At 42.5% G+C, this 236,891-nt stretch overlaps 9 protein-coding genes and 1 non-coding gene across 17 annotated transcripts; 8 read left to right on the forward strand and 2 right to left on the reverse strand.

Annotated features, from left to right (window-relative positions):
* Nucleotides 1-2,773: 2,773 nt before the first annotated feature.
* Nucleotides 2,774-9,688, reverse strand: CD3D (CD3 delta subunit of T-cell receptor complex). Of its 2 annotated transcripts, XM_059068623.2 has the most exons (6): nucleotides 9,540-9,688; nucleotides 7,699-7,917; nucleotides 7,114-7,245; nucleotides 6,789-6,832; nucleotides 4,084-6,567; nucleotides 2,787-3,862 (listed from the first exon to the last, which is right to left on the reverse strand). In XM_059068623.2, exons 1-5 carry the CDS (start codon nucleotides 9,592-9,594, stop codon nucleotides 6,502-6,504), a joined length of 516 nt encoding a protein of 171 aa, XP_058924606.1. In that variant the 5' UTR covers nucleotides 9,595-9,688; the 3' UTR covers nucleotides 2,787-3,862; nucleotides 4,084-6,501. The 2 variants fall into 2 exon arrangements, with proteins under 2 accessions (XP_066895603.1, XP_058924606.1); XM_067039502.1 differs by lacking the exon at nucleotides 7,699-7,917 and having other exon boundaries at nucleotides 2,774-3,862; nucleotides 9,540-9,672.
* Nucleotides 9,689-11,138: 1,450 nt separating this feature from the next.
* CD3G (CD3 gamma subunit of T-cell receptor complex) lies at nucleotides 11,139-20,655 on the forward strand. Its single transcript, XM_059068715.2, has 7 exons — nucleotides 11,139-11,278; nucleotides 14,359-14,382; nucleotides 14,867-15,082; nucleotides 15,894-16,025; nucleotides 16,679-16,722; nucleotides 17,468-17,547; nucleotides 19,516-20,655. The coding sequence occupies exons 1-6, from the start codon at nucleotides 11,224-11,226 to the stop codon at nucleotides 17,531-17,533; spliced, it is 537 nt and encodes a 178-aa protein (XP_058924698.1). The 5' UTR covers nucleotides 11,139-11,223; the 3' UTR covers nucleotides 17,534-17,547; nucleotides 19,516-20,655.
* A 2,793-nt stretch (nucleotides 20,656-23,448) lies between these two features.
* UBE4A (ubiquitination factor E4A) lies at nucleotides 23,449-58,374 on the forward strand. The gene is made up of 20 exons (XM_059068351.2): nucleotides 23,449-23,570; nucleotides 28,545-28,706; nucleotides 32,895-33,068; nucleotides 33,654-33,766; nucleotides 34,971-35,123; nucleotides 35,767-35,926; nucleotides 36,171-36,373; nucleotides 36,576-36,767; nucleotides 37,928-38,261; nucleotides 39,327-39,447; nucleotides 41,177-41,481; nucleotides 42,660-42,792; nucleotides 43,819-44,006; nucleotides 45,856-45,956; nucleotides 46,071-46,184; nucleotides 47,942-48,116; nucleotides 51,953-52,133; nucleotides 52,578-52,725; nucleotides 54,050-54,207; nucleotides 55,358-58,374. Exons 2-20 carry the CDS (start codon nucleotides 28,586-28,588, stop codon nucleotides 55,485-55,487), a joined length of 3,204 nt encoding a protein of 1,067 aa, XP_058924334.1. The 5' UTR covers nucleotides 23,449-23,570; nucleotides 28,545-28,585; the 3' UTR covers nucleotides 55,488-58,374.
* Nucleotides 58,375-59,939: 1,565 nt separating this feature from the next.
* Nucleotides 59,940-67,906, forward strand: ATP5MG (ATP synthase membrane subunit g). Its single transcript, XM_059068991.2, has 3 exons — nucleotides 59,940-60,575; nucleotides 66,265-66,425; nucleotides 67,723-67,906. The coding sequence occupies exons 1-3, from the start codon at nucleotides 60,524-60,526 to the stop codon at nucleotides 67,819-67,821; spliced, it is 312 nt and encodes a 103-aa protein (XP_058924974.1). The 5' UTR covers nucleotides 59,940-60,523; the 3' UTR covers nucleotides 67,822-67,906.
* A 22,690-nt stretch (nucleotides 67,907-90,596) lies between these two features.
* On the forward strand, nucleotides 90,597-165,919 carry KMT2A (lysine methyltransferase 2A). Its single transcript, XM_067039024.1, has 37 exons — nucleotides 90,597-91,031; nucleotides 93,117-93,215; nucleotides 116,739-116,808; nucleotides 119,996-122,649; nucleotides 123,973-124,150; nucleotides 125,219-125,453; nucleotides 127,340-127,404; nucleotides 128,061-128,438; nucleotides 128,981-129,054; nucleotides 130,031-130,162; nucleotides 130,738-130,851; nucleotides 134,550-134,696; nucleotides 135,121-135,216; nucleotides 135,428-135,548; nucleotides 136,498-136,611; nucleotides 137,493-137,677; nucleotides 138,915-139,088; nucleotides 139,814-139,924; nucleotides 140,228-140,301; nucleotides 141,263-141,456; nucleotides 141,783-141,889; nucleotides 142,739-142,876; nucleotides 143,903-144,061; nucleotides 144,335-144,452; nucleotides 144,575-144,653; nucleotides 145,937-146,097; nucleotides 146,300-146,485; nucleotides 146,699-150,944; nucleotides 151,622-151,702; nucleotides 152,847-152,911; nucleotides 154,005-154,175; nucleotides 155,097-155,171; nucleotides 160,182-160,356; nucleotides 160,518-160,625; nucleotides 161,506-161,589; nucleotides 162,007-162,136; nucleotides 162,727-165,919. The coding sequence occupies exons 1-37, from the start codon at nucleotides 90,597-90,599 to the stop codon at nucleotides 163,000-163,002; spliced, it is 12,009 nt and encodes a 4,002-aa protein (XP_066895125.1). The 3' UTR covers nucleotides 163,003-165,919.
* Nucleotides 165,920-168,330: 2,411 nt separating this feature from the next.
* On the forward strand, nucleotides 168,331-177,003 carry TTC36 (tetratricopeptide repeat domain 36). Of its 3 annotated transcripts, XM_067039029.1 has the most exons (11): nucleotides 168,331-168,479; nucleotides 169,474-169,662; nucleotides 171,874-172,447; nucleotides 172,957-173,050; nucleotides 173,318-173,629; nucleotides 174,122-174,412; nucleotides 174,617-174,748; nucleotides 175,059-175,092; nucleotides 175,246-175,346; nucleotides 175,489-175,575; nucleotides 175,717-177,003. In XM_067039029.1, the coding sequence occupies exons 1-3, from the start codon at nucleotides 168,362-168,364 to the stop codon at nucleotides 172,134-172,136; spliced, it is 570 nt and encodes a 189-aa protein (XP_066895130.1). In that variant the 5' UTR covers nucleotides 168,331-168,361; the 3' UTR covers nucleotides 172,137-172,447; nucleotides 172,957-173,050; nucleotides 173,318-173,629; nucleotides 174,122-174,412; nucleotides 174,617-174,748; nucleotides 175,059-175,092; nucleotides 175,246-175,346; nucleotides 175,489-175,575; nucleotides 175,717-177,003. The 3 variants fall into 3 exon arrangements, with proteins under 3 accessions (XP_066895130.1, XP_066895131.1, XP_066895133.1); XM_067039030.1 differs by lacking the exon at nucleotides 173,318-173,629; XM_067039032.1 differs by lacking the exons at nucleotides 173,318-173,629; nucleotides 174,617-174,748.
* Nucleotides 172,965-177,003, forward strand: TMEM25 (transmembrane protein 25). 3 transcript variants are annotated; one of them, XM_059070070.2, is made up of 8 exons: nucleotides 172,968-173,050; nucleotides 173,318-173,629; nucleotides 174,122-174,412; nucleotides 174,617-174,748; nucleotides 175,059-175,092; nucleotides 175,246-175,346; nucleotides 175,489-175,575; nucleotides 175,717-177,003. In XM_059070070.2, exons 1-8 carry the CDS (start codon nucleotides 172,981-172,983, stop codon nucleotides 175,788-175,790), a joined length of 1,101 nt encoding a protein of 366 aa, XP_058926053.2. In that variant the 5' UTR covers nucleotides 172,968-172,980; the 3' UTR covers nucleotides 175,791-177,003. The 3 variants fall into 3 exon arrangements, with proteins under 3 accessions (XP_066895128.1, XP_058926053.2, XP_066895127.1); XM_067039026.1 differs by lacking the exon at nucleotides 174,617-174,748; XM_067039027.1 differs by lacking the exons at nucleotides 173,318-173,629; nucleotides 174,617-174,748 and having other exon boundaries at nucleotides 172,965-173,050.
* Nucleotides 177,004-182,778: 5,775 nt separating this feature from the next.
* TRNAR-CCG (transfer RNA arginine (anticodon CCG)) lies at nucleotides 182,779-182,851 on the forward strand. The gene has a single exon. It is a non-coding gene; the product is annotated as a tRNA-Arg (tRNA).
* A 1,668-nt stretch (nucleotides 182,852-184,519) lies between these two features.
* On the reverse strand, nucleotides 184,520-202,360 carry IFT46 (intraflagellar transport 46). 3 transcript variants are annotated; one of them, XM_059070093.2, is made up of 12 exons: nucleotides 202,106-202,360; nucleotides 201,254-201,350; nucleotides 197,105-197,184; nucleotides 194,213-194,352; nucleotides 192,455-192,529; nucleotides 192,206-192,299; nucleotides 191,638-191,766; nucleotides 189,861-189,982; nucleotides 189,431-189,497; nucleotides 185,740-185,800; nucleotides 185,370-185,455; nucleotides 184,520-185,010 (listed from the first exon to the last, which is right to left on the reverse strand). In XM_059070093.2, the coding sequence occupies exons 3-12, from the start codon at nucleotides 197,147-197,149 to the stop codon at nucleotides 184,915-184,917; spliced, it is 915 nt and encodes a 304-aa protein (XP_058926076.1). In that variant the 5' UTR covers nucleotides 197,150-197,184; nucleotides 201,254-201,350; nucleotides 202,106-202,360; the 3' UTR covers nucleotides 184,520-184,914. The 3 variants fall into 3 exon arrangements, with proteins under 3 accessions (XP_058926076.1, XP_066895129.1, XP_058926075.1); XM_067039028.1 differs by lacking the exon at nucleotides 197,105-197,184 and having other exon boundaries at nucleotides 202,106-202,277; XM_059070092.2 differs by lacking the exon at nucleotides 184,520-185,010 and having other exon boundaries at nucleotides 185,111-185,455; nucleotides 202,106-202,289.
* Nucleotides 202,361-206,144: 3,784 nt separating this feature from the next.
* Nucleotides 206,145-232,937, forward strand: ARCN1 (archain 1). The gene is made up of 10 exons (XM_059070076.2): nucleotides 206,145-206,338; nucleotides 217,409-217,672; nucleotides 218,148-218,327; nucleotides 218,459-218,664; nucleotides 219,489-219,653; nucleotides 223,380-223,545; nucleotides 225,289-225,436; nucleotides 225,747-225,855; nucleotides 228,944-229,148; nucleotides 231,008-232,937. The coding sequence occupies exons 1-10, from the start codon at nucleotides 206,336-206,338 to the stop codon at nucleotides 231,095-231,097; spliced, it is 1,536 nt and encodes a 511-aa protein (XP_058926059.1). The 5' UTR covers nucleotides 206,145-206,335; the 3' UTR covers nucleotides 231,098-232,937.
* The last annotated feature ends 3,954 nt before the right edge of the window (nucleotides 232,938-236,891 follow it).

Here is a 236,891-nt window from a genome sequence, read left to right on the forward strand (position 1 = left end):
GGCCCTCAGAGGTTGCCTCATTTCCTAAGACAACGCAGGTCCTCCCTTCCTCTGACTATATTTCTAACTATGACACCAACTGCCAGTACTACCTATTTTCACAGCTGAAACAGGCAATATCTGAAGTTCTCTTTGGAAAGGGCATCAGGGAATAAATCAAAAGAGAGAGAGAGAGAGAGAGCAAAAGGGAGGGAGGGAGGGAGGGAGGGAAGGAGGAAGGAAGGAAAAGAAAGAAAGAAGAGAGAGAGAGAAAGAGAAAGAAAGAAATGATCGTTTGCCTAATGTCTTTTGGAGAAAAACATCAAGGATGGCAGAGAGAGCCTGATGGGTCCCTGATGGAGTGGTCAGCTCAGAAAATGGGTGAGACAGATACAGAGGCCTTAAAAGGTAGATGCAGGCAGCAGACCGAAGAGAGGAGGTGAAGGGGAGGCAGCGGACACACATTTCCTCGCTGCCTCGAAAAGGAAGTGCCTCCGCGGAACTGGGGCTGGGGAGGGGAGGGGAGGGGAGGGGAGGAGGTGCTGCCGGGCTGGCCCCTCTCCCTCCACTGTGAGAGGCAGCAGCCTGCAGCCCGAGGCGGGCTGTGGTTTAGCAGCCAGGATGTGGGCTGCACTCTGAGCGAGGGACATGGGTGCAGCGCAGCAGAGACTGGTGGTGTGGGAGGGTTTCTTTCCACTCTCCCAGGACACACACTCAGCTTGCAGAGAGAAGACGCCAGAGCACTGAGGATCTCTCAGCCCAGCTCAAACCAGTGAGCTCTCCTTGCTCCCTCTCTGCACTCAGAAACCTCTCTGCTGACCCCAGGACTATTTAAGAGTGTGACCACGACTCACAAAAGCCCTCTGTGGTTAGCATCCTCCACATACTGGACACGCTCAGCCTTGGTCTTGTGGCTACAGTTTCTACTTGTTGGCCCCTGCTGAAGCTGCTTCTCTCCCTGTAAGCACTCAGCGCTCAGGCTCACAAGGAATCTCTGTGACGTTGACCATCACTAGCTGCTGATCAGCAGGCTGGCCCAGGGGTGGCAGTTCTGTCCCAGGTATATTTGATGCGCCCAGGCAAGGGAAGTGTGGCTCAGCATAATGAAAGCAATAATAGCTAACACTTAGGAAGCATTTACTCTGCTCTAGAAATTGTGTTTAGCACTTTACAAGCGTTATCTCATTTCATCTACCATGACCAACCGATACAGTAGATGTCCTTATTTTACAGATGAGAATAGGGGGCTCAAAGAGGTGAAGTCATTCACTCAAGGTGCACAGTTAGTCAGGGACAGAGCTGGAATTAGCCGCCAAGGCTGTCCAACTCCAATGCTCTGAACAGCTACCCAGTGCTGACTGTGATCATTAGAAATGCTCTCCATTTTCCTCACTTAAAAACTCTGTATTGGGCTTCCCTGGTGGCGCAGTGGTTGAGAGTCCGCCTGCCGATGCAGGGGACATGGGTTCATGCCCCGGTCCGGGAAGATCTCACATGCCGCAGAGCGGCTGGGCCCGTGAGCCATGACCGCTGAGCCTGCGCGTCCGGAGCCTGTGCTCCGCAACAGGGAGAGGCCACAACAGTAAGAGGCCCGCTTACTGCAAAAAAAAAAAAAGATACAAACAGTTCCTGTCTTCAAGGAGCTTACAATTATATGAGTGGCCAAGTATGCAAAAAGTTAAACAGCGACAGAACCAATGTGAGTAAGCATAGAAGTGCTATAGACGGTGTTGTCAGTGTTCCCAGCAGGAGCTGGGAGAGCTGAGGTGGTTGGCAAAAGCTCCATGGAGGAGGAGAGACTTGATCTGGGCCCTGAAGGGAAGGATGGAGAATTTGAAGACAAAGGAGAAGGCACTCCACTCACTGAAGATGAATTAGATAACCAAAGTAGCCCTTTAGCTATTAAATAAACTGAATTCAGAGTTGAAAACCTTTCCACAAAGAAAACTCCAAACCAAGATGGCTTCCTTGGTGAAATCTATCAAACATTTAAGGCAGAAATAATACCAATTCTATACAAACCCTTTCAGAAAATTGAAGAGAGAACACTTCCAACTCATTCTATGAAGACCAAACTTATCAGGCGCAATGCTTAATATTATGTGTCAGATTGGCTGAGCCACAGTACCCAGATATTTGGTCAAACACATCTCATTGTGAAGGTACTCTTGTGAAGGTACTCTTTAGCTGAGATTAACATTTATATCAGTCAACTTTGAGTAAAGCAGATTACCTTCTATAATGTGGGAGAGCCTCATCCAATCAGTGAAGGCCTTAAGAAAAAGCAGACTGAGGTCCTCTGAGGAAGAGGGTGCTCTCTCCGTCTCTAGACCTTCCTTTGGGCTCAACGTGCAACATCAACTGCAACTCTGTTGCTCTGAAGAACCCTGACTAACATACCCTGATATCAAAACCAGACAAAGACGTTACGAGAGAAAAGAAAGCTGCAGGCCAATATCCCATACGAATAGATGCAAAAATGCCTCACGGGCTCCCCTGGTGGCGCATTGGTTAAGGATCCACTTGCCAATGCAGGGGACACGGGTTCGAGCCCTGGTCCGGGAAGATCCCACATGTCACAGAGCAACTAAGCCCGTGCACCACAACTACTGAGCCCGCATGCCTAGAACCCGTGCTCCTCAACAAGAGAAGCCACCGCAATGAGAAGCCCGCGCACCGCAACGAAGAGTGGCCCCCGCTCACTGCAACTAGAGAAAGCCCACGCGCAGCAACGAAGACCCAACACAGCCAAAAAAAAAAAAAAAAAAAGCTTCACAAAATTTTAGCAAATTTAAAAAAAATACATAATGACCAAGTACAGTTTATTTCAGGAATGCAAGATTGGTTTAACAGATCATGCCATCAATGTAATTTACCATATTAACAGACAAAAAAAGTAAAACCATATAATCATCTCAATGGATACAGAAGAAGCACTTGACAATCCTCAACAACTATTTTTGTTTAAAATTCTCAGCAAACTGGAAAGAAAAGGGAATGACCTCAACCTGTTAGAGGGCATCTAAGAAAAAGGTACAGCCTACATCATATTTAATGATGAAAGACAATGCTTTCCCCCTAAGATCACAAATAACGTGGGACTTCCCTGGCGGTCCAGTGGTTAAGACTTCATGCTCCCGATGCAGGGGGCCTGGGTTCAATCCCTGGTCAGGGAACTAGATCCCACATGCCGCAACTAAAAGCCTGCATGCCGCAACTAAAGATCCCATGTGCTGCAGCTAAGAGCTGGCACAGCCAAATAAATAAATATTTAGAATGTACCCAGAACTTAAAAACAAACAAACAAACAAACAAAACCACAAATAAGGCAAGGCTGTCCTCTCTCCTCTTCCATTCAACATTGTACTGGAGGTTCTAGCAGTGCAATGAGCCATGAAACAGAAGTAAAACAGACTCCAGATTGGAAATTGAAAAGCTGAAAATAAAAATTGTCTTTATTCACAAACAACATGATCAAATATATGGAGTATCCAATGGGATCTACAAAAAAAAAAGCTACTAGAGTTAATAAATGGGTTTAGGAAGTTTTCAGCATAGAAGATCAATATACAAAAAGTAATTGTATTCCTCTACAATTTCAAGGAACTACTGGAAATCAAAAATTTTTAAATAACATAAACAAAGTCATCAAAAATATAGTAAAACACTTAGGGATAAATCTGACAAAAGACGTGTTCATGGACTGGAGGACTCAATATCATTAGGATGTCAGTTGTCTCCAAACTGATCTATAAATTCAATGCAATCCTGATCATAATCTCAGCAGGCATTTTGTAGTAACTGAGAAGGCAATTCATATGGGACTGCAAAGAACCTAGAATAGCCAGACTACTTTCTTTAAAAGTTGTATCCCAGGGCTTCCCTGGTGGCGCAGTGGTTGAGAGTCCGCCTGCCGATGCAGGAGACACGGGTTCGTGCCCTGGTCCGGGAGGATCCCACATGCCGCGGAGCACCTAAGCCCGTGAGCCATGGCCGCTAGGCCTGCGTGTCCGGAGCCTGTGCTCTGCAACGGGAGAGGCCGCGACAGTGAGAGGCCCGCATACCGCAAAAAAAAAAAAAAAAAAAAAAAAGTTGTATCCCAGCCATTCCACTCCTGAGTATTTATCCAATAGAGGTAAGAGTGTATGTCCTTGTATATGCGTGTATGATTTATACAATGGTTTATGTATGAATGTTCATAGCAACTTAATTTGTAATAGCCAAAACCAGGAAACACTCAAAAGACAATCAAGGTGTGAATGGATAAACAACTTGTGGTATATCCATACAATGGAGTACTACTGAACATTAGAAAGGAATGAACTATTCATAGATGCAACAAGATGGATGAATCTCAAAATAATTATGCCGAGTGTAGAAGGAGCCAGACCAGAAAAGGGTACATATTATATTATTTCACTTATTTAAAACTCTAGAAAAACGGAAACTAATCTATAATGACAGAAAGCTGATCAGTGGTTGCCTAGAGGATGAGAGGATAAGGAAGAGATTGCATGCAAAGGGGCACAAGGAAACTGTCCAGGGTATTGGGTAAGTTCATACTTATCAATCTTGGTGATGTTTCACAAGCAGATACATATGCCAAAACTTATCAAATTTTACACGTTAAATATATGCAGTTTATTCCTGTCAGTTTTATTCAGTAAAGCTGTGTTTTAAAAGCACACAAAAAAAGAGAGATGAAGGGACCCAAGTTTCCAGAAGGGCTCAGGTGAAGGTCAGTGTTTCTCATCCTTGGCTTCACATTAGAATCAGCTTAGGCACTTTGAAAAGTCCTGATGTTCCAACCCAGTATAATCAGCATCTCTGGGGGTGTCACCCAGGCATCAGTACTTTGAAAGCTCCCCAGGAGATTCCAATGTGCAGTGAATTTTGAGAACTGCTGAGCTGTAGAGGGGGACATAAGGGTACATGAGGAGCACAGGGTCAAAGGAAGCGTGCAGGGCATGGGAAGGACACAAGTATTGGTGCAATGCAAGCCGTGGAAGAGTTGCCAAAGGTGGAGGGATCCAGTGTGAAAATGGGATCTAGGGCTAGGAGGACAGCAGCAGTAGGCTATAAAGGGTAGGAATGAATCATAACCATGAATGAAGCATGTGTAAATTGGAAGTTCATTCTGTCTCCAACAAAGTTAGGGTCTGTGTGTATCTTGAGGAGATAGTGGGCAGAATCATCCAGATCTCTGGCTATGTGGTTGTTAATAATTTTCTCCTTTGGGAACCCTGGTCTAAGAAATTCCCACTCTTGGCGACTTCCCTGGTGGTCCAGTGGTTAAAACTTTGCCTTCCAATGCAGGGGGTGTGGGTTCGATCCCTGGTCAGGGAGCTAAGACCCCACATGCCTTGCAGCCAAAAAACCAAAACATGAAACAGAAGCAATATTATAACAAATTCAATAAAGACTTTAAAAATGGTCCACATCAAAAAAATCTTAAGAAAAAAAAAACTCCCATCTCTCATTAAACTGTTCTGAAGTTTATGGAATTACTCTTACGCGGAGAAAAAAAAGAGGGGTTCCCACACGTTAGACAGGAATGGGTGTAAAGGACACAAAAGAGTAAGTGGCTTCAATTCTTCCTCTAAACCAGAGATTCTCTGAATTGAGGCTGCTTCAGAATCACCTGGGGACCCAAGAATGTCCCCAAGTGGGACCCAAGTGTGTATTTTTAAAATAAATCCCGAAGTTTCAGAACCACCACTAACCCAATGGCTAAAGATGCCATCTACTGAAAATATCCTAATTCCCCACCCAGTCTCAGACTCCAGCTTTCCAAGTGGGTGGAGAAGGATAGTATGTTTTAATTGATGAAGTGTTTCTGATGCCAGTTTACTATGCAGAAGGCAAGGGTGGGGCAGGGACAGGTTCTGAGGAAAGAAAAGAGAATGGTACCTTCTATACAGGGGAAAAGTGTACTGAAGGGGCCTTGGCTGAGACCTCCTTGTAGGTAGTGGCTACCACTCCACAGGGGTCATAAAGCCAAGGCCAGCCCCTTAGCAGAAATGGGACTTTGTCAAACACACTCTCAGAACCTTGATAAGAAGTGATCCTCAGGGCCTTTGATGTCTCTGCCACCTCCGCTCATGATGTCATGGAAACTTCTAAGTGGCTGTGTCCCTAAACACAGCAGCCCGCCCTCCACTGTGGTGAGGAAGTCAAAGCCATAGAAGGGTTGTAATAGGGGACTGGAGCCAAGAGAGTTTGGTGGGGCCGATCCTGCACCCAGGGAGCCCACCAGGACAGAAACACCAGTGGGTCAAGATATGGTGGGAGACTGCCCATCACACAGTCCATGTGGGGCAGAGGAAGGAAGTGATGAAGGAAGGACACAGATGGGCAGGGAAGGCAAGGGCCCAGTCAAGTCAGGGACACTCCCATGCATTGTCCAGGAGCCTTCAAAAGTCCAGGTGCCTGCTGAGTGAAAGAGGATATAGCTTTCTTGGCTGAGCAAGGAGAGAAGGTCCAGTCGATAACCAATGAGCCTAGAAGCCACCAGCCTCAGGTTCACTTGTTCCGAGCCCAGTTCTCACCAAGACGACCGTACTGAGCCTCATTCCGATCTCGAAGGGGCTAAGAGATGAGAAGGAGAAACAGTGAGGCAGTGTCAGAACTCTCCCAGGGAGAACCCCAGCAGACCTCAGAGATGAGAGCTCATTCCTGGCCTTTCCAGATCCCCCAGTGACGAATTCCCCACTAGGACCTTCACACACATACACATTAAACCTAGTATCAGGCTCTCCATCCCCACTCACTCCTCCCCCCATTCTCATCTTTTTCCCCTCAGGGCTCACCTGATAGAGCTGGTCATTCCCCAACAAAGCTTGAGTGTCAGCAGCTAGAAGAACCAGGGAAAGAGAGTCAACAAGGGCCTAGGAGATGGGACAGTGAGATCCCATGAATGCTGCAGGGGGACTGCAGCTGGTCACACCCTTGGAAGTCTGCATGAGCTATGGGCACCTAAGTTCTGTCAGCAACCAGTTGTAGGAGTCCTTAGGAGATTGCAATAGTGACTCCCAGATGAGACACAACCCACCTCCAGTCCCATTCCTTAGCAAGTACACACTCATACCCACATTCACAGCCACAACACACACATGTTCCGTCCCTTCCACTTACCCCTGGAGAGCCTTCCAGTCTCGTTTCCAGCAAAGCAGTAGACTCCCAAAGCAAGGAGCACAGTGGCAATGATGTCAGTGATGACGACGCCTGCCAGGGTGGCTGAGTCCAGCTCCACACAGTTCTGGCACACTGTAGGGGAAGGGAGGCCAAAGGAGAGGTGGAGGGTCTTCAAGATCAGGGAACCACCTCTGCCTCTTAGGGCAGCCCCAGGATCTCTCATGCCAAGACCTAAACTTGGAAAAAGTCCTGCTGAGAGCCTTGATACATCTACCTCTACCCTTCAACCCAAGAAATCCCTGAGGAGAGCCAAGAAGTTGTTTCAGCTTTGTAGGAACTTAAACAAGGCAGTAGGCCAACCACTCTCCCAACCAAGCCCCTACTGCTTGGGTCACAATGTCCCTATTGTTCTTTTGCCATTAAGCTATTTCCCACTCAGGGCTCCAAAATCTGGCTCATACCATTACAAGAGCAACCCAGTTTGTTGACAGCACAGACTGGTACACCAGAGCTCCCTACACCTAGAAAGTTCTCATATCCAGAGGCCCCATCCATTCCAACCCAAAGGGTCTTGGAAGCACATACTTCGATAGTATACTTGCAGAGTAGATGTTCTGCTGGTTTGTCCATCTGTCTCACTGCACCCATACACTCCTCGTGGGTCCAGGTTGCGTTTTCCCAAGTCCACAGTTTTATTCCCTAAGGCAAATTGTCCTACCGTTCCTTCTAGCCACGTGATACCGGCATTGCATGTCAAAAATACTCTGTCCTCAAGTTCCTCCACCGAGATATTCAAAGGGCTCACTAAGGGAAAAAATACCACGATTGGAGCCAGCTCTTTGGTCTGCACCAGACTCCTTGTCCTGCTGAGGCTCATACTTAAGAAGGACCACTTTCCAAGTCTAGAATAGTTCATGGTTTCTAGTGAGAAGTCACAAGAGAAGTGCTTCAATAGGCTCCCCACAAACTGCAGGGACCAAGAAGGACATGAGGACACAGTCCAAGCAGAGGACAGGCCCTGATGGACATGGAGCAAAAGAGGAAAACATGGAGCTGGGTCGATCCAAGAACCTTCCTGGAACTGTGTTCAGACCACTGATTAGGAGTAGGAGGGGAGCCCAGACTGCTAAAACACCCAAGAGATATGGAAAGGCAGAAGAATGGTCCTCAATTGGAGATATCCACATTTTTTTCTCCAAGAAACCTTCTAATTCTACTTCCCAGCCACCTGCAATACTCCCACATCGACTTCTCATCTTCTGCCCCCTTGCCCCACCCTTGCCCCAACCACTACCAAGGAAATGGTACCACTAAAGCCGTTCCTATGGCCAATGATGGCTGGGGGTAGGAGAGAAGCTAATATGAATTACCATCCCAGTGGTCCAAAAGGGGACCAAGGGCAATTCCCATGTAAAGATTTTTAGTTGTTCCACCCTTGCTTAGGAGGAGAGGGACAGGAAAAAAATTTTTATTGAATCTGTTCTTGGGGCTCCTCACAGGTCAAGTCTTGTGGGGAGTTGAAGGGTTGGAGGTATGAACAGCACCTTTCTAGATTCGCTGAACTGCTGTGACAGAGCATCTCCACAGCCCACTGAGGCACTGGAATCTATATCTCCAATCCCAGGAAAAAATGGAATCTACATTCTTCCTGAGATTCATAGTCAGTTACCAATTTGGATAGAAGAGCATCCTCTAGAAAACCCCCCGAAGAGCCATTTCTCGTCTCTGTAGCGGGTCAGGAGAAAATGCGTGCATCCTCAGGGAGATACATGTACATCAGATGCTCCACATCGCATAGTCATGTATTCCTTGGGGATCCATTTCCAATGGAAATCCTGGATGTCCCAAAGAAGCTGACTACTAGGGTAACCATTCATCCCAGTTTGCCTGGGATTGAGAGAATACCTGGGACATAAGAGTATCAGTTTTAAAACCAGGCAAACGTGGATGAGTGGGTCGTTCTACTACCCCAAATCTGCCCTCCCTCCTGCTCAGCCTCAATTTAACTTTTCTCTTAAAGCATTCCCCTGAGTGCTGGGCCATGGCCCCAGGTGGTGACATCATGATGGCCAAATGACCAAGAGTCCTGGATCCCAAAGGCTCTCTGCCCTAGAAGGAACAGTACTCCCATTACCAGCCCTAGGCTAAGGCACACACATACTGCAACACTTCCTACAGATCTCTGGCCTAAGGTCTTTAGAGAGACATTCAAGGCCAAGATGCACCCCTAGCTGGAGTCAGTCAAAGCCAAGAGCCTGTGCTTCCCAGACCCTGTGCTACATCCCAACATGGCCCTCCTTGACAATGCTGCCTGGTGAATTGAAGCTAGCATTGAGGAGGACTTTCGAGTGGACCACATTTCAGGTGGTAAAGTCCCTCTTAGGTCCCTTCTCCCAGATGCCCCCATCCACCCAGAGAAGCCCTACCTTGGGAGAGAAGGGCAGCCAGTATCAGGCCAGACAGAAAACTTCTATGTTCCATCTTCCATCAGAATTCATCCAGAAGACAGACCCAAGTCACAGAACTATCAGCCAAGGTGAAAGCCGCCTTCCCCCAACTGACTCATGTGTACCGGAAAAAGTAAAGGGTGGCGGAGGCACTAGAAGACGCCTATTTCTCTGCTCTCTGCTGTGGGTGTTGGGAGGCCGTCAGGGTAGAGGTAGGCTGGGGGTGGGGTAGGAAGGAAGCAGGTGCAAATCGCTCTTTCTCAGAGCATGGAGGGTGGGGGAGGGGGAGAAGGGGGAAGCAGAGGATATGGAAAAGGTTGCCTGGACATCTAGGAAGTAAAAGGAGATTCAGGGTGTCCTTTCTTGAGTCACTGATGAAAAAGAAGAAATTCTGAACTCCTGTCAGCAACATCACTGCATTTACTCACCACCTAAAAACTGCCACCTCTCAAAACCCTTGAGACAAGCTGTGAACCCCATCCCACAAGCCAATCAGCTAGGTTCCTCCCTTTCCTGGTCTTTCTTGGGACCCTACCCGAGGTCCTCCTTGGGCCGCCTGGGACACCAGACTAAGTAGCTTCTTACCAGTGGGAGTTTGAGCTTTGGAAGCACCCTAAGGAGAGATTTACATCCTGGCTCCAATACTGCCTACCTGCTGGGTCTGAGCCAGTCACAGAATTCTTCAGAGCCTAATTCCCTCAGTACCATGAGAAGAATTCGAATGGAATGTTTCCATGGTACCTGATACTTCATATGTTCTCAATAAGAGAGAGAGTTATTAATAACCCTATGATTAACTCGCAGCACAACTGAGCCTCCCCAGGAGACAAATGGACTTTTTTCTCTGGGCTATGGAAATCCCAAACTGTCTACACTGTCGCAGTTAGACTGTAATTTATCTGAGGGTAGAGAGCGTACATGTCTTGCTCACTTCTGTATCACCAGCACCTGGCCTGTGCATGGCACATGACGAGAGCTCCGTACATTTTTGTCAATTCACTGGCTGACCGGCTGAGGGGCCTGAGATCCTAGGAACGCAGCTGACACTAATCCTTGGAAATGTATGGTCTGTCTTGGTGGACTTGTCCTACCTGTTCCTTTCCAGGCAGGCACCACTTTGACGATCTCATCTCAAGAGAGCAGTGAAAAAATTCCCTGGACCAAGGTGGCTTTCTGTTCAGAGTTCCAGCCCCAAGCACCTAAGAGTTCCCACCTACATTCACTAGTTCTAACAACAACAGCTAGCAACAGGCAACAACTGGCTGAGATCCAAGTAACAAGTGGTGGCAGAAACGTTTATCTTCCCCTCATAAAAAGAAAGGGGCCCAGGCCACCTCTTGCCCAGCACCAAAGGTGGCTTCCTGTACAAGCTGAGTCTCTGAGATGGGAATCCAGCACTCCCTCACGTTCCCTCCCTTCCACCACCCACACTCCTCTCCTTAACTGAAAAGCCAGAGATATCTGCACCTGCAGCCCTCCTGAGCCCTGCCCCCACCCACTGCCCACACTTGAAGCAGAGGGTGGAGGCTCTGGGTTCTTGCCTGTTCACAGGGGCCCCAGCCTTAAGGATGCTGGGCGGAGCCAGGCGATACGCTAGCACAGGCTGGCTGGCTGGCTGCTAGGGGCTGCTCAGTGCTTCTGCGGGAGAAGAACAGAGGCTGCTATGGAGCAGGGGAAGCGTCTGGCTGGCCTCCTCCTGGCTATCACTCTTCTTCAAGGTAAGGGCCTGCTAGGGGGTCTGACAGTCTGGAGAAGGGCTCAAGAGAAGAAACCATAACTGGGAGGCGAGTATATTGGGATCCACTAACCTCGAGCTGTCACCCTAAAGTTCAGAGAAGGAAGGGCAAAAATGAAGCTTCTCCCTGCTCTCTGCTAAAGAGAAGCTGTGTTCCATGGGAGAGATGGAGTCCTTGTCTCTTAAGAAATCAAAACAGATGACTTTACTGGCTTGAGAGAGAATCCGGATGCCACCATCTTAGGTCTGAATGTAGCCCAAAGGGCACAGGCCAGGAATCTGAAGAGAAAAGGTATGTGTTCCTTAACTCAGAGCTGGGGTTAGGAGTAGACCTACGAAGCATTCACTCACCCTGTTGGTCAGCTGGTCAACAAATATGTGTGAGATCCTATTACGTGTTAGGCTAGAAGGGTATAAAGGTGAATAAAAACCTTCTGCTCCAATTAGCTCATAGTCTAATTGAAGAGATAAGTTTCAACGTTGCCAGATTGAGTGTAAGGTACAATATAGGTTGCCTGAACGAATATTCAGTTGGAAATACAATAGGAAGTGGATGAACTGGGCCGATGCCTGGAATCTGGACTAGAGATTACTCTCTCCATGTTGAAAGTTGTTGAAATCATGCAAGAACCATGAGAGATGTGAGGAAGAGGAGGCTGAGGATAGAACTGTGAGGATACCACCTTTAAGGAATAGTTAGAGAACAAACATGTTGGTAAAGAGATAAGGGAATGATCCAAGAGCTGAAATGATCAGATGAGTGCTATTCCCTAGAAACCAAGGGAGTAGAGAGCTTCCAGAAGGAGAAAATCACCACGAGTATGAAATGCTAAAGAGACGTCCACTGATATAAGAATATATTTAAACGTTTAAGTCTGTATATATACTACCAATGGAAAATAGATAGCTAGTGGGAAGCAGCCGCATAGCACAGGGAGATCAGCTCGGTGCTTTGTGACCACCTAGAGGGGTGGGATAGGGAGGGTGGGAGGGAGACGCAAGAGGGAGGAGATATGGGGAATTTTGAATCAGAGTTAGAATGAGGGGACTCTGTTCCTCCCATGGTGATCAGGTGGGTGGGGAGAAGAGCTAGTTAGAAATCTGCCTAACTCTTTGTCTTGCTTTTCTTTATCTTCATTTACTCATTTATTCACTCATACATTCATTCGAAATATATAAAGCTCCTGCCATGTTCCAGGCACTGTGCTGGGTGAACTATTCATAAACAGTTCACCCCTGTATGAAGTTCTAAGACTGTTGACTCCTTCCAACTGTTTCCATCACACTTTGATCTATGCCCCCATCTCTCCCCATAACAAACTCTACCTCTAGCCAAACTACCTCTTTTGTCCTTTTCCAAGTTTGTATCTTTGTTCAGCTATTCTTTCTACCTGGAAACTCTTTCTCTGTCTGGTGAATTCTCACTCATTCTTCAAGGCAGACCAAATGCCATCTTCTCTGTCAAGCTTTCCCTGTCCCCTCACCCTTGGTCAAAATCAATAGTTTCTACCCCTTTCCATATGCATTTATACAAATACTAAATGATAATTTATAAGTACTGTTACATTTATTACATTTGTGTTTATTTTTTTCCCACTTCATTGTAAACTCTTCAGAAGCGGCAACTAGTTATTTGTATCACCACCCTTTTCTTCCACACTCGTTACTCATGTCAGACCCATAATAGTGGTAAGTGTTTGAATTAAATCCAATTGAACTGAACTCCAGTGTTGGTTGTCTATAGTATGTCTACCATGCAACTCTACTACTCTGAGTTTTGAGACAGATTTGAGGGCTATTTAATAGCTAACTCCTTTGGGACATTCAGGGTTTCCACAAAAAATGGATCACCAAGGCTCAAGATTTTAGAAGTAACTCAGCTCTAAAAGACTTTAGCTAGTGCACACCCAGTCTTTGCCGGGGCTTTAGCTGCTAAAGGAGCAGAGCATTCCACACTGCACAGGCAATACCCTTATGGATACTGCAATACAGTTCTGCAATGCTAACCGTCCAGGGTTAGTGTCAGACCTCAAAGGTTAAGGGCTCAGTCCCCAAAAAGACTGCCCTCACTTTAAAAGCTAGGAACAAGTTCAGGGATCCCCAGACTACCCACACGTCTAACGATCTTCCTGCAAATCTGGAGGGTTCCCAAGAACCGCCTCAGAATTTGCTAGAACAACTCACAGAACTCCGGAAAGCCCTATACTTACTACTACAGTTTTATTATAAAAAATAAAATCAGGACTTCCCTGGTGGCGCAGTGGTTGAGAGTCCGCCTGCTGATGCAAGGGACGCGAGTTCGTGCCCCGGTCCGGGAAGATCCCACATGCCGCGGAGAGGCTGGGCCCGTGAGCCATGGCCGCTGAGCCTGCGCGTCCGGAGCCTGTGCTCCGCAACGGGAGAGGCCGCGACAGTGAGAGGCCCGCGTACCGCAAAAAATAATAATAATAATAATAAAATAAAATAAAATCAGATCTAGCCAAATGAAGAGACACATAGGGTGAGGTCTGAGAGAGTCCTGAACACAGAGCTTCCATGCCCTCTCCTTCAGGAATTAAAATACATCACCCTCCTGGCACATTGATATACTCACCAACTAGGAAGTGTGACTGAGTTTTTATTGGGGTTTCATTACATAGGCATGATTGATTGAATCATTGGTCATGTGACTGAACTCAGTCTCCAGTCCTCCTCCCCATCCTAGAGCTCAAAGGCCCAATTCTCCAATCACATGTTTGGTCTTGACCCGTCCCATCCTGAGTCATCTCATTAGCATAAACTCATGTGTGAGCCAAGGGCCCATGAAGAATCACAAAGGCAATCCTGTCATTCATGAAATTCCACGGGTTGAGAAACTCCCTCCCAGCAACCCAGGAGAAAGACCAGACAAACTCTTTGCTATACAACACCCTAAATTCAGTTTGGTGATTTAGGCTACAATCCAAGGAAATAGGTATAGATACTGTCACTCACATGAATTAGGCTCTCGCTCTCCATGTTGGCCTCAAATGACTGTGGAAATGATGCATCAGGGGTTCTGAATGCTCTCTTCTATCTCTACAGGTACTATGGTGCAGTTGTATGAAGGTAGGGGAAATGGCTTCTTTCTATCATCAACCTCTGAGGAAATTCATGGAAATATGGCTTCCCACAACAGTAGTCCTATAGGAGCAAGTGAAGAGCTAAGAAGGGATGAGATGATGAAGGATAGACAGCAAACCTCTCCAGTGTCAACCAAATCAGTGGCCAGTCCTGACCTCCCTGGCAGCTTTCCTGTAGCTAAACAATTAATTTTCTGGTTCTTGGAGGAGAAACAGGACCCTAGCAGCTAGGCACTACTCAGAGCACAACCTATGAATCAACAGCATTGGCATCACCTGGGAGCATGTTAGAAGTGCAGAATCTCAGTCCCTCCCCAGAACTATTGAATAAAACCTGAAATTCTAACTAGACCCCATGTGATTCATGTGCACATTAAAGCTTAAGAAGCAGTACTGTCATGGTCTTCTCCTGATGCCCTGGGACAGGGAGAATTTCACAGGCAAGATCTTAACAGACATTCCTTTTTCAGTAAGAGTGGATGACAATCAAGAAGATGGTTCAGTACTTCTGACTTGTGACATGAATGAAAAAGTTATCAGGTGGTTTAAAGATGAGGTGGAAATAAGTCCTGTAAACACAAGTAAAACGACTTGGAATCTTGGAAGTAGTACCAAGGACCCTCGAGGGATATATTGGTGTCAAGGATCAAAGAACCGTTCAAAACCACTCCAAGTATATTATAGAAGTACGTATCCCCTTTGGTTTGCTTGTGTGAAATTAAGCAGTACTTGCTGTTCTGGTGAGCTTCTTGTCTTGGGTGAGTGTGGAAATAGATGCTACATAGTGAAGTAAGAGCCAGTTTTCTTAATCTCAACATACTTCTTTTTTTTTTTTAATTTATTTACTTGGCTGCACCGGGTCTTAGCTGCGGCACACGGGATTTTCATTGAGGCATGGGGGATCTTTAGTTGCAGCATGCAGGATCTTTTCAGTTGCAGCATGCAGGATCTAATTCCCTGACCAGGGATCAAACTCTGGCCCCCTGCATTGGGAGTGCGGACACTTAACCACTGGACCACCAGGGAAGTCCCTCAACTTACTTCTTTTTGAATTTAACAAAGCAGTTCCCCCAAATTCTTGAAAAAGCATAGCCTGTGTTGTAAAGCCTGACTCACTTTTGGATAGGCCCCACAGATTGGAGCAGTCAGCAGTTTATATAAAGTGAGTTAGGGCAGGTAAGGGAGACAAGAGAGACTACAAGGTAAGCAACAGAAATGTAGAAGGCAGTTGAGCATGGAGAATGGGATCTGGTCTTCCTTATATTTCAATAGTTGCTGGTAGTAAGACTACATGGGCTTCCCCAGGACTCCTGGGGGGCAGAGGAACATCAAAAAGCATTGAGTTCTCAGCCCAAGGATCTTCCCAGGCAATTCCCTTGCCATACCACCCACAGAGAGAGCCGTCTGCTGCCTTAGACAGAGGTATTATCTCAGGAGAACAAAATCCGGAACAACTTTCGCACCTCGAAGGAAGTTAATCCTTCCCTTTCTCCACAGTGTGTCAGAACTGCATTGAGCTGAATTCAGCCACTGTGTCTGGCTTTATCTTCACTGAAATCATCAGCATTTTCCTCCTTGCTGTTGGGGTCTACTACATTGCTGGACATGAAGGAGTTCGCCAGTCAAGAGGTAAAAGAATGCTCTTAGATGAGAGGTGAGACCACCTGGGACCCTTAGACTCCTTCCTACCAAAATAGAACCAATAGAAAAGACTGGGTTGGCACGTGTCACTGATGAGCACGGCTGGGTGGGGCTCTGGTTCTGTAGGCAGGAGAAAAGGACACTTGGTGTTTTCACAGCATATTTGCCTATCTCAAGATCCAACTCTCTCTGATTTGTCCTCTGTGCTTTTTAAAAAACTCTTTCTTGAAGTAAAACCTACATACAGAAAAGTGCGTGAATCACATACACACAGCTCAAAAAACTTTTCTAACAAAGCAAACACACATTTGAATCCAGCACCCAGTTTACGAAAGAGAATTAACACTTGTGGTCACTTCCAGCCTCCACTTAGTCCCAAAAGCGACCACTATCCTGACTTCTAACAACATTGATTCATTTTGCCTCTTTTTGTTTCTTACGTAAATAGACTCATACAGTAAGTACTCTTATGTGTGGCTTCTTTTACTCAACAATATGCTTGTGACATCTATCCATAGTGTTATATGTAGATGTATTTCACTAATTCTTATTGCTATTCAGTACCCCATTGGGTGAATATATCCCAGTTTATTATTCATTCTATCTTGTGTATGTGTACATTTTGTTTATTTTTTGTGCAGCTTCAGACAAGCAGACACTGTTGTCCAATGACCAGCTGTATCAGGTAAGGGAATGTGACGTGAAAGAGACATTGCTAGTTAGTAGTGGTAAAATTTTGGAATGGGGGGGCAAGTTATTTGGAAGAAACTGCTTAGGACATACCAGACGATGGCATCGTTATCCCTTTGGGTAGAATGGATGAAATAAAGAGAAGGGTTGAGAGAGACTGAGGTCAGGGTCTAGTGAGAACAAGTTGAAGAACACACAGAGAAACTAGATACAGAGCCTCCATTCTTGTCCTCTCCCACCCCCAGGACCATGAAGAAACCACTACAACGCTTTGAACATAAAAAGCACTCAATAAGTATGCATCAATAGAAAACAAACTTATGGTTACCAGGGGGTAAGGGCAGGGAGGGATAAATAGGGAGATTGGGATTGATATATACACACTACTATATATAAAATAGATAACTAATAAGAACCTGCTGTAAAGCACAGAGAATTCTACTCAATGCTCTGTATGATCTATATGGGAAAAGAATCTTTAAAAAAGTTCTTTTTTAAAAAAGAGTGGATATATGTATATGTATAATAGATTCACTTTGCTGTATACCTGAAACTAACACAACATTGTAAATCAACTATACTCCAATAAAAATTTTATTAAAGTATATATGAAGAAAGATGAAAAAAATAGACATTTAGAGTGAAAGCTAAAAAAAATTTTTTAATTAGAAAATAAATATGCATCAAATTAATTCATAGAGGATGATGGAAAATGATTATGACTGTTCTATCCTTTTTAGCCCCTTAAAGAACGGGAAGATGACCAATACAGCCACCTTCAAGGAAACCATTTGAGGAAAAATTGAGCCCAGGACTCAGAGTAGGTGTCTCTCTACGCCAATTCTAAGAAAGTGCCTTTGCACTACCTGCCTTCCCAACTACTGCCAAGTTTATCTCCTTTCCCCAAGCAGCTATAAGGATGGGGGGGGGGGGGAGGATTGATTGATAATTCCTTGTGGGGAGGAGGATGACTCTCCTGTGCATTGTAGGATTTTTTTTTTTTTTTTTTTTTTTTTTTTTTTTTTGCGGTACGCGGGCCTCTCACTGTCGTGGCTTCTCCCGTTGCGGAGCACAGGCTCCGGACGCGCAGGCGCAGCGGCCATGGCTCACGGGCCCAGCCGCTCCGCGGCACGTGGGATCTTCCCGGACCTTGGCACGAACCCGCACCCCCTGAATCGGCAGGCGGACTCCCAACCACTGCGCCACCAGGGGACCCCCCATTGTAGGATTTTTAGCAGCATCCCTCGCCTCTGTCCACCAGATGCCGGTAGTACTCCCCAGCTGTGACAACAAAAATATCTCCAGATATTGCAAGTATCCCCACGGGAGGCAAAGTCGCCCTTAGTTAAGAATCAATGAACCTATATTAACCTTCCAATCACCTAAGCAATCAATCAGAAGTTCTAATTCAATCAACCAGAAACTTCAATCAGGAAAACAGGGCCCAAGCATTATTTGGTTTTCTGAACCAGTTGCAATTTTTCTTTTTTTAATACAAGTGTTTTTCCCTTCTATCCAGTTCTCAGAAACAGAGCAATACATTTTGGAGCAATCCTAGTAGACATTTTCAACCCTAAATCTAGACTCAAGATTCCCAAAGGTGACAAATGTAAAAGAAGGGCCATCAGAGCAAATTCGGGTTTTTCTCAAAAATAAAAAAAGTAAAGTAAAACTTGTGTGGTGTTTCAGGAGCGCCACCTATTGGATGTAATTTTTCTGTAAAAGAAAAACGAAAAGGTCAAATAACCTCCTTTATTTGAATACCATTTTTAAAAGTTTTAATTTTTATTTACTTTATAAGTCATAATTCACATGGTTCTAATATGCAGTGAAAGGTCTCCCTTCTCCTCCCTCTCCAGCCACCCAGTTGCCTTCTACAGAGGCAAACAATAATACTAGTTTCTTATATAGCTTTACAAGATATTTAAAGTATTATATATCGGAGGTATTCTACGCATACATAAGCAAATTCTTTTTTTTAAGGATGATAAATGCATTGTGATTTTTTGTTTGGTTTGGTTTCAGCTGCGTTGGGTCTTCATTGCTGCGCGTGGGCTTTCTCTAGTTGCAGCAAGTGGGGGCTACTCTTCACTGCAATGCTCTGGCTTCTCATTGCGGTAGCTTCTCTTGTTGTGGAACACGGGCTCTAGGCACACGGGCTTCAGTAGTTGCGGCACATGGGCTCAGCAGTTACGGCACATGGGCTTAGTTGCTCCGTGGCATGTGGAATCTTCCTGGACCAGGGATGGAACCCATGTCCCCTGCATTGGCAGGCAGATTCTTAACAACTGCGCCACCAGGGAAGTTCCCAAGCAAATTCTTAAGTACACATTATTCATCCTTCCCCTATTTTTCACACAAATGTTATCATACTATACATCTTGCACTTCTCACCTAATAAAACCTGAAGATTACTTCATACCAATATATAAAGGAGCTTTCTTTTTAATGCAGCCACTTTGTACAGATCCCCTATAATTTATTTAACCAGTCCTCTATTGATGGACATTTAAGTTTGTTCTTTTGCTCTTACAATGACACAATGACTGTATAAATGTCATTTTTTAAAATTGTATTGAGGTGTAATATACATAAAATTCACTCATTTTAAGTGATTTCACCTGTTCTCGGTGATTTTTAGCAAATTTACCCGGTTGTACAACCATCACCATAATCCAGATTTAGAATATTTCCATCAGTCTCTTCAGATCTCTTGTGCTCTTTGCAGTCACTCCTTGTTCTCACCCTCAACGCCAGGCAACCACTAATCTCTTTTCTGTCTCTTTAGATTTGCCTTTTCTGGATAAATGGAGTCATACAATATGCTGCTCTGGACATTCCGGTACAAGTCTTCATGTGGACATATGTTTTCATTTGTCTGGGTTGATATCTAGGAGTGAAGAATTGCTGGGTTGTATGGTAAATTTATGTATAACGTTTTAAGAAACTGCCAGTTTGCCAAACTGGCTGTTCCATTTTAAATTCCCACCAGCGATGGATGAATGAGGTTCCTGTTTCTCCACATCCTCACAAATTTTTATTTTTTTTTTTTTGCGGTACGCGGGCCTCTCACCGTTGTGGCCTCTCCCGTTGCGGAGCACAGGCTCCAGACGAGCAAGCTCAGCGGCCATGGCTCACAGGCCCAGCCGCTCCGCAGCATGTGGGATCTTCCCGGACCGGGGTACGAACCCGCGTCCCCCGCATCCTCAGGCGGACTCTCAACCACTGCGCCACCAGGGAAGCCCCCTCACAAATATTTGTTACTATCTTTTTTAGTATAGCCATTCTAGTAGATGTAAAATAGTATCTTACTGTGGCTTTAATTTGCATTCCCTAACGACTAACGATGTTGAACATCTTTTCATGTGCTTATTAGCTATTCTTATCATATCTTTAGTGAAGCGTGTGTTCAAAACTTTTTTTTAATTGAGTTGTTTTTCTTCTTACTATTGAATTGTGAAAGTTCTTATATATTTTTGAATACAAGTCTTTTATCAGCTACATGATTTGCAAATATATCTACCAGTCTGTGACTTGTCTTTTCATTTTCTTAATGGTGTCTTTTGAAGTGTAAGAGTTTTTAATTTTGCTGAAGTCTGTTTTATCCTTTTTTTTTTTTATGGATTGTGCTTTTGGTATCATGTCTAAGAAATCCTTGCCTAACCCAAGGTCACAAAGATTTCTCATGTGTCTTGTTTTTAGTTTTATTTCTAACAATAAATGTCATTTTGAACATTAAGACTATTTGTAACAAATACAAATAAATGGAATTGCAGGACCCTAATGTATTTGCACCTGTAATTTAATTAAATATTGCCAAATTGCACTTCATAGAGGTTGGACCAATACATAATCCTAACTAGAGTGGCTACTGTTCCATACACAATCTAACAGTGTACTATTAAATTTTTTGAACTTTACCAACCTGATAAGTTAAAATGGCATCTCAGCTTAATTTTAATCTGCATTTTTCTAACCATTTGTTTTTCCTTCTCATGAAATACAGGCTCATATCCTTTTTTTTTTTTTTTTTAAGAAATGCTGTTCTGCCTCTTCTTTCCCTTTATTTATTTTTAATTTTTTTTGGCTCTGCTGGGTCTTTGTTGCGGTGTGTGGGCTCTGCTTTGCGGCACGCAGGCTCTCTAGTTGTGGCGCACAGGTTCCGGAGCACGCGGGCTCTCTAGTTGCAGCGTGCGGGCTTCGTTGCCCCCCTGCATGTGGGATCTTAGTTCCCCGACCAGGGTTCGAACCTGCATCCCCTGCATTGGAAGGCAGATTCTTAACCACTGGAACCACCAGGGACGTCCCTGGGCTCACGTCCTTTGATTTTTTTTTTTATTGTTACTCTTGGTGTTTACAATATAACCCCTTCTCTTAGTGTTATTTATTTATTTATTGGCTGCATTGGGTCTTCGTTGCTGCGCACGGGCTTCTCATTGCAGTGGCTTCTCTCGTTGCAGAGCACAGGCTCTAGGTACGCGGGCTTCAGTAGTTGCAGGGTGCAGGTCCTAGAACGTGCAGGCTTCAGCAGTTGTGGCGAGCGGACTCAGTAGTTGTGGCGCACGGGCTTCAGTAGTTGTGGTGTGAAGCCTCAGTAGTTGTGGCACACAGACTTAGTTGCTCCGTGGCACGTGGGATCTTCCCAGACCAGGGATTGAACCCAGGTCCCCTGCACTGGCAGGCAGATTTTTAACCACTGCGCCACCAGGGAAGCCCCTGATCTTCTTCTTATTGACTTGCAACAACTCTTTACATATTTGGGAAAATAGATCTTTTGTTTGTGGCATTAGTTGCAAATATTTTTCCAGTGTTGTTATTTAGATTTTGACGTTACTTATGGTTGGTTTTCTATACACATTTTACAAATATTTGACTGTAGTTGAATTCACTGTTCTTTTATGGCTTCTGGGTTGTTTCTTATTTAGAAAGGCCTTCTCCCATTCTTAGATTATTCTTTTACAAAACTTCTCCGATTAATCCCTCTAGCACTTTCCTGTTTTCACTTTATATATTTAAATCTTTGATCCATCTTGAATTAATTTTAGTGTAAAGGTCTAATATATTGACTAACGTTTAAATCCATAGCTACCCACTTATTCTGGAAGTATTTATTGAAGAATCCACCTTGTGCACATTAACTTTAAATGCTACATTACCACTCCACTCTCACCAGATTGTAAGCTCCAGGAAAACTTGTATTTTTTTTCCACTACTGTAGCTTCAGGAGCTAGAACAATGCTGGAACGTAATAGGCACTCTAAGATTGCTCATCATTTGGTGTGTGTGTCTGTGTGTGTTACAGTATACTATTCAGTGGCATTAAGTACATTCACAATGTTGTGCAACCATCACCACTCTCGTTTTCAGAATTTTTTTATTATCTTGAAGAAACACTCTACCCATTAAACAATAATTCCCCATTCCTCCCTCACCCCAGCCCCTGGTAACCTCTATTTTACTTTCTGTCTCTATGAATTTGCCTACTCTGGGTACCACATATAAGTGGAATCATACAATATTTGTCCTTTTGTGTCTGGCTTATTTCACTTGGCATAATGTTCTCAAGGTTCATAGCAAGTATCAAAATTTCCTTCCTTTTTAAGGCTTAATAATCATGTGTATGTATATGCCACATTTTGTTTGTCCATTTACCCGTCAATGGACATTCTGGGTTATTTCCACCTTTCACCTATTACAAATGATACTGCTATGAACAGTGGTGTACAAGTATCTGTTTGAGTCCCTGCTTTCAATTCTTTGGAGTATTTACCCAGAAGTGGAATTGCTGCATCATATGATAATTCCGTTTAACTTTTTGAGGAACCACCATACTGTTTTCCCAAAGTGCTCCACTATTTTACATTCCCATCAGCAATGCACAAGGGTTCCTATCTCTCCACATCCTCACCAAGACTTATCTTCTATTTTTTTTCATAATCACCTTCCTAATGGGTATGAGGTGGTATTTCATTGTGGTCTTAATTTGCACTTCCCTAATGATTAGTGACATTGAGCTTCTTTTCATGTGCTTATTGGCCATTTGTATATCTTCTATAGAGAAATGCTTATTCAAGCCCATTGTCCATTCTTTAATCAAGTTGTTTGGGTTTTCTGTTGTTGAGTTATAGGCTTTTTTATATAACTGGATATTAATTTTTTATCAGATATGTGATTTACAAATATTTTCTGTCACTCTATGAATTGCCTTTTCACTTGCATGCTTGAAAAGTATGCTGCTTCCTTTGCCTTTGTGTACCTCAAAGTAACCTTTAGAATGTACTCGTCTTCACTTTACAAATAAGAAAACTGTACTCCAATCAAAGCATATCTTAACACATTTCCAGGTACCTAATAATAGTTCACAAGTTTCAGTTATTGTTAATGCTGTTATTGCTTCATACATAATAATTATCTATGTTATAGAAGCTGTTTCAAAAAGGCCTAAGATCGGTGGGACAATTAGCCTAAGTCCACAGAGACCTTAGCAGTGCCAGAGTTCACCAAGTCATATGTGCTGCTGATACACGGGTTTCCGAGAGCTGCGCATTCCATCGAACACCACAATCCGCTCCCAACTCAACCTGACCCGCCCCCAATCCAACCCCAAATCCACTTCCGGCCACTTCCGCCCCGCCCAAGCCAGTTAGCGCATGCGCAGTGGGGATGTTTGTGCGCCCTCTTCCAGCGCAGGGCGACACACCCAGCTTCCGGCGCCCAGATGAAATTCCACAAGGCCCGGCGCCTTGTCATGACGTTAGCTCCGGTTGCCGTGCTGAGTCGGAAGTGGGAACCGTTCGGCCGCTGAGATTCTGTCGTGTCGTCGCTGCTGGCCCTCAGGCTCTGGTAAGAGAGGATATAGCTGGAGGGGAGGGGATCGTTGAGTCTCCAATAGGATTTTTTTTCTTCTAGTCGAATGCCCGTCCAAACCTCTGCACTCTTACCTCCTCCAAATGCCTTTTTCCTGTGCTTTCCTAAACACTGTCTCTTTCATGAACTTCGACCCTGTCTGCTTTGGGAACCTCTTACAGTGCTCCAGCTTCTGGCATCTCTGCCCCTTTGCCATGTCCCTCCTGGAAAAGGCTGAATCCTGGCCTTGCGTTATCTTTGGTTTTCCTTCTCTAGAATGTGCACCGAGTGGGTGGGTCTCCCTCCGTGCCGCGAATCCCTTATGGAACCTGGAGGGACAGAATATAAAGAGTAGACAACATATGTATATGTATAACTGATTCACTTTGTTGTAAAGCAGAAACTAACACCATTGCAAAACAGTTATACTCCAATAAAGATGTTTTAAAAAAAGTAGACAACAAATAGTCAGGTGCCAAAGAAGAGAAGATTAAGCACGAGTCTCATTAGTCAAACCAGTCGAATCCGTATGGCAAGGTGTTGATATTTCTAAAGGCAAGTGATCAGTTCACCACTCAAAACTCTCCTGGCACTCTTGCTTCTTGTTCCCTCAGCAGTTGGGTTTAGAAGACATTTCTAAAATTGAGTAACCAGAGTTCAGGAGCTTATACTTGATGGGTCTTCTCTTTGGATTCAGTTTTTCACTCCCAGAACTAGGATATGTTTAGTCTCACTGCCTTGGTCTGTTTGGTCTCACTGCCTTGGTCTGTTTGGTCTCACATGGGAGCCGTCCTGAGTTAAAATGGGACCCAGGAAGGAATGCTGTGTGCTTTGCGACTTGATGAGATCCTTCTAGCTTGCTGATGTGATGGAAGGATCTGTTGCCACAACAAAGGCCTGAACGTGTAACAATGAAAACATTTTTTTAATTCCTTTTTTGGTTTGATCTATGTGTTACTCACCAGGAAAGAGACCTTATGGAGTATGATTTAATAAAGCTTGATTTTTGTGTGTGTGTGTGGTACGCGGGCCTCTCACCGCTGTGGCCTCTCCCGCCGCGAAGCACAGGCTCCGGACGCGCAGGCCCAGCGGCCATGGCTCACGGGCCCAGCCAGTCCGCAGCACGCGGGATCCTCCCGGACCGGGGCACGAACCCGCGCCCCCTGCACTGGCAGGCGGACTCCCAACCACTGCGCCACCAGGGAAGCCCTTGATTTTTAAAATAGGTTTATTTATTTCATTTTTGGCTGCATTGGGTCCTCGTTGCTGCACGTGGGCTTCCTCTAGTTGTGGCGAGTGGTGGCTACTCTTTGCTGCAGTGCGCAGGCCTCTCACTGCAGTGGCCTCCCCTGTTGTGGAGCACGGGCTCAGTAGTTGTGGCTCACGGGCTCTAGAGTACAAACTCAGTAGTTGTAGCGCACGGGCTTAGTTGCTCCGCTACATGTGGGATCCTCCCAGACCAGGGCTCGAACCCGTGTCCCGTGCATTGACAGGCGGATTCTCAACCACTGCGCCACCAGGGAAACCCTAAAGCTTGATTTTGACAATCCTAGTTTTGTGAAGTATTCCAAGTATTTCTGTTTAAAAGCAATACCAAATCTGATGTTAAAACATTTATGTGCTCACCTCTTTAAAAGCTGACAGTACCCCTTAAGGGATTAGCAGTACTCTTTATAAACAAAAGATTGAACCAGAGGAGGGTGAGAGGATTTTGTAGGACTGGAGATAAGACAGCTTTTATAAATGTAGAGTCTTGCAGCATATGTATAAGAGGGAAACGTGTTTTTAAAGGGGACATATTTGGGGAATTCCCTGGTGGTCCAGTGGTTAGGACTACAGTGCTTCCACTGCGCAGGGCTCAGGTTCAATCCCTGGTCGGGGAACTAAGATCCTGCAAGCCATGCAGCCAAAAGTAAATAAATAAATAAAGAGGACGTCTTTTAAAAATCAGATACAAAAACATCTAAGGATTGGTGGTTATATTGATTGGTTATTTGCCAAAGGCTGACAACAGGATAGTACTTTATCTTTGTATGGCAGTTGAAAGTAGGAGATTATAAATTCCTGATGACATTGAATACTAAACAAAATACCAAGATTCCATTTTATCAGACCTTTCTTTTGGAGTGGGTACTCTGTTTACATTTGTGTGATCATTGAACAGATCTAAACTGACATCTCCACAAAGGTTCCCGTCCAGTGATCAGTCCTCCTTTTTCCTGTAAAATTTTCCTGGTTGCACAGTGTGAGCTATTTTTCTATGAAAATAGTTTTTGCACCATTACTTCAAATAGATTTGAAGTACATATGAGAAAGTTGAGCTTAGTGAGGTAGGCAAAGCCCTTTTTGTTTTTCAAAAAGACAGATAGCATAGATGACAACAGAGATTTATTTCCAGTCTCTATTCTACATGTTCTGAGATATCAAAGAGCCACGAGTGTCTGGCCCAATAGTTTGATCTTCCACTGCGACCCTTACCTTGAAGTAGGATTATGGGTGCTGCTATTGATTACAAGAAGGTCAGGAGTAATTACATGTAAGATTGGATCATTCAATACATATTTATTTGGGATTTTGTGATTACGGAATATGCCAGGTACAGAAGAAAAAAATAATCAGATACGAACCTGTGATCAAATTGCTTACCTTCTAGTAAGATAGAAGATCTACATTAGTAATACAGTGTAGAAAGTTATAAATCCTGTTAATATAGGTTAAATGTAGTGGGAAGCTAGTTTATATACTGCAACAGTATATTATTGAAAGGAGGAAATAATGCCGTTTGTGATGATAAATCCTCTTTATCTCTCTTGATAGTCTTAAGAGCCTGTGTCCTATGTTCTGATTCTTAGTTTTCAACTCACTTCCTTTCTGCATAGATGGTGCAGGTGATGCATTTCCTTTGTACTAATCTGAACTCTTTTCTGTTGTATTGGCTTCCACAATGTAGGGAAATCTACTGGCTTTTTTTATAACTGAGAAGACTCTTTCCATCTCACATCTCTTTTCGTACATGTTGGCTTAGTTTTAGGCTAGGCCTTCTTTAGATGGTAGAAAGATGGCAACTCCAGTTTCCTGTCTTATTAGCCTAACAATCCAAGCAGGAAAAAAGAGTCCTCTTTTCTGTAGGTTTAGCCAAAGGCCTGTAGCTGGTGTTCATTGATTCTGTTAGGCCTTGCTAGGGTCTTGTGCCCACTCCCGAATCAGTCACTTTGGCCAGAGAATACTGTGTTCTTTTTGGCCAGGCCAGATTCATATGCCCATTTCTAGAGCTAATGGGTAAGGTCATCCCCTTCTGTACACATGGACCGGGAATGGGTTGGATCCCCAAAGGAAAAATATGGGTGTCATGTTGAAAAAAGAGGTTGATATTTTGCAGACAGAAAAATAACGAGAGCTCACTACACTTTTTGCATTCCTCTGGGTACCTCAGAATAGAGGTAGGGTGGTGGTCAGCTAACAGTGACACAATTCTTGGTGCCTCTGCATGAATTAGGGGTAATAATTAAGCTTATGCAATGTTTAAATGGGAGGAAAGACCTCTCAAGGATTGTTAATTCCAGCACTAAATATGCTGTCTTTCTTTTCTGTATTATTAAGCTCAACTAAACTATATATAGTAAAAAGTAAAATACATAGAGCAACATCTAACAGTTCAGTTCCTTGAAGCAGTAAAGCCCAGCACCATGCTGAGACGAGACTAGACTGTCCTCCTGAGTCATTACAGCTCAGTAGCCATTAGCTCTTATGCAGAAAGCACGACAGAGGAACATGAAGCAACTGGTAGAGATGCCTCAGAAGTGTCAAAAAAGTGTTAGTCTCTCTTCCTCCAAAAAATAAGGGTAACTTTTCCGACTTGCATTAGCTTTTGTTAATAGGATTCTGTAAGGAGTCTTAACTCAATTAATTAAAGGTAGACCGAACATTCTTTTTTTTCTCCCACATTTGTGTCCCTGACCCCACTCCTTCTAAGGCCTCTGTCCTTGTAGCAGTTCATCATCCTTGTAAGCAGAATATTCATACCCTTTGTCTCTTCTCACCCTTTTCAGGGTTGTATTTCTATGCTGTGGCCTTAAAATTTCAGAAAGGGGAGAAATCCTTTCAGGGAGCTCTGCTCATCCCGTTGTGCCACTGAGTCCCTTTGGCACTTGGATGAGGAAATGTAATCAGAATAGTGCAAATGCAGGCTCAGTCAGCTCCTTTAAATACCTTTGAGGTATATATCTATTTCATATTATACATTAGGAATTTGTGTTTCTTCAGTATTGTAAAGTCAGATAAATAGGGAAAGTTAAATATAGAATTAAGCAAAGACCATTTAGTTTTTAGAGGAAAAAATATCAGTAGTCATAAGCCTAGAAGTAGAGATAGATTGCTTAATATAGATTTAAAACCCACGATATGCTGCTAATCTGATTCCTGTCCTGGTTTGCAATTCCGCATCTGACATACAGACTTACATTTAGTTTCTGCGTAGCTGAGGAATTCCCAGCTCCAGCTCTTAAGTCACAGAAGCCTGTGCAAGTGCCACCTTATGCTCATGGTGAGTGAGAACTAGTCGACCAGCCTAGGGATTTATGGGAAATCCATAGTTTTTGTCATATTATTTTTAAGTGCCACATTGTTGTTATAATTAGTAGCTGAGTTTCCACTTTGACGTCAGTAATTCTTTGTATTTAATCTATTTTTAAAGGTATAGTAAACAGAAACATGTCAACAAATAAATGCATTCCAGCTGAACATTTTTTAAGCGTTTTGGTTTTAGCCACCCCCAAATCAAGCCAACTTGTCCAGTTGGTAGGTTTGTAACCATTTTGCCAAAAATTGTCTTGAATCTTGGAGCAGGAGTTGGCAAGTCTTACCCAAACCCTTTTAAAATGTAGTCAAGAAATGGGAGAAGAAACAACTATGATAATATTATAACTGTTGTGTTATCTGCCCTTCAGCGTCTAATACCTGTCCTTTCTATAGCCGCTCCCCCTAGGTCTGGATGGAGGATACTTTAAAGTGAAATGACAGACCAGGAGAATAACAACAACATCTCAAGTAACCCCTTTGCTGCTCTTTTTGGCTCCCTGGCTGATGCCAAGCAGTTTGCAGCAGTCCAAAAAGAGCAGCTGAAGCAGCAATCTGGTAAGTGGACGAGCCAGTAGCAGCAGATGAGATGACCTAGAATGGAGTCTTCCCAAATTAAGTATTCTTTGGGTCCTTAATTGCAGCTAGAATTTAAGTTTAGGGCAGAAGTGGGTTTTTTTGTTCGTATTTGTTGTTTGTTTTGTTTGGGGTTCTTCTCCCTGTCCTGTCCCCTGCATAAAAAAGAGACTAGATAACAGGTGGTTGCAGAGTAACAGATGCCAGTCATGATCCCAAAGCTGTCAAGCTCTTTTATTTTAAAAATCACCTAGTGAAAGATACTTAACAAAGATACTAATTTTTTTCAACATAGGAAACTGAGGTTATAGGCGTAGGTGTGGAAAGCAAGTCACATGCAGCTATAGAAAGCAGTTGTGTTGAAGGGAGAATTATAAAAGCTGTTTCACCTGTAGAGAAATAAATGAGATTTGTTCTTAAGCCAAGTGCTTCAGAGTCTATCTCAAGCAGAATGCTTCTTTCACTCCGTAGAATGGCCACTTTCATAACTTACTGCTTTCAGAACAGACATCGAGGAAAATCTGATCCTTAACCTTAATGTGAAAAAAATTAGGATAATATCTTACTAATCAGAAAAATGATTTTCCTCATCTGGGACCAAAATTAAGATCAAGTCTGCCTCCCTCCTATAAGGTAACATATGGACTAGAAGAAGTAGGATGGGGCTTCCCTGGTGGCGCAGTGGCTGAGAGTCCACCTGCCGATGCAGGGGACACGGGTTCGTGCCCCGGTCCGGGAAGATCCCACATGCTGCGGAGCGGCTGGGCCCGTGAGCCATGGCCACTGAGCCTGCGCGTCTGGAGCCTGTGCTCCTCAACGGGAGAGGCCACAACAGTGAGAGGCCCGCGTACTGCAAAAAAAAAAAAAAAAAGTAGGATGCTATTTCTCAAATATATTAGTCTTCTGAGGGTATTCACAATCTTTCAAGCCAGAAATTGCTCCCCTTCTGCTTCCTCCAAAAAGAATAATAGTGTTATTGTTTTTAGGAAAGGAGAAATGTTTATATTTTCCCTTTATTTTGTTTATTTCAGAAGTATTCAGACATGTAGCTAAGTTGTGGCCTTACTCTCTGATTAGGATTGAATAAAAAGGAAGTCAGGAGACTTCCCTGGTGGCACAGTGGTTAAGAATCTGCCTGCCAATGCAGGGGACACGGGTTCAAGCCCTGGTTCGGGAAGATCCCACATGCCACGGAGCAACTAAGCCCATGCGCCGCAACTACTGAGCCTGTGCTCTAGAGTCTGTGAGCCACAACTACTGAGCCTGCGTGCTGCAGCTACTGAAACCTGCACGCCTAGAGCCCATGCTGTGCAACAAGAGAAGCCACCGCAATGAGAAGCGCACGCACCACAACGAAGAGTAGCCCCTCCTCACCACAGGTAGAGAAAGCCCACGCACAGCAACGAAGACCCAACACAGCCAAAAATAAATTCTAAAAATACTTTTGAAAAAGAAAAAGGAGGTCAGGGGAAGACACATGAGTAGTAGACAAAGTAATGGATGAAACAAGGGAGAAATACATGTAATGCTGACTTTTTTAATGTGATAGAAATAGGCAGCTCTGAGTCTCTGTCTCCGAAAACTTTCCCAGATTTCTAAAATATAGCATCAGAATGGGAAACCTTGGATTAAGAGATTGTAGGAGAGAATGGAGAGTGAGGAATTGGAAAAATAAGGAAATGAGAAAATAAAGTTTTTAAGTATGTGGTTGAGGGAAATTTTGCTAATCAGCACCTATTACTCTTGGAATTCAGAAGGGAATAGAGTGACAGAACACTCATCCTTCTGGCTATAAACAGACGTAAGGCTGGCTAGGGTTGGGAGCACTGCAGGCACCAAGCGGTGGGGACAAATCAGGTGCATACCCTTCTGTTACTCTTTGGGCACCTCATCATCTTAGTTTGTTTACAGTGAGTTTGTCAGGCCACCTGATCTAACCTGTTTTCCACCAGCAGTTAGTACTCTACCAAAACCTTTGGCCTCCTTTATTGAGCTTCACTTTTACTAAAGTCACCACAGTGAAGCAACTCTTGCTTCTTTTTTTTTTTTAAGATATTTTATATTTTATTTATTATTATTATTTTTTAATAATTTATTTGGCTGTGTTGGGTCTTAGTTGCAGCATACAGGATCTTCATTGCGGTGTGAGGGCTTCTCTCTAGTTGTGGTACACAGGCTCCAGAGCGCACAGGCTCAGTAGTTGCGTCATACAGGCTCTCTAGTTGTGGGGCACGGGCTCTAGAGTACGGGCTTAGTTGCCCCGCAGCATGTGGGATCTTAGTTCCCCGAACAGGGATCGAACCCATGTCTCCTGCATTCAAAGGAGGATTCTTTTTTTTTTTTTAAATAAATTTATTTATTTTATTTATTTATTTTTGGCTGCGTTGGGTCTTCATTGCTGCACACAGTCTTTCTCTAGTTGTGGCGAGTGGAGGCTACTCTTCATTGCGGTGCGTGGGCTTCTCATCTCAGTGGCTTCTCTTGTTGCGGAGCTCAGGCTCTAGGCGCGTGAGCTTCAGTAGTTGCAGCACGCAGGCTCAGTAGTTGTGGCTCATGGGCTTAGTTGCTCCACGGCAAGTGGGATCTTCCCGGACCAGAGCTCGAACCCGTGTCCCCTGCATTGGCAGGCGGATTCTTAACCACTGTGCCACCAGGGAAGCCCCAAGCCATATTTAATGTAATTAAAGGCATACTGATCTATTGGGTAATTCTTTGCCCGCTAGGATTCTGTAGGGAAGATAGTGTTGCTACTGCTGGCATTTTGGAATACAATTAATTATGAGCACAAAGAATAAAACTTTTGGTTTTTAAAATGTGGTAGATTTTATAGCCAGGGATTTCAGAATTCTGTATTTAAAATGTTTCCTGATACAATTAATAGCAAAAAAAACAAACAGTCTAATTTAAAAATGGGCACAGGATCTGAATAAACATTTTTCCAAAGATGGCCAACAGGTACATTAAAAGGTCCTCAACATCACTAATCGATTGGAAAAAAAAAAAATCACTAATTGGGGAAATGTAAATCAAAACCACCTCACACCTCTTAGAATGGCTATTATCAAAAAGACAAGAAGTAACAAGTGTTGGCAAGGATGTGGAGAAAAGGGAATTCTTGTGCACTGTTGCTGGGATTGTAAATTGGTGCAGGCATTATGGAAAATAGAATGGAGGTTCCTGAAAAATAAATATAGAACTACCATATGATCCAGCAATTCCACTTCTGGGTATTTATCCAAAGAAAACAAAAACACTAATTCAAGAAGATATATGCACCCCCATGTTCATTGCATCAGTATACAATAACCAAGATGTGAAAACATCCTAAATGTCCATCAATGGATGAATAAAGAAAACGATGTAATTATACACACACACGCACGCACGCACACACACACGAATATTATTCAGCCATAAATAAAAAAGAAATCTTGCCATTTGCAACAACAAGTGGACAGTGGTTGGACCTTGAGGGCATTATGCTGAGGGATATAAGTCAGAAAGACGAATACCATATGATCTCACTTATGTGGAATATTTTTTTTTAAAAAAAAAAAAAGCTGGGCTTCCCTGGTGGCGCAGTGGTTGAGAGTCCACCTGCCGATGCAGGGGACGCGGGTTCGTGCCCCGGTCCGGGAAGATCCCACATGCCGCGGAGCGGCTGGGCCCGTGAGCCATGGCCGCTGAGCCTGCGCGTCTGGAGCCTGTGCTCCGCAATGGGAGAGGCCACAACAGTGAGAGGCCCGCGTACTGCAAAAAAAAAAAAAAAAAAAAAAGAATCCATGGGGATGCAATAAACAGCATGGTGACTGTAGTTAACAGTACTGTATTGTATATTTCAAAGTTGTTAAGAAAGTCGATCTTAATAATTCTTATCACAAGAAAAAAATTTGTAGCTACATATGGTGACAGACGTTAACTAGATTTATTGTAGTGATCATTTAACAATATATATAAATATCAAATCACGTTGTGCACCTGAAACTAATATGTCAATGATACCTTAATTTAAAAAAAAAAAGATGTTGCCTGACTTGAGATGTTCACTAATTAGATAGTTAACTTATTGAACACCCAAAATTATCCTCCTCTTGGTTACATTTATCATGTGTATTTGGTTTTCTCTTAAAGAGAGCATTATAACTGTTAATGGCTTACATTTTCTGGCAGATGAACTCCCAGCCAGCCCAGATGACTCAGATAATAGTGTGTCAGAGAGCCTGGATGAATTTGATTACTCTGTGGCTGAGATTAGCCGCTCATTCCGTTCACAGCAGGAAATATGTGAGCAACTCAACATCAATCACATGATCCAAAGGATCTTCCTCATCACTCTGGACAACAGTGAGTTACATATTTGCAGCCAGTGTATTTATTACTCTGCCCTTCCTGCTTAGGCCAGGGACTTGCTCCTAGAAACTTATGGTATCTGATGGTTTGGAACACAGGGTTTATACTTCAAGGAAGCTTTTAATGTGACCTAAAGCAGAATTTTGACACAGATACAACTTTCATTTCTATTTTGATACTGACTGAGCCATGTAGCTACTGCCTTTACTACCCTAAAAGGGAAATGGGAATGGTAGCTAAATCCATTTTCTCCTCAGAGGTGACCTAAACATTTACATGAAAGCCCCAAGAAGGGTCAGATAGTGTTTCCCCTCTGTGCCCTATCTGTAGTTAAACCCCAGAATTCGTGCTGATGTCTGGGATTTACTCTTTAAATGTCATGGTGTTAGGTTTATAACAAAGCACATACTCTTTGAGGGGTAAAAAAGATTTAAATCTTTAGATACTGCTCTGTGTGTCAAGGTCATTCTGATATTACCTGAGTCAAACTTGGGGTTCAAGAGAAATGCCATCGAGATCAGTTGTCTGTATAAGACAGAAGCATTATCCTTAACCTACCAGATTAAAACCATTTCCCAGGTGACCCAAGCCTGAAAAGTGGGAATGGCATCCCCAGCCGTTGTGTGTATTTGGAAGAAATGGCAGTAGACCTGGAAGATCAAGACTGGCTTGATATGAACAACGTAGAGCAGGTACCATTCTTACATTCCTTACATGTGCCTTCAGCAAAAATTAGCCTTGCAGCTGAACTCTGCTCCCCTTTCTCCAACCATGGCTTTGCTTAGCTCCATCTCTTACATTGTTTGTGGTGTTCCTCTTTTGGAATCTTCTCATCTACCATGGTCCCATGTCCAAATATACCCATCCTTTAAGACCGAGTTAAAATGCCATCCTGTTTACAGATTTTGCCATGTAGGAGTTATTTTCTCCTCTGGGCTCCAGCAGTAATCTCCACGCATATCCTATGGGAATTGTCTCTTTCTGTCTCCTGTCTTGGCTTCTTTATGAACCTGTCTTCTCTCTCTGGTAGACACTAATTTATCAAGGCCAAGGTCCATCTCTTTTTTTTATATCTTTTCCAAAATCAAAACAATGCATTTTACCTTACAGGTGCCTAATTAACATTAAAGGAATAAAAGTTTGATAGGGAAGACTTGACAACTTGGAGTTTAACTTCATAATAGGGTTGGCCAAAAAGTTCATTCGGGATTTTCTGTACAATGGTATGGGAAAACCCAAACGAACTTTTTGGCCAACCCAGTACATTTAAACTGTGTTTATATAAGTCTGAGTGAGGTCAGCAATGATGCAGAGTAGTAGATTTCACATATGAGTTTAATCTCCGATTCTCCACACCATTCAGCAGATACTCTTCTAATGCTTACTCTGTGCTAGAGGCTATGCTAGACACTTAAGCTTGCTTTAGGATAACTACATAAACAATTAGATTTGTATATGTAATATTTTCTAAAGTAATGATACACTGAGCCCTTTTTTCCCCATTTGTTCCACGTTCTGTGATTCTTATAATAACCTGTGTCAAAATTATCTTTTATATCTTGATGTTCTAAAATAAACTTTGCAGTGGTCAGGGGAGATAAATTAGGAGTTTGGGATTAAGAGATATACACTACTACATATAAAATAGATAAACAACAGGGACCAACTATAGAGCACAGGGAACTACATTCAATATCTTATAATAACCTATAATGGAAAAGAATCTGAAAAAGAGTAGCTATATATGTGTGTATAACTGAATCACTTTGTTGAACACTTGAAGCTAACACAACATTGTAAATCAACTATAATTCAATAAAAAATACATCAAAAAAATTAAAAATAAAGTAACTTTGCATTGATTTAGTATTTTTGTTTATTTGTTTTTCTTAATAGGCCGTCTTCACTCGCTTATTACTTCAAGATCCAGGCAACCACTTGATTAACATGACCTCTTCTACAACGTTGAATCTCTCTGCTGATCGAGACGCAGGGGAGAGGCACATTTTTTGTTACCTTTATTCCTGTTTCCAAAGAGCCAAGGAAGAGGTAAAAGAATAATCCCTATTGAGTAGTCTATTGTCCTCTTGGGTATGACTTTAACACATAAGCCAGAGAGTTGGATCAATGTCTTTTTTTTTTTTTTTGGCTATGCCATGCAGCATGCGGGATCTTCCCCAAACAAGGATCGAACCCACACCCCCTGCAGTGGAAGCACAGAGTCTTAACCACGGGACCACCAGGGAAGTCCCAAGATCAGTGTCTATTATATCAATTTATATACATCATATTACATCTAGAACTGGATATCAAAGGCACTGTTAGTTTATCTTCTAAAGTTTTAGTCTCTGTGGCTTGGGGTCTACCCCTTTCCCCAATTAACAAGTGCCTCCTATTATTCTCTCTACAAACGTATTAATATATCACACCCTTATTTAAAAAAGGTCTGATAAATTCATTTCCACTAAGGTGTATATAACAGAGTAGACTAAGCTTGATCACTTCCAGCATTAGAATTTCTTACAGTTAGGTGATTCCTTAAACCAAAGAAAGAACTCTCATGGCTTTTCAGGCATCCACAGGAAAGCACTACTGTTTTGGGACACAGTGTCTTTTCCCTTGTATTTGCTGTATCTGTCCTTGTGCCAGGTCACAGAGCTAGCCTCTTCCCTCTCTTCATTGCTGTTTCCAGATTACCAAAGTTCCAGAGAACCTGCTACCCTTTGCTGTGCAGTGCAGGAACCTCACTGTGTCCAATACCCGAACAGTTCTCCTCACCCCAGAGATCTATGTTGACCAGAACATCCATGAGCAACTGGTAGATTTGATGTTGGAAGCCATCCTAGGAGGCCGTGAGTACATAAGCAACATCTATGAGCTTCTACATTTGATTTCCAAGTGTAACATTCCTCTAATTGCATTAGAAAGCCTCAGAGCCACTATGGTTCCAGCGTAAATTAAGGAAGAGAGCTCACACCTTGACCTTTGAGGTTGAATACCAATAGAATTATCAAAAGTATCAGAAGAGTAAAGAGCTGTGTGTAAAGGCATCTAAAAATTCTTATGGCCTCCTCTCTCTCTTTTGTCTTCTATCAGATTTTGAAGGTGTAACTGAGTTTCTGGATGAGGTCATCGAAGCCTTGATACTGGATGAGGAAGTTCGAACATTTCCAGAAGTCATGATTCCAGTGTTTGATATTTTATTGGGCCGAATAAAAGATCTAGAACTCTGCCAGATCCTGTTGTACGCATATCTGGACATTCTTCTGTATTTCAGTAGGCAAAAGGATATGGCAAAGGTAGGTCTGAAAGCTCATATGTATTCAGTTGAGTTGGAAGCTTAATACTCTATGCTTTCCTATCCTGAGGGCAGTGTAATGTTACCTATGGAATAAGAGAAAGATACACTGGTTATTGTATAGTCTTAACTCTTTGAGGCCCTCTCATCCCATCATTTATCTCATCATACAGACAAATAACTAGGCTTGTCTTCTCCTACAGGTTTTTGTAGAATACATTCAGCCCAAGGATCCTAGTAATGGGCAGATGTACCAGAAGACCTTGCTGGGAGTAATCCTGAATATCTCCTGCTTATTAAAGACTCCGGGTGTAGTAGAAAATCATGGCTACTTCCTGAATCCATCTCGTTCCAGTCCCCAGGAGATCAAAGTACAAGAGGCCAACATTCATCAGGTGGAGCTGTTTACCGGTGTATCCCAGCCCCCTGATCTTAGATTAAGTATCATTTCCTCAGAAAGCAGATGCAGATAAGACTGCTTGAGCCTCTTTGGAAAAGCAGATCAATCTGGTTGGCTCTCTACCATAATCATGTACAGAAATGGCCCTCTTTTTAGCAGGCGCTAAGAGCAGAGGACAAACCTTTGTGTGGTTTAAGAGTAAGCTGCTGCTCTTCTTTGCCCTGTGCTGTAGCACAGCTACCTGCTCTCAATCCTCATTTTTCTCACCAAGCTATTTCTTATAACTTTAGCTCCTAAAATCTTCTGACTGAACTCCATCTTAAAAGCCAAATTGTTTTCCTTTTCCTCCTTCTCCTTATGTCCTCCTTTTTGGGCTTCTTAGCATAAATTATGGTGGAAGTCTGGCCAACATATGACAATAGATGGTTGAATTGGGGGCAGTTTAAATCTCCCGTCATCATAACTTTCTAAAGCAGGGGTTGGCAAATTATACCAATGGCCAAATCCAGCCTGCCGCCCGTTTTTGTAAATAGTTTTATTGAACCCAGCCATGCCCATGTGTATATGTATTGTTTATGGCTTGATTTCATGCCACAGTGGTAGAGTTGAATAGTTGCTACAGAGACCATATGGCATGCAAAGCCAAAAATATTTATCATCTGGCCCTCTGCAGAAAAAGTTTACCATCCCCTACTCTAAAGCTATGTAAATGCTACCTGCAGTTTGGCAGCTCATCAGGAAATCTCTTAAAAGTTCCCAGAAAAGGGCTTCCCTGGTGGCGCAGTGGTTGAGAGTCTGCCTGCCGATGCAGGGGACGCAGGTTCGTGCCAGGGTCTGGGAAGATCCCACATGTCGTGGAGCGGCTGGGCCCGTGAGCCATGGCTGCTGAGCCTGCGCGTCCGGAGCCTGTGCTCTGCAACGGGAGAGGCCACAACAGTGAGAGGCTCACGTACCGCAAAAAAAAAAAGTTCCCAGAAAAAAAAAAAAATTTTTTTTTTTTTTAATCAGAAATGGTGGCGTAAGGAACAGGGAGAGTGAGGGAGAAGATTAGGATTCGTGTATTTTTGGAAATTGCCAGTGACTAAAATTTGAGAGTAACAAATATTAGGATTGTGAAACTGGAATGTTCTGTGGTTGTGTTTTCTGGTTAAACAGTTCATGGCTCGGTTCCATGAAAAGATCTACCAGATGTTGAAGAACTTACTCCAGCTCTCTCCAGAAACCAAACACTGTATCTTGTCCTGGCTTGGAAACTGTTTGCATGCAAATGCAGGCCGCACCAAGATTTGGGCCAATCAGATGCCAGAAATCTTCTTCCAAATGTATGCCTCGGATGCCTTCTTTCTAAATCTGGGTGCTGCTCTCCTGAAGTTATGCCAGCCATTTTGCAAACCCAGATCCTCTCGGCTCCTCACCTTTAATCCCACTTACTGTGCCCTGAAGGAATTGAATGATGAAGAACGAAAAATTAAAAATGTACACATGAGAGGTAAGGGGGAGCTGGTCTTCTCAAAACTGTGTGCATAACATCTTAGCCATTCACTTCTATATCATTTTTCACAGAGTTCCCTCTTTCTCAAAGAAGATGAGGCAAAAAGAAAAGCTGTTATGAGTTGTAAAAAGACAAACTTTTTTAAACTGTTATTTTTTAGATGTTGTCCTTTAATGAGACCTTCTCTCTGAATTTGGCGGACTTGGATATTCGCTCATTCATTCATTCTTTATGAAAATGAATGAAGTACATTCCCTGTCCTTTTTGAAGTCACAGTCTCCACAGGAAGGCAGATATGTTAACAGATCATCATAATATGGTCTAGGGCTAATCTACAGGAGCACAGAGGAGGGAGTAAATGATTAATTCTACAGAAGCTGGAGGTCTTCATAGCTGAGTCCTGAAAAATGAGTTGGGTTTATCAAGCAAAGGAACAAAGGAGGCCCTTTATATAGAGGGAAAAACAAGTATGAAGGTACACAGCTGTGTGATATCTTAACTAAGGAACAGTGAGAAGTTCAATGTGGCTGGAGCAAGGGGTAGGTGGGGGAAGGGGTATGGGAATTAGCAGGAAATATTAGCTTAGGGAGGAAGAATATTGGGGAAAACTCAAATAATACAGAGAAGTGAAAAGAAGAAGATAAATCACTCTTAATTCTACCACTCAAAATGAATCACTCAATCTTGATGTATTTCCTCCCAGTTTTATTTCTAATTATAAAAGTAACACATGCTCAAAAGCAAATAATCTTAAATATAGAAAAGCACAGAATAGATACAAATGATCTATTATCTATCTCCTGGAAAAATCTACAGTGCTATCATTCCTTTTAATTGTTGGTGATTTCATGATCAAGCTAAAGAGATGTAACTGCATTTCTATGGACTGAGAAGCCAAATTACATTTTTAGACAAGAGTAGGAATGTGAGAAGATTTGTTTTTAAGAAGATATTACTTAATTCACTAATAGCAGGATGGAAGTTGAACTAGAATAAGGGGACACTGGAGCCAAGATAGATGTCTGTGGCAAGTCATTTACTCTTCCTTTTAATTTCTTTGAGGTTTGGACAAAGAAACCTGTTTGATCCCAGCTGTGCGGGAGCCAAAGTTTCCCCAGAACTACAACCTTGTAACAGAAAACCTTGTCCTGACAGAGTACACCTTGTACTTGGGATTTCACAGGTAACTCCTCTGATGTCATAAGGAAAGAACTGCTTGATTGTGTTGATAACCAGAAGGTTGAAAGTGCGTCTTACAGATAACAATCTCACTTTATTCTGAAGGCTGACATTAGGATCTAGTAGGAAAAGGGCATTATATGCATTTATTTGTGTCTACATGAAGTGGCTTTATCCATATAACTTGAATTTATTTTTAATTTTTGACCTGTTAAACTTTTTAAAATTAAAGATACACTAGTATTTTTCTCTAAACTTGCAAATTTTTAAATCACTATCTTCCTTTTGTCATCTGCTAAAGTGGAATTGTTTTCATTTAACATTTCACATTCTGCTCTTGAATTTTTATTACTTATTACTCTTGATGAAAAAAGAGAAAGCTTTACTCTGTGGTATAGAGACGAAATTGACAAAGTTAAATGTTTAAAACGTATTTCAATAAGATCAGTGGGAACATAAAAATCTATGTATCAAAAATACGGAGGATTCTGGAAATGTGAAGATTTGAGAGCTAAAGTGTATGACTTCCAAAAATGGTCTGGTTCTGGCTAACCGTATGTCATTCTATGATTTTTTTTTCCCTCTGATTTAGCTGACTGTGACAAGTATAAATAAGGGGAGAAAATAGCTACTCACTCACAGTCTATAGGAAGGTATATCGAGGACAGCAATTTTTTAATGCCTTTTCGGGATACTTAAACTGACACAGCATTTTTCAAAACTCAGCAAAATTTTGGAAAAATGAAATTATATCTTTATTAGAGACATTTTCTATCCCTATCATTGACATTTTAAGTGAGACAATAGATAATAATTTAGCATGTGTTTAACCTGTTCAACCACCTAGATTCAGACACAAAAATGAATGTCATCTAGTTTCCCAGTATTGGCTTGCTAACCCTAGACGTTATCCACAAGGCCAAGAATGACTTTGGACTGTACACGTAGACACAACTATCTAAAACATTGAATTATGGGTCTTCCTTTCATTAGAGAACATTTGGCTGACCCTTTTTGAAGAATCATTTAATTTTATATTGAGCATCAGAGGACTGGAAGCTGCTGTTAGGCTGCATCATAGGTGGCTACTGGTTGATATGTGGTCATTAGTAATCTAGACTCCTTTCTCACCAGCTTTAGTTCTCTACTAATCATGGAAAGACTGTCTATATAACCACATCCAGGTACAATCATTGCACTTGTGTGGTGTCAAACTATCCTGCTGGGCTTCTTGTACTTTACCTGATGGTTATATATTGTACATAATAAAAGCCCAATCTACACCCTGCTCAACCGAGCCATTCTATGGATGGTGCATTTCAGCCGAAGACAACTAATCTATGTAATTAGATTCAATTCTTGAATATTTGGTAACATTTTCCCAGTGCTATGCCCCCACCTCTGTCCTGTCAATGACTTTTGTGATTGCCTTCTGTGTCATCACAACTGCAGCTCCCTACATCCTAAAAGGGAATAATAGAATAAATAAGTGAGGATTTGGTTTTCAAAAATGGTCTGTAAGGGAGGATGGGAGGGAGGTGCAAGAGGGAGGGGATATGGGGATATATGTATACGTATAGCTGATTCACTTTGCTATACAGCAGAAATTAACACAACATTGTAAAGCAATTATACTCCAATAAAGATGTTAAAATTTAAAAAAAAAAAAAACTGTACTCAACTGTCCCTATATGAGCCTCCTGACCCAGTCTTTTCTGCTTTCTTGGGGTCAGGTTGCATGATCAGATGGTAAAAATCAACCAAAATCTGCATCGGCTGCAGGTAGCCTGGCGGGATGCTCAGCAAAGTTCTAGCCCTGCTGCTGACAACCTCCGTGAGCAGTTTGAACGACTGATGACCATCTATCTTTCTACTAAGACTGCCATGACTGAGCCGCAAATGCTGCAAAACTGCCTAAATTTGCAGGTGTCCATGGCTGTTCTCCTAGTTCAACTGGCCATAGGCAATGAGGGCTCACAGCTGATAGAGCTAACTTTTCCTTTGCCAGATGGCTACAGTTCTTTGGCTTACGTGCCAGGTAAGCAGGCTGTCCCTTGGGAGCTTCCTATTTATAGCCATCTAAGTTTAACTGGGTCACGTTGGAAATTTAATCCTCAAAATATCCTTCCTTAGTTATCATTCAGCTGTTTTTGGAGAAACAACTCAAACTTGTAGGTAATGCCTGTTGGTTGAAGCCTGGGGGAACTGATAGCTTGTTCCTCAGCATTGTGTCGCCACTGCTGTGCAGATAGAAAATAGTCTTCAAAGGATGATGTGCAGTCAGGGTTTTCAGAGCTGTTAGTTTCTATCATTACTGTTGTTTGTCATTCAACGTATAAATTTATTTGTCTAACCCACCCCCCTGTGCTATTCTTTGGAAAAAAAAATCATCTCCTTTTGGTTAACCCAGAAGTGAGATTGTGTATGTATATGTATTTTGTTGAGGGTTCGGCAGAAACTGTCCATCAAAATCAGGTTACATGTTCTTGATCACTGTACAGGGCATCTATTGCTGAGTCACAAATTACCCCAAAACATAGCAACTTAACACAGCAAACATTATCACACACAGTTTGCAAGGCTCAGTGATCCAGGAGTAGCGTAGCTGCATGGTTTTGACTCTGGTCCTTCGTGAGGTTGCAGCCAGGCTGTCCAGCAGTGCCATGGGAATCTGAAGACTCGACTAGAGCTGGAGGATCTGCTTATAAGCCTAGTTGTATGGTTGTTGGCAAACCTCAGATGCTTGCTGGCTTCTTTTCCAGGCCACACAGGACTCTCCTTAGTACTGCTAATGGTATGGCAGGTGGCTTCCCTCAGAGCAGGGAACCAAAATGGAAGCTGTAGGCTTTTATAACCTAATTATGGAAATGACATGCCATCACTTCTCTGTGCCCCATAGTGTGTCTTCGACCCTGGAATACTGTAGGCGGAGATATACAAGGGCATAAATACTAGAAGGCAAGGACCAGTGGAGGACCCTGGAGAGTGAAGACCATAGTCATCTAATCATTTCTATTCAAGATTCTTGTTCATCTAAAGGGTTATTTTAACGCACAGTTAACCTTGAGTGTGGAAATACATGTCTATCAGTATACTTTCTTAAACTGCATTGGTGTGTTAACATTTTATGTCTCTACTATTCTGTTTACTTGGATAAAAATAAAAATGGAAAGAGTCAGATGTTTGGCTAATTCCAGTGAATATTTTCTTTCTCAGAATTTTTTGCAGATAACTTGGGTGATTTCCTCATTTTTCTCCGCCGCTTTGCCGATGACATCTTGGAGACATCAGCAGATTCCCTGGAACATGTCCTTCATTTTATCACCATTTTCACTGGAAGCATAGAAAGGTGAAGTGCTGAAAGCGTGGCTCTGTCACAGTTTAGAGCTGCAAAACATTCAGAAGACTTCTAAACCAAGAAATAAACAAGCCTGAATCATAAGGGGTTGCCTTCAGAAGTTGTGTTAACATTAATGAATCACCTGACTATCCTTATGGGTAGCCCAAAATCCCACACTTGAGAGGCATAATAAACAAAGGACTTTGCCCACAGAGAATTTGAACCTGCATATAAGGTACCTGATGGGAATTTCGCTGCTCGTCCCTGGTTAAAATAGTTACCTTAATGCCAGAGACCTTGCCCGGTGCTAATGATCTTCTAATGTATGATAACAAAGTTTGCTCTTAAAATTCTGAGTTGGATGAACAGTAAACTTGGGTAAATGCTCTCTGATCTCAAGTCTTACCATTCATAGCTTCTAGTCCTCCTTCCCAAAGGAAGATGCTCATTGACCTGTAGAGTTGCTTCTCTGATTCTTTGGTGGTAGGCCAAAGGAAACGGTATGTACGTAAGTGAGAATTTGCTGCACAAAGAAAAGATCCACAATCCCCTGAGCCATGTCAGTGAGACATAGATAGAAGCCAGTCCTTCACTGAACTGAGCAGACCTAATGAAAAATCGTAAGTCAACAAGTATTAGGTGCACATGGCATGCATTATAAGTAACGTGGAATAATTATATCCTGGCCCTTAGCCTTAGAAAGCTTGGAAAGGCAAGTTTATCCCAGATGAAGCTGTCAGAGAATAGTAAATAGTAAGTCATGCATTGTTATAGAGAAGTAAACAGAATGGCGGAGCATTAAATAGAAACTTAAGTACTTACCCTCGTAATTGATGAGCTGTGATCTTAAAGAGCTGAATGGTACACTCTGCATATCCCCCAGAAATTGACTGACTTAAAACTGCGGAGTTGTGTTTTCTCCTGTAACTCTCTGTACAGATGATGTATGTTTTGACTCCCCGTATGGAGAGAATAGTTACAAATTTGGGAGTTAAATTTTCTGCCTTCTCAGTTTGCTTTCTGCCCAATTCATAGGATGAAGAATCCCCACCTAAGGGCCAAACTCGCTGAGGTGTTGGAAGCAGTGATGCCCCACATGGATCAGACCCCAAATCCCTTGGTATCCAGTGTGTTCCACCGGAAACGTGTGTTCTGCAACTTTCCCTATGCATCCCACCTTGCAGAAGCTCTAATCAAGGTCTTTGTGGACATTGAGTTTACAGGTAAAGCAGTCTAGAACCAAGAAACTGATACATCGCTGATCAGTTTTTAAATGTCAGGAAAATATCATAAGCCATCATTTATTGAATACCTACCATGTGCTACCCTTGATGCTAAGTGCTTTTTTCACATTGTTTCCTTAGTCTATCACCATCTGGAAAGTTTTACTGTATTATCCCCATTTACCTATGAAGACATGGATGCTCCAAAAGATTAAATTATTTGTTTATGTCATACAACTGAGTGGTAGAATCAGGTCTCTCTCACCTTAAAAAAGAAAAATGCATACTGTTAACAACTTTACTATAATTTTTGATAGAATCATACTCAAATAAATTAGGCTGTCCAGTTAAAACCCCGGCTTTATTTTTCTCTGCCTCAAAATTACAGAATGGTGGATAATGAGACAATGTGCTGATTGAGATATTCTTTTGTCTTATCCAGACGGTCTAACTCTTGTACAGTTTAATTGTTAGATTAAGAATAACAGCAGGCAACATTCCCTTTCTCTCATGCCCTTTTGAGCTGTAACCCTGAGATGCTATGTCTGAGTAAACAGTACCCCCTCTCAACTAGTAAACAAGATATGCAAAGCAGTTAGTTAAGACCCCTTTTAAAGGGGACGTCCTACCAGCCAGTGATAAATACAATTAACATTAAAGAGACGTTTAACACTTTACTGACTGTTTTTCCATATTTGAATTTTGACTTTGTTACTTGCTTATCTCTGAGACTTGGTTTCCTCATTTGTAAAAGGGGTTGAAGTGATGGTTGAGGCAGTGTATGTAAATCTTTATAATATATAAGAAGTTGCACAATAAATCATTGCAGTTATCTCATTATACAGCCACTATGACCCTTTGGTTGTAATATTAGAGGGTGTATTATAATTCCTGTTTTATTTTATGAGGAAGTGGGAGTTGAAAAAGAGTAAGAGACTTGCATTAAGTGGAACCAGAAGGAAAACCTAAGTCTCCTGACTCCAAATCCCATGCCTCTTCTTTATTATATGACCCAACCTGTAGAGCTCTGGTGATACCTCTGGCATGTCAAAAGCAGTATAAGCCTCAGATTTTTAGCTCCTGGCCTGATTTTTCAGAGTAATCAAGAACCAGTTGGAGGCTTCCCTGGTGGCGCAGTGGTTGAGAATCTGCCCGCCAGTGCAGCGGACTCGGGTTCGAGCCCTGGTCTGGGAAGATCCCACATGCCGCGGAGTAACTGGGCCCGTGAGCTACAATTACTGAGCTTGCGCATCTGGAGCCTGTGCTCCGCAACAAGAGAGACCGCGATAGTGAGAGGCCCGCGCACCACGATGAAGAGTGGCCCCTGTTTGCCACAACTATAGAAAGCCCTCGCACAGAAACGGAGACCCAACATAGCCATAAATAAATAAATAAATAATTTTTTTTTTTTTTTTTTTTTTAAAAAAGAACCAGTTGGCCACACAGTTGGGATGCTATCCATGAAGACTGTGGGGATTGCTTTTAGTAGCCCATCCTGCACGTGGCCGGCCCTGCCACCATGGCCAGCTCAGAGGCCTCGTTCAAAGTCTGATAAGTAGTCTACGTTTGGATATGGAAGCATTTGTTTCCCTTGGCTTTTATTTTGCAGCTCAGTCCTTGTCCTCTTCTGAGTACTGTATCGTTTATATGTCTCCCTCTTGTTCTGTCGGTAAGGAGATAAGCAAACACTTGATTATGATTCTAGGCCTTCATAAACTCCCACGGCAGGTCTTGCCGGTAGCCTTGACACACTCAGAATTTTTATAAAATGGCTACACATAAACATAAGCTCTTGCCTTTTCTCTAATAGCACCACCTCTGCTGATGTTTTGCTCTTACCTTACTCCAGGAGACCCCCATCAGTTTGAGCAGAAGTTTAATTACCGCCGCCCCATGTATCCCATCCTCAGGTACATGTGGGGAACAGATACCTATCGAGAGAGCATTAAGGTGAGAATGTTTTTGGTGAAACCAAAGTTGAGTTATCTGAGTTTTGCTTCACATAATCCCCAGTGGGTTGTGATTCAGTACTAAAACGTTTATTTCTTGGGCTGGGACTTACAGGATTTGGCTGACTATGCCTCTAAGAATTTAGAAGCCATGAATCCCCCACTTTTCCTCCGCTTTCTTAACCTGCTAATGAACGATGCCATCTTCCTTTTGGATGAAGCCATACAGGTAAAAAAACACAGATTTAACTGCCCTTATGCCATCATACATACTTTTTACCTCTTAGTCATAATAGAGCAATCCTTATGCTAGCAGTCCCCTAGTACCAGTCTTGGACACAAAAATTTGCAAGTAGTAATGTACCACCAACCTTGCCCTTGTAGAGTTTGATAGGTATTGTTCCATTAGAGACCAAGACCAAGGGCCTTATGAGCTAGGATGATATTTTGGCAGAGTGGAAAAGAAAGTGTGAAAGGCCAAACTAAGGTACACTGGCAGAACTAATCAGTCTAGCACTACAAAAAGAAATCAGAGGATCTTCATTCAGTTAGTGGCTTTCAACTTTCTTCCATCCCAAGACATCAGTAACAGTGACTGACCAAGGCAATGATTCTTAGCCCTCTTTCCTAAAAGATTCTGACTTTTATACCACTATTTGGAAAAAAATCTCTGGTTTGGGTTATTTTTTCACATAAAAACTCCAAGTCATTAGTACTCTTCATCTGTCCACTGCCTCCCAAATCTTTAGCTATATCTGAAACAAGAGTTTTACAAAGTATACACCTGGGGGCCTCTCAGTTCCTTCAGCTTAACCCTCCCTTGTGGAGCTGCTTATTGCTCCTATAAAAACTTCCCTTAGGACTTGCCTGTTGGTGCAGTGGTTGAGAGTCCGCCTGCCGATGCAGAGGACATGGGTTCGTGCCCTGGTCCGGGAAGATCCCACATACCGCGGAGCGGCTGGGCCCGTGAGCCATGGCCGCTGAGCCTGTGCGTCTGGAGCCTGTGCTCTGCAGTGGGAGAGGCCACAACAGTGAGAGGCCCTGCATACCGCAAAAAAAAAAAAAAAAAAAAAAAACCTTCCCTTATCTGCGACAGGTGTAAGATAGGACAGTGACCCAAAGGGAGACAAAGCAGGTAAATCATGAGGGTAGCCTGTTGGATAGCCCACACACTCCTCGTATTGATTAGCAATCTCCCACTAACTTGTATTTAATTTGTGAGAAAATGTTCCTGTTTTGTTCATAATCCCATACTTGAAGATTTTAGATCTGTTGCCTTAGAAAACAAGACCTGTAATAGACATTTCTAAGCAAGACCTATGTGACAGAATGACACAGACAGCGTTTTCATGGGACTGTAAGTTTAACATGCTTGCTACAACAGCAAGAATGGTGAGAGGTAGAGGGTTTTAAATATTTATGGTTCTCCTTCCAGACATTTTGCATACTTAATAGAGCTTTGTTTTTTGATAAGCAGTTTTGGGGGGTGGTGGTTTTTTTTCATCTTTAATCTTTTTTTTCCCTGTAGCCTGTTTGCTTTTACCAATATTTCATATAGTATTTATCCTCATTTCTATTTCATAGACTATATAATTTCCAGGGGAATTACCCATAAGTCTACCCAGGCTGAAACAATTTTTCCCACAATTTCTTTTTTATCTATTTTTGTCTATTTTTCGGCTTTTTTTTTTTTTTTTTTAAAGTCTGTGCCTTGCAGCATGCAGGATTCTTAGTTCCCCGACCCGGGATCAAACCCATGTCCCCTGCATTGGGAGCATGGAGTCTTAGCCACTGGACCGCCAGGGAAGTCACCCCACAATTTCTTTTTAAACTTCAGCCCTGTGCTGAGAAATAAAGCCTCATGTCTCTTAGGTAGTCCATGGTTTTCCCAGCTTAGTGGACTATATTTTAAATAGGACCTCTTAAATATCATCTTCACTTCAATACACTTTGTTTTCTGATACCTTCCACCTCTGATTTCTGCAGTATTTGAGCAAGATAAAAATTCAACAAATTGAGAAGGACCAAGGTGAATGGGACAGTCTGACTCCAGAAGCCCGCCGAGAGAAGGAGGCTGGCCTACAGATGTTTGGACAGCTGGCACGTTTCCATAACATCATGTCCAATGAAACAATTGGTACCCTTGCCTTTCTGACATCAGGTAAGTATACAACACACTGCTTTCCCAAAACATGCAGTGGTTAAGATCTGCTTCATTTGAGGGATCAGCCCACTGAGACTCTGGTGACAGTATCCTCCTCCACAGTCTGAGAGGAAGTGAATCACTAGAGAAGCTTCAAAAAGAATGATGTTGTCCATTGTTGACATGGGAATGAGGAAATGGTCATCCTCACACAACTTCCAGAAAGCATAAGTTAGTATCATTTTTCTTAAGGACACAACTTAGCCATATCAATATATCTGGGGGTGTTTGTGTTACCTGAAAAAAATATTCTTGAACTCTGGTTAAATGTGGTAGATCAAACAGAGATATTTATCTCTACTCCCTCTAGAGCTGCATTGTCCAGTTCAGTAGTCACTCGCCACATGTGGCTCTCAAGCATTTAAACTTTGGCTTGTCGGAATTGAGATGTGATGTAAGTAGAAAATACATACTGCAAGACTTTGTATTTAAAAACAAAGTAAAACCTTTCATTGATAATTTTTATATTGATTACATATGAAATGACAACCAAGGATCACCAGACATTTGAGGAAATCCTCTAATGTGAAACACAGATAATAGATGAAAACTCTTTAAAACAGGGGTCCCCAACCCCCAGGCCGTGGACCAGTATCGGTCCACAGCCTGTTAGGAACAGGGCCGCATAGCAGGAGGTGAGAGGCGGGCAAGTGAGCGAAGCTTCATCTGCCCCCCATTGTTCCCCATCACTCTCATTACCACCTGAACCATCACCCCACCCCCACCCCCGGTCCTTGGAAAAATTGTCTTACACGAAACTGCCGGTCCCTAGTGCCAAAAAGGTTGGGGACTGCTGCTTTAAAATATCTTTATAATCTCAGAGGTATGAGAGAAGATACAGCATACATAAAACAGAAACAAAGAGGCAATACAAGGGATTATGCAAAGAACAAGAAGGAGCTCTTGGATATTGAAAATATAACTTCAGAAATTTTGAAAAGTCAGTAGAAGGGTTAGAAGATAAATTCAAGGAACTCTTCCATGAAAGTAGAACAGAAAAAGAGATGGAAATTAGAAGACAAAACAAGAAAATAAAGGATCAATCTAGGAAGTGTCAAAAGAGAAAAATTGAAAGGACGTTATCAAAGAAATAATACCCCCCAAATTCCCCAAAACTAAGAGAGTCTAAATTAAAAGGAGCCACCAAGTACCCAGCGCAGGGAATTTTTAAACCCCCACACTAATGTATATCATTGTGGCATTTCAGAAAATCAGGGTAAAGAGAGTATCCTAAAAGGTTCCAGAGAAAAATCAGGTCGTGTACAATGGTTTAAACATCAAAACATCTTTGAATTTCACAGCACTGACGTTTGAAGCTGGAACACAGTCCTGATGGAAAATATCTTTTCAGCCTAGAATCTTACAGCCAACCAAACAATTTTACCCTGTTTGAGGGTAAAATGTAAGGACATCTTCAGACATGAAGGTATCAGATTTACTTCCGGTGTACCCTTTTTTGAGAAGCTACAAAAGAATAAATATACTCCATCAAAATGAAGGAGGAAAGTGGAATCCTGTAAGAGAGATGCAAAGGAAGTTCCCAGGCTGATGATAGAGGTAGCTTGTATGACCACCACACCATAGGCCTATAAAACACGGAATCCAGATTGGAGTGATGAATGGAAGCGTCCAGAAAGAACATCTCCAAAAACTATTTTTGAGAGTTTTACATTTCTGGTGGAGAGTTTAGAAAGATTTAATGATAGGTACTCTGAAAATAAGTGGGGGAAAAAAAGTATTAAAATGTATATATTGGGACTTTCCTGGAGGCACAGTGGTAAAGAATCTGCCTGCCAATGCAGGGGACACGGGTTCAAGCCCTGGTCAGGGAAGATCCCACATGCTGTGGAGCAGCTAAGCCCATGCGCCACAACTACTAAGCCTGCGCTCTAGAGCCCGCAAGCCACTACTGAGCTCGCGTGCCACAACTACTGAAGCCTGCACACCTAGAGCCCATGTTCCCCAGCAAGAGAAGCCACTGCAATAAGAAGCCTGTGCATCACAACGAAGAGTAGCCCCTGCTCGCTGCAACTAGAGAAAGCCTGTGTGCAGCAACAAGGACCCTTGCAGCCAAAAATAGTAATAAATTTTTTAAAAAATTTTTAATTAAAAAATACATTATTTTAAAAATAAATTAAAAGTATATATTACTTTATATATATAATCATTAGAATACTATGTGGCTCTGCTGTATATGATATTTACATAATCTTAATGACAAAATCTAAATTATTTCACCAAAGATTTGTTTATATATTAGGGGAATTTGTATTTGGGGAAGAGGGACAGCAATGAGAGCTAAACTCTCATCAGTAGTAGAGTCAACAGATAATGACTAAAATTGAAAAATTAAGAGCCAGCAGTACTAAGCAAGCCTTATACTACTTGGCTTGTTACACTTGGTATTTATTTATTTATTCATTCATTCATTCATTCATGCCATGACCTAGCAGTTCCTTACAAATTTGTTGTAGGAAGTAATGTCTACAAGATAGGTACACAGTGAAATTCATCAGTTAGTGAAATGCTTATAATAGGAAAAAATTGAAAACAATAGTAATGTCCAGCAATAAAGATAGAGTAAATAAATAGCTCATGGTGCAGTCACACATTGGAAAACTATGTGGCCATTAAAAAGGGTATGAATCGTCACTATCCTATAGAACTTTATGTGATGGAAATGTTCTATAAATCTGGACTGTCCAATACTATAGATACTAGCCACATGTGGCCATTGAACACTTGAAATGTGGCTAGTGTATCTGAAAAACTGAATTTCTAATTTAATTTTAATTAATTTAAATAGTCACATGTGGCCAGTGGCTACCATGTTGGACAGCACAAGAACCTGTATTTACTGAAATGGTAAGGTATTTACAATATCATTAATGAAAAAAGTAAGTTACAGAATATGTACAGTATGATAACATTTTGTTTTATAAGTGTAATATGTATGTAAATATGGACAGAAAAACTAGAAGCATATATTAACAAAATGTTAACAGTGTTTACATCTGAGTAGTAGTTTTTATGTTTTGTTTGTTTGCTTTTCCTTGTCTAATATTTTCTAATATTACTGCAATGAAAATGTTTTGTTTTTTGCGGTACACAGGCCTCTCACTGTTGTGGCCTCTCCCATTGCGGGGCACAGGCTCTGGACGCGCAGGCTTAGCAGCCATGGCTCATGGGCCTAGACGCTCCGCGGCATGTGGGATCTTCCCGGACCGGGGCACGAACCCGTGTTCCCTGCATCGGCAGGCGGACTCTCAACCACTGTGTCACCAGGGAGGCCCGAAAATGTATTTTAAAAAATAACAGTCCCGGGCTTCCCTGGTGGCGCAGTGGTTAAGAATCCTCCTGCCAATGCAGGGGACACAGGTTCAAGCCCTGGTCCAGGAAGTTCCCACATGCCGCGGAGCAATGAAGCTCGTGCGCCACAACTACTGAGGCTGCGCTCTAGAACCCAAAAGCCACAACTACTGAGTCCTCGTGCCCCAACTACTGAAGCCCACACGCCTAGAGCCCATGCTCTGCAACAAGAGAAGCCACCACAGTGAGAATCCCACACACCGCAACCAAGAGTAGCCCCCACTCACCACAACTGGAGAAAACACACACGCAGCAAGGAAGACCCAATGCAGCCAAAAATAAATAAATACAATAAAGTAATTAATTTTTAATAAATTTTTTAAACAAATAGCAGTCCCCAGAGGTCTCCATGTAAAACTCTAAGACATTGTAAGTTGAAGATTGTTAATGGATTGAGTTTTCACAGACTTTGGCTTTTTTTCCAGAGATCAAATCCCTCTTTGTGCATCCTTTCCTGGCTGAGCGCATCATCTCCATGCTGAACTACTTCCTGCAGCACCTGGTTGGCCCCAAGATGGGGGCCTTAAAAGTCAAGGACTTCAGTGAATTTGACTTCAAACCCCAGCAGCTCGTTTCAGATATCTGCACCATCTACCTAAATCTTGGGTACCTGAGATTTAATTGGGCAGGCCAGAGGCCTTGCTCATGTTTTAACTGGGGGTTTTGACAGTGCAGTGACTAGCTGGTAATTATGTGGAAATAGAAAGGAAATGGTTTGTTTCAGTTGGCTGATGAAGGAATCTTCTATAGTTTTAAATAATGAGATTTTGTACGACCTGTGGGACATTATTTGGAATTTCCAACATTCTGCCTTGATCTGTGCAAAGATAAACTTTACTGATTGTTGCATTGTTTGGAAAAGCAGTATATTTTTAAGGTCATGAGATACTAGATAAGACTTCCTTCCTAAAAATTAGAAGAAATCATTCTATATCAAAAGAACATTCATGGTATATAAGTGATGGGGAACTTTGTTCCTCAACCCATCTGGTATTGCCCTCTTTGACCTATCCTCTGATGCTCAGTTTCTTTCTGATGCTGACCTTCTAGGGATGAGGAGAATTTCTGTGCCACTGTGCCCAAGGATGGACGTTCCTATTCCCCAACTCTCTTTGCACAGACAGTCCGAGTCCTGAAGAAAATAAATAAGCCTGGGAATATGATTGTGGCTTTCAGCAACTTAGCAGAGAGAATCAAGGTAAGGAGGAGAATAATTTGCTTATTAACATGTTCAATAAAAATCATGTCAACTCAGCCATTTTGCTTTTTTACCCAATTTGAGGGGGGAAAAGAGTATTGCATTGAGAAAATATAAATAGCTGATTCTTCCTGATTAGTCAATAGCTAAAACTACCATATTCTTTAATAGTACTACTCTTTTCAATATGAGGGTGAGAACAGAAAAATAATTTAAGAAGCTTCTACTAAAAGAAAAGAATTTACAGATTTTTAATAGGCTGTTTTTATGAAAACTTCTCTGTACAGTGTTACCAATAGATTTGAAAATCTATGATATTAATGCAGAACTTTTTAGAATACAATTCAAGATTAGTAGCTTTTAGTCACTGATTTTTATTGATTTTTCTCTGTTCTCTCTATTTGTACTTGGTAGTTGGCTTATATAGGAATGGCCATACATTTTAAAGATTAAAATACTGTATTGTACTCAGCTAATCCCTTTCGTTGGAGCAGCTTCATTTGCATTTATGAAAAATTATGGCATGGAGTCTAATGGAAAACCTTCCCAATTGATAACAGTCTTCCCTTTGTTGAGTTACTTATGTATTGAATTGCGCTTCATCTTTGCCTAGAGCTTAGGCAGATGGATGGCTGAGGAACTAAAGTTCAATCAGATGTTGAAGCCACTTTTATTTTATTTTATTTTATTATTTTTTTGTGGTACACGGGCCTCTCACTGTTGGGGCCTCTCCCATTGCGGAGCACAGGCTCCAGACGCTCAGGCTCAGCGGCCATGGCTCACAGGCCCAGCCGCTCCGCGGCATGTGGGATCTTCCCGGACCGGGGCACGAACCCATGTCCCCTGCATCAGCAGGTGGACTCTCAACCACTGCGCCATCAGGGAAGCCCCTGAAGCCACTTTTAAATTCCCATACCTGTTTGTACCTAAAACCGGAGACTGCTTTTCATACACAGACTGCATGAGTAACTCTGTAATTATACAAATAATAACCCCCTCCAACCCCCACCCCTTACAGCCAGGCTGTTGTCAGAAAGATGGATGTTGTGCATGATGTGGTTTTTTTCCCTGTTAACATTTAAATCCATTTCTGGTCATGGCTGCTAGCGGCTAAGCCAAACTGAAGATTCAGAGTTGGCACTGAATGTTAAATTTGCTCCTATAGTATCCATATTGACTTGTTTAGAACATAAAGCTGAGAATTGTTACTGTTGCCGTAAAGGGTTACTAACAATAACCCTTGAAGATGAAGGTATAGTCATTGAGCATTTTGAGTTCAGCTGCTTCTGTGATTTCCCCGTAACTACCCGGTATTTGTGCTCAGTCTCTAGCAGACCTCCAACAACAGGAAGAGGAGACCTATGCAGATGCCTGTGATGAGTTTCTGGATCCCATCATGAGCACACTGATGTCTGACCCTGTGGTGCTGCCGTCTTCCAGAGTCACTGTGGATAGATCCACCATTGCCAGACATTTGCTCAGGTAAGCCAGTCCCCAAAAGCAGCCTCAAGAGTACAGGTGTACATTTGTCTGCTGTCATCTTTTACTCCCAGTACAGTACTGTGCACCCAATAGGTACTCCACATTGTTGATTTATTAACGTATTGTGTTGAGGAGGCATTTTGGTAGAAGTATATCACTTGATTGTTAAGGATTTCAACATCCAAAACAAGACACCTGTTGAGAAAATGCTGGAGCTAACCTTACCTCTTCCTTCATCAAGGAAATAATTTCTATCAATTATAAAATATGTCAACCTGGAGTACAAGTTGACTTGAAATTGTTTTAATTTTACTTTAGTTGTAAAAATATAAAAGACAGATTGAAAAAAAAATTCAGATTTTACACTCATCATATGGGTTTACCCACATTCTGCTGCAGCTGTTGGACTCAGCCATAGTGATTACAAGTTTTCCCCAGCCTGCCTACTCTAAGTGCAGCATTAGAAAGAAATGGGTACTGAGAGTCTGCATATTTAAAATGAATTTATATAAGTTGACCCAGATCTAGGGAAATAATGTTTTTTAAATATTGGAAAAAAGGATGTTCTACTTGATGGTATTTGGTATTAAGCACTCACTATATGCATGATGCTGTGCTGGGTAGTATGTCTTTTCCAAAGTGTCAGTGAGAATTTATATTTTTATCATGGCTTCAGAATACAGAGAGAAGGTATATCATCTTACCTATGAGGAAGCCATAATCTGCATTTACTTGAAGAGCAATCAGCTAGCTAAATCCAGTGTTAGCCTACAAAGCTTTATCCCTTAACACCTTATACTCTTTCAAGAGTCTGTCAGTAAAACTACAAACAGCTCTTTATGCTGACATGATTGTTATAGGGTCTCTGTCTTGGGGAAATGGAATCAAATACCATCTGAAGAGCAATGTTGAGATAAAGTTTGTTAATCGGAGAGACAAAGTAGCTAAAAAATCTGCAAAAAAAACACAAAAAACCTCCCAAATCACTCTCTCTCATCCCATTCTTTCTAACCTCAAGTCAGCACTTGATTCAGAATCATAATACACTCTAGCTTCAGTCTCAAGATGAGATGCCTAGGTATTCTCTTTTTGGCTGAAGATGTTAGAACTTACGGAAATAACCCCATTTCTCTTTTTCTCTTTGTCTCAGTGACCAAACAGATCCCTTTAACCGTAGTCCCCTCACCATGGACCAGATCCGGCCAAATACAGAACTAAAAGAAAAAATCCAACGGTGGCTTGCAGAAAGGAAACAACAACAAAAGGAGCACCCTGAATAAATACTGTGACCTAAACAAACCAAAAACCAACCCCAGAGTGTAGATAAACAATTGTTTGTGGTTTCTCTCTTTCTGGTTCTGTTCCTTTCCTTTTTCTTGCTTGCTTTTTTTTTCTTCACCCTTTACTAAATTAGAGAACTGCCCTTTCTTAAATTATGATAATTAAAATTCCTAAGAACTTTACAGTGCTCCTAGCTTGCAGGAAGTTATAGCATCACCACGTTTGGAAATCATCACTAATTTTTACCCTTTGTTATATCTCTTCCTGTTCTTTCTTCTTCTTCCTTTTCTTACCTTAAATTACCTTAACTTCAACTACTAAAACCTCCTGCCACCTTACTATTTCTCTTCAAGTACTGCTCAAACATCTTTGGTGAGCACTGCTTTTAAGTATATGATGTCACATATTTCAGTGACAGCTGATATCAGAAAGTCCTGTGTTATCAAGGCATTTACTAGACTTTATGACCCAGACTTCAGCCCTTTTCCTTGTTACAGCTCTGCAATGTTACAGAATAACATTTTGTATAAAAGCAGATACCTTGATGTTTGAGTAGATTTTTGAATAAGATGAAAGATGACATGAAAAAAGGAATCTTATGCAACTTCAGTTGGTAGCTCTTAGTTTTGTGTTATCTTGTAACTCAAAGATACCTTGGAGGCCAAACACTCCCCCATGGAGTTGTCATAACCACAGAAAATTTAGCCGTATAATATTTTTAGGAGGATTGGTAGAACAAATTTGCAGTTTTGACACTTTATTCAGAAAATTCCGAGGTGAAAAAAGAAGGCTGTTGGGCCCTTTTCATCTACTGGAAATCAAGGACTAGGCTTGATTAGAAAAGTTAGGCAACAAATATTGTGACTATGAAAAATGTCATTTTAAGACACTAATATCAGCAGTATATATATATATATATATATATACACACACACACCCCTACATACACCATGTACATTTTTATATTGGTCTAGTGTAAACAGAGTACCACTTTATATTGTCTCTTCCATGGTAAGATGTATGCAGTGTGTGGCCATGTTTACTAACACTTATTCTAGACAAAATTCTGAGACTGTAAAATGTATATAGTTAACGTTTGTTTGGGCTTATGACCTGACTTCTAAGAGCTGCTTCTAACTCAGCCTTAGGTCATCAATTAACAGAGCAGGAATTTGAGCACAACCTTGTCCACAAACCATTTTAAATACCCACTTAGCCCTATGTAGTTAGTAGATGGATGGGCCCCACTTTTAAAAGTTGAGCTTGAGTTCCCTACTCAGTTGTGCAGCTTAACATGCTGAGTGAGGCACATTCCCCTATGAACTGTCTGTATCACTATCCCTCCAAGCCCGAAAATATAACTAACAAGAAAAGTGGTATGATCTAGAAACAGGGGTCATTGCTTCATTTAGAGGATATTATTGTTAACCACGGCCTCTTTCAAATAAGATGGTTGTTTTACGGTAATCCAACACAAGTTGTTATAAGCAGTCCTTGATGTGTTTTTGATGGTATCAGCTGGAAACCCTCAAGTCAGAGGGCACTCCACACTAGATATAAAGTAGATGTTGCCTGTTGCTGTGCTTATAAATGAAAAAGGCAGTCTAGGACTCTCGCAAATGCCAGAATGTAAGATAGTAATTCAGTATGCTCCCTGGGCCTTTAAGGCATGGGTTGACAGGATTTATTTTCTTAAAATGAGCTTCATTTCATATTTATTATCCTCCTTTACTTCTCTGAGAATGAACTGTATAAAATAAGCTTCAATTTACTTGCATTTATCTTCCAAATCCAATGTAGTAGGATATTTTCATTTTTAAAAGAAGTGGGGAAAAGACCAGAGTTTTATAGGAGAAAATTGGAGGAAAAAACGGGCACAAAACCTCAGAAGGCAGCTGTTCCCAGCAGCTTTCTAGTTAACAACCTCTATGCTGCCTCTTGTATCTGTGTCTATTCTACTTCTGTATTAAGTCTTCAGATTGTAAGCCTTTTCTGGCAAGGTGTTTTGTTTTGTTTTGTTTTTTTTAAATCTCTTTTCCTGAAACTTTTTATGAATGGCTATGGCACCGTTAATGCTGCTGAATATCTATAAACTCATCACAAAGGCAAGTGCGTAGCTTAAGGCCACTATTGGTAAGGAAACCAAGTGTCCTCTGTGCCTTTTTCCTTTCCTTGAAGTAATTTAAGACATCCCAAAAATGAGACTAAAAAATTATGATCGTGGTACAACATGGTGCATATGTGCACTCGAAAGCTTAAAGAGGGCTTGTGTTTTCTGGAACTCAGAAGCAAGCTCTAAATCTATTAGAGCAGACTTTCTGACATACCTAGTTTTATGTGTTGGCTTTGCTAGCGTATGATAAGAAAGTGAAGACTCTTTAATCAGCTCTAGTATTGCTTACTAAGAGGGTAATACTAAACTTGGAAAATTAAGTAGGTTTTATCAAGCAATCTGGGTTTGTTTGTTTTTAATATAGTTTTTAATGGATATGTGAAAAGTGAAAGAAATGTCAAAGGTTTTTTAATGGTGAAGGTGCCAGTTGCTATTTGGTATCACACTCTACAAAAGCTTAATTACTTTATTTGATGCTGGTTACTAAGCAGCCATTGCACAGAGCATAAGTCTACTGGGTGCCTTTACAAGCCAGAGGCTGATGCTGCACTGTTGATGTCATGTGAGGAAATAATGCACATGCTCTAACTGCTTGGAAAAGAAAAAGAACCTAGAAACAAAAAAAATGAAGAATAAAACGACAAAAAGTTTGATTGAAATAAAACTTGATCAATGTAACTATTTTGGAACATTCCAGGGAGGTTACTTGTCATACTTGCCTGGGAGTGTTTGTTCAAAGCTTGTATTTAATAAATGAACATCTGACTTAACAATCTTTGTTATCACTGCCTTTATTACAGTATCAAAAGCTAGTGGCGGGACTTCCCTGGTGGCGCAGTGGTTGACGGTCCGCCTGCCGATGCAGGGGACACGGGTTCGTGCCCCGGTCCGGGAGGATCCCACGTGCCGCGGAGCAGCTAGGTCCGTGAGCCATGGCCGCTGAGCTTGTGCGTCCGGAGCCTGTGCTCCGCAACGGTAGAGGCCACAACAGTGAGAGGCCCGCGTACCGCAAAAAAAAAAAAAAAAAAAAAGCTACTGGCAGTTCCCGAAATCCCTCTGAAAACTTAGAGGGCTCTGAACTTTACTTTTTTTTAAAGGTCTTATCAAATGCGTGGTCTGGCTGACCTAACCTGCCTTACCAGGCTTCTGGACCCTGGAGTTATCTTCAGATGAGTCTCAGGGCATGTTTCTTCCTAAGCAGTTCACTTTTGGCTTCACTTTTCTTCATCTAGCCTAAACCCCAGGTCTTTCATTTTAATCATTCACTGTCAAGTTCCCCTTTCTTGCCCCTTGTTTCTGCACCTCTGCTATGCAAAACCTCAGCCCAGATTAACCCAACCATTTCCCTCTGCTCCAATATCCCAGCTACAGGGTACTGTTGGAGAAAAATGACACAATCTTTAGAGTGGTGTGACCAACAACCCTTCTGTGTGTCCTTAACTTCAACAGCTATTCCAAACTTTAACTTCTTTCCTTAGATTTTTTTCCCACCCTCCCACTTAACCTTCACACTCAGAAGACCTTGCCTTCTACTTCATAGATTTCAGAATTTCCACTTTCAAACTTCCCTTCCATCATCACATCTGTGGAAAAGGCCCCACAGTTTCAAGGCTAATCCCTCCAACCTTATTTCCAGCCTCATCAGGAATCTTGTCAATCCCGCTTCTCGATCTTCAATCTCTCCCTTGAGTTTCATATCTCATATTTGGTTTTCTGGCTGCTATTCCTTTATAGCCATATTTCTTCACTCTGGCTTCTATCCTAATTGAAACTGCTCTAGCTAATGTTTCTATATTGCTACATTAACTTCCTCATCCTTAATTTTACTTCTCTGGAGCATCAGGCAACTGAATCACTCCTTCACTGAAGCGCTGTTACTGATATCACTCCTAATTTTTCATTCCACCTCTAACCATTCCATCAATCAGAGTTTTACTTCTACTCAGGCTTCCCCGGGTCCATTACTTATTTTTCTCATCAAATGCCACATCCCTACGTATATCTTTCCTTCCAGTCATATTAACTATAAAGTTCAACTCCGTAGGACACAGCTGTTCTGTTATACATCAACCCAAGCATCTCCTTCTCTAGGAAGTCTTTCCAGATCAGCACCACGCCTAATCCGATACTAATGCCTCTTCTCTGTTTACATTGCAACCTCATCAGATCCCAACTCTGCCACTCACTAGCTACTGTGGCCATTTACCAATGCCAGTCTTAAATGGGCACACTACCTAACACACGGGCTTTCTTTAACTTCCAAAATGCCTGACAGACTGGAGGCCCTCAGTAAATGTGATTTTGTTCCTTATATCCCCATAGTTCCTTGCGGCTGGTTAGGGAATTAGGGGAATTGGATTCCAATCCTAATACAGGATGCGGGGGAGACCAGGATTACAAAAGATCAACTAAAGGCAATGGGCTAAGTCAGCTGACAGGTTGTATGGCGCCTGCTCCGCCCCTAACTTTCCGTGTTTGACCTAGGACCCTCTCTGCCTTTGTAAGACGATCATGTTGGCCTAACTTGCCCCGTTCTCTCTGAAAAGCTGCAAAAGCACCCTGCGCAAAAAAAAAAAGTGGAGGTCTGCGCCACCGCAGGGCGCATGCGCCATCCCTCCTCGTGCCGGCCTTTCGGACTTCCCTGAGCGGCTGCCCCAAGAAATGCCTGTTTCCCTGCGGAATTCCGTTGTTTTTTACGTGCCCTCTGGTCTCATCTTCTCGTACCCGCTTTCTCATTTGTGACTGAAGAAAATGAATTGGCTCACTGAATTCCGGAAAAATACTACGACACCTAAATATCTTGAACCGGCGCGGAAAGGGGAGGCCTGACCTTGGAAGCGGAACGGGGTCCTGCGGCAGGTCCTTCCGGGAGGGTGACATTCAGCCGGCTAGTCGGCGCGACGGGCTTCCCGTCTTAGAAGCATGGCCCAGTTTGTTCGTAACCTCGCGGAGAAGGCCCCGGCGCTGGTCAGCGGTGAGCGCGGCAAGAGCCCGCCGACGCGGGTACCCGGGCGGGCGGAGAGGCCTGCGAGGGCCCGAGGGGAGGACGCGGGAGGCGGTCGCCCGAGCGGCCGGCGGGAGCAGTGGAGGGCACGGCCTGAACGGGAGCGGCGTTGGGGGGGGGGGGGGGCGCAGGAGGCGGATTGGCGGCTCTTCTCTAGCTTTTCGTGGCTCTTCTTTAGCTTTCCGCTGGCCAGGCCTGCGGCTTGGGTTCTGTCAACAACCTAGAGATTCTGAATTCTGACCGCAGCAGCGAGCGGAGGGAGTGTGCTGGCAGCCGGGGTTGCCCAGCAGCCGCCGCCATGACGCCCTTCGACCTCCACGAGGAGGAATAAAGAGGGGATGACTCCGCTAGTAGAGCGTGGGAGACGGCAGGCAGAGACACATGAAAGCACAGAAGTGCGGCCGCATCAGCCTGTCTGCTTCTCAGTGGAGTATGTGGAAGTCTGCAGAATTTTTAAGGATGGGTGACCTTGGGAACGTTGCCTTTGTATTCTGTCCTGGCCAGATTCTGAGATACTTTGCCTTTAATCTAAGGGAATTTTTAGGGGAAATTACGAACGAATATTCCTCTCCCGATAAGCATGGGAAGGGATATTTGTAAGCAGCAATGTTTATTACCATAGGTTAGCGTTCGTGGGGATTTTCTGTTCGAAAAAGCTGGATGTATGCTTACTGGTAGAACACTGTATTTCAGAACAACCTTGAGTAGTCGGAGCCCAGGGTAGTAGTCTTATGTCAGTAAATATTTCATTTGTCTGCTGGGTAGCAAGCTATTCATTTTATCCCCGTAGTGAGATCAGTTAAGTAGACGGAAGCTTCTTCGCTGGATGTGCTGTATTCTATTAAGTGGTTGAAGCGCAGATCTCTGAACGGCTTTCGCTCAAATTTTCTTCGTTGTCTCCTCCCTTTTCTCCATCAGCAGTCGAGCAGTGAGTTACTGAATGCTGACAGTGTCAGATACTTTAAATACTTGATCCTCTTCTCCTACAGAACCCCACAGTCCACTACTATTATAAGTTTACACACTTTACCAAAGAACTTAAGTTTACAACTTGACTAAGATAAAGCTCTACATTTTTACATAATACAAGGAGAAGGAATAGTGGCTTGATTATTTGGACTTTGTGGATGATTTGAGGCAAATTTTTTTTTAATTTCAGGTGGATTTTTTTTTTTCTCCTACCAGCGCTTTCACATCTTTTCGGTGGTGCATCTTGGGGACTTGCAAACTAATTTTAATGATAATTTACAAAAAGAAAAGTAATATGAAAATAATTATGAAATGTATCAACCATTTTCTCTATTACTATGAATAATTGAAAGATATAGGTTGTTATTCTTCCAGAAGTACTCGGAAAGGAGAACTCATCTGGGGCCAGAATGTTAAAGTGGAGCTGTATTTTGCTTCGTAACTTAGTGTATTAAATGTTAATGTTAAATATCTAAAATATTGCTAACTGTATCTGTTAATTCTCCTGGAGGACAAAGAAGCTTACAGAAATAAGTAATTTTTATTCATCAAACTTCCCCGGAAAGGTCATAGAGTCTGGGTGTTTTGGGTTTTTTTGGTTTTTGGGTTTTTTTCCTATTAACTAAACTTGAGACTTTATTTGGTTCACCAGCTTTTCCAGTTAATCTCTTTCTGTTCCAGGAACCAATCCAGGGTACCACAGTGCAATGAGTTGTCTATCTCTCTAGTCTCCTGTGTGACAGTTTCCCAACCTTTCCTTGCCTTTCATGACCTTGACAGTCTCAAGATGTCTGTGTAGGTATCTGTCTAGGTATCCTTTAAAGATGTTCCCCATTTTGGATTTGTCTGGTGTCTTTGTCATGAGTAGTCTGGAGGTATGGGGCTGTTGTTGTTTTTTTCTTTTTCTTTTTTTTTTTTTCCTTTGGCCGCACCTGCTGCATGTGGGTTTGAACCCACACCCCCTGCTGTGCAAGTGCAGGGTCTTAACCGCTGGACCGCTAGGGAAGTCCCTGGAGCTATGGATTTTGAGAAAGAATACCACAAAAGAGAAGTCCCCTAATCACATATAATGATGTAAGTGATATCCATATAACATCACTGGTGAAGTTAGCTTTCATCACTTGGTTAAGGTAGTTTCACTAGGTTTCTCCTAAAGTTACTGTTTTTTCCTTTCCATACTGTATTCTTTAGAAGCAAGTAACTAAATTGGGGGAGGCAGGGGCAGGATTCTATCTCCTGTAAGAGGGAATATTTACATATATTTAAGTAGAATTCTAATGTGAGAAAGATTTGTCTCTTCTTCCCCATTTTTTTATTTAGTCATTTATTGTATGGACTCACGTACATTTATTTCAAACTTTGTACTTCCAGTAGTACAGTAGTATGTTATTTATTTTGTTGCTCACATTGTTCCAGCTTTGGTCATTGAGAACTGTCACGTTGGCACCTCTGTCCCTTCGACATTCCCCTTTACTTTCTGGTACTACAAGATGCTTCAGACTTTTTTTTTTTCTTCCCCTGCCGTGTCACATGGCTTGCAGGATCTTAGTTCCCTAACCAGAGATTGAACCCAGGCCCCAGCAGCGAAAACGCTTGAGTCCTAACCACTGGACCGCCAGGGAATTCCCCAGATTCATCTTATGTATCCCCTACCCCAGCCTTAGAATTAGCCATTTCTCCAAGGAACCCTAGTTCCTTTTTTTTTCTTTTTTTTTTTTTTGCGGTTCGCGGGCCTCTCACTGTTGCGGTCTCTCCCGTTGCGGAGCACAGGCTCCGGACGCGCAGGCTCAGCAGCCATGGCTCACGGGCCCAGCCGCTCCGTGGCATGTGGGACCTTCCCGGACCAGGGCACGAACCCATGTCACCTGCATCGGCAGGCGGACTCTCAACCACTGTGCCACCAGGGAACCCCCACCCCCAGTTCCTTTTATTGGACAATTGTATTTTGAAACTAAGATCTAGTTACTGGATATGTTCTTTGCCACTAGACTATGCTACTCATCCCTTATTCATGGAACGTAAGTTCCAAGACCTCCATAGATAGTACTGAATTGTATATATGCTGTTTTTTCCTACACATGCATACCTATGATGACGTTTAATCTATAAATTAGGCACAGTAAAAGATTAACAACAATAACTAATAAAACAGAACAATTAAAATACTGCAATAAAAGTTATGTGAGGGGGGCTCTCAGAATATCTTATTGTACTGTACTCACCCTTCTGATGAGTGAGATGTTATAATGCCTACATGATAGGATGAGGTGGGGCAGATCAGGTAGGCATTGTGACACAGCATTAGGATGGAACAGGGACAGCACGAAATTTCATCACACTATTCAGAAAGGCACACAATTTAAAACTTATGGATTGTTTAGTTTTGGAATTTTCCATTTCATATTTTCGGACAGTGGTTGACTACAGGTAACTGAAACTATGGAAAGCAAATTCACAGATATGGGGGGACTGTTGTACTAGAATATCATTGCCTCTAGGCCCTCTCAGTGGACAAGGAGGTGTGTGCGTATAGGTATTCCTCTACTTAGAATAAAATTACGTACCAGTAAACCTATCACAAGTTGAGAATATTGTAAGTCGAAAATGCATTTATTACACCTAACCTACCAAACATCATAATTTAGCCTAGCCTACCTTAATCGTGCTCAGAATACTTACATTAGCCTATGGTTGGGCAGAATCACCTACCACAAAGCCTATTTTAGAAAACAGTGTTGAATATGTCACGTAATTTATTGAGTACTGTACTGAATATGTCACGTAATTTATTGAGTACTGTACTGAAAGTGTAAAACAGAATGGTTGTGTGTTGGTTGTTTACCCTCATATCACATGATAGACTAACTGCAGCTTGCTTGGCATTGCCCCGCATTACAAAAAAGTATGGTGGTACCCACTATCGCTAGCCTGGGAAAAGATCAAAGTTCAAAGTATCATTTTTACTGAATGTATATCACTTTCACACTGTAAAGTTGAAAAATTATAAGTTGAACCATCAAAATTTGGGTACCATCTGTATACTCACCCATGGGTGTGTGTATACGCGCACACACACACACACACACACACACACACATACACATACACATATATGACCATTGAACAGTTTGAACAATGTGGGGATTAGGGACGGTGACCCCCATGCAGTTGAAAATCCAAATATAACTTTACAGTTGGCCCTCCATATCGACAGTTCCACATCCATGTATTCAACCAACCTCAGATCATGAAGTACCGTAGTACATATTTATTGAAAAACATCCACATATAAGTGAACCTTGCAGTTCAAAGGTCAACTATAGTTGTTTCTTATTGATCAATCTGTATATAAAACTAAACATGGATTCATATTGAATGTCTCCAACTCTAATCCAATACCACAAGGGTTGTTCTTTTCTTCCACATCTGTAACTTCCCTCTCTTAACAGTGAGAAACCTGGCTCCCATCATCCACCATTCATTTACTTACATTTTGTTCATCCCTTGTATACATGTAAAGCAGTTTCAAACTTTTTAACCTGAGAAACAAATTTACCAACTAAAGTACAGTGTTTGTGTACATTGTACTGATTTGTTTGTTTATAAAGAATAATATATCTGTATGTTGAAGATAATTTTAAAGACTGTTGACTGTTAAACAAGATTTTGTTCTCTTTGATAGCGCCGTCTTACAGGCGTTGGCATTTCTATTTAGAACTATCTGTTAGAGCTTTGGGTCCGCTTAAAGATTTACCCATGGCCCTAAGCCAGAGGATGATGGAGATAGTAACTTTAAGAGTAGTGAAATACCTAAATACAGGCAGTTAATAATAGGGAAAGTACCAGGAGCTTTGGGTTATCTATCTTTAAACAATAGACACTTTATGGATGTTCGTGTATTTGTTCTATTTTTGTCATGCTGTCTTGTAATTTTTTTAGATAAAATACCTTTTCTTTTGCTGAAATCACTACCATAGTCTCACATCTACCCTGGTTGTTAAACTTTTTTTTTTCTTGAAATAGTAAATACCTTGAGGAATTTCAGCTTAATAACAGAGTTAAGTTTTGGCTGCTCTTAACAATACATGTAGGCTTTATTTTCATTATTTGTGGTATTTTGAAGGAGGAGCAGCTGTGCTTTTGTTAATCCAGCACATATTGATGAGGATACCAAAAATGAGTACTAATTGGTATAATTCCATCTGGATTTGTGGCCAGTATAGTGACAAGTTTTAGTCTTATTCTTAAGGATGCCATTCTACAGAGCTCCTTCCCTCCCCTTCTGCACCTCTTCCCTCCAAATTTTTTGGTCTCTACAAGACAATATGGTTACATTGCTGCTGTTTTCTTGTTTTTGAACACAACTTCTAGTAACTTTATAGTTAACTAGATTTGCCATTCATAAGTGAAGTACTAGTACTCTGGTACTGGCCACTAGTGAAGTCCTGGCATAATTGAATGTGCTTATAGCTTCCTGCCTGATTGAACTGCCCTGTGACACAGGTGTTCTGCATCTTTAAAAGCCTCTGGTTTCCAGGGAGCAGCTTTAACTTTTCACACCGGGTGCACATTTGGTACAAGCATTGAATGAATGTGATGCATGAATAAATATTTGTGTCCAGCCCACACATCTGCTTCTTTCGGTCTCTAGTGAGTTCATCCTGGTTTTTTGTTTTGTTTTGTTTTCCAGCTGCTGTGACTTACTCGAAGCCTCGATTGGCCACATTTTGGCACTATGCCAAGGTTGAGCTGGTTCCTCCAACCCCTGCTGAGATCCCTACAGCTATTCAGAGCTTGAAAAAAATTATCAATAGTGCTCAAACTGGTAGCTTCAAACAGCTTACAGTTAAGGTAACTATGGGCTAAATGAAAACGGATGTGCATAAAAGAAAATGTCTCCCCTTGGGATTTTTCTATTGTTTTGATTAATATATGTATTTTTCAGTGAGGCTGAAACCGACATAATGAGAGATAATCTCTTTTTTGACTGTGGAGAAAGATACTTTGTAATTTTGTCATCTGGGTTGAAATAATTGGGCTATTTTATGTCTTAGTTTCCTATTAATCTTATAACAAAGAAGTGATCATTGTTACTGGGCAGCTTTTTTTTTTCTTTCCTATTTGTTTAGTGTACTAAATAGAATGTCTTGCTTTGCTGATTCTGTACTTTTTTTGTCTGTAGTCCTAAAACTATCCCCGATTTGGCCAAAAGATCTCTTGGTCTATATCACAGTCAAGCAGCTAACACTCATGGAGGGTAAAAATACCAAAACCTAGAAGCATATAATATGATATGAAGGGTAGAGATAAAATCTAAAGACTTAAGAATTCTAAAGAATTGGAACTTGAGGACTTCCCTGGCGGTCCAGTGGTTAAGACTCCTCTGTGCTCCCAGTGCAGGGGGCACAGGTTCTGTCCCTGGTCAGGGAACTAAGATCCCACATGCCACTCAGCACAGCCCAAAAAAAAAAAAAAAAATTGGAACAAATTCACTTCTGGGTGCTAAAAGGAAAAGGCCCAATTTTGTTGTGGAAAGGTATTTTTTTCAACTGGAGTTTCAAGATCCATATTTGTGCTTGTGTGAACTGCTGTTTTCTGGAACTGTGTGTGTGTACTTTTTCTCTTTAGGGCAATAAAACATTGATCTGTGAAACTAATTACTGAATACTTGGAAAGAATTAAACCAAATAATAAATGAATAAAAATTACATCTAAAGGGGAAGATAGAGCCCTTCATCTTTCAACAGATTTTCTTTGGCCAGACAGAAATGTCTGTTCAGAGACTTGCCTTCCTATAGCCATCCTTTCATATGAATGCCCTGTCTAAATGTGGCAGCTATTTCCAGGATGTGGGTTGTTTTAGGGCTCATAAAGTGTCTCATAAACTAATAATGAAAGGGTTAAGTCAGTTCAGATCTTTAAAGAATGCTTTGAAAGAATTTATAAGCTCTGGCCTACTTACCTTACATAATTGAAAGTTCAAGGGTTCTCAGCAGTTAAAGTTAACATCAGTAATTCTTGACTTTGACTAAAACTCCCCTTTAATTTGAATAGCATCCTTATATTCTCTGTCACTTAATCCTGGAAAAGAATAGTTTTAAATATATAAGAAAAAAATGTACATTAAAATTTGTGCTTCTTTTTTCAGGAAGCTCTACTGAATGGTTTGGTGGCCACTGAGGTGTGGATGTGGTTTTATGTTGGCGAGATCATAGGCAAGCGTGGCATCATTGGCTATAATGTTTGAAGACCAATCTTTGCTGTTATTTGGGTGTTCTTGGACCGTGTGTGAGCAGACTGCTATTTGAATAAAATAAGACAATGTGTCAAAATCAGTGTTTTCTCTGTCAAGTATTACATGGAAGGTCACAATTTCTCTTGATATTAAGTTGGGTTGTCTTTTGCTTTGATACGTTAATACAGCTCTAAGTGCATGTCTTTGCTTAGCCTGCAATTGGAAAGGATAGATATGACTATACCAACCTGGTACATGTATATATGAGGATAGCATTTTACTTTGAAGGCTTGAAATAAATGATATTTAAGCTTAATTTTAGAAAAGTTGGGGAAAGGCTTTGAGAAAACAAGAACTTGTTCCAGTAGGAGAAAAATAATACCATGTGCCAAACATGGTATATACTAGTTAAATCACCTAGTATAAAGAATACAATTTGGACTGTTTTTCTTTGCTAAAATCAGAGAAAGACCCCTTTGACAACAGCTGTGTCTGTAAATGTAGGGGTACTTTTTGTCAATTTGAATATAGCTTCCCCAGAAGAGGCCAGCCGGGTGATATTCTGTGTGTCTTTGTAATATCTTTAACATTAGGACAGAGAATGAAAGCAATGACCTGTGTTTTCAATCTAATTTTGATATGTTATTAATCTTTATTTTTTAAGGACCTATCTTTACAAAAATAAAATATCCTGTAGATATTTAACAGGATTATAGTTTAGTATTGTCCATGGGTCAAAATAGTATAATATGTCCTGAAATAAATACAAGTGATTGGTATCAGTCTGTCATCTTGAGCCACTTTATTGAGGATTTGGTAGCGACTTAATCATTCATTGGCTTTTCCTCAGGTTCTTACCATCTATGAATGTCTCGTTGGTACGTTTCTAAATCTGTTGTAGCTCTTTGCAGCCACTGCACAACATGGAATACCAGCTGATGATAAGCAAAAGATGGTTGCATATTGGAAAAGCATCATGGCTCACAATATAGTATTAATCCTTTAATAGTATTGAACCTTTATCCAGTCAATTCCAAATTTACCAGCTGGTTTTGAACACTGCTGCTTTAGCCAATAAAGGGCACAGCTTTTCTTTGATAGGCAAGAACTCACCAAGGAGAGACTGCTACTCTCTGAACTGTGAAGTAATGCCTAACTTACTGCAGGTGGTCAAAACTGAAACTACCTCTTTTCAGAAAGCATTCAGTAACTTAAAATATGCATAGCAACAGACAGAAAAGACACTACTGCAATAATGGTGATTTTCCTGAATTTTTCTATTGCATACGTGAGTGAGCAGTGCAATTGATTTTTTAAAAATTTAAAGGTAGGGCTTCCCTGGTGGCGCAGTGGTTGAGAGTCCGCCTGCCGATGCAGGGGACATGGGTTCATGCCCCAGTCCAGGAAGATGCCACATGCCGCTGAGCAACTGGGACCATGAGCCATGGCCGCTGAGGCTACGCGTCTGGAGCCTGTGCTCCGCTAGGGGAGAGGCCACAACAGTGAGAGGGCTGCATACCGCAAAAAAAAAATTAAATAAAAACTAAAAAATTAAAGGTGTGAAATCAGCTAGCATACTAAGAACCTACAGAGGCCACGTTGATTCATGATATGTAATGTGATTTTATTTTAACTACATGGTCACACCAGAAGGTCCTCAAAATAAATGTTTACTACTCACTCCACTGCTACTTCCTCCTCCTTTGCCACATGGCACACCTCTGGTGTAGGGTGACTAATAGTGTATGTACAGAATTTTCTTTGGTGAAAAATAGCAGTGGACTCTGAAGTGGCCACTTGACTTCTGCAGGCCTGTTACTTTTTGTCCTCCTAAACCCCAGATGTCTTGCCTCCTAGCAGCAGAGAACTGTTCAGACTGTCTTTCACTGAATTTTTGTGTGCCAAGTGTTTGCCACTGGCAACTTAAGTTAAGTTTGAAGTCAGATATTTTTGGTGCACCTCCTAAATCCAGGTATGCTAAATGGTAGAAACATTCATGAACAAGACTGTTACCTGTTTCACAGAGCTTGATCTGGTGAGACAGGTAACTATGCATGCAGTTAGAGTACCATGTGGCTTGTGAACGGAAACCCATTGAAGGACTTAGACAAGGCATAATCCCTGCCTTCACTTTGTATAGTCTAGCAGCAGCGGGCAGTTTCAAATCCATTAACAAAAGCTAGGGTAGAAATATGCATGGGGTGCATGTGGTCTGAAAGTTATTAAACATAAATTGTCAATAAACAGCAAAGCCTTCCTGAGACTTGCATTTCAAGACCACATTGAATGTGATTCTGTCCACATTGCATACTTAATCCTCTGTTCTATACGCCTCAGCATTACTCTCCTTGGATGAGCTTCTTTTTTCTTTTCCACTTACCTTTTACATACCTAAATACATATTCTGCCCTGATTTCTAAGGATAGCTCAATATAATTTACTTTTTTAACATCTCATGTTTGTATAGCACTTTACATTTTCACTATCTCATTTAGCCCTCAACTTCCCTCTGAGGCATGTGGCACAAATGATAGACCCACTTAAGACATTTTTGATCAGAGACATACTACAGCCACGGGTTCGTTTCTGCAAAAAATCCCCTGGTCAGTAATGTGTTAAGAAGTCAGGAACTAAGCAGTAGAAACACTCAGTGATTTGGCTAGGATCCCATGAGTAATCCGTAGAACTGCAAGTTGGGCCCAGGTGGTGATCCCATGTGTAGCCTCTGCCCTGCCTTCACTCCTTGTAGACTCTCTTACGTTGTTTTTCATGGTTCCATTCTGCAGTGCTTTCTGTATATTCTCAGTCCTTTGCCCTACTGTCAAGCTGTTTAAGCTTTCTTGGCAAATCAGATGTCAGCCTACCTAATCTTATATAAAGTGATATCTAGCTTTGTGAGACTTAGTATTTCCTAATTAATATGGTTTTCATTTCTACTGGAATACGAATTGGTACGATCAGGATGACTCTTGAGATAAATACAGTAGCAATTCCACCAGAGATTCCCTTACCAGGAAACTTAACACTAGGCCTGCTTACCAAATGAAAGGCCCCGATACTATTAAAATACTGATAAATACATGCAAGGCCCTTGACAACATGCCTTCAGCCTTGATGTAATCACATTTTGCTACCAACCAGGGTTTCAGCCACACAGCTTCTAACCAGTCCCCGTAAAAACTCAAAGCATTAAATCTAGTTTTCAGATTACATACCCACTGCCCCTGATTGTTGTAGTTTTCTACCAGTCACCAGGCCACTCTTTTTTTTTTTTTTTTTTTTTTTTTTTTGCGGTACGTGGGCCTCTCACTGTTGTGACCTCTCCCGTTGCGGAGCACAGGCTCCGGACGCGCAGGCTCAGCGGCCATGGCTCACGGGCCCAGCCGCCCCGCAGCATGTGGGGTCTTCCCGGACTGGGGCACAAACCCGTGTCCCCTGCATCAGCAGGCGTACTCTTAACCACTTCGCCACCAGGAAAGCCCTCTTCTTTATTTCTTGATAAATTTTTTTCTCCTGGCTTTCTGTCAGTCTACAAAACGAGTTCTGTTAATTCTTGGCCATTTCAACATACACGTGGATCAGTAGTTTTCAAAGTAAGGAAACTTGGTAATGAAAATTCTCAGGTTCTACCTAGGAACAGGGGGTGGGATCTGGCAATCTCTGAATTGGCTCTCCATTTAATTCTGATGCATGCTAAAGTTTGAGAACTATTGACATAAATTGTCCTTCCAACACACTGGGCTCAGTTCCCTTAAAAAGTCCAATGATTATGTCTCACCTTCCCTGGGCGTTCATTCCTGTTGTTAGCAAGGAATTTCAGCCACTTCATAGTTTCAATTTCACGCATCCCTCTCTCTGACCACCTATAATCTTTCCAGCCCATTCCCTGTAATATGCCAGGTATATTAATTTGGAGCCACCATGACCATCAATAAATGGATGCTGCCGTCTCCCTCACCACCTCGATGTCCCCTCTTCTCCCGGCTTATGTATATTCCATGGTCAATTGGGATCACTCTCTTGAATAAACCCCGAACTTTACCTCTCACTCATTTTGTTGTCCTCATTTGCCAAAACCACATCCTCGGCTAAGTCTGCTTAGTCTGTACTTGCACCCATGTAGCTGAATGTAGCTGGAGGAAACAGCCAAGGTGGTTACTCACTCTATATTCATGATCAGAATCTTCAGATGGTACCTAGTACTACCTGGCAGCCACACTGTGTTTCCTTGGGCCACGATTACTTCTGTCAGCAGATGACCTTGCTTACTACTTAACTAAGAAAACTAAAGCAACTGGAGAATTTCCATTGGCTCCCACAGCATCATTCTCAGATACTGTCTGCACCCATAAATATTCTCCACCTTGCCTATACTAGATAGTTCATGTGCCTTTTTTTTCCCCTCTTTCTTTCTTTTTGTTTGTTTTGGCCCTGCAGCTTGTGGGATCTTAGTTCCCTGACCAGGGATCGAACCCGGCCCCTCGGCAGTGAAAGTGCAGAGTCCTAACCGTCGGACCACCAGGGAATTCCCAATTCATGCTCCTTTTTAAAGCCAATCCCTCCATTCAGTGTCTTTGTGCCATCATTTCTCCCCTTTTCCTGTTGTTTGTCTGTTGTTCCTATGAGTGTATACACATATTATCTATCCCATCTTTTACATAATTAGCCACCTTTTGCAGCAAAACACCTCAAAAGTTGTCAATATTCAGGGCCTTCCCTGGTGGTCCAGTGGGTAAGACTCCACGCTCCCGATGCAGGGGGTCCAGGTTTGATCCCTGGTCGGGAACTAGATCCCACATGCCACAACTAAAGATCCTTCATGCAGCAACTAAAGATCCCACATGCCACAGTGAAGATCCTGCGTGCAGCAACTAAGACCCGGTGCAGCCTAAATAAATATTTTTTTGAAAGTTACTGATATTCAGTGTATCCAAACCCTGTTCTCCCTTCAACCAATTCCAATCCAGCACTCATTCCTACCACTCCACTGAAACTTCTTTTCTGACACTTTAAATGGGTCACTTCTCAATCCTCATTTTACTTGCTCTTTCAGCAATATTTGACTCAGCTATTTCCTCCTGCTTGATGCGCTTTCTGATGGACTTGACTTCCAGAACTTTCCTTTGGCCTTCCTTCTTCCTTACTTTTTGTTCACTTCTCAGTTTCCTTTGGTTCCTCCTTTCCCTGGCAGCCTGTCTTTGGAATATCCCAAACATAAGGCTCAGCTCTCTCGCTCTCTTTCTCCCTCTCTCTCTCATCATTCCACTGGCGACCTCATCCAGTCTCCTGGTTTAAATGACACCTCTTAACTGATGACTCTCAAATTTATAGCTCTAGGGCTTCCCTGGTGGCACAGTGGTTGAGAGTCTGCCTGCCAATGCAGGGGACACGCGGTCCGGGAAGATCCCACATGCCGCAGAACGGCTGGACCCGTGAGCCATGGCCGCTGAGCCTGCGCGTCCGGAGCCTGTGCTCCGCAACGGGAGAGACCACAACAGTGAGAGGCCCGCGTACCGCAAAAAAATAAAATAAAATAAATTTATAGCTCTAGTCCCTACCTCTCCTCTGAACTCTAGGCTTATATGCTGCTACACCTCCACTTGGGTGTTTGATAGACATCTCAAACTTAGTATATCCAAAGTGAACTCCTGATTTCCTTCCCCATCCCCATTCCAAACCTGTTCCATAGTTTTCTCCCTCTCAGCTTATGGCAACTCTATCCTTCCAGTTGCTCAGGCTAAAAACCTTTGGAGTCATCCTTGACTCCTGTCTTTCATGTTCCATATCAATCCTTTAAGAAGTCCTATTGGTTCCACCTTCAAAATATGTCTATTTCTTACCACCTCCACCATGAACACCAAGGCGCTATCATCTCTCACTGGGATTGCTGAAATGCCCTCTTAAATGGCCTCCTGCTGCCAAGCTTGCCTGTCTACAGTCTATTTACATCAGTCAGAGTGATTATATCAAAGTGTAAGTCATACCATGTCACTCTGCTCAGAACCCTCAATGGCTCCCGCCTCACTCAGATTTGAAGCTAAAGTCCTTACTGTGGGCCACAAGGCCCAACAAGATCTGGCTTTCCATTATATCTCTGACTTCATCCCCCTCTACCCTTCTTTCTCACCCTGCCCCACTGGCCCCCTTGCTGTTTCTCAAACTCACCAGGCAACGCCTGCCTTAGCACTGACTGGTTCCTCAGTTTGGAATACTCTACCCCAAGATCTTCCCAGGGCTGGCTCCCTCACCTCATTCAATATTTTCAGTGTGGGCTTCCCCAAACATCCTAATTATAAATGCAAGAAACCTCCCTCCAAATACTCTTTTCTCCTACCCTGCTTTTTTTTCCAAAAATTTCAACTTCTAACATTCCACATGATTTACCGGATTATTATGTTTATTGTTTTACCTTGCTAAAATAAATACAAGCCCCACAAAGGCAGAAATGTTTAAAAATCTGTTTTGTTCACTGATATTATCCCAAGCTCCAAGCACATAATCACTCAATACAGATATGATGAATAAATTATTTTATCCATTAATGAATCTATACCTTTATAAATGCTGTTCTCTCGGCCTTTACCCTGTCTCTTTCTACCTGTACATCTCTGTTCCACTTTGAGAAGTCTTTTCTGATTTTCCCAAACTGCTTCCCTTTCCCCTCCTGTTGGGCCTTTATAGCAAACATCACTGTACCCTAATGACACATTTACATTTGTTTATTCCCCTTGCTAAGCTTTTTAAGGAAGGTACAGTATCTAATTCACCTTTGTAATCCTAGCCTATCCCATTATCTATCTGACTTGTCTATAGTAGGTTTTCAAACAGTAAAACAACCAACTCTAGCTTACCGTGTTTGGTGCTAGGTTGATAAAACAGAGTTTAGTGGCAGTTTGCCACAGACGGAGATGCAGGCCTAGGAGACTCATTTCCTGAAGGCCTGCAGGCTGAGACCGCTACAAAGCTGATGCCAGCTGAGTCACTCTTGCATCTCAACCTCTAACTCTGAAACTCAGAGATTTGGATCCCTGATTATCAGCACTTCTCTACTAAGCAAGGTTAGTGCAGTGCCGCCTTCACATAAGACCTAGGAGGGAAGAATGAGAGGGTGGGCAGCAGGAGATCCTTTACAGAAGACCTAGCCTGAAATCTGAAAATCCCAGGAATTCCTTAGGAACTGACCATCTTAACTCCCTCTTTCTTTGCCACACCTGCCTTTCAGAAATTATACGCTTTGGAGAGCGGAAAGAAGCACATCACATATAAGTTTATAGCACCACACTATTCCTCATAGGATTTACACATGCAGCCTATGGGGGGACTTTTTTTTTTAACATCGTTATTGGAGTATAATTGCTTTACAATGGTGTATTAGTTTCTGCTTTATAACAAAGTTAATCAGCTATACATTTACATATATCCCCATATCTCCTCCCTCTTGTGTCTCCCTCCCACCCTCCCTATCCCACCCCTCTAGGGGGTCACAAAGCACGAAGCTGATCTCCCTGTGCTATGAGGCTGCTTCCCACTAGCTGTCTATTTTACATTTGGTAGTGTGCATATGTCCATGCCACTCTCTCACTTCATCCCAGCTTACCCTTCCCCCTCCCCATGTCCTCAAGTCTATTCTCTACATCTGCACCTTTATTCCTGTCCTGCCCCTAGGTTCTTCAGAACCTTTTTTTTTTTTTTTTAGATTCCATGTATATGTGTTAGCATACGGTATTTGTTTTTCTTGTTCTGACTTACTTCACTTTGTATGACAGACTCTAGGTCCATCCACCTCACTACAAATAACAATTTCGTTTCTTTTTATGGCTGAGTAATACTCCATTGTATATATGTGCCACATCTTCTTTATCCATTCTTCTGTCGATGGACACTTAGGTTGCTTCCATGTCCTGGCTATTGTAAATAGATATGGGTGGATTTTTACAAGAATTATATGTTAGACTTCTTGCACAAAGTAAAAAAGGTTATCTTTAGAGCCTTGAAGTTTTAATGCATTCCAGTGTTGTCAAATCCAAAATCAATTCAAACACTGTTGTGTGGTTTTGAATTATAGACTACTTGTTAAAACAGCTATTGTTTCGCCTAAGGACTGCCTGCATTTTTACCTTGATGTCATCTCACTTTGAGTCTCAAGAGGGTAGGGAAGTTAATAGAACAAGTGAATAACTATAGTTATGAGATAACGGTGAATTCTAACATAATGGTAGAAAAGTGATTACCACTTTTGATGACCTTCAGATGGAGTAATGGAAAGAAAACCATGTAAGCCCAGGATTGTTGTTTTGGGGAGTTTTTTTAAAGTAATGTGAGCCAGGCTTCCCTGGTGGCGCAGTGGTTGAGAGTCTGCCTGCCGATGCAGGGGACACGGGTTCGTGCCCCGGTCCGGGAAGATCCCACATGCCTCAGAGCGGCTGGGTCCCTGAGCCATGGCCGCTGAGCCTGCGCGTCCGGAGCCTGTGCTCTGCAACGGGATAGGCCACAACAGTGAGAGGCCCGTGTACCGCAAAAAAAAAAAAAAAAAAAAAAAAAAAAAATTAAATAAAGTTATGTGAGCCAAATAAATATTGTCAGGAGTGATATTTTGATCATCATTACTTTGTTTGTTTTTTAATATTTATTTATTTAGTTAGTTTCACTGGGTCTTAGCTGCAGCACGTGGGCTCCTTAGTTGTGGCATGCAAACTCTTAGTTGCGGCATACATGTGGGCTCTAGTTCCCCGACCAGCGATTGAACCCGGGCCCTCTGCATTGGGAGTGTTGAGTCTTATCCACTGTGCCACCAGGGAAGTCCCTGCTTTACTTTGAATCCTGTTACGGTTTCATCTGCCTTGAATATTGTGAGCAGAAGAATGCTTTATTATGTGATACCCACGTTACTGCTACATTAGGGAAACTGATTTCCACGTCTGTGCAGTCTCCAAATTTCACCCCCACCGCACTAAGGGTAAACACTGAAGCCAAATGGCCCTGGATTTGAGACCCTTGAGTTTGTTTGCTCTACCTTCACCGTCTGACACCATCCCCCTCCACCTCCTGCCACCGCGAGCCACCCATCCCAGAAGAAAGCTGCCTCTAAACACTGAGTAGCAAGCCTCTCACAGTTGTCTGTGGAAAGGCCCACCTGAAGAACACATCAGCGACAAAACCCTTTTTTCTTTTCTCTCTTAAAATTGTATCCGTAGCTGCATGTTTTCCTTATTGCCGGTCTCAGCTCAGGCAAAGGCCTGGTGCAGGTTAGCAGAAGCCACTCCGCTTAGATGTTTTGAAACAAAATGTTCCTCTCCTCACTGTTCAGTGTAGAATGAAATGATGTGGAACCATTCGCAGTGAGGTGAGTGAGTCAGGGTTGAAGGACTGGAATGCAGGACTTAATTCCTGGTTTCCTAACTCCAACTACATCCTCTCTATGCTTGGATATTTAACCTGGTCACCGTGAGGGGCAGGAATGGGGAAGGGGGATGGTTTGCTTTTTATGTGTCTATTCAGAAACTCTGAACTCTAACCCACATGTAAGACACTTCATTTCAACTCTAGCAGGAGCAAGTGATGATTCATAACGTATTCTTTGTGTCAGAGTCCCATGATTTTTCCTGGGTCTTAAGCAATAGGATTGTCTAGATGTTAAGAGAGGACTCAGAACAGAGAAGAGAATGCGGCTAAAGAGAAAAGGCTAAACCCTAATCCTAATTATCTTAAAAGTCAAATTAACCAGTGATCCTTTAACTACCTAGTCTCTACCCATAATGTTTCAAAATAAATTCTCAGTTTTTAAACTTGGTATCAGAAGCTCATGTAACTTCACCTGTTAGAGACATTAACAAGCGTAGCTTTTAAAGCAGGTTTACATTTTGTATCAGATTATGAGGTCTTTGCCTCATGCAATGTTGGCCATGCTCTTATGGTTTTGTTTGTTTGGTTTTTTACTTCAGTTATCTTTCAAAAGATATACAGTGAGGTTTTTTTTTAAAGTCTAGGAATAAACTAAACACAATGCATGCGTTGTATTATAGATTCAAAAACATGTCAAAACAAGCTTATTGGGCTTCCCTGGTGGCGCAGTGGTTGAGAGTCCGCCTGCCGATGCAGGAGACACGGGTTCGTGCCCTGGTCCGGGAAGATCCCACATGCCGCGGAGCGGCTGGGCCCGTGAGCCACGGCCGCTGAGCCTGCGCGTCCGGAGCCTGTGCTCTGCAACGGGAGAGGCCACAACAGTACACCCCCCAAAAAAAAAAAAAACCCAAAAAAACCAAGCTTATTCATCTAGCCTTGAAAAAGATAACTTTTGGGGAAACTTCCAGGCCAGTCATGATTGCTGGAGAGAAAATAACCAAATGCTTATTACTCAAAAGGCTTCTTGAAGTGACCATAAAGTCTAGTCTTTCGATGTTAACATCTTCACTTGTGGAAATTCATCTCAGAATCAGGAATTGGTAGCTTCCAGTTCCTCTGAGAATATTCCTCAATCAACAAGTTGTCCACCTAGCTAAGGGACAGCTTCCTGGAATTAAGACTGAAGAACCTAGGTTATAATTAACTCAGACTTCCTCCTCCTCTTGTACCTTGGCCATGACCTTAATCCTCACCTAGAGTTTCCACCCCATCTACGGATAAAAATTTGTTCTAATTTAGACCAACTGAACTCTAGTCTTGTTAGCCTAAGGTGAGTTAGCATTGGTGGCTGAAAGGAATCCTAAACCAATTTCAGACCATTTAGTGAGACTTTAAGCATGAGTGAAAAAAATCTAGACATATCAGTGGGAGGATAACATTGCTCAGTATTACCCTTTTTCTGTCTGTAGTTAAAAAAATTATTTTTTTATTTGGTAATGTTAGGTCTAGTGAATTTTTTCAAAGTAATTTGGAGGCAAACAAAATGTTTCCAGTTCTAGGAACTGCAGCATTGACAATACACAGAAGTAATTAAAGGGAGTGTTAAAGTGGGAAGGGCTTTGGAATTTAGCAGGTTTCAGCGACATGGATTTAAAGTCATATTTAAGTGAGAATAAGTACGTCCATTGACTTAACTAAAGATCCCAAAGCCTTATTTTATATGATCTCCTTGGCTCTTAAAATTTCACAAGAGATAAGGTTTATGGGATAAAGAATACAGAATCAAGTGTTTGGCAGGCATGGAAGTTGAGATTCAAAGAAGCTGTTATACACCTTCATTCACATGACAGTCTTTGAGAAAAGAGGAATGCCTTACCTATTACATTAAGGAAAAATAGAAACTATCTAGCAAGGACTCCTTCAATTTCCTCCCCTCACCTCAAACTGATCTATTTCTTCCCTCCTTTCTCCTGTCCTAGAGGAAAACATTTAGAACATTCTTTCCGAAATTATCCTTCTACATTTGCTCTTGCTTCTCTGCCTTTCCACTCTTCAGTGATCTGAAGAGACCTACCCATTCCCCATTTTCCTTTGTTCATTTATTTATTTGTTCAACAAACATGTATTACCCTCTTGTTATAGGGCATATTAAGTGCTTGGGATACTGAAAATAAAAGACACATATCCTACCTTCAAAGGGCTCAAAGGGAAGAGGTAGCAAAATAAACAATTACAAATCACACAATTATGATACATCCTGTAAAGATCAACAAGAGAAGTCTGCACATTATGCTATGGTTGTATACACAGGAGGGTTGAAGAATGCTGGGGCAGAGGGGCTGGCACCTGAGATGGGTCTAGAAGTTAGCCAAGAGAACAAAAGGGGAAAGAAGGACTTTTTAGAAAGAGGGAATAGCATGCACCAAAGCAGGACCGTAGGAGAGAATTCAAATTTAATAAGGCAGGAACACAAGGAATAGCTGTGTGTTGGAGGAGGGGGTGAGGGAGAGTTAGACCAAATAACATAGGATCTTCAAGATGATAAGGAATTATTAAAGTCTTTTAAGGGGGCTTCCCTGGTGGCGTAGTGGTTGGGAGTCCGCCTGCCGATGCGGGGGACGCGGGTTCGTGCCCCGGTCCGGGAAGATCCCACATGCCGCGGAGCGGCTGGGCCCGTGAGCCATGGCTGCTGAGCCTGTGCGCCCGTAGCCTGTGCTCCGCAACGGAAGGGGCCATAACAGTGAGAGGCCCGCGTACCGCAAAAAAAAAAAAAAAAAAAAGTATTTTAAGGATGGAAGTAATATGGTCAGATTTGCGTTTTAGGAAGATCACTCTTCTATCAGAGGATGATTAGACTGGGAACTATAGCAGTTATCCTGAAAAGAAATGAGCAATTGGGAGTGCACAGTGGCGTAATTAGAGGATGCTGTACAGAAAGAGGCAAACTTTGGTGTAAACAGGAATTTAGTTTAAGGACATACAAGTGAAGATGCCCAACAAAGTGTTGGTTCTGTGTGTCTGAAATTAGAAAGAGCGGTTAGCGCTGAAGATGTAAATTTGGAAGTAACAAGCACACTGCAGGGACTGGGGCCTGGCTTCTAAGATGAGGTTGCTTAGGAAAAATGGGAAAGCTCCAGGAGGGGACGGCAGGTGTTTCTGTAGGTTTTGTTTATTGCTGTATCCCCAGCACCTGCAGCTGTGCCTGGTATGTAGTCAGCACTCAGTAAGTATTTGAATACATGAATGAAATAATGAAAAGAAAAGAGGATTAAGAACATAACTCTGAGAAACATCAACATTTAGGGATGGACACAGAAAAGAAGCCACTGAAGGGATCTGAGATAGAAAGATTAGAGAGGTAGGTGGAAAAGCAAGAAGGAGAGAGTGGGGTCATGGAAACCAAGGGAAGAGAGCTTCCAGAAGTGCAACCATGCTGCAAAAAGACCAGGTACAACAAGAACTAAAAAGTCTCCATTAGTTTTAGCAACTAGAAAGTCCTGGGAGTTTTTTGGTGGCAGTGGTTTCAATGAGGGTAGTGGGTGGCCAGATGATAGTGTTTGCAGAGTATGTGGAAAATGGGAAGGAAGTGGAGGCTCTGAAGGTAGATGATTCTTTTCAGAAACTTGGCTGCATCTTCATTAAGCAATTTTTTCTTTCCTTTTTCATTGATACTTTCCCTGAAGCTATAGATAGGCTCAAGTCTCCCTCTCTTAAAAACAAACAAAAACATCACCTTCCCTTTAATTCATTCTCAAGCTATTGACCTATCTTTCATAACCCGTCTTCTCAAGCGAATGGAAGTATGTGAGTGTATCTTGAATCCTCTTTCTTCTGTTAACTTTCCCTTTCATTTATTTTCTGACCGAGGCAGCCCTTGTAATGTATCACTCTGTAATGACTATATATATACAATTAGCTTATTCATTTACTTATCCATTCATCCTTGCCTCTTTTCTTTCTCTCCCTACATTTAGTACATCAACAAATCCTTACTCTATCTCAAAATATATCCTGAATCTGGCCATTTCTCATCACCTCCGCATTACCACCCAAGGCCAGGACACCCTCGTCTCTCACCTGGACCACAGCAGTCACCTGCCAACAGATCTCCCCACCTTCACCCTTGCCTCTCTATTATCTATTCTTATACTAGCAGCCAGCATGATCCTTTCAAGTATTAAGTATTTTGTCAGTCTTCTATTCAGAACCCTCCAGTGGCTCTTCATCTTATTTTAAGTCGCTATATGAGCTGAAGCACCCCCTCCCCCACTGCTTGGCGCAACCCATTTTTACCGCTATTCCTGCCATTGACCTGACTGCAGCCCCACTGGCCTCTTTGTTGTCCCCTAAACACACTCCACCTCAGCCCATCTGCATTTGGCTTACTCTCTCACTTCCTCAGCCTCTGTTCAAATAGCCCCTTAACCCAAAGGTCTCCCCTGGCCAGCCTTCAAAAACAATTGCACCTGAGCCTCTCCCGGCTCTCTACCCTCTTCATCGTACCTACATAGCACTTGTCACCAGCTGACTTATGATAGTAACTTATTTGTTGTCTGTTTCCCTTCACTAGACTCTGAGCACCTACAAAGTGTCCCTACCAAGAGCACCTCCCTTGGAGAAGCAGAGACAAAGATAACTGAGGAACTATTCCCGCCCTTGAGGAACCCACACTTCAGTGAGTCATACAACCTAACAAGTAATTAGAATGGAAATGCTCAAAGCTGTCTGGATGCAAGAGTCAGGCCCCCGGGGAACAGTGTGGTTTGGGGCAGCAGTTCGGGCACTCTTCCGCCTGGGTAGTAGTTACAACCATGAGTTCCCTCTAAGAGAATGTGAGAAACGAAAAGCACTCGGGAGGCATCAGTGTCTAAGGGGTGAAGGACAGAGAAAGCAGCCAAGAAGAAGAATCAAAGAGGTGAAGAAGGGCTGGAGGAATGGAAGAAAGACAAGACAGGAGCTCATTGAGGTTGAAGCTACTATATTGTCTTTCTAGAATAGTACTACTAATCATTGAAATGCAAACATTTATTAACAGTTGGCTACATGCTGTTACTGTTCTAAGCGTGTTCCATATGTTCAGACATTAAACCTCACAATGACACAGGAAGTTAGGCACTAATATGGCCCCGTTTTACAGAGAGGAAATGGATTCACTTACCCAAGTGCACCCACCTACTGAGAAATAAAGATTAGAACCCCAAAAGTTTGAGCTTGCACTCTTAAACACTATATTGTTATCCTTAATACAATACCGTGCCAGCTCTATATGCATTTTCCTATTTTATTGAGTAGCTATTAAGGTCAGGTACTGTTCTAGCCTCTGGATACAGAGCAGTGAAGAGGACAAAGTCCCTCCCTTCATGGACTGCACATCCTTGTGGGGGTGATTGACATGAAGTAAGTCCGTAGGTGCAGATACAAGTGCTATGAAGAAAAACAAAGCAGGGTAAGGTATCACGAATGACAGTGGTGGCCTCTCTGAGGAGGTGACATTGAAGTAGAGATCTGAAGGAAGTGAGAGAGTGAGCCAAGAGGATATCTGGAGGAAGAACATTCCAGGCAGAGGGAACAGCGAGTGCAGAAGCCTTAAAGTGTGAGCGTGCAGGTGTGTTCCAGGAACTGCAAGGAGGTCAAAGCAGTAGGAGCACAATGAACTAGGGAGAGAGAGGCGGGAGATAAGGTCGGAAAGATACAGAAAGGCTTCCAGGACATATTGTTAAGTGAAAAAGATTAAGGGATAAGGCATAGTAGTTTGTATGGTATAATCACATTGAGTAAAGAAGTATGTGTGTGTCTGTGTGTACATCCATATAGATAGATACATAGATAAATATAAATGTGTTTATATTCTGTAATAATAGACAACAAACTTAATAGTGATTATCTTTTGAGGGAAGGAAGGGATATTTAGACTTTTTATTTTATATTCTTCCCTACTATTTGGAAAATTTTACCTCGCATATGTGACTTGTATAGTAACCAATAAATAGCTAAAACTCTTAACCACGTGTTAATGGGCCCAAGATAAAGTCCTCTTTCCCTTTATGGCTGAGCCTCTCCAAAGTTGCCTCCACTGTCTTCTTGCCCTCTCCCTGTCCTCCTCAACCAAATACAGTCCGACTCCAGACTTCATGTCTCCCCTGCCACCGCACTTACAGGGCTCACCTGCAACTTACCTGGGACTACAAGGAACACTCTTCAGTCCTTTTTGCTTCTGGAACTCTCTGCTACATTTGACATTGTTTACAGCTCCTCTGGTTGAAACTCTTTTTCCTTTGGCTTCCTTCTTGCCCCCTTTTATCTCACTGAGCATTTTTTAAAAATAATTCATTAAAAAAATTTTTTTTGGCCATGCCATGTGGCACGTGGGATCTTAGTTCCCCGTCCAGGGATCCCATGCCTCCTGCAGTGGAAGCTCAGAGTCTTAACCACTGGACTGCCAGGGAAGTCCCACACTGAGTGTTCTTTCTCAGTCTCCTTCCACTGGCTACTTTTTGTTAGCCTACTAGATAGAAAGTTAAGTTTCTTCTGGTTCTGTTCTTGACACATTTGCTTCTGTGTGCCACACACACTCTTTCTGTGTGGTCTCTTCCCTGCCCGTAGTTTCAATGACCATCTTCATGCTTCAAGTCCCAAGATCTGTATTTTTAGCCTTTTCTCCTGAGCTCTAGTCCAAGACATCCAACTGCCTGTTAGACAGCTCCACCTGCAGATCTCACAGGATCTCAAACTCCAGTGTTCTAAAACCAAGCTCATCATCTCCAAGCAAAAACACCTTCCTTCTCCTGTTGTCCTTATCTTAGTTGGTGGTATTGCCATCTGCTTGATCAACTGCAGCTGGCAACCTGAGACAAGCCCCTCTTGTTCATCCCCCAGATCTAAATGGACACCAAAAGTCATACTATCTGCTAAATACCTCTGGAATCTGTCCTCATTCCTACATCTTCACTGCCACTGCTCCCATCATCTGGACTACTGCATGTAGTAGTATTTCAGTGTACTTCAGACATATGAGTCTGAAGGCATGGGAAGAGGTCAGAAATATCCTCACTGCATTTTCTGCCTCTAGGCTCACCGTCAGCCTGCTTCCTTACACCCAGTCGCTACAGTGATGTGGCACAAATTCCCTCATGTCAGTTTCTGTTTGAAATCTGTCCTTTCCCCCTAACCTTTCCAGAATAAATTCCAAACTCCTTAATATGATCTGGCCAGTCCTTTTTTTTTTTTTTTGCCCTGCCACGCAGCTTGTGGGATCTTAGTTTCCTGACTAGGGATTGAACCCTGGCCCTCAGCAGTGAAAGCATGGAGTCCTACCTAACCACTGGACCACCAGGGAATCCCCTGGCCAGTCATTTTTTGACACTTTCCCTCGTGTACCTAGTGTTCGAGCAATACTGAAGTACTCTGTTTTTCAAAGACCTTTCCTTTTCATGTTTCTGTGGAAGTTTTGTGACATAACATCTTTGTATCTCCAGATCTAACATAATACCTGGTACAAAGTAGATGTTCAATAAATGCTAGTTGAATAAATGAAAGAACAGAAAATCAGAAAGCACAGAAGTTGAAGGTAAGAACACCAATCAGAAGACTTACTATAAGAGTACAATTTAGGGACTTCCCTGGTGGTGCAGTGGATAAGACTCCACCCTCCCAATGCAGGGGACCCGGGTTTGATCCCTGGTCAGGGAACTAGATCCCACATGCATGCCACAACTAAGAGTTTGCATGCCACCACAACTAAGGAGCCCTGGAGCACAACTAAGGAGCCCGCCTGCCGCAATGAAGAGCCAAGGCAACCAAATAAATATTTGTTTTTAAAGTTTTAAAAAATTTTATTTATTTTTTGGCTGTGTTGGGTCTTTGTTGCTGCGCGCGGGCTTTCTCTAGTTGTGGTGAGCAGGGGCTACTCTTCGCTGCGGTGCGCGGGCTTCTCATTGAGGTGGCTTCTCTTGTTGCGGAGCACGGGCTTCAGGCGCATGGGCTTCAGAAGTTGCGGCTCGCGGGCCCCAGAGTGCGCGGGCTCAGTAGTTATGGCACACGGGCTTAGTTGCTCTGGGGCATGTGGGATCGTCCCAGACCAGGGATCGAACCTATGTCTCCTGCATTGGCAGGTGGATTCTTAACCACTGCACCACCAGGGAAGTCCCATAACTATTAAAAAAAAAACAGAAAAAAAGAGTACAATTTACAGGTAACCAGGAAGAGAGGGAAAGGAAATGCTTTTGTTCAACATTTCCTTCAAGCTTCTACAAGGTGAAGCAGTAATAATCAAATAATAATTATTCCTATTATTTTTCTCTCTTTGAGAGATATAAACTTTGATCATCGGTACAATTTCAAATGGAGACAACTTAGCTGATTTTAAATAAAATGTATTTTTTAAAAACCCAGCACACGCGACTGCCTCTGACGAAATAAGACCCCTTGGGTATAAATCCCAAGGTCCAACAGTGCAGCTGGGAAGGGTCATTTATTCCACAAATATTAATTTAGCTGATACAGACACTGCTTGGCACAGGGGATACAAAGAAAAGCAATATACAGCTCCTGTTCTTAAGGAGCTCATGGCCCCCAAATTATCTAGTCTTTGCCTTTGGCCAGGACTACACCTAATCCTTTACATAAAGCCAGCTGTTCATGCTGGGGTGATTATTTAAAGTCCTTTTAGTCACAGATATAGCTATACCTAATTCTTTTGGAATGGAAATTCATGGAAGGGGCAGTAGCAAAATGCAACCATTGCTTCCTTAATGGAAGGGTGCCTTCGTAGAAAAGTAATGGACTTGGCTTTTCCTTCCCCAGAAGAAAGCAGCATCTAAGGATTCTGAACAGTCCTCTCTGTTCAGTGATGATCAAGCCTTCCTATGGGCAAGCTTAAATGACTCAGCCACCATTCCTTTCTTAGTTCCAGGACTTTGGGGACTACTAACGCAATGTTTTCCACTGGGGGCCTGTTTGGAGAAAGGAAATTGCTTATTTGAGAGGGGGTATCTTCACCAATGACTAAGGAAGTGTTTCTATCTGAATGAGAGAGAATGCACTTTACTTGGATTAGGTCATTCAGTCTTCATAATAATCCTGTGAAGTTGCTATTAGTATCCTTATTTTGGCAGATTAGGAAATTGAGGCATCATGAGCCTAGGTGCCTGGTTCAAGATCACATAGTTACAATGACTTGATCTGAGTCCATGTTAGTTTCACCACAATACTTGTTTGCAACTAGAAATCTTTCCAGACAGGAGAAAAGGGAATGAACATCTAGAGGTCCCTTCAAACCAGAAGCAATTCATGAGTTAGCAGGAAGGGGCAAAATTTGGGGTGCACTTCTTAAAAATTTCCTTACATCATTTGGAAAAACATTTTAAATATGTGCCTGTCTATTAAGTTGGCAAAAATCAAGAAGTTAAAAAATCCTTTTCGGAAGGGTGTGGAGAAATCACTCAAACATTGCTGGTGGGAGTATGATTAGTGCAATCTTTACAGGGCGGCAACTCAATCTTTACAGCGGGCAACATGGCATATATTTATCAAAATGATAGGTGCACATACCTTTTGACTTAGCAAATTCCACTTCTAGAAATGTATACTACAGATAATATTTGCATGTTTGCAAAGTAACATACTTTCAAGGTTGTGCACTGCAGCATTGTTTGAAATAGCAAAAGTTTGGAAGTAAGTGCCCACAAACAGAGAACTGGTTAAATAAAATATGCTACATCCATTCCATGCAGCCCCAAGAATGAGGAAATGCTGTCTACTGACCAGAATGATTTCCAAGATATACATTTCTAAGCAAGATCCAGGAAATGGGTTTGATATTTTTTCATTTGAGGATAAACTTCTATATGTATTTGCTTGTATAGGTACAGACTACCTCTGGAAGAATATACAAAATATACAAAGAATATACAAAAAAGAGACTGATAACCTTAGTTGCCCCTAAGAAAGGATGAGGTATGACTGCGGGAGGAGAGGGTAGTTAAAGTAAGAGTGGAGTGAAAACTTTATTTCTTTAAATTTTTAACCATGTTAATATATTAGGAAAAATAAGCTGAATTAAAATTTAAAATAAAAAATAAATAAAGCACATGCAGCTTAAGGTAACTTATGAGTAAGGCATAGAATGCCTTTTTTCAAAAATACATTCACATTGCTGTGAAGTTATTTCCACATCCATCCCCATAACTCTTTTCCTCTTATAAATCTGAAACTCTGTACCTATTAAACAATAACGCCCCATTCTCCCCTCACTCTGTCCGCTAGCAACCACCATTATACTTTCTGTCTACAATTTTGACTACTCTGAGGACCTCAGATAAGTGGAATCATACGGTATTTGTATTTTTGTGTCTGGCTTATTTCACTTAGCATAATGTCCTCAAGATTCATCCATGTTGTAACATATTACAGAATTTTGTTCCTTTTTTTAAGGCTGAATAACATTCTATTGTATGAGTATGCCGCATTTTGGTAATCTGTTCATTGGTTGATGGACACTTGGTTTGCGTCCATGTTTTGGCTATTGTGAATAATGCTGCCATGAACATGGGTATACAAATATCTCCTCAAGATCCTGCTTTCAGTTCTTTTGGGTATATACCCAGAAGTGGAACTGCTGGATCATATAGTAATTTTTTTTTTTTTCCTCAAGGAACCACCATACTGTTTTCCACAATGGCTACACCATTTTATATTCCTGCCAATGTGCACAAAGGTTCCAATTTCTCCACATCTTCACCAACACTTGTTGTTTTCCTAATGGGAGTGAGGTGGCATAGTATGTCTTTTGGGGAATCAGCAGTATGGTTAGTTGATATTGGTGTCAGACCCCAATGAGATTTGGTCTTGCGACTTACTAGCTGTGTGACTTTGGATATTACGCCAGTTTCCCCATTGATAAAATCAGAATTATCTCGGAGGGTTGGTGAGAATTGAATGCGCATAAAGCACTCAGGCTCACAGAAAGCACTCAAGAAGTATAAGTTATTATTCTTTCCACCTTAAAAGCTCCAATAATAAACCAAATTCCGACTTGCTCTGGCTCCTTCTGGATGAGTCAGGAGGCAAAGAGACAAACTAGATGATTTTATCAAGGAGTTTTCTACTTAGAGGCTTGAGTATGAGGACTTCACACAATCTTCACAGACATTCTTCCTTCCTGCTGTCCCCACTCAGCCTGCAGACCTCCCACCTGTGCCCAAAGAAGAGTACTTGAAAGGAAGAGGTTACTCAGAACCCAGCCGGTTTATGTTTTCTCAGGGGTGGAGGTCGGGAAGAAATCCTGTTGACACAGTTTTGTAAAGCCTGTCACTCAGTCCCCTGCCTATTACCTCTGCAGACCGTTATGCATATTAAAGAAGGGGGGGGCGGCAAATACAAAAGAAAAATAAGCGAGAGTGAGTGAGAGAGGGAACAAATCAGGATGCTTGAGGGAATCCACGTGGTCGCCAATCTGTAACTGATCAGAGCAGCGACACTGAAGCAAAACCCCCAGCGCCTAACGCTAAATATATTGCAATGGAGAAACCGTCCACAATGGGGTGTCTATGTCCTTAGCAGAGTCCTGGGGCTGCCGTTTAAGAGACTCTCCCCGTACTTCCACCCGTTTTGCACCTAGTAAGCCACGCGATGTAACAACGGAATCTGGTTCTGTGTGTGCGCTGTGGGAGTGTGCGCTTTGCAAACCATCTGGGCTCCATCCTGCGCGGTTGGAACCACGATCGATCCAGGACGAGTTGGGGGAGTTGGAGCTTGCCTGTGTCTCCTTCCTCTCCCTGCTCCTCTCTAGCCCCCACCCCATCATTCGCTCTGCACAAACGTTTCGCGGGTGGAGGGACGTAGGTTTTCAGCACCAGGAGGCCGTGGACCTTCTCTGGAGGCTGCAGTGCACCCTCCAGAGGGCCAGAGCTGATTGCAACCTGCTCACCACGACCCTCCCCCTCCTCCCCAAATTCGCTGCCCCAGGCTGTTATATTACAGGCGGGGCGCTGTACCGGTGCGGGAGTCCAGGAAGGCTGCGTGACCTTCCAGCGAACTCCACCTCGGCCGGGGGTGGGAGAGATGGAGGCTGCCCCGGGGCCTGCTGGCTGTGTATCGATCCCCCAGCCTCAGCCAACACAAGTTCTCTCGGTACAAACCCCTCCCTCCCTTCTGTGCTTTCCCAGCCTTGCAGGCTTCTAACGCCTAGCTTGAGGAGCCCGCCTCTCTTTCCCGCAATAAAGTGAACCGGGTGGGTATGCATCCCCCGCCCAAACCCTCCCTTTCCCCCTCCCCCCTCTGCCTACTAGCCCCGCGCACAGAGCTCGCCGCCGGCGGGCCCCTTCCACCCAGTGTATCATAATGCACAACGCTCTTCTCCTCCCCCTCTCTTAATCAGAAACGTGGTCGCGAGCCCCCCACCCCCTGCGTGCATACATTAGGGTCTGCTTTGCATGCAGCGGCAGGCTGAGAACTGAGGAAGAAGGGGCGGGGGCGCTTTTGCCCGCCTCTTTCCTCCAGGCCCCGTTAGCCACCCAGTTTCAGCTTCGTTGTAACGCCGCCTCGTTAGCGGAGCACGCCGCGGCCCCAGTGCCCGGGCTGGAGAAGCACAACCCAACTCTCTGCAGAAGGGCACCAAAGCCAGAGGTTCCTCAGCCCCGAGCGCACAGTAGGGCGAGGAGATGGCGAGAGGCCGACCACTCGGTGTGTGCATTTTGGAGAGAGCTCCAGCCTGAAAATGGGAGGGGCTCTTTTTTATTATTATTATTTTTTAAAGCGCATTCATTGAGGGCCTTTCTATTTTGCATATAGTAAACTAGGCAACAATTCCGTCTTGCCTGTAGCACAATATGGGCTCTTTTATTCTAGAAGCGTTGAATGCGGGCTAACCCCTCTCGTATCCGTGCCTCGAGGCGGAGAAGGCGCACTCGTCCCCGGCCCGGCAGCCGCGTTAGACTGGAAGCTGCTCTCCCGGGCGGTTCGATTCCCAGCGCATCCCGGGAACGTGTGTAATCGGCCTCTCGGCTCTCGAGGCTGCAGGCGGCCAGCCTCCCTCCGCCTCCATCCTCTCCGTAGTCCTCGCCCCTCCCCCTCTCCCCGGAACCCGCGCTCCGCGTCGGGCTCCTGAGCTTCCTTCCCCCCTCCTTTTCCCGAGTAATGCCGCTCCCGGAGGGCGGGGCACGCAGTTATCCAGGTTGCGGGGCGGGCGGGCGGGCGGCAGGCTGCGGCCCGGGCCTCGGGATGGCGTAGCCGCGGCCCGGCGTCGGCAGCGCGGGCCCGAGCCCGTTATACAGCTTGCTGGGCCGGCTGGCGCGGCCCGGCCCTCGGCATAGCGGCCGCGGGGAGCAGGCGGCCGGGCGGCGCCGAGCGGGCCAGGCAGGTTCCGGGGCCCGCGGCCCCCCCCTCCGCCTCCCCGCCCCCCTGTGTTGTCGCCTCTCCCTCTCGCTGCTTCACTTCACGGGGCGAACATGGCGCACAGCTGTCGGTGGCGCTTCCCCGCCCGACCCGGGACCACCGGGGGCGGCGGCGGCGGGGGGCGCCGGGGCCTAGGGGGCGCCCCGCGGCAACGCGTCCCGGCCCTGCTGCTTCCCCCCGGGCCCCTGGTCGGCGGCGGCGGCCCCGGGGCGCCCCCCTCCCCCCCGGCTGTGGCGGCCGCGGCGGCGGCGGCGGCGGGAAGCGGCGGGGTTGGGGTTCCAGGGGGAGCGGCCGCCGCCTCAGCAGCCTCCTCGTCGTCCGCCTCGTCTTCGTCTTCGTCATCGTCCTCAGCCTCCTCTGGGCCGGCCCTGCTCCGGGTGGGCCCGGGCTTCGACGCGGCGCTGCAGGTCTCGGCCGCCATCGGCACCAACCTGCGCCGGTTCCGGGCCGTGTTTGGGGAGAGCGGCGGGGGAGGCGGCAGCGGAGAGGTAAGGGGGCGAGGAACCCCCAGGCCCGGGGTCTCGACCCTCTGCGGAGCCCCCTCCCCTCCCCCATCCGGGATTGTGGAGCATCCCAATTCGGGGACCATCCTGGGGTCCCTGACCCGGGGCAGATGGCCCTCCCATCTCGGGACCCCCATCCAGCGGTGCAGACCCCCAGGCGTCCCCACCCCGGGGTTCGGACCCATCTGGCCGAGGGCGTTTGACCCCCACCCTCCTTCCCCTGACCCTTCCCCACATCCTCTGGCACAGACCCCTCGCCCGGGTTTCCCATCCCGGGACTGAACCCCTCCTCCCTTTCACAGATTACCTCATCCGAGCGAGATTCCTCCCTCCCTCCCTCCTAGAGACTTGATCCCGCCACATCCCCGCCTCCCTCTCTGGGCAGATGTTTTACTCCTGGGGCAGTTTTCCTCTTGGGCATCTCTCGGGGGATGGCCTCATCCAAAGCCACGTTCTTCTGCCACCCTTGGGGACCGATGTCCCTTCTAGCACCTTGCTTTCGAAAACCTGATGAACCCTCGCTCCGTCCCCGGGCCAGGTCCCTACACTACCAGCCACTCCCCCTTCCTTCACCTCCACCCGAACCCCCCCTACCCCCAGCGGAGAGGTCCTCCCGTCATCCCGCCCTTCCCCACCAGGAAAAAGCTACTTTCCTCTCTACCTTGCCTCCCTTCGCCTTCTTTCCCTCTGAAGATAACGGCGATCTCCTCCTACAGCAGTCTGTTTCCCCCATTTTACAGAGCTGCAGTTTCTAGCCTATTGGTAGCAGGGGATTACTCTACCTTCACTCCACCCTTTCCCTCCTTTAGAATGAAGGATTAGTGGCATCTTCGAGGGGAAAATTGTCCACTGTCCCCTAGGCTCAGAGAAGAGCAGCTTTCCACCATTCCCCCTGGAGAGGAGGCAGGTTTTCCCTCCAGCTCTGGGGAAGGGGGCCCCGTGAGGGGCGGTGTTTGTGGGGTACTTGGGCAGCATCCTCCCAGGGGAAGCAGCTGCTCTCCTACCCCACCCACTGCGCCTGAGAGCACGCAGTCTTCAAACCTAGCTCCCTCCCGCCCTTCTCCTTTTCTCCGTCATTTCATTATTGATCCACCTTTTCCTAGGCCAATCCTGGGGCTTGGAAGGGGTGGGGGAAGCAGGGTTGGGGTGAGGAGAGTAGATAAGGGACAGTTTTACTGTAGTGCGGTGGTGGTTGCTGCTTCTGGTTGAGAGAAAGAGGGTTATGAAGCAAAGTTATTCCTTAGAAGGAGTTAGCGTTCTCTCTCTGATTTGTCTGAGGGGGACCCAAGGTGGATGAAGAATCTCCAGCTTTGCCCCTTCCCCATTTAGTACTGGGGCGAGAATGGGGATGCTTTGATAGGCATTATTCAGCCCCCTTCAGCCAAAAGGAAAGTTGCCCTGGGAAGGGAAGTTGAGTTCAGGTTCAGCCAGTGGCGTTGCGCATTTGTTTTACATTGGATGCAGAAGGGGGAGTTTGAATCGTAGGGGAAGGGGGAGAATGGGATGGGGGATGCTAGGAGGAAGAGCAGCTGCTAGGGGCTGAAGCGGAGGGGGGTAGGGGGGTGCTGCTTTGGAGTGCTCTTGATTGAAACAGAAAGGGAAAGATAACAACCAGCCGTTTCCTGCGTGCTCTGCCGTTGGTGCACACAAAATATCCTGGGCAAACCCCTCGTCCCCTATTGTGCCCCGCACCCCTTTAGATCTACAGAAAGATCCTGGGCAGAAGGGGAGGGAGGAGATCCCCGGGACCCTGGCCCCTCCTTTCAAGGAGCTGGCATTTTTTAGTTGTTAGTCTTCCTGCCTCCTTTTTTAAATCGTTTCTAAGGCATCCTGATCAGGAGACTGACAACAACCCGCCTTCTGACAGAGCAAGGAGGACATGATGGGGGCGTGTTCCTTGCGATGTAGCTAGCTGCAGCGTCCCTTTTCCCTGCCTCTCTCTGCTCTCTCTCCACCTCCTTTTCCCAGCCTTCAGAAGGCAGCTGCAGTCAGCAGGGTTGTTTGAGACTATTTATTGGTTGCTGTAGATTATTATTTTTTTTTTGAAAGGCCAATTCTGTATTTTTTAAGCTAACAACACAGATCCCATGTAGTTGGAGAACCAAAGGCCTCATACATGACAAAAAGACTGAACCGTTCAGGTTACTTGCATGGAGTTGGTGCTTAAATGTGAGTTGATTTTGCTTTTTTAAAAGATACAGCAGCAAAAAAAAAAAAAAAAATAGACTTACTGACATTTCATTTACCTGCTTGTTTTCAAAATTGAGACTTGCCTGGTTATATGTAGAATTTTAGCCCCATGTATATTTGAGTATAATAAGAAAATCTCTATTAGGAGAAGTTAGTCTGTTTTTAAGGGGATCCTGAGAAGCATTTTCTTCTTGTTTAGCATGCTTATTTATTTTATACTGAAGGACCAAGTGTTCACATTCCAAATGTTGTTATCACATATTCAAAAGCAAAGTTTTATGCTGACAGCTTCCAATGATAGCTTTTCAAGAGACTGGTTAGAAAGAGAGTCACCTGGATTCAGGGACCTAATGTCTGGGCACCAGAATATTTTATCTGTTGGTCTTTGACAAATCACCTTTAAAGTTTTAATCAGGTGCTAACATTTTCTTATCCACTGGCATTATTTTGCTTAGCAGTAGTATGTAGTGTAAAATAAAGCCTGTCAAGGAAATGCAGTAATTTCAAATAAGATCATATTAATACTTTTTTCTTTAAAACTTTTGCCTGAACAGTAGTTGCTACTTCATTATGAGGAAAGTGGTTGACTCCTTACATTAAACTTCAGTATTTTTTCTGTATTAGGCTTGAATGAGCTGTTGTTCTATTGGTGAGCCTTTTATGTGGTAGTTTGAGTTAATCTAGGATGGGTTAATGGTATGCATTCAAGAGTGCTAACCCATGGTATGGCTTAGTACTAAACCATGTGATTATATCCTTTGACCTGGTTGTTTTCAAGGTGGAAACCAAGCATTTTGTTACAGAGTGTTACAAATCAATGATAAAGTTCCAACAAGGAGGTTTAGGGTTCCCAGGGGCTGACATCGAGTTCTAAGGATTGTTTCTCAGAAGTTGCTCACAGATCTGTATCAAGGCTTGTCTGGATTCTTGAAGACATGGTTTGTGATCCAAAAGGGTTCTAGCCTCTTTAAATTCTGGTTTGCTTTAAGTGAATAATGACTATAACTTCTCCATAACAAAACATAAGTTAATACTTATTGAACTACTAAGTTAAGGTGGTTGGAAGGTGACAGAACTTCCAGATCAGTTCCCTGTTTAAACTCCTTTAGCTGTAGAAGATTTGTCCTTTACTGCCACAGGTTCTGAACTTCCCTTGGGATTGATATCTCTCTGGTAATAACTACATGTAAGAGTTCTTCATGACCAAGGTCTGTCAGAATGGGATTATTTTTAAAAGTATATAGGTGTTTCTGATCTCCTATTTGGGCTTTCTGTGTGACAATTATGAAGTAGAATTAGAGTTTTATTTGATTGAGCACTGTGAGAAATCACAGAGGTCTGCTTTTTTCGCCTTCCCTTTCCCCTGCATGGTATCAGGGTCCCACTTTTCTGAGGATTGTCTCAGGTGGTATATGTGTGACTCTACTTTGCCATCTAATTAAACATAGTACAGCATCCTCTCTGTTGACTAGAATTTGGGCTGTTTTAATATGAACCCCAGAAATGGTCTATTTATCAGCAAGTAATCTTTGTTTATTACTTTCATAATCCAGTTACCATTTCTACCACCTCAGAAAATGTTAAAAGCAGAATTTCCACCCTGATCATAACATGGTGAACTCTGATTAGATATAAATGGAAACCGAATCACAACATTGGTATGTATTTGTCTGTATTTGAATTGGCAGTTTAGTTCGGGTGGACTACGGTGGGCTCTTGGGTTGGGCTTAGAAAAGATGGTGGTCTTGGAGTGGGAGAGTGTCTGTGTTTGTTTTTTTTAATGTTCGTTGGGCATATGTGCCAAGAGTGGGAGTTGCTCCTTCATTGCCTTCACAGCTAATCCTGAGCTGGGCAGAAGGAAAGTGAAGCAGAGAACACAAGTGGACTAGAAGAAGCCCCTCCTTGTGAAAGTCGATGGACATGGGCTCTCCTGGCACTCATCTTTGTCACTCACCAGTCTGGACAATTTCACTTTTAACTTGAAACTTCCGATCAGTAAAATGAAAAGGTTGGGCTAAATGTCAGCTCAGGAATCTTTTCTCCTCCAGTATTCTGATTCCTCTCTGTTATATTAATTATTTGCTGAGGTCAGAACTTCTTATTCTGAATTTATTTAAAAAGTCAGTGTCAGTGGCAAGTTTGGTAATTTTTTTTTTTCTTTTTTCTTTTTTGGCTGTATCGGGTCTTCGTTGCTGTGCGCGGGCTTTCTCTAGTTGTGGCAAACGGGGGCTACTCTTCCTCGCGGTGCACAGCCTTCTCATTGCGGTGGCTTCTCTTCTTGCGGAGCACGGGCTCTAGGTGTGTGGGCTTCAGTAGTTGTGGCACACGAGCTCAGTAGTTGTGGCTTGCGGGCTCTAGAGCACAGGCTCAGTCGTTGTGGCGCACAGGCTTAGTTCCTCCACGGCATGTGAGATCTTCCCAGACTAGGGATGGAACCCATGTCCTCTGCATTGGCAGGCGGGTTCTCAACCACTGTGCCACCAGCGAAGCCCTGTTTGGTAATTTTTAATATCAGAGTGTACATTTGCCATTAAACTGCCATTATTATTGGGAAGAGAAATTTGAACTTGGTGGGAAAGTTTTCATTGTATGGACAGAATGTAAGGATTTTACGGAAAGAGTTCTTTGCTGAAGTTGACCAATTTCATTTATAAGAAAAGTGAAGATAAAATTTTAAGTATATCTCATTATCTGGTGTTGAGAGGCCCTCTTGTTTGGCTAAATTTGTTTTCATGTTTTCAATATTGTAGATTCCTGACTCTCCAAAAGGGAAATTATTTTCAGTCTAGGTGGTGTATTCTTTTAGGTGTGTGAGCTTTTAAATGAAAAAAAATCCAATACACTAGTGTATTTACAAATCCAAAGTGATGGTACCTACGTTGCAGGGAGTAGTTGTGAATACGCTCTAAAACGTACTTTGGTTTGTACTGAGCATCACAAATGCAGTCTAGAGCTTTTCTTCATCTTTCACTGAAAGGCATATCACTTGTCCCCATCTTTACCTTCCGTCTAATTATCTTAAGGCATATGCTCTTGTAGGAAATCATGGTTCACAAAATAGTGATTGATCTTTTGATTGGAAGTTGAGAAGAGAAAATACTCCCATCTTGACTCCCCTCCCATCTCTGCTCACCTGGGAGCTGGCCTTCCATAGAGCAGCTGTGCAGGCTTAATACCGTTGCCTTCCTTGCCCTATGGCTGGTGGGGTGGCAATACTTGTTTCGCTTGCTCTGAGGCATAACAGACTGCAGTGCCTCTCTCTCCTTTGGAGACTCACTGTTTTAATTGTAGGTCTCCTAATTAAGATCTCTTTGTGCCTGCCCACATTCCACTAGTGTTGGCACAGAATTTCAGCTTCCTTCTAGCACTTAACTGAAGGCCTTCAATCCGGCCTTTTGTGAATATCTTGTCTCTTTCCATTCTTCCTCTGCCAAGGTGGAGAGCCCAGTGGCATAGACCTATGAGAAAGGGGGAAGCTTTGTAACTATCACTACTTTGGGAAGAATTTATTCTAGGATTGCTGGGATGGGACCTTCTTTTGTTTGCATATGTTATTTTCAGGAATTAAGAAAAGTTAAATTACTAATGAGTCTGACATGCGGTACCTACATTTTAGTCAGATTCTTAACCCTATAGGCACTAGTAGGAAGAAGGAAGCTAAAGAGTTTACTATTAACAAAATGTTTGTTTGGGTCTTATCTAGATTGATTTAAAGCTTGATAAATAAAAGCTTATGGAGTATATCACAGACCTTGGGGGTTTTGTGGCTGTGAAGACAATCAAGTGAAATTACTGATTGTTCCTAAATTGTGTGGACAGATTTTAAAGCATAGAGTTTACTTTGATATTTGAATTAACTTTTTTGATTAGAAAAGGCTGCAGGAGGATCTATAAATTATTGAGTTAATAAAAATACTCTTGTAGCCTCCAGTATTTCTTGAGAAGATCAGGAATTGGCTAGGTTTCTAGAGCAGTTTCAGAATAAGGGAAAGTAATTTTTCTGGAAAATGTAGTTTCACTCTAGTTCCCATTATGTTAGTGCTCAAAATACAGCATGTCCTTTAACGGATCTATATGTGCCATGCTAGAGGAAATGCAGTCTTTATTAAGAAGAAGGAATCTTGAATATTTCACCTGGACCCAGATGGTTTCATTGATCACATCAGTATGAGGCAGACAAAGGGCTACTTTTCTGTTGTTGTTATTGTCATTTCCTTGGTTGTGAAGAAGGCCTGAAAGAAGGAAGTTTATGGCATGCATGAAATAAAGCTGGAGGCCTGGGCTCTTATACCTGAGTGGGTGGTTTTATGGCCTAATTCTCTAATTGCTGGCATTTATGACTGTGGATGCAACTGGCCCTGTGGCTGAGGTGGATTATGTTGGGAATAGGGAGAGAAAAGGGGTCCTTTTGTTAGCCTTTTCATTTTCCCCCTCAATAAGTTCTCTGAGAAAGCCCTGAGGAAATGCAGAGACACTTGGACTGAGAGAATGGCATCCCATAAAATGGTTCTTTATGTTTTTAAAAAGGATGAGCTGCTTTTCTTGATCTATCCAAGGAAATCCATACCACCACTGTTAAATATTTCAATGAGCTTTGTACCTTGTCAGGTTACACACTAGGGGAAGCCAATCAGGAGGCTGGAGGTGCTGCTAGGCGTTTGCTTTTAAAGACTAAGACATTTGAAAGAAGAATGTTGTTGTGTGACTTGTAGTTGTTTTGGATGATATAAATCCCCTTATAGGATTCGTATGAAACTTCTTAGAGGCCAAACTTGGTTTAACTTTTTAGATTTTGAATGCAACTATTCTAATGAGTTTTCATTTTAAGGAAACAGTTAAAGATATAAATGTAAGAGTTAGTTGGCAGTTTTCTGTGCTGTGTGTGAAAATTCCCCTTTCTTTGAAATGAGTAGTTGTTTTTCTATTGGACAAATAGACTAAAGGGATTTCCCCAGCTGTTTTACCTTTAATTATCGCTTCAGCAATGCCTTGTGGGGCACCAGTGGGTAGGATCTATTCAACTGCCATTTATTTCTGGAGTTGGAGTTTTTTCCATATATTTTATCTGTTTTCTTGCATTTCTGTGTTTTGGGTTTGGTTGGAGTGTTTGGGAGTAGATGTTTTGATGTCTCTCATCAGTAAGAGCTATGAACCTTTATAACATTAGAATTGTTTTAGAGAGATCCAACCCTTATGGTCCACGCTTTGCTGAAGCATCATTGTTTCATTCTCATTTTACAGCATCAAAGTAATTGTGGCTTTCTGTCTTGAATTAGGGGAGTAATATTACTTGTGAGGAGTGTTTTTGGAGAAATTATTTTTCACTAAGCTCTCCTTTGTACTATCTCAGTTCTAAAAACTGGGGAGTAGTTAATCACACGTATCTGTAATAAATATCTACACCTAAAGGAATAAATATTTACACGTGCTTGTAGTCAACTTCTGTCCATCCATGAGTATTGACTGGTTTTTAGATAAAACACAAGCATTACAACATTGTCCCTAGATTATTGCCTTTAATTATAAGCAGTAAAACCATGTGGATAACATCTCTTTAAGCTTAGTTAATGAGGAAATCCTTTTGTACTCTCTCCAGCAAGGATTTTTTATTTGTGCATATATAAATACCTTTACAAAGGAAGGACAGAATCTCATTATGTAATCTGTAATAGTGTGAGATAGTACAGCACAGTAATTAAGAGCTATTAAGACCATGGGCTCTGGGTTCAGACTGCCTGGGTTCAAATCTTGGCTCCACTATTTATTAGCTGAATGACCTTGAAAAACTTTCTTAACCTCTGCTTCAGTTTCTTCATTTGTAAATCAGTGGTAATTGTGCTTCATAAGATTATTGTGAGGCTTAATTGAAATTATGCATGCAAAGTACTTAGCACTTTGCCTGGTACAGAGGAATCCCTAATTATTATTAGGACTCAGATTGAAAGGACAGGAGTGCTTAATCTTTTTTTTTTTTTTTCCCCCACCGAGGTAACAGGTTTATTTTACTTGGAGGTATACATATATATGTGTACACATATATACCTATTCGAGTGCTATAATCTTGACTTTAGAATGTTCTTGATTTTGGTATGGGTGTCAAGTTCATCAGTAAGCTAGGTGGAACCAAACTGAAGCCAGTCACACATCTTGGTAACAGTGGGTACCGTTGGTATCCGACTAGAATGTAATTAGCGATAAGGCACAAACAGGACAGTAAATAGGCAGGTAGGTAACCAAGGAAGGCAGTGCCTTCATGAGTTGCATAACTGTCAAGCCAAGGCAGCTATATTGGGGTTGCTACCTTGGTCCCTGTAACTAGTGTTCCTTATCTTTTTGAGTATGAGTACTTGGTGATTTCCTACAACAATGCCGAGGTTCTTCAGGGTTCTTGGCCCCCAAGTTCAGATTCATTAATCTATACTTGGTAACTATTTGACATTTGTTCTCAAGTTTTAGCTTAGGGAGAGTAAGTGTCGGTCTGTGGAGATCAGTGCAGCTAACAATTTAATTACAGAAAGAGATGCTAAGTTGTAGGTTGGAACTTAACTTGAGAAATAAAAATAACCACAAGTAGAATAGTCAAAAACAAGTTAAACTTTACCTAGTAGAGGATAGTATCCTTAAGGAGGAAAAATATAGTTCTGTTTTATTTCACTTAAAAAAAAAAAAAAAAGCTCTGCTGAAATACTTAATATACTGTCTTTTACAGATGAAGAAACCGAGGTACAGACACGTTAGACTTCCTTAAGTCATATGGCTAGTAAGTGGCAGAGCCAGAATTCAAATCCAAATCTGTAACTATTTGAAGGCTTGTTCATGCTCTCTGCACTCTGGTACCTTCAGTCCCTTTCTCTTCTCACCCCATCCAATACATTTCTGAGGCTTGTCTGTGATACTATTGTATTGTTTCTTTAATCTGTCCCTGTTTTTCTGTTTTTACCATCCTACTTTAAATTTCCATTACCTTTGTATGGATTAAAACCATAAGCTCCTAACCGGTCTCTCTGCCTTCCTTTTCACTGTATAGTGGTGCCAGTGGTTTTCTTAAATACAGATCTGATTCTGTCACTTTATTCCTAAAACCCTTTGACTACTCACTGAATGTAAAATAAGATTTAAAATTCCCAGCCCTTTATAATCTAGCTGGCCTACATTTCTACATTTTGAACATTATCTCCTGAACACACATTTTCACTTAAAGTGCTTCAGCCATATTGAACTACCAGTCTATTAGATGTTCTCCACAGTCTGTGTGTACCTGTCTTTATACCTTTGCTAATGCCTTTCCTTTGCCTTAAAATGTTTCCCATCTTGACCTGCCTCTGACTTATTCATCTTGCATGGCTCAGTTCAGATCCCCAGATCCCGACTCTTCCGTGAAGCTTTCAGGATACCACTAGTAGCTGAAATTCAACTTCTTTCCTGTTTTCTTACTGTACTTTATACCTACCCTACAAGAATTTACTCCAGAATACTTTATGTTGTAAATACTTTTGATTGTGTCTGTCTTTCCCCCATTAGATTATTATTTCCTTAAGACACAGACGATTTCTGAGTCATCATTTATGTTTTATATTGTTTACAGTGGTGACTTTTTTTTTTGTGGTATGCGGGCCTCTCACTGTTGTGTCCTCTCCCGTTGAGGAGCACACAGGCTCCGGACGCGCAGGCTCAACAGCCATGGCTCACGGGCCCAGCCACTCCACGGCATGTGGGATCTTCCCGGACCGGGGCACAAACCCGCGTCCCCTGCATCGACAGGCGGACTCTCAACCACTGCGCCACCAGGGAAGCCCAACAGTGGTGACTTTTCATATAGAAGGTGATCAGTGAATGTTTGTTGAACTGAAAATTTGGTATACATACAACTTCTAGGAACACTTTGCAAGGACATATCGCATAAGCTATTATGTTGTTCAAGACTATTAGCAGGATAATTTTGAGTAATTTTGAAAAATAGTAAGCTAACTTAAGTACAGCAGCGGAAAGTCTTAAGAGCCATCAAAGGACTTTTTTGTAAAAGTACCGATTGAGGCTTTAAAAGTGATGTTGAGTGTTATAAAGCAGAAACTAACACACCATTGTAAAGCAATTATACTCCAGTAAAGATGTTAAAAAAAAAAGTGATGTTGAGGAATCCTGATGGGATGGCATCATCTTTCATATAGATAATGCTGGCACTGATCACCTGCTTACTTGAGTGTTGTTTCCACTTCTAGGTTCCTCAACTTAGAGGGGATGAGGATACCTTGGAGAGGTTTCTTAGGAGACTCAAAAGATGATTATATGACTGGAAGTCAGTCCTATGAGGAAAGGTTGGGAGAATGAAAAGTTAAGAGGCAACTTAATAACTCTTCAAAAAACATGAATGGATCCATTATTAGGAATGGTAACCAGCTGTTTTCCAGCTCTACTGATGCTAAAATAAGAGAAAAATAGGTTTAAATTGAAGCAAAGGGTAGTTGTGTAAGGAACTTGTTGCTAATGATGGTTTTCATTATAGTGATGGCAAAAAGATGACCGAAATAATTTTATGATCTTCTCTGGAGGTGAATTTTAAAGGACAGGAGTCCTGCCTATGTATGTGTAAAATGACTTCTCAAGCTACCTTCTCTTTCTCTGAATAAGTATATTTCTATTTAGATCCTAGAGAGCATGGATCATGTTTTATACTTTTTAATATTCCCCAAGGGGTCCTAGGGTCTCACTGGCTCACTAAGAAGTATTTGAATTGTCAATTTATGGCAATAATTAACTTTCAGTAGTAAGCTCCAAAGAAATGTCTTTATGAAATGATTTTATAGGAGAATGAAAACTTAGTAAATGGAGCTAAGAGGGAAACCTTAAACATCAAGAGAAACCAGGGAAAGTATTAGGTGTGGTCTCAGGATAGGAAACAAATAAATATTTATAGCTTTTATGTCCATTTTCAGTTGTAGTCTAAAGAGCTGTGCTTCAGAATATCCCTTGTTAAGGGTATCACTGCTTGTGGATGCATTATAACAAGTGCTTTGTAAATCCTTTCCAGTCTAATAAGTTGGCTTCATATGAATGAGGATTATAAAGGCCTCTGACCCTTGGCTTTTGAGGCCATGAGGAGGGCTAACATTACTTAGAATGAAACCTTTTTAGATATGTTGGGTTGCAGAAAGCATTTCCGGTATAGTCAGAATGAAAACTGTGAATTGGGATTATTCATATAGATTACCAAAAGTCTGGGCAGAGCTGATATTAACACCAGCTCATTTTCCTACTAGCTCTTAGTTCCAAAGCCTTGAGTGGGTTATTGAAGCTTTTGGACTTTGGAATTTAGTACTGGAATTGTGTATAATTTCCTTCTTGTAAATAAATGGATACTAGGCTTATTTAAGGTTATTTGGCCTTAAATATTAAAAATATAATGAATATTTTCTAAGTTTCATACAGTAAATGATGTCTACTGTTAACCAGACCATCTCATAAAATGACTGGAGTTCAAAGGTGAAGCTGGGGGGCTTCCCTGGTGGCGCAGTGGTTGAGAGTCTGCCTGCTGATGCAGGGGACATGGGTTCGTGCCCCAGTCTGGGAGGATCCCATATGCCGCAGAGCGGCTGGGCCCGTGAGCCATGGCCGCTGAGCCTGCTCGTCCGGAGCCTGTGCCCCGCAACGGGAGAGGCCACAACAGTGACAGGCCCGCGTACCGCAAAAAAAAAAAAAAAAAAAGGTGAAGCTGGATTGTTTCAGGGATTCTGCAAGTGGTGGCAAAGTGAAGGGCGGCTTGATTCCCTAATTGTAAAATTGGTGTCATTTGAGAAACTGGGAATTGGAAATATAAGGGAGTCATACTTTTCCCATAACTTAAAAAAAAAAATTTTTATTTATTTTAGTTATTTATTTTTGGCTGCATTGGGTCTTTGTTGCTGTGTGCGGGCTTTCTCTAGTTGCAGTTAGCTGGGGCTACTCTTCATTGTGGTGCAGCGGGCTTCTCCTTGCAGTGGCTTCTCTTGTTGCAGAGCATGGGCTCTAGGCTCGTGGGCTTCAGTAGTTGCGGCTTGTGGGCTCTAGAGTGCAGGCTCAGTAGTTGTGGCGCACAGGCTTAGTTGCTCCGCGGCATGTGGGATCTTCCTGGACCAGGGCTCGAACCCGTGTCCCCTGCATTAGCAGGTGGATTCTTTTTTTAAAAAAATAAATTTATTTATTTATTTACTGGCTGAATAGGGTCTTTGTTGCTGCGTGCAGGCTTCCTCTGGTTGTGGCGAGCGGGGCTGAGTGGGGGCTACTGTTTGTTGCAGTGCGCGGGCTTTTCATTGCGGTGGCTTCTCTTTTTGTGGAGCACGGGCTCTAGGTGCGTGGGTTGCAGTAGTTGCAGCATGTGGGCTCAGTAGTTGTGGCTCACGGGCTCTAGAGCACAGGCTCAGTAGTTGTGGTGCACGGGCTTAGTTGCTCCACGGCACGTGGGATCTTCCTGGACTAGGGATCGAACCTGTGTCCCCTGCTTTGGCAGATGGATTCATAACCACTGTGCCACCAGGGAAACCCTGGCAGGTGGATTCTTAACCACTGCGTCACCAGGGAAGCCCCTTTTCCCGTAACTTTTAATTGCTAATCATACAGATATAAATTCAGAAAGCAAAAGATTATAAACAGCAAAGAATAATTCTCATGATTCTTTATTCTACTTGAGAGATTCCAGTGTTAGACTAATAAAGTACCAGGGACTTTTTTTTTAAGTAAGTTAATGCCACATAATGTGTGCTTCTCAGAATGTGATGATGAACTTCCAAATATGATGTAGTAGTCAGAAGAGTCAGTTGGTTTTTTAAGGTAGTAAGAACACAAAACTTCCCAATTCATATACTGAACATTAATTCCTCAAAAATGTTTGGTCAAAATTGTGTTGGCTGACTTAGTAGCTTTGTTGTTTTGCCAAAGAGAATGTTTACTTTTGTCATGTAACTTCACTTTGCTCCTTCAGAAAACTGGCTTTTTGGAGAGATAACTCTTTACTTTTAGAGGAAAGAAAGTTGTGAATTTCTCAATGTTACTTTAGTTGCTGTTGATCATTCGACAGCCCAGAAGGAAAGATGCAACCTGACTTTTGCAGCAAGATCAGAACAAGCTGGAAGAAAAAACTGCAAATTTTATAGTAGAAACTTGTAGTTGAATGAACATATAGCTCAAAATGAAGTTAACTGCTGAAAGTTGGCATATGGAGGACCCAAACCTCTTGTAATAAAAAGAACCATCTCTGAAAACAGTGTTGGTGTTTGTTTAATTTTTCCAGCCTATTCAAGTGGATCTAGTCATTTTGTGGTACTTTCCTGTTAAACAGAGAAGAATAAACCCCGTCATTGTGCTGATTGATTTAATTTCTACAGTATGTTAGTTAAGTGGGCTTATTTCTTCTGCTTCAGCAAGTAGATAAACCAGTTCAGACTTGGAACCTAGGAGTTTGGAAGTCCTGATTTTTGTTTTTTTGTTTGTTTGTTTGTTTTTTAAGGTCCTGTGAAGTAATTTGGGGCATTGCCAAGAATCTGTATAGCTTACTATCTGATGCAGTGCATTCATTTTGCCGTTTTTTTTTTTTTTTTTTTTTTTTTTTTTAAGACAATGAGCTTCTTTTTGTCTACCTCTTTTTCCGGAACAGGATGGTTGGAGTTCACCTGTCTCATTTGTTTAGCTGTTTTGAGCATCTTTGCTTCTTGCTCTTGGTGTTAATGGAATGAGGATGAGGAGATACTTCTTTCTTTAATTACAAAGTGGGTATCATTTGTATTTCTTTTTTTTTAAAGATGTTGGGGGTAGGAGTTTATTAATTAATTTATTTATTTTTGCTGTGTTGGGTCTTCGTTTCTGTGCGAGGGCTTTCTCTAGTTGTGGCAGACGGGGGCCACTCTTCATCACGGTCCGCGGGCCTCTCACTGTCGCGGCCTCTCTTGTTACGGAGCACGCGCGCAGGCTCAGTAGTTATGGCTCACGGGCCTAGTTGCTCCGCGGCATGTGGGATCTTCCCAGACCAGGGCTCGAACCCGTGTCTCCTGCATTGGCAGGCAGATTCTCAACCACTGCTCCACCAGGGAAGCCCTCATTTGTATTTCTTAGGTGACAGTTGCTAGGTAGATTTGAATTAAATATTTGAAAACAATTTCATTCTTGTGTGGGTGAAAATCTTACCAACTATTGTAATTGAAGAACATTGTATTACTGTCTTTGCACTCTTTAATTCTAGGTGACTTTGGGGGTTAACATTTCTCAGTATCAGGCAGAGATCATATTTAAAACAGTGTTAATCTCTTCTTATCTGTTATTCATTCAAACAGCCACAGTTCTCTTTGAGGCACCAATAGCCAGAGAGAATCTGGCCTTGGCCCTGTCCCTGCCATTTTGTTGACAAGAGACTATGATGTCAGTTCGGTAACTGTGTACATTTCTAGACTGCTTGGATTTCAGAAACCATTTTGGCTTAAGAAGTTTGTCTCCTGATATCTGTGTATTTGACTATGCTTGAGTATTTTATTCTTTTCCCTTCTTATAAATTCAACAACATCATTGTTAAATTAACTTCTTGGAAATGATTTACAGGTGTCACTATCTTTTTTTCTTTTACAAATGGTGAAAAACTGCTTGCAAAGAGGCTCATCTTCCCCCTGAATGGCATTCATGAACATAGCACTCTACAGAGTTAAGTAACGGTGACTGGAAATCTAATCTATTTTTCAAAGAACATCTTTTATGTACGAGGCAGATGACCAAGTGTTGGGGCATTAGTATTGAACAAGTCCCTTCCCCCCTTCCCTCCTGGAACGTACTGTCTAATTTCTCTTTACTGAGCTCGGCTTAAAATATAGCGTGAATATAAATACTAAAATTATAATACCTTGCAAGATACTTTGGAAGTTGGTAATTTGAAGGCCAAAGCTCTCAAAACTAATATTAACAGAACTGTTCTTGGGAGCAATTCAAGTAGTAGTCTCCATTTACTGATTTACTGATTCTTGAGAGTCAGTTATACCAAGTGTAATATATGAATCAAGATATTTAAAGTACTCCCAGGGTATTTAATAGCTTTCCCCTTCCTGTACTGCCTTCTACAACTGAGGAAGTGCTACTCTCCACTTGTACTATGGATTCCGTCCCTTCTCATCTACTCAGGGTCATTCCTGCAGTTATTCCCCCTCTCTCCTGCATCACCAGTTTCTCTCTCATCAACATATAAAACTGTCTAACTGTCTTAATATAATCGTTGTTTTAAAAAACCCTTGACCCCAGGTCCCTCCCCCAGCTACTACCCAATTTTCTGCTCCCTTTCACAACAGAACTCCTTGAAAGTGCAGTATGTAATTGCAGGTGCCACTTTCTCACCTCTCAGCCACTCCTCAACCCCTGCAATTGGGCTTTTATCCCCATGACTCTAGGAAATTGCTCTTATCAAAATCCTCAAGGGCCTCTCTCTTGCCAGATTGAATAGATAATTCTCAGTCCTCCTCCTGTTCAACCTTTGGGCAGCATTTGAACCAGGTGACCACTCCCTTCCTGAAACACTCTTTTCTTGGATTCTGTAACACTACACTCATCTGCTTTTTTCTTAACTCATTGGTTATTAATTTTCAGTATTCTGTATGGCTTCCTTCCTCTGCTTAACTCCCCTGAATGCTGGCATCACCTAAGAGTCTGCCTTTGGCCACCTTGTCTATCTGTGCACTTGTCCTCAGTGACCTCATCCAGGCCTCATCTGTATGCTGAGGACTCCTGAATCTTTGTCTCTAAACCTTGACTACTTCATTGAGTCCCAGGCTTGTATTTCCAGCTGCCTATTTGACATTCCATTTGCATAATAATAAGAAGAATGATGAGCGTTCATTGAGTGTTTGTTGTGGGCCAGGCAGTATTCTCAGTGCTTCACATGTATTATCTCACCTAATCTTGCCCACCCGCTGAGGTAGCCACTGCTATTCCCAGACAAGGAAACAGGTATGCATTGAAGCACTTGGATATTTAGTAGGTATCTTACGCTTCCCATGTCCAGAAAGTCTTGCTTTTCTCCTTTCTGCTTGTTTCAGAATGACTCTGCCCTTTACGCAGTAGCTCAGGCCTAAAATTTGAGAGTTACCCTTGATTTCTCTCTATATTCGCATTCCAAATAACCCATCAGCAAGTTCTGTCTGTACTACCTCCAAAATACCTTAAATCCAACTTCCTCTTATTAATTCTCTTACCAAAACCCCACACTTACCCATTATAATCTTTTGGCTGGATTATTCCCTTATCTCCCTGCTTGTGTTCTTACCTCAGTGAAGTTTGTTCTTCACACAACAACTGTGGATTCCATGTGTAAATCAGTCAGATCTTACTATTCCCTCACTTTATTTATTTATTTATTTATTTATTTTTTGCGGTACGCGGGCCTCTCACTGCTGTGGCCTCTCCCGTTGCGGAGCACAGGCTCCGGACGCGCAGGCTCAGTGGCCATGGCTCACGGGCCCAGCCACTCCGCGGCATGTGGGATCTTCCCGGACCAGGGCACGAACCCGCTTCCCCCGCATCGGCAGGCAGATTCTCAACCACTGCGCCACCAGAGAAGCCCCTATTCCCTCACTTTAAACATGTTGGTATCTCTCCCCCATCTCCCTTCTCCCCACTGCTTAGATAAATCCAGATTTCTTACCCTTACATGATCTGGCCTCTGGTCAGGTCTGCTTCTTCCAGCACCAGCTCTTCTCATCTCACTCATTCTGCTGCACGGCCACACTGGCCTTTTGGTCTGTCATACATGCCATGCTCATTGCTGTCTCTGGGCCTTTGTACTTACTATCTAGCTAGAATACTATGCCACCTAGATCTTTATATGTCTGTCTTTTTCTCATCATTTAGGTCTAAATCTGGGTTCAGCCACTTTTTTCTGCAAAGGGCCAGATGGTCTCTGTCGCAACGACTGCTCCCTGCTGTTGTGGTCCAGGAGCAGCCATAGACAATACAGAAATGATGACACATGGGGCTGTGTGCCAATAAAACTTTATTTATGCACACTGAAATTTGAATTTCATATAACTTTAATGTGCGTGAAATATTCTTCTTCGGATTTTTTTAACCATTTAAAAATGTTAAAAACCATTCTTAGTTCATAGACTGAACAAACCATGTGGCAGGCCAGATTTGGCCTGTGGCCCACAGTTTGCCAAGGTCAGAAGCCTTTTCTGACCACCCTAGTGAAAACAGCCCTCACAGGTAACCCCCATCAATTCTTCACGCCCTCGTTGCATTCTTTATTTGTTACATGGTTATCTTCTCATGGGGCAGAAATTTTGTCAGTTCTTCACCTGTGTAGAGTCTAAAACAGTGCCTGGCAACACTCAGTAAATACTTGCTGGAGTGATTGAATGCCAGTCACATTTGAATTTTGGCTGTAGACTGCTATCTGGTCTCCAGTTATTCAGTCTCTTTCCTACTCTAATTTCATATGTATGTATCTAGAATAAACTTCAGACTTCAAAGTTATGCCTTGTCTACATTTGAGACCCAAAGGTAGCTCCTGCTGTTTATTGGATGAGCTTTGACCATACCATCCTAGAATTAACAAGGTTCTGATACTTTATTTGTCTTTCATCTTGGCCCTGCTGTGGCTACCCCTTTCCAACCAAATCAGTTTTTATCAATTTTTGCATCTGATTTCCCACTTCTCCCCATCACCCCCTCTCATTTATTCTTTTTTTAAAAAATATTGATTGATTGATTTGGCTGCACTGGGTCTTAGTTGTGGCACTGGGGATCTTTGTTGCAGCATGTGGGATCTGTGTGGGGATCTTTAGTTGCGGCATGCGGGATCTAGTTCCCTGGCCAGGGATCAAACCCAGGCCCCCTACACTGGGAGCGTGGAGTCTTAACCGCTGGACCACCAGGGAAGTCCCCTCCCTCCCATTTATTCTTTTTTAAAAAAAATAAATAAATAAATTTATTTATTTATTTTGGCTGCATTGGGTCTTCGTTGCTGCCCGCGGGTTTTCTCTAGTTGCGGCGAGCAGGGCTACTCTTTGTTGCGGTGCGCGGTCATCTCATTGTGGTGGCTTCTCTTGTTGTGAAGCATGGGCTCTAGGCATGCGGGCTTCAGTAGTTGTGGCACAGGCTCAGTGGTTATGGTTCGCGGGCTCTAGAGCACAGGCTCAGTAGTTGTGGTGCATGGGCTTAGTTGCTCCGTGGCATGTGGGATCTTCCCAGACCAGGGCTAGAACCTGTGTCCCCTGCACTGGCAGGCGGATTCTTAACCACTCCGCCACCAGGGAAGCCCTCCCATTTATTCTCTCTTTTTTTTTTTTTTTGCGGTACGCAGGCCTCTCACTGTTGTGGCCTCTCTGCCGTGGAGCACAGGCTCCAGACGCGCAGGCTCAGCGGCCATGGCTCACGGGCCCAGCCACTCCGCGGCACGTGGGATCCTCCCGGACCGGGGCACAAACCCGTGTCCCCTGCATCAGCCGGCGGACTCCCAACCACTGCACCACCAGGGAAGCCCCCATTTATTCTTAATCAGCCATTGTCCATGATTTATTTCCTTTAGAGCTACAGTCTAAAAAACTTTTGTAGGTTGTGAGCCTCTTTTTTTCTTTGAGAATCTGAAGAAATCTGTGTCTCTTGTCTGGCAGATGCCCATAAATGAAACAGAGTTTTGCCTGTGATTTCAGCAAACCCTCTAAGCTTACTCTTGCCTATCAACTTGTCTGCAACTAAATGCATGCTTAGCCCCTTTTCTGATAGGAGAGAACTCCCTTCCATTGCACTTTGTCTTCATTCTCTCTCAGTGCCAACCCCTCCTCCCCATCCCTTTTCCATTTATTAGCGATTTGCTGTTGAGAATTTTCAGTCTCTTCCTGGCTGCTGTGTTCTCTTTCAGCATGTAAACACATTCAACTCAAAAAGTAATCCTGGACTTCCCTGGCGGTCCAGTGGTTAAGACTCCAGGCTGTGGGGAAACTAAGATCCCACATGCTGTGTGGTGCAGCCAATAAACAAACAAACAAACAAACAAACAAATAAGTAATCCCCCCAGGCAAATCTTTCCCTACTGTTGTGCCCATTGTCTCCTTTCCCATGTAATTGAGTTTTTTCAAAAGAGTGGTCTATACTGACTTCCATTTTTGTCACTTTCTAATCACACCTTGACCACTGCGCTTTGGGTCCTCCTGCCTCTAACACTGCCTTGAAGTTGACCTTGGTAAGGTCATAGGTGACCTCCCAATTTTGATATCCTCTGTACAAAATCCTTTTGTATCCCTCCCCAACTTGGCCATCTCTTGATGTCTATTCTTCCCTTGACTGTTCTGTACTTAGATACATGACTGTTCTGTACTTAGATACATGATCTGTCTCCTTGGCCATTCCATCTCTGTCTCCCCACTTAGCGTCCCTGTCCCCCGTACGTGAAGTGTGGGTATTCCCTGGGGATCTGCCATGTATCCTCTTTTTCTCTGTATTCTCTCCCTGGGTGACTGTTTATACATACAGTTTCAGCATTCATAAATTCATTGAATCAGATGCGTTTTCTCCAGATCATTATATCTCACAACTTGGACAGACATTTCAAATTTAAGTGTCTAAACTGATTTCCCTCCTGCTCCTAGAAACGTCTCCTCTTTCTTTTTTCCCAATCTTATAAATATATCACCATAAACCTAATCAACCTAAGCCCAACACCTGCAAGTCTTTACTGATTCTTACCATCCCCTGAACCTTTATATTGAAACCTTGTTCATTTTGCCTCCTGTCTATGGAATCTGCCCTTTTCCTTAATCCCCATTGCCACTGCAGTCATTTTATAGCTGTTCTTACTGCCTCTGGTTTTAAAGGCAGTCTCTACTTCCCCACTGCTGTCATAGTGATCTTTTGAAAATATAAATCTAATCATGCTTCTCTCCTGCCCGAAAGTGTTACTGATGAGCTGTAGCCCTCAGGATGAGGCCCACATTTCCTTGAAGATAAACTTCAAACTCAGAAAGGCATTTAAGACCTTTCATGATCTGCCTCTGCCTTTTTTCCTCCTCAATATCTTATGCTCCTTTCCCACATCAGCTAGGGCCTCAGCCCTACTGCACTGTCTGTAATTTCACTCCATGCCATGCTCTTTTGTGTCTCTGTGCCTTTGTATGTGTTATTCTCTCTGCCTGAAATATCTCCCTTCAACCCTAATTTACCATCCTTCAGAAGTTAGAGTAAGCTTTCACCCTTTCTGCAGTGGCTTTACTGACTCTTTCTCCTTGACTGGCTTAGTCACCTTTCTGCTGTGCTTCCTTATTCATTTTTCTGGCATGTGTAGTCCTCTGGCATAGCAGGAAACACACTGCATTCCATTAGTTTTTGTGTTTTTTTTTAATTAATTAATTAATTTATTTTGGGCTATGTTGGGTCTTCGTTGCTGTGCCAGGGCTTTCTCTAGTTGCGGCGAGCAGAGGCTACTCTTGGTTGCAGTGTGTGGGCTTCTCATTGCCGGGCTTCTCTTGTTGCGGAGCACGGGTTCTAGGCGCAAGGGCTTCAGTAGTTGTGGCACGTGGGCTCAGTAGTTGTGGTGCACAGGCTTAGTTGCTCCGTGGCACATGGGATCTTCCAGGACCAGGGCTCGAATCCATGTCCCCTGCACTGGCAGGCGGATTCTTAACCACTGTGCCAACAAGGAAGATCCCTCCCTATGAATTCTTAAAAGAAAAATCTTACTGTCTAATTCTTTTGAGTCCACCAGTATTTTCTGCTACTGTGCTATTACCACGTAATGTTTTATTTTTTATTTTTTATTTTTTTTGGCGGTACGCGGGCCTCTCGCTGTTGTGGCCTCTCCCGTTGCGGACACAGGCCTAGCTGCTCCGTGGCACGTGGGATCCTCTCGGACCGGGGCACAAACCCGTGTCCCCTGCATCGGCAGGCAGACTCTCAACCACTGCGCCACCAGGGAAGCCCGCGCGTAATGTTTTTTAAACAGTTAGTGTACTGCATTTCCTTTATTTTCATTTTACAAACATTTATTACTCTAAATTTGTGCCAGATACTAAAATACAACAATGAATAAGTAAACTTTCCCTGTCTTTAAAGAGTGAATGCTCTAGAGGAGACAAACTTGTAAACACATTCTTTATCCATTATGCTAATTAAGTACTGGTGATTATGTGTGTATGTCTTTACAATGCAGCACTAAGACCTTGGTATTTTATTTTTTAAATTTATTTATCTGTTTGGCCACACTGCCCAGCTTGTGGGATCTTAGTTCCCCACGAACCCAGGCCCTTAGCAGTGAAAGCGCAGAGTCCTAACCACTGGACCACCAGGGAATTCCCAAGCCCTTGTTATTTTAGAGCTTGTAGCGATGGACACTCAGAGAAATGTGCCAGCAGCAGTGGTAGCTAACTGGAATAAATTCCCAAAGGAGAAGTGTTACTCTTCTTTAACTAGAGCTGCTGAGACGCACAATGTGCCTCCTTGACATTTCTTCGTCTTCTTTAGTTGTTCTTAATAATTTTCTTAGTTCTGTGGCCTCCTCATATGATGGAACCATATATGATGATACCAAAAATTATAAGCCTTCAAAACAAAGAATTTCAAACAATTACGTATCAAGGGTGCTTTTGATACTGTCTGTGGTTTTTGATGTTATTTTCAGTTGATTCATCAATAAACCTCTAGGTGAAGAAATTTTATTTTATTTTTTTAACTCTAAAGACTAAACATTTTGGAGACAGAAGAATGCTAAGGTACTTACCACCTAATTCAGTGCTCTGAAGTGCTGAGTCTCTTGCTAGAAAAGAAAGGTTATGAGCGGTCATCCTAGGCCTTATTCATCAAAGGCCAGGTGTGGCCAAGCTTGTTTAATAGAAGAGTTTTCAAAATAGCTTTGGAACCTCCACATTAGATTGGGAGGTGAAGAACTCCAGGTGAATGATTTCTGCTCTGACTAAATTGGGAAGAACTTACGGCAGGAGCTAAAATCTGTTTTAGTTGGAGGTAGGAAGGAAAAGGCATTGACGTCTATCAGTTGCAAGTTTATCAGATCACTGGTATTACTAGGAACTGTGTCGCATCTAATCACTGCAGATGATTTAGGTCTCGATTACTTAAACTCTCTCAGATTTCTAATGCTGGAGTGGTGCCTAGTACAATAGTGAGGCATGGAGATAGACATTGCCATCCTTTGGAAGAATTTTGAAATTTGTTGAATATTTCTCCATGAGCCTAATACTAATACAAGTGGAAGAATGAACTATTCCAAGATTTAAGCCAGTTTTTTATTCCAGAATATGAATTACATAGTAATTTATCCTTCACCGACATTTTAAGGGATTTTGGCTTTCTAAAGGAAGACTGAGATTGTGCACCTGCCTGTCTGCTTTAGATACTTCTTGGGAGCAGGGTCATGTCTTACTACTTATCTTTGCATTGGGAACAGATAGCATATAAATGGTTTTTGAATGAATGGACAATAAAAGAAATAGTGTTTTGTTTGCAGAGTTGTCCTAGTAGTACGTAATTCCTTGAAATACACAACTTCATGTATTTTTCTAAAATATCTTCATCATTACATTTTATCTATAAACATCATTGTCTGTAATACTTACTTTGGGTTCACTTAGATTCTGTTGTGGAAAACATACCCTATTGCTTCATCACAAATATAATAGCTACTAAAGGATTAAAATTCTGCCATTAAAATAAAAATCATCAAATGTTAAGATATTTATGGGTAATGTAGAATTTGCTAGTAAACGTATGTTTGGAAGTTCTCAAATAACCCCTAGAGATAGGGGTAGGGATTATAAAGAAATTCCACACATTTATTATTTTAGAATTAGCTTTCACTTGGGAAACGACATTAGCTTCATTGCATTCCTAATCTCTGGAAGCTAAATATGATCCAACAGTATTTTCTGGTGCTCAACTTGGCAAGGATATTTTTCTATCTTTGGAGGTAAGAAAAGGGTAAAATCTTGACGATCTAGTGACATCATTATCCAGGAGGAATAGGTTTGTTGCCTCTTGCCTATACTTTGTCTTGGAGTGCTGTGCTCATCAGAGGAAGCCAGAGTGAAAGGAAAAGTATGGGTGGCTGTTTGGGCCCAGTTTCCAGGAATACTTCGTCCTGTGTAGCGTGGGGTCTCCTGTTTCCTTTCTTCACGGCTGTCCAGGCTTATGATGCCATAGTGCCAAACATGGATTTAATTGCAGCTTCTCTTGTTACCTTTTTTGTAGACATTTTGACTTAGTCTTTTGATTTCTAGGCAAGCCTAAATCCCTGGGAAGCTAGCACTGTTACCTTGTTTACTGCATCTTCCAGGAACCCCATGTGTTTAAAGGGGGTGATGGGAGCGACAGGAGAGGCAAAAAGGACTTCAACTGTAGCGCCTTCTTGCAGCATTTTTTCCCCCAGTGCTTTCTCAGCTTGGTTTTCCTTAGATTTGGGGAGACTCTTCCGTGGAATTGGAAGTTCAGAGTTAGCCGACCAGGGCTCTTTAACATAACAATGATGGCTTTTGTTTTTGGCTAAACTGTCTGGATTATTTAAACAATGGGTGCTTATTTTTTTAAGCATGCTTCAAGAAGTCAGTCTATATTTGAAGTGAAAAGAAAGCTCTTGGGTGGAAGTCAAGTCATTCTTTTCTTATTCCAACTACAAGACCACAAAGAAAGAGTTAATGCTTTCTGTCATTTTGGAAAGTACTTGGAAACTTTAAACATTGGCAGAGTTAGTTAAATTACTGCTTGACAGCTCAGTAGTACTCTTTTGGAGCACACTGAATTAGGGTTGTACAGTTACATATTGTGAAAGTTAGAAATATAGCAAAGTGACTCACTAAGGTTGCTGATAATGAACATAGCAATGTGGATCTCTTATGTTTCTTTTAAAGATTAAACATTTTTCATTACTTCAGCTGTTGGTTACTTTACCTGTTGGCTATTGTATGTATAGTTGCTAGAACCTCTCTCATTGCAACACTTGGAGCATAGAACTTACGCATTTTGCTATGTAGTCCCCTGGCAAGCATTAGGAAATCCTCAGATGTCTTTGTGAAATGCATAGATTAGCAGTTGTTCCATAAGGATAATGCAGGGAAAGAATGAATTAAATCAGAAACTTTAAGGATTTGAAAATGGGTGTCATGTTACTTTAATAGTAGCTGAAAGAATAAGGTATTTTGTACTGTAGGTGATTTATTGGATTCCTTTACGTATTTATTTATAGTTTTAGATTGTAGCCATTATGGTAGGAAGTTATTTGTAAATAACTGTATGATCTTGGGCAAGTCATTTGGCCCTTCAGAACTTCAGTTTCTAAAACCACATCAATAATAAGAACTACATACAATATGGACACTACATTATAGTTTTATGAATGATTTTACATAAATTACATAAATTACATAAATTATTTCATTTATTCCTTACAACACTCCAATAAATAAAAAAAATTGAGACCTCAGACAAGCCCTTCCCTCTCTTCAGTGGTGGCACATGCTGAAAAACGAGAGGATGAAGTGGTCCCCTCTCCAATTGGGGGGCTTTGACTGTTGGAACTTAGTTTGGGGATTATCAGTATAAATTGGAGGTACAAGAAAATCTGTCTATAATTCCTTATTTTGTTCTTATTTTATGTGGATTTTGTTTCTGGCATCTGAAATTCTTATCTCTGTAGAAAACTCTTAATTTCTGAATCAGTGAATTTCTATTAATCAGGTTGTTTAAATAGACCATATTTCTTGACAATTTGTTCAAAATCGGTTAAATCCTTAGTATTTTTTTAAAAGGCAGGTTAAAAGTTAAGAGGTAAAGAGAAGTTTTTGCCTTTTCTAAGTATGACTGAAAATAAGATACTTCCTTCAGTTATTCTTGGATGCATTCTTGAATTGATGTGGTCAATTCATCATCCCTTTCACAAATGCTGCTGCCCACCATTAAGTCTCTTATCACAGGGCATTTAAAAATGATGCCATAAAATGCATGTTGAGAATCTTTGGATCTCAAATGTATAGAAATCACATCTAAATGTCAATTCCTGAGTTAAGGAACTGACGCTAATGGCAATTTCAGTCTCTATTAATATTTAGTAGACAAGAGATTATGATATTGTAGATAATCCTTATGTGTCTGTAGACTTAACTACTTGTTGAAAAGATATATTTGTTTTATTGGGGCTGTATATTTTTGCCATTGTACTGATTTGCTTACTTGAATTAAAGTCATTCTTTAATTGTTTTGGGCTGTATCTATAGTTTGAAATTTAGGACTGTCCCCTATGTACTGTGCACCAAAGATGACTTATCAATGCATTGTTCAATTACTACACAGCTTCTATTTGTCTGTAATGAAGCCATATGGCTGGGTCCATTTATTTCAGTATTAAGTTATTTTATGATATCCATATGAATGATGATGAGTAATACATAGAGGCTAAATTTTCCAAATTCATTTGTGTCTCCTCTGGGCATTTCTTTGGGATATGTTCAGATTCGTGTTTTGTTTATTTTTTCCTGATTTTAAAATAATTTTCCTTTGTTATAGGATGAGCAGTTCTTAGGTTTTGGCTCAGATGAAGAAGTCAGAGTACGAAGTCCCACAAGGTCTCCTTCAGGTATGGCCAGTTAAATGCATAGCATCTTTACGTTTTGTTTGTTAAGAAACTGTGACTTCCCCTTGCCTTCTTTGCATGTAAAGGGTGGTCTTAAATACTGGGGTTTTTTGGGTGTATCCTTCCCTTTCCCTCACACTAAGTAGGAAATGGCTTATGAGCTAGACCTCTTTCAGGGACTTCTCTGTCAGGCTGCTTTTGGTTTATCCTTGATTATGCTTCTCTATGGGAACCACCAGAGGCATGGGGGCTAGATTTCCATGGAATGCTTGCAAAACCTGGTAGGCAAATTGAAGGTTACCTACTGAGAGCAGCATCCGCAGATTTATACATTTTGAATTGTATGGCAGTAAATATGACTTTGGAAATAATTTGGCCATTGTTTTTTATAGATGAAATTTGGTCTACTATTGTCAAAGAACTAAAAACAAAATGTTGGCACTGTATGAAACTGTTTTATCTGATCCTTGAAAAACTGTGTTAAAATAAAGAAAATAAAAACGACATGGGTATTTCCATTTATTAGCAATATTTGTCATTGTTCTCAATAAGAATATATCTAGAATGTCTTGAAATTCTAGACTTAACAGCAGTTTCCTGCAAGGTGATCCTCAGTGGAAATAACATTTAATGGCTTGCAGAATTCTGTTCTGTATAGGAGAGGGCTATAGATATTTTGATGAAAAAAACATTCCCCATCTGTGCTGCCATTCTGACTTGTTGTATGGTTGTCTTTGATTTTATGTGCATAGTCAGTCTAGTTAAATATGATGTTGTTAGCTGTACTTTTGGTCCTTGATGTTGACATAGTTTGTGATGTTTCTTAGCATTTGCATTTCATTTGAGTCATCATATATTATATAGTAATCTAACTCAAACACATAAGTTGACAATTTTTCCTTTCCCAAGTGGTGGTGGTATTGCCATTCTAGTTGAGAGGACTTAGCCAGTAGTATTCCAGTATCTGTGCCATTTAGATAGTAGCAGTATTCTCTTTAAGATGTGATGAAATCTTAAAACTTCGTATCAGGTGATGTTAGAGATTGTCTGGTCTAACCCTTCATTTATAGATAATAAAATGAGGCCCAGAAAAGACATGATGAGCAGTTACTTCTGACTGATTTGTGAGTTCTTTGAATGTGTTGTGGATTATGGAAGTTAGCAGAGCAGGACTCTTCTCTATTCTGCTTTTTCTACCTGTCCACCAAAAGCCTTTTTTAAAAGATGGATAGAAGAGGTTTTCAGAATTAATAAAGGCCTATGAGTAGCCAGGTTCAAGTCTACCAAGATTATAAGGAATCTTGTGATATACTTCTGGGTAGGAGTTTATTTTGTTAATTCACAACCCTTTCTTGATGGTTTCCTCTTAAGTTTTTTTCTTGGCTGTCAGTGTACCTTATTGTTATTATTATTATTATTTTTGCGGTATGCGGGCCTCTCACTGTTGTGGCCTCTCCCGTTGCGGAGCGCAGGCTCAGCGGCCGTGGCTCACGGGCCCAGCCACTCTGCGGCATGTGGGATCTTCCCGGACCGGGGCACAAACCCGTGTCTCCTGCATCGGCAGGCAGACTCTTAACCACTGCGCCACCAGGGAAGCCCATGTCAGTGTACCTTAAATGTTGTTTTTTGTTTGTTTTTTTTAAACCATCTGTATATACTTTACTAAGAAATGAAACCGTTTCTCTGCTGTCTTCCAGTCCATTACTTTCGTTGTAATTAGTATATATTGAGAACAGATTTGTGAATCTAAATCTATTAAGAGAAGTTTCAAGTTAATTGGTGAGGGAAGCATTTATATTTAGAAAGCTCAACAATAAGACTCTTGTTGATTTCTGTTCTGTTAGAAAGCTGGTTCCATAGTCTAAAGTGTTCATCATAAGGGCGTAAATCTCTTCTGGTGCCTCTTAGGGGAGGTTTTAATCTCAGAAGAATGTTGAGTCATATAAAACATTGAAAAGTCACGAGAGAAGAGATGATATGATAGAGGAGGCAACTCTTAATACATTTAGAAAGTACAGACTATATGTGGTGATCAATCTGTGGTGTATATAAATTAAATCACTATGTTATACACCTGGAACTAATATATATTGTATGTCAATTATACTTCAATAAAAAAGAATGCATCTTTAAAAAGAAAAGAACGTACAGACTATATAAAGAATTTTAGGGAGTTCCCAGGTGCCCTAGTGGTTAGGATTCTAGGCTTTCACTGCTTTCAGTGCTGGGGCCTGGGTTCAGTCCCTGGTCAGGGCACTGAGATCCCACAAGCTGTGCAGCATGGCCAAAAAAAAAAAAAACAACAAACAAAAAAAAGAATTTTAGAAAACAGTGGTTTTCTGAAGTCTCTTGATAAGCAGCAAATTGAGCTGATTTATAAGTTCGCAAATTCCTTTTATTTAGAATAGAAGAAGTCTGATTTAAATTATCAGTTTGCTCTTGACATCAATTATGGTTAAATCTTTTTTGTAGTTTGAGACTAACTAGTTCAAGTAGGTAGGGGAATAGATTAATGAACATCTCATGTCATTTCACTGATTAGTTCACCTACCACTGAGTTCAGTGATCTTATTCTGCTGTCTCGTGAATGAATGTTTTTTTCAGTGAAACTTTCTTAACTTACTTTGGCAAAGCAGATTGAAAATATAGGAAGCTGAGCTGCCTATAGAAGTTGGTATATTATTGTAGCCTATAGAAGGTGGTATGTTGTTGTCTGAAGAGCATCTTGTTCAGATTTATTAAAGCCAAAATTCTGGGTTGAAAAAATGGGATGACTTACTGTAAATGTGTTCTCAGTTGTTAACTCTTGGTGGCTATGATATGGAAAAGGTCATACAGATTTTTTTAAAACACACCTTTTTTTAATTCAGAAAAAACCTTCTTGTTCACCCAGAGTTGTAGGGAAAATTAGTTTTATATATTAATTGCTCAGTTGAAAACCTCTTATTATCTTAGTTTTTCTATCAAAAAGGTAGTTAAGTGTTCTTTTAGGTAGGATGTTATTTACTTGATTTCTTTGAGGCAGGTTTTTGGTGAAAAGAAACTAAGCACAATTAAGATGTTTTATTGACTGATTAGACCCAGGTAGAGTTCAGTACAGAATGGCTTGTGCTAAATTATATTCAGCTTAGTTAAGACCTAAACTACAAAGCTAAATATATGCTCTTCATTGTTTAATTTCTATACACAGTTAAAACTAGTCCTCGAAAACCTCGCGGGAGACCTAGAAGTGGCTCTGACCGAAATTCAGCTCTCCTCTCAGACCCATCTGTGTTCTCCCCTCTAAATAAATCAGAGACCAAATCTGGAGATAAGATCAAGAAGAAAGATTCTAAAAGTATAGAAAAGAAGAGAGGAAGACCTCCCACCTTCCCTGGAGTAAAACTCAAAATAACGCATGGAAAAGACATTTCAGAGTTACCAAAGGGAAACAAAGAAGATAGTCTGAAGAAAATGAAACGAACACCTTCTGCTACATTTCAGCAAGCCACAAAGATTAAAAAATTAAGAGCAGGTAAACTCTCTCCTCTCAAGTCAAAGTTTAAGACAGGGAAGCTTCAAATAGGAAGGAAGGGGGTACAGATTGTACGCCGGCGAGGAAGGCCTCCATCAACAGAAAGGATAAAGACCCCTTCAGGTCTCCTCATTAACTCTGAACTGGAAAAGCCCCAGAAGGTCCGGAAAGACAAGGAAGGAACACCTCCACTCACAAAAGAAGATAAGACAGTAGTCAGACAAAGCCCTCGAAGGATTAAGCCGGTTAGGATTATTCCTTCTTCTAAAAGGACAGATGCAACAATTGCTAAGCAGCTCTTGCAGAGGGCAAAAAAGGGGGCTCAAAAGAAAATTGAGAAAGAAGCAGCTCAGCTGCAAGGAAGAAAGGTGAAGACACAGGTCAAAAACATCCGACAGTTCATTATGCCTGTTGTCAGTGCCATCTCCTCCAGGATCATTAAAACCCCTCGGCGCTTCATAGAGGATGAGGATTATGACCCTCCAATTAAAATTGCCCGACTAGAGTCGACACCGAATAGTAGATTCAGTGCCACATCCTGTGGATCTTCTGAAAAATCAAGTGCAGCTTCTCAGCACTCCTCTCAAATGTCTTCAGACTCCTCCCGATCCAGTAGCCCCAGTGTTGATACCTCCACAGATTCTCAGGCCTCTGAGGAGATTCAGGTACTTCCTGAAGAGCGGAGCGATACCCCCGAAGTTCACACTCCACTGCCTATTTCCCAGTCCCCAGAAAACGATAGTAATGACAGGAGAAGCAGAAGGTATTCAGTGTCAGAGAGAAGTTTTGGATCTAGAACGTCGAAAAAGTTGTCCACCCTGCAAAGTGCCCCCCAGCAGCAGACCTCTTCCTCGCCACCTCCACCCCTGCTTACTCCGCCGCCCCCGCTGCAGCCGGCCTCCAGTATCTCTGACCACACACCTTGGCTCATGCCTCCAACCATCCCTTTAGCATCACCATTTTTGCCTACTTCTGCCGCTCCCATGCAAGGGAAGCGAAAATCTATTTTGCGAGAACCGACATTTAGGTGGACTTCTTTAAAGCACTCTAGGTCAGAGCCACAGTACTTTTCCTCAGCAAAGTATGCCAAAGAAGGTCTTATTCGCAAACCAATATTTGATAATTTCCGCCCCCCTCCACTGACTCCTGAGGATGTCGGCTTCGCGTCCGGGTTTTCTACATCTGGTACTGCTGCTTCAGCCCGATTGTTTTCGCCACTCCATTCTGGAACAAGGTTTGATATGCACAAAAGGAGCCCTCTTCTGAGAGCTCCACGATTTACTCCAAGTGAGGCTCACTCTAGGATATTTGAGTCTGTAACCTTGCCTAGTAATCGAACTTCTGCTGGAACATCTTCTTCAGGAGTATCTAACAGGAAAAGGAAAAGAAAAGTGTTTAGCCCTATTCGATCTGAACCAAGATCTCCTTCTCACTCCATGAGGACAAGAAGTGGAAGGCTTAGCACTTCTGAGCTGTCACCTCTCACCCCACCGTCTTCTGTCTCTTCCTCGTTAAGCATTTCTGTTAGTCCTCTTGCCACTAGTGCCTTAAACCCAACTTTTACTTTTCCTTCTCACTCCCTGACTCAGTCTGGGGAATCTGCAGAGAAAAACCAGAGACCAAGGAAGCAGACTAGTGCTCCGGCAGAGCCATTTTCGTCCAGTAGTCCCACTCCTCTCTTCCCTTGGTTTACCCCAGGCTCTCAGACTGAGAGAGGGAGAAATAAAGACAAGGCCCCTGAGGAGCTGTCCAAAGAGCGAGATGCTGACAAGAGCATGGAGAAGGACAAGAGTAGAGAGAGAGACCGGGAGAGAGAAAAAGAGAATAAGCGGGAGTCCAGGAAAGAGAAAAGGAAAAAGGGATCAGAAATTCAGAGTAGCTCTGCTTTGTATCCTGTGGGTAGGGTTTCCAAAGAGAAGGTTGTTGGTGAAGATGTGGCCACTTCATCTTCTGCCAAAAAAGCAACCGGGCGGAAGAAGTCTTCATCACTTGATTCTGGGACTGATATTGCTTCTGTGACTCTTGGGGATACAACAGCTGTCAAAACCAAAATACTTATAAAGAAAGGGAGAGGAAATCTGGAAAAAACCAACTTGGACCTCGGCCCAACTGCCCCATCCCTGGAGAAGGAGAAAACCCTCTGCCTTTCCACTCCTTCATCTAGCACTGTTAAACATTCCACTTCCTCCATAGGCTCCATGTTGGCTCAGGCAGACAAGCTTCCAATGACTGACAAGAGGGTTGCCAGCCTCCTAAAAAAGGCCAAAGCCCAGCTCTGCAAGATTGAGAAGAGTAAGAGTCTTAAACAAACTGACCAGCCCAAAGCACAGGTACTCTTTTCCATCTTGCCCATTAAAATCAACAGTTTCTCGAACCCCATCTAGGAGCAAGTTTTAGGCTGAGTGTTTCAGTTAGATCCAGTTATGGGAATCAGGAAGAGATGGTGGCATTCGCAGTGGTCCTTTACGGACGGGTAGGATTTTGATAGGTAGAAAATGATAGGGGAGAAATTTTTAAGGAGAGGAAACAGTGTAGGGTAGAGATAGAAAAGTATAAAACATACTTGAGGAACGGGGATAGCTGGACTGGTACGTGTAGGAAAGCGGTGAACCAAGACTGAAAGGTACGTGGGGACACATTACCCTGAATGCTGAGTTGTTTGTACTTAATGGGTTTGGTGTGATGGAATCTGTGACTTAATTTTGAAGATGCATTTTTGCAGTCAGATTGTTTTACTGTTGTTTACTGTAGAAAACAGGGATGGGGGGAATCTCTTCCTCTGAGTTGTGAGTGATTAGACCAATAGAAAATAAGTATTTGCAGAATACATATGAGAAGCACTTAGCCTCAAGTTGTGGTACAGAAAAGCTGTACAATTCAGTTAGTTAAGATGATGACAAACAGATTTTTGTAAAGAAGAGCTTTTTTTTTTTTTTTTTTTTTTAAACAAAGCGAGCTAGGGACTGGTCTTTTCTGAGAAAACCTGCCAATCCTTAGATTGTTTTTAAACATTGTCATGTAGTAGATGCGTGTTTATACCAACATATCAAGTTAGGTTAACATGACCACAAACTTAGGTTTTAATGTTATTCAACGTAGGGCCACATTTACATTTAGTAATTCTGCCAGTTGAGAGGTCTAGCAGGAATACGATGAGACTTATTTCTGACACCATTTTGGATGTTTTTGGTTAACCTCCTAGTGATAGGAGCCGTGGCTCTTTAAAATGTGAGACATTTCTGTTTGGAGCTGTGGCCTTTTATACTTCCATTTATAGGTTATTTCCCCCTACTTCTCTGTTGATCAGGGAAATATAAGAAATAGTCTGTGGTTAGATAAGCCCTATTTATGCGAGAATGAGCTTCTTGGTAATGCAGACCGGCAGCTTGATTTTTTTTGAGGGAAATTTTAAAGAAGTAGTATAATTGGGAATAGAAGCTTAGTTGATTTCTGTTTTTTGATTAGAATCCTTTTCTGCCAATTTTAGAAGTAGGTGATTTCTATATATTGATGTGGCATATCAGCTGGGAATAACTAGAGTTGTATGTGTTGAATATAGATTATAAGTTAATCAACTATACCTTGGCTTCATTCAATTATATTTTCAACACATATGGTTGTTATTGTTTGTTTTTGGCTTGCCTCATACTCAGGGTCAAGAAAGTGACTCATCGGAGACCTCTGTGCGAGGACCCCGGATTAAACACGTCTGCAGAAGAGCTGCTGTTGCCCTTGGCCGAAAACGAGCTGTGTTTCCTGATGACATGCCCACCCTGAGTGCCTTACCTTGGGAAGAACGAGAAAAGATTTTGTCTTCCATGGGAAATGATGGTAGGTTGGGGATGTCAACCTTGAGGTCTAAGCAGACACTGGGTTTGTTTGCTGATCATCCTGGGAGAGCCCAGTAGGCTCTTCATAGCATTATGTGTTAGGCTGGGTCCTCCAAAAACCAGATGGCAGAGGGCAGGGGGATTAAATGTGTAAGGGTGTTATTAGAGGAAATGCCTGAGAGAGAAAATGGGGAGGGAGTCAGGAAAGGCTGGGAGAGCTGTCAGACTGCTCTGTAAGTCTGACCCTAGTGAAGGAGAGTGGGAAGGAAGGCTGGGCAGAATCTTCCTGGATGCCATGCAGTGTGAGAAAGCTCGGCAAGGCTGTCAGGGAGCCCTTGAGCAAACATTGACTGTCAGAGGAGTCTCGTGTCTCCCCGGAACACCCTACCCTAGTATCCCTGCCACGCTTGTCACTGCCTGAGAGCAACCTCTGTGGTAAGTGTGGCCTCCGTACCCCTGGATTTCAGAGCACAGCAGCTGGGGCCCCGTGGTTTCAGGTCTGTGAGGCACGTTCTCATGGGTGACTGCTCAGATGAAATTTAGAGGTTTAGAGAGTCTTCAGAAGCAGTCAATTCGTATTCTATTTTTTTTTTAATGCTTTCTTTACTTTCTTTTTTTAAATCATATTTTCTCTTTTTTAAAAAAATTAAATAATTATGTTTGTATTTTGGCCATGCTGCGTGGCTTTCAGGATGTTCCCCAACCAGGGATCGAACCCGGGCCCCTGCAGTGAAAGTACCAAATCCTAACAACTAGGTCACCAGGGAACTCCCTCAATTCATACTCTTGACTTTAGGTTACACTGTATTTTGTTTTCATTGTTTGGATTTCTGCTTTCATCAAGCTGCAAGTTATAGGCATTTTTTTTTATAGGCATTTTTAAACATTTAAGTAATTAAATGTGTTCTGCATATAAATATTTTTATTGTAATGAATTTGATATTTGGAGTCCCAATTAAAACAAGGTTTGAATGTATATAGTAACATCAGTAGATTTTGAGAATCTCCCCTCTGCTCCCAGGAAGGAACCAGATACTCTGTCAGAGCTAATGCCACGTTTCTTTAACAGACAAGTCATCGATTGCTGGCTCAGAAGATGCCGAACCTCTTGCTCCACCCATCAAACCAATTAAACCCGTCACCAGAAACAAGGCGCCGCAGGAACCTCCAGTAAAGAAGGGACGGCGGTCAAGGCGGTGTGGACAGTGTCCCGGCTGCCAGGTGCCTGAGGACTGTGGTGTGTGCACTAACTGCTTGGACAAGCCCAAGTTTGGTGGCCGCAACATAAAGAAGCAGTGCTGCAAGTGAGTGCGCGTCTCTCTGGGGGGCTGGTCTTAGCCACTGTCCCGCTTGTCACAGAGAAAATGTGCCCGAACGCCCAGTGTGGTTGTACCAAGTCACCTCAAGTTGCAAGATGAGTTGCACGCTTGGGTTTTGTGCTGTGCTGGGTTCGGGCTGTGCATAAATCAGAAATCCTCGGGCGCAGTTGTTGTGAACGTTCTGTATCTGCTTAGGTCAGTGTGGTAGCCCTTAGCCATATGGCTATTTAGCACCTGAAACATGGTTGGTGTGACTGAGAAACGACATTTAAAATTTACATGTAATTTTAAATTCACATAGCCACATGTGTCTAGAGCTTCCATATCAGTGCAACTCTGGAGGGTTTCTACTTAATCACCAACGAATTTAGGCCTACTATTTATCAGGTCAACTGAAATTACCTTTATCTTTATGGCATTCAGGAAATATTGGTGATATAAGTCTATCCACTCTCTAACTCTCAGAATATTTTCATGCCTATGGAAGTCTTCCCTCGCCCCGCACGCTGCTTGTGGAATCTTAGTTCCCCAACCAGGGATCGAACCCGGGCCACGGCAGTGAAAGCGCCGAGTCCTAACCACTGGACTGCCAGGGAATTCCTTGGAAGTTTTGATTACTCTACCTTTTTTCCCTTTTTCTAGTCAGTTTGTGGGTGCACTTTCTACTCTGTGGGATAATTTGTTTAAAGTGGACCAAGAGAATTGCATAAATAAATTTTGGTGGTTGAGTATCTCATCAAGTGCCTGGCACCAGGAATAGATATTATCCATAGATATTTGCTGAATGAATGAATAACAGGAAAGTGATTTATATAAAACATAATTGGGAGAAATGCTGCATTGTTTACTTAAGGGGAGACAGTTTCTAGGAGACACTGAGAAGTTCTGTGCTTTGGTTTAGTCTGGCCTTAAGCAAGAATCTTGTCTCAGTCCCATTAGTGGAAAGAAGTGAGACAATTCACAGAACAACAAAAAAAGGTACATGATAGCAAGATAAAATTGCACTAAATTTAGGGGTTGCAGTGGATTCAGTTCAATATTAAACTTCAAATTAAGTTTTGAGTTTCAATAAACTGAGGACTGAAATATCTATCAAAGCCCCGAGATTGACCTGTAGCATTGTAGTGGCAGACAGAGGACTCGGGTAATTTTAGTCCATTTTGTATTCAGATTACTATATGAATAATAATCTCATAAGGGAGCAGAACTGATTTGACTGCAAGAAATAATGACTGGTCGTTTTGTGTGTAGCGCTAGTCAGTACTGGGTTGCAAGACATTTGAGTCCCATTTCAAAAATAATTTGATATTTGCTCCTTTTAGATCCTCAAAGTAGGTGAAATTGCTGATCAAAGGATTTAAAGGCTTGAATTTAAATAATGAACAGTCCTTTTTTCAACTCTCAAAACAAACCTGAATAAAGGTTCACGGATTATTTTTTTTTAATTAATTAATTAATTTATTTATTTTTTATTTATTTTTGGCTGTGTTGGGTCTTTTTTGCTGCGCGCGGGCTTTCTCTAGTTGCGGCGAGCGGGGGCTACTCTGTCGTGGTGCGCGGGCTTCTCATTGCGGTGGCTTCTCTTGTTGAGGAGCACGGGCTCTAGGCACGCTGGCTTCAGTAGTTGTGGCTCGTGGGCTCTAGAGCGCGGGCTTAGTAGTTGTGGCGCACAGGCTTAGTTGCTCCGCAGCACGTGGGATATTCCCGGACGAGGGCTCAAACGTGTGTCCACTGCATTGGCACGTGGGTTCTTAACCACTGCGCCACCAGGGAAGCCCAAGGTTCACGGATTCTTGCAGACGAATTAATACTTGCTTCAATTGCTTCTCTCCTAAATGAAGTTTACTTTATGGTATTCCTTATTATTCTAGGATGAGAAAATGTCAGAATCTACAATGGATGCCTTCCAAAGCCTACCTTCAGAAGCAAGCAAAAGGTAGTGTTGTCAAAAGATCTTCCCCCAAATGCTTCCTGCTTTTTTTTTTTTTTTTTTTTTTTTTTTTTGGTGGTACGCGGGCCTCTCACTGTTGTGGCCTCTTCCGTTGCGGAGCACAGGCTCCGGACGCGCAGGCCCAGCGGCCATGGCTCACGGGCCCAGCCGCCCCGCGGCACGTGGGATCCTCCCAGACCTGGGCACGAACCCATATCCCCTGCATCGGCAGGCGGACTCTCAACCACCGCGCCACAAGGGAAGCCCCTTCCTGCTTTAATGTCATATAGTTGTGTACATCTAGTGTAAAGAGAATACTAGCCTTTTTTCAAGTACTGCTGTTTCCCAGGGAGCTGTTGGTTGTTGAAGCTGGGTGATAGGTACATGAGTATTCATTTTACTCTTCCCTTCACCTTGGAGTATGTTTGAATATTTCCATAAGAAAATTTTTTTTTAAATTCATACAAAAAATTACATTATATTTCATTTCCTAGAGTAATAAAAGTGTACCTGTTTCACTTGCCAACTTGGCATTAACTTTCTTGAGTTTCCAGTGTCAACTTTAGCTGTAGGAAACTGAGACTAAGATTGTTACATTCCTATACTTATATTTTAAATAAAATTTTCTCACAGAAAAATAATCTTCCTCCCCCCCCCCCCAGCTGTGAAGAAGAAAGAGAAAAAGTCTAAGACCAGTGAAAAGAAAGAAAGCAAAGAGAGCAGTGTTGTGAAGAGCTTGGCGGACTCTAGTCAGAAGTCTACCCCATCAGCAAGAGAGGATCCCGCCCCCAAGAAAAGCAACAGTGAGCCACCTCCGCGCAAGCCCCCAGAGGACAAGAGTGAGGAAGGGAACGCCTCCACCCCAGGACCTGAGGCCAAACAAGTGGCCACGCCCTCTTCCAGGAAGTCCAGCAAGCAGGTCTCCCAGCCGGCACCAGCCATCCCCCTACAGCCACCCAGCACAGCACCACCGAGAAAAGAAGTCCCCAAGACCACTCCTAGTGAGCCCAAGAAAAAGCAGCCTCCACCTCCAGAGTCAGGTGAGTGAGGACAGCAGGAACAACTGCTGAACCAGAAGTACCAGCACAGGACACTGACATCTTAAACAGCACTTGGAAACCTGAAATGTACATTTTTAAGTCTTTGGTACAGGAAAATTAACTCTCTTTTAAATATTTAATTTTTTTTTGGCTGCGCCAGGTCTTAGTTGTGGCACAGGGATCTTTTAGTTGTGGCATGCGGACTCTTAGTTGTGGCATGCACGCGGGATCTAGTTCCCTGACTACGGATCAAACCCGGGCCCTCTGCATTGGGAGCGTGGAGTATTAACCAGTGAACCACCAGGGAAGTCCCAATTAGCTCTCTTTTAACTGTTATGTAATAATAAAGAAATAGAAGCAAAAACCAGTTAAGATGGAGATACTGTCTTAATTTCCTATTTAAAGCCTAGAGTTTAAATAGTTTTTGGTTTTTTCTAATGTCCCTCTCTTTGCAGGCCAATCAGTGCTAGAGTCATCGTTGCTATTTAGCATTAACTGTAAGTTTAGTAGCATCTGACTGCAGTTTATTTTGAATTCTTTAGGTCCAGAGCAAAGCAAGCAGAAAAAAGTGGCTCCTCGCCCCAGTATTCCTGTAAAACAAAAGCCTAAAGAAAAGGTGAGGAAAGATTTGTTTCCCTGCCATTTGTCAAAGATGTGTTCTATTCTGTAGGGAAGTAGCCTTATCCTTGACGTTTACGTGCGTGAGTGAAACTGCATTTCTGCTTCTGTGTAGATGGTAGTGGAATTTCTTAAAATTAGCAAACTTCAGGTTTAGGCTTTAGCTCACTTCCTTTTTTTCTCTTTTTTTCCCATTGTTGTTTTCCCCTTCTTTGTAGCCCCACATGCTTATGCTTATGCTGCAGGCTGATGAGTATAATTTTTTTTCCCCCATAACATCCGTTAGCAGTATTTGTCTATAATAATCACTCACTATTTTTATTATGTGGAGAGAGAGGTCTTTAAGACTTTTCCAGTTCTTTCTGTGCCCCCATAGTGGTGTGCATGCACGTCCAGGCTGATGCTCTCGAGAGCATCAGCAATGCTGAAAAGAGAGGCAGATGCCAGGTTCCTATTAAGTCATGTTTCAGAGTTACTGTCCAGTTTCTAACTGATGATGATGAGGCATGGTTACAGAGGCAAATCTGAAATCATTGATGATCACAGAGCTGGGAAAATTGTTTTGAATCTCATAGGCAGGTTACACAGTGTGGAGTAATCAGCCCCAGATTTGATGTGTGCAACTCCAAGATCTAGAAAAATGGCAGAATAACCTGCTCCCATCTGGTCAGTGTGGTTTCATTGTACTGACAACCTCAGCTGGCATCGTGGACCACGAGGAAGCAAGATGAAGACACGCAGGAGGGAAAAGCCTGGGATGTGTTTTCTAGGGGTATAAATACATACGTGCCAATAAAATGCTTCAATGGAAAAAAAAAATCTCCTGAAGATTACTTGTCTATTTCTGTAGGATACTTATATTGGAAACATGTTTTCCAGATCTATTAAGATTTGTCATTTGCATTATTATCTGTTGCAAGAGTGAAGGCAGGCAGGGTGTGGATTTGTTCTTTATCCATTTTCTATCCCCATAGGAAAAACCACCTCCAGTCAGTAAGCAGGAGAATGCAGGCACTTTGAACATCCTCAGCACTCTCTCCAATGGCAATAGTTCAAAGCAGAAAGTCCCAGCAGATGGAGTCCACAGGATCAGAGTGGACTTTAAGGTAAAAGTGTTCCGTGACCACGGAGTATATTGAGTGTTGTGGACTTTAAATCGAGAAAATGATGTTACCAAAGGCGTTGAAAGAGAGGAAATTCATTCAGGGGGTGGGGCGGAGGGATGAAGAACTGCCATTAATAGATGGGTTCAGGTGTGTGAGAACTGCAGTCAGTGTTACCAGGTCAGTCTGTGAACTGACTGAAGTACAGAGGCACGGAGCCAGTCCTGCCCATCCTGAGCTGTAAAGTGCTTTTAGATGAGAACGGTATCTGAGGAAGTACTTCTTTCACATAGGTATTATCAAACCGTGATGATCGCTTGAATCAGCAAAACTCTAAGGGAAATTCAATCCCAGTAAATCTTTGCATTGTAGTTAACAGGTGAGCCTTTTAAGAGTTTGTGTCTGAGATTTAAAATTTTCAAAGCAGCAGTTATTTTGAACTCATTGAGATGAAATATTCTCGACATTTTGGTGTCACTCTAATTTTAGGCTTTTCGTCCTTATTTTCAATGCAGCGCTTTTTCAGTGCAGAGATGTGTCGTAGAACTCTCATAAATGATCTTTTTCCCTCTCCGCAGGAGGATTGTGAAGCAGAAAATGTGTGGGAGATGGGAGGCTTAGGAATCTTGACCTCTGTTCCTATAACACCCAGGGTGGTTTGCTTTCTCTGTGCCAGTAGTGGGCATGTAGAGGTAAGATATCCTGCTTCTTGGTACCCCAGACAGTATAATGATAGATTATTTTGCTGTGATGAAAGAAATCATTATATTCTGTTTTGTTGGTATATAGCAGGCACTATATCCTGTTGAAACCTGCAAATGAAATGCTTTGAAGTTTTTTAGAAATTTCAGGAAGGAGTCTGCTTTTTATTAGAGTAGCAGGTTTTTTTTTTAGGGTAGCAGTTATTGAGTGTGAAAAGTTTAATAGTTTCATCTCTTAAATTCACTCATTATTAGAGTTCTGATTTTTTGCTAGATGTCCAAACATGGAAGAAATAATAAATGTTTTTCTAGAAAAAGAGATGCTGTTGATAGTTGTTTTATGTTGAATAGCAAAATTTCCTTGTCTATAAAGAGCTCTTAGCAATTAATAAGAAAAAGGAAAACACCCAGTACAAAAAAATAGTCTAAGGGCAGGAGTATATAATTCACAAAACGAGAAGTAAAAACATAGTGGGAGGGGAGCGTTAAGCCTTCCGATTACCAAGCACTGTAAATTAAAGCATGATAAAAAGGATCAAGTGGAAATGGAGACTTTCTGTTTCTGGAAATCTAAATTAGTTACAGTCTTTCTGAGAAGATTGTTTGGAAATATGTATTTATCTATAAAATGGGTATACCCTCTAACCCAGCAATTGCACACCAGGCATTTATCTTGAGAATATAATTAGGTAAATTATATGTGTATGTATGTTTGTATACATGTATGTATATAATACATATATAATGTATAATAAACCCTTCTATATGTATACATATTTGTATATATATAATAAACAGAAGGGATTATTTCAGTATTTATGATAATAAAAAATTGGAGACAACTCAAAAAGTCATCAATAAGGGGCTGGTACCTCGGTTAAAATAACTATAGGACGTGCATATAATGGCACATATGAAGTCCTAAAGATGATAATTTAGATTCATATTGACATGGAAAGATGTCCATGACACATCACTGAGTTAAAAGGGCAGGTCACAAAATAGTATGTAGAAAGGATGATCCCATTTTGGTTTGGAAAAATGTTTTTGAAATATATATGTAGAAAGAATTCTGAAGGATTTACACCAAAATCTTAAGAGTGTAGTTGGATTGTGGTTGACTTTTGTTTTTTTATCTGAGTTTTTTTGCAGTGTGAGTATGTGCCACCTTTACCATAAGGGGGAAAAAAGGTAGCACAGTTTTAACTAGGAAGCAGTAATTTGTCATTCATACAGTTCTCAATTCCTGAATACCTCCTTAGGTTATTATTTGTCACACATATATTCTAAGGTCATAAAGAAAACCCAAAGCCAAGTTGTAATCCAGATGTTGAGCAATCACTGAGACTTACTAGCTAAGACATTCAGTCCTGCCCACTTGCTATTTTAAATTACGCATTAGCAAGTGCAGACAATATTGAATAAGAATTCACCAAAACTGCCTCTGTGATTTAGTTCAATGCAAATCCTTTATGTATGCAGATTTTATAATCTGATATGCTACTTCTACACCTTTAAGCTTTCTAAATAATTTCAAAAGTAAACTATCAGACGTAAAGTATTTTTTTTGCAAAATTATATTCACAAATAACCATATGCTGAAAGTTATATATTAAAGAGTGACTTTTTTTTTTTTTCTTTTTTTTTTTTTCAACAGAAGTCCTTGAATAATCCAATATAAAAGTGCATGCCCCTGACAGGCATGGTGGGGGCTTTGGAGGGGCAGGAGGAGCTTTCCTTACGTAGTGATGAACTCTCCAGGCTGGGGAAGGGTCCCAGTGGTGGGGAGAGGGCCTGTTCCTGGAACCTTGATATAAAGAGTGACTTTTTAAATGAAAATGATACCAGTATGTGGATTTTTAAATATGCGAAGAAAAAAGGAGTTTTAATGGGCAAGAATTAGCTTAAGTAGTAATGGGATGAACAATAATTTTGAGGTATAAGTTTTGTTTTCCTTGGGGTTCTTATTATATGCTTGTATCTTAAATATAGATTTAAGAAATTTAGAAAATATATGACATCATTATATGATAAAAAGTATATGGAGAAATGCAAAATTGTCATTGTAAACGTTCAGCAATATTTTTAAAAAAATTTAGTGATTCAGACATTTAATAAAATAAAGGCATGAAAAAATAAATTACACATTAGCAAAATTATTGCATGGTATTCATTAAGGAAATATTTTCTTAGTGCCTGTTACGAACAATATATTGTTCTAAGTGCTGGAGTTACTTTAGATGGCGTTGAAACTGAGACTTTTCAGTCTATTTAAGTGCCAGGGGTCTACTGTATCTCTTTTCCTACATAATCTTAACTCTCATTACATCCATACACATGTTATCCACAGGAATAACTTATTTTCATAACACCAGTACTTCAACTTCTCTGTTAAAACGTTTTTTTTTTTCCAGAGTATAATTGCTCTAATTTAAATTGTGTAGCTGTGCACAGCAATCCCACAGGATTCCTAAAAACTGAAATTACAAAATGAATAGCCCACTGCCTACGTTGCACTCCTAAAGCATAACCAGTGCTTGGTGAATTTTCCCCACATTAAATTTTTTTAAAACTTTTTATGTTGACATGATTTCAGATTTACAGAAAAGCTACAAGAGTGGTACAGAGAATTCCCATACACCCTTTACCTGGATTCCCCAAGCATTAATATTTTTTTTTATTGGAGTAAACTTGCTTTAACATTAATATTTTTAATTTGCTTTATCCTTTTCTCTTTGTATATGTATTGTACAAAATAAGAAATAAAATATGTACACACATTTTATACGTAGATGTAGACATTTTTTTTCTTAAAATTTGAGAGCAAGTTGCAGACATATGCCCTTTTACCTCTAAATTTTATACTGTGGGCTTCCCTGGTAGCGCAGTGGTTGAGAATCCGCCTGCCGATGCAGGGGACACGGGTTCGTGCCCCGGTCCGGGAAGATCCCACATGCCGCGGAGCGGCTGGGCCTGTGAGCCATGGCCGCTGAGCCTGCGCGTCCGGAGCCTGCGCTCCGCAACGGGAGAGGCCACAACAGTGAGAGGCCCACGTACCGCAAAAAATAAATAAATAAATAATAAATTTTATACTGCGTATTTCCTAAAACCAAGGACATCCTCGTATATAACCATAATATAATTATCAAAATCAGGAAATTAACGTTGGTATATTAACAGTTATTTAAGTAGACTTTATTTAGTTTTGACCAGTTGTCCCACAGATTCTTTTATGGCAAAATAAAATTATGAGTCACACTCATTTGAATTTCTGAAAGTCTCTGTATCGGTATGAAGATAACTTATTTCTAAAATTAGAGATGGGAAGGACAAACCAGAGCTTACAGTCATTTAGTAGATTATAGAGAACCTTTAAAACCATCCCTATTTCCCCATACCCCACTCTTTTACATTGCTTTAGCTCTTTGTTGATACCTCTTTTATGGCACTTAGGACATTCTGTTAAATCTTAGATTGTATCTATTTAGTTATTTTATAATTCTACTATTATTATTGCTTTAGTCCCCTGAAACTCCCCAGTATCTGCTTTTTTAACATAATCATTGCTTAGTGAACATGTTGAATACAGTATGTATACCACTACTTCTAAAGCTCAAAGTAAGCAGGTAGGATTTGGTTGATATTTCTACGTGCTATTTGACCGCCTCTGTGTTCCCGTCTTACTCTAGTTTGTGTATTGCCAAGTCTGTTGTGAGCCCTTCCACAAGTTTTGTTTGGAGGAGCACGAGCGCCCTCTGGAGGACCAGCTGGAAAACTGGTGTTGTCGGCGCTGCAAGTTCTGTCATGTTTGTGGAAGGCAGCACCAGGCCACCAAGGTACGTCGCTGAGTAATGGGGCCACTTACAGTATTACTCTGTATCTCCATTTCTGCCTTTTAGTCTAGGATTTCATATGCACATTTTTCCTCTGTTGGCTTAGCCTGTTTTTACTGTTTAACTGGGTGTAATCAAGTGCCTATTGTTGTGTTTTAATTTAATTTTGGGAATATAGCAGAAAACGTGGCATTGGATAAAATCCTCAAAATAAATCAAATCTCCTTTATCAGAATGTTTATCACTGAGTGCCTTTGGCAGGACATAAATCCCTATGCCTTGAGAGTAAATACTTTATGAGGAAATTAAGCTGTCACAGTGATGTGCTGTATTTACTTAAAGATAAGTATGAAATGGGGTACTAAGTGACAGGTGTCCAGTGAAGGTGAGGTGATGCCCACCTTTTTGCCTTCTTATTTTCTTACAGCAGCTGCTGGAGTGTAATAAGTGCCGAAACAGCTATCACCCTGAGTGCCTGGGACCAAATTACCCCACCAAACCCACAAAGAAAAAGAAAGTTTGGGTGAGTTTCTCACACAATGGGCAGTTTCAGAGAGAATTGTCATGGGACTGTTAGGCGTGCACAGATTGTAAGAGGACTATCGTGCTTGAGGAAGAAAAGCCGTCCCAGTAGAGAAGTCAACTCTAGAAATGGATTGCATTTGAGACCTTCTTAAATAAGAAGAGATATTAAAAGTAAGAAGTTCCTATTGAATTTCTTTCATCTCTTCCAGATCTGTACCAAGTGCGTTCGCTGCAAGAGCTGTGGATCCACAACTCCCGGCAAAGGGTGGGATGCACAGTGGTCTCACGATTTCTCACTCTGCCATGATTGTGCCAAACTCTTTGCTAAAGGTACTTCAGAAAAGCCAGTTTTGTCAACTTTTAGAGGTTGTACTTAGTGTTTGGGAGGTGAACTGGACACTGCAGTGGAATGAAAAGGTCTTATTCTTGTCAAGGATGCCATTTAGACAAATTTCCTAAGTTTCTGGTCTTGCTTTTTTCCTTACACAGAGACTTAGAGCAGCTATAAAGGTTTTGTTATCTTTGGGGGGATGAATCAAGGGGACTTTATGTAGTAACTCACCACAAAGAAATGCTCTAAACCAGTATTTCCCAAAGTGAGGTATATATCCATTTGATTGTTTCAGAAATGATTTTAGGTGGTACTGAGTCAAAGATTTTATTTTAATAGTTGTGCTAGAAAAAAAATTATAGCCGATGCATTAAACTGACTTAGGATAACGATATAAAGTTCACTATTGAAGTTATTTAAAATAAGCAAATCAATATTAAGTCTATTAAGTAAAAAACAATAAGAGGTGATACATGGATAAAACAACTGGATGAAGAGTGTATATTTTTCCGAATTTTAGGAAGCACTGCTCTAAGCTGTAATGTAAAAGCACTAGGAATAAGGGAAAAGTGTAAATTAACTGTGTTTTTTTACTCCCATTACCCTCTCCTCTTTTTTAAAAATTTAAACATTTCTTTGGAATGTTTAAGAGAGAAAGTTTTCTCTTCCACTCTTTTTCTATTACGTTACCTATAAATCTACCTCATGACCTTTAAAAATGGGTCTAAAGAAGAGAACTAGTGGCATATTCTGAGAGCTCAGAATAATCTTGACACTTTACAGATGTGTAAACATTCCATGGTAGATGCATGCTGGCATTTGAAAGTAGTTGCAGAAGCAGAATATGGTGGCTGGCATTTTACATCACATTGGCATATGTGAGTCAAGGATCTTAGAGGCATTGGTATGTGAACCAAAGCTCTGCTGAAAACTTTGCTTTGCTTTCAGGAAACTTCTGCCCTCTCTGTGATAAGTGTTATGATGATGATGACTACGAGAGTAAGATGATGCAGTGTGGGAAATGTGATCGATGGGTCCATTCCAAATGTGAGAATCTTTCAGGTACAGAAGGTTGGAGTCTTTTTATTACAGTTTCCTTCTTTCTTGGTACAGCTGCATTTACAGCCCCCAAAGTACTATAAGCATAAAATTATGGTAGTGTTGTTACTTGAAGTCTTTTTAAATTTATTTTTTTAGTCTCTAAAATAAGAACATTATGTTAAATTTGTGCTAATTTATCTTGAACACATTCTTTTTTTTTCTTTTTTTTTTTAATTATTAATTTATTTTTGGCTGTGTTGGGTCTTCGTTTCTGTGCGAGGGCTTCCTCTAGTTGCGGCAAGAGGGGGCTACTCTTCATCGCGGTGCGCGGGCCTCTCACTATCGCAGGCTCTCACTATCGCGGCCTCTTGCATTGGCAGGCAGATTCTCAACCACTGTGCCACCAGGGAAGCCCTTGAACACATTCTTTAAGACTTTTTTTTTTTTTTTTTTTTTTGCGGTACGCGGGCCTCTCACTGTTGTGGCCTCTCCCGTTGCGGAGCGGAGCACAGGCTCCAGACGCGCAGGCTCAGCGGCCATGGCTCACGGGCCCAGCTGCCCCGCAGCATGTGGGATCTTCCCGGACCGGGGCACAAGCCCGTATCCCCTGCATTGGCAGGCGGACTCTCAACCACTGTGCCACCAGGGAAGCCCGTTCTTTAAGATATTTATTTGCTGTCCTTTGTGGATACCATAACCTATTGATTCTCCAGTGACTAAATCCTGAGTTAGTGTTAATAATGTCCCTTCAGAGATCAACACATATGAGTTCCTCAGGGGTGTGAGAGTCTTAATACTGTTCTAACATGCAGCTTGATATTAAGTTCAGTGGAATAGCTTTCTCTTTTCCCTGTCTCCCACTCTTCAGAGCACCTCATCATTGTAGGTTTTTGTTTTCCTAGATGAGATGTATGAGATTCTGTCTAATCTTCCGGAAAGTGTGGCTTACACTTGTGTGAACTGTACAGAGCGGCACCCTGCGGAGTGGCGACTGGCGCTTGAAAAAGAGCTCCAGATCTCTCTGAAACAAGTACTCACAGCGTTGTTGAACTCTCGGACCACCAGCCACTTGCTACGCTACCGACAGGTAGGCCCGAGTCTCATTTTGTATTCCAAGTGGTGGTTTTTACCTAGTCGTGGAATGTGTGCATTTTTGTGTGTGTGTGCTTTTCAGTTTATTTTCTTTTGCCTCATTCTTCATTTAGTTTTGTAGAGTTCCTTGTTTTGGCCTTAGGCTATTAAGAATATTTTTAGCACCAAGAGTAAAACCCTTCTCTGGGGTAAGAAGAAGGAAGGGGCCATATCTCTTTCAAAGGTCTCGCTGTTGTAATATGAAATTTGGACTTTGTATTCTGAAGGCCATGGGGAGCCCAATGAAGGACTTCACCCAAAAGAGTAACCTGATCAGAGTTGCTTTTTAGAAAAAAATAAAAAAACAAAAAAATGATTCTGACTAGAGTGAGAGGAAGGATTGGAGAGGACTGAGCCTACAGGCAGGAGCCTTGGTTAGGAGGCAGTGGTGGTGCTCTAGGTAAGAGGGAGCGGGATGGTGGATTGATCTACGAGGGTGGTAGTGGAGACCCTTTGGCTCCAGGAAAGTTCCAGGGCTCCTCAGGACATGATTTGAAAATCACTGCTTCTTGTCCATTTACGTCATGAACTATATACATAAAGTAGTCATTGGGAACACAGGTATAATATTGGAAGAACCACATGGTAGGCTGCTGCTTTACCTTTTAATAGAGTCTTTTTTTTTTTTTTTTTTTTTTTTTTTTTTTTTTGCGGTACGCGGGCCTCTCACCGCTGTGGCCTCTCCCGTTGCGGAGCACAGGTTCCGGACGTGCAGGCTCAGCGGCCATGGCTCACGGGCCCAGCCGCTTTGCCGCATGTGGGATCTTCGCGGACCAGGGCACGAACCCGTGTCCCCTGCATCGGCAGGCGGACTCTCAACCACTGCACCACCAGGGAAGCCCTAATAGAGTCTGTTTTTTGAATAGGAAAATTAGCTGTATCTGTGTGTTACTCAAAAGGAATTGGACAGTTTCTATTTCTTCATACTAGGTTGGGAGTTATCAAGCAAAGCTCCTCAGTGAGCCTAGCCAAGCTATTAGATAGCCAGCTCGTTTTAACTTTCCTTTTCTATTATTTGAGAAATCTCTGATTATTTTCAAGTTCTTTAGGTTTTATAATATGTATCATTCAGTACCATCTTTATTCATTTTTTTTTTTTTTTTTTTATTTTTGTTTATTCATTTTTAGTAGAATCTGCATAGGTGCCTCATTTTCAGTGTTAGATAAAAGAAACATATCTTTCCTCACGACAGGCTGCCAAACCTCCAGACTTAAATCCTGAGACAGAGGAGAGTATACCTTCCCGCAGTTCCCCAGAAGGGCCTGATCCACCAGTGCTTACTGAGGTCAGCAAACAGGAAGATCAACAGCCTTTAGATCTGGAAGGAGTCAAGAGGAAAATGGACCAAGGGAACTACACATCTGTGGTATGTCTGTACAGCAAACTACCCAAATTTCCAGCTCCAGTTTAGCTTCCTTGGGTCTTTTGGGGGATGAGACTGGGTGTTAGCATTAAAAGATGATTTGTATTGTATTTAAAAATGTCATGTGGTTTTAAATACCTAAAAATATGTGAGTTATTGTAGTTCTGTGTTTTGGAAGATGGGTTATGATAGGGAAGGTAGTGTCTTTTTATTTGGCTTTCATCTGAGTTCTTTAAAAATTATTTTTATATTAAAACTGTTTATGGAAAATTACTAATGTGCATGCAATTAATTGGTTTGCCCCTTTTGAGATCACATCTGAATATGTCTTTTTATAATGGATATTCATTTCTAGATAGATGCCTTTTAATTTTATGATTTTAAGAAAGTGTAGGAAATGATCATCTGTTCTCTCATGGTCCGTGTTTGCTATTCAGTTGTTTATTCGTTTTAGTCTAAGTAAAAAATCGTGGCCCTGTGTGGTAACTTACCAGGATACAGCTAATTTATCTGCATTCTTACCTTATTAGCCTGGCATGTCTTGACTGCCACAAGTTAATTATGAACTGAATCCCAAAGGCCTCCACTAAAGAGAAATTACACCGTATTAAAAAATGGGGTGTCCGTTTTCTATTGGATCTCTGTGCTGGATGATTTAGGAGGGAAGAGGAAGTGGTTTTGAGAGCACACTGTTCTATGAATAATTAATGCTTTGTTTTTGTATACAGTTGGAGTTCAGTGATGATATCGTGAAGATCATTCAAGCAGCCATTAACTCAGATGGAGGGCAGCCAGAGATTAAAAAAGCCAACAGCATGGTCAAGTCCTTCTTTATTCGGGTGAATGATATTAATAGTTCATGTCTTTGATGCTTAATCCGTGGGTTGTTACCCCATGAACAGAACAGACTTGTTCTCATCTATGTTTTGCTTTGTCATGTGTATAAATCATTTTTGGTTTAATTCGTTCCTCTGATTCTTTCGGAGGAGATTAGTGAGGTTCCAGAGTGGATGGATCTTTCCCTTGGTGGCCTGAAATTATCCTCATATTGACAGAGAAGCTGGTGTGAAGTTGTTGGTTTTTATGTGCTTTCCAAATGAATGGTCACATGCTTACATTTTGTTTGTTTGTTTTTCTCTTAGCAAATGGAACGTGTTTTTCCATGGTTCAGTGTCAAAAAGTCCAGGTTTTGGGAGCCAAATAAAGTATCAAGCAAGTGAGTAAATTCAGTATGCCTTTTTTTTGCTTCGTCAGCTAGAAATCTGAGCGTTCTTATATTTTTAGATTGAGGGGTTTTTTTAGACTAGGTTTTAATATTAAAGATTAATCAGTTGAAATGCCTTTTAAAAAAAAATTAATTTATTTGTTTGTTTTTTTGGCTGTATTGGGTCTTCATTGCTGTGCGTGGGCTTTCTCTAGTTGCAGCGAGTAGGGGCTATTCTTCATTGCGGTGCGCGAGCTTCTCATTGTCATGGCTTCTCTTGTTGCAGAACATGGGCTCTAGGCGCGTGGACTCTAGGCATGCGGGCTTCAGTAGTTGTGGCACTCGGGCTCTAGAGCGCAGGCTCAGTAGTTGCAGTGCATGGGCTTAGTTGCTCCACAGTATGTGGGATCTTCCTGGGCCAGGGATCGAACCCGTGTTTCCTGCATTGGCAGGTGGATTCTAAACCACTGTGCCACCAGGGAAGCCCTGAAATGCCTTTTTATTGCTGGTTTAGAGAGAACACAGTGTTTATTGCAATCTGCTGCCCTTTTTTTCTTTATTTATATATTTGTTGTTTTAGGGAACTTGTGGCATATGTACAATACATGTACTATATATATAGCCCAGTTATAACTTGGTTCTATTTTATTTAGTTCAAATGGTGCTCTCAACAGTTCTTGATTCTCCATAATTAACCTTAAATTTTTATTCCAGTAAATCCTTTTGACACATTGATAAGGTTATCATTTGTTTCTAGATGTTTAACCAAAAGTCACAATACATCGGGATTATATTTTTAAAAATAATAAAGTCCTGTGTAGGCAGTTTTCGAATTCTATGACTTGTTCTTACCGTCTGTGAAAGGCTTGTGCCCAGGCCTGAGACCTGATGATATCAAGAATTTGACTGTTTTGTATAGTTTTGGGTATCTTGTAGGAGTTCAATAAATACTTGTTGAATTGATTATTTCCAGCAGTGGGATGTTACCAAACGCAGTGCTTCCACCTTCACTTGACCATAATTATGCTCAGTGGCAGGAGCGAGAGGAAAACAGCCACACTGAGCAGCCTCCTTTAATGAAGAAAATCATTCCAGCTCCCAAACCTAAAGGGCCTGGAGAGCCAGACTCACCAACTCCTCTGCATCCTCCTACACCACCAATTTTGAGTAAGACACCAAATGAAGACTTGTTATCCATTTCTCTCTGGGTGCAAATGATTGACTTTGTGACTCTAAATTTAATGTACTTCCATATTGGAAAAATTTCCCGGTGATCCTTAAATGTAGTAAAATCATTATTTTTGCTTCACTTGGAATGTTAACAGGGAATTGATACAAGTAATGTAACGGATAGTAAGATAGCATAACTTTGAACACTTTTTGAAAGTGTTGATTTCATAGGCTCTAGGCTATTTAAGCTGAATTGTTTTCTTTTTTCCTGGATATCAGACATAGTATTGCCAATTTTAACTGTATGTCTTCTGGGTTCCAAGGTACTGATAGGAGTCGAGAAGACAGTCCAGAACTGAACCCACCACCAGGCATAGAAGATAATAGACAGTGTGCATTATGTTTGACGTACGGTGACGACAGTGCTAATGTAAGTACCTTGGTGCACTGGGTCCTGCTTAGTAGACTAGCCAATAACGACCTCTTTGTGTCTAAACTTGGTGACCAGTGCCGTTTATTCAGTGAATATTTGTCACTTAGTTTGTGGCATTTGGGGTTTTTTTCTATAACTGATTTAATTGATTTAAAAGATGAGTTGCCTTAAATTAACGTGCTGATATCTTGTAATTTCTATTGGCAGTTCCTCAAAAAAAGATTTTATGAAAGTGAATAAAACAAAAGTTGCACATTAAATAGCTTGTGTTTTAATGTAGTTATTAGCAGTGTGGTTAAGGTCCCCAGGTCTGGCAGGTTGCCTGGATTCATTTCTGTGCTTTGCCACCTACTTGTTGACCTTGGCAAAGAGTTTAACCTCTCTGACCTTCAGTTTCATTTTTAAAATGAGGATAATAATCATCTTACCTCAGAATGGTTATGAGGATTAAAGGAAGTAATGTATGTAAAGCCTTATTTGGGTCCTGGCACATAGTAAGCTTACAGTTTTTTTTTTTAAAGGTTTTTAAGGCAAGCTGAGAGAACTGGTTTTGAAATATGGTTTTAAAGAAGTCAGTGGACACTTCTGTAAACCTAACACATATTGCTTGTTCTTTAATCATTTATGATTATAAAATATTTCCAGTCTGTGGAAAAGGTAATCGAAAAAGGTGAGAAGTGAAAACAAAGAAACCTTGAATTGTGATTTTTTTGTGTGCACCCCTAAGTTAAAGAATTAGACTTGATTTACTGAAGTTATCCTAAATGAGGTAAAGCTAATACCAAAGCAAACCCTATTTGACATTATATTCTTCAAAGAAAAAAAAGGAAATCTCTTGTTTCATAGGATGCTGGCCGTTTGCTCTACATTGGCCAAAACGAATGGACACATGTAAATTGCGCTTTGTGGTCAGCAGAAGTGTTTGAAGATGATGATGGATCACTAAAGAATGTGCATATGGCTGTGATCAGGGGCAAGCAGCTGGTAAGAACCTGTGGGTGAATGTTATGGAAGAGATTCCCTCTCAGTTTCCAGATGTTCTTTCTGGGGATAAATGCTGCCTTGCTGATGTTTCTCATAGCTCCTTCAGAATTGTTAGCCAGCAGCAGATATTGGTGTACACTGTAGGCAGATTGCTCTTCTGACCCTTGGAGGATGGGTACAAAAGAAATAGAAAACAAAGTCTTAATCCAGTTGGGGAGACAATTCATATGCCCAAGAAAGGTATTAATTTATTAAGTGATTTAGACAAAATGACCTCTGAGGTTACAGTTGAATCAGCACTCTGAGGCTCCATAGGATAAACCCACAAAATACATACACGAAGGGGGGATGTAGAAAGTGATTAGTAGCAGCTTAGAGTGATCAGAAAAGGCTATGAAGGAGTAAAATTTTTAAAGCTATATTTGGACGGGGGGAGAAAATGAAGGATTATCAGGAAGAAACAGAAAAGAGCACATGCATAAGAAACATAAGTAAAATGTGCAGAGAGCACAAATAAAAAGTCTTCCCTGGAGAGGAGCCCAGACTGTGACTGTGACAGAATGAGGTAGTAACATATAGCCTAGTTGAAGGAAATCTTTGAATCACATAAATTCATCAGTTAAGCCTAGTAATTAAGAACCATTATGTCTCAGACTAGTATAATCTTTCCAGAACTGAGTTCTTTTGGATATAACAGCTTTCTACCAAGATGATGTTTTTAACATCGATCTTCAAAGTTTCATCTTCTCTAAATCAATTGTGCATCCTAGAAAAAACTGTTTTGATTCAAGTTCTAAATCAAGTTGTAATATTTAAATTTAATAATCATAGGCCGCATGGGCCATAGGAAAGAAAGGATTTGTAGAGGAGGCTTTATGGCTCATATCACTTCTCTGTAATTCAGCAGATTACCAATAGCAAAATGAATTGTGGGAAACCCAGAAAGGGGTGACTCTCTAGGGGAGATGGAAAATGGCTAAAACTTCTGAAAGTCTGACTTGGACTCTGTTCTTTCTGGGTTGTTAGAGATGTGAATTCTGCCAAAAGCCAGGAGCCACTGTGGGTTGCTGCCTCACATCCTGCACCAGCAACTATCATTTTATGTGTTCCCGAGCCAAGAACTGTGTGTTTTTGGATGATAAAAAAGTATATTGCCAGCGACATCGGGATTTGATCAAAGGCGAGGTGAGACAGCTTTAGCTGCTTTTTGAATTCTCTAGGAAAAGAGGCTGAAAATAGCAAGATGGTAAACTATTTCACCATCCTCCTAGGTATTCCTAGTAGGTGATTCTAGGTATTTTCCTAGAATCACCTCCTCTTAGGAGCAATAACAGAGGCACTGCTAGTGAAACAGAAGGGTGATTTTGAGATATGCTCTGCACTTTCCCTCCGAGTCAGTATCATGAGTATGGTGTGTAAAAGGGATAGCCTAACAGCTACCCTGGCTTTTCATTTAAGGTGGTTCCTGAGAATGGATTTGAAGTTTTTAGAAGAGTGTTTGTGGACTTTGAAGGAATCAGCTTGAGAAGGAAGTTTCTCAATGGCTTAGAACCAGAAAATATCCACATGATGATTGGTATGACATGGGCCTTGGTTGTTGGGGAAGGCTGGCTGTGTCACTGAGGTTCTTTCTAGTCTTCAGTTATAAAGCGGGCCTTTTCATGATTGCCACTAATCAGTTCTTCTTTTCTTACTCAGGCTCCATGACAATTGACTGCTTAGGGATTCTGAACGATCTCTCTGACTGTGAGGATAAGCTCTTTCCTATTGGATATCAGTAAGTAGCTCTGTAGAGAGAAGACAGCAGCCCCACCCCTTGAGCACCCTGAAGCAGTGAGTAGGTCGTTAAATGTAGAGCTATACTTGTTAGCGACTTTTAACTAATTCCTTTTTTTTTTTTTTTGCTACTTCTCGTAGATTGGGACTAAAGTATCTTTTTTTTTTTTTTTTTGGTACGCGGGCCTCTCACTTTTGTGGCCTCTCTCTTTGTGGAGCGCAGGCTCCGGACGCGCAGGCTCAGCGGCCATGGCTCACGGGCCCAGCCGCTCCGTGGTATGTGGGATCTTCCCAGACCGGGGCACGAACCCATGTCCCCTGCATCGGCAGGCGGATTCTCAACCACTGCGCCACCAGGGAAGCCCTAAAGTATCATTTTATGTCAGCTAGATCCAATTGTAGAAGGAAAGTATTGTTGACATAATTTCAGAATCATTTCCAAATAAAACCTAGGTAGATAACACCAGGCCAGTCTCTTAAGATTCCACTAAATTCCATTCACCTCAGTTCAGAAGTCCAGTTTGTTGTCAGGGATCAAACACCTCATGCCTCTGTCCTCTTTTTACGTTTTACATTTTATAGGTCCTTCTAAAAATAACCCCTATAATAACAATCAAATAGTCCAGTAAGAATTTATAATGTTTCCCATATGAAGCAAATTGTTTAAACTTCTAGCAAACTGATGATATAAATTTAAAATTCGCTTTCTCTCTCTTCCCCTTTGGAGTCTCCCTTTTGTTATATATACTCTGATTTATTCTGCATTTCAATTGTGAAAACACAGTCTCTACTCCACATTTAGCTGGCAGCTCTTAGTGTAAAGAGCTAGGCTCCATCAGCATCCAGCACATTTGAAGCAGTTCCATCTCTCTTGTCTCATGGGGCTTTTCTCCCAAGGGAAACACGCCAGGTTTGTTCTTTCCTCACTTTATACACATGGTGGGGCAGTTATCCCTTCCTGAAGGCCAGTAACTATTTCTTGTAGTATCAATAGTTAGTATTTTTTTTTTCTTTGCATTTTAGGCTGTTTTACTAATTTTGTCCCCTGCTTACAACACAATAAAAAAGGATTTGATGCTGTTTTCTGAGAGGCCAGGAAAAACCAAGGACTTCAAAAAACTTGGAAGACCCTAACCAGGAGACCCTCTAATAAGAATCCATGAAATAAAGCTAAACTTTGTAAATCAAGGAAGCCAGGGAACCTAGGCTGAGAAGAGGTTTTGACAAATGTCAGTCTCTGCCTCTGTCCTCGCACTCACGGTGATCGTTACCATCTGCGTGCAGGTGTTCTCGGGTGTACTGGAGCACCACGGATGCTCGCAAACGCTGCGTGTACACGTGCAAGATAGTGGAATGCCGTCCTCCGGTCGTAGAGCCAGATATCAACAGCACTGTTGAACATGATGAAAACAGGACCATTGCCCACAGTCCAACATCTTTTGCAGGTTAGTCTTTAATCTTAATCAAGATGGGACTTGAATTCGATTTGGGGGAATATTGTGATTGACAGGTGGGAAAAAGGCATTGCTTTGGGAGGTCACATTTGCTTCTGTTTTGGTACTTACCTGACAGCTGGCTTTTTCTTGGTTCATTTGTTTGATATCTTAATTAAATTTTTATAGTAAGAGTTTTTATTTCCTGCCACAGAAATTTCACCTAAAGAAAGTCAAAACACAGCTGAAATTGTAAGTCCTCCATCACCAGATCGACCTCCTCATTCGCAAACCTCTGGTTCCTGTTTCTATCATGTCATCTCAAAGGTCCCTAGGATTCGAACACCCAGCTATTCTCCAACACAGAGATCCCCTGGCTGTCGGCCACTGCCTTCTGCAGGTAAAGGACTTCACTGACCTACCCGACCCAAGGAGGTCAGCTCAAAGATTAGTGTGTAATGTTGTCAGGCACCTTTATCGTGGTGACTTCTGCCAATGGAACATGTTGATTTTCTGTTAGCTGTAAACGTACCTAGCCAAGTCATTGAAACCAGTGGTACAGCACATGTGTCCGATCTCTGTAATGGTCTTTATTACTTTCTCTCTCGTTTAGGAAGCCCTACCCCAACCACTCATGAGATAGTCACAGTGGGTGACCCTTTACTCTCCTCTGGACTTCGAAGCATTGGCTCCAGGCGTCACAGTACTTCTTCCTTGTCACCCCAGCGGTCTAAACTCCGGATAATGTCTCCAGTGAGAACTGGGAGCACTTACTCCAGGAACGGTGTTTCCTCAGTCGCCACCGTAGGGACCGCTGCAGATCTCGAGTCAAGTGCCAAAGCGGTTGATCATGTCTTAGGGCCGCTGAATTCTAACACTAATTTAGGGCAGAACACTCCCACCTCTTCACATCTGCAAAGGACAGTAGTTACTATGGGCACTAAAACCAGTCACTTCGATGGCTCTTCATCTTCAGAAGTGAAGCATTCCAGTGCTTCAGACTCAACATCCAAGAGCTCCTCTTCGAAGGGAGAGAAGACCAAAATGCCAAGTTCCAAGAACTCAGAGGGATCGGCGCATAATGTGGCTTACCCTGGCCTTCCGAAACTGGCCCCACAGGTTCATAATGCAACAGCTGGAGAATTAAATGTTAGTAAAACGGGCACTTTTGCTGAACTGTCTTCAGTGCCGTTTTCTTCTAAAGAGGCCCTCCCGTTCCCGCCACTCCATTTGAGAGGGCAGAGGAATGATCGAGACCAACAGACAGATTCCAACCAGTCAGCAAACTCCCTTCCCGATGAAGATACTGAAGTCAAAACCTTGAAGCAATCTGGAGTGAGCAACAGATCATCCATTATCAACGAACATGTGGGATCCAGCTCCAGAGACAGGAGACAGAAAGGGAAAAAATCTTGTAAAGAAATGTTCAAAGAAAAGCATTGCAGTAAATCTTTTTTGGAACCTGGTCAGGTGGCAACTGGTGAGGAAGGAAACCTAAAGCCAGAGTTTGTTGATGAAGTTTTGCCTCCTGAGTTCATGGGGCAACGACCATGTAATAATGTTTCCTCTGATAAGATTGGGGACAAAGTCCATTCTATTCCAGGAGTCCCCAAAGCTCCCTCCATGCAAGTAGAAGGGTCTGCCAAGGAATTACAGACACCCCGGAAACGCACAGTCAAAGTAACACTGACACCTCTAAAAATGGAGGGTGAGAGTCAGTCCAAGAATACCCTAAAAGAAAGTAGTCCTCTTTCCCCTTTGCAGATAGAGTCGGCGTCTCCAACAGAACCAGTTTCCACTTCCGAAGGTCCAGGAGATGGTCCAGTCGCCCAAGCAAGCCCCAATAATACCTCATCCCAGGATTCTCAAAATAATAACTATCAGAATCTTCCAGTTCAGGACAGAAACCTAATGCTTCCAGATGGCCCCAAACCTCAGGAGGATGGCTCTTTCAAGAGGAGATATCCCCGTCGCAGTGCCCGGGCACGTTCTAACATGTTCTTTGGGCTCACCCCACTCTATGGAGTAAGGTCCTATGGCGAAGAAGACATTCCGTTTTACAGCAGCTCAACCGGGAAGAAGCGAGGCAAGAGATCCGCTGAAGGACAGGTGGACGGGGCTGATGACTTGAGCACTTCTGACGAAGACGATTTATACTATTACAATTTCACTAGGACAGTGATTTCTTCAGGTGGAGAGGAACGGCTGACACCCCATAATTTATTTCGGGAGGAGGAGCAATGTGATCTTCCAAAAATCTCACAGTTGGATGGTGTTGACGATGGGACAGAGAGCGATGCTAGCGTCACAGCCACGACGAGGAAAAGCAGCCAGGTTCCAAAAAGAAACAGTAAAGAAAACGGAACAGAGAACTTGAAGATGGATCGGCCTGAAGACACTGGTGAAAAAGAGCATGTCATTAAGAGCTCTGTTGGCCACAAAAATGAGCCAAAGATGGATAACTGCCACTCTGTGAGCAGAGTGAAAACACAGGGACAGGATTCCTTGGAAGCTCAGCTCAGCTCATTGGAGTCAAGCCGCAGGGTCCACACAAGCACCCCCTCCGACAAAAACTTACTGGACACCTATAATACTGAGCTCCTGAAATCGGATTCAGATAATAACAACAGTGATGACTGTGGGAACATCCTGCCCTCAGATATTATGGACTTTGTACTAAAGAATACTCCATCCATGCAGGCTTTGGGTGAGAGCCCAGAGTCCTCTTCGTCGGAACTCCTGAATCTTGGTGAAGGTTTGGGTCTTGATAGTAATCGGGAAAAAGACATGGGTCTTTTCGAAGTGTTTTCTCAGCAGTTGCCGACATCGGAAGCCGTGGACAGCAGTGTCTCTTCCTCCATCTCAGCAGAGGAGCAGTTTGAGTTGCCACTAGAGCTGCCATCAGACCTCTCTGTCCTGACCACCCGGAGTCCCACTGTCCCGAGCCAGAACCCCAGTAGGCTAGCTGTAATCTCAGACTCAGGAGAGAAGAGAGGAACCATCCCAGAAAAATCTGTGGCCTCCTCTGAAGGTGACTCCTCACTGCTGAGTCCAGGAGTAGATCCCAGCCCTGAAGGCCACATGACTCCTGACCACTTTATCCAAGGTCACATGGATGCCGACCACATCTCCAGCCCTCCTTGTGGTTCGGTGGAGCAAGGTCATGGCAACAATCAGGATCTAACTAGAAATAGTAGCACCCCTGGCCTTCAGGTACCTGTTTCCCCTACCGTTCCTATCCAGAACCAGAAATACGTACCCAACTCTACCGATAGCCCTGGCCCGTCTCAGATTTCTAATGCCGCTGTCCAGACCACCCCGCCCCACCTGAAACCAGCCACCGAGAAACTCATTGTTGTTAACCAGAACATGCAGCCACTTTATGTTCTCCAGACTCTTCCGAATGGAGTGACCCAAAAAATCCAGCTGACCTCTTCTGTTAGTTCTGCACCCAGTGTGATGGAGACAAATACGTCAGTATTGGGGCCCATGGGAAGTGGTCTCACCCTAACCACAGGACTCAGTCCAAGCCTGCCGACTTCCCAGTCTTTATTCCCTCCTGCTAGCAAAGGGTTGCTCCCCATGCCTCATCACCAGCACTTACATTCCTTCCCTGCAGCTACTCAGAGTAGCTTCCCACCAAACATCAGCAGTCCTCCTTCAGGCCTACTTATCGGGGTGCAGCCTCCTCCAGATCCCCAGCTTTTGGTTTCAGAAGCCAGCCAGAGGACAGATCTCAGTACCACAGTAGCCACTCCATCCTCTGGACTCAAGAAAAGACCCATATCCCGCCTACAGACCCGAAAGAATAAAAAACTTGCTCCCTCTAGTACCCCTTCAAACATCGCCCCTTCTGACGTGGTTTCCAACATGACGTTGATTAACTTCACACCCTCCCAGCTTCCAAATCATCCCAATCTGTTAGACTTGGGGTCACTGAATACTTCATCTCACCGAACTGTCCCCAACATCATAAAAAGGTCTAAGTCTGGCATCATGTATTTTGAACAGGCGCCCCTGTTACCGCAGAATGTGGGAGGAACTGCTGCCCCGGCGGCGGGTGCAGCCACCATAAGCCAGGATACCGGCCACCTCACATCAGGGCCTGTGTCTGGCTTGGCCTCCGGTTCCTCCGTCTTGAACGTTGTATCCATGCAAACTACAACCGCCCCTACGAGTAGTGCGTCCGTTCCAGGACATGTCGCGTTAACCAACCCGAGGTTGCTTGGTAGCCCGGATATTGGCTCCATAAGCAATCTTTTAATCAAAGCCAGCCAGCAGAGCCTGGGGATTCAAGACCAGCCTGTGGCTTTACCGCCAAGTTCAGGAATGTTTCCACAACTGGGGACGTCACAGACTCCCTCTACTGCTGCAATGACGGCAGCATCTAGCATCTGTGTGCTCCCCTCGACTCAGGCTGCAGGCATAACAGCTGCTTCGCCTTCAGGGGAAGCAGAAGAACACTATCAGCTCCAGCATGTGAACCAGCTCCTCGCCAGCAAAACTGGGATTCTCTCTTCCCAGCGGGATCTTGATTCTGCTCCAGGGACCCAGGGCTCCAACTTTACCCAGGCAGTAGATGCTCCTAATAGCATGGGGCTGGAGCAGAATAAGGCTTTATCCTCAGCTATGCAAGCCAGCTCCACTTCTCCTGGGGGCTCTCCGTCCTCTGGACAGCAGTCAGCAAGTCCCTCAGTGCCAGGGCCCATGAAACCCAAACCAAAAATCAAACGGATTCAGCTGCCCTTGGACAAAGGGAGTGGCAAGAAGCACAAAGTTTCCCACTCGCGGACCAGTTCTTCTGAAGCACACATTCCAGACCAAGAAGCCAACACGACACCCCTGACCTCAGTCACAGGGTGAGAGATGCAGACCTTGACTCTGCTGGGTCTGAGGGGTTTCATGCTCTGGATTAGAGGCTGTTGAAGTGGTCTTCTGGGAGGGACACACCTCTGCCCACGTTGCATTACTTGGGTTTTCTGGGCTTTGACTTTGATTTTTTTTTTTTTTTTTTTTTTCCTCACAGTGGTGATTTATAGAGTAAAATTTAGTTCCATCCGTGGGCAGTTGATCCCTTGGATAGAACCACGTCTTTAATTGCTCCTTGCTCTGATTTAGAACAGTGCTGCTGTTTGCTCCTGTTTCTTTTTTGCTGAGGCTTAGTTAGGATACTAAGGGATGATTATTCCTGTCTGGAGGGCAAAACCACCTGTTGTAGATCCTCATGGTGTCCTTTTCTGAAACATTATCATTCAAATATACATAAAGTACACAAAGTGAATTTTTACCTAGGTATGCATCCATGTAGCTGCCATTTAGATCATAACATAAAATATTTCTAGTGTTCCAGAAGCCTCCTGGTGCCCTTCTTAGTACCCCCTCAAGGTAACCACTGTCTAACCCGTATCACAGGTTAGTTTTCTCGGCCCATAAATTTTATCAGATCCTGTTAGAGTCGTTTCTTTAGACTGACCTCCATGTTGGGTACATATTTACTGTTGTTTTTCTTGAAAAGATACAAATGATTCTGTTCCAGGACTCCAGGAGCAGAGGCTGAGCAGCAGGGTATAGCTAACGTGGAACAGTCACCACAGAAAGAGTGTGGGCAGCCTGCAGGGTAAGTGTAAAACTTAGTTCCCTGAGATGAAGCACTCAGTTCTGTCCACCTCACTTAGAAAATAGTCTTTCCTGATTTGTGTTGATTTTTTTTTTTTTTTTTTGCCAAAGTTTTTTTAATGGAATTAATACATGCTTGTAAAGGAAAAAAAAAAAAAAAAAAAAAAAAAACCACAGAATTAATTAAATAATGGGTAATGGTTCCATGTTCTTCCTGCCTACCCTGTTTCCAATTTATTGCCTAGAGGTAATCATTGCTCGTAATTTGTTTTCATTCATACCAACATTTCTGTGCATACAGATATGCATGGTGTACATTTGAATACGTATATACCTTTTTTACATAAAATAATGCCTTACATACTGTTCTATACTTATTTTTTTTCAGCTATTGTGTTGTGCACATTTCTTTTTTTTTGTGGTACGCGGGCCTCTCACTGCTGTGGCCTTTCCCGTTGCGGAGAGCAGGCTCCGGACGCACAGGCTCAGCGGCCATGGCTCACGGGCCCAGCCGCCCCGCGGCATGTGGGATCTTCCTGGACCGGGGCACAAACCCGCGTCCCCTGCATCGGCAGGTGGACTCTCAACCACTGCGCCACCAGAGAAGCCCTGCCACTTCTTTTTTTAATGGCCACCTCCAGTTCTGTTGTGTAGACCTACAGTAATTTATTTAACTAGTTCCCTCTTGATCTGCATCTGGATTGTTTGCAGGATTTATTTAATTGTAAAAAGTGAAAATAGGTATGGTTTACTGGTTCATTATGCAGGCTGCTTTTGTTTTTAATTAAACCAGCTAACTCACTTAAGGAACTCCAGAACTGCTTCTAACAAGCGTTCTTTTATTTTTTTCTAACAGTTAAGGGTATGAGAAGAATTTTAAGGACACAGTCTACAACTCCAAACGCAGAAACTTCATGTCAAATGTTTGGGAGAGAATCTCACAAAAGATAGTTGATGTTATGTATTGTACAGTAGTGTGGTGGTGTGTTCATTCAACGGGTTGTTCACAAAGCATCCTGTGGTTCATGTCTAGTGGTTGTTTTGTATAACTGATACAGCTGTATGGTAGATTGTGGACAGTTTTTATCTTTGAATTGAAGAACTAGCTGGTGTTACATCTCACATTTGGTTTTCTTTTCATGCAGGCAAGTGGCTGTTCTTCCTGAGGTTCAGACAACACAGAATCCAGCAGATGAACAAGAAAGTTCAGGTATGTGGGTGGGTAACAGGTTAGATGGGTAACGGGTTAGAATCAGAATTTCAAAGCCAGAAGTACTGTAAAAGTCACCTTCTCTACCAACTGATTTTCTAGATTAAAAAAAAAAAAGTCAAAGCGCTAAAGATGTTAAGTGATTGGCCAAAGGACACAAAACTAAAACCTGTAAATACTCTTCTGCTCTGTTTGCTGTAACAGCAGTGTGACTGAAATAGCTCACAATAAGCTGCCTTCATCCTTTAGTTGTCACTAGTGAAGACCAAGAACCATTTTTATTTAATATAGCCAGGTTTAGTTTATGACTCCAGGTACATCTCCATAGCACTTCTGTGCTGATGAATTTCATCAGTAAACAAACTAGTCACTTCAAGACTACAGAACTCTGGATATAAGACTTTGTCCTTTTCCGTTGAGGGGATTCCCAGAAGAAAACCAGGCAGAGAAAATGCTTAGCCATACGATTTGGGATGCAATCACATTCTGCTGATTTGCTGATTCCTGGAGAGGATTGATACATCTCTCTGTAAGAAGGCAGTGTGAGGGGTGGTGGCTGAGAGTACAGACTCTGCAGTCAGAAAGGTTGAAATCCCAGCTTTACCGCTTACTTAGCTGTATCAACATGGGCTGCTTAACCTCTCTCTGCCTCAGTTTTCTCACCTTTAAAATTTAGATCATTTCTCACCTACCTCATTGGATTGTTGTGAGGCTTATCTGAGTTAATACAGGAAGTTCTAGAAGAGTGCCTCATATGTAGTGTTTCAAACATGTTAACCATTGTTATTTTTTAGCTTTGACTCTGTTGAGGGCAATTACTTATTGAAAAACTGTCAGATTGTCATACCAGAAACTACCAGAGAGACAGCATAACTTCACATTAAAAAAAAAAAATTTCTAGTTTTGGTCACTTCCTAGCTATAACCTCAGGCAAGCTGCTCTACCTCTTTGAACCTCAGGTTTGTTATCTGTAAATGGGAGTAATAAAACCAGCTGTGTAATGTTGTTAGGCTTGGAGATAACGTGCATAAAGTCCTCAGTAAGTGTTTGCTGTGGCATCCACTTTGGCCCTTATTTGTTTTCTCCCTCACAGAACCTAAAACAGCGGAAGAAGAAGAAAGTAATTTCAGCTCTCCACTGATGCTTTGGCTCCAGCAAGAACAGAAGCGGAAGGAAAGCATTGCTGAGAAAAAGCCCAAAAAAGGACTTGTTTTTGAAATTTCAAGTGACGATGGCTTTCAGATCTGTGCGGAAAGTATCGAAGGTGAGTGGATTAAATTAGGCCAGCCCGACAGCACAGGCTCTGCTCAGCTAAGCCTGCAGTAGTACCATTTATGTGGTACATAATACACATAAATGTATGTGTATTTATCTATACACATACATCTCTGTGTATTTATCTATCTCATGTGGAGTAGCTCCGTATGAGATAGATTGAATTGGAGACACTAGAAGGCAAGAGGCCACTAGTGAGAGTATTGCTGCAGTAGAGATGTCATGTAATAAAGCCCACTTCCAGTAGGAGAAGAAAGGAAAGGAGAGAAGAACAGACACATTCATGACTGCTTGGATATAGAGGGTAGAGAGAGAGGACTCAAAGATGCCTCTGAAGATTCTGGCCTGGGTGACTGAAAAAAAAAAAAAAAAAAAGATATGTAAGGAGAACAAAAAAATAACTAGTTTGAGTGTATACATTCTGCATAAGATGTATTGAGTGTGGAGTGTAGGGAAAAATCCAACAGCTAGGAAGAGATCGTAGACTCTTAGGTTAGAGCTGGAAGGGATTGTAAAGGTTTTCTAGTTACACCCCTTAATTGTAAGGAACTGAGAGGTTGTGATCTCCTTCCCCCAGTCCTGGTTAACCATTAGTGCTGGTATTTTGGTTAGCAGTACAGGGAGTAGGGTTAATAGCACACATTCAGGTTTGGGCCCTGGACTACCCTCAGGGGAAGTGAGTGCTTTGAGGATGCAGGGGTCATTTTCAGAAGGTGGGAACCTCCTCACCGCTTCTGCATCCTTTGTAACAGAAAGGAGCACTGTTGGGTGGGGCAACTTCCCGCAGCTGCTTTCTTATTCACTGAACTGATTTAAACTAAGAAAACGACAAAAAGCTGTTCTAGCAGGGGATCTTTTCACATCATTGGCGTTAAGAGATGTTTGACTGAATTATCTTATTTCTTCACAGATGCCTGGAAGTCATTGACAGACAAAGTCCAGGAGGCTCGGTCAAACGCCCGCCTAAAGCAGCTTTCATTTGCAGGTAATGCTGCAGCGGTCATTTTACTCCTGTCTCAGTATCCTCTGGTAACTTGTGGGTCTAAGCTACAGGGTTGATTTCACCAAAAAAAAAAAAAAAAAAAAATCAACCTTCTTTTTTTTAAAAAAAATCATTTTCCACAGCTTTATTGAGATATAAACCTTATACTACACAGTTTACCCATTTAAAGCATACAAATCGATGGCTCTTCGTGTATTCACAGAGTTGTGTAAACCGTCGCTACTGTGTAATTGCAGAACATTTTCATCATCCCTAAAAGAAGCCCCATACCCATTAGCAGTCATTCCTCAGCCCCAGCCCCTGGCAGCCACTAATCTACTCTCTGTCTCTCTGGATGTACCTGTTCTGTACATTTCCTACAGAAATGAATCATATAATACGTGGCCTTTTGTGACTGGCTTGTTTCATTTAACATGATGCTTTCAAGATTTCTCTCTACTGTAACATTATCTCAGTACTTCATTCGTTTTTTTCTTTTACAGATGAATATTTTTTATTGTGGTAAAATACACATAACATAAAAGTTACCTTTTTTTTTAAGTTAGTCTTAATTATTTTTAAATTTTTTTTAACATCTTTATTGGAGTATAATTGCTTTACAATGGTGTGTTAGTTTCTGCTCTATAACAAAGTGACTCAGCTATACATATACATACATCCCCATGTCTCATCTTAATTATTTTTAAGTATACAGTTCAGTGGTGGTAAATACATCCACCTTGTTGTGCAGCCGTCACCACCATCCATCCCCATAACTTTTCATCTTGTAAAACTGAAACTCTATATCCATTAAACAATGACTCCCCTTTCTCCTCTTCCCCCAGCTTCTGGTAACCACCATTATTCTATCTGTCTGATTTTTAACTATTTTAAGTACCTCATATAAGTGGAATCATACAGTGTTTGTCCTCTTGTGACTGGCTTAGTACACTCCGCATAATGTCCTCAAGGTGCATCCTTGCTGTAGCATGTTGAAGAACTTACTTCCTTTTTTCAGGCTGAATAATATTCCATTGTACGTATGTATCACATTTACTTTATCAGTTGATCCATCTGTGGGCACTTGGATTGCTTCCAAATTTTTGTTGTTTTGAATAATTCTGCTGTGAACATGGGTGTACAGAGATCTCTTTAAGACTTTGCTTTCAATTCTTTTGGGTATATACCCGGAAGTAAATTACTGGATCATATGGTGAGGCTATTTTTAATTTTTTGAGAAACCACCATACTGTTTTCTACAGTGGCTGTACCATTTTACGTTCCCACCAATGGTACACAAGAATTCCGATTTCTCTGCATCCTCACCAGTACTTACTGTTTTCTGTACATTTCCCTAATGACTTGAGATGTCCAGCATCTTTTCATGTGGTTATTGGCCATTTATATATCTTCTTTAGAGAAATGTTTATTCAGAGTCCTTTGTCTATATTTTCATCAGGTTGTTTGTTTTTTTGTTGTTGAGTTTTAAAAGTTCCGTGTATTCTGGATATTAATCCCTTATCAGATATATGATTTGCAAATATTTTCTCCTATTCTGTGGGCTGCCTCCTTTTTTACTCTGGATAGTGTCTTTTTTGTTTTTTGGTTTTTTTTAGATTGGTGAGGGAGATATTTTGGGGGCAGGAAAATATGGTTCATAGGTCCTGCTCTGTCCAACTGTGGCAGTCATTGGGTGAACTATAATTAAATTTGTACATGGCCTCTCCCAGGAGTCCCTCTGAAATGATTACTGATAATATGTGTAAGATTCTGCTCCTGGAGGAAACCAGCATCCTGAGCTCAGTGTTCTCAGTCTCAAATTGAGTAGCTCAGCCCTTTTTGCCAACGGCACAAAGATTGCTTTCATTTATCCATGTCTTTTGCTGCCACATGGAATGGTGGTTAGAAACCATGAACTCTGGAAACAGAAACTGAGTTCAAGTCCCATTTCTGCCCTTTTGCTATCAGTATTATTTCAGGTGCAAGCTAATTTACTTCTTCAAGGCTTAATCTCCTTAAGTGGGAATATTAATGCAACCTTCAAAATTTGTTGTGAGGATTAATTAAAATAATGAGCCTGGGAATTCCCTGGCCGTCCAGTGGTTAGGACTCCGTGTTCTTACTGCCGAGGGCCCAGGTTCAGTCCCTTGTCGGGGAACTAAGATCCCACAAGCCGTGCGGTGCAGCCAAAAATAAAAAAATAAAAATAAAGTAATGAATCTGACATGATTTATTTAAGTACCCTAATATGCCAAATTAAGATCATTATCCTGACTGAAGGGATTTGAGGTAGAATTCAGAGAAATCACTGAATGCTAGCTTTTTTTAATAGTATCTTTCGATGCACAAAATTTTTTAATCATCATGAAGTCCAGTTTGTCTCATTTTTCTTTTGTTACCTGTGCCTTTGATGTCATGTCCAAGAAATCATTGTTAAATTCAGTGTCATGAAGATTTTGTCCTATGTTTTCTTCTAAGAGTTTTATAGTTTTAGGTCTTACGTTTAGGTCCTTGACCCATTTTGAGTTAATTTTTATATATGGTATTAGGTAAGGGTCCAAGGGTTCTGGTGACATTAAAGCTGAGACCTGGGCTTCCCTGGTGGCGCAGTGGTTAAGAATCCGCCTGCCAACGCAGGGGACACGGGTTTGAGCCCTGGTCTGGGAAGATCCCACATGCCGCAGAGCAACTAAGCCTGTGCACCACAACTGCTGATCCTGCGCTCTAGAGCCCGCAGGCCACAACTACTGAGCCCACATGCCACAACTACGGAGCCCACATGCCACAACTACTGAGCCCATGTGCCACAACTACTTAGCCTGTGCACTAGAGCCCGTGAGCCACAACTACTGAAGCCCATGTGCCTAGAGCCCGTGCTTTGCAACAAGAGATGCCACCACAATGAGAAGCCCACGCACAGCAGCAAAGACCCAACTCAGCCAAAAATAAATAAATAAGTTTATTATAAAAAAATAAATCTGAGACCTTTCTGTCTCAGTACCTTCCTGTCTTGTTCACCTTTGTTTTCCCAAGATTCTGTCTGGCACAGTGGAGAGATGGAAAGAATGCAGGAGATACAGTAGGTGCTCAGTAAATATTTGTTGGATGAAAAAGTGAATGGCCCACACGAGAATAGATTGTTCCCTGTTGTAGTACTTTATACTACACCTTTATCTGGTTGCTTTCACATTGCGAGGTTTGTGTTCATATCTGCCTCCCTCTGCCAAGGGCTCCTTGAGAACAGGGGCCATGTGTAACTCATCTTTCTTTTCCCATTATTGACACAGTGTCCAATCTCATTGTAAGCCCTCCAGTGAAGGTTGAACACTAGAGTTGAACACTCAGCCTAAACATTAAAATGAATTTTGTGAAAATACACTTAAGTATGTTTTTTTAATGGCTTTTTCTGCCTAGGAATCCACTGCAATCTAAAACTCCTAGGAAGAAATTCTTAGGGAAAATCAGTGTTGTATAAAAAAAAAACGAATGTTTACCATTGTCTTATATGACTTCAAGCTCTTATATTGTCGACTTGTGTTCTATACTTTTGTAGGTTGAGTTCTAATCGGAACAACGATTGTGATCATAAGAATGTTGCTTTTCTGGAGACTTAACTTTCTGCTTTGCCACTAAAACCAAATTATATCCCTTAGAGATTCTCGTAAGTGAAGTGGACGTTAGGCACCTGATAATAACTTTCCCCTCTTAAAAAATTATACAAGATGTAGAATTTTAAAATTTGGAGAAGCTAATCACCACAATAACAAATTGGTGGACGGGGTCCCACCTCCTAGAAGTAATTGTTAACATTTAAACACAGATATCCTTCCAGACATAGCATATGGCCCCCAGATTACACTGGGGTTACATCTCTATAAATATGCTTTATAACACAAACTGTGTGTCTGTTGGAATTGCATGTGTGATCCTAACACAGTTATGCCTATGAAATAATATCTTGTCCACAATAGATGCCATTATTATTTTGGTATCTATTAATACCAAAAACAATAATTGTAAATGATATACTATTTAACTGGCTATTTGCTAGTGTTAAAAAGAGGTATGGTGATTATTACTATGTCCCATCCTTTAAGGAAAGAAGCCAATCATTTTATTTTATTATTATGATTTTTAAAATATTTATTTATTTGGTTGCGCCGGGTCTTAGTCACAGCACATGGGCTCCTTAGTTGTGGCATGTAAACCTTCAGTTGTGGCATGCCTGTTGAATCTAGTTCCCTGACCAGGGATTGAACCCGGGCCCCCTGCATTGGGAGTGCAGAGTCTTAACTACTGCATCACCAGGGAAGTCCTGAAGCCAATCATTTTAGAAAGCCTTTCACCATCTATGCCAGCAGACTTACATAAATGTTTCTTTTTTAAATAAAAAGAAATAAGAAATGCTCATTAATGGAATAAGACTGAGTAAAACAAAGTGGCTATTGAGTGTATTTCTCCATACGCTCACTGTAACAGCACGGAAGAGAGTGCTGTTAGGGGTTCACTAACATTCCTTATAAATTTTAGTGTGGTGCCTGAGTGCATGTGAGCTTATTACTCCATTACCTGTAAACAGAAATGGGATCATAGTTAGAGTTATACAGACCAAGGTTCAAATCCTGTCACAGTAGCTATGTGACCTTGGGTGTGAGCCTAGGTTTCCTTACCTTGAGATGAAGCTAGCATTTCCTGCTTGGTGTGGTCATTATGCCGTGAAATGAAATAACACATACAGCATTTCTGTGTACATAAAGAACATAGAAAATAGTCCATAGTTTGGTGGCATGCTTTTTTCACTTAATCTATCTATCATGAGTGTTTTCCATATTGATGGCTCTGTATCCACATCGTTTTGATGGTGGTCTAATGTTAATTTCTAGCTTGCCTTTAGTATAATTCACCCTTGAGCAGCCTCTGGCAGAGTGATTCCCTAGCTTAGGCATTTCTGTGGTTGTATGCGGCTTCTTGTTGGCTGGGCTCCTCACTACGCTGGTGCCTTTGATCCCGCAGGTGTGAACGGTTTGAGGATGCTGGGGATTCTCCACGATGCAGTTGTGTTCCTGATTGAGCAACTGTCTGGTGCCAAGCACTGTCGGAATTACAAATTCCGTTTCCACAAACCAGAGGAGGCCAATGAACCTCCACTGAACCCTCACGGCTCGGCCAGGGCTGAAGTCCACCTGAGGCAAGTGCTCTTCCTTTCCATACGCAGTTTGAGGTCTTGATTTTATGATCTAATGATATAATTATTTTCCCACTTAACCTTTGAGATTTCCAGTGTTAACATTGTCCTTCACTGGTTCTATCAAAGTATTTCTCTAAGTGTATTTTATCTTTTGGCTCCAGGAAGTCAGCATTTGACATGTTTAACTTCCTGGCTTCTAAACACCGGCAGCCTCCTGAATACAACCCCAATGATGAGGAAGAGGAGGAGGTACAGCTGAAGTCAGCTCGGTAAGTCTGGAGTAGTAGAGCGGTCATAAGAAATACTCTTTGTGAATGGAATAATGCCATTTGCAGCAACATGGAAGGACCTAGAGATTATCATACTAAGTGAAGTGAGTCAGAGAAAGACAAATACCATATGATGTCACTTATATGTGGAATCAAAAATATGACACAAATGAACTTATTTACAAAACAGAAACAGCCTCACAGACACAGAAAGCAAACTTTGGTTACCAAAGGGGAAAGGTGATAGGGATAAATTATGAGTTTGGGATTAATAGGTACAAACTACTGTATATAAAATAGGTAAACAACAAGGTGCTACTATATAGCACAGGGAACCATATTCAATATCCTGTAATAAACCGTAAAGGAAAAACAATGTGAAAAAGAGTATATGTATAACTGAATCACTTTGCTATACACCAGAAACTAACACAACATTGTAAATCAACTGTACGTCAATAAAAAAATTTTAAATAAAATAAAATAAGAAATACTCTTTGCTTCCCTCTGTTGCAGTTTTGCTTAAATCACAATTTCCCAAATAACATTTAAGAAGACTGAAATAGAGTTTGTGTTGAAGTAACAGTAGCTGGCTGGCAAAGAGAGAGGAGGAATGTGTTATAGAGGAGAAATTCAAATAACTATAAGATGTATATTTTATTTTCTGTAGCTGTAGTATACTCTGTCAGCTTTGCATGTACCACCACAGACTTCATAAATAACATACTATATTTTAGGCCTAATTTTATAAGGCATTTGTTATGCTTGGGATTGAACACACAGAATAGTGTAGTCATACGCTCTAGGAATCTTTGATCCAAGACTCAAAACTGATGATTTCCTGAAGAGAATTCATTAATAACAAACCGTCTCTCTTTAGGAGGGCAACTAGTATGGATCTGCCAATGCCCATGCGTTTCCGGCACTTAAAAAAGACTTCTAAGGAGGCAGTTGGTGTCTACAGGTATGGCTAAAATTGTAGAAAGAATTATAGAGAACTAATGAAGTTTTCCAAAATCAAAGTGGATCAAATGCTGGAGTGACCTCCTTCATTCAGTAAGTGAGGTTTTTATCGATATTACTAATTGAACCTGATGTCCTGGGATCCTGCAACTCCTTGAGTTGAACGAGGAATTTAACACAGTAAGCTTTAAAGTATTGCTACTTCTGGTGGGCTTTGGAACGGAGAAATCTTTAATCCTTGGCTGTTTGTTAGAGTGATTAATATACTCAACTCAGGTGGGTCCATATTCTTTCCAAGTCTCTGTCTCTCCTGGGGAGCTAATAGACCAGGAGGTTTTATTCATTTATTCATGTATTCACACATTGAACCTTATTTGCAAAATCTGTGGCTGATGTCTTTTCCATCTTTATGTCCTAGGTCTCCCATCCATGGCCGGGGTCTTTTTTGTAAGAGAAACATCGATGCAGGTGAGATGGTGATTGAGTACGCTGGCAATGTCATCCGTTCCATCCAGACTGACAAGCGAGAGAAGTACTATGACAGCAAGGTGAGTTCCACACTTTCATTCTCCAGTTCTTTCGTTATAGAAAGGGGCCATCAACTATAAAGATGATCCCTAGATCGCAGAAGAATTAGTATATTTTAATTAGACTTTTTTTTTTTTTACATTTTAACATCTTTGAATTTGTGGTGGACCCAGTCCACTCTCAGGATTAGCACACAAAGATACTCTTTGAAGGTTTGTCTGAATGGATCCCAGGATCACAAGCACACAGTGACGGGAATTCCCTGGTGGTTAGGACTCGACTTTCACTGCAGGGGCCTGGGTTCAATCCCTGGTCGGGAAACTAAGATCCTGCAAGCTGCTCGGTGCAGCTAAAAAAATAACAACAACAACACATAGTGACACAAGTTTTAGGTTTCTCTTGCCTGTGGAGACATTAAGAAACCTCTAGTCTAGTGCCTGTAATCTAGGAATTTGTCATGGAAGCATCCTGAAAGATGGGAGAAATCCAGAAATTTTACCAGAAGAACCTGTTCATCAGTGGCTAAGGTCACATCAGAAAAAGGTTGGGAAATGTTGTCAAGCCTGCGCTGTAATAAATAACAGGTTCTTCTCCGCTCTCCTTCCTGTAGGGCATCGGTTGCTACATGTTCCGGATCGATGACTCCGAGGTGGTAGATGCCACCATGCATGGAAACGCTGCCCGCTTCATCAATCACTCATGTGAGCCTAACTGCTACTCTCGAGTTATCAATATCGACGGGCAGAAGCACATTGTCATCTTTGCCATGCGCAAAATCTACCGAGGGGAGGAACTCACTTACGACTATAAGTTCCCCATTGAGGATGCCAGCAACAAGCTACCCTGCAACTGTGGTGCCAAGAAATGCCGGAAGTTCCTAAACTAAAGCTGCTCTTCTCCCCACTGTTGGAGCACTAGGACCCAGGGCCTCCAAAACAGTGCCGAAGGCCTTTGCCAGCAGCCAGGAGTTCCAGGATTGAGTGGGCACAGTCGAGGGGCCTCCGTGATGGCTGGGCTCCCTTAGGTCCCATATTCACATTATACATGTGATCATAGTCCTGGAGAGAGATGAGGTCTCGAAGAAAAGATCCGCGATCAGCTTTCTGCTGGGGCCCCTGTGATTGCCGTTAAAAAGTGGGAAACGGGTCCCTAGCAGACTAGCCTGGAAGGAGCCTATAGAGGGTTAGTTATGTTGGGAGATCAGGCCTGAGCACCTCCTCAGAGAGAAGTTGCCATCCTTGCCTTGGCCTTTCCAGAGCACTGTAAGCAAGGGGTCAGGCACAGCCCTGGTGCGGGCGGGGTTGGTTGGGTACCTGACAGTTTGCCAGCCGGGCCCAGCCTGTAGCCGTGTGTTGAACAAAGACAGTCTGGTGGTTTTCCCTACTATGCTCCCACTTGAGAGTTCCCTTCTGGTTGGGAGACAGGATTTCTTAGCACCTTTGGTGTCAAAGGCTGTCTTGGGGTTGTGCCAGTTCATTACCAAACGTTGAGCCTGTGGGCTGTAAGTGGGAGTGTCACCCCCATGAGCCTTATCTCAGTCAGTCACCTTCCTAGACAATAGGAGCGGCTTCCCTCTCATTCCTTCTCTTCACTCCACTTCTCTCGTCCCCATCCCCCCCCCCCCCCCCCCCCGTTCTGCATCCCCACTGCTTTCCCGTGCTCTCTGGGTGGTAGGGGAGAGTGACTCCCTGCTCGAGGACACTCCCTGTTGGGCACAGGATGTGCCTACAAAACGTTCCCTGAGCCTGTAAGCACTCCCAGTGGGGAAGTGGACAGGAGCCATTGGCCATAACCAGACAGAATTTGGAGACGTTTTCATAAAACGCCACTGAGAGTTTTAAAGAAATATATGTAGCATGATTTTTTAGAAGAGGAAGATTATTTAAATAGGAGTTGAATCATGCAACAACCAGAGTGTCACCCTGGGCCCCATTCTTAGGACGTGATAACTTTATTTTCCCCTTGTTAAAACATAGGAAGACTTAATTTTTAAATGGTCAGTGTCCAGTTGAAGGCAGAACACTAATCAGATTTCAAGGCCCAAAACTTGGGGACTAGACCACCTTGTATCGAGGGAACTCTGCCACCTGCACAAAATCTATGGATAAAGTAAATTAAATGACACTACTGCCCTGATTACTCCCTAGGATGTGGTCAAAACAGCATCAAATGTTTCTTCTCTTCCTTTCCCCAAGACAGTGTCCTGAACCTGTTAAATTAAGTCATTGGATTTTACTCTGTTCTGTTTACAGTTTACTATTTAAGGTTTTATAAATGTAAATATATTTTGTATATTTTTCTATGAGAAGCACTTCATAGGGAGAAGCACTTATGACAAGGCTATTTTTTAAACCGCGGTATTATCCTAATTTAAAAGAAGATCGGTTTTTAATAATTTTTTATTTTCATAGGATGAAGTTAGAGAAAATATTCAGCTGAACACACAAAGTCTGGTTTTTCCTGCCCAACTTCCCCCTGGAAGGTGTACTTTTTGTTGTTTAATGTGTAGCTTGTTTGTGCCCTGTTGACATAAACGTTTCCTGGGTTTGCTCTTTGACAATAAATGGCAAAGGAAGGTCCCCCCAGCTCCATCGGGCCATTCCCCTCCTTCCCAAATCGAAGCTCCTGAAAAGGCTGCGGTAGGATCTCGACACAGCAGTTTCTCCTCTTCTTTCCTGCCCTGTCTCCTTTCTGGCACAGCTCAGTGCTGGGAGGTGGGAACCTACACTTCCCTCGTCTTTCCTCCTTCAGTGTTAGCAACCAAGCTGAATGGCAACCTGACATTTTCTGTCACCATCTGCCTCATAGGTCACCTCGTTCCCTCCCCCTCTGCCTGCCAAGTCCTCACGCCTGCAAAGACCCCCCGGATCCCCCTGTGCCCTCTTTTGGGGCAGCCCGTTGAAACTGAAGCACAGTCTGACCACTCACGATAAAGCAGATTCTCCTCTGCCTCTGTCAGCTACAAGGTTTCAGAGCAGCGTAGTCCAGTGGAGGGCGAGGCCCCTTTTCTCGCCTCGAGAAGCCCATTCCTACGGAAGGAAGTCTAGCGAAGCAATACGACTCAGCCCAGCGCTCTCTGCCCCGGGACTCGTGGCTCTGCTGTGCCTTCCATCCTGGGCTCCCTGTTCTTCCGTGACCTTAATTAAGAACTTTGGTGGCTCTGCTGGAACATTGTCACTGTTTTCACTGTCATGCAGGGAGCCCAGCACTGTGGCCAGGAAGGCAGAGACTCCCTGTCATCATGGAGAAGTGCCAGCAGGGGACTGGGGAAAAGCACTCTACCCAGACCTCACCTCCCTTCCTCCTTTTGCCCGTGAACAAGATACAGTGGCCCGAGGGGTTCCACTAGTGTCTGGTTTCCTTTATTATTGCACTGTGTGAGGTTTTTTTGTAAATCCTTTTATTCCTATTTTTTTTAAAGAAAAATACCTTAAGCTGCATTTGTTACTGAAATGATTAATGCACTGATGGGTCATGAATTCACCTTGAGAAAGACCCAAAGGCCAGTCGGGGGTGGGGGAAACTCAGCTAAATAGACCTAGTTACTGCCCTGCTAGGCCGTGCTGTACTGTGAGCCCCTCCTCAGCTCTTTCTACCAGTCCCAAACCCTGAAGCCAGGGGAGGAACCCCCAGCTCTCCTCCTGCCAGCTGCAGATGGTTTGCCTTGCCTTTCCACTCCCTGTCAACCACGGAAATGAGGAATTCCTCTTAGAGCTCAGCCTTGAGTCCATTGCCAAAATTCAGCGTACCTGCCAGCAACTTGGGGAATAAGCTAAGGTTTCCCTACAAGAGGGAAAGAAGGCAAAAAAAAAAAAAAAAAAAAAAAAAAAAAAATGGCATAGCTATCTCCAAAACACCTCCGAGTTTGTTTTGAAAGTGACCAAGGGAATCTCCGCACAAAAGTGCAGACTGAGGAACTGTGGTGGGTCATTCCCAAGAATCCCCTAAGGGGCATCCCAAATCCCTAAGGAGTGACAGCTGCAAACCTGGTCAGTTCTCAGTGACAGAGCCAGCTCACAGCTTTGCTGCTAGAACCTGTTGTGGCTGCATTTCCTGGTGGCCAGTGACAACTGTGTAACCAGAATAGCTGCATGGCGCTGACCCTTTGGCCGGAACTTGGTCCCTTGGCTCCCTCCATTACCATCCGCCACCTCCAGCCCGGCCCCTCCTGTTTTTAGACCAATGACAAGAATCAAGGGGGAAGCCCTGGCAGCTACATATAAGTTTTCAACCAGACTCCTTTGCCGGGATCCACTCCACCACCCCGCTTGCCTCTGTCAAACCCCTGGCCAATGCCGTGAGCACCATGCAGCTCCCTTGATTTAAAAAAAAAAAAAAAAAAAAAAAAAAAAAAAAGCAACAACAAAAAAACAACAAAAAAAAAAACCTTTTAATGAATGTATCTTTCTAAAGGACTGTCATTCAATCAAATATCTGAAAATACTAAAGGTCAAAACCTTGTCAGATGTTAAGTTTGATTTGGGATTTTTTAAAATAGAAATCAAGTTGTGGTTTTTTTGGTTTTTTTTTTTTTTTTTTTTAAGGAAAAGCGGGTCATTGCAAAGGGCTGGGTGTAATTTTATGTTTCATTTCCTTCATTTTAAAGCAATACAAGGTTATCTAGCAGATGGTTTTGTGCCGAATCATGAATACCAGTCAAGTCTCACACTCTGAAAACTTGCAACTTTTTTGTTTTGGTTTTCAAATAAATATAAATATGATATATATAGGAACTAATATAGTAATGCACCATGTAACAAAGCCTAGTTCAGTCCATGGCTTTTAATTCTCTTAACACTATAGATAAGGATTGTGTTACAGTTGCTAGTAGTGGCAGGAAAATGTCAGTCTGGCGCTCCTCTGATCCCCCCAAATGCGGGGGGAACCCATCGTAAGGGGATGGCAGGACAGTCCATTCCTGGGATCAGAGAGAAATGCAGAAATGGTGTCACCTGGATTTTTTCTGCCTGTGAATGTTGCCAGTCAGTACCTGTCCTCCTTGTTTCTCTATTTTTGGTTATGAATGTTGGGGTTACCACCTGCATTTAGGGGAAAATTGTGTTCTGTGCTTTCCTGGTATCTTGTTCCGAGGTACTCTAGTTCTGTCTTTCAACCAAGAAAATAGACTTGTGGTGTTTCTTTTATTGAACTTTTAACAGTCTCTTTAGTAAATACAGGTAGTTGAATAATTGTTTCAAAAGCTCAACAGATGACAAGCTTCTTTTCTAGAAATAAGACATTTCTTGACAACTTTATCATGTGTAACAGATCTTTCGTTTTTTTTTTCCTTGTGTTCTTCCAAGCTTCTGGTTAGAGAAAAAGAGAAAAAAAAAGGAAAAAAATGTGTCTAAAGTCCATCAGTGTTAACTCCCTGTGACAGGGATGAAGGAAAATACTTTTAATAGTTCAAAAAATAATAATGCTGAAAGCTGTCTACGAAAGACTGAATGTAAAAGTAAAAAGTGTACATAGTTGTAAAAAAAAAGGAGTTTTTAAACATGTTTATTTTCTATGCACTTTTTTTTATTTAAGTGATAGTTTAATTAATAAACATGTCAAGTTTATTGCTGCACATGGTTGAACTTTATTTTGGCTTTGGCTGAGGTGGACAAATGGGAGGGGCGTGGCCTGTGACCTGATTACAAAGTCCCTTCCGCAGTCCTTCCTTTTAAGGTGGAATCATGAAATCACTCCCCACCGCCTTCCTTCAGGCCCCGCTCTACACTGTCTCTCTTAACCATATTTTCTTCCCTTATTCATCAGTGATGTATATTCAGGACCTAATGAACTCTGGATATGAGGAAGGGGTCGAGAGGACAAAGGAATAGTTCCTTTACTTCATACGTATCCCCCTTCTTCATCCACGGGTGGTCAAGCGTTGGCTTCTAATGAATTCCTCCCAGTCTATGAATATAATAAAACGAAAGCCTTTCAGGGAGAGCCTGGGCAGTACCCTCTTTGCTCCATTCCACCTTAAAGCTGAAATGCGATTTACTTACTCTGTTTCTCCCTAGGACTGGGGTGGGGGTAGGGAGGCAGTTGAGAAATATTTGTAAATATATTCTGCCAAGCCAGGGTCAGTCCCCAGGCTAAAGGAGGCTGAGTTTACACTGTAGCCAAGGAATGGTCAACACTCCTCATGGGGGCTGGTCCTCAAACGGACCTCCTCCCTCTGGGCTCGGCCCTCAGCCCTTTTTCCTCCCTCTCACGGTGAGTCACCTTTTTGGAGTTTGGAGCTGAGCACCATGGGGACTCCAAATGATCAGGCAGTGTTGCAGGCCATATTCAACCCCGACACTCCGTTTGGAGACATCGTTGGGTTGGACCTGGGAAAGGAAGCAGAGAAGGAAGAAGGAGATGAAGGTCAGTATTCGACCTTGGAGTATAGCTCTCCACCTTGGCTGGTCTGCTGCCTCGCTGGGGTGGCAGAGGTAGGTGGTCTTACGAGGGCCCTTGTTCCACGACCGTTGGATGACGATTGTGATCCTCAGTGCACTGACGGGGGCTTGGCAAGAGTCACTGTGCCCAGAGGAGAAAGCCAGGTTTGTCCTCCACCACCCCTCTCTGAACTTACCTGCCCACTCAGTTCACCCCATGGTCCAAGCTCAACTGTGCTGATGGGGAGAGAGGCCATGTGAAACGCTCACGTCTTTGTCATAACAGAGTACGTCACCCTCCACAGCAGGGAAGAAAGAAACAGGGCACAGGGTGGCTCAGCTAAACGGCTCCAACCTAAGCAAGTATTCAGTGTCACACACCTTACAAGCCAAGCCCTGAGCTAATTCTTCCACAGCGAGTGCGCTCACTGGCTTTTCCACCAGCCCCTAAGGGGTCCGCGTCACGGGTTTTTTATGCCCTTTGTTTCTAAAGGAGGGAAACCTAAGCCTTAATGAAACTTCAGGCTGAAAAGCCGAGAGAAACACTGGAAATAGTTTTCATGATCCGGGTATGTCATGGAGGCCTTCCTGTTGGAAGCAGTGGAGTAGAACAAAACCAGAGACAGACTGAAGAGCCAGAAAGACCTGGGTTCAAATCCAAGCTGTGCAGCTTATGGGCGGTGTGACGTTGAGCAAATCATTTAGCTACAGGCTAAGGAGTTTGGGTTTCATTCTCTTGGCAGTGGGGAGCCAACCAAGGCCCCTTTCCCAGGTCCTTTTGGAACTTTAAGCAGTGCTAGCTCTCTGACTTGCTGACCTCAGTTCCCCCTGTCCCAAACACTGCATCTGACTCCTGCTGTGACCTACACCCGTGCCCAGTCAGCCCTGGCTCGTGTCCCAGGTTTCCAAAGCCCCAGGTGGCTTTTGCTTCCTGCTCTCAGCTGCACACCTGTCCCCTCCTGGCTCCCTCCCTGGCACAGATGGAGTTTTCCCTCGAGCACAGCTGGAGCAGTGCAAGGCCCTAGAGCTGCAAGGGGTGATGGCAGCAGAGGCTGGTGACCTCAGCACAGCCCTGGAGAAGTTTGGCCAAGCCATCAACCTGCTGCCTGAGAGGGCCTCGGCTTACAGCAACCGAGCCCAGGCCCGGCGACTCCAGGGAGACGTGGCAGGTGAGGGGAGAGTCCCTGGAGCCTGTGCAGAGGGGCCGGGGAGGGCACAGACCAGAGACGGTGTGTCTGTGGGGCTTGGGCACGGGGCGTGGGAAGTCACTAAGCCCCTCTAGAACCTATGTCTCTACCCATAAGAGACATATCATGGGCTCGGCTAATCTCTTGGGGATACTGTGAGAGTCAGGGGGACTGCATTCCATTTACTTATTGATAAAAATTTAACGAGAGCCTACCATTCTAGCAGTGGGCTAGGCACTGAGGATCATAGTGCTTATAGCCATCACTATGTGCCAGGCACTCAGCACTTCACATATGAGTTGTAGTCATTCATATAATCCTCACAACGACACTAAAAGGTACGTGCTATTGTTATCTCCATTTTACAGATGAAGAAAGTGAAGCATGGAGGTTAAGTAGCTCCCTACTCACTCAGCTGAGAAGCGGCAGAGCTGAACCTGGTCCAGGTGGCAGGGCTCCAGAGCCTGTGCTTGGTCCCCACAAGACACTGCTTCTCACGAAGCTCACAGCCTAGAGGGTAGAACAGACACATAGATGTAATAGCAGCATAACAAGCTGAGAGGGTTCAGCATGGGATCTGTTCCTGAGGGGTGAGTTTTGAAGGATGAGTAGGCATTAGCTGGATGGAGGGCAGGGAGTAGGAGAAGGCACAGCCTGTAGAGGTCCTGAAGTCATGGACAGGTACAGGGAATCTGGCTGGAAAAGGGAGTGCTGGAAGAATGGAGCCTCTCCAGAGCCTGGAGAGGTAAACAGGGGCCAGAGAGTGAACAACTGCGAACATTAGGCCGAGATCGGACTTTGTCTTGAAAACACAGGGAATCACTAACGGGTTTCAACTTAAGGGTAAACCACAGAAGCCTAGTAGGGAACTATTAGACTATCGAGATCCGTGGTGGTAGAGGTGTTCCTGGGGGCAGGAATGCCAGGCTGGGGAGTCTGGACTCCGTCCTGGGAATATTGGGGGACTCTGAGGGCCTTTCCCAGGCTTGTCTGCCACCTGGCTTTGGCAGAGCAGGGTCATAAAGGCCTCTAGGAGAGCCTGCAGACCAAAACCCCAGACAGCATGAGAGGGAATTCTGCCTGGAGAAGGCCTTCAATTCCTCCTGACCAGCTCCTCTGACGGAAACCAAGGAATGCTGTGATTAGAAAGCTTCTCAACCGACCAGTCAGGATGGGGAGCAGAGCCTCTGCTGGGTTCCGGGGACCAAAATACACAGAGAGAGGACAGGGAAGATCAGCCTTGCTGTAGGATGCTGCTGGCGCTCCCCCAGCGCCCTGCCCTGACAGGCGCTATAGCCTAGAGAACTCGAGTGAATTGAAGCAGAGCCCAGAAGAAATGCAGCTCGGTACCCTACAGTGGATACCAGCTGGCTGCCTGAGGTTGAGTTCACAGCTCTGACGCCTAATAAGCCAAGTATTTATGAGGATGATAAAAACAAAAATGCTGCAGGCCAGCTCTGGCCCCAAGACCTCTTTCAAAGAAAATTAGATACAAAATAATGAAGACCATGGAAATAAAGAATGAGAAGAGGCAGTCAGTAGAGAACACAGGTGAGAGAAGCGGTTTTAAGGCATCAATGGAAAAGAGGAGAGAAATGTCTTCAAAAGTTATACAGGGACTTCCTTGGCGGTCCAGTGGTTAAGAATCTGCGCTTTCACTGCAGGGTCACGGGTTCAATCCCTGGTCGGCGAATTAAGATTCCGCATGCCCCGCGGTGCGGCAAAAAAAAAGAGAGAGAGAGAGAGAGAGAGAGAGAGAGAGAGAGAGAGAGAGAAAGGACTTTATTGTATAAGACATGGCTGTCAGTTAATTCTAATGTTTTTGGACTCTGGGATTCGGAGTCAGTCACCTGGCACATGGTAGATGGTTAATAACGTATGCGTGCCCGGCAACTGGGCCAGAATCATAACATAGTGACCCTCCGTCCGTGTTCTGATGTATCAGATGGTGGAAAATAACATGGACAAGGCGAGACCTGGACTTCAGTCCCAGCTCTGCCACTAACTGGCTGTGCAGCCCAGGCCGAGTCTTGCCGACTCTTCCAGTCTTCATCTGCGTAAAGGGAATAACAATTCCGATCTATAGGGTCAAGTGCAGGCGGGATGTAAACGGCCGAGCCCCAGAGCCTCCACTCGGGGCCGGATCGCTTGCTGGACGCGGCCCTGACCCCCGCCCGTCCGTCGGTCCCGCAGGCGCCCTGGAGGATCTGGATCGCGCGCTGGCGCTGAGCGGCGGCCGGGGTCGCGCCGCCCGCCAGAGCTTCGTGCAGCGCGGGCTCGTGGCGCGACTGCAGGGCCGGGACGACGACGCCCGCGGGGACTTCGAGAGGGCGGCGCGGCTGGGCAGCCCGTTCGCTCGGCGCCAGCTGGTGCTGCTCAACCCGTACGCGGCACTGTGCAACCGCATGCTGGCTGACGTGATGGGGCAGCTGCTCGGGCCCCGCGACCGGCGCTGAGACGCCGGCGGGCGAGCGTGGGGGGAAGGGGGGCGTCCGCAACCAATAAACCTGCCGGCTCTCCCAGCCACCGCCTGTGTCTGCGTCCTCCGCCGTCCCCGCAGGGAAGGGCACTCAGGTATCCCCGGCGCGCGAGGCCGTCTGCGAGGCCCGGGACGTGGTCCCGGAGCCGCCGCCCTGGGGTAGGGCGTCCTTCGGGCCGAGGTCGGGCATCGATTGGCCCTGCCTGGCGCAGCCCGGGCCCCTGCGGACGACTGCGGTGCTCATCAGACCTGAGCAGTCGCTCCGGCTGCTCTCGGGGAGTGAGGCAGGTGAGCCGCTCCGGAAGGCGGGACGAGGCGGGCGCGGGTATGCTTCTCGACCCCCGTCTCCCGGATCCTCTCCTCTTCGGCGCAAACCCGGAGGCGGGGAGAAGGGGCGTAGGTGGGTGAGGGAAGCGGGCAGGAGAGAGCCGGGGTCGGGAGAAGGACGGTCCCTTTGGGGGAGGGGCATGTGTATCCGAGTGTTTACGCGCGCGCGTGTTTCTGGGCCTGGTGCGGGCTGCACGGTTGCAGGTTGTTTCTGTGTGCTTGCGAGCGTGTGCCTGTTTGTCCCGTGGAGTCAGCGCTCTGTTTTGTGCCCGCAAGGTGTACAGGTACGTGCTGGCTGGGTTTGGACCTTTGGGCTCGACCATTTGCGTCCTTGCCTTCACCACTGTGGATCGTTCTACATTTGTGTTTCCGTGCATGGTTTGTTTCTGGAGAGTAAATTCCTGGAGCAGTTATTAAGTTTGTCCGCTCTCACCTGGCTAACGTCGAGGCCTGCTCCCTTCTCTTGGCAGCCTGGGGCCCAGGCCAGGGCCACCATGGCGCTGCCTCCAGGGTCAGCTACCCTCCCGCACACACTTCTGCTTCTGCCGGCCCTTCTGAGCTCAGGTACACCCCTGTTCATCCCTCGGCTATGCATTTGTGCGGTCAAGTCCCCCTCTCTCCCCTCCTTGCCTGCATCTTCAGTTTGGGTACCCATTCCAGGCACCAGAGTTGGGTTCCCTTCATCCACCTCCCCAAGGTCCAGCTGTCCCTGGTTAGAGAAGCCAGGTGCTCTGTCTCTTGGCCTGCTGCCCCTCTGTTACTGGACCTCATCCCGGTCACAGGACAGTACTAAGCCTCCACCAGCCCTCCCCAGAATCCCCTGTGTTCCAGGTTGGGGGGAGTTGGCGCCACAAATTGATGGTCATACCTGGGCAGAGCGGGCGCTTCGAGAGAATGAACGCCACGCCTTCACCTGCTGGGTGGCAGGGGGGCCTGGCACCCCCCGATTGGCCTGGTACCTGGATGGACAGCTGCAGAAGGCCAGCACCTCAAGACTGCTGAGTGTGGGTGGGGAGGCCTTCTCTGGAGGCACCAGCACTTTTACTGTCACTGCCCAGCGGGCCCAGCATGAGCTCAACTGCTCCCTGCAGGACCCAGACAGTGGCCGGTCAGCCAACGCCTCCGTCCTCCTCAATGTGCAATGTGAGTGCTCCTCAGGTAGACAGAGACAGAGGTTCTCTGCCCAAGGACCCCCAGCAGCCACCAGGCAGGTGGTCTGGTAGGACACTTAAAAAACACTTAAGCACTCTGCAAATATTAACTCACTTTATTCTCACAATAATCCTATGAAATATTAACTCACTTTATCCTCACAATAATCCTATGAGGTAATTACTATTGTCCCCATTTTACAAATGACAAAACTGAGACACAGAGAGGTTAAGCAACTTGCCCAGGGTCATACAGCTGGTAAGTAGCAGAGCCAGGATTCAAATCTTGACATTTTGGTTCTAGTGTTTATACTCTTAATCTTCATTTGTACGAAATGCTGCCTCTCTGGCAGACCCAGCCATCCTGTTTCCCAGTGCCCCCTAAGGAGAGGTCCACACCCCTGGCTCCCTTTTGGGTTTGGGAAGAAAGGGAAGGCGTGCAAGGGGCTGTGGTGGGAACATACTGGTCTCTGCTTTGCACCAGTTAAGCCGGAGATTGCCCAGGTTGGGGCCAAGTACCAGGAAGCTCAAGGCCCAGGCCTCCTGATCATCCTCTTTGCCCTGGTGCGTGCAAACCCGCCTGCCAACGTGACCTGGATCGACCAGGATGGGCCGGTGACTGTCAACGCCTCTGACTTCCTGGTGCTGGATGCCCAGAACTACCCCTGGCTCACCAAACACACCGTGCAACTGCAGCTCCGCAGCCTGCCACACAACCTCTCCATGGTGGCCACCAACGACGTGGGCGTCACCAGCACCTCGCTTCCGGCCCCAGGTGAGCACCGCCAGCCACGGGCCCAGCAAAGTCTCGGATGGGTGTGGGATCATGGTGCAGGAACGGGAAGGCTTGTTGCCTTTTGGGCAAGTCTGGTGAAAGCTGTCCCTGGCCACCTGGGGCAAGGAGGACAGAGCAGTGACCTGTGGCATCTGAGTTGGGGGGCCCTGCCCACTTGGAACCTAACCAGAGAATGACCTGCAGGGCTCCTGGCCACCCGGGTGGAAGTGCCACTGCTGGGCATCGTTGTGGCCGGAGGGCTTGCCTTGGGCACCCTGGTGGGGTTCAGCACCTTGGTGGCCTGCCTGGTCTGCAGGAAAGCGAAGAAGACCAAAGGTAGGGCCAAAGTGGGGGGCCAGCGGGTGGCTGGGGAAGAGGAGACGAGGGCAGGGGGTGGGCAGCAAGGCCATGGGCAGCGAGTAGTGGAGCTGGGCAGAACGTCTCTGGCAAGTGGTAGGACAGGTGTTCCTGGACATGGCCATGATTTAGACCACATGCATCCCAGGTAGCAGGGCCAGGCACTGGGAAGCCAGTCTGGGCATCTGAGAGCCCCCTTGCCTGAGGGTTCTGGGCCTGAAGAGGGCAGGGGGCAGAGCCCAGAGCAGGTGGGCACACTGAGACCGTGCTGTGGTTTCTTTCTCCTCAGGCCCCTCCCGGCGGTGCCCGTCCCTGATCTCTAGGTAACTCGCCCTGGTGCTGGGTGACAGGCCAAATGGAGAGGCAGCATGGGGACAGGGGGGATCCTGGGCTTTCTGGTAGTTGGGAACGGGCCGCAAGCAGGAGTCTGTGCCCGCTTGTGCCAGGGCCCATGCAAGCCTTTTTCTGCCCTGTAGTGACTCTAACAACCTGAAACTCAACAACGTGCGCCTGCCGCGGGAGAACATGTCCCTCCCGTCCCACCTGCAGCTCAACGACCTCACTCCGGACTCCAGAGGTACATCCAGGACCCTCTGTTGGCCCCAGCTTTATCTGTGGAGGTGCTTCTGAGAAAAAGAGAGACCCTGGGCCTTAGGAGGTTCTAGACCCCGTCGGGCACACACCTCATCCTGGGCACCATCCCCTTTGTCACCCCACAGGGAAATCAGCGGACCAGCAGGTGGTTCAGGACAACAGCCAGCCAGAGCTTCTGGCTCCGGAGCCCGGCGGCCTCCTCACCAGCCAAGGTATGAGAAAGGGGCCTGCTGCCCTGCTCCCCGGCCCTTTTGCTTGTGCCAAAGGCCTCTGAATCCTCAAGGGGCAGAGAGTGGTCTCCCAACTTCCAAGGAATGAGAGTGACTGAGTCTCCTGGGATCTCTGACCCACAGGTTTCATCCGTCTCCCAATGCTGGGCTACATTTATCGGGTATCCAGTGTGAGCAGTGATGAGATCTGGCTCTGAGCTGAGGCTAAGACAGAGGGTGCCTTCTTGGCCTCTCGGTACCCTCCCGGTCCTCCTCCAAGGCATCCTCTGCCTGGCCACATTGCCAATGGGAAGAGGCCATGCCACTGCCACTTTTGCTTGTCCTCTGGGTCACTGGTATCCTTGGCAAGGCTGCCAGCTGGACCTAAGCCCTTGTTCCAACTCTGGTTGAGGGCCTGCATGATTGCCTGTGCCCAGGCGGATGGGGCTCTCTGTCCAGGTGTGCCTGGAGGTCATCCAGCATCTAAGCGTGGCATGGCCTGTCGGCTTGGGGCAGCTCTGTGCCCCACACCGGCGCTCCTCAGCACCGTGTACGGCAGGCATGGGGCAAGCCTGGTTGCGAGGGCCCTGCACGTCCTGGATCTCCTTCCCTTGCTATGCAGCTTTGTTCCCTCGGGGAAAATTTAGGACCCTGCTAGCTGTAGAGAACTAGCCTGCCCTTTGCACAGGAACTCACCTCTGGCCCAGCAGCGCTGGCCAAGCACAAACCAGTACCCTTTGCTGCATACCTCTCTGCCCCAGCCCCGTCTTGGGCATCATAGGTTATACATTGGACCTTCTCCACTTCTTCACTTGGCACTAGACTTCCCCTCTGGCCTGGGCCCTGGTGGTGCCAGCGCCTGGTGTTAGCACAAGAAAGGGGAAGAATGGGAGGTGAGAAGTCTGGTGCGTCCAGGCCTGCATGTAGCTATGCCTTGTTTCCTTACGGTGTTAGCACTTTAAGCACATCTTCCAGGGAGGGGGTGAGCAAGGGCCCCAGGGCCCTGTCTGGGGCTTCCCCAAGTCTGGCCTTTTTATGATTCACTGTGAGTGCCCTGAGCCCCCGGGGTTGACGGGTTCCCGCTCAAAGTATCTACCCCGCTGTGGGACCCCAGCCCTGACTACCCCATCAGCAGGAAGCTGTTCCTCCTGTCCCATCCTCTGTTCTTTACGGGATGGCCATAGTGGCACATAACTTCCAGCACATGACAGTGCTGGAAACCTTAGGGGGACATGGAAAAAGGAGGGAGATCACATATCCCAAAACGACCCAAGAACACTTTTGAAAAGCAACGTGGAAAAGATTGCAGATTTGCAAGAGTGCAAAGTGTATTTTTCCCTTCTTGATATCTTGTTTTGTAATTTTTCTCACGTTACTGCCGAGGACAGTGCTGAGCACATGGTAGATTCTCAATAAACTTGACTGAGTGAATGCTGCATGTGTTTCATTCCCTCAAATATGTTTTTTTTTTTAACTGAAGTATAGTTGATTTACAAAGTTGTGTTAGTTTCAGGTGTACAGCAACATGATTCTCACACACACACACACACACACACACACACACACGTTCTTTTTCAGATTCTTTTCCATTATAGGTTATTACAAAATATTGACTATAGTTCCCTGTGCTATATAGCAGGTCCTTGTTATCTGTTTTATATATAGCAGTGTGATATTCTACTCTTAAGTCTTTTAAATCTGGAAAAATTAAAAGACACAAAAAATTTATAGTGCATTAAGATAAAAATTTTTTAACACCATGTGGTCTGTTCTAACTGAAAGAGTTACTACTTACTTCTATATACAGCAGTGTGTTATCTTTTAATGCCCAACTCCTAATTCTTTTTTATGGATGAGAAATACTCCATTGTGTGAGAGAGGGAGAGAGAGAGAGGGAGTGTGTGTGTGTGTGTGTGTGTGTGTGTATCACATCCTCTTTATCCATTCATCTGTTGATGGACACTTAGGTTACTTTCAAGTCTTGGCTATTGTAAATTGTGCTGCTATAAACACTGGGGTACGTGTAACTTTTAGAATTAGAGTTTTTGTCTTTTCCGAATATGTGCCCAGGAGTGGGACTGCTGGATCATACAGTAGCTCTCTTTTAAGTTTTTTGAGTAACCTCCATACTGTTTTCCATAGTGGCTGCACCAATTTACGTTCCTACCAACAGTCTAGGACGGTTCCTTTTTCTCCATACCCTCTCCAGCATGCTGAAGTGTTTAAGGGTGAAGTGCACTGATGTCTGCAACTTACTTGAAATGTATCAAAAAATAAGATAGACTGATGAATCGATAGAGAGGTATGGACATGTGATAAAGCAAATATAGCAAAATGTTAATTGTAGGATTTAGTTGGTGAGTATTTAGAATTCACTGTACAAACAGTTTTCATAATAAAATATCGAGGGGGGGGATCCCTGATCAGTTACTTCTCTGATATTTCTGAAATCTTTTTGATCTAAGGATCATGGAATTTTCAAGCATTACTAATACCCTTAACATGACAGTTCAATCTTTCCTGGGAAAGAAGACAATTTTTATTTTTATTTTTTATTTTTGGTTGCACTGCACAGCTTGCGGGATCTTAGTTCCCCAACCAGGGATTGAACCCGGGCCCTCGGCAGTGAAAGCGTGGAGTCCTAACCATTGGACCGCCAGGAAATTCCCCAATTTTTATATACTTCACTCACCTAACCTTTAATCTTTACTCTCCAATAATAGGCAGGTCACTAGTTACCTTGAGCTGGAACAAAGAGCAGTCCAACATTTTGGGCAGGCACAGTTCAGGCTGCATTTTCCCACCTGGACTATGTTTTACTGAATTCCTCCAGACACAATAGACTATTTAATCAAGACTTGTAAAAATTAATGTTCAACTTTGGCCATTGCTGGTGGGAATGTACATGGTGCAGCCACTATGGAAGCTAATATGGCAGTTCCTCAAAAAGTTAAATATAGAATTACCCTATGATCCAGCAATTCCACTTCTAGGAGCAGGGACTCTAACAGTTATTTGTACACCAATATTAATAGCAGTGTTATTTGCAGCAGCCAAAAGGTGGAAATGCAAATGTCCATTAACAGATGAATGGATAAAGGAAATGTGGTATATACACAAGATGGAATATTATTCAGCTTTTTAAAAAGGAAGGCCAGGGCTTCCCTGGTGGCGCAGTGGTTGAGAGTCCGCCTGCCAATGCAGGGGGCACGGGTTCGTGCCCTAGTCTGGGAAGATCCCACATGCCACAGAGCGGCTGGGCCCGTGAGCCATGGCTGCTGAGCCTGCGCGTCTGGAGCCTGTGCTCTGCAATGGGGGAGGCCACAACAGTGAGAAGCCCGCGTACCGCAAAAAAAAAAAAAAAAAAAAAAGGAAGGCCATTCTGACACATGCTGCAACATAGATGAACCTTGAAAACATTATACTACGTGCAGTAAACCAGATACAAAAGGACAAATTGTGTATGATTCAACTTATGTGGTACCTGGACTAGGCAAATCCATAGAGACAGAAAATAGAAGTTACTGGGGACTGAGGGAGGGAAGGGAAGGAATCGTTGTTTAATGGGTCCAGAGTTTCAACTGGGGATGACGAAAAAGTTCAGAAGCTGGATCGTGGTGATGGTTGCCCAACAATGTGAATGTACTTAATGCCCCTGGATTGTACTTAAAAATAGTTAAAATGGTAAATTTCATGTTTTGTGTATTTTACTTTGATTTTTTTTAAAAAATTTGATTACTGATTCAATCTTCTAACTATAGGTCTTACAAATTTTCTTTTTCAGTATTGGTAAGTTTTGTGTTTCTAGGAATTTGTCCATTTTATCTAGGCGATCCAGTTTGTTGGCATACCACTGTCATAGTACCCTCTGCTCCTTTTCACTTCTGTAGAATTGGTAGTAATGTCCCCACTTCCATTTCTGGCTGGAGTTATTTGAGTCTCTCTTTCTTAGACAATTAGCTAACGGCTTTTTAATTCTGTTAATCTTTTTGAAGAACCAACTTATGGTTTTGTTGATTTTCTCTATTGTTTTTCTATTCTCTATTTCATTGATCTCTGCTCTAATCTTTATTATTTGCTTCCTTCTGCTAGCTTTTTTTTTTTTTTTTTTTTTTTGGCTGCGCCATGTGGCAAGTAGGATCTTAGTTCCCTGACCAGGGATCGAACCCAGGCCCCCTGCATTGGAAGCGCAGAGTATTAACCACTGGACTGCCAGGGAAGTCCCCCTTCTGCTAGCTTTGAGTTTAGTTTGTTCTTCTTTTTCTAGTTCCTCAGGTTGTAAAGTCAGATTGCTTAGTTGAGATCTTCCTTCTTTTTTAATGTAAGCAATTACAGCTATAAGTTGCCTCTGAGCACTGCTTTTGCTGTATCCCATAAGTTTTGGAATGCTGTGTTTTTGTTTTCATTTATCTCTAAGTATTTTCTAATTTCCCTTGTGATTTCTTCTTTGCCCCATTGGTTAAGAGAGTATTGTTTAATTTACACAAAATTTTTCAGTTCTCCTTATTGTTTTCTAACTTCATTCCATTGTGGTCTGAGAAATTACTTTATTATTTACCTTTTTATTTTTTATTTATTTTAAAATGTATGTATGTATGTATTTATTTTTGGCTGCGTTGGGTCTTTGTTGCTGCGCGTGGGCTTTTCTCTAGTTGCGGCGAGCGGGGGCTACTCTTCGTTGTGGTGTGCAGGTTTCTCATTGCAGTGGCTTCTCTTGTTGCGGAGCATGGGCTCTAGGCATGTGGGCTTCAGTAGTTGTGGCACACGGGCTCAGTAGTTGTGGTCACAGGCTATAGAGCTCAGGCTCAGTAGTTGTGGTGCACGGGCTTTGTTGCTCCGCAGCATGTGGGATCTTCCTGGCCCAGGGCTTGAACCCAGGTCCCCTGCATTGGCAGGCGGATTCTTAACCACTGTGCCACCAGGGAAGTCCCACACATTTTTCATTTTCACCAAGAATTTTATTGAACAATGTATTCACTAACAGAATGAACTTTTTGGCCAGCCCAATGGCCAGCCCAATATTTCATGGATATGGAATCTTCTCATCTCCCTTTGACAGTGGTTCTCAAATTTGTCTGCATATTGAAATAATCTGAGGAACTTAAAAAATATGGATTCTTGTATCCTACCTCCAGAGATTGTGATTTTATTAGTCTGGTGTGTTGTCTGGGAGAGGAAATTTATCTTTAAAATATCTCCTTAAACTTTAAACTTATCTTTAAAATATCTCACTGGACCCTGGTGGTCCAGTGGCTAAGACCCCACACTCCCAATTCCAGGGGCCTGGGTTCGATCCCTGGTCAGGGAACTAGATCCCATATGCCGCAACTAAAGATCCCACATGCCGCAACTAAGACCCGGTGCAGCCAGATAAATAAATAAATATTTTAAAATATATATCTCCAGTTGATTCTAACATGCAACCAAACTTGAGAACTACTGCTCTATGAATATTATAGTTAAAAAAATTTTCTTCATATCTTGCCTGCTTTGCTTTTCTGATATCCTTTGTTCTGTTTTCATCTTTTTCTGGCTTTCTTCAAATGCCTGGTGACTATACATTCATATTTAAGAATGAGAGTTGCAAGCATGCCTGCGCACACATACACACAGACACACGCACAAGAGTGAGATACCCGCAAGCTGAATGGAAGGTGATGGTAGGTAGGGGGGACCAAATAAGTCTATATGCTTTTAGACTCCCTGTCAATATCTTTAGGTCTTTTCTCTTTGGCTGATCAGTTTCCCAAGGGAGGACTCCTCCGATATTGTGCTTTGGAGGGATAAGCCGGAAGAGGGCTGAGGGTCTCATTGCTCATTCCTCTATTTTGTCCTCTTATTTTAAATATGGCCCCTTATTCCTGTCCTCAGAATTGCTTGGTGTTTTCATGTCCAGAGGCGCCTTGGTTTAAAAGGGACTATCTTCTGTCAGGGTAAGGAGGTGGGCAGCACAGATGGGGGTTTCTGGGGATCCCATCTTTCTACAAACCTTCAGCCAATCCTCCTGTCTGCAGCCCCTCCCTGCACACATGCCATCAGAAATATCTGACACTTTCGATTCCTGACCCTTTCCAGGATTCTGCAGTGTCAAATGGCTTACTTCTTATTGGTTTCTCTGTCCCTCTCCTCTACTGGAAATCAAGTATCAGGTTTTTTCCCCTCCCCCTGCCCACTAAATCTGTTACCACTTGTCCATCTTTCAAAATTGTATTGCTCTCTGGTCTACAGTCATTTTCTTTCCTATTATCTGTCCTTGCTGGTTTATACCTTTAAAAAAAAATTCCTCTACTGTCATTTTAGGAAGGTTAAAGGAGGGAATGCAAATGTAAATACTTGTGTTCAACTTTTGTTTATTTAGAAATGTTGAGAGCCTGGGATAGCAGAGGGGAGGGACACTTCAAGCCAGGAAAATAGACTGCATAAAGGTTTAGTGAGAAGAGGGAACTCATGAATCACGAGTAGAGCATGGCAAGCAGGCTGGTTTTGCGGTTTTCGCTGGGGAATTAGAAAAACGAGAATCTCAGGCAGGGAGAGAATAGCCAAATGGAAAGTCTAAAAGGCCAAGTGAAAAATTTATACTTAGTAACATAATTATTAGATCTTACATTTTGTGGCATTTAATCTTTTCACACATTTTCACCCATAGGACAAGCCTAGGAGTTAAGTTAGTGTTTATTATAACTGTTTCATAGCTAGAGTAACTGAGGCATAGAAGTTAACTTATTTTTCTAGGGCCACAGATCAAGTAGCCAAAAGAGAGTAACCTCAGATTGTGGAGGAGGAGGAGGAGCCCACGATGGAAACAGTATCTGAAGGTGCTCGCCGGAGAGGTCAGTGGATGTGCTAGGGGAGGGAGACAGGCTAATATAACAGGCCTGCGCATCAGCCTGTAACATAGGTAGGAAGTACAGCTGATCCTCATTATTTGCAGATTCTGTATTTGTGAATTCACTTACTAAAATTTATCTGTAATCCTAAAATCGATACGTGCAGTGTTTTTACAATCGCTTGCAAACATGCTTGGAGCAGTGAAAAATGTGAGTCGCCCTATACATACCTTCCCAGCTGAGGCTGAACAAGGCAACATTCTGCCTCCAGGTTTCAGCTCTCACACTCTAAATGAGTAGCCTATCCAAGGTCTATCTAATGCCTCATTTTTTGCTTGTTGGTGGTGGTTTCAGTGTTTAAAATGCCCCCCCCGGGACTTCCCTGATAGTCCAGTGGCTAAGACTCCATGCTCCCGATGCAGGGGGCCTGGGTTCGATCCCTAGTCAGGGAACTAGATCCCACATGCCACAACTGAAAAAAAAAAAAAAAAAAAAAAAGATCCCCCGTGCCACAACTAAGACACGGCACAGCCAAATAAATAAATACAATAAATGTTTGAAAATAAATAAATTAAATGGCCTCCACCCGCATAGTGCTGAGGTGCTGGCTAGAGTTAACTAAGTGTAGTAAGGCTCTCATGTGCCTTACAGAGAGAGTACGTTAGATAAGCTTCATTATGGCATGACTTACAGTGCTGGTGGCTGTGAGTTCAATGAATCAATGGTTGCTGACGAAAATGTTATGACAGAGGCACACAGGAAACTTACCTTCTATTTCCCCCCAGGAGCAGTGGTTCAGTATTTGCTAATTCAGTGTCTGTGGTGACTTGACAGAACAGAGCTACTGTGAATAACGAGAGTCGACTATACTTACTAGTGCTGAGTATCAGTTCTAGCCAAAGAAGGCAGTCCAATTGTTCCCTGAAAACCCGATGGAGAATCTGAGTTCCTATCACGTTTTTGCCTCTCTTTTTCCTTGAGTGAAATGTGAGCATTAATGGCATCCGTCTGAGAGCAGAGCACCTGGTCCCAACATGGTGTCAAAGTGAGGCCTGAGCTCAGATGTTCCTGCTCAAGTTCAAGCAAGAGATGAACATCAGGGTTGGCTTAAGGGTCTGTAGGAAACGATGCCCCTCCTGTCTCGCGTTTCTCGGGTATGTATTAGGCTGTAGCATCTTACTGTAATTTTCCCCTCCGATCAGTTCTTGCCCCGTATATCAGTACTTGGCTCCATTACCCACCCAGCTGCTCAAGCCAGAAGACCTGGGAGTCGCCCTTTCTTCTCTTCCCTCCCCCACATTCACTCTATCACTAAGTTCTGTTGGTTCCACCTCTCCTGGTTGTTTATCTGTTGTCTCGTACCCCACACCTTCCCTTCTATACTTTATGCTGCTCGACCTTCCAGATTCCCTTGCCAGCTGTTCATTTCTGCCAGTGGGAGGCACCAGCAGGCTAGAAGAGGGTGGGAGAGAGGAGGCAGCAGCCCGTGCCCAGGGTGGCTGTAGTAGGGGTGAGGGTCTCGGACCTGCTTGGCCATCCCGGCCACTGTGGCAGCTCTTCTGCTTCCAGCCCCTGCAGTGGACACTCCCCTTTAACCTCTTGTTCCTTCAGCACTCTCCATTCTCCCTTTTGTTTCTTCATCCCTTCCAACACTTTTGTAACCAACTGCCCATACTTAACATCCTTTGTTAGAAATAACTAGTATGGTTTCTGACTGGAGCTTAGTTGATAAAACCTCCCAAATATTTCCTGAATCTGTCCATCTCTACCACTACCACCCAGTCCAAGACACCATCATCTCTCATCTGGGTGACTGCAATAGCTAGGCTCCCTGAGACCACAACCAGACAGGTCTGGAGCTAGACAGGCAGGTAGCCTGTGAGGCAGGTAGCCTGTGAGGCAGGTAGCACTACCTGGTGGGAGACCCCCAGAAAAAGTAATGTCTGGGAGAAAAAAGTTTCCCCTCTATTGCCAACCTTGGAGGACTGGGGTTTGATTTTATTTCACAAAGTTGATTTGCTTAAACTGCTATTCACTTAATGCCTATTCCTAGGCCAAGTTCCTTATCTCTGCCTATGCTCAGTCTGCCTTCTCTCTTTCATATTTAAAGGACAGCAGGATAACCAGAAAGATAAAGCATTTTATTTGTAAAATCTTTGCCAACTAACTTTAAGAATGAAAGAAAATAATTCTATTGCTATCTCAAAAGCATATTTTAAGCCTCCCTCCCAACCTGAGCATCCTGGGATCCCAGGAATTCCAGTGCTTCTAACTCACATCCCCACAGTGGTGTAGATGCATAATTAATTTCCATGGGAAGGAACTCTGACACAGGCATTAACCATTTAATGACCATGGGCAGTGCTTTCTGGCAGAGAGGGCAGTAAGACGTGTGCTGTCTCCAAATCCAGCTGTGAGGCAGGCAAGGCCGCCAAGTGGCTGACAGTGATCCCTCCTTCTCAGATGGGGCAGAGAAGCCAGCTCAGCCTTGAAACAGAGTGACACGGGAGGTGTCTCAGCTGAAGGTTAATGTCTCTGCATCTCCTGCTTGGGAGGTGGAGTTGGATGGAGGGGTGAATGCTTTCTTGCCTTCAGCTAGAGCTTTAAAATGCTGTGAGGAGAGAGAGGGAACGTGAAGGATTGGGGACACACTAGTTACTACATTTTAGCAAGAACTAACCTTGCTTCCTGCTTCCATTCATTAGGCCACTTGGCTCCCCTGTAAGAATGAGTGTCCACTGTAGATCCTTATCTAGCCTTGTCTAAGGCCCACATTGCTTCTACCTCCCCTTCCTTTACAAGCCCCACCCCTGCCTGCTTTGCAGTTCCCTTCGTTATGGGGAAGGGTGATGGTAACTCCAGGCAGAGACATCCTCCATTGTCACAGGACAGAATCACAGCAGACCCCAAATAGTGGCGACAGCAGCAATCCTCACTACAGCTTAAGTCAATCTCCAATGCTGGTCTTACCTGTGAGTTCTTGAATTCCGAATAGAGGGAAAAGAGCAGATGGAGGGACTGAATCCGACTCTTGTAGATGGGGATGTCTAGGATGGCTGAAATCGAGAACTCCCGTGAGCCGAAAGAAACAAAAATCCGCAAGCTATGGGGCATTTCTGTTTAGGATGGCCAGTCCCCTCCCAGATGGGATGTGTTACTGTAACTCTGGGGGTTAACTACCCAGCAGGTAGTCACATAAACCCAAATACCACCCTCGCGTGCTGCCAAATAGCACAACAGGCTTAAAGTAAAGGCTGTGACTCAGAGTAAACCAGCCTTTTCAACAGCCCACAGTGAATTTATCCAGAGATGGGGTCAAGGAAGGGATGGAAGGGCTTACCACAGATCATGTCTATGTACTCTGCCAGGCTGCAGTCAATCTCTGCTGTGGGCAGGCTCACCTAGGAGGGGCATGGGATGGACCCGAGTCAAAAGGCTGAAATTTCAGTGGTCCTAGCATCACTCACTCTTTCTGAAGGAAAAGAGCTCCGAGCATAAGGGGTGACACGGGCTGAATTGTGTTCCCCCAAAATTCGTATGTTTAAGTCCTAACCTCTAAGTGCCTCGGATCATGTGACTATATCTGCAGATATGGTCGTAAAAAAGAGAAGTTAAAATGAGGTCATTAGGGTGAACCCTAATCCAGTATGACTGGAATCCTTATAAGAAGAGGAAATTAGGATCTAGACACATACAGAGGGAGGACCATGTGAAGACACAGGGAGGAGACAGCCAAGGAGAAAGGGTCTAAAAGAAATCAACTCTGCTGACAATTTGATCTCCAACTTCTAGCTTCCAGAGTGTGAAAAAATAAATTTCTGTTGCTTAAGCCACCCAGTCTGTGGCACTTTGTTATGGCAGCCCTAGCAAATAATACAACATGCCTTTTCTTTTCCCCCGATCAGTAAAATGGAATTGGTTATACTCATTTACCACCAAAGTAGCATATGATATAACAGGACCAAAATATTTTATAAGTAAAATATACTACCATGCAGTCTTCCTGTGTGTATCTGTGAAGAAGAAACTGGACCCAAGTTATGGCCAAGTATTTATAGTTACTTGGTGTTAGAAGGCCTAATGGTCCTTGGACACCACAGGAACAGAAAAAACTGACATGACATCTCAGCAGGCTCCAGATCTAAACTCATATTGTAAGTTTAAAAACGACTAGCTTCTTAAAAATTTATTGTTCTCTTTTTACAAAAATCAGAGTAGATGGTTCTGCAATTTCCTTTTTTCATGTAACAACATGTCATTGGTATTTCTCTGTATCAGAACAAAATAAGGCCAAATGATATTCCATTGTGTATTTCCCTGAATGGATGTACTACAATCTATTCAATTCTCTAATTAGACAGTTTTCTTCAGCTATAGCTTTAAAATGCTGTGAGAAAAGAGATTGTTTTCAAATTCTTTGCTTTTACAACAGTTTCTCAATAAACATGTACCAAAAACTCTTGTTTTCATGGAGCCTATATTTTAGTAGGGAGAAACAAAAGACAAAATAAGTAAGGTACACAATATGTTAGAAGGTAAGTATCATGGAGAAGGAGCAGGGAAAGAGCTTGCGGAACGTGGTGAAGCAATTTTAAACACCATGGCCAGGAAGGACCTGTTAACATCTTTGCTCAGTTTTCTTTTCTTGATATGTAAGAGCTTTTTGCTTGGACAGTAATATTGTCACATATACATGTAAGTAACTTTTTTTCTTCTTGGCCGCACCACGTGGCATGCGGGATCTTAGTTCCACGATCAGGGCTCGAACCCGTGTCCCCTGCATTGAGAGCGTGGAGTCTTAACCATTGGACCTCCAGGCAAGTCCTGTATAGTTTTATTTTTGTTTTAACTGTTTAATTCATTTGGAATTCCTGTATGCATATGGTTGAGGCTTAGATCTATTTAATTTTTCTCAAATGGCTGGTCAATCATCTCATCACAACCCATCCTATCTCTAATCATTTAATTCCCAACTAGGTGTTTTATTTTTTTCTTTTGTCCACGCAGCACGTGGGATCTTAGTTCCCCAACCGGGGATCGAACCCACGCCCCCTGCATTGGAAGTGCAGAATCTTAACCACTGGACCGCCAGGGAAGTCCCTCTAATCATTTAAAATAACCATCTTTCTTATACAACAAATTTCTACATTTACATGGGTTTGTTTCTGGATTGTTATGTGCTGCTGATCTATTTGTATTCGTAACCAGTACATTATTGTTTTATTTACTACAGCTTTATAATGTGTTTCTAATGTCTGACAGGGCAAATCCTCATTTTTTCCCTAAAATTTTCATGATTAGTCTTAAAAATTGATTCTCTCAGATAAACTTTGTTACCGAATTTTCAATTTCTAAAACAATGCAGTTACAATCCTAATTGAAACGGCCTTCCATTTCTCCGGTGAACTGGGGAGGACTGACAGTGCTGAGCGACTGACCCCTCCCTTCCAGGAACATGGCTTGACTCCTCATTCACTCAGAGCTTGTGTCTGCCCTTCATTAAAGTTTTATAATTGGTTTTCAAAAAAGTCTTGACAATTTCTTATTAAATATATTCCTGGGCACTTTTAAAAAATTTAGGATCATTATGAATAGGACTTCAGCTTCTTAGAATAGCGTATACACCTCTGTGGAAAAGGTAGAGTCTAAAGTGATAATACAAAAAGTACATATGTTCATCAAAAGGTATGTACTCATGGGCTTCCCTGGTGGCGCAGTGGTTGAGAGTCCGCCTGCCGATGCAGGGGACACGGGTTCGTGCCCCGGTCCAGGAAGATCCCACGTGCCGCGGAGCCTCTGGGCCCGTGAGCCATGGCCGCTGAGCCTGCGCGTCCGGAGCCTGTGCTCCGCAAAGGGAGAGGCCACAGCAGTGAGAAGCCCGCATACCGCAAAAAAAAAAAAAAAAAAAGAAAAAAAGAAAAAAGGTATGTACTCATAGTAATAGGACAGTAAGATTACAGAGTAATTTGTAATATCCCCAAACTGGAAACTACCCAAATGGCTATCACAGAATGGATATATTTAAACAATTGCATACCATACAGTTGTGAGAACAAACATATAACCATGATGTATGAACAATATGGATGACTCTCCATATGGATGACCAATATAGATGAGCAAATAAGACACAAAGGAACATGATTATATTTAGATAAAATACAAAACTGGCAAACCTAGGGAGTTCCCTGGTGGCCTAGTGGTTAGGATTCCAGGCTTTCACTGATTCCAGGTTCAATCCCTGGTTGGGGAACTGAGATCCTGCAAGCCATGCGGCATGGCCAAAAACCAAAAAAAACAGGCAAACCTAATCTGTGCTATTATAAGTCAGGAAAATAGTTACGTTGGGAGATGGAAGGCTGAGGGGGCTTCCAGGATGCCAGAGATGTTGGGTTTTTTTTTTTGTGTGTGTGTGGTACATGGGCCTCTCACTGTTGTGGCCTCTCCCTTTGCGGAGCACAGGCTCCGGATGCACAGGCTCAGCGGCCACGGCTCACGGGCCCAGCCGCTCCGCGGTATGTGGGATCTTCCCAGACCGGGGCACGAACCCGTGTCCCCTGCATCGGCAGGCGGACTCTTAACCACTGCGCCACCAGGGAAGCCCTGTTCTGTTTTTGTTTTTTTTTTTTTTTTTTGTGGTACGCGGGCCTCTCACTGTTGTGGCCTCTCCCGTTGCGGGGCACAGGCTCCGGACGCGCAGGCTCAGCGGCCATGGCTCACGGGCCCAGCCGCTCCGCGGCATGTGGGATCTTCCCGTACCGGGGCACGAACCCGTATCCCCTGCATCGGCAGGCGGATTCTCAACCACTGCGCCACCAGGGAAGCCCCCCTGTTCTGTTTTTTTGATCTGATGTGTTGGTTACACAAAGGTGTTCAGTTGGTGAAAGTTAATCAACACTTATGTGTATGCTTCTGATTTTGTATTATACTTCAATTTAAAAGTTAATGATACTAGTAATACAAGAAGAGAGAAAACACTGGGCCCTAGAATGAATGCCACACTTTCTTAGCTCCAGCTATCTTCCACTCACCTTTCCCAAAAGCTCTTCAAACTCTGGAGACCATTCCTGCATCAGCATGTCAATATCGGGCATAGGCCTACAAGTACAGAGGTAAACGTGAATAGAAAACATGGGCCGATATCAGCAATCTCTGCATCAGGATATCTAGACTGAAGGGAGATTCTCAGTCTGGCACATTAGGATTTCAGGAAAACATAGACTGGGTGGGCCAAACTTACCCAGGACCTGGGGTTTGGAGAAGCTGGCTAAGTAATAATACCAGATAAATCATAATCTTTATGTCTGCACTCTTAGCTAGTAGCAGCTAGGATCCATAAATCCTCAGGTTGATATATCTCAAATATGTCCCAGCCTTGGGACCGCCTTCTCAGAAGCAATGGCTTCATAGGTGGTGAAGGTTACCATGGGTTACTACAGTGAAGAATGTACTATTTCTTACCTGGTGTAGTGCACAGTCGCAGGGGGCTTGGAACGGTGTAATTCAGAGATGCTCTCAATCCATGTGTCAATGGCTTTGGGGTTCCTTTCTGCATCTTCCAGGCTCTTTACTTTCATATGTTGCTAGAAAAATAAGGGGAAAGCCTGGCTGATGGCACTGAAAGATGTTTTTTTTGTTGTTGTTTGTTTTTCTAGAATTAAAAAAATAATATATTTATGTATTTATTTTTGGCTGCGTTGGGTCTTTGTTGCTGTGCGTGGGCTTTCTCTAGTTGCGGCGAGTGGAGGCTACTCTTCTGTTGCGGTGCACAGGTTTCTCATTGCATTGGCTTCTCTTGTTGCAGAGCATGGGCTCTAGGTGCACGGGCTTTAGTAGTTGTGGCACACGGGCTCAGCAGTCGTGGCTCAGATGCTCTAGAGGGCAGGCTCAGTAGCTGTGGCACATGGGCTTAGCTGCTCTGCAGCATCTGGGATCTTCCCGGACCAGGGCTTGAGCCCATGTCCCCTGCATTGGCAGGTGGATTCTTAACCACTGTACCACCAGGGAAGCCCTTGAAGGATGTTTTTACTCTTGTTTTTACAGAGTGGCTCATCATATGCTGCTATTTTGTATTCAAGGTAGCTGCTGAAAAGGGAAGCCTGCCGGGCTTCCCTGGTGGCGCAGTGGCTGAGAGTCCGCCTGCCAATGCAGGGGACACGGGTTCGTGCCCCGGTCTGGAAGATCCCACATGCTGTGGAGCAGCTGGGCCCGTGAGCCATGGCCGCTGAGCCTGCACGTCCGGAGCCTGTGCTCCGCAACGGGAGCAGCCACAACAGTGAGAGGCGCGCATACCGAAGAAAAAAAAAAAAAAAAAGCCTGCCAGCAGCCAAATGAAGAGTATAGGAAACCCTGATAAAAACTTCTGGAGCCGGGGGAAGGGGGCAGGTCAATAGGACAGGAATAACCACAATAAGATACCATTTTACACCTACTAGGATGGCTAGAATAAAAAAGACAGACAATACCAAGTGTTGGCGAGGATGTGGAGAAATTGGAATTCTAATTCATTGCTGGTGGGATTGTAAAATGATTCAGCGACTCTGGAAAACAGTTCAGCAGTTCCTCAAAATATTAAAGTTTCCATATGGCTCAGCAATCCCACTACTACCTACATACACAAGACAACAATATATGTGCATGCAACAACTTGTATACGTTCATAGACGCAGAATTAATAGAAATGGAAACAACTGGTAAATGGATATACAAAATATGCTATGTCCATACAATGGAATATTATTCAGCCATAAAAAAGGGAATGAAGTAGTGACCAGGGTTTAAGAGCAGGGGAAATGAGGAGAGGAGTGACTACTAATGGGTATGGGGTTTCTTTTTGTTTTGCTTTGGTTTTTGGCCCCACCTTGCAGCTTGTGGGATCTTAGTTCCCCCACCAGGGATTGAACCTGGGCCCACCGCTGTGAAAGTGCTGAGTCCTAACCACTGGACCACCAGGGAATTCCCAAGGGGTTTCTTTTTGGAATAATGAAAATGTTCTTAAATAGTGGTGATGGTTGTACAGCTCTGTGAATATACTGAAAGTCACTGAATTGTACAATTTAAAAGAGTGAATTTCATGGTAGGTAAATTATATCTTAATACAACTGTTATTGAAAATAATAGGGCTGGTTGAAACCATAGCCATGCCTTTTAATAGGCAGTAGGTCAACTGTTCAAATACTAGCAAGGCTTCTACTCTCAGCCCCCTGCAGCTGGGGCCTGTGCTAGGCTAGTATCTTACTGTGACGTTGTGCTGTTTGGAATTCTCTGTTAACCAAAGTGAGAGCACTGTAGGGTCCGACTGCTTTGTAGAAGGCTCATCCAATACCAGTAGGCCAAGGCTGTCAGGCTTTCCATCAGGACGTGGAACCTGGTTAAGAGAAAGGTAAGAAAGCAGAGAAAAAAAACATGGGAGGGATATAAAAAGGAACACTTGCTTCCAGTAAGCTGAAGAGGAAGAACTCTTCTGGTTCATCATTATTTCTAGTATTAAAAAGCATGCCTGTATATCATGCTGTACTAAAGTACTACCTAGAAAAAAATACATGATCTATAGGACCTTAAATATAAAGCTGAAGTCATAGATAATTAGGAGGCAGATATATGACAAATATTTAACACCTAAATCAATTATTACCTAATAGCAATGAGTATAATTTGGAGTTGAGAGCAAGTTAAGAACTCCAGTGAAATGAAGAATATATATTAAGGTAGCTATTGCTAGTCAGGGAAATTAGTGGAACTGTTAGAGTGATAGAGGGGTCAGAAGAAACACCTAAGGAGTCAGTTTTAGGATGTTCCGACTGTACCTTTAAGAATGCATCAATATCCCCGACAGCTGGGATAAAATCAGGAATGAAAGGTTTCAGTTTGTGGTCCAGGTCAATCAACTGAGGTGTATACCTAGGAGATATTGCCATGGGAAGGTGGAGACTGTCAGAGAAACTTACTTTATTATTCAGGCTGAAAAAACCTAAGGGGAATGGCCATGTTTCAGACTAGAGGAAGGAAAGGGCAAGGCAGGGCTGGGGGTTATGGTGGGAGGGCCTGGTACTCACCTACTGATGTACTGGAAGAGTTCCTTAATCTCAGCAGAAACTGGCAAATGCTCATAATCTGCAGGATCATAGGCACTGGGGAATGGAAAATGTGGTTCAAGGTAGCCAGAGAAGAGCAGGGGTTGCTGAGCCCTGGTTCAGTCCGGGTGTTACTCTGGCCACAGGGCATATGACTCTGGACCTAGTTTCTGCTCCACCACATCTGCCTTTTCTGAGCAGCTTGCAAGGTAACTTTAAAAATGATTATAATTAGCTCTCAGCTATCTCTGACGATGAAGAAGAATAGAGCTACAGAAAATCCAAGACATAATTTTTAAAAATTTTAGAATGTAGCAGAAATTGTTTTCCCTTTTTTTTTTTGAATGAAGGGGATGAAGAGGAAAGATGGAATGAGATCTTAATTTCTGACATGAAAATGGTTTATCCCAAGAAAAAAAGGAATTTTTACAAAGATGTTTTTCAGTGTTATTTATAAAAGTAAAAAATTAGAAACAAAATGTCCAACACTTGAGAGATGGTTAGATATGTCAAGATGAATACCGCAGTTATTAAAAATACTTATATTAATACATGAAATGTATACAGTAAAAAAGTAGTAGAGTACATATTAATGACTATAATTAAGTAAAATGTAATGAACTGACAAAGTATATAAGTGACTAGGACAGTTATTTAAGGTTCTTCTGGGAAGAGTTGTTTAACAAAAAAACTAAATAGTTTATATTTCCCCAGATTATAATTTATGGAAGCAGAATCATGAAGTAAACTAGGAAACATGAAAAGTCAGTCTGGCATTAAACATTTGCCTAATTTACTTAGTGTCTACCTTCAGGTGGATAATTCAAAGGTAACTTTTTATTTTTATTAAACTACTTCATTGAATAAAGTATGCATGCACATGATAGGAAATAAAAGGTACAAAATGTATTCAGTGGAAAGTTACATCCCCTTCCACCCCTGTTCCCTTGCCACCAAGTTCCCCTCCCAAGAGTAATCAGTATTATTATTTCCTAGAGTAACCTAGAGATAGCTTATGTAATATTTGTTTTATACACATGGTAGCACAGCATAAAGACTTCTATACCTTTTAAAAATGTAACAGTGACCCTTGGAGCTTGTTCTTTACAGTGCATAGAGTGCTGCCTCATACTTTTTAATGACTAGAAAGAATTATACTGATTGGCTACACCAGTTAATTGTATTTTAAATGAATGGGCTTTAGAATCTACTTTGATTAAAACCTACAGGGGTGGGTCATGATTAATCTAGCACCAGAGCTGGAATATGGTGAGGAGAATTTTTACTGAAGCATCACGCAGGAACATTTTGCCTAAATACAGGGTTCCGGATGCACCTATTCTCCACCCGTCCTAAAAAGGTCTGAGCCTAAAATAGAAATGTTCCTGTGCATGTATGTTCTCCTTGCTAGATAGAAATGCTTTGGTATGTGTATAAATTTATCTTCTCTTCCCTAGAATGTGAACTCCTTGAAGTCAGAGACCATCAGTTAAACTGACTCAGCAAATCCTCATGAAATCCCTGAGCCCACAAGTGTTTCCAATAGTGCAAGTGACATCACAGGATTCGGGCAGGAGAGCCGGAAAAGAAGGAAAACTCATTACACTGGGTTTCTGAACATCTGATAATCCTAAATACAGGAGATCAAAAGAGCTGCTGGAATTTCACTTCTCACTGACGTCCTCCCGTCCAGTGTTTTGAAGGAGGCATTTTCCTCCTTGGCAAGGGGGCTTTCCTCACCCTTCCAGAGGGGCCCCGTGCTCCTCCTCCTCCTCCTCCTCATCATCAGAATCAGTTTCAGATGAGTCATCATCGTCGTCATCATCATCGTTTTCACTAAAGCCCCGCTGAGGCGTGAGCTGCGAAGTCTTCTTTTTCTCCTGAGATAGGGCAGGAGATAGAAAGGTCCAGGTAAGGAGAAATTTAGTGTACCTTTACCCAGTTCTCTCCTAGTGCTCTAAGCAGAACCCTCCTGCCTGATACCCATTCACTGGAAAAGGAAGGAAGTGTTCCCCAGAAGGGCCTCGAGAACCTTCCTCTGCTCCTCCTTAGCTACTAACTGAGTCCCGCCCTTTCTATAACCATGGTCTCTTCCTCTGCTCGAGGCTTGGGTATAAATTTTATCCAATACATATCTCTTTTACCTATTACTTAGGAGATTCTGAGAACTCTGCATGAACTTTATCCAGTCAGCTTCAACTCTAAAACTGAGGGACTTCTGAAGAAGAAAGCAACTCTAAATATAATAGTTATTTTGGGAAGAAATGGGGGAAGATGAAGTAGGGAAGACACACTTTAGGGAATCTTACTACTCACAAAGATCACAGGGAGGAAATCTAGTATTTAATTTGCAAGACTTCCCAGGGTAAGCTGCTTGTAACTATCAAAAGAAGAAAGTTCATAATCAACCCCACACCTGGATTCTGACCAGCAGCTCTGGAGACTGTGGGTTTTCCCTTTCCATTCAATGGGTGTCTGACCTATGTGCATGGTTCCCCTCCCTTCCCCCGTAAGTTAAATGCAATGACTGTACATTATATCTCAAGATAAGAGACTCTTCTGTCCTTGGCATTATGACATACCTTTCTGGCCTTCTGGTTCTAGATGCACCACCCCACCCTCAAGCCGACAAGAAGGGGTAAGGAGGTGCTTGGGCTTGCCGGGGCAGCTGGGACAGGGTCCATGTCTTTGACTCTAGGGCCTGGAGCCTGTGACATGCCCTCACTTAGGACCTAAAGGGTGGCCAATTGGCCCCCTTTAAAAATAGGTTTTTCAAGCTTGGTTTCCATAATGCCATATGGCTTACACTGAGGCTAAGAGATGATTGGTTCTAGTTTTTTAAAATTATTTAACGTTTCTTTTACATTAAAGCAGCTACTGACATATAAAACTGTGACACATTACAGGACATCAAAAAATTCTTTGGGTTACATTCTCCTCTAAGCATAACACAGATTTATTATACATAGATAAAAATATATTTTAACTAATCTGTAACATGTGAGACTGATGACACAGTTGCAGAATATGCCTTATTGGTATACAATTGATAAGAATCTCCCACAGTGTTCTTTCCTAATTCAAAATCTGCCCAAATTATTCTTGGTCACATGGGAAGCAGTCTGGCAAGGGGAGATTTTTAAGAATATCGTCAGCTCAAAGATTATTCAAAAGTGGATCCTATCTGCTGATTCTGGGTTTACATTAAATTGGAAAGATAAATGAGCCTTGAATATTGACTACATCATGATGAAAAGTAGAAAAATTTAGGGTGAATATACAAAATTAGGAGGTCAATTTAGGAAAACTGTTCACTTTTCTTTTGTCTGCTTCTTCAAAGTAGCTTTGCAAAATCTCTGACCTATGGGAGAAGACTTTATATACCACAGACAAGATGCCAAAAAATTACTTTGTAGGTAAGATGTCAAACAGCACACTGTCACAAAGTGGGGCTATCTTAAAACATTACCTTATTTTCTATGAAATCCGTCTCTGTTACTACAGCTTTCTGCATTACTTCAAATATTCTCCTTCACCTGAGCTTTCAAAATGCCTGTTCTTGGAGGACGATTAAAACATAACCATTGGACCATATGCTAAGCCTAAACACAGGGGCTGTTAGACAGTGCACATGTGCAAATTTAAGGCCCTATCTGGCTAGAGCTGTAGGCGTCTTCTCATCTCACTTTCAGAAACGGTGATTCTCTTGGTTCATAGAATAACACCAAAGTGACATCTGGGCCTTAAGACTTCAAAACTAAAGTCTCTTTCACAAGATACTAGCAGTATCACAACTGTTGACAGTGAACCAATGCCAGGATCAGTCATTCCAAACTTTCTTTATCGTAAGAATTACTTGGAGTGCTTGCTCAAAACATACATTTGCAGGCTTTTACCTTCAAGATTCTGATTAGGCAGCTCTGGGTGGGGACTGGAAATCTGTTTTTCTAAATTAAAAAAATTTTTATTTATTTACTTATTTATTTATTGGCTGTGCCACGCGGCATGTGAGATCTTAGTTCCCCGACCAGGGAATCGAACCCATGCCCCCTGCAGTGGAAGCACAGAGTTCTAACCACTGGACCACCAGGGAATTCCTATCTGTTTTTTTTTTAAAATAAGTACCCCAGTTGATTATTATGACCAGAAAAGTTTGTGAAACACTGGCCTGTGTTATATGAAATTTCTCACAAAAACATCAGCTATAACAGTAAGCTTTATTCCTGAAGGAGAGTCAAAATCTTTTTTTTTTTTTTTTTTTTTTTGCAGTACGCGGGCCTCTCACTGTTGTGGCCTCTCCCATTGCGGAGCACAGGCTCTGGATGCGCAGGCTCAGCGGCCATGGCTCACGGGCCTAGCCGCTCCGCGGCATGTGGGATCCTCCCGGACCGGGGCACGAACCCGTGTCCCCTGCATCGGCAGGCGGACTCTCAACCACTGTGCCACCAGGGAAGCCCAGAGACTCAAAATCTTAATGCTCTTGGCTCTTGACTGTCCTCCATGAGCTCAAAGGAACCCAATCACTGGAGGTGAGTATTTAAGAAATGTTTGCTACTGAACTAGTGTCATTTCAAACTAACTACTAAAAATTCAAAGTAGAAATTTCACAAGAAGCTGTGGGTTATACTGCACCTTTTTATTTTCCTCTTCGTACTCATCACTGCTGTTGTCAGCCATGGTCTTGTTAGGAAGATGAGCGGAACGACGAAGTCCTTGGAAGAAAAGCTTTCCCTTTAGGTTATTGGTTTTTGGGTTTTTTTTCAAATATTTATTTGGTTGCACTGGGTCTTAGTTGTGGCAGGCGGGCTCCTTAGTTGTGGCATGCAAACTATTAGTGGCGACATGCATGTGGGATCTAGTTCCCTGACCAGGGATCGAACCCAGGCCCCCTGCATTGGGAGCGTGGAGTCTTAATCACTGTGACACCAGGGAAGTCCCTAGGTTATTGTTAAAATGATTTTCAAAGACAGATATTTTTCATTTATAATATTTTATGCTCTAACCATTTTATGGAACAGGTTTATAAGAATATCTAACTGAAAGACAGGAAACTGAATTCTAGTCATGGCTCTGTCAATTCAATTTGAGATATACTTACTAAGTATTACTATGCTTAAGGCATTAGGTTAGACATTATACTAACTGGTTATCTGCCATTACATAAATAGCATAAAATCTGCCCTTAGTTTACATATTGGTGAAATGAGGTTAGTAACTAGTTAGTAATTAGTAAAGCAAAAGGAGTGCTGGATTGTGTGTGTGTGTGTGTGTGTGTGTGTGGTACGCGGGCCTCTCATTGTCGTGGCCTCTCCCATTGTGGAGCACAGGCTCCGGACGCGCAGGCTCAGCGGCCATGGCTCACGGGCCCAGCTGCTCCGCGGCATGTGGGATCTTCCCGGACCGGGGCACGAACCCGTGTCCTCTGCATCGGCAGGCGGACTCTCAACCACTGCGCCACCAGGGAGGCCCTGAGTGCTGGATTTATAGTCAAAACACTGGGTTTATAGGACAACTCTATCAGGTGGACAAAATGACTTAACCTCTCTGAGTCTCAGTATTCCCACTTCTAAATGGGGTCAGTAATATTTCTCAGTCAGGATTGTTGTAAGGATCAATTGAAAAAAAATTTTATGTGGAAGGAAATGACCTAGTTCCTGGCAAATAGTAGTCACAAATATGAATCTGAATCAGTGTATATAAGATAAAAGCAATAAAATATTCTGAACAATTAAAAGCATAACCAGATGTAAGATATTATTAACTGGCATGAAAACATAACACGTTCAGTGATTTCTAAGTCAAATGAATGCCAACTAAACACCATTTTTCTGCCTTTTAAATTGCCTAAACTGAAAACAAATTATAATGTCCACAGCTGGCAAGATTATAAATGTGCTCAAGTCAGAAACCTGCCTGTCAGGGGACTCCCCTGGTGGTCCAGTGGGTAAGACTTCGCGCTCCCAGTACACAGAGCCCCAGTTCAATGCCCGGTCAGGGAACTAGATCCCGCATGCTGCAACTAAGAAGCCTGCATCCAGCAGCTAAAAGTTCACATGCTGCAACTAAGACCCAGCAAAGCCAAAACAAATAAATAATTAAATAAATAAATATTAAAAAACAAAACCAAAAAACTTGGGTGTCAGATAACTAACAAGGACCTACTATATAGCACAGGGAACTATACTCAGTATTTTCTAATAACCTATAAGGGAAAAGAATCTGAAAAAGAATATATGAATAAATAAATATAACCAAATTACTGTGCAGTACATCTGAAAGTAACACAACATTGTAAATCAACTATACTTCAATAAATAAATAAATATGTATGACAGGCATTAAAAAATTAAAAATTAATTAAAAATTGAAAACAAAAAAATAAGGTCAATGACCTGTTTAAAAAAAAAAAACAAAACACCTGAGTGTCTAGGTATACACACACCGAAAGACTGAAAGCAGGGACTCAAACAGGTAACTTGTACACCAACGTTCTTAGCAGCATATTCACAGTTGCCAAAAGGTGGAAACCACACAAGTGTCCATCGACAGACAAATGTGGTTATACAAACAATGGAATATTATTCAGCCATAAAAAGGAAGGAAATTCTAACACATGCTACAGCATGAATGAACCTTGAAAACATTAAGCTACGTGAAATAAGCCAGACAGGAAAGGACAAACACTGTATGATTCTGCTTATACAGTACTTACAATAGGTAAATTCAAAGAGACAAGGTAGAATAGAGGTTACCAGCAGCTGGGGGGTGGGGGGGGAGGGGAGGGGAATGGAGAGTTATTGTTTAACAATAACTCTGTTCAGGATGATGAAAAAGTTCTGGAAATAGAGAGTAGAGATACTTACACAACACGAATGTACTTAATGCTACTGAATTGTACACTTCAAAATGGTTAAAATGGTAAATTTTATATTAGGCAAGTTTACCACAATAAACAAACAACCCTGGATGTCATCCTTGATTCCTAACTCAAGAGCTAAATCCAATCCATCAGCAAGTCTTAGTGATTCTACTACAACAATACCTCTAGCGTTTGCCAATTCTATTCTCAACTTCTTCCCCACATCCAAGCCACTATCACCTCAACTCAGCCATGGCGACAGTCCTTCTAACTGGCTCCTTGCTTTCACCTTTGCACCTTTCAATCCATGCCATGCATAACAGCAGTATGGCCTCTAAAGCCCTGCTTGTTATACCTCCTGACTACCTCTGAGGTTACTCTCTCCTACCATATGCTGGTCTTTCAAGTCCTCATACTAACCCAAGTTCTTTCTGGCCTCAGGGCCTTTTCATATTTCACTAGCTGCTCCCTCTTCCTGGCCTACTTTTCCTCTGGGTCTAAATCCTTCTCACCTTTCAGTTTCAACCATCACCTCCTTAGGTCTCCCCTGACCCCTCCAGCAAAAGTAGATCCCACTCCTCACCATTATTCAGCATAACATCAAACTCTTTGCTTCCATCCGTGCACTTAACACATTTGTAATTGTGTTTTTTTATTCAGTTGGCATCTGTCTCCCATAATTACAGGCATCAGGATGGCAGGGTCAATGTCTCTTTTAATACTGTATACCTGAGAATTCCCTGGCGGTCCAGTGGTTACGACTCCAAGCTCTCCCTGCCGAAGACCTGGGTTCAATCCCTGGTGGGGAAACTCAAATCCCACAAGCCACGCGGCACGGCCAAAACAAAGAAACAAACAAAAAACTGTATACCTAGTGCCAAGCATAAGGCTGACAGATAATAGGCATTCAAAAAATGCTTGTTGAACAAATGATGGTGTCAAGTCCTCTAAAAATATTCTGTTGAGGTTTCAATTGAAATTGCAGGTTAAGGATAGGTAACTGAAGCATCTTCAGAACTGAGCAAAAGAGTTTTGAGAAATTAAACAAACAAACATGAACCCCCGCCAGACTGTGGGGAGAACAGTATCATTAAGTAAATGGCGATGGGGAACACTGGTTAGATTGATGGAAGATCCTGCAATCTGGATGGCTGTGTTTTCTCCCCCCTTAACTAGTTGGAAAACAGAAGCTGTGGCAAGTGACTTGACTCTGAAAGCCAACATCTGCTAATAGAAAATAGAAAATTCTTGGGGACAATCATGAATCCATCCTGCAACCCTCAAGGCGGTACCTACCAGGGTCAAACATATTCTCCATGTGTTAATAGACAATTGTTTTGTTTCTGTTTCTAAGAAAGTACGGCTAAGTTCTAAGCTACATGTCATTCACATGAGATCAACAGTTTTGTGTTTTTTTTCAATAAATTTATTTATTTATTTTTGGCCGCGTTGGGTCTTCGTTGCCCTGCATGGGCCTTCTTAGTTGTGGCCAGTTGGGGCTACTCTTCATTGCAGTGCGTGGACTTCTTATTGTGGTGGCTTCTCTTGTTGCAGAGCACGGGCTCTAGGCATGCGGGCTTCAGTAGTTGTGGCAGGTGGGCTCAGTAGTTGTGGCTCACCGGCTCTAGAGCGCAGGCTCAGTAGTTGTGGTGCACAGGCTTAGTTGCTCCACGGCATGTGGGATCTTCCCGGACCAGGGCTCGAACCTGTGTCCCGTGCACTGGCAGGCGGATTCTTAACCACTGCACCACCAGGGAAGCTCGAGATCAACAGTTTTGATTCTCATGGTTTATTTGCAGATGACTTTTTTTTTTTTTACAAATTTTGGTTTGTTTTTAATAATCTCTGACTTACAATTGCAAAACAAACAAAACAAAGAGAAAAACAACCATTTCTTTCTTTCCTCTTCATGCCTCTCTTACCTTTGTGTCTTGTGGTTGGAGCATAAATACTCGCAACCTCTTCAGGGTCGTTAATCTCTAGACGCTCATCATATGTCTGGTTTTCAACGGTCTTGATCTAAGCAAAAGAAAATATGATTACAGCGCTCATATCACGGGACATTAAGCACTCTGTGGGGAGGTGGATTCCAAACCAGCATTGGTTCCTCTTCCTTACCCAAGACACCAGTTTTACCTGAAACCTTCACCACCCCCCCATTCAAACTTTCCTTAAGGCTTCTTGGCCCCAGGTCAAGCAGTTAAGTCATTCTGCTGCAGCCCTTATTTAGGAACTGCTGGCAGGCTGGCTGGGGAACCAGGAGGGAATTCCCTCCACGAGGGAATCGTGGAGAGAAACGACAGCCAACTTCTGAAACAGCTCCCCAAAGCTGTAAGATACCCGAGCAAGGGCAAAACAGTATTCGTCTGTAGATAACGGCTGTCTCCTCCGGTTCGGTCAGTTTTGCAAGGCGGCCGGAGTGGAGGCTGTAGAGGCTCTAGAAAGAGTTCTGTCTCTGGGGTTACCTGGGAGGGAGGGGCGTTCCCCGAAGAGAGGCTAAACTCCAGTCTCTTGGTCCCACCCAATAATCCCGAAAGCATCACCCTCACCCCAACCACACCACTCCCGTCTTGTATGTCGGATCCCACTTAAGTTTCTTGGGGAGTAAAGGAAGCAGGATGGTTGGTGATGGCGTGAGGGAAGGAGGGAAAGAACAGTTGTCAAGAAGATGGGAAGAGGTGGAGGAGAGATGGGGAGAGGGAAGGGGAGTCCTTTCTATTCCTCTACGGAGGGAGAAAGAGAGTTCTCTTTCTGCTAGGGTGAGTACGAATTACCTGTAGCCCCTCTGAATCCGTCTCCTCTATGTGGAAAGAACCCCAGTCTAGGACTGGGGTCTCACTCCAATCTCAGACCAGGCTACCTCTACTTGGAAGAAGGCCAAGGTCTTCTACTCGGGGCAACCGGCCTGTTGTCAGTCGCTAAGCCAAAAAAAAAAAAGAGAGAGAGAAAGAAAAAATCGCGAGACTTTCTTTCACTCTCGTGAGACCTTCTGCACTCGTGCGTTAAGTCTCTTCCAGCATTCAAGGATCCAGGGAGGATCTAGAGAGGCTCGGATCCTGTTTGTCTAGGGTTTCAGTAAATTTGTCTGTGGCGGCATCTAGCGGCCGGGGGCGGCAAAGCTGACGGATGAATTTCGGTTCGCATAGAGTTAGCCTTCCAATCCGGAAATATGGTGTGCCTGTCTCCCCCAGGACAAGGAGCACTGGGTATGCAATTCCTACTAAGTCAGTCCAATCAGACTTTAGGCAAACTCGGAAGTTTAGCTAAATTCCCAGGACACTTTGTACGACCTTTTATAGTATTTATATTACATTATAGTCCTTCCCCTCCACTGTGTCCCATTGCATGGGACATAACATTATTCATTATCTGAGATTCAGGTTTAACCCATTCTCCTGCATTTTTAAAAAACATCTTTACTGGAGTATAACTGCTTTACAATGGTGTGTTAATTTCTGCTTTATAACAAAGTGAATCAGCTATACATATACATATATCCCCATATCTCCTCACTCTTGCATCTCCCTCCCACTCTCCCTATCCCCCCCTCTAGGTGGTCACAAAGCACGGAGCTGATCTCCCTGTGCTATGTGGCTGCTTCCTTCTCCTGCGTTTTTATTTGCTAAAGAAGACTGTGGGCTTCTTTAGGGCAGGGTCTGTGTCTAATTAGTTTTTAAGCCTTTCACAGCTCAGTGCATTGCATAAATCAGGCACTTTCAAAATGCTCATTGTGTGGATGAATGAAGGAATGAATGAATGAAGATATAAGGAACAAATATTTCAAAACTACAGACATAGTTAATTTGGGGGGTCAGAGGGAGAGAAACAAAGAAAAGAATTTTGGAAATTTGATCATGAAAACCTGCCAGAGGAAAGCGAAAATTGGCTTTAAAAAGGGAAATCAGAGACACCTCTTCTGAGACACGTCTGGTTAAAAGGGAAATGCAAAACATTACAAAATATTTTGTCATGTTATTGCTAACAATAATGGATACGTATTGTTGAGCATTTAGTATGTAGGAGCACTTAGAGTAGATAATCTTATTAATATGTAATATTAATAACTTTATGAGATAACTTTATGAGATAGATGTTACTGCCAATATACAGATTAGGTAATTGAGGTTTAGGAGAGTTAAAGTATCTTGCCTAAAGTCACCCAGGCAGTAAGTGCAGAAAATGGGAGTCACACACAGGTCAGTCTAATTCCCAAGTCTCTGCTTTTAACCACTGTGACATACTGCCTCTAAGGCACTCCTCACAAAGCATGCTTGCAGAGGTGCTTTTCTTCTGCAGTTTAATTCAGCTAATTTCATATTTCCAAAGAATCAGTATCAATTGGTCTTTGCTGAACTTCGGTGGTCCATATTGAAGGCCCCTGGAAGTTGCCATAATAAAGCAATAATTCCAGGCAGAATTTTTACTTTTTTAAATTAAGAATTTGTTCATTTTTGTTAGACTCACAAACATAGAGAACAGACTTGTGGTTGCCAAGGGGGAGGAGAGTAGAGGAGGGATGGATTGGGAATCTGGGATTAGCAGATGCAAACTATTATATATAGAATGAAGAAACAACAAGGTCCTACTTATAGCACAGGGAAGTATATTCAATATCTTGTAATAAACCACAGTAGAAAAGAATATGAAAAAGAATATGTATATATATAACCGAATTACTTTGTTGTACACCAGAAAATAACACAACATTGTATGTCAACTATACTTCAATAAAATAAATTTTAAAAAGAATTTGGTCATATTTTTTAAAAATGTGTGTTTTTAATAACAAAATAAACAATATGGTTTGATATATATCCTACCAGACATGTAAAGTTTAAAAGTTTACGAGCTTTGTAAAGATCCTACTAGAAAGACATTGGAAATGGAATTGAAATGAGTAAGAGGGAGAATTCTATCATGCAGTGCTCAAGGGTACAGGTTGTGAAGTTGAGCAACCTTTGTTTGAATCCTGGCTTTGCTACTCTCTAGCTCTGACACCTGTGGTAAAATGGTTTTTCTCTCTGTACTTTGGTTTCCCCACCTGCAAAAGGGAGGTATTAATGGTACTTAGAGAATTCTCATGAGGATTAAGTAAAATAATCTGGGGGACTTCCCTGGTGGTGCAGTGGATAAGACTCTGTGCTCCCAATGCAGGGGGCCCGGCTTCGATCCCTGGTCAGGGAACTAGATCCCACATGCATGCCGCAACTAAGGAGCCCACATGCTGCAACTAAGACCCTGTGCAACCAAAAAAAAAAAAAAAAGTAAAATAACCTGTGTGAAGAATTTGAAGTAACGCCTGGTACATTGTAAGTGTTCAATAAACATTAAGGAGTACACAGGAGATACAGAGAGGCAGTGTGACATAATGAGAAAAGCTGAGTTTGCATCCTGGCTCTACCACTTGCTGGCTGTATGAATTTGGGCAAATGCTTAACTTTTTTGATCCTCAGTGTCCTTATCTGAATTGTTGTGTATAAGGATTAGAGATAATATGTGTAAAGTACCTGACATAAAATAAACACTCAATAAAAGATTGCTGTTTATCCATCATTGCAGCAATAATGGATAAACAGTTGAGCCACTAACATGGCATAAAATAAGGTGGGGAAAAAAAAAAAAAAAAAAAAAAAAAAAAAAAATAAGGTGGGGAAGAACTGCTGAATCACTTATAATCTGAAAAGTCTGACATTTGGCATGGAAGACTACCCATACAATCAGAAGACCAGATTTGAATCTTGTTTCCATTATAGAACTAGAACTTTGGGTACATTTCTTAAACTTGTCATCATTTTCTTCATTTACAAAATGGACATAAGCACAGTAACTGCCCTGCTTCCTACACATGTTTTTGAAAAAGAATATAATTTACCATAAAAAACATAAAAAGCCACCCTTCTAAAGTGTAAAATTCAGTGGTTTTTAGTATTTCATGAGGTTGTGTAACCACCACTTCTATCTAATTCCAGAACATTTTCATCACTCCAAAAAACAAAACTCATTCCCTATTTCTCCCCTCCCCCAGTCCCTTGCAGCCCTATTTCTTGTCTCTATGGATTTGTCTACTCCAGATGTTTCATATAAATGGAGTCATACAAAGTGTGGTCTTCTGTGACCAGCATTTTTCACTTAACATAATATTTTCAAGGTTCATCCATGTTGTATCATATATCAACACTTTATTCCTTTTTGTGACTAATAGTTCATTATGTAGATATACTACATTTTGTTATGGACACTTGGAATGTTTCCATTTTTTGGCCATTTTGGCTTGTATGAACATCAGTTTACAAATCTGGGTCACATGGTAACTCCATGTTTAACTTTTTGAGGAACTGTCAAACTGCTTCCCAAAGCAGCTGCACTAGTTCACGATCCCACCAACAGTGTATGAGGGTTCTAATTTCTCCACATTCTCACCAACACTTATTATTTACAGCCATCCTAGTGGGTATGAAGCAGGGTTTTGATTTGCAGTTCCCTAAGGATTAAAGATGTTGAGCATCTTTTTACGTGCTTATTATTCATTTGTATATCTTCCTTAGAGAAATGGCTATTTTAAAATTGGATTTTTTGTCTTTCCATTGTTGAATTTTAAGAGCTACTAGTCCCTTATGAACAAGTTATTTTGTATATCAAATGATATAGTGGCTGTGAGAGCTTTATAAACTGCAAGAGACGTCGCAAATTAAACGAAGGCCCTGACGATCAGGGAAAGGACAGAAGGCAACGGTTTTACGCTGGTGCTCTCCCAGACACCACCCGCGTCTCACCCTGCGCGCAGTCTTCCCACCCCACAGCGCCCCGCCCCCCGCCCTTTGACCCGTGCCGTTTCCGGTTGGAGACGTGGCTCGAGGCCGCCATCTTGGCAAGAGACGAAGCGGCCGGTGCTCCTGTCAGGGGGGGCAGCAGGTCCGGAGCGGCCGGTGCTCGCCTTCCCCCAACCCCAGCCCTAGCTCTGCAGTGGCGCCGGAGCTCGGGTGCGCCCCACCACCGCCGTCGCCATGGTAAGACCCGGGCCGGGCCCAACTCCCGGGTCCCGGCCTTGCTCGACCGCTCTCCCTGCTGCCGGCCTGTGCTGGGGCCAAGAGGAGCCCCGCCCCGAGGGCCCGGAGCTGGGTGCTTACCCGGGCTCTGGGAGCAGGGTGGCCATCCGCACCCTGTGCCCGACTTCCCGGGAGATCCGAGGGACCTGACTCCAGTCCCTCTGTGGTCGCGCCCACACCACACCCCTCCCCTACAATCAGCTGGGCACCCTCCTCTGCCGGGACCCGGGACCTAAAACGGGCCCAGGGTTGTTGCTCTGCAAGAACCTCTTAGTGATGTCCCTTGGACCCCATGCTGTGGACCTGGGCGCTAGTGACCAGCAGGTTCCGTGGGCACCTAGGCGCAGCAAGCTGGGCCTCTCGAGGGTTCTCTTCCTTCTGTAATCAGCTCACCTCTCATCCCCGGTGTTCCGTAGGCCGTTGAAGTTTGAAATCTTAACCCACTAGTGTTCAGAACTTTTTCTTTTGTTTGAAAAGGACAAATAAAGGAAAGTTCGAAAGGAGGCATAGAACAGGAAGGAGTAACTTCTGACACTAATTTGTCACTAATTTGTCGAACCCAAGTGTCCCAGAAACCTGCCACCTACTTCTCTAGATCTTAGGTGGGTCCATTTGTCAGTGTGATTGAGTATACGCTGTGTATGAGAGCATTGGGAAAATGTGAGCCGAGTTATCGATGTCACAGGCTTTCTACCTTCAGGGAGCTTGTCGTTCAGGTGAAGTGAAATGTGGATGTGGCATATCGTAATCAGATATCTCACAGGAGGGAGGAGGGGTTTATACTCTGGGACCTGTTACTTGCCTTCAGTTGCATTATCTTTGTGTTCTCATCTGTTGTTAAAATTAACGTGGGTGTGAGATGGGACACAACAGTGCTCACTCCACTACCTCTTGCTTTCTCACGACGATTTGTGGATATTTATGAAGTAGGAGAAATTTTTTGCTTCCAAACAAGCTAGTAATTTTTTAAGTGCACTTTATGCCCTTCAGTCTTTTGAAGGACGTTCTTTCTTAAAATTCTCTTTTTGTCAATAGATTATTAATTTGATTTAAAGCATCTTCCTACACACTTCAGAGATGACAGTATAATTTGGTGCCAATCATTAAGTTCTGTTCACGACCTTTTTAGATGAGAACTTGGTTGGGGGGTGTGATTCATGCTTGGGCTTTAAACCACTGAAAGGTTTTCTTCAGCTTCAGGCATATAAATTGCATCAAGTAGGTTTACCTCATAAAACTTTTATGTTGGACATAAAATTTCCCAAAGCTCCTTTCTTCGTTTCCACTAGGAGGCTTAGTATTTGGGTAGTGATTTTTAAACTAATTCCTTTATACATCCTGGATGTACCTGTAGTGCATTTCAGAGTATATTGTAATATTAAAAGCAAAATTAAAGTCTTGTGTTATATAAATGAAATATAGATTAATCTTTACAAAAACCTTGTTTGTTGAAAAGTTCTTGGAACCTCATACTATTTTTTTTTCCTAGTACGATTTTTTTTTTGGGGGGTGGTACGCGGGCTCTCACTGTTGTGGCCTCTCCCGTTGTGGAGCACAGGCTCCGGACGCGCAGGCTCAGTGGCCATGGCTCACGGGCCCAGCCGCTCTGCAGCATGTGGGATCTTCCCAGACCAGGGCACGAACCCGTGTCCCCTGCATCGGCAGGCGGATTCCCAACCACTGCGCCACCAGGGAAGGCCTCCTAGTACGATTTTTAATTCATAGATAACCAGAGGGATGGTAGAGCCCTAGGTGTTGAGTGGTAAATATAAATTTTGCATGTTATTTGGACATGTGTGCATATACATACAGTTTGTCATGTTTAAATATGCATATGTTCCTGAATTACTTGGGACTTGGCATGATCCAGATACCTACAGATTTGTGTACTCTGGATAACCTTATCTCAGTACATTCTGTAAGACATTATTAAGTATTTTTCTGTGTAATGTTTTCGGGTTCTATTCCTTTACAAAGAGATCCCTGGACAAAGAAAGGTCCAAATAGGGTAACATTTTGTAAGATTTCTTGGATCTGAAAGTTGTATCCAAACTTCTGAAAGTTGATTTTTCCTCAATATTTTATTATAAAATTTTCAAACATGTAGGAAAGTTGAAAGAGCTTTACAGTGAACACCCCATGTAACCACCAGCTAGATTCTGTAATTAACATTTCACTATGCTTGCTTTATCACGCATTTAATGATCCATTCATCCTTGTAGCCATCTTTTTTTTTTAAATGCGCTTTAGGGTAAGTTGTAGATATCAGTATGTAAGTGTTGATTTTTGAAAAATAAATTTCCTTTAGCTTTAGTTACTGAAGTTGGTGCAAAATGTCCTACACTACAAAGTCCTTCTAGAGAAATAAATGAACAAATGGAAAAACAAATGGCCTATGATTACTTTGTTATAAAATGAAATCCAAAAAAAGCATCTTTTGATTTGATCTTTATTTCTAGCTTTCTGCAAATTAATGAGAACATGTTCTTATTTTCTTAACACTTGTCAGATATCATTATAGTCAGTTCTTTTTCTTAGTAAACTTACATTTGAATGAACTTGATATTAAGTCTCATGGTAGCCCTCATCTGTAAAATCTTTACTTACCTACAGAGTGCTGTTCTCTTCTTATTTACTAAGTATAGGCAATGACTAAATTTACTGTAGTGATCACATTAAATATGAATGATCACAATATGTTCAGTTTCCAAGAGTCATTAGTTATTAGAAAGCTAGATTTGGGTTCGTATGGCTGGTCTACATATGATGGGGGCAGGGGGAGACTGAAATCCTACACAATAATAACAGTTCCTAGTTAGGGAGTTATTATTGTTTCGGTTTTTCTTTTTTCTTTTTCATATACAATACAGCAGCTGCACAGCTATTGTATTCTTTATGTATTTTTTTGATTGTTGTTTGAGAGGAGAGTGAAGAATGAAAATGATTTTCTTGAGTTTCTTTTGATTTACCATCTTATTTGTTCTCCAAATAGAAGGTACACTGCAGAAACTGAGAACAATGTCGTTTTATTTTTATACTCTACAGGTTTTTGTTTTAGAACAGAAACTTGTGATAAACTTAAAACTCTCACTGAGTAACTTCAGGTTTTGGTTTTGTATGTGCTCTGTATTTTATTGTAATCTTCCTCTGATTTGATTTTATCTGTAATCACTTCATGCATACAAGAAAGACGAAATGGTCCTCTATGACAGTTGTAGAAGCTGGCCTTAATATGATCATGAATTATATATATATCATCATTACAGTGAATTACGAGGAACAAAGTGACTGGCTAATTCTGGAAGTGAGGAATACTGAAGCATTTAGAGGTTCAAGGAAGTCCTTGACTTTTTTCTTTAGGGAATTACGCGTATTTATCTGAATTATTACCTATTATGCTTGGACCTCTATCACTAGTGGGGATGAAGGGATGATATGGCAGCTGTCTGACACACGTATACTATACACACACATGGTTTGTTTTGGTTAGGCAGTTTGCCTTCTGGCAGCTTAATATTAATGTAAAGTATAGTTCCAAAGTATTGATAGTGGGACTTTCCTGGTGGTCCAGTGGGGGCAACTAAGCCCATGTGTCACAACTACAGACCTCATGCACCTCAACTAGAGTCTGCATGCCACAAATTACAGAGCCCATGAGCTGTGGAACCCACGGGCCATAAGTACAGAGCCCAGGCGCACTGGAGTCTGTGCCACAATTAGAGAGAGAAAACTCACATGCCACAACTAGAGAGAAGTCCACACACCAATAAAAAACCCAAAAAAACCAAAGTATTGGTAGTTACCACTGGAGCAGTGGGTGTGAAATGGAGGTATTGCACATTTTCTGTTGCTGTAAAGTTTTCAGATGCTTACACTTATAGAATCTTAAAGATGCAAAGGCACTTTCACATAAACTAACCTCTATTTTCACATAAACCTCTATTTATTTTATTTATTTATTTTAAAAATTAATTTATTTTTGGCTGCCTTGGTTCTTCATTGCAGCGCGCAGGCTTTGTCTAGTCGTGGCAAGCAGGGGCTACTCTTCATCGCAGTGCCCGGGCTTCTCATTGCAGTGGCTTCTCTTGTTCCGGAGCGCAGGCTCTAGGGCACGCAGGCTCAGTAGTTGTGGCTTGTGGGCTCTAGAGTGCAGGCTCTGTAGTTGTGGCGCACAGGCTTAGTTGCTCCACAGCGTGTGGGATCTTCCTGGACCAGGGCTTGAACCTGTGTCCCCTGCATTGGCAGGCAGGTTCTTAACCACTGCGCCATCAGGGAAGTCCCTAACCTCTATTTTAGGGATATTTCAAGAAACAAGTGACATCCAAGGTAACATAATTAGTGGCAGAGGCAGAACAGAAACCGAATTCTCCAGGTTTCTTTACTCAAGGAACTTTCTGATCCATGTAGTTAAAGCTGGGTAGGAGAGTGTTGTTATTTAATCCAAAATTAAATGACAGTATATTCAAAGCATTTTAAGTATTATTAAGAGAAAAGTTGTCTGACAAAGTGTAACCTAATGGGAAATTGTATTTTGTTTTTTTAAACAGTCCTGAAAAGATCATCTACATAACTTCTGGACCCTCAGTTTTTATACCTATAAAACGATGAAGGGCTCTTGAAAGTTTGTTTTAGGTCTGAATGCTCTTTTCCAAAAATGTAAAAAACAAGTAAAATAACTGTACAGAGAATCATACTTATTCACTCTTCCCCAAAGAAAATCAGACCAAATTACAGTACGAAAAATTAACGTACCTTTTAGTATATACTATTTTTTAATAATTGGTAAACATTTATGTGAAGGGAAGCTTAATTATTTAAAGGCATTTAAGATGAATGTTCATTTAGGGTAGGTTAAGTTTATATTGTTTTGAGCTAACCATACCTTCCAGCCATGTTAATAACTGTGTTATTAACATGGATAACAGTGAATAGAAACCTGTGTCAGCTTTGTGGATCCTTTGATTGTGGTGTCTTGGGTGTTTTGAGGTTTAGAGCCATGCTTAGTGTTGGGCACTTTGGTCCTACTTTGGGAGCCTTATTCTGCTTACATCTGGATAGTGGAATGTCTCAAAGAGAGTCCCAGAGTTCTGCTAGGGACCTACTATTTTACCCTACTGTTTCTTCATCTTTACATACTCAAATTCCCTGATTCATCAAAGCATAATTTAAATGCTGTTTCTTCCATCAAGTCATCAGTGATCTTGTGAGCTAGAAGTAATTTCTTCCTTTGAATTCCTATAGTGCATTACTTAACACATTCTGCCTAGTATTACAGTTATTCATGTTTGTGTCTTATCCCTATTAGCCTGCTGCTGCCTTTTTTTTAAGTTATAATTGACATATAGCATATTACTTTCACATGTACAACATAATAATTTGATATTTGTATGTATTGTGAAATGATCACCAAAATAAGTCTAGTTAACATTCACCACTATACATAGTTACAAAAAAAAATTACTTTGGGGGAGATGCGAACTTTTAAGATCTTACTAGATTTCTTAAGAGAAGAATGCCAGTCTTACTGATTTCCTCATAGTATTCCCAGAGAGCATCTAGTGTGTATAGTAGGTGTCCAATAAATAATTATTTAGTTAATTCTTTCTTTTTTTTTTTTTTTTTTTTTTTTTTTTTTGCGGTACGCGGGCCTCTCACTGCTGTGGCCTCTCCCGTTGCGGAGCACAGGCTCTGGATGCGCAGGCTCTGGATGCGCAGGCTCAGTGGCCATGGCTCATGGGCCCAGCCACTCCGCGGCATGTGGGATCTTCCCGGATCAGGGCACGAACCCGTGTTCCCTGCATCGGCAGGCGGACTCTCAACCACTGCGCCACCAGGGAAGCCCAGTTAATTCTTATAATAATACTGCTAAAATGGAGATTGCCACTGCCTATAATTAGCCTTTGACCATGCCCAATCAATAAAGCAAAGTGGGTGAATTGCCCCTCTACATAGCGTACACCCTTCTGGTTACAGGTTGCCTTTAATTTCCCTTTCATGTTGCCTTGATGTTAATTTTTACCTAAACTCTGTCTGTATTGTATGGAGGTGTTTTAAATTCCAGCTGCCTAAGAACTACCCTGAAACATACAAACATTGTTTCTAACAGGCTTATTAATATTAGGTATGTTAGAGATGGGCTTTGTATTAAATCAGCATATTTATATAGGTCTGAAGGTTTGGTCTGAGCAGTCCTTTTCTTTGAGTAGACTTTTGCCTTCAAGTGTTTAAATTGTGCTGTGCTTAGTATCTTTACTGTGGCTTATTCTGTTCCTTCAAAACCTCATAAAATTCTAAGGTGGAGTACCATACTTCTTAGGACTGTGGTTCTTGGCCCTTTTTTTTTTTTTTTTTTTTGGTGAGGAGCGCTTCTATAAGTATTAAATTTATGATGTGCTCCTATTTATTAGTAATATTTCTCACCGCATAAAGTGATTCTCCATGGGTCATTTGAAAATTACTACTCTAGAGGATCTATGAATTCTCTGACATTATATGTAAAATTTTGTGGGGAGTCCATTTGCATTATTTGAGTATTAAAATACTGCCAAACCCATAAAGGTAAAAGTCCACATTGCCTTGAAGTGACACATTTTTTGATGACATGCATTTCTTGGCAAGTTTATTATTAATAATGGTGCTGTTTTACATTGTGTGTTTTATGTTTACATATTTTGTGGCATAAGTTGTATAGCTTTGGCTTACAGTTTTATTACACTCATTTGGTCCTCATAATAGCTTGTGAGGTAGTCAGATGATGCTCCATTTTCTCAGAGAGGAAACTGAGGCTAAGAGAGGTTGAAACGTAACTTAAGTCAGACAGATAGTAAATAGAAGAACAAAAACTAGGATCCAAATCATCTCACTTCCAGTCATTTAATTTTCCTGGTATATTAACTTGGTTCTTCACAAATTTAGAACACTATTTCTAATTCACATAGTCTTTGGTTGAAGGAGAAACCAATGTGAGGTGATCCCAAATATAAGGGAATTCCTCATTTACCTGATGAAAATATTAAGAAGAAAAGCTTTTCAGAATATAAAACTTTTAGGACTATAGCACAAATAGTTAAATATGTTCTTAAAGTAGTTAATAATTTACTTATATGTACTGTTAAAATTATGTAAATAAGATTTTTAATTGAGAAATAATTCCTTTTTTCTGTTCTTATGTTCATGAAACAGTTTATCCAAATTCTTCACAAGCATCATCATCACTAGGTCTTCTTTTTGAATAACTAGTTTTTTTAAACTTTTATACGTTGAGTTTTTTGATATTTGACACTTTTCAAATTCATATATTGATACTTTTGGAAATTTTAACCCATTTGTATAACATTATGACAGTTGATTTTAAAAGAAATATTTTGGGGGAATTCCCTGCTGGTCCAGTGGTTAGGACTCCATGCTTTCATTGTCGAGGGCCTGGGTTCAATCCCTGGTTGACGAACTAAGATCCTGCAAACCTTACTTTATTTGGATGTACATGTCATACAAAGCTTTAGTGAACCAATACAGAGACATACTTGCTTATCGTTCATAAGCTAAAGCAGCAACTACCTTTTTCTTTCTTTTTTTGCAGTGGTTGAAGCATGGTTTGGTTGAAACATGAACCTCATATGATAAAAATTAATGTGAAATCAAATTTCTTGAGTTTATTTGGTTTTAGTCTCTAAGTCTCTTGCCTGGTGATAATTTTATGTCAATTTCTCCTCTTTCGGGATTAAGGTATTATCATTATGTGTGTACCAAAAATTACAGGAGTCCTTGCCCTTATTTGAAGAAATCTTTCTTTATCTCACACTATTCCTATTTTTTTGGTTTTTGGGGTTTTTTTTGCGGTATGCGGGCCTCTCACTGTTGTGGCCTCTCCCGTTGCGGAGCACAGGCTCCGGACGCGCAGGTTCAGTGGCCATGGCTCACGGGCCCAGCCGCTCCGCGGCATGTGGGATCTTCCAGACTGGGGCACGAACCTGTGTCCCCTGCATTGGCAGGCGGACTCTCAGCCACTGCGCCACCAGGGAAGCCCTATCTCACACTATTAATTTAAAAACATGGATGGGGGACAGTGTGGGGAATATAGTCTATATATAATATCTTTGTATGGTGACAGATGGTAACTAGATTATCATGGTGATCATTTTGGAATGTATAGAAATATCAAATAACTATGTTGTATACCAGAACTAACATTGTGTTGTAGGTCAGTCATATTTTAAAAATAAACAAACAAACAAACTCACAGAAAAGAGATCAGATTTGTGGTTACCAGAGCCAGGGGGTGGGGGGAGGGAGAATTGGATGAAGGTAGTCAAAAAGTACAAACTTCCAGTCATAAGATAAATAAGTACTAGGCATGCATTGAACAGTATGATAAATATAACTAATACTGCTGTATCTTATATATGAAAGCTGTTAAGAGAGTAACATCACAAGTTTTCATCAGAAGGAAAAAAATTTTTTTTTCTATTTCTTTTTGGCTGTACCGTGCAGCTTGCGGGATCTTAGTTCCCTGACCAGGGATCGAACCCAGGTCCTTGGCAGTGAAAGTATGGAGTCCTCTAACCACTGGACCACCAGAGAGCTCCTTTTTTTCTATTTCTTTAATGTTGTATCTATATGAGATGATGGATGTTCACCACACTTATGTGGTAATCATTCCATGATGTATGTAAGTCAAATCATTATGCTGTACATGTTAAACTTTTACAGTGCTGTATGTCAATTACATTTCAATAAAACTAGAAGAAAAAATTAAATTAAAGACATGGAGGGCTTCCCTGGTGGCACAGTGGTTGGGAGTCCGCCTGCCGATGCAGGGGACACGGGTTCGTGTCCCGGTCCGGGAAGATCCCACATGCCGCGGAGCGGCTGGGCCTGCGTGTCTGGAGCCTGTGCTCCGCAACGGGAGAGGCCACAACAGTGAGAGGCCCACATACCACCAAAAAAAAAAAAAAAAAACCCAAGACATGGAATCACCAGGACTTCCCCGGCCGTCCAGTGGTTAAGACTCTGCCTTCCAATGCAGAAGGCATGGGTTCAATCCCTGGTTGGGGAACTAAGATCCCATATGCCGTGGGGTGTGGCCAAAAACTTTTTAAAAAGTCATGGAATGACCATGATGTACACTTTAAATAGCTCACATTTTTATATGTTAATTTTACCTCAGTAAAGCTGAATTAAATAAAATTCTGTGGCCAACGACAACAAATAGTAAAGTTAAAGACATGAGGTAGGAGATTTCCTTTGAAAAGAATGGGTCATAACCTTGTTGCATTTTTATTCTTTTTCTGGGATCCTTTACTCCCCTCAAGTATATCTTCTTGCCTCATGCCTGGGTGGTAGCAGAAACCTCCCAAGTAGTTGGTGATGGTGAAAGATACATTTCTTAAGTACAAAACTGTTTATTTAAAAAAAAAAAAAAACTATTTATTTTAAAAATTATAAATATTTTGGGCAAAGTGACTGTTTGGGGACTTTTAAGCTAGCTTATTTGCCACTCTTGAAGTAACCAACTGTAATTTTATATTCTATACCTCTCTGTGTGTCTAAAGTATTTTCTTATCTTTTTAAAAGGATATAACTTACAAAACAAGATTCTTCCTAAGAGTATTCATTTATTATGTAGAACTACTTTTCTTTTTTTTAACGTTTTAATTCTATACAACGTAACTTTATGCTGGAATAATTAAGGTAAGTTTCAATGTAGAGTTGATAGACTCAGGAACATAAAATTGTATAACTCCCTTAAATGAGCTTCTTTCTAAACTTGCAGTTGTTATTTGGGAAATAGAGCAGTTGATAGCATTATTCTTGAGATTTCACATAAGAAATTTTGCCTGATGTTCATTGGAAGCAAATCAATCAGTAAAAATACAAATCTGTTTGGTAGAGGGAAATTATTTGTGCAGGATATAGATAAAACACTTTTTCAATATAAATTGTTTTTACCTAGCTGCTTGGAAATAAGTGTGATGGTAATTATCTCCCAAATACCCTAATGACCTATCCTTGATGAACAAAGACATTGTGTTCTCCTATAATTATTATAAAACTGTATTGCTGTTTTGAAACTATGAGAATATTTATTCAAATTGACTAACTTGTTTTTTCTTCAAGCTGCTCACCTGTAGAGGACAGGTTTCTGTAAAGCTGAGAAGCCTGACCAGTAGGATGTTGATATTTCAGAGGTTGTATTCTAGGATTGAGGCTTCCAAAATGTGTAAATAGTCTTTTTGTTACTTGTCCTTGTGAACTTTTGGGTTCCTGTACTGAAGAGACTATTAACACTGTACTTAATATTCTTACTACTCTGCTAATGGCATTTGGTCTTCTCTTCTTTGATGCTTTATTCATTTTGTTTAATGAAATGCCAGACTCTGAAACCACTGCGCCACCAGGGAATCCAGACTGTTAGTCTTGATCATTGCCCAGTGTCAAAACCTGTGTGAAACATTGAGTCATTTAGTTTTTCATTTTAGAGATTGTTTGCATGTCTAGAGGTAAGATAGTGTGGGATGGGAAGGTTAATCAAAGAGCAGAGATAAATTTAGACTCACTAGATTGGTTCCATATTCTAGGTAAAAATGAAAGGAAAGGTCAGGGGCCTTGTATAAATCTTCAGTCTGCCTGATCAGACCTCTCTTTTGGCTGTGGAGCTCTATTCTCCCTAGAAAAAGTTTAAGCTCTTCTTTATGGGTCTGCCAAAGCAGAGAGCAACCCAGTTTTGAGTCACAGGGGATCCATTCATAATGTATGTGTAGACCTAGAAAAAATTATTCCTTGACTAAGTTTTTCTTTACGTATGTTATTGAAAAACAGGAGTAATAGCTTCATTTTCCTCTGCTTTAGCTTTGTCTTATGAATGACATACTATAATTAAAAGAGCAATGAAGTAGAGTTTGAAAGTCAGCATTCTAATAGTAGTCACATCACTAAATAACTGACTGTACCATTCTACAGAAGATGTGAGGATGTTGGGAAAACACATGTAAAGAAATAATTAATTAGTACTTATTTATATGTTCCTGGCAGGTGCTGTTGGCAGCAGCAGTCTGCACAAAAGCAGGAAAGGCTATTGTTTCTCGACAGTTTGTAGAGATGACCCGAACTCGGATTGAGGGCTTGTTAGCAGCTTTTCCAAAGCTCATGAACACTGGAAAACAACACACATTTGTTGAAACAGAGAGTGTCAGATATGTTTACCAGCCTATGGAGAAACTGTACATGGTACTGATCACTACCAAAAACAGCAACATCTTAGAAGATCTGGAGACCCTAAGGCTCTTCTCAAGAGTGGTAAGAGTCCTGTAATATTGTGTTACAGTTTTTGTTTTTAAATTTTTTGTGTAAAACTTTTTCCTCCAAAGCAGCTGATGCTTATCAGTTTGCATGTTCTATGCCCCCAGCCCTCATCCCAGCATCTTATTGCTACAGCTCCTATTCATTCAGCAGACACTTACTGGGTATCCTAGACTGTAAGTATTACAAAGGAGAATATGAAAACTGCTCTTTTATTTCCCATTTCTCTAGAAGTTACTCTAACCTGCCTTTGTGGGTATTTTTAGATAATATTTTTCAGGTAAGATTTGTTGATGTAGCCACACACATAAAAGACTTTATGCCACAGACTTGCTTAAAATACAGAGTAGCAGAAGGAGCTAATAAAGGGATTTAGGCTTATTGAAATTTGTGTATTTTAAAGGATGGTAACTGGAAAACAAAACTGCTGATAAATTCTAAATCTTTCTTTTCCATTGCTCTCCATGATTAGATTCCTGAATATTGCCGAGCCTTAGAAGAGAATGAAATATCTGAGCACTGTTTTGATTTGATTTTTGCATTTGATGAAATTGTTGCCCTGGGATACCGGGAGAATGTTAACCTGGCACAGATCAGAACCTTCACAGAAATGGATTCTCATGAGGAGAAGGTGTTCAGAGCAGTCAGAGAGGTAAATAGGGTCTTCTCTGGGACTGCTGGTTTGTATATCTTTGTTTTAGGCTTCACTATCTGATTTTCCCTTTTTTATTTGCTAGTCTAGTCTGTACTCAAAGCTACATCCAAGTATGTATCTTCTTGTAGACTCAAGAACGTGAAGCCAAGGCTGAGATGCGGCGTAAAGCAAAAGAATTACAACAGGCCCGAAGAGATGCAGAGAGACAGGGCAAAAAAGCACCAGGATTTGGGGGATTTGGAAGCTCCACAGTGTCTGGAGGTAGCACAGCTGCTATGATCACGGAGACCATCATTGAAACTGATAAACCAAAAGTGGCACCTGCACCAGCCAGGTATAATCCAGTGTATCACCCAGAATGCAATCCTAGAATGGCAGATGAAGGCTGTATGTGTGTATCTCAGAGTGACATCTGATTTTTAGGCAAACTGTAAATAACAAGTGACTTGGTGAAGTAAGATGTTAATATTAAATTTGGCTGCATAATATGGGGATAAAGGAGAAATCTGAATGTGGTGGTTTTCCTTTTGTGTAAAAGAGAGTTCTTTTACAAATTATAACATGATCTCAATTTCCTATGAGAGTTGCCTTATTTTGGAAGAAGAGGGGATATTTAACTGTTTAAGGAACAAGTATTTTTAATCTAGTGTTCATGAATGGATTTAAGGGAGAATCTGAGCTACCTGAAATTATGTGAAAAAGTTTGTACACAGGGTATATTTATCTGGATAGAAGGTACAAAGTTTTCATCAGATCACACATGCTTATGAAAGTATACCTGTGGTCTTTAGGTACTTGAAGCTTATATGGGTTTTTTTGTTTTGTTTCTGGCCACGCCCCTGTGGCATACTTCATCTTAGTCCCCGACCAGGGATGAACCCGTGGCCCCTACAGTGGAAGCACAGAGTCCTAACTGCTGGACCACCAGGGAATTCCTGAAGCTTACATGCTAATTGTGACCCAGCTGTCAGTTCGGGCAGGGAATAGTCTAGTTGTCCACTAAATGCTAGGAAGCTTGTATTTTTTCCTTGAGGTATTCACATTCCTCTTAAAGAACAGCTTCAAGGAAAGCTTCAGTGATAGAGAATTATAAATTAGTTTTTAACTGTTTTAATCATGTGTGTATTTTTGTGTGTATGTGTGTGTTCTTCCACTTAGGCCTTCAGGCCCTAGCAAGGCTTTGAAACTGGGAGCCAAAGGAAAGGAAGTAGATAACTTTGTTGACAAATTGAAATCTGAAGGTGAAACTATCATGTCCTCCAGTATGGGCAAGCGTACCTCTGAAGCAACCAAAGTGCATGCTCCACCCGTTAATATGGAGAGGTAAGTAGTAACTCTTTCAGTAAGAACAGACCACATAGTGTTAAAAAAAAATTATCTCAATGCACTGTAAATTCTTTTTGTGTCTTAATTTTTCCAGATTTAAAACACTTAAAAGAGTATATTCTAAACAGTTCTACTGTATAGCACAGGGAACTATATTCAATGTCCTGTGATAAACCATAATGGAAAAGAATATGAAAAAGAATATATATATGTATAACTGAGTCACTTTGCTGTACAGCAATTAAGCACAACATTGTAAATCAGCTGTACTTAAATCAATTTTTTTTTTAAAAAGTACGTTCTAGGTATTAACATGAGGTCTTCCCCTCTCCCCCCTTTAAACATGATTGGGGGCTCTCAGCCATCTGTTTTCTATTAAGTTTAGAACTTACCTTTCTATCAACTCTGTGGTGGCTAAATTAAACAAAAATAACTTTTCTTTGTGCCTAGTGTGTACTTTGTCTCTTAAAATGGAGTCGAATTAGAGGGCTAGAGCTATGATTAGCACTATACTATATTTTGGCATGTCTTTTTCTAATAATTTTTTTAATTTTAATTTTTTAATTTATTTTTGGTTGCATTGGGTCTTCATTGCTGCGTGTGGACTTCCTCTAGTTGCGTCGAGCGGGGGCTACTCTTCATTTGCATGCGCGGGCTTCTCATTGCGGTGGCTTCTCTTGTTGTGGAGCATGAGCTCTAGGTGCCGGGCTTTAGTATTTGTGGCACACAGACTCAGTAGTTGTGGCTCGCAGACTCTAGATCGCAGGCTCAGTAGTTGTGGCACATGGGCTTAGTTGCTCCGCAGCATGTGGGATCTTCCCGGACCGGGGCATGAACCCATGTCCCCTGCATAGCAGGCAGATTCTCAACCACTGTGCCACCAGGGAAGCCCCTAATTAAGTTTTAAAGAGGACAAAACTTATAAATATCTTTAGTAGCAAATAATGTATATTATCTTTTGCCTTTTAAATATTTGAACCCAGTATAGAATATTTTGATTTGTCTCTTATCTCAGGACTGTGGTACTGGTTGGTAACATTTTTAAGTGGTAGTTATCAAGTTCACATATTCATGACTCAGATTTCTTGTTTTGAAGCCCAGACCTTCTACTGTTACTGATGGTTTTGAGGTCAAGTGAAAGATGAGTCTGGGAGGATACCTCTATCAGGTGTGCATAAAAGAGGAGTATGTTATGTTGTATGTCTTATTCTGTATGAAATGAACAGGGTTACGTCAGGATAAATCTCTTAAATCACTAAAGCTCCTGTGCTAGTCCTAGTAGTTGCTTTGAGGGAGACAGAGGCTTGACACTATTTTAATAAGATGTTGGAGACCATCACGTACTAGAGAGGACTTGAGACTCTTTTCTGAATGATGAAATACTTCTTGAGCATGGAGCAAACGCTTGTGAAGGTAAACAAGACCCTGCATTGTCTTAAGATACATTCCTCCGTGGTCTTGAGTCTCATGCCTTTGTTTCTGGGAAGTCTTAGAGGTTAGAACAGAACAAAGTAGTATGCCAGAGTAGTCTTTTTAAGCCTCTGCAGTTCACCCAGCTAAAAATAGTTTTAGTAAGGAACATGGATAGATTGTACTTAATAATTGCCCATAGCAGTAGCACCTTTTATTTTACTTATTTTGAAAACTAGATTATACATTCATGTAGTTCAAAATTCAAAAGGTTCAAAGGGTATTGAACTAAAACTTCTTCCTCCCGCCCAGCCATGCAGGTTTCTCTTTTTGGAGGCAACTAGTATTAACTAGTTTTTTTTTTATTATTATTTTTAAAAAATTTTTTTAAATTTTAACTTTTTTGGCCACACCTCATGGCATGCAGGATCTTAGTTCCCCAACCAGGGATCGAACTCGCACCCCTGCAGTGGAAGCACGGAGTCTTAACCACTTGGATGCCAGGGAAGTCTCAGTATTAACTAGTTTTTGTGTGAATCTTCCAAGAGGGATAGTCTATCTATAGATGAATAAAAACATGGTATAATTTCTGTATTTCTCCTTTTTATACATTAGTGGTGGCATACTAGACACGTTTTCCAATTGCTTTTTTCACTTAATTATTTCAAAGACAAGAATTTCCTTATTTGAAGCTATAGAGACATGACATCCAAATGCAGTACCTTACACTAGACTGGATCTTGTACTACTGTAAGGGGCATTATTAGGTCAGCTGACAAAATTGGCATATGTGAATGGTAGATTAAAGTATTGTGTCAATTTAAATTTATGAAGTTAATAACAGTACTGTGGTTATGTGAAAGAATATCCTGTTCTTACAAAATACACTCTGAAAATGTTTAGGGGTAAAGGGCCATGATGTATATATTCTGCCTGTAAATGGTTCAGGGAAAAAAGTAAAATATATTTATATAGAGAGTGTGCAAATGAGGAAACAGATGGGATAAAATGTTAACAATAGATAAAAAGGGTATACATGTATTTCTGTTATAATTTTAATTTTTTAATTTTTTTTTTTTTTTCTGTGGTACGCGGGCCTCTCACTGCTGTGGCCTCTCCCGTTGCGGAGCACAGGCTCCGGACGCGCAGGCTCAGTGGCCATGGCTCACGGGCCCAGCCGCTTCGCAGCATGTGGGATCCTCCCGGACAGGGGCACGAACCCACGTCCCCTGCATCGGCAGGTGGACTCTCAACCACTGCTCCATCAGGGAAGCCCTAATTTTTTAATTTTTGAAAATTTTTTTCAAATAAAAAGCTTTCTTGGTTGTTCCTCTTTTTTTTTCTAATTGCCCAGTATTCATTTTTGTGGATATACTTTTATGTATTTAAGTAGTCCCTCTATTGACGGACATTTGTTTCTAAACTTTTGCTATCACAAACAATTCTTCAGTGAATAACTTAACTACATTGTTTTGCACAGGTGAGAATTTATCTGTAGGATGAGGATTTGCTGAACCAAATGATGTAATGCTTTTATTTTATTTTATTTCATTTTATTTTATTTTATATTATTTTTTAGGGGTAAAGGTTTTCTTCCTTTTTTTAATTGAAGTATAGTTGATTTATAATGTTACTCTAATTTCTGCTGTACAGCAAAGTGACTCAGTTATGCATACATATATATAATATATACACATTCTTTTTAATGTTTATTTATTTTAAATTTTATTTGTTTATTTTTGGCTGCGTTGGGTCTTCATTACTGCGCGCGGGCTTTCTCTAGCTGTGACAAGTGGGGGCTACTCTTCGTTGCGGTGTGCGGGCTTCTCATTGCCATGGCTTCTCTTGTTGCAGAGCACAGCTCTAGGCACACAGGCTTCAGTAGTTGTGGCATGCAGGCTCAGTAGTTGTGGCTCGCAGGCTCTAGAGCACAGGCTCAGTAGCTGTGGCACACGGGCTTAGTTGCTTCGCGGCATGTGGGATCTTCCCGGACCAGGGCTTGAACCTGTATCCCCTGCATTGGCAGGTGGATTCATAATCACTGTGCCACCAGGGAAGTCCCCACATTATTTTTGAATATTCTTTTCCATTATGGTTTATCCCAGGAGATTGGATATAGTTTCTTGTGCTATACAGTAGGACCTTGTTGTTTATCCATTCTAAATGTGATAGTTTATATAATGCTTTAAATTTTGATACATATGGCTGCAGCACCTTTAAATAAGTTGCTGATGGCTAATCACCATTAAACCCCAGAGAAAGGGAGTTCTGGTTTTTACCTGTCTGAGCAGATTTATCATTCTTTCTCTACAGTGTGCACATGAAGATTGAGGAAAAGATCACACTAACCTGTGGACGAGATGGAGGATTACAGAATATGGAGTTGCATGGCATGATCATGCTTAGGATCTCAGATGATAAATTTGGCCGAATTCGTCTTCATGTGGAAAATGAAGACAAGAAAGGGGTTCAGCTACAGGTGTGTAGAGGCTTTTGATAAGGGAGTATTAAGGCTTTTGTCTACCTAACACAGTCTTTCTCAACTGGAGTTCCTTGTATGCACCATAGAACACAGAAGAGTATTTGACTTATATAACTAGTGCCATTCTAGATGCATAGGAAAGAAGTTAATTTATTACCTACAGTGGAAGCCTTGAATTGATAAATTCCTTCCTAAGCCAGTTGGGAATGATTGACAGCAGCTGTATTAGTATGGCCTTTTAATACTGGAATTGAGTGAAAGGTCATTTTGAAATCTAATAAATGACTTCATACTCACTAACAAAGGTACAAAGAGATGCATATTTGTTACTCTTATGCAAAGAGTAAATTCATTTAGGATATTGCTTAAAATATAATTTTAAAAACAACAAAGTTTTAAAACTAAATAAGGTGGTATTTTATTTTTAAATTTATTTTTTTATTTTACGTTTGGCTGCGTTGAGTCTTCGTTGCTGCACACAGGCTTTCTCTAGTTGCAGTGAGTGGGGCTGTTCTTTGTTGTGGTGCACAGGGTTCTCATTGAGGTGGCTTCTCTTGTTGCAGAGCACGGGCTCTAGGTCCCTGAACTTCAGTACTTGTGGCATGTGGGCTCAGTAGTTGTGGCTCACAGGCTCTAGGGTGTAGGCTCAGTAGTTGTGGCTCATGGGCTCTAGGGCATAGGCTCAGTAGTTGTGGTGCACAGGCTTAGTTGCTCCGTGGCATGTGGGATCTTCCTGGACCAGGGCTCGAACCCATGTCCCCTGCATTGGCAGATGGATTCTTAACCACTGCGCCACCAGGGAAGCCCGGGAGGTATTTTATTAAAGCAGGTTATGACACTGAGTTTACTCATTCTGCTGCTATATAAACTGCCAGTGCTTGTTTTGTTAGCTGAAGGGCAATATCTAATGGTATATTTGAAAAGTACTTAAAATTCTTAAAAATGAGTAGGTATGTTCCACCTACCTGGCTATGTAAGAGACCCTATTTATATTATTACAGTTGTTCTTGTTACAGTTTATTTAGATGGTTGATCTTATATCTCTTGTCACGAGAACAAAGCCTTTTCAGCGAAGAAAGTAGTTTTGTCTACGTTTTATTCCACTCATAACCAGCACACAGTTGTCTTTTGGAAGTAGTGCTTATATTATTTGACAGTACCTTTGCTGGCTTGTAAAGTCTATGTAGTCTGCTATCCAAAAGTTACTTCTTTTTCCTTTTTTCTCCTAATGTGACTTCTTTTAAAAAGATCAGTCCATCTTAGTTGGCCTGAGTTTGAACAACTTTAGCTCTTTAGGCAAAATTGCAACTAAACTTTCCACAGAGCTTTTCCCTCTCCTGTCTCCTTAGTATAAGGCCAGGACTGCTATGTGACCCAGCCAGCTGATCAACGTCTGACCCTAGTCTTCTATTTGGCAAGCTTGGCCTCACCATCAGGCTGCTCCCTATGAAGTATTTTTGTAAAGGACTTGGTTAATGGTCTTTTAACTTTTTCAGTTTCAAAGTTACTAACTTGTTATTTACAAACAAAATGGCTTAGAGTTGAAATTACTTTATTACTATTTTTTAAATGTCTTAAATCTTTAAAAGTCTTTGAAGAAGGGAAATCTTTCTTCAAATTGAATTTTTTAGGCACCCTGTTTTAGATGTTTAGATTATGGGCCATGTAAGACCAGAAGGAATTTATTTCCCATCTTATAATGTCTGAACCTCAGAAGTTTTCTTTCCCTTCTCATTTCAGACCCATCCAAATGTGGATAAAAAACTTTTCACTGCAGAATCTCTAATTGGCTTGAAGAATCCAGAGAAGTCATTTCCAGTCAGTAGTGACGTTGGGGTGCTAAAGTGGAGATTACAAACCACAGAGGAATCTTTTATTCCACTGACAAGTAAGTGCCTCTGGCCAGTCCTACTAAGCTAGACTGCACTGAGAACTAGAAATAGCCCTGGCTTGTACATTCTTCATTGCCACAATTCTTTTTGACAAAATGACCTTTCAGAATGGACTTAGTGCTATATTTAGTGTATTTTGGTAATAAGTAGCTTAAATTTTAAACACCTTTAATTTTGAAACCATTATTTTTAGTAGTTTACACTAGGATGTTTAAGGCCTGCAGTTGTCAGTTTTGATTTGCCATCTTAACTTTCCTCCATTCTTTTTCTAATGTACTAATATACCTGCTTTGCTTTTTTCTTCAGTTAATTGCTGGCCCTCAGAAAGTGGAAATGGTTGTGATGTCAACATAGAATATGAGCTACAAGAAGATAATTTAGAACTGAATGATGTGGTTATCACCATCCCACTCCCGTAAGTGCCCCACATAATCATTTTTTCTATAGCGAGCTTATAGAACTAGTCTTTTGGAACTCATTTTGGAGGCAGCACTTAGCTGGCTGTCCATTCTAAGATATTTGTTTCTCATAAAGGTCAGTTGTGAAAGAAGCTAGGTACAAAAGGCTGCATAGTTACTATATGATGCCACTTATAAGACATTCTGGAAAGGTGTTACTCTTGGAACAGAAATCAAGCATTTGATTGTAAAGAGAAGAAGCATTTGATTGCAGAGGAGCACAAAGGAACTTTTGGAGATGATGGAAATGTTCTATGACTTGATTGTAATGGTGCTTACGAGATACATTTGTCAATGCATTGAGCTGTACACTTTTTTTTTTTTTTTTTTGTGGTATGCGGGCCTCACTGTTGTGGCCTCTCCCGTTGCGGGGCACAGGCTCCGGACGCACAGGCTCCGCGGCCATGGCTCACGGGCCCAGCCGCTCCGCGGCATGTGGGATCTTCCCGGACCGGGGCACGAACCCGTGTCCCCTGCATCGGCAGGCGGATTCTCAACGACTGCGCCACCAGGGAAGCCCGAGCTGTACACTTTTAAAGGAGTGGATATTACTGATTTTAAAGCCAAACAAGCAAAGCTGGTTATAGTTCTAGGGCTGTGTTTTCAGATATTGGTCTTCAGATTGTTCAGGTAGTAATGAAGGTTTCCAGAAGGAGGAGCCAATTCTCAGTCAGACTTTCTCTGCTTTGTTTTGCAACTCTTAAAGGAATTGAGTCTGTCAGACTGAATTTTTCTTTTTTACTTTGTTCTCTAAATTTTCAGCTAAAGATGAGATTATGTGGGTTTTTTTGGTTTGGGGGTTTTTTTTGCTGCACGCAGGCCTATCACTGTTGTGGCCTCTCCCATTGCGGAGCACAGGCTCCGGACGCGCAGGCTCAGCGGCCACGGCTCACGGGCCCAGCCGCTCCGCAGCATGTGGGATCCTCCCGGACCGGGGCACGAACTCATATCCCCTGCATTGGCAGGCGGACTCTCAACAACTGCGCCACCAGGGAAGCCCGAGGTTATGTTTTCAAGGGCACTATTCTTGCTGAAACAAGATATCTACATTAGTTTCAGTAAATTTTCTAACAGCTTTGTTGAGGTATAGTTGATGTGATAAACTACACATATTTACTTTTTTTTTTTTTTTTTTTTTTTTTTTGTGGTACGCGGGACTCTCACTGTTGTGGCCTCTCCCGTTGCGGAGCACAGGCTCCGGACGCGCAGGCTCAGCGGCCATGGCTCACGGGCCCAGCCGCTCCGTGGCATGTGGGATCTTCCCGGACCGGGGCACAAACCCGTGTCCCCACTGTGCCACCAGGGAAGCCCAATATTTACATTATAAAGTTTGATAAGTTTTGGCATGTATGCACCATCATCACAATTAAGATAACAAAAATATGCTTCCCCCCCAGAAGTTTAGTTCCGGTAAGTTTTTGATGTGTGTTTAAATGGCCTGCTTTCTAGGATCATCTGGAAATACTCTCTACTTTAAGTTTATCTCCTCACTAGCATTTCTAGTGACTGAACTATTATTACTTCACCATTGAATCCCTGCTTCTCTCCTCTGCCTTTCAGCACCCCCATGATTAAGTACAGGGCTTAATTATGAATACCCAGTAAGTGAATTCTTAGTGTGTTTGTACTATTAAATTGCTCACTTATTATTACAGAGAAAATGATTCTAATTTAATCTGTAGTTTTGTTCAAATTAATTTTAATTTAATTTGAATTAAAATTAAATCTAATTTATTTGTAGTTTGATTCAGGACTTTACATGGCCAGGTCTGGTTTTAGTCATTCTTATTTCCATTTTTTAAAATATGCTTTATTACCAATATCCCCTTTAATGGGCTAATCATCTTATTCTTCACAGCTTGGTTATTATTTCAGAACAATAGATGGCTGCCTTTAACCATTGTGAGACTTGGGCGTTGGTGACAGGTGTGGGTTGTATTTTGTCAAGATTTATTTTACTAGACTATTTTTAGGATGCCACAAGTTTTAGGCCTCTCCATCTACCCTATAATTGTGGTTATGGTGGTTTCCTGTGTCTTCGTTCAACTTTGCTATAGTCTCCAGAAGAGACCCTAAGACAGCATTTTACCCTATTGTCTAGAACTGATCAAATTAGAAGATCTCAGAATCAGAATTGGAACAAGGGCAAAGGGAAGAAACTTATATACAACTGGGACCATAAAATTGATAGGGAAGAGTTAATTGTGTTATATCACCCTTAAAGTTTTCTTTGTCTCCCTTATTTACCCTGTCTTTAATGCAAACATTGGATGTCACTGGTGAATTAAAAGATGGTAAATTTAGAGTGTGTAGGAGTAGCTGGCACTGCCTGTCAGCCGTGTGCGGGGATGCACAGTGCGTCCTGACTAGCCCTGGTTCTTCTGCAGACTAAGGACAACTATGTAATATCTCTCTTTCCCATCACGTTCACACTTTGCCCAGGGGTAATTGTGCTTTCACTTATTAAATAAAAGTTCAGTTACTGGATTATAAATCAAATAAACCCACTGGCATCAACTACAATAAGTTTTAAAACCTTCTAAAATCTTTTAAAAACATCCTCTCAAAGGTCCAAATTCATCTCCATTCTAAATAACCAAATAATGGTGTTTAAGTTCTCCCCCACTGTTACTATCAACTTGTTTTTCCCCTCATTGGCATCTATGAAGAGAGCTACACTATGTTAAAATTCTATCATGACAAGGCAGCAAACCATTAGTGCAGTATTTTTGAAAGTACATCCCACTTCAGACATTTGTCAGTCTCAGTCCCCTGCCAGCTCCAGATCTAGTCCATAAGTTGGAGCAGTCCAGGACTATGTTTGCCCATTATTTATGGTTGCATATATCTGTACCTACAAAAGGAATGAATGAGACCCTTGGCCAAGGTAAGGGTCCTTGAAGTTATCAGGGAGTCTAATTTTTTCTAGGACTATATAAAAGTGGGCAGAATTTGAGGAGCATAATCAAATTTGGGGCTCGTTTTCCTTGGTATAGTTTTTCTAGCGCTGGACAGCTAACTTGACACGGTTGTTTCTTGTGACAGATCTGGTGTCGGCGCACCGGTGATTGGTGACATTGATGGCGAATATCGACATGACAGTAGACGAAATACCTTGGAGTGGTGCCTGCCAGTGATTGATGCCAAAAATAAGAGTGGCAGCCTTGAGTTCAGCATTGCTGGGCAGCCCAATGATTTCTTCCCTGTTCAAGTCTCCTTCATCTCCAAAAAAAATTACTGTAACATACAGGTACCCCTGTTTAATAGAGAACTTATATAGGGAAAGTGGTAAGACAGATACCTGATAGGCAACATGACATGGTCAGAGCAGAAATCAGAAAAGCTGATGTCCCCCATGGATTCCATTGCTGCCTCATTGTATAATCTTGGTCAGTTCTTCACCTGCTTTATCTCAGTTTTCCTCTCTAGATCAAAGTAAAGAAATTGAGTATGACTACATATAAAAGTACTTATGGGTTGTGCAAGACTCATATCTCTTAGTTGCCTGTTTTTTAAAATAATCTCATGTATCTTAAAATCCATTAGCCAAAATAGTCAACACATGACTTAGTAATGCCTTCTGTATTGTCACTTGGTTTGATCCCAAGGATGAAAGAAAGTTTATTTGGAAGACAAATTTACTGCCAAAAATGGTGATTCTAATACAAATAGATACAGTTTTTGTGTTCTTTTATGTCACAGCTTCCCTTCATTAATACGGATAATCATAAGCCAATTCTGTTGTAAACCTTGTCCTTAAGGTAGGCAGGCAAAGCAGGGGAAATCTGTGAACTGTTTATTTATTTATTTATTTATTCATTTCATGCATTCATTCATGCATTCATTCATTCTCGTGCATCTTGTGGGATCTTAGTTTCCCCGACCAGGGATTGAACCCAGACCCATGGCAGTGAAAGCACTGAGTGCTAACTACTGGACCGCCAGGGATTTCCCTGTGAACTGTCCTTCAGGTCATTATTTTTAACTCATTGTTCTTCCAGCTTTCAAATTGCATTATAAGCACCGAGTTTATATTGTTATTTTCCCCTCTGACTTGTTGATTTGCTTGTCATTCTGGTTATCTTCCCAGATGGTCTCTGTCTCTCCTGAAAGTGCTTGGGAAGTTACAGTTTCATCTGCTGGATGATTCCAAAGAGTAGTTCTCCCTCCCTCCCTCCCTCCCTCTCTCTTTCTCTCTCCCCCCCCCCATCTCAGTTATTGGCTTAACCCCATCAGTATTGGGAGCACATTGTTGGACCCAAGACATTTTCCTGTTACTGACCATTTGAAGAACAGGACAGTATAATTGCTCTGTCAGAACCTCACTAGAAAATATGAATCAATGGTTTAAGTTTTGTGTTGGTGCCATTACTTGCACCATTGTTACAGGTAGTTCATTAAATTGGACATCTATTATTATTAATAAAGAGAAATCTCAGGACTTCCCTGGTGGTGCACTGGTTAGGACTCCTAACTCCCAATGCAGGGGGCCTGGGTTTGATCCCTGGTCGGGGAACTATATCCTGCACGCATGCCGCAACTAAGAGTTCGCGTGCCACAACTAAGGAGCCCGCCTGCCGCAACTAATACCCAGCGCAACCAAATAAATACTAAAAAAAAAAAAGTACGTTTAAATAAAAAATAAAAAGAAATCTCATTAGAAGAACCCAGTCATACCTAGAAAATGAATATGATAGAACAACTTAGTGAGACTGAGAGCAAATTAAACAAATAATGTTGAATTGTTAGAATGTTGCATTTTGGATCAAAATGTTAATTGATCATCCTGATAGAATGTCTATGACTTTCATAGGTTTTTTAGGGCAGGGCCTGGGCAGTGGCCACTCATTCTGGACCTTTTACTTAATATTAATAACACTGTACATGTCATCCCAACAGTTGTCTTTTCTGTCTAGAGAGCAGATTAATCATGTTGGTGGGGAAGAGTGATGTTGTGAGCTGCAGTTGTGAATTGAACTTTTTTAGTATTTCTGAGTTACTGTTAATACTGCTTTAGGGGATTTGATCTGTTCTGTACTGAGAATTTAGCCAGCACCTTAAAGACCCGCTGTCCTTCTGCTTTACCTTACTCTTTGTTTGTTTTCCTAGGTTACCAAAGTGACCCAGGTAGATGGAAACAGCCCTGTAAGGTTTTCCACAGAGACCACTTTCCTAGTGGATAAGTATGAAATTCTGTAATACCAAGAAGAGGGAACCGAAAAGGAAAATTTTCAAATTAATAAAGAAGAAGCCAACAGTGGCTGAAGAATTTTTTCCAAACCCGCAAGCCATTGGAGACCCTTTTTTTCAAATACAGTGCACGATTCTGTGAGTGCAAGGACCCTCAACTCACCCTCAGTGTTTCAGTGTCACAGAGACATTCTCTGGCAAAGAAATGACACAAACATAAAGGGAAAGGCTGCTGATTTCTTTGGCAGATTTTACTGGCCAGCAGGAAAGCAAGCTCTCCAGAGAATGCCCCCAGTTAAACACTTTGTCCCCTATCAGCTAAGTTGTTTTTTATTTTAATCCCTAAATATATTTCATACTTTGTTTTTAAAAAGTTTTCTCTGCAGAAGGTTTCATACTCCTTTCCTTTAACTTCAGTTTCTTTCTTTCTGTATATCCAATCCAGCACTGAGATCATCTGCATATAGGCACTGTATTTGGCACTCCGGAAACAGGTTGATCTAATCCATTCTTGATTTCTGGACTGTGCAGGTGAACTGCTTGAGGGGTAGGGGGTCTAGAAGTTAAAAGATAAGGATGTCTTATCCTTTTCCTATATCTATTCATCCCTCCATTCCTTTGCCAGGCTGTTTTCCTTGCAGGCTTGTTGCTCTGGTTTAGAACACTAGTGTGAATCCCACTTGTGTCAGTATTAAAGACAGCTGAGAAACAGCTTTCAAATGGTATAGACCCCACTTCAAGGTGTCTGGGAGGAGAATGGTCATGTCCAGTTAGGGATTTCACACCCACAGGTAATCATGTCTGCTGCTGGTGCTACCCAGCCTTCCATTCTCCATATTTTGGGTACTTCAGCTAAAACATGATAGCTAATGGTCTTTGTAATCCATTCACATTCCTGAGATTCACCACCTCCCTCTTTGTGAATGTTCTCTGTGTCATCAGTTTTTTTTCCTTTCTATCAGACATAGGTTATGATTTTGGAGGCTGTAGGTTCAGTGAGTGTGCCAATCCCATTGGTCCTGAACTATCAAGGAGCCTCCGTTTTCACCACCATGTTTTTAGCATTTCAAGATGCAGCTGATTATATTGCTGTGTAGGCATTGATATACTCGATTCTAGCCTGCCCAGCATTTTTTCAGCAGCCTTTCTGTTCCTGTGTCTGAAATCCTTCCTTTTTCTCCCCGAAGCCTTTTATTTTTAGTGTCATCATGTAATGGTTGTTTCTCAGCCCCATCTCATCCATTACTTCTTCAATGGAGAAGACTACATCAGCCAGCCCAGCGTTGGCTTTCAACCTAGTATTGCACTGGGAGTTGGTGGAGTTGCTGCCAGGCTGCAGCCACAGACAGGGGGAAGAGACAGATGACAGTAGATGACCTCCTGCACTTTCAGCTGGTTGGAGAGTACGACTCCCACTCTGAACAACATCTGGCTTCCCTGCAAAGAGTGTACTGTAATTGAAGCAGAGCAGTCACACACAAATGGCCATGGATGGAATTGTTTGCCAAAGAAATTTCTGGCCTTTCCCTTTCCCTTAACTGCATCAGGGAAGAATCCTTATCTCTAGCTTGGTTTCTTTGAGGAAGAGGACTGGAACAAAAAATCTGTCATGTAGTTAAGTAGACAAGAAATCTTATTAATTCAGTTTTGTTTGAGAGTTGCTTGTCCATATGATTTTTTTAAAGTGAAGTTTAGTTTCACAAAAACTTTTTTTTCTAAAATTACTTTTGGGGTAATATTTAAAATGAGAGAAGTTTTGTAACCCTGTAAAATACATAGGGAATATAACATTCCATTGTACACAAAGAAGGCAAATTCTTTAATCAAATAAAAAGTATTATAAAATGAATGTTTTTTAGACTGTTGACTCTCTCATACTTTGGTGTCTTCTCTGGTGTCTTCAGAATGCCGTAACAGGATCTAAGATTAAAAATTAATGATATGTTTCTTTAAGAGGAAATAATCTCTATCTGAGAGTATTCATTGCCTTTTCTCCCAATTACAGGTATTGTGTCTTGTGTATTTTTCTACATTTGAGCATATACACATACACATGTACTCCTGACAGTGTAGCTTTTGAATTTGATGCCACTTATGGGCTTTTGATCTTCATTTTGTCAGGGCCAGTTGTAGAGTCAGAAAAATAAGGCTTCATCTTTAAAGAATAACCATAGTTGGTGGTATCTTGGAGCATTCTCTTCCCCATTAGACAAACAGTGGTAAGAAGTAAGTGATGCAGGCATGAGTGATGAAGGCCTTCCTTGGAAGTTGATAATTCCCTCAGAAAAATTTTCTTCCTTTCTTTTTATTTAACTTGAAAAATTATTGAATGTCACCAAATTGTTTGGAAGGCAAACCTCTGATGAATAAGTTTCTGGAATGAATAAGTTTTTATTTTAATGGTGAAAGCCAAGATTTTGAGAAATTGCAAGAGAAATTGCAAGTATCTTTAATGCTGAAGTGTGGCTTGGATCTCTGAGGCTGTAACGTTAATCCAGTGAAATGAAGCACACCAAAACCATGCCACACCCTCTGACTGGCAGCTGATCCCTCCACAGCATCAAGGGGAGGTTTTGTTGGCCTCTTGTGAGGGAAACTAACAAAATAATTAGATCTGACTGAGCATTCTGTTTAATGGAGGAGGTTTGTGGTTCCTGCTCTGGGTTAATTAATTCCACATAGAGGAGGTAGGGAGGGAGGTGAGTTTCTTTTTTTAAAAAAAGTATCCTTTTGATACAGTATCAAACCCCAAATCTATCAACCCATGCATCTCTACAGGAAACTTGCCCTCCAATTAATTTAACGCTGTTCACACTGGGTAGGCTCTCAGAGATTTCCAGGGTTGATAGAGAATAGCTTTTCTTAAAAGTTTATGGGACTTCCCTGGCGATCCAGTGGTTAAGACTGCGCTTCCACAGCAGGGGGTGCGCGTTTGCTCCCTGGTCAGGGAACTAAGATCCTGCATGCTGCGAGGCGGGGCCAAAAAAAAAAAAAAAGTTTAAAGTTTACACCTGCATGGCTCATTGGAGGAGGAGAGGAGGAAAATAGGAGGAGTCCCCATCCTCAGGAAGATTGAAGTCGAACTGGAAGCAAAGGCTGTACCTCCTTACAAAGCTTTCTTGCTAAGGTAGGTCGGCATCAACTGCAACTAGTGATACTCAACATGGGTCTCAATAAGGGTAAGGAATAGAGCTTTTTGGTCTGGTAGGTTTTAGAGAAATCGCTAAAAAGGAAGCAAAAATTCAGAATTGACTCTCCTGTACTATGCACATCTCATTGCAACCATCCTCTCCATTCCCTCTTTTTGCCCCATTTGGTAAATATATTTGCAGCTGTAGAGCTTCTTTGGAACTCCTAGAAGATCCACAAGTAGGTTGGTTGCTGTCTATCCCAAGAGCAGACAGCATCTCTACAAAAGTCAGTTTCACATCTCACCCTGGGGAGTTAGTGACTGATGTGGAGGCACGCCTTTAGGAAGTTTATTCCAAACTGAGCTGTTGTTCCCTCTCAAACACAAGAGTCAAGCAACCAGGCGGTTTTCAGAAACTTGGGCCACTCTCCTACCTCTACCCTCAGTGGTCAAAAAGGAAAGTTTTTTGCCTTGCTGTTCATAGGGCAGGGGTTATGTGGTTATTTAAGGCTTAGTCCAATTCTGGGAAGTTCCCATAGGTGTAAATCTGAGCAGGTTAACGAGCTTTTTGAAAAAGAGGTGTTACCAATTCAAAGCAATGAGAGAAATGGAAATAGTTCTTGTTTCCCATTCTTTTGCCCGAATGAATGCTTGTTCTTTTCAGCTCATAGGAAGGTCTGAGCCATGGAGGGTAAATAAGACCAGTCTTCTGTCCTACCCAAATTTCCCACTCAGCTTGGACGTATCTTAGCTGTGGGTGGAAGTGTGAATTGTGCAATTTCTAAGACAAGCTGAGAAGAGAGCGTCTGCTCTTTTGCAGCTAGTGAAGAAAGGTTTGAACTTTTTCTCCAAGTTGGATGCAGTGAGGAGTTACTTGGCATCATTGCTGCCATCACACCTACACTAATGATGCCTGAGTTCAGGATCCAAAGAGGCCAGAAAGGTTAGCTTCCTCGGATAGGATGTGCATCTACAGGGATTGCTTGCTGTAATGAGCAATAATCACCTCTTTCTGGGGCTGGAGGGTGTACAATTTGAGAGGACGGACAGAGCTGGGAAATGTGCCGTGGCAAAGGCAGGCTGGGTGTGGAAGTCCACTCCTGACATTCATGGCCAAGTGCAGAGGGCCTTAAAAAATCCACTCTTCCTTCCACACCCAGCCTTTGCCCTCTCCCCCTGCTTCCACTTCGGAAAGTCTGAAGCATGCTTGGAAAGCTGTTTTCTGCTTTCTTCTCTCTTCCTCCCCCTTTCTGAGCTCCCAGCTGCTGAACCTCTTGCGTAACTGTGAGAGAGCACTGAGTTTTTTGATGGGCTCCAGATGTGGAGCGGGGTGGGGATGGTAGGTCTGAAGTCCCCTGAGTGCTCTGACTGTGGGAACATAGGGCCCCAACACAGCAGGAGTGAGGACACATTGCACAGAACCTTTATCATGGGGTCAGCTGACCGCTGGGCTGGGAGGACAGAGAGCAGTTGGGTGATGTTTCAACCCCCTGCCTCAGCATCAGCCGCCTCCGTGGCAGCCTTGATTATTCCCTGAAATTCCTCCTGACCAAGACGGTAAGAAGAGCTGGAATTGTGAAACAGAGTTATGTGAAAAGTCTTTGCGATACCCCAATCTGAGCCTCTTCCCTCAAACTCTGGGTCTTGGCACATAAGATACAAGTTTGGGGTTTGTTTCTTTTTCTTTCTTTTCTTTTTTAAACAGAATAGCCTGAAAATTACTGTTGTGATCTGCCTCATTAAAAGGTGGTCAGAGTTAAAATACTTTTATGAGCCTCAAACAGTATGAAGAAAAAGAGGCTTCCACCCCCAACACCACTCCTCCACCCCCGGCCGAATCCAGGGGCTTCCTGGTGCCCCCAGCACACGCTGAAGCCTGATAGCTTGACCTCTATTAGCTATAGCAGGTAGTTGCAGAGCGCGTCCCACCCCCTCCCACTTCTAGTCCGGTCAGCTCCAGCCTCCAGCCGTGGGGGGTCCCCCTGCTAATGCTGGCCCTGTCAATGAGTGACCAAAGATTCCCGCAGTTCAACCTTCTGCTGTTCCTGGGTTAGGCAGGGAGGGTACACACTAAAGTCACTGAATCAGAACAAGATTTGTCCATCCCAAAGAGGACAAATTATATTCTGCTATCCTTCCCTCACTGGAACTTATGCCAGCCTTGGGGGCTTTCTGCTTCCTCTCCTTCAGGGAGGAAGAGTCTCAGGGGTCCCTCCAGTGCTGGTTAAAGAGGTCCAGTCTAGCTGCGTTCAGCTCCCTAGGGCCTCCCCTGTCAGTCTCCTGGGGCGAGAGCTGGCTTTGCAAGGTAAGGATCCGCTGTCAGCTTGGATTTCGGGTGGGGAGAATGACTTTCAACCAGGCTCAGTTTCTAGGCTTCCCTTAGGTTTTCGGTGCCCGCCTCTTCTTCCTTATTAACCTCTCGCTCCTACAGAGACCCAAACTGCTGTAGGATGGTGTGCTCAACAGTAAACCTACAGCTTGTCTCCCAATTGTAATCCTGCAGGTTGTGGCGGGGGTGGAGCTACACGGCGTAGACGATAATTCCATTCAGCTTTCCTGTGCTTTACAGTTTGCATGGCACTTTACCATGCCTCCTTATACCTATCCTTAGAAAAATCTGTGACACCCTATATGCAGAGTTATCCACCCCATTTACAGGTCGTCATGGTGGAG

This window comes from Kogia breviceps, chromosome 7, assembly GCF_026419965.1.
Source record: "Kogia breviceps isolate mKogBre1 chromosome 7, mKogBre1 haplotype 1, whole genome shotgun sequence".
Lineage (NCBI taxonomy): Eukaryota > Metazoa > Chordata > Mammalia > Artiodactyla > Physeteridae > Kogia > Kogia breviceps.

Excerpts from the sequence above, each read along its gene's own strand:
- CD3D (XM_059068623.2), bottom strand. The coding sequence starts at position 9,594 with ATGGAACATAGAAGTTTTCTGTCTGGCCTGATACTGGCTGCCCTTCTC. Across the intron at positions 7,246-7,698 it reads TCTGCAAGTATACTATCGAA|TGTGCCAGAACTGTGTGGAG; the intron begins GTATGTGCTTCC and ends CTTCCCCTACAG. Across the intron at positions 6,568-6,788 it reads GGAATGACCAGCTCTATCAG|CCCCTTCGAGATCGGAATGA; the intron begins GTGAGCCCTGAG and ends CTCATCTCTTAG.
- CD3G (XM_059068715.2), top strand. The coding sequence starts at position 11,224 with ATGGAGCAGGGGAAGCGTCTGGCTGGCCTCCTCCTGGCTATCACTCTT. Across the intron at positions 14,383-14,866 it reads TATGGTGCAGTTGTATGAAG|TAAGAGTGGATGACAATCAA; the intron begins GTAGGGGAAATG and ends TTCCTTTTTCAG. Across the intron at positions 16,723-17,467 it reads CCAATGACCAGCTGTATCAG|CCCCTTAAAGAACGGGAAGA; the intron begins GTAAGGGAATGT and ends TATCCTTTTTAG.
- UBE4A (XM_059068351.2), top strand. The coding sequence starts at position 28,586 with ATGACAGACCAGGAGAATAACAACAACATCTCAAGTAACCCCTTTGCT. Across the intron at positions 38,262-39,326 it reads TAAAAATGTACACATGAGAG|GTTTGGACAAAGAAACCTGT; the intron begins GTAAGGGGGAGC and ends AATTTCTTTGAG. Across the intron at positions 44,007-45,855 it reads TGTGGACATTGAGTTTACAG|GAGACCCCCATCAGTTTGAG; the intron begins GTAAAGCAGTCT and ends ACCTTACTCCAG.
- ATP5MG (XM_059068991.2), top strand. The coding sequence starts at position 60,524 with ATGGCCCAGTTTGTTCGTAACCTCGCGGAGAAGGCCCCGGCGCTGGTC. Across the intron at positions 60,576-66,264 it reads GGCCCCGGCGCTGGTCAGCG|CTGCTGTGACTTACTCGAAG; the intron begins GTGAGCGCGGCA and ends TTTGTTTTCCAG. Across the intron at positions 66,426-67,722 it reads TCAAACAGCTTACAGTTAAG|GAAGCTCTACTGAATGGTTT; the intron begins GTAACTATGGGC and ends TTCTTTTTTCAG.
- KMT2A (XM_067039024.1), top strand. The coding sequence starts at position 90,597 with ATGGCGCACAGCTGTCGGTGGCGCTTCCCCGCCCGACCCGGGACCACC. Across the intron at positions 116,809-119,995 it reads TCCCACAAGGTCTCCTTCAG|TTAAAACTAGTCCTCGAAAA; the intron begins GTATGGCCAGTT and ends TTCTATACACAG. Across the intron at positions 139,925-140,227 it reads TCAAGTCCTTCTTTATTCGG|CAAATGGAACGTGTTTTTCC; the intron begins GTGAATGATATT and ends TTTTTCTCTTAG.
- TTC36 (XM_067039029.1), top strand. The coding sequence starts at position 168,362 with ATGGGGACTCCAAATGATCAGGCAGTGTTGCAGGCCATATTCAACCCC. Across the intron at positions 168,480-169,473 it reads GAAGGAAGAAGGAGATGAAG|ATGGAGTTTTCCCTCGAGCA; the intron begins GTCAGTATTCGA and ends TCCCTGGCACAG. Across the intron at positions 169,663-171,873 it reads ACTCCAGGGAGACGTGGCAG|GCGCCCTGGAGGATCTGGAT; the intron begins GTGAGGGGAGAG and ends TCGGTCCCGCAG.
- TMEM25 (XM_059070070.2), top strand. The coding sequence starts at position 172,981 with ATGGCGCTGCCTCCAGGGTCAGCTACCCTCCCGCACACACTTCTGCTT. Across the intron at positions 173,630-174,121 it reads CGTCCTCCTCAATGTGCAAT|TTAAGCCGGAGATTGCCCAG; the intron begins GTGAGTGCTCCT and ends GCTTTGCACCAG. Across the intron at positions 175,347-175,488 it reads CCTCACTCCGGACTCCAGAG|GGAAATCAGCGGACCAGCAG; the intron begins GTACATCCAGGA and ends GTCACCCCACAG.
- IFT46 (XM_059070092.2), bottom strand. The coding sequence starts at position 197,149 with ATGGCTGACAACAGCAGTGATGAGTACGAAGAGGAAAATAAAAAG. Across the intron at positions 192,530-194,212 it reads CACGGGGCCCCTCTGGAAGG|TGCCTATGATCCTGCAGATT; the intron begins GTGAGGAAAGCC and ends TCCATTCCCCAG. Across the intron at positions 189,983-191,637 it reads CCAAACAGCACAACGTCACA|CAACATATGAAAGTAAAGAG; the intron begins GTAAGATACTAG and ends TTATTTTTCTAG.
- ARCN1 (XM_059070076.2), top strand. Across the intron at positions 217,673-218,147 it reads TAAGGCTCTTCTCAAGAGTG|ATTCCTGAATATTGCCGAGC; the intron begins GTAAGAGTCCTG and ends CTCCATGATTAG. Across the intron at positions 218,328-218,458 it reads TGTTCAGAGCAGTCAGAGAG|ACTCAAGAACGTGAAGCCAA; the intron begins GTAAATAGGGTC and ends ATCTTCTTGTAG.